Consider the following 288,358-nt stretch of genomic DNA (forward strand, 5'->3'; position numbering starts at 1 on the left):
ACATTCATGGAGCTCACAACTAATCAATCAATGGAGAGTGCAAAATTGATCTTTTTAGGAGACTTCAGTGGTACACCATCTAGCCTCCTTTCTTACTGGGAATCATCTGACCCAACATATCTTAAAACCAACACACATTAAAGGAGCCATACTTGACTTAACAAGCTCAAAAGGCATCTGATTCATTGTGGCCAAGCCCATACCAGTAGACTGGTCTGATAATTTTCTCATCACTTTCTCTCTGATACTCTTGCAGTCTTTTACCATGGGCTACTTTAAAAAAATCAACTATCTGGTTTAATGATATTAGGAACATCAATGTTCTCTTTCTCAGCGATAATGTACAGAATATTCTACCACCCATCAGCATAGACCTGGATATCAATGAGTAAACTGCACGTTGCTTTTCCTGCTTTTCAGCTCTGCTTGATGAAGCTGCTCCACTTTGGTGCAAAAAGAAAAGACTCAAGCAAATCTTTTTATGAAAAAGAAGATCCCTGAGAACTCTGGAGAAGAAATGGAGACAATCACACTCCTGGCTAAGCTCACACTATGAAAAAGCAAATTACTTCCGACCATTCCGTGACTCAGCCAAAAGCCAACCAAAGCACCTCTTGGATATAGTCAAAGTCCCCAGTTCTCCCTCTATGTCCGTGCCCACCGCATTTGTCGACCCAACCTTGAAAGCAGAAGAATTTGTACAATTGTTTGACTTATCACTATACTCTATGCAAATTCAAGAACATTTGGCAGCTATTTAATGAAATAAGGGAGGAAGACTTATTGAAGACTATCATGATAATGAAACCATCAAACCACTTTTTGGACCCTGTCAGGGGTAATACTGAATAAATAGAATGGACATTCAATGGAACTGTTCTCACATGGGTTGATTCATCCCTCACAACGAGTCACAGATGGTAAAAATTGACAATTGTTTCTCAACACAGAGTGCTTAAGGGATCCATTCTGGCTCTGACCTTTTGCCACCTTTATATTGAGCACCTTGGAGTCATACTCAGATAATCTGGTTCTTCTATCATCAATTAGCAAATGATACTCAACTATACATGAAGGTCTCTTCACCCAATGATGTCTCACATCTTACTAACACCTTAAATATTGTTAAAAACTGGATGACTTCACACCACTTAAAACTAAACTCTTTTAAGATTGAATTCTACCTCATTTCTTCGTTACAGCCACCAACTCCAGCACAATCCTGGATGGACACACTCAACATCCTAAACAGTAAACCCATGTTGTTGACAGCACAAAATCCCTAGGAATAATCCTAGAGAAAAGATCAATGGCCTCAATAAAAGGCTGGCGGTCGGACCACCACAGCTGTGGTGGCCCAACCGCCACATTACAAGATTGGCGGGCGGACCCGCCTAAAGACCCCTGTCCCCGCCAGCATCAAAGATCCTGACGGGTGACGCCTGTCGAGCTTGTAACCAGCCATGGCGGCACTGAACTCAGCGATGCCTGGCTGATTACAAACCCTCTTTCTGCCAGCCTTTTCATGGCGGGGACCCTGCCATGAAAAGGCTGGAGGAAAGCCAGTGTCGGGGGCCACAGGAGGGCCTCTGCGCTTCCCATGCCCATGGCATGAGCAGTGCAGGGCCGCCCTGCCCTGCCCAGCACCATTGGAATGTGCACTGTCTGCCGCATTCTGAGGGTGCTGGAGTATTAGGATATTGGCCTCGGCTCCCTTAAGGAAGCCGAGGCCAATATCCTAACACTGTTGGGAACACGTATTGAAATGTTCCCACTGGACAGCCCACAAGGAACATTGTAATACGCTCGGGGGGAACGTCACCGCCATGGCAGTGGTGTCTCCCCCGTGAGTTTGGCTGTCCCGTGGTGGGACGCCAAACTCATAATGAGACCCTAAATCTTCAATTGCAAATGACTACCATGACTAAAAAATGATTGATATCAAAAGGCCTTCTCTGGGAAATCCACCTTCCCATTCAGGAAAAATATTTAAAAACTCTGGTCCATCCATTGGTGCTCTCAAGATTCGACTACTACAACTCTCTCCTGGTTGGTCTCCCCAAGACCAGTCTCTTTCCCCTTAAATTTATCCTACATTCGGCAGCACACTTCTTATATGGGACCAAAAGAAATGATCAGATCACACCAATGCTGCATACTCTCTGCTGGCTGCCATTGAAGCCAGCGTCTTATACAAGACTGCTTGAATCACACACAAGGCTCTACATATGTCCAATCCAAGCTACTTGGCTGACATACTCAAGATCTCTGGGGAGTTCACACCATCACGAAATGCCAATACACTGCTACTTGAACCCCCAAAATTGAAAAAGGAACAACTCATGGGACAATCATTCTCAGGAAGCGCAGCCAAAATATTAAACTCCTTACCTTCAAACCTATGCACCACCACTTTGATAGCTGCCTTCACATCAGAATTGAAAGCCATCCCCCTTTATAGACATTTTGTGCAGTCTTAACAATGACTCTTATAATGGATTTAATTGCTCTTCTCGATTTGAGCATCTCTAGGCAAGCTTCTACCTCCAGTAATGCACATATCTCACTAGAATATCTAATCTGTGCCTTTTCTATTACTTGTAGATCTTTATAATCATGTATCTGTCTAGCAAAACATGTTCGTTGTAAAGCGCTCTGGCACCTCTCGGTAAAGTCAGTGCTATATAAAAAATATAGAATTAGATAAATAAATAAATAAATAAATAGACTTCCAGAATACATGGATCCACAAAATTCCTACTGCTCAGAATCTCCCTACTTATTCCAATAAAAACACTACCCTTCTTAAACAGGTGGGCCTAGCATCTGCGAAAGAAAAAGCCTCAAAATGTAATATAGAGACATCAACATTTCCTGTCAAGAAAACATACTTGAATTGGCAATAGGGTTAGTTGTGTTAATTGAGCCCGGACTTGGACACCTAAGGAAACCGACCAAAGTAAGCATTTCTGAAAACTAGACACCCGGAGGAAACCAGGATGGAGTGACTCACGTGGATCCCATTAAGTTTTCTTACCCACAATTCCCTGAAACCTTAAACTCTGACTCAAATCCCATTTTCTTTTTGCATTTTTGTGATGTAAACTTCCAGAATCCACAGGGATCCACAAATTATTACTGCCCAGCGTCCCCTCAGTGGGACTCCATTCGACCCTGGTTTAATATGTTGCTGTTGTGAGTACTAGGTCCAGCCACACAAGTGTGATATCGCATTTTTCCTAGGCCAGTAGGGGGAAGGCTGGGTGGTATGAATTTTGTAAATCCCTGCAGATTCTTGAAGTTTTCATCACAGAAATGCAAGGAAAATATGTGATTTTAGGCAAAGTTTGAGGTTTGCATGTCATTGTGGGTAAGACAACATCATGGGATCCATGCGAAGCACACCACCCTGGAATTCCCCAAGTGTCTAGTTTTCAGAAATGCCTGTGGTTGGTAAGATACCCCTATCATTGATCCCTCCATGTAGCAGTGTAGGGCAATTCGGTCTCTTAGCCCACCCACACAAGTGGGGTACCGTTGTTATCTGGACATGTGTGGAAACACTGAGTGGCAGGGACATTGTGGATCCCTGCAGATTCTGGAACTTTCCTGCACAGAAATGTGAGGTAAATGTGTGCTTTTAGCCAAAGCTTGGGGTTTGTAGATGGCATTGAATCCATGTGTGGCACACCATCCTGGACTCCCACAGGTGTGTAGTTTTCAGATATGTCTGGGTTTGGTAGGTTTCCTGAGGTGATGGCTGAACTAGGGGCCAAAATCCACAGCTACCAAAAATGCAATAGAAGAATCGGTTTTCAGATGAACAATTTGGTGTTTCTAGGTTGCGTTATGAGCCCTTTCATGTCGCAGGGCACTAGGGCCACCCACACAAGTGAGGTACGATTTTTTTCGAGAGATGTGGAGAAATGCTGGGTGGTAGGAAATTAGTGGCTCCCTGCATATACTTAAGGTTCTCTCAAAGAAATGTGTGTTTTAGCCACGGTTTGAGCTTGGCAAGGGCTTTTTTGTAAGGACACCTGGTGAAAGATACCCAAGTCACGCCACCCTGGCCTCCCCCAGGTATTTAGGGTACAGAAATGTGTCGGCTTGGTGGGTTTACCTGGATGCTGGCTGAGCTAAGAGGTTATATCCACAGCTAGGCAAGTTGAACAAAAAAAGCATGGATGCAGCTTGGTGAAATTAGATGGAACATTTTATATTGCAGAGACTAGGCCCAGCCACATGAGTCAGGTAACGTTTTTATCCAGAGACATGTGGAAAGACAGAATAGTAGAACATTTATTATTACCAATTTGATTTCTCTGCATTTGTAGCTTTCAAATGTGACTCAGGGTGCAAGAAAGAATATACTTTTCAAAATGTCATCTGAATCACATGATTATGTGGGTAACCCCAAATTCATATTATACAAATAATCATTGTTCCTAAACAAAGTCTCTTCTGTACATTCATTCAAAAATATACAGGTTTACTTCTTGCCCATTTTTCATTCTTTATATTTTACCATATGAATTGCTGAATAGTTTGTACGCAATGAAAAAGCACTGTAAGGTGCAGCTCAGTTGTTGGCTGTGTGTTTTGTGTGCACCTTGAAAACCTACAAAGCCAACCTATCATAATGAGTCTCCACACTGATGGGTGGTGTTAGCTTAGGTTTTACTTAAAGCTTAAAGTGCTTTCAACGCCTGGTTACAGTCATCAGGCATAGCCAATGTACACGTGGCACCTGCCCTAAGTTTTCCTTTCGCCACAACTAAGCCCTCTTGTCACAGAGAGTACCAGGGCTGAGGCAGGAAGCCCAAGGAGATACTCTAGGGACAAGAGACAGACATCATGACAGGTTATACAAACATTATTTATGAAGAGCACAGCATCATAGTACATGATATAAGCACCTGTCTATTTGCTGCTACTACTGAATGCGAGTAAAATATTCTTTTGGTTTCAGTTTCCCATACACCTGCTCACTGTGCACCAGAGAAGATACTAATACATAAACAGCAAGAAAGACACCTCAAGAGAATTTAAACAATACATAAAACTAACAACAAAAAAACAATAAAACATGGAAATGAATTCATAAACATTGAGAAAGATTATGACATTTCCTTTTGTAAATTCTGAGTTGCTTCACAAAGGTTTTGAGATCCATTGGTGTAGAATAATCAAACTATTGTGCTCCACCCCTGTATCTGGCTCTATGGACATTAGGCTTAAAGTCAGTGAAGCTGAATGTGGGGGTCTGGTAACAATGTGGGAGTTTTTAGCCTTCATTACCTCGCAATGATTTTCACTGATCAGAAGTAGCTCTCACTACAGAAAGAGTTGTAGACCCCTGGTATAAATTATCTCTTATTAATTTAGAATCTTTAGGGATATTTTTTTGATGTCATCATTTACTGGAGTTAGTAAAGTAACTTGGAGTGAGAAAATGCATTTAGGTGTGTATTTATTTATTTACTGATTGGGTTTTCGGCAATAACTGCATTGCATAAGCAAGTACTGAAAAAATTGTTGAATAGCCCAATTGCCCTGCTCTTGGTTTCCTTGCCTTATTGGGGTGTGGGAAAAAGCACCACCATTTCTACCTTTTGGCAAAACACTTTGAGTGTATGAGACGCTGCTGTGAATTGCATTGGAAGGGATGTGCTATCTATGTTTGCACCAATGTTGATCCCATTATAAAACCATGGTGAAAAATCAAGAACTATTTACTCACTATGAGGAATCCAATGCAAGACACTCACTACTTATATCATTACTGAGGAAGAATCGCTGCATTGGGGGGGGGGGGTCAGTCTTCAGAACTATATGTGATGACAGGTCGGCTATTTCATCACACCACGGTGTACCACTACTGTCAAACTCTGCCTCCTCGCCCTCACCCAAGAGGCTCCTGAAATGGGTATTGGAGTCATCTGGGTGGAAACATGTTCACCAAAAATACAGACAAATCCAACTTCAGACTCCCAGTCTTGGCTCTGGTGGAAGAGGTGGTACCTCTCATAACCAATTTAAATGGCACCCTTAACTTCTTAAAGTACATGCATGGCCATGTCTACATATTTGGCAGAAGAGAAGGGCTTATGGTTCCTTTCTGAACTTGAACTAATCTAGTGGTGGCCACAGTGTTAAGTTAAGCTGTTCCAAGACTTTGGGTTTAGGATTTTCAATGCCCTGTCTCTGGAGTGCTTCTGGTTGTGCTAACTACAAAAAAAAGTAGGCTGAGTACATAACAAACATTTGATTACTTTTATATTACTTTTCGAAACAGTTTAGAAATGATGATTTGTTTTTGAGTAAGGTAATTTATAGTCCTATTCTGTCTTGTTGAAAATCCATGCCCTGTAGGATTTCAGAAAATACGTTTTTAAAAGAAATTTCAATTACATTTGTTTCATTAACAATAATTTCATGCTTTGACCTTTCAAGCATGAGATCTTCCCAAATTACACAGAACCCACATCACTGACAAACATCTTGTAAATCTGTTGGTCTACAGAGATTTCTTTTTTTGCAAAGCAAATGAAGCACATGGTTATTTTCTGATGATATTTCTGAAATTGTCTGATTGTTTTCTCATTAATTACTGGAGTTCATTGAGGCTCAACATCTGGCGAGTAGTTGGTAGTTTAAGTAACATGTTTCTGACCATTTTGAAATTTAGCTGTTTCTGAATCTTTAACGCAGCCTGAAGTTGATTCAGGTGGTAGTGGAACATCTCTAAATTCTGCAGGGGTGCTGGAATTAGAAGAAAATCCATTTGTGGAGTTACCTCACCCATAAGGATGTAAATTTTCAGCCATATGCACAACTGTGAGTGAGCAAAACAGACAGCAATTCATGTAGATTTAACAACAAAGTCATCACAATATACACTTGAATGTTCCTAAGGTGGTAATGAAACTGTATGGTCTGATATCCATCTGGGATCACCTAGGTCGCTTCAACGAGAACTTGGTTCTCCTCCTGCTACCCTGTCCTTTCCCATGATTCCTCACTTCATCCTCCTGGTCCATAATCTGCTCCAGTGCTGTCTGGTTGTCAATGTGGAGCGGGGCTATGGAGATATCTCTCACTGCTCTAAACTGCCCACAGTTATTTAGATGCTCGTTCTCCAGTCGGAAGAAGTTCCAGATGAATCGTCTACTTGTGAACAAAAGAGAAGAAGGAACCAGTTACTAAAATTGATACACAAGACAATGAAAAGTTAAAATATTGTTAAATTAAGGGAACGCTCTCTGTGGATCCCTCATAAAATTGGCACTGTACATTTAAACAATGGGTCTTGATGTGTCTGCTCTATCTTTAGTTAAAAACTAATGATACCAGTTTAGCATCTGAGGTAGAGTTACGCATGGACCATCAAATCTACTTATAGAGACTCTATCAACAAAACTGTTCTATTTCCCCTTTAACTCAAGCCAAAATTGATCATCATTAAGAGGGAAGTGGTTGTGTCAAGTAAATGATTTGGATATTACCATGCACTATCTACTATTCTTCTGTATTGCATAATGTATTGGTATGCATACCCCTGATGAAGCTGTGAAGTGTTCACATTTGCACTGGGTTCCTGGGCAAGCTTTCATGTGTATTGTTTAAATTGGTGCTGCTAGTAGTTTGGCCTAGGGATTAGGTATGGGTGAAGTAGCAGAAGTCTGGAGATGCCATCTAAATATGTTGTGATGACATTGTTGCACTTAAGCATGAAGCATTGTGGAGAGTGTGAGAAGAAATGTATATGCGGATACTTCTCTGTGTTTGAGTGGACTGTATTGACACACAGTGGTCTATATCTCTCCTCCCTTTGATCTCAAAAATAGGCGAGAAGTATCTTGCTAAGTGGCTGTCATGCCACTTAGAACAAAATAATCTACTGAATGTAGCTCACACTGGGTTTCAGCCTCAGATGGGAACCAAAACTGCTCTGGTCTCCGTCGGGAGTGAATTAAGGTGGAGTCTGGAAAGTGGACATTTGACATGTCTAAAGCTTTTCAACCTATTTACAGCATTTATTCCCACGGTTGATCATACTTTCAAGTTTGACCGTTTGGCAAAGACAGGCCTATCATGGTCTGCTGCGGCATTGGTTTTCTTCATTTTTAACATGTCAAAGTTACTCATCATCAATTGTAACTTTCTGGTCCAAAGTAAATCAGATGAAATGCCCTTCGCGTCCAAGGGCCCTATTTGTCCCTGATTTTGTATACCACTTATGTTTGACCTTTGATTCTTCTGGTTCCTTCCTTTGGCCTGCACTGTATGTCATAAGCTGATAATGCTCAGCTCTTTCGCTTCAACCGTACTACTGAAGAGATTCAGCAATTTCTTAAGTCCTGCCTTGCTGCTGTACAACCCTGGACAAGTAAAATCGTGTTAAAAATAAATGTAGACCAAATAGAAATTTAACATGTGTCTGGACTGTTAACTTGGGATCCCCTCCTAATCTGAATAGTATGGTAAAAACAGAAGCCTAAAAATTGACAAAAAACGGTCCTTGCCACAAACTGACATTGTAATTTCTGCAGGCTTCAAATAAAACTCACCTGGAAAAGTCTTAGAGTCATCTTGTCTCTGTTTTGGGCTATTGTAATTGCATCATTTATTCTTTCCAGGATAATCTATGTCAATACTTGCTATCAGGGCGAGCTTAAAACTTTTTTGTTCTGGTTTCAACTGATACAGATTGCAGCATAACTTAAGGCTTGTTCTTTGAATATGCTAATTGAGCATATTTCTGAAGCCTGGCATAAAACTGGACTGGCTTCCATTTGAGCCTAGAGTATATTTTAAAGCTCTAAGGGGCATATTTATACTCGGTTTGCGCCGAATGTGCATTAAGAATGTTGACACACATTCGGCGCAAACCGTGCAACGTATTTAAACTTTGACGCCCGAGCCCGTGGACGTCAAAATTCCTCTGCGTGAGTCATTTTTGGGAATGCTGGAAACTGCCTTGCGTTAATGACATGCAAAGTAGGCGTTCCTGCCCAAAAAATGACTTTATCGCCTGTGCGCCTTATGTATACTCCTGCGTCATTTTGACGCACAGGAGAGGCCGGGCCTTAAAAAACGGCACACAGCCTGATGTGCGCCGTTTTTTAACGCCTGGGTCAGCGCAGGCATTAAGGGACCTGCGGGCTCACTTCCATGGTCTCTGGCCATGGAAGGAGTCCAGAGGTGCCTTTCCCTGCCCCCAGGGACACCCCTTGCCACCCTCGCCCACCCCTGGAGGACACCCATGGATGGGGGGACCCATCCCAGGTGAGTACGGGTAAGTTGGGGTAAGTATTTTAATTTTTTTAAAGTGACATAGGGGGGCCTAATTTGGGCCCCCCTACATGTCACCATGCCCAATGACCATGCCCAGGGGACAGATGTCCCCTGGGCATAGCCATTGGGCTAGGGGGCATGACTCCTGTCTTTGCTAACACAGGAGTCATTTCAATGGGGGTTGTGTGTCAAAAAATGGCGCAAGTCCGGTTTGAGGCATGATTTTTTACTCAAACCTGACTTGCACCATTTTTTGACCACAACCCACATTTTCCCTATGCCGGCACTGCCTGGTTTGAGTCATTTTTTTTTTTTACTCAGACCAGTCCGCAGCGCCAGCTAACGTCATTCCTTAAATAAGGCGCCCGCAAGGTGCGTAGGAATGGCGTTAGCCGGCGTTAAACTTTTTGATGCAAACCGGCGCTGGTTTGCGTCAAAAAGTATAAATATGGGCCTATGTCTGGCCCATCTAGCAATAAACGGTTTTGGTGCCCATGCTGTCATGGCCTAAATTACCAAATAAACTCCTGGGTGTGTTAGGATAATTGCTCTCCATTTAAAAAAAGCCTTACTAGGAGGGAAGTCTTTTTCAGTCCAAGCCTCTAAGAGTTAGACCCAATTACCAAGTGCCATCCATGCAATTATGGATTAATCATTTGATTAATTAATTCATTCATTCAGGATACCATTCATGTATATTAGAAGGCCCACAGTAACTTGCTATAATATTCAACCCAAGAGTGACATAAAGATGACCCCTGAAGGCTTCATTAAGTGACCAGAGAAGACAATAAGGGGGTTACTCAGGAGCAACAAATGCCCAGTCCCTTTTGGACCTGTTATGAAGCACAAACTACTGCACTGAGTCCCCTTGAAAGTGACATAAGCCAAGACTCTGGAGGCACTATTAGGCACATGGATAATAATATATAAAGTCAATAAGGAGCAACAACGGCCAAGGATACTGTCATATTGACCTGCAAAATAAACCTTATGCCAGGCCTACACATTCCTTTTTAATAATGATCACCGCTAAGATAGGCCTTAAAAGCCACTAGGTTAGGATGCATGGTATTAAAAAGTAGGGTGTGTATATTTAACTTTTTACATGTCCTGGGAGTGAAAAACCTCCAAAATCGTTTTTCACTGTGGTAAAGCTGGCTCTCCTATATGTTTACACTGGTTTACACTATTACTGTAAATAATTGCTAAATCCAGCATGGAAATAACTTGGAAACTATTTCAAGGGCTCATTGTAATAGTAATGTAAAATCCAACCTAATCAATAGGTTGGATTTTTATTACTATTTTAGAAATGGCACTTTTAGAAAGTTGTTGTTTTCTTGCCTAAGGCTTTCTTGCCAGTGTCCAGCTGTCAGTTGCCCCCGATGGCTCCCCTGTGGTGAGATGTGTATTTATCGCAGAGAGTAGACAAAGCACTCTGGTTTTAAGGAGGAGGACTCCTCCCTGGACAGGATAGCCTGGGATTATGTCCAGCCCCTCCCAAGCTGCACAGGATGCCTACCTTGTTTCTGGAAGATGAAGCCCAATCCTAGGTCTGCCTCCCCTTTGTCTCTATATCAAGGCTCACTCCAAACCCAGTGGGGGATGAGGTACTGACCAGAACTGGTTTAGGGGCTGAACAAAGGATTGCTCTCCACCCACAGCAGCTTGGTACTCTGCATAAATGCGAACCCTATAGATCTTTCTTCAGAATACTCTTGAACCTATGAGAAGAAGGCTTGTTCTGCTGTCTGAGGAAAATGAAGCAAGACTTGACCTGCTTGCCTTGAACCCAGGACCCCAGAAGTGACTCCAAAGGTCAGTTCACTGACTTTCTGTTTGAGCTACTCGAACACAAGTAGCTTCTAGAAGCCTTTCTCCCTGCACCTGCCCAGCTGACCAGTTCCAAATGGACCTACCCTGGACCCTGCTGCTGGCCTTTGTTGGAGTGGGCCCTAATCCCCAAGTGGTGGCCCCAGGTGTTGGGTCTTTGGCTGGTGTTAGAATGTACTTCTCGGTCCCCCAAAAGGGACTTTGAAACTTTTTGCCAATGTTCTGCCTGGAAACCGAAAGATGCTGAGGTCACCGTTGAAGCTGCAGCTGTTGATGTCAAATTTCTGGTTGGCCTCAAGTTGTAGGTTTTCCTTGCTGCAGGAGATCTCACTTCCAGAAATGTTTTTAAGTCTGAACTTAGAGGACTTCATTGGGACTGACACCGAGCAGCATCTGAACGACGTCAAGGCCTCTTGGGCACAGACTTCGACTGCTCAGAGCTTTGTCATCTTCATTGATGACTGAACTGGGACTCCACTCTTCAGCAGCCTGCTGTGGTTGAGCCCCACCTCAGATCAACCTTGCAGCTTGCCCACCAATGACTTGTCAATGACCACTTTTTCTTCATAAAAGTTTCTAAGGCAGAAGGTAAACTTTCCACTGAGACAAAGTTGGTCCCTCTATCCAACCAGCAATCCATCATGGCCAGCCCTAGCTCTTGACTTTGACCTGGTGTAGCAGAACCAGATACCAGTGGTTTTCACTTTGTACCTTTTGCGCTATTTATTATTCAAACTTTAAACGTTCATATCTCCAGTTCTACTTGTTGGATTTTTGTTGTTTGGGTGTCATTTTACTTAGTATTTTGCTACATTGGTATGGGATTTTTCTTGTATTGTGTTTTCGCTTTTACTGTTTGAGTACTGCATAAATATTTACACATTGTCTCTAATTTAAGCCTTACTGCTTTGTGTCAAGCTACCAGAGGGTAAAGCACAGGTACATTTCATGACTTTAGTTCTTCACCTGTACAAGGATTGTGATTATCACTTGATGTGGATTCACACCCCTTCAACTAATACTCCAATTTCTTACACCCATCAACGTGGAGAGGAAGCAAAATACAATTCTGTGTAAGGGATGCATTTAGTTAACTTTTACAATGTAAATAGTTTTATGCATCCATTTTGGAAACGGTCCGGGTCTCATTTACAAAACCCTTTTTGCAATCGCAAACCCTGTGATTCTTAAAATCATATTGTGTGCAACCACTAGAGGGCATTTCTAATGGAAAATTCTCTCTGACTATTAAAAGGACTTTAGAAATCCTTTCTGAATCGAGAATAGGAATGGGTGTGAATGGGGCGTCCCGTTCCTATTTCCGATTTAGAAAGGAACATATCATTGGTTTACAGCCTCAATTGTGCAGTTGCCATTGTATACCATTAATGAGTAACCAACCCCCAAATTGGAGTGGTAACTGATTTACAAAGGGGAAGGAGTCTTTACCCCATGGGCATGATGGTTGCAGCCTAGGGGGGAGTAGGTCGTGGCCCAGGTACCACTGCCTTTCCCATTGAAGGGTTACAAAACAGAAAACTTTTTATTAGAAAGCAGAAGTGGTTCCTTTAAAGAACAAATGTTGCTTTAACAAATGTTTCTGTTTTGGAATGCAGTGGTGGTCTGCTGTCCATTACAGGCCACCATTCCCATGACTGCAGTTAATCACGTGGAGGGGTGGGGTGGTTGCAAATTGTGACCTGTCTAATAAATATTAATTAGGAAGGTTGTTTTGTGACCCTCCACCGCTTTGATTTGGTATTTTGTGAACTGAGCTACATCACATAGTTACATTGGCAAAATTCTATTCAGATTGCAAAAAGTTGATGCCCAATTAGCCATCATGTTTTGCGAATGGGCTCATAGTACCTCATGCCCGTTTCTGAATCTAGAAAGTTTTAAAGCCTCACTGGGACGCAAATCCCCAGCACACTGGTATCATGAGAGAGTGTCACATGTTATGCCTTCGAGAGAGACATGAAGGGCCATATTTATCATTTCATGAAATTCAGCGCAGCGAGGCATCTTGCTGCTCTGCGTTACGTGAAAGGAAGGCATCAAAAATGCGCTATATTTACAAAGATACACCACATTTTTGCTGCCCCCTTGAGGTGGCACATTTTGTGCTGCCTAGTGCCAAACCGGTGCAAGGCTGCCTGCGTTCAGGCAAGAATGTTTTTGTGCAGGAACCAAAACCTTCCTGCATGAAAACAATCCTTACTGGTATTTTCCTTTTTCCGTGCGTGATGGGGACTGCATCACACATAGAAAAGAAGGTATTGAGATAGATATCGAGATAAGAAGATGTTTCTCCTTGTGACGTCTGGGAGGCATACCATTTTGACGTATTCCCATGTTTACAACTCTTTGTAAAACTAGGATCATGCCAAAATCCATGGGTGGGTGCTTGGGAACGCCCATACTCCACCCATGGAATGCCTACCTGCTGACAGGTACCGCAAGGGTTGCGTAACTTTGTATTTACTAAACCACACAGAGCCATGCAAGGTGGCTTTGTAAATCCCACTAAGGGACTTACGTTGCTTTGTGACGACCTGCGTGATGCTGGGACAACGCAAACCCTTAGTAAATCTGGCCCCTATCTTTCATAGCCTCTGCAAAACATTGTGCACCGGAGTAGCTTGATTTGGTCACTTAGTAGTAAATTCATATATGTCCATCTGAATGGGTGTCGGATCCTGCCTACCCGTTACATAATATGTGGATACTCTGAATCTCCCGTCTCCCACTTGCCTATTTCTTTGCCAGCTGGATCCAGGCAAAGATCCATGTTTCTTACAAATTTGGTCCACTTAAAGGGAAACTGTCCAAGTTTTCCTTTAAGTGTCGGATCCCCCCAACTGGTCCATTCCACTTTTTAACCTGTTCAGTTTCTTCCTTTACTGAGTGAATTTTCAGCATCCTGCTTCTTGTTTATGAAGAGCTTTCTTTGGCTATTTCTTCTGTGCACTTCTGTTACTAGTTTTGCAAGATAGTACAACATTCGTGAGCTCACCTGATTTTACTTCTCCCTGTCCTTCTGTGTGTTTGCTTATTGAAAGATGTCTCATTAACCCTCGTGGCTGCTTGGAAGTTTTGCTCTGTTGTCGTCTTTGTTGCATTGTTGTGATTACTACGTTTTTTGTTGTTTTTAGGATAGTAATTTAATGGAAAGCATTTTGGAAGAAAGCTATTGATAGTAATTCAAACTGAAAGAGAGAACTTGGGAAATAGTTCGGTTGAATGTTTTTGCTGAGAAAAAACTTTTTAGAGAAACATCAACATCATCACAGTTATAATAAATAATGCTAAGATTTTATTAACAGTAATGGTGAAAGCTTCTCTGGCATGGATCTGTGACAATAACCGTGTCTAAAACTTTCTAGAACTGGAGTTTGAATAGCAATATATCAATTAAGACTTATTAAAGCGCCCACAGGATTATAAACTTAACTCAATATTTATAATTTACATTATTGTGAAGAATACTTTGGTTGAACTCGGACTAACCGCCTTGACAGAAATATTCTAGGAGTGGGGATAGAACAGCAATTTATTCATTCATTGCTTGGCAAGGATTGGCCTCATTCCAAATCATGTGTATTCAAACAAAACGCTTCGACTAAAATCACCAAGTAAGGCAAAGGGTATATTTTCAGTCAAAAATGCTCTACCTAAATACATTTAAATCACTTCCTTTCAGTGAAATATGTGTATGTGTATTATCGAGTGTTAATCCTATCAACCACGAACTTGCTGTGGGTACCCTGCTTGGTGAAACTGGCACTTTTGAAAGTTCAGGCCGGTATTACATAGCGCGGAGGGTGCTTCCCATAAAGGTTCGGATGATTCACTCCTTGCAGAACTTAAAGGGAGCACACCCGAGAATGTGGCACTTCCTTAATATGATAATTGATCAGGGACAAATGTGGTAGTCATGCAATCCCAAGTGGTTGCAACCTCATGTAGAGGGGGACATGCTAAATGCAACTGAGGGTATTTCCTCTGTACGTCCCCAAGCTGCTTTCAGGGACGGAAGCATCACTGTGTAGAACTGATGGGAACCATTTACGAGTGTTTCCATCACAAAAGTGACACAAACTTGGCAGAAAGTGCTGTGTTGGGATTTACTTTACAATGCAAACCCTACTTTGCACTAGAAAGCTTTCTAAAGTAGCATGAAGTAGTGCTGAGGGTCTGTCCCACAACCAACCATGGCTTTTGACGCAAAGCCCTATATGTTTAACAAGTCAATTCAAACGCCATGGCCGCCATGAGCGTGAGCACAAGTTATTGGCTCCTTGTGTGAATGTCTAGAAAGGATCGCGGCTGGGGTGAAAGGCGGAGGGGCCATCACAGGCTGTAACCGGAGGAAGTGTGACGTAGTGTGTTGGTCAAAAAAAATGTTCATATGTGAAATCGCCTGGGAGGGAACTCGGAACACAAAGGAGGGACATTTCACAAAATGCACCAATAAAAAAATAAAGATGAAGCATTTAAAACAAGCACAACAAAGAACGAATAGCAAGAGTGGGCGTGGTTAAAAGCACACACAGACATTACAACAGGCCAGAGGGCTTGCGCGCTCGAACATAAAAAGGTGAACAGGTATTTTCCCCAAAAATATATGCCTCCTCAATTCAGGTATAAGGTTGGAGGAAGATATCCTTTTCTCCCCAGTTTCCCTATGTTGTCTGTGTACTTCTCTCTACAGCACTTATGCAAAGAGGGAAATATATAAAACTATGTACTGGAAGAACAGCTTTCCAGTTCAAAAGCTTTGATTGACAGAACACAAACACGCAGCACTATTGTACAAGGGTGTGTACGTTGGCACTAGGCAGTCAACAATGCATCAGCTGAGGAGTGCCATATCTTTGTAAATAGTGCAATGTTTTGCTATCTCTCTTTGATGCAACACATCACAGTAACTCTAGTTTCTGCGCTGCACTAAGGGTTTGTAAATATGGCCCAGAATGTATGCCAACTCCGTTAGCAGTCATTGAGTGAACCTGCCAGGGTTAATGGTGGAAGATAACAGGTATTCAAAGGATGCACCTTCGGTGGTATAGCCAGAGCCACACTATTTTGCGTTATAATGTGCACCCACATTCCCCCCATTGGCTTGATGGTTATATGCTAGCCGGTGCAGCATGTATCTGTATCAATACTTGTGGGGTCGTTATGCTGTTACAAAAAGTAAGGGTCAGTAAAGCTGCTGCACTGTGGTGGTGCGTGCTCCTCCCCGCAGCCCCTACTGGCAAAGTATGCAGCTGCACAAAAACTGTGGCCCAGATTTAAGTGAAAATGACGAGGCGTGTCGCTGCACCAAGTTTGGCTGCGTTGCGCACCATCATTTACAAAACGCAGGGATGCACTGTATTTACAATAATACGGCGCACCCCTGTGATTCCCCCAGCACAAAATTTGCTTCCGCATGCCAACGCAACCACCCTTGCACCATAGTACAAGGATGGCTACGTTGAGGGGGAGATTGTTCTTGAGCAGGAAGGGACACCTTCCTCAAAAAAACAATCTTTAATGGCAATTTGCTCCTTCTAAGTGTGCTGAAAAATACAGCACACATGGAAAAAGCTAAAAATTAGGTGAAATGAAAGCATTTCTCCTCATTATGCCACTCTAATGCCACCCTTGGGGTGGTGTTAGATTTTGGCGATTGGGGCAGCGTCAAAATGCAATGGGTGTTGCTGTGGCATGCCCACAGCAGCACTCACTGCACGCCCCTTCCATGCAAAGTGCTGCGTGTGAAGGGGCCGCATTTACAAGGTGGCGTTAAGCCACAAAAAGTGGCTTAATGCCACCTTGTAAATACGGTGCAGGGCATAGCACCACTGGAGATTCATGAAAAGTGGGGCTCCGGTGGTGCTAGGGGCTTTAAATATGCCCCTGTGTTCTTGAAATGGATTGCTATGCCTGAATGCCTGGAGGCAGCCACATCTGAGGATACTGCCTGGAGAGGGTTTGACTCTTAGCAATAAGGGGCAGATGTACTAATTTATAGCACAATGTGTGCACCTAAAAAAAGTTGCTGGGCTGCATTGCACAAGGGGAGGTAAGCAGCACAGCACAGAGGTTTATTTACTAAAAATGACCTCCTGCTGCTCTCTTCCCCTTTGCTACCACACAGTCTGTCTAGCGCTAAGAACAATCTTTGCACCATGGTTCAAACTTCTGTCTGCAATGTCAAACACAGGTTTTGTAATGGAAATAATCCTGTACAAAGTCCTATGCCTAGCCGATTTCTATAACATTTAACATATTGGATGTGTGCTGTTCAGTGCAGCTCACCAGCATGTAGAATGGTGTTGAATGTTTGGAGCAACAGAAATATTTCTTCAACTCGGCAGCTTGTTTAAAGAGCAATTATGTGGTTATGCAAAGCCTGGCCTAACAATCCTAGTATATTGGGCTCGGTATAAAAAAATATGGGTCTTACACTGATCCACCCTAGTGACACTCCCCTGACACAAGGACGCAAAAGCAGCAAAATGCACACCCTGATGGATATATATATATGTATGGCCCAAGGGCGCTTGCCACAGGGAAGTGATAGTTAGGACCACGTTTTTTTGTTTTTCTAATAACTCTGCTTTGGCATCATTTGACTAATCTTCACAAAACGTTGCAAATAAAAACTCATCCACCTCAGCTTCTTACTTGAAAGACTTAGGGTGATCTGTGATGGGCAACCAGCAAAAACGGGTGGTCCCAAAATGCATTTACCCCATTCTTTTTTCTAGAGGAAAATTGAACAGTGATGCAGCAAAAACTACTGAACAGAATTACACCACATTTGGCAGAAAGCTAGATCTTGAGCCAGAAAGTAGGCTTTTTGTGATGTAGTGAAAATTCGTTCAGCGTTTTTTTCAAAATTAGGGTTTGAAATGTATGCATATATCACCGCTGAGGATCCATGGAGCAATTTAAAAAAATCTGTTTTGGTCTCCCACCAGAGAGGGGTGGGCCATGGCCTGGGGAATGCACATACCTATTTTTGGGGAGGGGGTCATCCAGGCCCCCGACCCGAGCCTTCTAGAGGCCCTGGGCACTCCGTCCCCCGGTACATTATTATTAAGGGGAGGGTGGCCCACACTTTCCTGGGCAGGGAATACAACTTTGCTCCCATCCAGTTGAGCATAGGTAAAAATGTTGCTCCTGCCTGGGTGGGAGCAAAGTCTGTGAGCTGGCAACCCACTTGCACCACTTTTGGTGCTAGCTGGGGAGCTGACAGGGGCTAGGGCCTTTGGGTTCCCACACAGCCCACAACAAAAGGTGGATTGTGATTGACCCTGGTGGGCACAGGGGGACATAAAAGGTATCTGTCTCCCTCCAGGGGAACTGGCAGGGACAACTGGATCCCAGGCACTCCCCTCACAGTTCCCAATAACATAAAGGCTTATAAATGCCTCTGGGGGGCACCAAGGCACCCACCATCCACTTTGGAAAAGAAATGCATGTTCCCACTAGCATCCTGTATGGATGCTGTCTGAGGAGTCGGCCAAGGCCACGGGGCTTCCCCTATGACTCATACAATTTTGGTGATGTGGGTTCTCCAGGTGGGCACTGGGGCACCCATTCTGAAAAAACTAAAACTAATTACCTCCAATATTACATCACCTATGACATGTTCTATGACATCATTGATAGCATCACTACAACTTCTGAAAGGGTATAATTGATGACAATATTGTGCATGGTAAGGGTGCAAATGATAGTTACTTTATGGCACAAGTTATAGTTACCTTCAAGATACTTTGATAGTCAATATTTAGGTCACACCATTTTTGTAGGAAAATATATCTGTCCTCAAAATTTTGCCATGCAACGATGACAGAGCCATCCGCATAATTACATCTTTGTTGATTGCATACAAAGTGGTATCAAGCTTGGAGCTTTCTAGTGTGGTTATTTCTAAACCTATTACAATGTAACTGCAATGTACTGCTATTGGTGATGTTCACAGCTGGAGTGTTTGATGCTAAAACATGCCAGACACCTTTAAAAATAGGAATACTGGAGCAAAAATGTCACATTACGGTTTCAGTGCTGGGAATCACAGGTTACATAGATAAATATTTACTCCAGGCGAGTAGGAGAGCAGACCTTAGTTAGTGCAAAATCATGACAGAGCTAGATATCTTCATATGTAGATTCTTCAATATTTCATTTCTAAAAAATTTCAAGGAAAGTCGATTTTGAGCAGTTCCACCAAATTCCATTAAAGAAGAGTACAGAAGGATGGAGAGGTGTGTGATGCACCCAAACCTTTAAGCCTTACTTGCACCTCCTTTGCAGTCCCTCATCAGAGAGGGCATGTTTTGGTTAAGCAGGGCATGTCCTTTAAGTTTAATTTCCTGGTTACTTAGCTTGTAGAGCAAAGGCTTTATTTAGGAGTAGGTGGTAAAGGAAGTCATCCAAACACTGGTGGCTAGCCTGTCCGACCACCTCTTGCTTCCTCCGCCTCCAATAGACATGGAAAACCTTACCCTGGGATAAGGGCCAGCGTACATAGTAAGTGAAGGGTTGCCCGGTTTATGGCCTCCCCTCCTACGCCATCTCTTTCCCCTTCATGTGATGGACAGATCACACCATCTTGTGTAGTGAATTAACCCCCGTTATTTGTCTTTTGTCTCAGAAGCAGTTCCTGCAATGGAGACATCAGCTACTTTGGGGACTAAAAAACACCAACATGGTGGGGAAATGTAGATACGGTACATTAGATAGATAAGGCTGCTGCTGATTTGTTGGAGGCATCTAGCAATATGGCTGGCCCAGCTCACCGTAGTCTTAATGACTCTGTGTTACCCTTTTCATGTTGTGTACTGCTGCCTGGCCCTAGCAAATGTCTGTAATTGAATTGGATCAATGAACTGGGCTCTAGCAACCACCATGTGTGGAATATCATTTAAGAGACTTGATTCCACCAGTTGGGATAGACAATTTGTAGGAGGTGACTAAGCCCACAAATGGATCACCCCTCAAAGTTATTGCAAACCGACCAGCAAGAAGAGGGCTACAGGGGTAGGGTATGTTGTCTATTGTGTTGCTTGCTGGATACAATGTAGCATGATTCTTTGTAAATTGAATGAGGCTCTGCCAGGTTTTCTGTTCTAGGTAAATGGAAGCACGGACGTGACCAAGACCTACCCTCAATTGCACTTGTGTAGGGATGTCCAAAGGGCAGGTCTTTCTTAGAACTCCTCGTCAGAAAGTCCTATTTGGTATGAGGAAACTTAATTGAGCATAGTCTATCAATATGTTTCTGTTCCTTAATAAACACTGGTTCGTCACAATATCTTGGATGGAGACACTGCCAATAAGCTTTATGTTCATTAGAATTCTCATATCCTTGATTCAAGTCATTGCCAAAGATGAGACAAATCAGAAAAGGCTACGGATATTTCTTGTGAGGTTATTAAGGCTGTGTCTCGTTAGGCCACATGTAAGCTGCAAGCTTGTGTTCAGGTTCTTGCCCCATGTAGGAGGATTGCACTTGGAGGAGGGCAATTAATGCCATTACTGGAATATCCAACTACATCTTGCATTTTATGCATGTCTAGAAATATTCTTTTAGATAGCAATTTTTACCTGAAGACTTCCAAAGCTGTAAACGTGCAGGTTGTCAATTCCACAGCCGCGGAGTGTCTGTCTTGTGACAAAAAAATATTGATGACCCAGGTGATGCGCAGTAAGACATCGCCCAATATGGCAAAGTAGTAATAGACCTGTGAGAAGAAAGAGTGATTGAGAAAGAGCAGGAACATGCCATCAATGTCCCTGGCCCTGCTGCAGTCATTATCACAGTTTAGAAATTCAATTAGATTACTTACTTCTGTGTGCTGAATGTACTGACATCTGCTTCCAGCAAGATGCAGGCCTGTGCTCTGCCTTCGTGCACCAGGACCTTCAATACTTCTTAGTAGCCTGAAGTGCTTGTTATCCCCTTGAAGGCTCAACAGTTGTAGGTGTATCAAGTGCTTGTTTTAAGCTTGAATTCAGCTATATGCAATGTTTGATAGCATCTCCAGCCCTCTGTAAGAAACTGTAATACTTCCTAAGAGCTCAAAATGGTCAATTTGCAGTTGCAAGCCTTTCTTTGGACTTCAAGGCCTGTTTCTAAAATATTTTGAGGCTTGATCTCGGTTTAAAGGTTTGGGAAGAGTCCCAGTGGCATGGTAGGACTTTTCATTATTTACTAGGGGCTTGCAATGTCTAGTAGAGGTTGCAAAGCTGGCAAGAAGTTACAAACCTAAACTTGAAGAGGTAAGGCTTTTTAGAGTGCTTGGAGCTAGGAAGGTTGACTAGGAGCTTAAAATGACTGCTATTCGCTTAAAGGCTTGCTGAAAGTTGCAGAGCATACAAGGCTCTGGCAATGCTCATGTGGAACTTAGGCCCAGCTTCAATAGACGTAAAACAATGCAGGCCATCAATAATGTTTCTGTGCTGCGTTGCATGAAGGAGAGAGAGCAGAACAGTGACATATGGCGCACGTTATAGTTACTTGAGGTAACTCTAACTATAACTGGTGAATTTCTATGGTCTTTACGTTCAAAATGTGAGCCTAATTATAACGTCCCGGCAACCTTTGCTTTTTCAGTGAATTTCTATGTTTTTTGTAACGTAAGTCATTTTCATTACTATACGTCAGTCCAACCACCTCTACACGTGGCCTTTGGCCATGTGTGGTGGCGGTTTGCCAACCCCCTATAATCACCCAACCTTGCAACATGCACGGCTTTCGCCTGTGCGCAACTGAGGTTTCCTGCAAGACCTGGCTTGTAGCCAGAACCTGCGGCCAACCCCGCCTAACCACCCAACCCCATGCTCCGCACAGCCCTTTGGCTGTGTGCAGTGGACGTTGTCCGGGACCTCTGTGGATATCAGAATAGGTGTAAGAGGGTGTATCTAGGGGTGAGAGAAGTTGTGAGAGTGTCTGTAAGGTGTGAGAGTGTGTACATCAGTGTTTTAGTGGGTGTTTCAGTCTGTGCGTGGGTCTCTGAGTGGGTGCATTAAGGCTGTAAGTGGGTCTGTGAGTGGGTGTGTGAAAGTCTGAGTGGTCCTTGAGTGGGTGCGTAACTGTCTGAGTGGGTCTATGAGTAGGTGAGTGAGGGTCTGACTGGGGCTGTGTCTGGGTGCACGAGGGACTGAGTGGGTCTGTGAGTGGGTGCGTGAAAGTCTGAGTGGGTCTGTCAGTGGATGCGTAAGGGTCTGAGTGCATGTATAAGTAGGTGAAAAAGATTGAAAGAGAGAGAGAGAGAAAGAGCGAGAGTGAGAAAGACAGAGTTTTTTTTTAGGTTTTGATGTATGATCTACTTAGAATGAGATATTTCTATTCAATCTAAAATAAAGAAATGTATGTGTAATTTTTACAAATTAAAATAATTTGTAATTTAAAAAAAAAATTAAAAAAAGGAAGTGAGTCCGACTGGACCTTGCCTGCTGCTCAGAATGGCGACCGTCACATTGAGCTATTTGTTTTTTACAATTTTTTTCTCAACCCTTTACGGGCTTTCTGGGACAGTGGGGAGCCCTCAAGGACTCCTCCGCAGTCCCTATTTGTTCATTTATATCATTTTTTATTTTTTTATTTTTTTTTAAATAAAAAGCCCTACAGGCTTCCTGGCACTGTGGGGGAAGCCTTGAGGCTTCCCTCGCAGTGCCAGTGTTTCAGCAGGCACAGAGCAGCTTTAACAGCAGCTCTGTGCTTGCTGCAGCATTTCATCTCTGACCTCTGCACCCGTGCAAGGGACACAGATGAAAGCTTCAGATTTTACAGGTCACACTGTCAAAACCCGAATTGTTTGCTGTGGCTTGGCGGCAGCTGCAGAGCTGCAGCCCAGTCACAGCAAACAGCTATGTCCCAGGGGTGGACACCCCGGGACGTAGCAGGAGATGCCCTGGCAGGCTCCAGGCCCATCAGAGGCTCCTCGAGGGGGTTGCGCGGCCCCCTTGAATGTTTACATAGCCCCCCTCCAACAATGACATAACCACAGGGGTGGTGGTCCCCTGGGGTGTGGGGGTTTCAAAGAAACCCACTTTCTTTTTTTAAATATTTGCCCTGGGGAGATGGTGGTCCCCAAGGCATCGGGGGGGGGCATGTGGTCCCCCCCGCACATTCAATCAAAGCCCTGGGGAGGTGGCAGCCCACAGGGTAACGGCGGGAGGGGGCCAGGAGAGTCCCAAGATGGCTGACAACACTGCAACGACTTCTGTTGTTGAAGTGTTATCAGCCAATCAGATCTCTGCACAAGATCGTGAAGGGTTTCGAGTCCCTATATATACAAATTTGGATGATTTTTTTGCATTTCTCTATTACTACAGAATAGAATTACACCAAAACAAAAATGTACTCTTTCCGGATCAGGGCCAACCTTCCTATCCTTGGTGTATTTCCATCCAGTAGTTTTTGCGCTATTGCTTTTCAAAATCCCTATGGAAAAATTAATGGGGAAAACATGTTTCGGGACAGCCCCTTTTTCTCCCCATCCCCTGTCCCCCCCCACCCCTACTCCACTTCCCCCCCCGACGGATCACAATCACCCTGAAACTTTCCAGGCAGCAGCTGATGGGACTGGCAAATGTTTTGGAAAGTTTGATGAAGATTCGTCAATCGGCGCCACAAAATTATATATATATATATATATATATATATATATATATATATATATATATATATATATATTTATAGCTAAAGAGAGAGAGAGTAACAGTGGAGAAATGATAAAGTGATAAAATATGCAGCATGACATTATACCGTACCCTGTGCTAATGGGTTTGGCGGGCTTCTCCAAAATTGAGTCCCCAGGCTCCGTAAACGCTTGTGGCCGGCCTGGCCTGGCTGCACCCCAGAGCATTAAGGCATTACAACAGAGCTCTGCACAACATTCTTCATTAATCAAGCCTACTAATTAATCACATTACCTCTGCACTGTTGAAAATATTCGTTACCCATCCAGACCAGACGCAGGAAAATGTGATTAAAAGTGGGTGGAAGTTACAGTAGCATGAATTATTGAAGCGTGGTTTCAAACAAGCATTATTTACAGTGCTTTGGTTAGGTGGGGAGCATGAACAGGGGGTGCATCTACAGCGTGAGGAACCCTCTTGTCGCATTAGTTGTTGCAAATGTAATTGTATTTATATAGCACTTACTACCCCCAACTACGTATTGAAGCACTTTTTGGTTAGCAGCACGCTTCTCTAGAAATTTAGGTAAGAGACTTTTTTAGTTAGTAGATTAATACATTTTTTGTCTTCTTGGGGATTAGTGGTGGAAACTGTATTAAGTAACTGCCCTTAGAAATGTCATGCCCTAAGTGTATAGTTTATTAGAACATTGGAATGTTGGGGGCTCCATTGCAGACAATGGAGTGCTCCGGGCTTTTACTGGCTGGTAAAAGCCTGGAGCACCAACATTCCAATGTTCTCTTTGTTCCGAGGAGGAAAGAGAGAGAAAGAGCTTCGAAAGGGATTATCTGAAAGGCCATAGTAGTATCAGAAGTTTGGGATGAGTCAGAGAGTGGAGGTGGGATATAGTTGAAAGGTTTTGGGTGAGTGAGAGACTAGAGGAAGAGGCAGAAGTGTAAAGTGGCCCTTATTACGAATCAGATTCCCAGAGGCGCCACGGTCCGACCGCCGGCACTGCCAAGCAGCGCTGCCCTGGGGGTTACGGGTCCCCTCTCCAACGGCTTTTGCATGGCGGTTTCACCGCATGCAAAGGCTGGCGGAGACAGGGTGCTGGGGGCCCCTTCACTGTCCATGCACTTGGCATGGGCAGTGCAGGGCCCCCCCTGGACAGCCTCATCATGATTTTCACTGCCTGAATTCCAAACTCAAGAATTCACATCTTTGCTGTTGGTAACGAAAGTTGTATTTTTTTATTTCTAAATGTTTTCTCCGAATAATTCAGTAGTTAAGCACTTCCGTAAAGATTTCTTTGATCAGATTTGCACATTGTGACATACATGTTTGATCACTGAAAAATAAACTCATAGTTATTCTCTTATCAACTTAAATGTTATTCATATAGCGAACCAGTTATAAATACTAAGAACAAAAGTAAAAATAATAAATATGTATAAATATAATATTTTTACATGTAATATTTTCTTTCCACAACTGAGTGTAAAATTATTATAAATATACAGAGATGCACAGCCAGCATTATAACAACAAATATTATTGTAATTTAATAATGTTTGTCTTCTGATAGATATGTCATCACAACATCCGTACAGTCAGATATCAATATGTAATGAATGCAATGACCCTGGGGGCATGTTCAAACATAAAATAAACAATATCATATTTGTTAACCCTACGTAATACATACATTTGCACAGATAATACACATATGAAATATAATAGTTACATGTTTTGCTATTTTTGTTTTTTGCTGTTTTTTAAACACTAAGTAAGTAATAAATTTCACAGCGCCATCTAGGCACTAAGAAAGGATTTTCTACTCTTCGGGAATAATGGCATGTTGTATTTGGAGTGCTCCGCATATGCCAAAAGAAAAGGAGTTTTCCATGCCTTTTGTTGTGATTTGGCGCCAGCTACTGTCAGCGACCCAAATCTGCTGCTTTATCTTAGTTTATAGAAGAACCTACCCTGACAACGAGGAGCTGTCTGCTAGGGTGACCACCCGTCCGTAAATTTCACGGACTGTCCGTAATTTCGCCCTGCCGTCCGTTGTCCGTGATGAAACCTTTAACGGACGGCATTTGTCCGTAATTTCAGCCTTTCACCTAAAGGGCAAGTGACGGCAGGGCGAAATTAGGGGTAGATGAGTTTCCCCAGCAGGTTTCAAAGGCAGGGAGTCTCCTGTGCTCTGAGGGAGGGAGGGGCAGACAGATAAGGATCAGACCTTCTTGCCAGGGGGTCTCCTTCCCTAAAGACATGCAAATGTGCACAACTGGTAAATCTGCAAATACAAAAGGGCTTGAAAACCTGCATTGACTTTACTAAAAGGAGTCACTTGAAGTTTTCTGATGGCAAAGACATTACTTTTAGAGAGGTGTTGTAATGGTGTTCCAAGGTGAGCTGTGGAGTGTGTGGTTTTAATGGAGTGTTATAATTTTTTTTAGTATTAGGTATAAACTGTATACTATTCAAATCTGTATTCCAGAAGCACTTTTTTATTTTTATTTAACCAAAATGTATTTGCGCTTTTTGTAGCAGCCTTTATTATGACGTAATTGTATTTTTCACAGTTCTTTCAGGTACTTCGGTACCTCATAGTACTAACAAACATTGGCAAAGCAATAGGTCTCATCTACAAAAGAGTTATTGGCTTTGTTAATGTGTTTTAGCCATTAGCCAGGTTATACACCAGAGTAGCTGCTGTTCAGCATGGCTTAAAGTTAGTGGCATAGTGGTGTGGAGTACAGTAGCATAGGAGCAGTGGCGTAAAGCCCAGTGGTGCAAAGTACAGTGCAGCGGGGTACAGTGCAGTTGTTTAGAGTGTGTTAGCGTAGAGTGCAGTGGTTTAGAGTGCAGTGGCATGGAGTGGCGTGGGACAGAGTAGAGTGGCATAGAGTGCAGTGGAGTAGAGTTGCATACATTAGAGTGGCAGAGAGAGCACTAGCGTAGAGTGGTGCAGTGGCATAGATTGCAGAGTAGACTCACGTTGCAGGGAGTGCAGTGGCGTATTGTATAGTGGTGCAGAGTAGAGCAAAGTGCTGTAGAGTGGAGTGATGCAGAGTAGAGTGCAGTGGCATAGAATGCAGTAGTACATAGTACATCAGTGTATAGTACAGTGGTGGAGAGTGCAACGCTGCAGAGTAGAGTGTCAGTGCAGTGATGTAGAGTGGAGTAGAGTGGCACAGAGAGCAGTGGCGTAGAGTACAGTGGTACAGAGTAGAGGGCAGTGGCGTACAGTGCAGTTGATTAGAGTGCAATGGCATAGAGTTGCATGGGGTAGAGTTACATAGAGTGCAGTGGAGTAGAGTGGCATACAATAGAGTAGCATAGTGCAGTAATGCAGAGTGGTGCAGTGTCAGAGTGCAGAGTAGACTTGTGGCACAGAGTGCAGTGGTGTAGAGTGGTGCGGAGTGGAGTATTGTAGAGTGGTGTAGAGTAGAGTATAGTGCCTATAGTGCAGTGGCTAAGAGTGGTGTAGAGTGCAGAGTTGCAAAGTAGAGTGTCAGTGTAGTGGTGTAGAGTGGTACAGATAACAGTGGCATAGAGTACAGTGGTGCAGAGTAAAGGGCAGTGGCATACAGTGGAGTTGTTTAGAGTGCACTGTGTAGAGTGCAGTTGCATATAGTGGCATTGGGCAGAGTAGAGTGGCATAGAATGCAGTGGAATAGAGTATATTGGTGCAGAATGCAGTAGTACAGAGCAGAGTGGTGTAGAATATATTGGCGGCCAGTGCAGTGTTGCAGAGTGTCAGCGTGCAGTGGTGTAGAGTGCATTGAACTAGAGTGCAGTGGTCAGAGTGGTATAGAGTACAGTGGCGTAGAATAGATTGTTTCAGAGTAGAGTGCAGTTGCATAGAGTGGACAGTGCAGTGGAATAGAATGCAGTGGCACAGAGTGCAGTGGCATAAAGTAGATTATTTCACAGTAGAGTGAGGTGGCTTAGAGTGGAGAGGTGCAGGTTATAGTGGAGTTGCATAAAGTGGCATAGAGTGTGATGGTGTAAAGTAGTGTAGAGTGCCGTGGCATAGAGTGCAGGGGTGCAGAGTAGATTAGAGTGATGTACAGTGTATTGATGTAGAGTGCAGGGGCATAGAGTTGAGTGTTACAGAGTAAACTGCATTAGCATAGAGTGTATTAGCTTAGAGTGCAGTGGCGTACAGTGTAGTGTTGCAGAGTGGCAGAGAGTGGAGTTATGCGGATTAGATTGGTGTTGCCTAGACTGGAGTGGTATGGCGTGCAGACGAGCAGAGCGCAGTGGTGTAGAGAGGCATAAAGTGCAGTGGCATAGAGTAGAGTAGTACAGAGTAGAGTAGAGAGGCATAGTGTGAAGTAGCATAGAGTGCAGTGGCATAATGTGGAGTGGTTCCGAATGGAGAAGGGTGCAGTGGCATGGAGTGGAGTAGAGTGATACAGACTAGGGTGCAGTGGCGTGTAGTGGTGCAGAGCAGAGTGGAGTGCAGTATGGATGATATGCTAACACACTGCCATTACAGACAACATATTTTTGATTGAAATGACCATTACATTTGCACAGATATACTGTTTTTCGAATCAAACTATACTGTGCACAGATCATGATGTGTGGAAATTGCATCACCTAATGCAATGATTTGTTTTAATCATGTAAAGGTATTTGTTTCCAGCACAGTTCAGAATTAACAAAAATGTGCTTGATTTGTACTTCTAATTCTGATATATTCTGAAGTTTATTTAAATGTTGTCATGTGATAGAAAAAACTCTTTCCTAACCCCAGTATCCAGCAAGATTGTCGCATAAATCCTCTCACTTTGAAGTCAGAGAAAGGAAAGTAAACACTAAGGGGGTCATTCTGACTCCCGCCGGCCGCGGTATCCGCAGGGCCGGCGGGAGCCGCCAGAATACCGCTGCGCGGTCACAAGACCGCCGCGGGTATTCTGGGTTTCCCGCTGGGCTGGCGGGCGACCGCCACAAGGCCGCCAGCCAGCCCAGCGGGAAACACCCTTCCACAAGGATGCCGGCTCCGAATGGAGCCGGCGGAGTGGAAGGGGTGCGACGGGTGCAGTTGCACCCGTTGCGATTTTCAGTGTCTGCATGGCAGACACTGAAAATCTTGGTGAGGCCCTGTTACGGGGCCCCTGCAGTGCCCATGCCAGTGGCATGGGCACTGCAGGGTCCCCCAGGGGCCCCACGACACCCCATACCGCCATCCTGTGCCTGGCGGCCGAAACCGCCAGGGACAGGATGGCGGTATGGGGGTCGGAATCCCCATGGCGGCGCAGCAAGCTGCGCCGCCATGGAGGATTCCCCAGGGCAGCGGAAAACCGGCGGTACACCGCCGGTTTTCCGTTTCTGACCGCGGCTGTACCGCCGCGGTCAGAATGCCCAAGGGAGCACCGCCAGCCTGTTGGCGGTGCTCCCGCGGTCCCCGGCCCTGGCGGTTTTTACCGCCAGGGTCGGAATGACCCCCTAAGTTCCCACCGAAGACAGAGCCTGACATTTGACTTTGTTCTTTGAATGCACAGCAAATATGATAAGAAAAGAACAAGATTTACAGGCCTGTTTACAGAAAGGCACTCGGCAGGATACTGTAAATAAGGTTTTGGCAAGGGAAGGGCCGAATTCAAGCTGCATAGCCTAAAACAAATAAAGCCAACAAATTGTGAGTTACAAACCGCAAGGTCAATGGCAAGCAACAGGCAGAATGCATTCACAAGGAAGCACCATGAATTTACTTAAAGTGACAGCTGTGGGGTACTTTGTGGGGAAAGTCCAGTATTTTAGTCCATATCTTGCAGAGGTTTGGCTACATCAATCACCCAGGTAGTATGACGAGAAGACCTGGAGTGGTTTCCATGTTGCAGGAAAGGTCTGTACACCCATTCTATCAGTTTGCCACCATTTCCTATGGTACAGAGCTTCTGGCACACCTCTTGTAGGGTTAGTGCTAGGTGGCAGACATGAAATAGGGCATTTAATGATTATTTAAGGTGGTTGTAAGTAAGGAGTTGACCGGCGTGAACATGGTAGTCAGCCACAAGGGTTTGGAAATTTAGTAGCTCACTGTTCCGAAACAAAGTCCCCAATTTTAAGACACCTGCAACAGGCCACTGATGGAGTTGCTCCGAGCACAGCCATCCTGTGTGAGTGGGAAGGCTTAGCAAAGGTAGTGCAGGAGCATAGGGTTTCTTCGTGTCAGTTTACAGGTTCTGGCAAGCCAAGAGAAAGCTGTGCATGATAACCCCGGATGGTGATCCGTAGAATGGTCAGTAGGAAACAATGAGCAGTGCATTAAGCCTTCCTTAAAAGTCTTTACTGGTAAACCCCATCTCATGCAGGGAGGTGAGCAGAAAGCCAGTGAGCCACCCATTGGACCTGTGCAACTGAATAATAGCATCCTACATCCAGAAGACCTAATCCACCCGCAGTTAGCTTTAGAGTGGAAAGAGCTCCCGATGGCGCTGCAGTGACCAAATCGGACGTGTGGCCTATCTGAAGAAGGAATGAAGGACGAGCAGAGGAAGGTTTGCAAAATAATACTATCATTGGGGTAGCACACCATCTTCACTAGTGCCACGTGGCCTTTACAGAAAGCAGAAGAGAAGACCAAAAAGCAAACTGGGCTTGGAGGGACCGTTCGCTCTGCCGAGATTTTCATCCTGGAAATCAGTGTAAGAATGGTAGATATTAATCACTAGGTATCAAAAGGTAACTGGTTCCCAGTCCAATCTGAGATCTAATTGTATGTGAAGGTGAAAACAGTGACATATGTTAAAGAAACACTAATTACATGTTAACATTTCTAAATTTTATTTGTGCAATTTACATCCCAAATATTTTGAAGATTCTATGTGTACTTGACCCATTTGGGATAACCCAGATCTCTAGTTTGGCTTTTGCTCAATTTCAAAACCATATAAAGACATGGACAAAGCAGGCAATTGCCTTGCACAACCTTGCAAGGGGTCTGGCCCCTGCTCACCATTCAAAAGCACTAACAGCGGACCATTGCACCAGAAGAGTTTGCCAAGGTTGATGGGTGTTGCTTGTTCAACCACTTGACAGTGCCCCTTCTGTTTCGCTCCTGTGTGCAGACAACTCCCCAGGTGGCCAATACCTTCAAATAGTCTTGGTGGACCCATCTTGTCTGATTTTAGGAATTGTCCCACCTTGATCTTCTCTTCTTTATTTATCCAGTTCTTAGCAACAACCCTTTGAATTACTTGCTGTGGATCTCCCATTTGATCTCAGTTTCATCCTCCTCTTTGATTATCTTTGATTGGTAGTCCGGGCTCCCATTTCTGAGATAAATGTAGAGTTCCATTCATACACTCTAGTGCAGTGAGACTACAGAAAAGTTATAGGTACATCACATCCTGACATTAGGTGTGAGGCTGTCGCCCACACCATCTGCCCTGCCTCTTTAAAAATAAATTAGGTTGAAAGTCCATGGGCGGTTGGGGTAAGCCAGATGTTTTTGTTCAATTTGTTTAAACTAGCATAAGGTTAATTACCTTAATGTGTCCCAAACTGTTTGCCAGGGGTTTTAAAATGTTCAGAAATATAATCAAATTTTTGCTGTTACTTTCTCTTCAGGAAAGATCGGGTAGATTTGGGTAGGGGTGATGGCCTTGCCGCAGTACTGAAGGGCATTAATTTACTACTGAACAAGGACGTAATGTGACACCTGAATGTAGCATACCAGGAGGCAATCACAAAAGGTCCACAGTGAATAAATAGTGCTATGTTAAAAAAAGAGTAAATAAATGCAGTGACAACATAGTGAGGCATGGCCTCTCTTTCGTGTGTCTGTAAAACTGACGTTTGTTCTTGAATTTGTGTCCTGAATTTTGACCCTTTGTCCTGAATTTTTGTCCTGAATTTTGAACCTTTGTCCTGAATTTTTAACAGTCCTGTCCAGAATTTGCCTCAATGCCAGGTGGTCACCCTACTGTCTGCCCGGTGATGGCTGTCTGCCAACCAAGAGGAAGATGTCTGCCCACTGCTTACCAACCAAAAAGGAGCATCTGCCCAGTGCCCACTGCCTGCCATCCAATTGTAAATCTTCCCTCATCTGCCTCCTGGCAGCCGCAGTTTGACTCAAAGACCCTGCATAGCATTGGTATAGATTAGGGACCCAAACTTTGTTTTTTCTAACTTGTAGCAGACAAGAGATATCCTCGTAAATATATTTTTAAGTTTGGAAAGTTATAACATGTGCTGATACAGTTTTATAACTATTCAGTACGTGCTGGATCGATGGATATAGATAGTATTTTAGAGAGTTCAGCGACGATCTATGTGTGCTATGTTGCATTATTCCCTGCAAAGCACTGAATTCACTACCTTTCTAAGTGGTCACATGGTGATGTTTTTCATTGATACTTGTGTATCAGGACGTGCACAGACAGCCCCGCACACGCAAGCAGCCGTCTCAACAGTATGTGTTCAGGCGGGTCTTTGGGGGAGAAAAATCAACATTTCTTATTGTGGCTTTTGTACAGTGTAGAATGTTGCAGTTTATTTCTCGAGCTAAGGAACTGGTTGACTGCACAGGTGGTTCACTTAATTTGTTTTTGGGTGGGGGTGCAGGTCTCTGGGTAAGTTAAACGTCACACTCAGGTGCAGAGGCATCTCCTTTATGGTAGAGGACCGTCGCCCCACTGCTGGGGTGTGAGAGATGAATATATGTAAAATAAAATTATAATAAAGAAATTAATAAAACTGCTTTATTATCATTTTATTTTACATCAGGGAGCCCGAGCCACCACCGAGTCTTGAGGGCGTGGCCCACCCTCGACAGTAGCAAGAGGAGTGGTGGGCACAGGGCACTGTAAGTGCGCATGTCCATTTGGCAGGCTATTTTAGGATAGTCAAACTGACATACACACTTGGATATCTCCAGGTTTATTAAATAGAGACTAGAAGGCATAGGCTCCCGCTCCCTATTGGAGCATTCAACTGGCCCGCTCCGTCCAATCCTGGCACTACTCTCATGCTGGGTAACACCATCATGAGAGCAGCGTCTGGATTGGGGTAGGGGATTCTGGGAGCCTGTGTATTGGGAGAGCTGGAGTCTGAGAATACAGAGGCGCCATGAGGCAGGCGAGTTTTTTTTCTTTTAAATTAGCGTCCCCCGCGCTGACCCACTACTTTTCCCCGCTATCAACCGCCACTGCTCAAGTGCCTACCTCTCAGGATGCTGTTGAACACAGGGCTTCGGGTTGGACAAAGTCCTAAGCAGTGTGTTTAAATCTGACCAGGAGAAGGCCCAGAAGCTGGGTTCTGGTGCACACAGGTTTTACTTCAAAACACTTGTCCCTCACGAGGTGAAGGTATCTTTCCTACCCATTGAAAGTGTTCATGGAGCCTCTTTTGGTTTCTGGCGTTCCTGTGTGACCTTCATGTCATTGTTTCACACTTTTCCTCCTTCAAGGAAAAGGAGTAGTATCTTTGTCTGCTCTTACAGGAATTTTTTTCACTTGGCAGAAAGCTCTCTTTTCTCCACTCAGTTTTCTTTCTTCTAACCAGCCAGCCCCAATCTACCCTAACACAGAAGAAATGATGGTGTCTTCATCCATTTCCTCATTCCGCCCTTCCTTGTTAGGAACACAATAGGAATATTTTTCTTTTTTAGACTCACATCCTCCACAGTGTACCTCTCTCAACACTCATCCTCTCGACCACATCATCTCTTAATGGTAAACAGGAAGTGCGATCATATCAGCATCTTTTACAGCAAGATATCCCATTGTGCCCTGGAATAGCTGCAGGTTCATCTGGCGCCACCGGGTGTCACTGTTCAACAGTGGTTTATGATCTGTGCACACCTTGAACCCTGTTTCCCCAGATATATCCTATAGCGTCCGATGGTCAAATACAGGGGCGAAGGGGCTGCCCTATTACAAAATCTTCCTGTTCCACGTCCCTCAAGGTGCTCCAGCTGTACGACTTACCAGCAAACTCCTCTACAAACTTAAGGCCAGAGCTACTAAGTTATTTTGTGATTACAAACTCTCAAATTCTCAAAACCAGAGTGCTTGTGACTAAAAAATAGGTTTTCCTAATGTACAGATCTCATTTTAGGGGTCAGTAGACTTACCCTGTCCTAATATGGGATTTTAAATCGTTACCGAGATCACAATTTGGTGTGTTGTCGCCTCAAAATCGCGATTAGATAGTATATACAACAATGATTTGGAAATGGGATTCCAGTCACAAATAATTGAAAAGCTATCTACTCTCAAGCTGGGCTGCTGATTTATTTGCAAAATGGAAGAGGCCTACTTTAGACCCATTTCCGTTTGTGAATTTTGAAAAACGTGTCTGGGAGAGTAGGCAGTGGTCCAGGGAACAATTGCAAACACTCACAGAAGATTTTTTTTTAAAGTTTTTTTTTAAAGCAGCTCAGTTTCATTTAAGGAAATCGGACACCTTTCAAAAAAGGTCTTTAATTAAATGCAGTCACAGACATTATGGTCTGCTGACCCTTGCAGGCCACCATCCCTGTGATTCCATCTAATTAGACTGAGCTGCAAATTGTGACCTACTTAATGAATAACAAATAGGTAGGTCAGAGAGTGTCTCGCACCAAATCGGAATTTTAGGGAAGGCGCTATTAGCACATAGGGTAGTGCACAAAACCTCCATACTGGTCGCAGAAATACTGTTTTTGCCACCAGTAAAATGATACATGTGGCCCTTGACCGACTTACATTTCAGTCAAATTTAGGAACAATACCACTTATTCCTTGGACTGTTGTTCATGTGTTACCAAAACGTTTCCTCTAAGTAATTGATGGAAAGTGCTTGCTAAATCAGGTGTAGAGAACACAAACACCCCAACTATATTCAGATTTGTAGGGGGATCATAATCGAATCGTGTACCCCTTTCCAGACTATACAAGTCATTACAAAGGCACTGATTATGAGTGCCCGCCTGAGCATTACTGCCACTGGGTGCCCTGGTAATTACAGGGGCTGGGAATTAATCAGTGTTTGAGTGCTGATTCTCACATGTTTTCCACACTATTTCCCACAAAGATGTCAGCTATGTTTGGGAGACTAAGGGCCTCATTACAACCCTGGAGGTCTCAAGACTGCCAGGGCCGCAGTGGTAGTCGGACAGCTGCCAGTGTGGTGGTCCGGAAGCCAAATTATGACTGTGGCGGTTGTGCCACGGTCGGATCGCCAGCACCGCCAGTTTTCCCCTACAGGAGGAGCTGGCAGTGCTGGCGGTCCGAATCCACCAGGGCAGCACTGCTTGCAGCACTGCCCTAGGGATTACAAGTCCCTTCTCCCCCAGCGATTACATGGCGTTAGCCCGCCATGTAAAGGCTGGAGGAGATGGGGTGCAGAGGGCCCCAGGGGGCCACTGCTCTGCTCATGAACTTGGCATGGGCAGTGCAGTGCATGGGCAGTGCAGGGGCCCTACTGGCCAGCCATGTCACGAGCATGAACATCGTGACGGGTGCTGGTGCACCCTACGCACAACAGCTTTGCCACCGGCTCTATTATGAGCCGGAGACATTGCTGTTGTGCGTTTCCCGCTGGGCCAGCGGGCGGAAACATGGTTTCCACCTGCTGACCTAGCGGTAAACTTATTATGGGACCCGCGGGAAGGCGGCGGCAGTGGTGGCAACCTGCCCGTCGGGACTTCGGCAGATGGTGTAAACCGTCTGCCGAAGTCGTAGTGACCCTCTAAATCTCAATGTGAAACATATAACTCATAACTCTGATGATGTTTGTATCTTCTTCTACCAGGCCCTCCCGAATTTAAGGCCACTCGTAATCAAAGGCATCTTAAATTTTAGAACTATTTAATGATATCACAATGGAAGGTACACTTGGTCTTGGCTCAACAAGTTCCATAACATTTCTTCTGCACGGATCATCTACCATTTCCTTTAACCTTCTTCTTTAAGTCAAAACAATGTTTCTTACTTGGTGCCCAACTGACAATTTAGTTTCCTTTAATATTTGCTAGTCTTTAAACCCATTAAACATTCCTAACTTTACACTTTCCTGCATCTGCACTATACTTCCCCTGAGTTCCCTAATGTACTCTTCCCTTTCGGTGACATGTGATGCTGTTTTAACTCCTTTTCGTCTTCACAATCTACTACATATGCTGGAGGTACGGCTCTCGGGTCTATCATGAAACCCCTCTCTTCTTGGCCGATCAACCTACATTTTGGTTTCCTTTTCTACGGCAGAGACTTTCCCTTTCCTTCATTTTCCTCACAAATCCATCTCTGTCTAGAAGTGTCCAAGCACATCCATTTAAAATTTAATTGTATGTGCTTTGGTTCAATTTCTGGCATTGGTGGACAAAACTAGAACAAGCCAACTAGGATTTAAAAGGAATCGAGAACACGTCAAAAGGCCAAGATAAAAGAGTGGTAAAAGTAAAAGGGAAGGAGAAGAAATCACACAGAGTTCAACTGGGGGGACACTGACCCAACAGAGATTTTGAAGGAATCAAAAAATACATCAAAAGCCCAGGTATAAAAAGCAGTGAAGGGACGGGGATGAAATCAAGAATAGTTAAACTGAGGAGGGCACAGATGGAGCCATTTTCCCAATGGTGGTGCCAGTCTGTTAATTTCTAACAAGGGTCGAAGTCTTTCGATGACAAAACAGATGGACATTTGTATCATGTTGAGTTTCAAACGATGAAGTGTTTGATCTCAGGGAATCAAAAGAGCAAGGGAGACCCTTAGCATTGTCGGCACCTTTTGAGGCGAAACTCATCCATATTTTTTTTTATCCATCTGGTATCCTAAACCCATCTGGTCCTCCCACATTTGTCAGTGGTTTCTCACTTCACAGCAGTGGAACTGAAAATATCTTTTTATATAATATTGGCTTGTTAATTAAATATAGTATTCAATTTACAACTCACTTGGGGCCATTTCTACAAGAAAGTGGTGCATATCGGCCCGATGTGGCAATTTTCTTGCACCGCCCTTGCCCCACCTAACAACACGCTGGTTGCGCTGTATTTACAATACGGCACACCATGGCGCTCATTGCCACAATAGAGTCATGGTTTATGATGCTATTGTGGCGCTTTGCTGGATTAGCACCATAAATTATGGTGCTAGTGAAGCACGGCACTGGGGAGGCCCATAGGCTACTATGGGCCTGTCAGTTTAACGCCTGCTCCGAGCTGGCATTAAAAATGACAGAAAAATGTTGCAATTAAATCTTGTAGATTTCACTGCGCCATTTTTTGCAGCCTTCATGCGTGGGAACGCCCCCTTGCATACATTATACCTGGCGCAGGTATAATGTAGTGCAAAAGTTTACAAAGTGGTGCAATACGAGCTTTGTGCCACTTGGTAAATATCGGGAAGGACAATGACCTCCTTAACACCACAGTAGCATAAAAAAATGACGCGAGTGTGGTGATAAGAGACGCTAAGGCCTTTTAAATCTGTCCCTTAGTATGACATTTCCCGTCACCTTAAGTAGAGACATTAGGGCAGGTTGGCACAAATGCACATGTGGAGAAGCTCATAATTGGCCCGGCACCTATCCTGCCCCATCTCATCATTATTCTTAAATCACCTAGGGGCCTGAGGACCTCTGTGTAAGAGCACAGAAAAACTTAGAAAGTTTGTGGTAGCAGCTGTTAGGCCGTCTGCTCAATTAGCTGTTACATCTGTAATCACTAATAAAATTTGAGGTAGCACTGAAGATAATTTCTTTAAGAGGCAAGGGGTTAAATGAATTGCTATCCCTCCCTGTTACGCATACATTGCCACTTCCTCGGGACTCACAGAGGTAGCTCACTGAACATCCATTGTTGCTCAATCTTGTTCCCATTTTCACCTGCTCTGTTTCATCACTGTTAGAAATGGGGTCTTTGGTTGGCAGCCAGGTTACCCCCTGTCCAAGCAAGAACGCTCACTCTATTTAGGGTAAAAGTGAATCACCCTCAGCTAACCCCTACTTACCCCTTTGGTAGCTTGTCACGAGCAGTAGGCTTAACTTCAGAGTGCTAGGTGTAAAGTATTTGTACCAACACACACAGTAACTTAATGAAAACACATCAAAATGACACAACACAGGTTTAGAAAAATAGAGAATATTTATCTAAACAACACCAGACCAAAATAATAAAAATCCACAATACACAAGTCAAGTTTTCAATACACATGCAAAAAGAGTCTTCTTGTAGTTTTAAACACACACTAACACTGTTAGCATGAAAATGTCCCTGGGGTGCGTCAAAAATAACCCCGCACGGGCGAGTGTGCGTCAAAAAAGGTTTGTGATGCGTCAATTTCACTCACGCGAAACCTTGCGTCGGGTTGGGGAGCGTCATTTCTTCTCTCCACAGGGGAGCGATGCGTCGATCTGGTCAGCACTCTCGGGTCCGGGCAGGCCTTGCGTTGTTTTTACACACCCAGCGGTACTTGCGTCGGAAATCCAGCTGCACGATGATCTGAAAACCACGCAGCAAGAGTTGCGATCTCACCAGCCTCCGTAAGAGATGCAGTGCATCATTTCCCCAGCTATGTGCGTCGATTCTTCGGTCACGTTGCAGGTGAGCGTCAATTTTCAGCCAGGAAGCCGGCGGTGCATCAATTTTTCTGCCGCAGATTGAAGTTGGGTTGATCTTTTCCCAACACGGCTTTTGTGGGTGGATTTCTTCCTTTTAGGCTGCCAGCTTCTCCTTTCAGGGTCTCAGGAACTGGATGGGCACCACTTGGCAGAATAGGAGTCTCTCCAGAGACTCCAGGTGCTGGCAGAGAGAAATCTTTGCTGTCCCTGAGACTTCAAACAACAGGAGGCAAGCTCTAAATCAAGCCCTTGGAGATCTTCACAAGGCACACAAAGTCCTGTCTTTGCCCTCTTACTCTAGCAGAAGCAGCAACTTCAGGATAGCTCCACAAAGTACAATCACAGGCAAGGCGGCTCTTCTTCCTCAGCTCTTCTCATGGCAGAGGTTCCTCTTGGTTTCCAGAAGTGTTCTAGAGTCTGCGGTTTTGGGTGCCCTGCTTATACACATTTCCTCCTTCGAAGTGCAAAGTCTCTCTTGAATGTGAAATCCTGCTTTGCCCATGCCAGGCCCCAGACACTCACCAGGGGGTTGGAGGCTGCATTGTGTGAGGGCAAGAACAGCCCTTTCAGGTGTGAGTGACCACTCCTCCCCTCCCTCCTAGCACAGATGGCTCATCAGGAAATGCAGACTACACCCCAGCTCCCTTTGTGTCACTGTCTAGTGTGAGTTGCAACCAGCCCAACTGTCAAACTGACCTAGACAGGGAATCCACAAACAGGCAGAGTCACAGATATTGATAAGCAAGAAAATGCTTACTTTCTAAAAGTGGCATTTTCAAACACACAATCTTAAAATCAACTTTAGTAAAAATATGTATTTTTACATTGTGAGCTCAGAGACCCCAAACTCCACATGTCCATCCGCTCCCAAAGGGTAGCCCCCATGTTAACCTGTGAGAGGGACAGGCCTTGCAACAGTGAAAAACGAATTTAGCAGTATTTCACTATCAGGACATATAAAACACATTACTATGGCCCTCATTCTGACCCTGGCGGTTTGTAACCGCCAGGGCAGAGGGCAGAGGAAGCACCGCCAACAGGCTGGCGGTGCTTCTGGGGCAATTCTGACCGCGGCGGTAAAGCCGCGGTCAGAAAAGGGGAACCAGCGGTTTCCCGCCGGTTTTCCCCTGCCCCAGGGAATCCTCCATGGCGGCGCTGCATGCAGCGCCGCCATGGGGATTCCGACCCCCTTCCCGCCAGCCTGTTCCTGGCGGTTTACACCCCCAGGAAGAGGCTGGCGGGAACGGTGTCATGGGGCCCCTGGGGGCCCCTGCAGTGCCCATGCCACTGGCATGGGCACTGCAGGGGCCCCCTAATAGGGCCCCATTAAGATTTTTAGTGTCTGCAAAGCAGACACTGAAAATCGCGACGGGTGCCACTGCACCCGTCGCACCCCAGCAAATCCGCCGGCTCCATTCGGAGCCGGCTTCATCTTTGCTGGGGCTTTCCCGCTGGGCCGGCGGGCGATCTGCTTGAGATCGCCCGCCGGCCCATCGGGAAAGTTGTGATCACCGCCGCGGTCATTTGACCGCGGTGCGGTGTTTGGGCGGTTTCCGCCCGGCGGGCGGTGCCCGCCGCCCGCCGGGGTCGGAATGACCCCCTATATGTCCTAACTTAACCATACACTGCACCCTGCCCTTGGGGCTACCTAGGGCCTACCTTAGGGGTGCCTTACATGTAAGAAAAGGGAAGGTTTAGGCCTGGCAAGTGGGTACACCTGCTAAGTCGAATTTACAGTTAAAACTGCACACACAGACACTGCAGTGGCAGGTCTGAGACATGATTACAGGGCTACTAATGTGGGTGGCACAGCCAGTGCTGCAGGCCCACTAGTAACATTTGGTTGACAGGCCCTGGGCACCTCTAGAGCACTCTACTAGGGACAAACTAGTAAATCAAATATGCCAATCATGGATGAACCAATTAAATACACATTTTGTAAAGGAACACTTGCACTTTAGCACTGGTTACCAGTGGTAAAGTGTCCAGCGTAACAAAAACAGCAAAAACAGAGTCCAGCACACATCAACAACCTGGGGAACAGAGGCAAAAAGTTAAGGGAGACCACGCCAAGGATGAAAAGTCTAACAATCACCAACTGCCATCCTGCCTGTCCTGAGCACCACAACTCCCCATTCTTGCAAAAAGCGGTCAGGCAGCATAGTGGATCTCTTCTGGTCTCAGCAACATCTTGTGGCATTAACTATGACCCCCGTCTCTGCTGAGCTTGGACCTATCCCCAGTGTGTACACTGCTTAGCATGGTGCATGCTGCCTTAGCTATCACCCACATGATCCCTGTGCTGATTCTGTTGTTTATATCCCACAAAAACAAGTGGTCCAGCTCTCTGATGTATAAATTACTATTGAAGTATGCAAAACATGATGGATGGAATGCTTGAATTAATCTCAGCCACTGGTAATCAACGCTTGGCAGTTCAGGCTTGACTATTCCCATTGGAACACGGTCATGACTGATTTGCATATGGCTGGGTTCAACCTGAAATGGCATGGTGTGCAACATAATGGTGGAATGGGATGCGGCCTGAGTGATTACCAGTGGCTGTGATTAATACAAGCTTTCCATTTATCACTTTTTGTATACTTTAGTATAAATTGCTATTGCCTTGAAATTTGTTTGCTAAAGTTTTCTCAGAATAGTATGTCATGAGCATGAACTTACCATCACCCATACTTCCTTTAATGTTTATGCTGTGTCTGGAAAGACCTCTACACCAGTGCTTCATTTGAGTCAGTGGTTTCCGGTGCAGGGCACGGCACTTATTTTTGAGGGCCGGCATTAATTTGTTTGCCTCAAGCATGTACTGTGAGCAAAAGACACATATGGGAAGGACAGAGGAAGAGAAAAACAAAAAGGTGTCCAAAGGGAGAAAAGAGAAAGCTGCAAGAGTGAGTTGAAGGGGCAGGGAGTGGCTGTAAATGGATTAAAGAGGCCCAATATGTCTTCAGGATACGCTGCCTTAGTATCTCATGCTCTACATTTAATTGCAGCAGCTGCGTGTTTCAGAGGAGACCTTAGGGTACCGGCACCTATTTATTTGCAAATTAAGCACTGCTCTATTTTTTCCTCCTCCTGCACCTATACTCAAAACTACATTACGATTAAGCCCGAAGGCATTACATTCATCTTCCGCATGGATTGTTTACTTTTCCTCCACCAGAAATCCTAAAATGCCTGGCAAAATGTTCCCTTTTCCAGCACTAATACTTCACCTTAAAATATGGTAGGCAGGTTTTTACTGCCACGCTTATAGCAAGATTAGTGTGCTTCCTTTACGCACTCCACAATCACTGCTGCTCTTAGGTTTGTAGCTACTGTTGTTCACTGTAATCACTTCTGAAGTCAGCTGGCACATTTTAAGTTGTAAACTCTGTTGGGATTTATGAACTCCCTTTGCTATGTGTGTGGTTCTCTCACCATAAGGTATGTATCTCCCTTTTTTTAACCTTAATACTTGCTCATTAAAAAGATCTTCAGAGCCACATACCATGGCAAGTGACCTCAATGGTGCAACATGGTAAAGTATTCTTTTTGATTACTTTGCTCATATAAAATGTGTGCCTTTACAGAACTAGCTTGTTTACCATGAAGCAAACCACTGGCTTGAACATGCAGATGAAAATACTTCCAGCTCTGCCAATGCTTCTAGCGTTGGATGGTGTTTAAGGTCCCCAATCCCTTCTCCTCCTATACATTGCTGTAATAAGGGACCGTTTCTTTTATGCAGTGCAATCCTCACCCTCCAGAACTCGACGTATTTAAAAATACTCTGAACAGAACCATGGGTAGTTCTGCAAGTGCCCATTTGTACATTTTAGTGATGGTGAGTAGTGTTTTTAAATCATTTTTTTCAAATTAATAATTATAAATGTAACAATATATTTACATTATTTTATTATTGAATACACATTTCATTTAATAAGAAATGTAATGGGAAATGGGCTTTGACATCGCTCAGAGGAGCATTTTTTCTCACCACATTCTTTTTGCTGTTTGATGTATAATTTCGCCTCCTAAAGAGTACTTCCATCGCAAAGCATGAGGGACAATCCTACATCGCAAAAGTACTCTGAAAAATTACACATTAAACTCTGTCTCATAAATACATTTTATACAAAAAGCAACCATTTGTGTAGTTTTTGGTCCCTGCAGCTTGTTTTATTGAATGTTTTAGTCAGGGCTCAAAATGCACCCAAACTGACAGTGGAACAAATAAAGGGTTGGGAAAAGAATGCACAGGTTAATCTCTGTCTTTTGTGCTACGATCAGTACTTGAGTGGTGAAGCGCACATAAGCACATACATATACTAACCCAGCGTTCCTTGTAGGCATTGCGGAGAGGTGCAGCTAACAGTACATTTATCATCCTTCATTTTAAAGCATGCAATCAGGGTGGAAGGCTCCTCAGTGATGCTAAAAGATATCCTTCAGTATTAGCTATGGCTTAATGAATATGCTTGTAACGTCTAGCAATGTGACTGTTGCATGCAGATAATTGCCTTTCTGATAGCTTTTAGTGCAGAATTCTGCTGTTAGTAAAATAACTCTGATCCTCCCCAGGAATTTTAATTTCTCAGACTGTTAAAAAATTAAAATGGATAAAGAAAACAACTTAGACAGATGAAGGGAAGTTTTCACAAACTGCATTTTGTAATACGTAAGATAGTATTACAACTCTCATACTACAAAATGCTACTTAAAAACCATGCGGGTGGAGGACTCCGCTCCCACATCTATTATCTTTTCTGTGCTGAGCTCTTTCCCAAGATGGCAGAGAGCTCAGCACATGTAAGTGTACTTATCAGTAGTAAATAATGGAGGGACTTAGGAGAGAGGGGAACATTGAGAAAATCTACTCTTAACTAGGAGGAGTGATTGGAAAATTAAGGCGGGGTTTAGGGAGGGACATGCTAACACAAACACACATGCTGACAAAAGAGTGAAAATGTAAAATAAATTCCATTACTTCAACATTAAAATTTTATCTATATAACTTTTTGAGTGTGTGAATATATAATATATGTGTGTTAAAAGCTTCTATATGATAAAATAATCTCACTATTTTAAAATGTAATGATAAACTTAATTAAAAAAATTAAACATTTAAAAGGTTAAACACAATTTAAATCAATACAGTATATCATTTTCTACAAAATGTACTGTCCATTAAGTGAAAATAAAAAAATGTTAGTGAGGGTGTGATTTAAAAAAATATATTTTTAAAGGTTATTATCGTGTAGTAAAAGAATGTTTTTAAAATAATTATGTAAAACACTTTTGAACAGATGTAATAATCTCCTATTAAATGTATTTTATTCGTTCTGGTTTGATGGCAAATAGTTCAAATTGACTTCCACTTATAGTGTACATTAAAATATTTTAAAATATTTCTTAAAGAATAATCAAATTTACCAATGCCCCTAGGCTTTACCACTGGGATATCTCCACCCCAATGGTTGAAAGCTTCACCAAAAGGTGAAAAGTTACTTTCTGCTACTTTACCCCTGTTCTTGTAGGAGGGCCACTGCGTCCTTCAAAGGGGTGTAGGTATAATAATACATATATGTAAATTCCGGAAACTTTTGACAAGCAAACAATGTAGAGTTACACCTGGTGTAGTAGTACATATACATGAGTAAATGTACGTGTGTATATTTACTTTTGTGAGTAGGCCCTGAAGAGTTTCGTCAGTCAGGGTACTATGTCGACTGTATTGATGATACTCATTTAAAATTACGAAATAAAAATAACTTTGAATATTTTCTCCAGACATGAGACTGACCACACTTTAAGATAAAGTTTTATAGTTTCTTCTATTCCTACCCTGGATTAAACATAGTAAATCAGGGCTGGCATTATTTGCCAAGAACTAAACTCTAATAATGATCACAGCTCCATTGAGCAGAATAGTATCCCTCTTGTAGGTGCGTACATACAACTTACTCCCCAATAGGAAAGGTTGTAGGTTTCTTCTCTAATATGTTGCATTTTCAGATGCTGAACCAAAATCACAAAGGACTCTGCAGTAGTGTGCAAGGGCAAAGTTAACTTTGTCCATTTTACGCAGATCTTTCCAAATGTGCGAGTCTTCAAATCTGCACAGGGTTATTTGAAATTGTGGTTTGTACTAGTACTGTGGCCAGCCATAGAAGTCCCAGGGTGGGATTTCAGGGATCTGACACAGAGGTTGACGGGATTACTCAATTTCCATTGTGTTTCCCCACTGCCCCTCAAGGCACAGCAGGGAAATACAAATCCCTGCAGTCATTATCGCTCAATCACTTGCGCAAGGACAACGGGCTGCGGGGACAGGGCATATTTTTTAAATAAGGTATATCACACAGACTTGAGTCCTTTGTACCCTTTCATGAAGTACAACGTGCCCTAAGTTAATCAAACTATGCAGACACGATTTAAAAAACACTGTCCTCCAGAAACTACCCTTTTCTTGACACGCTAGGTGACTGCCTAGTATTGCCTTAATTAAGCAAAGGCCCTGCCCAGTGTTCAAAATCAAGGGGACAACTCTTTTATGTCACTTGAAGGTATACATTGATATTTTTACACAGTATGGCTTCAAGAGGGAATTTCTTTAGGACAAGTAGTTCTCACTGACAGGACCTTGGGACCCTTTACTGTGAGGGTTCCAAGAGACTAGCAAAACCAGCCCTGGAGTAAAATGCTGGACCAGAAATTCAAGGGGCTCAGTGGGCTAATGCATCTACTCTAAGGATCTGTGTTTGACCCTATGTTCGCAGGTTCAAATAGTGGGAGGTCCATTCAGCCTTTCATCCTTCCATGGTCGTTAATATGAGTGCCTTTAACCCACGGGTGCCTTGGACGTAACGGTTATGTCCTGGGCAGCACCGCTCGGGTTATGTCCAAGTAGGGGCCAATGGGGGAATCACTTCCCCTTCCACCCCCACTCCCCCTGACCCCCCGGGGCATCTGATGATGTCAGCATGACCTCATCAAAGGCCTACCCCTCCGCGCTAGAAGCTCAGCTTGCAGCGCAGATCGGAGGAGAAATGCAAAAGCATTTCTCCTCTGATCACGTGGAGGGGCGGAGAGAGGCATCAAAAGAAAGAAAAGGCCTTTCCTTTCCTTTGATGTCTCTCTCTGCATTTCTTCTGCCGGATCAACTAAACACCAGGTAGTTTGTTTTTTGTTGTTGTTATTGAATAATGGGAGCAGCCCCTTGGGCAAGGGCCGCTTCCCAGGAGGGCATTGGTTTTTAGGCCATTTCTGCCCCCCCGGGGGCAGATCAGCCTATTATAATTAGGCCGATCTGCCCCCAGGGGGCAGAAACCGCTAGACAGCAGGGATATATATATATTTTTTTAAATATGTGTGGAGTGACCTCTTAGGCAAGGGTCGCTCCCCTGGGGGCAAATCATCTTTAGGCCATTTCAGCCCCCCTTGGGGGCAGATCAGCCTAATTTTATTAGGCCAATCTGCCCCCCTTGGGGGCAGAAACTACTAGACACCAGGGATTTTTATATTTTGCTGTGGAAATAGAAAACGGACTCGACCTGATTACGGTCAATCATGAAAATAGACACGGGGCAACCAAATAGGTATTATTGGAGGCCATGTTGGAGTAGCTGAATTTAGTGCTAACTGGTTGGTACCGAGGATATGTTGTAAAACACACACTGGTAAATGCAAAAATAGAGGGAACTGTCCTCTTGTAAAGAAACACATTGGTAGAGGAAAATTAGTACCTGTCCATAACTATGGTCAGTTGTATATCGCTACAATAAAAGTAGTGGGGATGGAAAAAGAAAAAGGACAGTCACTTGGAGAACACTAACAGCCATGTGAGAATAACTGTCTCCATTATCACCGATACATGTAATGCGTAGCCTAATAGGCAGTTGGTTGAAGAGATCCGTAGAGACCTCTAAAATACCTCTATAACAGTGGGGCCTGTCATATAACAGGTCTTTAGAGACCATGGACTTCAAAGGAAGTCTAGGGACTGTATATAACTAGTCAGATTGTTAAAACAGTAGTTAGTATGGGGTTATCCTGATTCAGTTCGCGTAAGGAAAAATCGCAAGGTTCGTCCACTACGTCAGGGAGGAACTAAAGGGATAGTGTCACCCATGGTATGTCATAGTTCAAACCATTGGTATTGGTATGAAGTTTGAATACCCAACGTTGTTCGAGTCTGAACAGTGAGTATGAAGAGTCGTTGATGAATCTGGGGGATTCCAAGACCACCCAACGTAAGTCGTCTGGGCTGTTAGGTGTCTCTAGGAAGTGGGCACATAATTTTGTGGTGACATGTCCCCAACCTAATGTTGCTCCTATGTTCATTGATCCGTATTTTGACGGGTCTGGAGGTCATCCCAAGATATCGTAGACCACAAGGACATGTAATCATATAAACACAATTCTTTGTGTTACAATTAGTGTGTTTAGTCAGGTGCCATTGAACTATTGGTTCCAATTCAAGGGTCTTGACATGACTGGTCAAAGGGCAAACATTACAGTGTCCACAAGGATAATGGCCCCTCACAGGGGTAAGATTCCAAAGAGTCGATTGTGACTGTGCAGTAATTTTGGGACAGGTATGTATTATCAAGTCCTTGATATTTTGTGATCGTTTACATGCAAAAAGAGGTCTAGGGATAGAATTGCCCCCACTTGTGAGGGATATATATATATTTTTTTTAATATGTGTGGAGTGACCTCTTAGGCAAGGGTCGCTCCCCTGGGGGCAAATCATCTTTAGGCCATTTCAGCCCCCCTTGGGGGCAGATCAGCCTAATTTTATTAGGCCAATCTGCCCCCAAGGGGGGCAGAAACTACTAGACACCAGGGATTTTTATTTTTTTGCGTCAATTACACACAGGGGGAGCAACCCCTTAGGCAATGGTTGCTCCCCTTGGGGGGGTGGAATTTATTTTGGGCTATTTCTGCTCCTCTTGGGGGCAGATCGGCCTATTTTTGGAAGGTCCATCTGCCCCCAAGGGGGGCAGAAAGCCCACCAGAGACCAGGGAAGATTTTTATTTCAAAATAAGAAGGTGGGGGTATGGCCATACCCCACCCCAAATAAATGGGTCCAAAGTTGTTCTGCCCACCAGTGGGCACCCCCCCCCCGATCCACAGGCTGGGGGGGGGGGGTGAGAAACTCTACTAGATGCCAGGGAATTTTAAAAAAAACAAAAAATAGTGGGGTGGTCGCTACCAACCAGTATGGACCTGGTTATTCCCCCACCCCAACTGAAGGGGGTAACAGTCTTTCAGCTCTCCCCTGCACACTAAAACATCTTATCCCACGGCAAGCAAGAGGACATTTGATCATTTTGGGTTTTGGTTTTACATTTGGGCCATGAGAGCTTGGCTAACTCACAAAATCTTCCCACTTGGAATGGTGAGGGCTGCACTTTTTAGACTTTGGGATGCTGCCATGTAGAATAATCCACAAGACATAGACACACCTGAAAACTAAACATCTGGGTGATTCCAGGGTGGTGTGCTTCACAGGCACCCTCACCATTTTCTTACCCACAATGCCCTGCAAACCTCCAACTTTGCTGGAAATCAGACATTTTTCCCACATTTTTGTGATGGAACCTTCCGGAATCTGCAGGAATCCACAAAATTCCTACCACCCAGCATTGTCTCATCTATACCGATAAAAATTCTGCTGCACTTGTCAGCCTAAAAATGTTTTTTTTCAAACTGCCCTTTTGGACCCGCTTTGGTTCTCCCTCAATTTCGACATGTTTTTGGCTCTTCCCTGTCACAGGCACTTGGCCCACCTACACAAGTGAGATATCATTTTTACCAGAAGACTGAGGGAAACGTTGGGTGGTAGGAAATTTGTCCCAGTGCGGTGATCCCACACAGAAATGTTGGAAAAAAGTGTTTTTTTTTAGCTAAATTTGAGGTTTGCTGAGGATTCTGGGTAAGAACACACTGGGGGATCCACGCAAGTCACACTTCCCTGTATTCCCTCGGGTGTCTAGTTTTCAGAAATGTTTGGGTTTGTTAGGTTTCCCTATATGTTTGCTGAGCCCAGGAACAAAAACGCAGGTCCCCACCCCCGCAAAAACAGGTAGTTTAATATTTGATCATTTTGATGTGTCCACATAATGTTTTGGGGCATTTCCTTTCATGGACACTAGGCCTACCCACACAAGTGAGGTACCATTTTTATCGGGGGACTTGGGGGAACGCTGGGTGGAAGGAAATTTGTGGTTCCTCTCAGATTCCAGAACTTTCTGTCACCAAAATGTGAGGGAAAAATGTTTTTGGCCAAATGTTGAGGTTTGAAAAGGATTCTGGGTAACAGAACCTGGTGAGAGCCCACAAGTCATCCCATCTTGGATACCCCTAGGTGTCTAGTTTTCACAAATGCACAGGATTGGTAGGTTTTCCTAGGTGCCGGCTGAGCTCGAGGCCAAAACCGACAGCTAGGCACTTTCCAAAAAACGCGTCCGTTTTCTTTGGAAAAATGTGATGTGTCCATGTTGTGTTTCCTGTCGTGGGCATTAGGCCTACCCATGCAAGTGAGGTACCATTTTTATCGGGAGACTTGGGGGAACACAGAATAGCAGAACAAGTGTTATTGCCCCTAGTGTTTCTCTACATTTTTTCCTTGCAAATGTAAGACAGTGTGTAAAAAAGACATCTAGTCGAGAAATGCCCTGTAATTCACATGCTAGTATGGGGACCCCAGAATCCAGAGATGTGCAAATAACCACTGCTTCTCAACACCTTATCTCGTGCCCATTTTGGAAATACAAAGGTTTTCTTGATACCTATTTTTCACTCTTTATATTTCACCAAATTAATTGCTGTATACCCGGTATAGCATTAAAACCCATTGCAAGGTGCAGCTCATTTATTGGCTCTGGGTACCTAGGGTTCTTGATGAACCTACAAGCCCTATACATCCCCACAACTAGAAGAGTCCAGCAAACATAACAGTATATTGCTTTCAAAAATCTGACATCGCAGTAAAAAGATACAGAGTAAAACGTGAAGAAAAATGACTGTTTTTTTCACCTCAATTTCAATATTTTTTTATTTCAGCTGTTAATTCTGTATGAAAACCTTGTAGGATCTATACAAACGACCCCTTGCGGAATTCAGAATTTTGTCTACTTTTCAGAAATGATTAGCTTTCCAGGATCCAGTATTGGTTTCATACCCATTTCTGTCACTAACTGGAAGGAGGCTAAAAGCACAAAAATAGGGTGTGCCCCAGTAAAATGCCAACATTGTGTTGAAAAATGTGGTTTTCTGATTCAAGTCTGTTTGTTCCTGGAAGCTAGGACCCTGGTGATTTTACCACCGCAAACCCTTTGTTTATGCCATTTTCAGGGACAAACACACAAGCCTTCTTCTGCAGCCCGTTTTTTCCTAATTTTTTTTTTTTTAAACAAACTTTTTGCTGTATTTTGGCTAATTTCTTAGTCTCCTTTAGTGGAACCCACAAACTCTGGGCACCTGTAGAATCCCTAGGATGTTGGAAAAAAAGGACACAAATTTGGTGTGGGTAGCTTATGCGGACAAAAAGTTATGAGGGCCTAAGCGCAAACTGCCCCAAATAGCCAAAAAAAGGCCTGGCACCTGAGGGGGAAAAGGCCTGGCAGCGAAGGGGTTAATTTGAGTACTAATAAACATCAATTATCGATGAATAGCATACAGAGAACAGCTTGGGAGTGAATACTGTACTCCTCAAATACAATTGTTGTGGTAAGAAACAGCTGGAAAGAACTCTCCCAGATACTCACAGAGGCAGGCAGGGAAAGAGTCTTTCTTTGGAGTGTGTCAAACAGGGTATTTTTAACAATAAATTAGTCATTGGTGACGACCTTTCGCCAATCTTACTGAAATGATCTGGCTCCGCAGTGACAGTTTTGCAGCGATGTGATGCCGTCCCTGTCCTGTGTGTATGCTTCGTGGCAAAAACAGTATCAGACAGTTCCATCTGATGCTGTTCCATCCATCCAGTGCAATCCATCAAAACACTCACACGGTGAAGTCCTGTCTCAGCAGTAGAGCCTTCTCTGGGATTCCACCTCCAGCCTTGTCAGGCCCTTACACCTAAAAGGAATCACCCTCCTGTATCCACTAGGTCCTGTATTTACTGTATCCTGGTTCCACTCTCTGAATGATGAGTGTTACTGGAAATTTTGACAAGTCAGATGTTTCACGTAGCAGACCTCAGGGCTCCCCCCGATGCCACCCTGAGCATCGCGACCAATCATTATGAAGAAGCATTTAGCAGAGGATCACAAATGTGCAATTGTCATGTGAGCACATGCACAGATCTACAGGCCTTTTGGACCGCAGCTCCACTGGGCTGATGCAGAATGTATGTCTCTATCCGAGCTACCAGTGGAAGCTATTTAATCTCACCACTGACCTTTTCTGCACACTTTACCTTCTGGATTTAGTTTCAAAGTAATTTCCAATCAAAGGTTACGGATTTAAGGTGTTGCTACATTGCTAAATTGTATTAAACTAGAAAATGCCTGCAGCAGGGGCTGTTAGGAGATATGTCAATGTCTATGTTTAGAGGCAGGTGAGCTCATGTGTTCTTCACTCTTACTGTTCTGGTTGGGCCTGGTGAGCAACATGCAGTCACTGCTGGGACTGAAACACCAAAAGTCCCATCACATTTTGTTTCTGGATTATCACAAATATGTTTCCACACTTCACTGTTGAGCCCAAGAAAAACACTGCATAGACTAAGGCACGCTCGCCCATAAAATGAAACTGCAAACTTTACTATCCATGCAATGCAGTTCATGTTGAGGTTAGGTGCCCTTGTGTTCTGGGGCTTCTCTGTTTCATGGTAGTTTACATAGGACTCAGATTCCACTTATCTAATCATGCACACTGCAGGCCCACTAGGCTGTCATTTTGAGTGAGTGAGAGACTAATTTATATTGTGTGCAGTATTGAAAAAAGTGTCTAAGGCCTTTATCGTGGGTGGTTGATGTCAGCTTGTTTAAGCGCCATGCCTAATAAATAATGTAAGGTGGAAAGGGGCCAGCCGACAAAGAAAATTGCTCTACACATTAGGGATTCAAGAGCCAGGTCTTTAGTTCTCTCTTGAAACCTATCTCAGAGTCTTGGCACAGACTGCTTGAGCAGCCACGACTTGTTACACTCTGCTGTGAAAACAGAGCACTGGGCTCATTTGTAAAGGAAGCATCCTCAAAACCAGCCAAAACAATGGTTCATCCACCTTTTTACAACTGGAGTCCCAGCAACAGAGCAAGATTTTCTCCCTCAGGAAGCACTATTCAGTTGGGTAAGTGGGACCTTGGTGGGTAATCCAGCAGCCACATGTGAGTGGAGGCCCAGGCGTCCACTCCCCTAGCGCAGGACTGCCTGCCATATTATGGGATAACCGCTTGCCTGGTGAGGATCTCTGTGCCTTCAGGGAAATAGATGGTGATGGAGATTGTTTTAACAAGAAAATGGTCCTGAGGCAGAGGGAGGTTTCTCAAAGTGAGTCAGAGCCACTGTGTTTTTTTCCCTGTCCAGGTCCTCCATGCGGGAGCGAATGAGGTGCTTTAGGATTTCAGGTAGGGGAATCCAATGACCTGGTAGCCCTAGGGCCACCAGGTGAAGGGTTTCCACTTTCAGTGCTGGTTGAGGCACTGTTGGTGGAGTCCCTGTGTTTCCCTCTTCTCTGAGGTGAGGATGTACAAGTATGAAGAGTGGGACATCTGCCTTGTTTAACAGATGCCCCACATCCTCGAACCTTTACATAACTATGTATTCCCAGATAGGGAGCTACATGCATCACAGTCAGAAAACTTGAGGTCTGTTCCAAGTTTCAGTCCCTGATTTGCACAGAACATTTCATCCTGCTACTGTAGAACCTCCCATGGTCACACACAGCCTAGGTGAGGGTTAGCGAGAACTGTTATCAACTGGCCAAAGGATGCCTCCCTTTACTTGGTAAACTGCAGTCTGAAACATTCTCCTAAAATGAACAAACAGAACAAAGCTCTATGGGTGAATGTGCTTGACGCCATTTTTATGCTTGGGAGAGGGATGGGATTTGTGCACATAATCAGAATTACATACTTTCAGGAGCTAATGACAATCTGCCCAAAAATCATTATGAGGAATATACCACAGACTGTCTAAATATTTTGGCTCCTGGCTACTTCCACAAAATCCTAATCCTGTTGAACGAAGCAACAATTTGCATATCTTCAAACAACTGTGGAGTTATTGTCTTCCTTGGTTAGCTAGTGTAGCTCGCACATACATCTTATGTACAGTTAACCCCTCAAATAATAGGTGTTCACATTTTTATTGACTCGCTGTCTGATCTTGGGCATTCGCTGCTGCCCTGGTTCTGTGATTCGCCAGTGTACATCAACAAACATCTCACATTTTACACAAGTGATTTTTTGATACCATCAAGGTGCCTTACTTTCTTGGGATAAACTGTCTCTTCCCTGAGGAAGCGGTTCTCGTGACAGCTTCGGTCCAGCAGTCCCCAGTCCATCCTCAGGTCCCAGGTGGTCGTGACCACCGTGCTCGCGCACGCAGCCCCGACCCACAGATAGAAGCACACGCTGGCCCCGCCGGAGGCATCTGCAAGAGATCACATCATCAGCAAGGAGGCAGGGCCCTGGCTTCCCTCTCAGCTCTTACTGGCAGCGGGTCAGGAATAACAAACGGGGTGTGCTTCAAGAAGGGATACTGAGAGGTGTCATAAATCAGCCTGACAAGGAAGCATCCTGTCTCTCCACCAGGAGCTCTCCCCGCTTCCCTTATTTATGAACAGCGTTTACAACAAACATTTTCTAATAGACAGCAGAGCCGAGAAGCAACAGAGCGAAAAGGTGATGTATAGCGCTGTACTTCATATCCATAAATGAGCAATGCAAACTAGATGAGCCCTTTTCCCTGATCTGACGGTCCTTATTGGCATCAAAGCGCCAATTTACAAAAGTTTACCAAATCACTGATGATACCCGGGTCTCCAAAAGGAAGAGATTGTTAGAGTATTGTGAAGGGCTTTGACAATATTGCTAAAGACGCGCATGTCCTTCTAAGTGACATCTCTGTTAATGCCCGGGTTTACAAGGAGATGGCGTCTGGTACTGAGCAAGGATAAGTTTCGTTTGACCATGTCATGGATGATGCCTGTGTACCACAGGGGAGAGGATGTCTGAGTATTTAAGGTGATGGGTTTTGTTGGACAGTTTCACCAATCATTCCAAATTCCTGCTAGGCAGAGAATATATAGGTATAGTACACTGATGTGTTGTGATTAACAATATCATTAATGATGTCTAAGTACCAGAAGGGAGAGGATGCTTGGGCACTTCACAGTGATGAGGCTGTTTGACCATGACGCTTATGATGCCCGGGTACCACAGGGGAGAGGATGTCTGGTCCTTCACAGTAAAGGGTTTTGTTGGACAACATCACCAATGATATCAAATTCTACAAGGGGGAAGATGAGTAGAAATTGCACATTGATACCTTTGACTGATAATGCCACTGATGATGTGTGGGTACCACAAGGGAGACGGTGTTTGTCTTCTTCACAGTGATGTGTTTTGTTTGACAATATCGCTAATGATGCCCAAGTACCAGAAGGGAGAGGATACTTGGGTGCTTCACAGCGATTTGGTTGTTTGAACGTGTCGCTGGTGATAACTGGGTACCACAAGGGAGAGGCTGTCTGGGTAGTGATGGGTTTTACTGGACAGTAACACTAAAAATGTCCAGCTCCCCTCATGATATAATGTGTAGATTTGTACTGTGACAGGTCTGATTTGTCAATTATCAGTAATGTTGCCCAAATCCCACATGAAGGTGATATTTACATATTGTACAGTGAAGTGGTTCATTTGATAATATGACTGAGGATGCAGAGGTCCACCAGGAAGGTAATGTCTGGGTACTCTAGGGGGATGGGTTTTCTTTTGTCACGAATCATCACTGAACATATTGGAGAATTGACATTTACAGCCCAACAGAAACCACATTAATTCGCTGTTCTCTGGTTTGGGGAACGTGCATGGACTGACATTTGGGGGATACAGAGGTGACATGCTGTGCCAAGGTAATCTGTGACGGGAGAGATGACGTTCGGATCGTCACTGGGTTCCATCCCAGGGAGTAGAAGGGTGAGAGGTCAGGGGGTGCAGACACAGGTCCCATAACCTCTTGACCTTCCCTGTAGTCTGGCGTTACACAAAGGCTGGCTCGATATCTCGGGGGACAGTCCTCTACAACTGTGCTTTCATTTACACAACCTAGTCTGTCCTGGGAATTGTAGAGTTGGTTGATATCATTGAATCCAAAAGAAATAAAGTTGGTGATTACGGTGGTTGCTGAAAGGAGTTCCTGGACTGGAGTACAGCATCGCCAGTGACATGGAGGTATCCGAAATTCCATCTCTGGTCCCCACACTCCCATCCCCAGCAAACGGGAAACATCCTGAACAACCCGTTGCGAACTATGCGGTTGTTTCCCACGCAAGCGTAACCACACTTGCCAGAACAACGTATGGCTTTTTCTCTGCCTTAACCACGCATGTACTGAACTACGCACATGCGTGGTTAAGGCAGGGAAAAAGGCAGAGTGGATCGGGAGAGGGCGCGGTCAGGTATGTGGGGTTGGGGCGGGGATAGGGGGTAGGTTTTAGGGGTGGGGGTGGATAAAGGGCTTGGGGTGGGGTGGGTGGTTGGGCTATTTTTTTTAGGGGCGGGGTGGGGGGTTTTGGGACTTTTTTTTCATGGGTAGGTCTTAGGGTGGGGCGTTGTGCATGGTTGGGGGTAGTTTTTAGGGGGGTGGATAAAGGGCTTGGGGTGGGGGCTGGGCTATTTTGTTTTAGGGGCGGGGACCGGGGTAGTTTTGTTTTTAGGGGGGAGGGCTCTGGGTAGTTTTGTTTTTAGGGTGGGTGGGGGGATGGTTGTTTTCAGGTTGGGTGGGGGGGTCAGGGAAGGTTTTAGGGCTCACGGGGGTGGGGGGTGTCGGGGTTGTTCAGTTTTTAAGGGCAGGGTGGGGTGTTGAGGTAGTTTTGTTTTTAGGGGTGGGGGTGGGGGATCGGGGTAGTTTTGTTCTTAAGGGCCGGCGGGGGTAGGGCTAGTTTTGTTTTTAGGGCGGGTAGGGCGGTCAGAAAAGGTTTTAGGGCTCAGGGTGGGTGGGTGGTGTCGGGGTAGTTTTGTTTTTAGGGGCGGGGTGGGGGGTCGGGCTAGTTTTGTTTTTAGGGGCGGGTGGGGGTTAGGGGTAGTTTTGTTTTTAGGGGTGGGGGGGTCGGGGGAGTTTTTTTTTTTGGGCCATGGGGGGGGTCGGTTGTTTATAGGGCGGGTGGAGGGGGCTGGGAAGGTTTTAGGGCTCAGGGTGGGTGGGGGGGTGTTGGGGTAGTTCAGTTTTTAGGGCTGGGGTGGTTGGGGTAGTTTTGTTTTTAGGGCGGGGGTCAGGCTAGTTTTGTTTTTAGGATGGGTTGGGGTAGTTTTGTTTTACGGACAGAGTGAGGGGTCGGGGTAGTTTTGTTTTTATGGCGGGTGGGGGTTTGGGGTAGTTTAAGTATTAGGGGTGGGGTAGTTTTGGGCCTTAGGGCGGTTGGGCAGTCAGGGTAGTTTTGTTTTTAGGGCCGGTGGGGGTCAGGGTAGTTGAAGTATTAGGGGTGGGGTACTTTTGGGCCTTAGGGCGGGTGAGGGGGTGGCATGATAGAACCACGCATGCCTTTCGAACACATGCCTTTACTAGACATGCTTTTCCAGCGAAAAATCTTGTAAAGACATGTGTGGTAAAGTCATGCGTGGAAGGAATGCAGTCATGGTCCGACCACGTTGTTAAGGCATGGGTGGTTCCCACATGTGTTGTTCCATCATATAACTCCAGCAAACAACTTGCTGTTAAGAGACGTTAGACCAGGAACTTGGCCACATCACAATAAAAAAAACAAAAATAGTTTGTCTTTACCCTCTAGGGTAAAAGGTCCGGCAAATCAAGAAGAAATCTCCAGTAACTCCTTGAGCCCTGGGAGGAGGAAATTACTTTTGTCACGTCTGCATCCTTGAAGATAAGGATTATGCCTCAGGTTTCCTCCCATGGGGATTACACAATGTAACAAAAGGAGAGTTTGGAAGGAGTCCCTTTTTATCAATAGTCACTGTACACCCCATGGAAGGTAATCCTTGGGATAACCATGGTGTCCAGGACTCCAGGACACCACAGGCATCATCGAGATACTCATCTTGGGAGGTCTAATAGCATTTTTCACAGAAAATATTTCCTTCTAAATTCTGCTCAGCTTTGCTGTTCAAGGTGCATCCTATTGTTCCGGGTCCCCAGTGAACGATAGCTTCCTGAGCACCTGGCCTTGTCTAGTTAAATACAGGGTCACCTGCATGGAGGCTGAGGTTGTGGGGGTGTGGCTTGTGGAGCCAACATCGTGGGTGCTTGGTAGAGGAGCTCCGTAGCGCTACTCACTTCTTCTGTAAATTACGGGCGATCCATAAGTTGATCTTTATCATCGGTGGCGCTGAGAGACCGTTGGGGGACCGAGCCACTGGAATCCGGCACGCATTTTCCCCACACGGTTGCTGGGGACCGAGGCGCCCCTCGGAGACGGTGCGGCCTGGGAGGCAAAATGGCGCACTAAGCGCGGAGCGGCTCAACGGCGCCATCGGGACCGCATAGCTAGGGACCACCAGACTAGACCCAGGCGGATTCCATTTGCGGTGAGGTGCAGCACAGCTGATCCGGGCATAGAGCTGGAGGGCCGACTCAGACGCACTGAGTGTCACTCTCGTGGGGAGTATCGGGCGGGGCTACGGACTGCGCTGGGACTGCAGGGGGGGGTCCCTGCCAAGGAGGGAGGAAGCAGGGGGTTCTCTGAAGAGCTTGAGCCTCTCAGAGCAGACACACTGGCAGAGGGACGATTGTAGGCGTGTTGAGCTGCCGGACCCGTGGCAGCGCCACCCTCAGCAGACGGGTTGCCGAGCAGGAGATATATGACCAGGGCTGACAGTGGCTCATTCGCCTGTTGCTGCGGCCCTGACCCGCTCTGCCACACGGTTGTGCACTTGCGGAATTGAGGCACTGGACTGCATGATGCAATCTTTGGATGTGTCCCACTGAACGAACACGACTTACAGCGGCTGCGTGCGTTGGGGCCCCCGGGCTCCGTAGGCGAGCTGGATGTGCTGCCTTTAGAGAGATGGACTCTGGACGGTGCTTTAGTTAATCACTCTTGGTGGAGGTGCGCCATCTATATCTTTATCTTTGGCAAGTGGAGTGTGTTATCGGTGGGACGGGCCTCCTAACGCTGTGGCCCCGTAAAAGGTCCTGCGCTGCGGCCCCCCGGCACAGACGAGAAAGGGCGGAACCTATTGCACCAACTCATCGGCTTGTGGACGGCACTGCACTGTGGGCTTTGGGTCGCCAGCAGACGGGAGGGCAGCTGCCGGCAACGCAGCATCGAGGGTCCCCACCACAGTCAACGACAGCCATGGCTAATCCAGAGCACCCCAGTGCCCTGGAGGACAAACTAGACGTAGTGCTGTTGGCCATTGACAGCACATGTTCCTCACTAGAGTCCAAAATAGACACAGTGTCATCGGACTTGGGTCTACTGCACGCAGATCATAGAAAACTGGCAGACAGGGTGACTGGTGGAACAAACTGTTTTTTTTCCATTGAACGAGCGCATAGAGTGCCGGGCCGGCACCCCTGGCGGGTGCTGCCCCACGGCCGATGGTGATACGTTTCCTTCACTACCGCAATAGGGACCTGGTGTTAAAAGAGACCCGCTCACTGGCAGAGGTACGGGGGACAGCGCCAAAGTGATGTTTTTCCCCAACTACACGATTGCAGTGCAAAAGCAACACAATAATTTCCTGGCAGTGAAGCAACGCCTCCGGGATCTGGGATTGGCGTATTCGATCCTATTTCCAGCCAGACTCCGTGTGGTAGCTTCTGGCACCATGCACTTCTTTGCTACACCTCTTGAGGCATGCACTGGATTGAGAACCCAGACAGTGGTGCCTCCCACCGGGGTGGTCAGAGCTGCCAGGGAGCGGCGGCTCTCGGCAGAGCCAAAGGGGGTAGCGCAGGATGAAGACTCATCCAGGTGTGGGCCTTCCTGCAGTCCCAGATTTGGAGCAGAGAATTCGGGAGCGGTGCAGTGCTGTGCAGCGGGCGGCGGCGCTCTCCAGTGCAGAGTGTGGCTCCAGTCCGGGCACTCCGGGCTCCATGTCCTCAGATAGAGAGAGCTCTGTCGTTACTTGGCCGTCTGTCCAAAGCCCCCATGACCCTCCGGATATAACCCCACAGACGTCAGACACTATCATCTAACTTTACCTGTTGTTAAACTCATGTCCTTTTCCATACAAGTACAACTGTTGCGATGTAGAATACTCCTTATGTGGTCGTGAGCACTGGTTTATCTGTTAAGTGGCATACAGTGCGGTCCCTCTGTAACTACATGCTGTGAGCTCTCAACTGGTCACACCTGTTGTGAGGCCAACTATCTTTGCCTTAGTTGTTACTATTTGGTTTGGGTGGCCACTTGTTCTAGTGTGCCCCTCTCTTGGTATTCACTATGTTACTGTTGCACTGTTGATTGTTGTTACCTACCTATTTACCTGTGCGACGCTAGGCACATTATGGCGTTACCTACTAAACGTTGCTCTGCTTCCTCACGTGCGCCATTGACACTCCCAGCTACATGGCACATATGCGCAGCTCCTCCTCCTGTTCTTCCCCTGCATGATGATGCATGTTAATGTTATAACATGGAATATCCATGGCATGCCCACCCCAGCATGCCGATACGCTATATACTCCTACTTGAAACTCTGTAATGCCCATATTTCTTTATTGCAAGATCACACCTAACAAGTTCAGAGGCAGATGCGCTGAGAAGAAAATGGCGAGGGCAGGTATATTCCATGTATTACTCAGCCTATATGCGGGAAGTCATGATATGGGTTCGACCAGCAGTCCCGTTCGATCTAATGTAGCAAGTCACTGATGCTGATGGCCGATATGTGTTTATTCGTGGTAGGCTGAACGGCAGGCATGTTCTCCTTGGTAGTATCTATGCTCCAAATGTAGATCAAACCCCCTTTTTCAATATGCTCAACCGGTTGCTGGCACAATGGAGCGTTGCTCCCTGGTTAATTGGAGGGGATTTTAATTGTGTATTAGACCCATATCTGGATAGGTCATTTCCACCATTGGAGCGCACCACCGTTATATCCAATGCCTGCGGTCTAGTGACCTGGCTCCACCACTGGCAGCTAACGGATGTTTGGCGACATTATAGTGCTGCAGCACAGGTGTATTCCTTTTATTTGGCCACTCATGGCTTACATGTCCGACTTGACAGGCTACTCTGCACGGCCGGCCTGATACTGGCAGTCGTACACACTGAATATCTGGGCAGTATTTATTCCGATCACAACCCTCAATACCTTCAGCTAGACTGGGATGGGACTGCCCAGTTCCCTGTCCCCACGTGGAAGATGCAGCCTTCAACATTAGAGGATGCGGCGTTCCAGAAGTCAATAGGCCAGCAGATTACTAGCTACTTTGAACTGAATGCAGACACAGGACACATTTAAGGCAGCGCAGCGGGGTCACTCCATAGGGTTTAATGTTGGTGTGCGCAGGCAGCTGGGTTGGGAGGCATCTTTAATAGAAAGGCAGCTGCTGCAGCACGAGTCAGAAGTGATACGGAACCCCAGTGCCTTACCTCATCTGCAGGCTGTGCGTAAAACTAATTCTGAACTCCTTCAACTATTGAGATGCCTCAATTACATGGCACACTCAGCCAACGTACATGCCAAAGCCGATAGAGCTGGAGCTTTGGTCGCCCGTTGATACGCCAGGAGACTTCTCCTGGAGAGGTACTATCTATTCGACCACAGACATACGCTCAAGATTAAATTCATGCAGCATTTCACACTCATTATAGGTCTCTATATGACACTAACCTCTGTCGTTCTTTCAATAACATTGAGCTATTCCTTGCAGAGATACATCTGCCCCGAATCACGGCTGAGCAGTGTTCGGAGCTGGACGGTCCTCCTTTGCTATCTGAGATACAGGAAGCTATCTGTTCTCTGGCAAATGGTAAGACACCTGGCCCAGATGGCTACCGGCCGAATTCTATAAGGCATGCTCAACCCAATCAGCGCCTAAATTGCTTACTTTATATGAAGAGGCCATAGAATCGGTATGCTTACCACACATGTTAAGGGATGCCACCCTAGTCTTCCTCCTGAAACCGCACAAATACCCGACCAGTCTACACTCCTTTCGGCCATTGGCACTCCTAAATACGGATCATAAATTATTAGCCAAAGTTGTCGCAATGAGACACTATAATGAATGAAAGACAATTGGCATGGATGTGCAGGGACGGTTTCCTGAGCGCCTATGAGTTGTATAACTATCTTACTGCATATTGGAGACCTAGCGGACTTCCCCGGCAATATAATACCATTGTTCAACACTCATGCGAAGGTGTCTGGCTTGAGGGTAAACTGGGCCAAGTCCTGTGTTTTCCCATTGTCGCCCAATGTGTCCGACCCGGGCCTCACTCCTATAGCAGCTGGTCTCACGTGGCAACCCAACACATTTAGATACCTTGGCGTACAGGTATATCACACTGAATCCGAAATATTTGATGGGAACCTGATGAGTGCTGTGTCAGGCTTACGCCGTCAAATGACGTTCTGGAAGACGTTACCACTGACAGTCATTGGCAGGTTGGCCCTTGTTAAGATGATAGTGCTGCCTAGACTATTGTATTATTTTGTGAACCTACCTCTATACATGCCGGCCTCCTTCTTCCGATCCATGGAGCATGATGTGCGTAATTTAATTTGGAACAAATCCCACTGTAGAGTAGCCCTCTATAAGCTTTATCGCCCACTAACCTTGGGAGGTCTTTCGCTGCCGAATTTTGAGCACAATTACTTGGCTGCGCAGCTACAGTGGGTGGCCCATTGGTTCTCTTCGAGACAGCTAGCAGACACAGCCACTGATCGACCAGCGTGGTCATGATGTAAACTACTTCATTTATTTCATCCCTGTGCTAGGTCTGCAGAGCTGGCACCCCTATTACTGAAATTAGCCTATTGTTGCTTTCGTAGATGCTGCTACCTCACAAGGGGTATTATTCCCCACGCACCAGCCATACCACTCTTAGGGACACCCCGTGGTGCATATGTCACATCGGCTGCAGAACTCGCTGACTGGCATGCAGTGGAAATATACACCCTAGGTGATCTTTACACAGATGGTACCCTCCATACCCATAACACACTGAGGGAGACTGCTGGACTGGGTCCAGGCACTTTTCTTCTGTATGGCTCCCTCAGGCAGGCCATGCAGCTTGCATGGGGCGACATCACGGTGGAACCCCAGACACACTATACACTGCAGTATATGCATGTCTTTGGAGAAGGGAGGCATATAGTACAGTGGTTAGCGGATTCTCTACGGCTGCATACACCCGGACCACTTGTGGCTCTCCGGGTGCGTTGGAAGGGTGACAGGAGGAGGCTTTTCACAGACAAGGTATGGGTAACCATATTGGAAACTCCCACATATGTCCCACTTAATATGCGATTTCGACTCATGCAATATTATCTTACTCAAAGAACTTATCTTACACTGGAAAAAAGTAACAGATATTTTGCCCGAACAGACGTCACTTGCCCACACTGTCAAAGCCTAGGAGCAGACTTTCTGCATACGATGTGGTCGTGCCCCACTCTGAGCCATTACTGGTCCTCAATCCTAGCGCACTTAATGCATTGCGTAGACCGGCCCTTACTACTGACATGGGAAATGTGCATCCTGGGCTTGTTTCCTAGGGGTAAGAAGCTGAAGGCCACGTCCCGCTTTTTGGACTTAGGACTCGTGGTAGCCAAACGCTTTATAACCCGCACATGGCGGTCTCCTGAGCCACCGACATATGAAGCATGGGCATATTCCTTCTCTGTTTGGGCGGGAGCAGAAGACACAGCTCTCTGGCGTGAAGATGCACAGGGGCTACGCAAGTATCCCCTCGCAGCGCAATGGGAGCTCATGTTAGTGGATCTTTCCACTACACTGGTGCCTGCACTTGATCGGCTTTGATTCTTCTGTTGCAGGTAATGGTGATCGGTGACAGTATTTATCCAGTTTAAACATGTTACATGCCTATATATATGAATGAGCCAGATGGACTCTCACTCCAGGTTGTAGGACACTATAATGAATGAAAGCCAATTGGCATGGATGTGCAGGGACGGTTTCCTGAGCGCCTATGAGTTGTATAACAATTTTACTAAATTCTGAAATGTAGGTACATGGAGCTGCGTTGCCTGCGTTTTTCTTCCCCATATGTTTACTGTTGTATATTAAAGTTGTTTGCAAATGTGTGAGACTCATGTCTCTTTACTATGCACTATGTCATATGTTACACTATAAATGCAATAAAGACATTTTTTTTTAAATGGAGGCTGAGGTTGTGGCATTACGGTCAGAGCTACCGCCTTCAGGGCTGGGGGAACCAGGTTCGAATTTCGGCATCCGCTCAACATCCTGTGATTCTGGGCAAATCACTTAATCTCCCTGTGGCCACAATTCGGTGCCTTGAAACCCTTACGGGTGATTTGCCGTGCCTAACAAATCCTGGACCCACGTGGTCAAGGTGTGATCAGTCACAACTCACTCTTGATAAACACTGGATAACAGTGGCTTGTCCATGTACATGTTGCTTTGCTTTGCCTATTTATGCATTACATAGCCCCTTCATGTTGCACTCCATGCTGTGTGTAGATCGAGCTGGTGCTAACCTGTACATCAGCAAGGACACTTCCTAGTCAGTTTGATAGTTTCAGATAAGATCCATGCTGGTTGCAGATCTAACAGGTCCTCTGGCATGTATCAATCCGAAAAGAATCACATTCACAAGGTAGCTGGGTTCATGTTTCCTAAAGTGTATTTACAAGGTCTGTTGCACAACAGGGTAAATGTAAGAAAAGCACCTATGGCTCTGCCGAATGCTGTGTACAGCACATATTCAGGGTACAAATACACACTCCTGTATTTTGTCATCTCCATGCTAGTGGTTCACACACATACCAATAAGGTAACATCTACTGTCCAAGCTCCCTCCCAGAGGGGGTCATTTCATACATCCCTGATTTCAGTGTAGTTCCCAGAGGTATCACACACTTACCCTGGGTGGTATTGCAACAGTGAGTCTCCATCTAATTGTGCAAACGGGTGTTAGCTCGATCCCCCCTTTGTTCCTCTCAGGTTTACCTAAATATTGTGATTTACCTATGCTTCTCAACAGAGAACACAAGGCATGTAGCAATGACTCTGCAAAGAAAGCCTCTTAGGAGTCTCACCTTTCTGCTCAGTATCTCATTCAGGGGATTAGTAGCCTTCAGTGGTCACCCCTTGCAAGTGAACTACTCACTGTCTACAAAAGGAACTCTGTGTCCGGGTTCTACGACTCCTCTCTGTGCTCTGCCCATTCCTATGCTTAATAAAAATGCACTAGTAGACACTCAGAGCTTCAGAGAACCTGCTCTTTGGTGGCACCAGAAGACTAGCTGGCTGGTCCTCCACGTCTTGGCACTAGAAAGGCAGCAGAACAATCAGCAGATCATGCTGAGCATGCCAGGGTGGGGGGCGACTTAAGTGCTGCCTGGATTTGACATGTGCAGTAGGCATCTGAGAAGCAGCAAGAAGGCAAAAGAGATGCTCTCAAAGGCAGAACTGTTTCCAGGGCTCCAGGTGGTCACTCTGGAAGTACAAAAAAGGTGTACACTGTTCCAAATGGAAAAATATAATCACTAGGGGAACATTAAAGTTCAGGAGCAAGAGCCCTCACACATCCGAGAGGATGTCATGCTTCATCATCGGGTAGCTCCTCGTCAGACCGGTGCTGCAATGTCTGACGGGCTCCCCGTAAGGGGGCTCTTTGCCGGAGATCTTTTAGGTAGCAGCCGTGGTAGCGGACACTGCAAGACCTGGTGTTGCGGTCAGGCGCTAATCCTGGCAGGAGAGTGAAAGCTAAAATTGGTTCCCAGTCTTAATAGGAGCGAGTCTATTTAATTAATCAATGGAATAAGACCGGGACCAAGATTAAAAACAGAAGGAAAGTGTAAAATGAGGAATAATGCTCAACCACTTTCTGCATGGTGCTGGAGCTTAAGGAGATTATCGTCGGGCTCCTAGGACATGGTCAACATGTTTCCCGTACAGTGGTCTAACAAGATCCTATGACGCTTCTTCAGGACCAATACATAATAAGACTTCTCCTGTCTATATTACCAAAAGTTTGCAAAAATGTCAAACAAATCATATAGTCACTTACATTGAAGTTCACTAATTGTCAGAAACCTCTAACGGTCGCCCATCCCTTGGTACATGGGGGGCCCCTTGGGAAGTAGCATGCCGAAAGCGGTCACTATTTGGGCATGACGGCAGTATGCAGGGGAACCTACCCTGACATGCTCTCCCGAAAGGTCACTCTGGAAGGCCTGACGTGAGCTTAGGCAAACCTCCAGGTCCCTACTTCCTCCTCTGATTGGCTGACCTTTCAGATAGTCAATGAGAGGAGGAGGTTGGGCCTGGCACCTACACAGAGAGTGAGGCAGAATGTTTGCGCGCATGCATCCTTGTTTCAACGTCTCCCTCAATCCTGACCTGCCCTCTGAGCCTCAAGGCCTTCTTGACACTTGCCGTACTGTAGTGCTGGTGTGGGTGTTCTCGGGGCTTATGAGGAAGATCCTTCTGGCCCAAACCGTGGGAAATTACAGCACCACATGGCTGTGGGACCCAAACCTGCAGCTCTGTCAATCTTGCAGCTCCCTCGTTCCATCACTTGCGCCTGAAGCATCCTCTCCTGCCACCTGCCCGTGAAACCCCCAAAAAGGTAGAGGACTCCACGGATAAGATATCATTGCCACCACAATTGGGAAGGGCTGATGAAGAGGGACAAGAACAGTGACAGTGAATGTTTGAGAGTGTGAAAGTCTGTGTGAGCATGCACACTTGCCTGAGTGTGGTCCTACAGTCATAGCTGACGCAGATTCTTGACCCCTACCTCTGTAAATGTTGACAAGCCACCAGGTCTACGTGAGTGTTTCACTGTTTGATAGACTCCCAAGCACAAAAAGGCAGCCAATCAGATGACACCTTGCCCCTAAGACATCCAAGAATTCATTACCTCATCAGTTCTAACATCATCCTCCCTGAAAGGAATACTTTATAGCTTCCTATCAATGCCTAGAAACAGTTAATTGCCCAGCGCTTGGCTAGCAATGTGTCTGCTTCAGTCCAATAACTCTCATATACACACTCAAACATGTCTGTAGGAAGGATGGATCTAGAAACATAAAAGTAGGACAACATTCTTCTGGTAGTAGATATCTGTCTGCGATACCTCTCAAGCACCAGTGTGACTAGGTTAGTTTACTTTCTGCCTGCTATTCCTTCAGCCCACCCAGGTTCACCTTTGTCACCGGAGCACAGGATGGCCAGAGCGACCATGATGAAAACTGTGGCATATTTTGCAGCATTAGCCAGATGTGGGAACCGACTCCCGCTGTCATGATATCTTCTCAGGCACTGGGCAAAGCGCAGCCAGGGTGGAATGCACTGGATCAAGCCGATCACGCCTGAAGAACGAGACCCCACACTTCCTGTGCCTGAAAGTAAGATAAACAACGTCACTGTGGGTTTTCAGTGGACACTCCACGAAGACCCAGTCTTAGAAACAAACCGGGCTCCTTTACTTTCCACATCCTTTCCAGATCAATGAAGAAATGTATTAGGTTCCAGGGGGATCTGATAATAACAGTTTTGAGAAGTTTTGATATAGAAAACTTAACCACGGAAGCACAATAATTACATTCTCTTGTTTCTCCTACAAATGTGAAATGTAGTGTGTTTATTGTAAATGACATAGGAGCCAACAAAATTATTTCACATTAATCACCTACAGAAACTCACACACATCCCACGCATACACAGAACCAGATCAGCGGGCGAGCATCATTCTCCAACATCGCTCCTGAACCCTGGCAGGACCTCCCACTCCACAGCAGAGCAACCGCCTCACTTCTTGAATTTCGCAAGAAGCTGAAGACCTGGCTTTTCAATTAACCATCAAACACAAAATGCCCCTTTTTTATTTTGCGGGCTGGGGGGGAGGAGAAAGGCATATAGAGCAATGGTTTGTGCTTTCCCAAACTTGTACTCACACACAAAAAACAAACATGCCCTTGCAATAAAAAAAAAGCATTGGGAGGAGAAAGGGGAATGTTTGCTCTGCTCTGAGCAGGCGTTAAAATGATGCTACGATTGCTTTCAATGGGCCTCTAGGTGCTTTGCAGGATTAGCGCAATAATTTTTTACACTAGTCTGGCAAGGCACCAAACTAGCGACCAAAATTATGACGTTAGTTCCCCTAACTACTGCAATCGTGCACCTTATTTTAAATATGGTGCACACATAGTGGCATTAGGGGGGCGCTAAGGGGCACAAGAAAAGTGGCACTGCATTAAGTGCAGCACCACTTTTCATAAATCTGCCCATAGTTCTGCTGCAATGCTTTTGCTAAGACACTTGGGCCCATATTTATTCTTTTTTAGCGCCGCATTTGCATCATTTTTTGACGCAAAAGCAGCGCAAACTTACAAAATACAATTGTATTTTGTAAGTTTGCGCCGCTTTTGCGTTAAAAAGCGGCGCAAATGCGGCGGTAAAAAAGTATAAATGAGCCTTTCTGTTGTACGTGGTAGCAAGGTATGCAAACTAAGATGGGCACGCAGGGCCATGCCAGTAATAATCCTTGCGCTCTCAAACAGTTAGTTACATTAAAAGAAGGGCCTGTTTTACGCACGCTTTTATTACGGTTGGATGCTGACCAGTTAGAAACCATATCAATAAAATCAACGCCCTTCCTGAACCATATCCTGAATGTTACTGAATGACCGAGCGAAGGAACAGACTGAAGCAAGTGATCACAAAAGCCCAAAGTAAGGTTTCATTTTTTGCTTCTGACTTTCTTTTTTCTCTCACAGTCTCATGTCTGATCGCCCCCTTGTTTTTCTTCTTTTTCCACCCTTCTTCCTTTTTTTCCAATCTTTCTTACAATTTCTCTTTATATATTTCTTACTCTCCTTCATTATTTTGCTCTCTGTTTCCATTTTCTTGATATGGTTTCTTCCACATTGTTATCTTTATCTCTTTCACTTATTTCTTTTCTTTTTTCCTTCCATCTGTCTTTTCTTCTTTATTCCATCATTTCCTCCACCTGATTTCCCTTCATTCTTTTTGTTTCTCTTTTCAGATATTTCTTCTTTATTTTTTCATTTTTTTCTTTTTATCGTCATCTCTTCCTTCCTCTTTTTCTTTCTCTCACACTTGCTCTTCATATTCTCCTTTCACTTCTGTTTTGTAGTCCAATTTTCATTATTTCTTCTGCATTCTTTTGCCCGGTCACTGTGTGACTTCTTTGGAACAACTTGGACACCATCCCTCAAATGTCATGCCGTGCTCATATTACCCTCTAATTTCTGCTCAAAGACAAGAAGGACATAAATAGAAATTAAATCAATCGATGTGACATAATGGCAATAGCACAAAGGGAAACACGCTTTCCCCGCACCTGCTATTGAGGGGCCCTCGTTTCTGGCTTTCCTGATCACTTTACCAGGGGGGCACTTGAAATGTTGGAGAACTGGCCAATTGCCCATTTGCCGGGGACATCTTAAGGAATGTTCGGGCCCTGGGCCAAACGCATTTTGGGGGACTATGTTGGAAACAGTTTTGAATTAATGATCCAATTTCAGCTCTGTCATGCCCTCTTTGGCCAGGTCACTGACAGTGCACAGGCAGACTGGTCCAAATTCTAAATGTGTTTACATCTATTATTCAGGGACAGTGGCATATGTTTTCAATATTGCAACACAGCAGCAGCAGCTCACTCAAATTGTAAATAACGTCTGTAACACCCCTCCCACTTCTCATGTGTGAGCTCCTGTTTTGATCTAAAAGGTACTTTTTTGATGGATGTTGCATAAAAAATAAACACAGCACTTATCGGCAAAATGTCTGTAATAGACTCTCCATATTAACCACATTAAAATAAATTAAAGAAAACAGGTATTTCAAACAATCTGTTTAAGAATTATTCAGGGTCCTCAGGGCAAGACTCTGCAGAACAGAGCTGGCTCTATCACGGGGCCCTCTGAAAGGTTGGGGCCCTGGGCCAAAGCCCACATTGCCCATGCCTTAAAAAGTGTCTGCACTCTGCCCATGACATGAAACATCTATGATGTCCTATGTTAATCCTTCTTCACACAGCAGGCAACCCTTGGAAATCCAGAGCACCTGGTACTGCGAGGAAATAGTTTCTTTTCTTGCAGAGGGACTGATTTTTCATTAGTATATTTTATGTTATTTATTTGTGATTTACCAAGCGCTGATCAGGCCATTTAAGAGAATGGACAAACCAAAGTGAAAGGTTTCATTAGAAGGGTCTCAAAACTAAGGGCATATTTACAAGGCCCATGGCTCAGGGTGGCACAACAAGTGTCTTGCTGTGCTGGCGTGCGCCATCAGGAAAGGGCAGAACTGTGGTGTATCTACATGTTTTGGCACATTTCTGTCCCCTCCCCTGTGCTGGTGCAAAAATTGCTGCCATGCACCAACGCAGTTCCCCTTGCACCATGGTGTGCTGCAGATATTTAAGGGCATAGTTATACTCTGGCTGCGCCGAATGTGCGTCAAACATTTTGACGCACATTTGGCGCAAACCGTGCACCATATTTAAACTTTGACACCCGAGCCCGCGGACGTCAAAATCCTGCTGTGTGCGTCATTTCCTGGATGCGGGAAACCGCCTTGCGTTAATGATATGGAAGATAGGCGTTCCCGTCCCAAAAATGACACAAACACCTGTGCGCCTTATGTATGCTACCACGCAAAAATCCCACACGGCCGCGACGTGGAGTCGTAAAATGATGCACAGCCCGGTTTGCGTCAAAAATTAACACATGGGTCAGGGCAGGCGTGAAAATGGGGCAAACACACCTGGATTTAATCAAAACACACAGAAGCAACAGCAGAGCTTCAAAAGGAAGACATGGAGGTGCTTTTCGTCCAGCGTGCACGCAGACGCAGAGCACAGAACCAGCAACAGCAGCTTCCACAACACCAGCAGGGACCCTAAAGGCAATGCAGAAGGCAGGAGAGGATATTCCGCACCAGGACAACTCTTCATGGCCTCAGGGAACATGACATCATCCAGAGGAACAGGTTGAACTGGCAAGCCATTCAGTAGCTGCTGCGCAACATTGAGCCACAGTTGCCACCCAGCTTGCAGACACCCCGCACCATCGAACCAGAAACTAAGCTGCTAGCTGTACTACATATGTTGGCAAGTGGCTCCTTTCAAACCACTGGCGCCCTGGTTGCTGGGATCTCACAGCCATCATTCTCCGCCTTCCTGCCCAAGGTAATGGATGCCATCATCACACTCACACCCCGCCACATCTGCTTCCCCAACACACAGCAGAAGCAGCAGGAGACCAAACAGGGATTTTACCTCATTAATGGATTTCCACATGTCCTTGGTGCCATTGACTGCACACATGTACACCTTGTGCCACCTGCTGCAACAGAACATCTATACCGCAACAGGAAGCACACACACTCCATCAATGTTCAGGCCATTGTGAATCACCAGGGATTGATCACCAACATCGTGGCAAAGTATCCTGGGAGTGTTCATGATTCATTCATCTTCCGTCACTGCACCATCAATCAACACTTCCAGGATGGACGATATGGAAATGGACTACTTGTTGGTAAGTACAGAAACCTACTCATATACACACTGCACAGCAACCCTCTAGGACAAACAACACATACACCACGACAGCGACATGTGGACAGGAACACACTGAGGTTATGACACCGCTAGGCATGTTTGATATCCTCACCCAATGGGAGACACACCTAGGGACAAAGTACCGTTCTAAATAAAAACTGATGCCACTCCACAGACACAAGGGGAAAATGTAAAACAACACAATGACAAACACATGGTGCCAACTGGCATTACATCTGCGAAGATAAAGCTCCAATAACACATCAATAACACCCAATCAAACACCCTTCCAGCCAATACTTACTGTGTAAGGGGTGTGGAATGTAATTTGCTGCAGGTCAAACACCGTGACTCACATAGCATGATGATGATTACAATCAAGGTCACATGCAATCATTGAGGCCATTCCAATATCTCACATCACTTCTGCTCTCACATTGCCCACTACCAAGAGGCAAGTGGACTGTGCGAAGAACACATCTTGATGGTACTATTTGGAAGGTTCACATTCCTACACATACGTATTGTGACAAATTAACACACACACAACAGATGTACTGCCATACGGACCTTCTGAAACTCAAAACGACAACCTCATAACCAAGTTATCCAGCTGGACTAGACCATGTGCAGTAGTCTAGGTAGACTTTACAACCTACGTCAACTTGCCAAGGGCAGAGAAATAGGTCTGCAGTGAACTTGTCACACATGTGAAATTAGTGTACAGTCAAATGTTAAGACGTCAGTGATCACAACGTATGGAGAAGTGTGGCTAATTGTCACCTTGCAAAATGTAAGCGCCTCGCTGATGGTTAAATTAATCTATTGTATATGTCAAAATGTATGGGATGTCCAGGGTGCATAGATGCAAACGTGTTACCACCGTTGTTGAATTGATTCTATGTGTGGAACTATCATCTCACCCCCAGTGAAGACACAGGGACACCTGTATCACAAGTCACAATGCAAGGGAGTACACATTGTACTGCAACTCTCAAAATATACTGCTGACAGCATGTCAGCAGCCAAACACTCGTTTAGCTAAGGAAACAACCCAATGCTGATGGTACATCCTAGAAGCCTAGGAATCGACACAATAACACAAACACAAATGAGTCACAGACAACACAAGAGAACTACTGCCATGCAAGGTGATATTAATGGGGCAAGCATCATCAACATGATCTCAATCATTTTTTCTTTCAGCTGATCAGGGATATGGGATCCAGCCATGGATTATGTGCCATCCTGCACAACATTTGTGTACGAAAGAACATTCCCTTATTAGAACCAGAGCCACAAATGCCTGAAGAGGAGGAAGAGGAGGATGCTGGCCATCAACATGAGGGGGACCAACCAAACACAACTGCAGGATTGCGTAGGCGCCAACATATTGTCAACAATTTCTTTTTAATCAACTCACCGTCACCACTGTATTACCATATGTAAATAAACACCTATAATAATCACCATATCATGGTCTGGGTAATCATTTTTGCTCACCTTTATCGCTAACTATCAGAATAAGAGTGTAGCCTCATGGAGTATTCCATCAGGACACAGAAATTTCCAAAACAATTGTGATGCGTATTAATCAACAGTCACATTCACACACACTGTAAAAGACATATATCCTGTACATTTCACCTTTGAAGGGCAATAGCAGAGGACCACACCTATTTCACACATACATGTTGGCAACATGATTCTTTGCAGCATATGGCACACAACGAAGACACCATCAGTCAATAATGGAACTAAAAGCATCATACATGAGGCAGTGGATGTGCTATTGCATTAGTAACATTAAGGTATGGCCACACCCTTGACAGCAGTAACTGTTACATCACCTATCTTTGCAAGGACCATGTGTGACTAGAATTCCATGTAAGCAGAACCTAGATTGCACAAGTGCCATACCTATGACAAGCATTGCGCACATGACATTCCATGTAGCTGTCAGCCCATGTCCTAAGTCCTGACACACCCATGTTCCCAGTCTCACCCCACCCGTCTTAAGAGGTCCGTGGAATGGTAATATGTGTACCCAGATATTCCCTCCTCTACACACACACACAGACAAACAATTTTAATCCAGTGTGCTTCACCCTTTAGTATGGTATGCCATAGTCATTGTACATCTGTCTGCATGGACGTCAGGTTAAATAATGCACTGGCTTGTACTCTCTAAGCCCGGTTATCACCTGTAGATTGCTTCCCATGTGAAAGGTACTGTTGACCATTTGAACTAGAATCTCACCTACAGGACTTGTGAGAGACTGATGCAGCACACACCTGTGAGCACCTCCATGCAGACCAGCCATTTGAACATGCACTGCCCTTGCAGATGTTTGGAACAGCATAGAAGCTTCCATTTTATCGGTTACACTGTTATGCATTGCCATAAAAATAAGCTGTGTAACACAGCCCTTGGGTTAATGTGTCACCTTCCAAAACACAGGACAAACACAGTTTTCCATGTCAACTGTCTTGTTCCTCCTCCGACCAGTCTCAGTCAGACCACTGAGTATGTACCTTGTGAAATTGCTGGATCCTGATTGACCCTGCATCCTGTTAGCCTGACTGGCACGTGCCTGTGTGTTACCCTAAAGGTTCCTTGGGGCTACATATGTATCCTAATTGCTTTCCCAACCCTCCTGGGGTATTTTGTCAGGTGGTTCTTCAATGCATACTCAAATACATTGTATAGCATAATCTGCTTATTTATCATACCATAGTTGGGAGCTTGTCTCCAAATACCCAAATCATGGCCTATCCCTTGTCTGGGTCTCATGCATGCATGAGCGACAAATTTTGACAGCGTACCATGGCCGTATGCAAGGATTGGGTATGGTGCCTCCAGCAGAATCAGCAACGTCAGATAATGTGCCTGAAAAGTCCACACATGTTAGGACCCTGACAGTTCACACACTGATTCACATTGCTCTCAACATATTGATGGGCCCTGCATGGTGAATAGCTGCGAGAATAATCAGCACAGAGGCTATGATGTTCCCAGATGCAGTGGGAATTTTAGAGGCCAACCTGTGTACAAATGTTGTGATGACACCTGCCGGTACAAGAATCCTGAGATATGATCTTACTCAGCACACCAAGGATGCCCTGTTGACAGTCTCATAACACGTCTGCAGTGACAGGGTAGGACCATCCCCATGTGGGTTCTCAAATCATCATTGGCTTTACTTCCATTGATCTCCGAAGGAAACTCAGTAGATACAGGAAAAGCCCCCACAGACTCATGACTAGACCTGGACGTAACTGTGACAACATAGACCCCAAAAAATATACAGGATAAACATTGGCCCACACACATGAACCAGACACCTCTGTGCAATTGATCACTGGAAATATGTGGCCACGTGCTGCTTGGTCTGCTGGCCCTCCACTGCCACAGGAGAGTTGTGGCTCAGTTATATGACCTCAACTGTGGTGTGACATTACAAATGTGGTTTATCTTTGGCTCTCCGTGTCACAAACACGGTACCCAATTAGTATGTACATGTGCTTGACTCATGGTGGGTTCACCAACAAGTGCCTAGGAAGCAGTATCCAAAGTTCCAGGACATGTGATGGCCAAGTTTTGGACCATTGACATGAACAACCGTCTGCTATCTATCCGGTGCATGCTTTGTCATTTGTGGTGTTTATGTTACCCAACAACTTGAAAGTGCACACTGCAGTTGTTGCTACATGTATGACTAACACATGTCCTCTCTCATTTCCACACTGACTTGCATCTGAGGGTTGGACACATTGACTCCACATGCATACAAGCATATTTGCAATAATGCATCTTGTGATGGTCACAACAATATTAGTGGCCAAAGCACACACATTGAGCCCTAGGCATTGAGGTATTGTACTTATGTGCGTCACCTTGCTATCCTCTCCTGACGCCAAACATGCCCAATTTGTGTAATACATATATGTAGGCCACACATTTGGCCATCTATTGCGTCAGTGAAGAGTGAAAATCCTGTACATGAAGTAGCGGATCATGGTCCGCAGTAGTATGATGTGTCGCATGTGCCCATACACCGTCATGCCCAAAGTGGATGCAATCAGCCTATCTCAGTATTGTAACAACTGTAATGTACCTTTAAAATGGTAAAATGACCCAAACCCAGTTAATGCTTGAAATTTTGCCACATACGTGTAAATAAATGACGCACATGCGTCTAAAAATGACGCTTATGGCCGAAAAATGACGCATAATGCCCTGAAAGAACCATTGGCCCTGAGCGGTATCTTCCACACTGTACCTCCTAAAATTGGTGAAGTTTGAAACAATTTAGAAACATATGGATGCAGGCTGAAATCTACTCCTGTGCGTCGATACAAATGACGCATAGACTGTATGCGTAAAAATATTTTGATGCATGACAGTAAAAACGCCCGCCATTTTAGGCAGGAAGTGATGTAATAGGACATCCTGTTTACAGAATAGGTACAGTGGGTGTACTTTCACTTTCACTGTGCAGTCTGTGATATTTCCTGACTGTGTGGCTGTGTCTCAATTTGTCTCTGTGCATTTAGTGAATTTGTCTCCTGTGTGGTCTGTTTATTGTCTTTTTGTGATTAAAAACTTGTTGTAGTATCCAGTCTGAGTGTTTTTTGTGGTCATTTGTGTTGTAAACTATTGTCTTTGTTTGGTTGGGAGTCTGTTGTGGAAAGTGTTAGTTTGGGTATAGTTGGGCTGTGTTAGTAGTTTATTTGAATTTTTCCTGTCCTACTGTCCCCCTATTCTCCTTTGTTCTCCTTTATCCCCTATTTCTCTTTTTGTACCAATATGTTGGGTAGGCCTCATCTTGGCAGGATGGGAGAGGAGGAGCTGGGTGGGTTCATTTGGCTGGTGTACCATTTCCTACCCCTGATGATTGAGCAGGTGGGCGTGTGATACATGGGTATCACACTGAGGCACAGAGGCTCCGGTGGGCAAAGGTGTTGCATCATCTGCAAAGGATTTACAACACACCCAGAAACGACCACCAGCTGAAGCACCGCTGGGCTGACCTTGTCTCCAGGTAGCAAGATCTTCTGGACCACCTGGGGATTGTGATTGGTGCCCCTGTTGGTGAGTACAAATCATGTTAATGTGCACGTTTAAATGCTCTGTAGTGACATCAGCTGATTTTTACAATATCTGCCGGCAATGTTGTTGAGTGTGTGGAATGCTACTGAAACATACAGGGTCATATTTCTACTTTGTTAAGGACCACAATTGCGAGCTGTTTGGAAGCAAGAGCTCCACAAACTTACTGAATACATTTGTATTGTGTAAGTTAGTGCTGCCATTGTGTCAAACAGCAACACAAATCAGGAACCAATTATGTATAGATATAGGCCACAGTTGCCTGTGAGGTATAGATTTTTCTAACTCATTACCGTCATTTGTTGACGCAACAGCTGGAGTGACTTTCTAAACACAACAGGAGGCTGAAAATGAGTGCAGGCTTCACGTCAATTGATGATAGCAAAGTGGCGCAAACATATGCCTATGTGTGTTTGGTGAGTGTGCAAGGAAACCGATCATGGAAATTCCGAAAATCTTAGGGATTATTGTGCCCCTCATCATTTTGGATACATGTCTGATCTGGATTTGGACACATAGGTAACAAGTTCTAGCTGCGCTCAGCTAAGATCTTAGACTGGTATTTGGAGTTTGTAGTGCCACATTTCAATTAGGGATGGCTGGCCAAAGGTATGCACATGGGTTCATATCTCTATATTTGGTGCAACTCATCATAGCTGTGCCACATCAAATAAAGAAACTGTAACAAAATGAGGGCTAACAACTGTCACTGGCCCTCTGAAGATTGTACCTGTGTGTCATAAATTTGTCATAGTCACAATGGCTGGTTGACTGGTAATGCAGTCCTCACGTAAAGTGGCTTTAAATGTCTCTCATGGATACACATGATGAGACGAATACACTCCATGATTTTGTCTGCTCACTAATGAAGGAGCATGTTTGCCACCACATGATAGTTAGGGCCACTGCAAGTGTGCAGATATGTGTGTATCACTCACTGGAGTCCCTGGGTCTGTACATGTTTGGCGTGGTATGTAGGATGCAGTATCATCATGTCTGAGAGGCTTTACCTTCTGATGTAATCGTACACATAGTATTTGTCTTTGGAATTGTTGTACAGTGCACAGACATTGAGCACATTTCTCCCTTCCATGCCTTACAGGTGGACCGGCACCCTATACTGTTGGCGAGGTGGCTCGATTTGAGGATCCAGAGAACTCCAGTAAGTGTTGATATGTCTGTTATTTGTTGTTTGCTGGTGATGTGTGATGGACTCCTGTGTGTTGGACACATAGCAAGGTGTAATGCGCTGTCCAATCATTTGTTTTGTTCCAGGAGTGGAATATCATTTTATCACCATCTTTGAGTTGGCCAATCCTTATCGTATTGTCATATTTTGGTATTCTAGGTCAGTCCTGTAGGCACGGCAATGTGGATAAAACTTGATTCAGAAAAAGTCGCACTGGACCATATTAGTGAATTAGTCAGCCAGTCAGACCCGAAATCTCCCAGAATAGGGATGCCAAATGCTCACCCACAGACTTCTGCTTCCCTATTCACTAATGTACTTATTGAACTGTATCTTAAACTTCCTAGTAGCATGTAGCTCCACATGTAGTGCTACGAGTATGTGGCACTTGAGTGCAATAGCCTAGGTGTGCATGCAACTCATGGCCAGAGGTGTTCTTGCATCTCTCTGTTTGTTGTAAGTCATGGCTTACTAGTAGTAAATGATGTGGACAAAGGTCTGCATTTCCAAACATGAGTGTTAATGCGATTGGTCAAGGGTCAGCTGTCTCCTATTTGGAGATCCTCCTTACCTGTGGTGTGTGTGCTGGGCCAAACCCATGTCCAGCTTTCCTAAGCTTCCTGGGTGGCCTTGTTGTTGAAATTATAAGTTGATAGTCCAACCCCACCCCCCTCCCCCCAGACACAGGCGTAGGGTTGTGAATAGTGTACCTAGGACTGATGATACAAGGTTGGTACACAGACATGTAAATCAGTGAATCACTTGTCTGAACCTAGTGTACACACTCATGATTAGCACATGCTTACTATACTGGCAAGTCCATTTACAACTCACAGATCATGTGGCCCTAGATTTCCATCCTGTGCAATGACATTTGTAGCCCTGGCAGTGGTGGAGGATGTGCAGCATGATTTTTAGCTAACAACTGGCAGAACTATGATGCCAAAATCATGCCAGTTGTTACCCATCTTGGAGGGTTTGGCTGTGCTATGTGTGATAGGACCTTTGTAGGCTGGCTTGCCATGTACTTCCTCAGGGACAATCAATGATCTGTATGATGATATGGGCTGTTACAAGTACAAGATATGTATTGTCTGATTTACTTCTTGTGCCATTTCACATAATGCAGTACCTAATGTTAGATTTTCTATTTTTCTTAACAGCTGCAAATATGACTCCCATCCAGGTCAGGGAGTTTCTATGGCGGGCAATGAGATACTGCCACATACTAGATGTCGAGTCTGGGTACCGCAACATGGCCCGCAGATATCGGCATGAACGAGCCTCCGTAGCCTGGAGGGCATGTGCACAAGGCGGCCCTTCTTTGCCTACCACAACCACCACCACTACCGCCCAGGTGGCACCACCAGCAGCTGGGACCTTTGCGGGACCATCCATAGCAACTGCTCCTGGACCAAGCACAGCACCACCTGCAGGGCAGCCTACAGCCATTGACACAACTCGGGCCCATACTTCCTCGGCTGGCACCCAGACCACCCCTGCTGCAGCCATTGACCCTGCTGCTTTTTCTCAAATGCAATGGAAATTGGACCGTGTCCTTAGAAAGAAGGGCAGACTGCGGCAGGAGGTGCGACATGTCAACCGGCAGGTGCGTTCCATCAAGAAGACCCTCCGGAGGGCCAACCTGCAGACATGTTGACTGACATGATTCCCTCCTCTCCCTCCTCTTTCCCGGTTCTTATACTTTGTGGGTTTAGGGGGCTTAGTGTTAGGTTAGTATAGGCTGTTTGTTTAGTTAGTGTTAGTGGGTGGGGAGTGGGGGTTCCTGAATATTTCTACAGTTTATTTTTATGTGTGTGGGTGGGTGGGTGTGGGCAATGTTGGGGTTCTTGTGTTAAAAAAAAATATATATATATATATATATATATATATATATATATATATATATATATATATATATATATATATATATTTGTTTAGTATAGGATAGTATGTGTTTAGGTTAGTATCTGTTGTCCTCCATATGTCCCGTCTCATAAAGGGGGTGACGGGGGTTGACGTTTAGAACGTTTCGTTAAATGTGATAAGTAAGTTTAGCTTAGGTTAGTTAGGGACAGTTGTGGGTAAAGAGTAGTTAGAGTAGATTAGGGTAGGTAAGGTCTTTCTCCGAATTTTCACTTCTGTTTTTACTGTTTAATAAATATCTAGGTAACCCTTTACAGTATGTGTCAAATGCTTGTAGATCAGGGCCTTGGCATGAGTGTACAGTGTCTCTTTTGTATTAGATTTTGTGTTCTATGCTGCAAACAAATCACAACTGAGCTGTAACATTGGCAGCTACCCCAAAGCTACTTAGCTAAGATTCGGCCATTCATTGCAACCACCAATCACGGTTACTATGGATCCCAAAGTGTTTTTTTTTCATGATGTATGTTTTCAATGTCACATACTGTGCTTCCAGATTTAGTATTGGGGACACTGTGTTAAGTCTGACTGCAGTCTGATGTCCAAGGAAATCCTTATAAGGTGAGTGGTAGTAAGCTCTCTTGTAGTATAGTGTACATAACTCACATAGATCATTTGTTACACTGTTCCGCATGATTACTTATTTGGATATAAACTCATACACCTCCATTCATGCAGTTTGGTGTGTGTTAACTTAAATTTGTGGGAAATGTCACATATGTTAGTTTTGCATTGAAGCAACAATTTGAAGGCACTATTTTCTGGTTTTGACATCCCTTGAGGAAGCGTTATTCTGTCCAACACAGCATTGTGGTGTATAGTTTCTCTTTTCCTCAGAAATAACCCTCAGGAAGGGCAGAGTATGGTACAATCCAGGCCACTGTGCATAGTTATCAGCCCACATTATTTCAGGACAGTTGTATTGACAATCTATGATATTTGACAGGAGGCAAAATTCACTGATCTACTGCACGGTTGATGTGTCACATTACACAGAGACAAAGTGGTTGTGTAAGTTCTATTTATTTAAAAGTGCTGTAGTGCTGTATGTACATTGTCCATGATTGTGAGTCCATTATAGTGACATCGTCCATTGTGATCCTACACAAGTGCAAAAGGACATGTCATTGGACATGCTGGGGTGAAGTGTCAGACAGTGAAGAGGGACAGGACTTGCCAATGAGTAAGGGAGAGACAATCACAGGGCAGGCTGACAACATAAACAGTGGTTTGCAGAACAGTGCATGAGTACAGTTGCTGCAAGACCGGCATGTTACAAAGCGCAGGACCTTGGTAATAGGTGGCATGTGGCAGGGACTAGTGCTACCGGGTACTCTTACGTGTGAAGGTGATCTGTTCCTGGTCTTCATCTTCTGATGTGTGTGTCCTCTGCCCTTGGTGGTGGTGGTTGTGAAGGGGCAACACACACCTCAGTGTGTGTAGACGTGGAGTCAGACATCCCGGTAGCTGCTACCTGTGGGGGTCTTAAGGGCAGTACTGCTGCAAGGAGGATCTGCTGGTTCTAAGAATAGCAGCCACATCACGATGGTAGGCAGCCTGGTCGGCCCTGAGGGGTTCAATGTTGCATTTGTGCACGCGTTGACAGGCCCTTGCATAGCTGCTGCCTTTTCTTCAGTTGACATCATGAACGAACGCACCCCCTCTAGGCTGGCTGCCATAGGGGGTCATTCCGACCCCGCCGGCCGCAGAATGAGGCCCATAGTCTGCATCCCCACCCGCACCTCCTTGGCCAACTCCGCTGTACTCCGACTACAGTTCTCTCAAAGCTGGTGCCAGTGTTGTCAGAGTCCTCAGCTGTATTGGAGCAGGCAGGTCGTACAATTGGAGTGGTGGGTGGGTCCTCTGTGATGGCTGCTGTATCTGTGATCCTCCTTGTGACTGAAGGTGGGGTCTGTAGGGTTTCAAGGACCTCTTGGAGGGTCTGCTGGCTGATGTTTGTCAGCTCGTCATCCATGTCATTTAGGATAGTCCTGGACAGGCATATCCGCAGGAGATCCATCGTCCTCTGCAATGAAATACGGTACAATTAGTGTGTCTGTGTTGTGAGCTTTGTAATGTGACATGCCTGCCTTGTGATGATTTACACATTGTGATCTTGGTTCCTGTTCATTGCTCCTGTCTGTCAGATGGGCATTCTCCCACGCCTATGCCCCACCTGCATGTCACATGTATTGTGGTCAGTTTGTGGACTTGTCAGCATCATCTCTTCTAGGTGTTGGTTCTGGCCAAATAGTGATTTGCCACCTTCTTGTCCTACTCAACCCTCTGTCTACTTCCATTCTCATGGTGAGGCCTTTCACTGGCTGTGGGTGCTCTGATTGCACTAGCAGCACACTTTACAATCTGGACCTGCCCCAGTCTCTGATCTTTCACATCCACCTATATGTAGTTGAGATGTAGCATATACTATGTATATCATTTTATGGCACAATATGGGTGTCAGCATTGGTAATGTGTACTGCTGATGTTGGGGAATGTGTGGTACATTGGATTGCACTGATAGTCGTAGCAGTGTCCTATTTCCTCCTCTGACTGTGCAGGTGTATTTCTGTGACCAGTTACATGTGTCCTCCCCTCAATGCTGTTGTCTGAGCAGTATGACATATGGGATGTTGCATTGTGACCCAGGCATAGGATGGACCCTGACAGATGCAGAATGGGTGTGACATTTTTGCTGTGTACCGCCTAATGTGGATGACATTGGCTGATGTTTGCGGCAACTATGGACATTCACATTTGACAGGACTGGAACATTTGTCTTGTTTCAGGGGATTATTAACGTTGTCATCCAGAACCCTCTAATTCAGATGTTTTAGATCCATGGGGACGTTACTGCCATTAGCTACTTGACCAGCACACACAGGTGAGGTGGTAGTGGCAACTGTTGTCAATGTTACATTCCATTTGTCAGTATGGCTAGAGGTTGTTAATTGGGCCCTAGTTAATGTAGGAAGTATAGTGGCTGACATGTGACGGGATGCCCTTCCCTCCTGGCCTGGCTTTACCTTTGCAACATCGTTGGCATGGCAGCATACACCCATGGAAAGGTTGTTGGTGTTGTGTAGTGGTGTGCCCAAGGTTTCCTCTGAACGGGCCATGGCCCGGTGCCGTTCCCCTTTACCCATGCCACTCCATGTATATAATGACTTACATGCATTGTCTAGTGGGTATTCCCCCCGCTGGCAGTTAACATTTGTGCATTTTAATTCCCCATGCGACTTACCCTGCATGTGCGTTGTCTCCTGGTAGTCTGCGCTGTCCTTTCCTTGAATCCCTGTGACAATCTCCTCAGGGATGACAATCTCCTCAGGGATGACAGCTGAAACCATCTCCTCCATGTGGTCCAGGGCCTCCTGTGGTGCTGGACTCCCACCTCCAGTCTGCAGTGCTGCCTTCCTGTTCCTGGCCATCTTTTCCTTTGTCCTGCGCTTGCAGTCAAGCTAGTGTTTCTTGCACTAGATTACTGTTCTGCGTACTTCTGCCACACTGTTAATCTTGTCAACAATTTGTTGCCATATTGCCTCTCTCCTACTGATTGGCAACTTTGAGGTGACAAACAGTTGGTGCTGGTGTTCTGTCACCTCTTTCACCAGAATTTCCTGTTCCTCTGCACTGAAGCGACACTTTCTTTTCTTCTTCTCCCTGTCCTGGGTCTTGTGTGGGTCCTCCTGGCTGGTTCCTGGTCTGTTGTCATCTTCCTGGGGTCTGTGCAAGCATCTGGGATCCATTTTGGCTCTCCTCTGCACAAATTGCTGTGTTTGCAGCGAGTTTTTACGCTATTGTGTCCAAAAATGCCTCATATCCGGTTTGCGGTGTCGCAAATCGGCTCACAGTCATTTCCGCCGCGTTAACACCGTTTCCCTTTACGACGTGACGCTGTGGTGTGCATCAAAGAAAATGACTTACACCTGTGGTTTGCGCCGCAGTGCGGCAAAGTATAAATTTGACACCCGCACGTCGCACAGGAAAGGCATTAGCCGGCAGTAATATTTTTGATGCAAAACTGCGTCGCCGCAGTTTTGCGTCAAAAAGTATAAATATGGCCCTTAATGTCACTTTACGTGGGTCCAGGGACTGCGGTCCAACGAAAATTCCCTGTGGGTGCTGTGGCATGCAGACGGGAGGGCCATCTATTGGGTTAGGGAATGCAATGGCAACCCAAGTCCTTGAAATACCTAGGGCTATATGTGGCAGACAAGCGAGGACTTGAGTGCTTTTAATATGGGCATGATACTGCAGGACATGGATCACTCCCTCCCTTTGTCGGCGGCGGCCATTGTCGTTTGTGGGGAAAATAGCCCTCAATAGAATGATCATATTACCCATGTTTCTGTATGTATTTCAAGAGACAACATGCCTACTACCCAAAATGATGTTCAAGAGAATCAAAATAGTACACTCACTGATCTGCTCTGGGGAGTAGCCTGCCCTAAAACCCACTTGGCTACTCTTAAGTTAACATATGAACAAGGGGGCTTAGCCTTCCCGAATTTTGCAAGCTATTTGGCAGGCCCAGCTGAACCATGTTCCGTTATGTCTAGAAGATGCATCCAGCTGGGAAACAGTTTGCAGAACACAGCGCATCTTTGATACCAAAACAGAGAGGTCCAGGAGTCCGATTGTTGATGTGGCTGATGTTGCAAGTCTGGGGAACGGGATGGCGGTAGTGGTAGAGGTGAAATCTGGGTCTACCCATGAATCTATAAGATGAGAGGTGGGGCTGAAGGGGTAGGCTGGATAACGGTAGGGTGGTGAATCTGGGAGGCTTATCTGATGGAGAAGTGCCCATCACCTCTATTGAGGCCAGGCATAGGTTGATGGTGGGTGTGGGGCGGTTTCTGACAGTTGCTAAACTGCTGGAAGGTGTTCTTGGGATGGATCCAAGCACGGCCTCTGGAATCTGTGACTAAGGCTAATTTAACCAATCTCTCCCGAGGAGAATACACCATGTTCATACAGAGCATCGCTGTGAGCTCGAGCAACTTGTCCTTGATGATTAGGGTCATTCACAGAAGGTGAATGGACCAAAATATTGATATATCACTGGGAAGTGCCTAGTGAGGCATGACTCCACTTGGCCTAGCTTAGGATATTGCACAGGGTTTACCTTGCACCAAAAAAATCACAATAAATATAGCCTGCTAGGGCATGAGAGTATCTTTGGACTTCGTATGTATATTGTGGCTATGACTTATAGTGAATAATTACTGGACTCACATGGTGTCTGCAGGAACACTGGTGGCACATTCCTTGACCAATGCGTACTAAGGTTACCACCAAAGCATAAGAAAGGAAAGACTTGGTGCAAGTTTGCAGCAATAATACTATTTTAAAAACGATGACTTCAGCCCTTAATTTGTAAATAAAAACGTGATGGTGCCCATTCTTAAACATACGGCTACTGCAATTAAATGTGCGAGCGTAAAATACTGAGGCAGCGTAATCCTGAAGCCATCGCGGGCATTTTCAATCCATTCACAGCCACTCCCTGCCCCTTCAGCTCACTCTTGCAGCTTTCTGCTTTCTCCCTTTGTGACGCTTTTTCGTTTTGGTCTTCCTCCGTCTTTCCCAAATGTGTCTTTTGCTCGCAGTAAAGGATTGAGGCAGAAAAATAAGCACCGGCCCTCAAAAATAAGGAAACAACAAGCACAAATTAAACATTGGATGGCTCATGACCCAAAGGATGCAGCCACGTGTCTCCTCGTTAGAACTTTAGAAAAGGGATGCACCCGAGTACCATGAGGTAATGTATTGTGCATATTGGGTGCACCAAAATACTTTTGATCAAGCTGCAATTGTAATTGTATTTGAGTCTCCTCCAGTGAATGTAATTGCACTGCCCTGACTCTATGGTTCATGTTAACAAAAAAAGTAAATACAAAAAAATTGTTTAAAAAAAGTGGAGAGTAAGGGGATGCAGATTGTGGGCAAAAAGAAGAAGCATTGGCAAAAGTAATTTTTGCATACTTTTTTCTTCCAGTCTCTTGATATTTATTACAGGAAACAGCAATGTACATGTTGAAAGGGGCCATGCCTCTGTGCAAATGAGGCAGCCTAAGTCTGTGCTGGCATGATCTGGATTCTGCAGCTCAATCTATAATCTCACAGTGCCATGGGAGTGCAAGAATTGGACACAAACGCCCATTGTGCCCAAAGTCACTTTTTGGAATATGGCCCCTGGTGTTCCATACACATTTGTATGGGTTCAATTCCTGATTCATAACTTGGAAGCTTTGGTGCCCACAACCTCATGACCTTCATGACTGATTCAGCTTTGGAATATGGGGTGTCCAATGATGGTCGAGAACGGTCAGACCAGAGACCCATTTAAAGCCGATGCACATGGAATCCACACACTGGATTTATGTGGCTTTATCTGGCAGGAATCCGCCCATCGTGGACCATCATTTTACATTTTTGATTCAGATGGAGACACTCATTAAAATTAATTTATTTTCAGTCCAGCAAAATGAAGAGCCCTGCGATGATATTCTGATATGCTCTACATTTTAAGCTTTGCATATAATCCTTGGCACAAATGTTGTCATCTTGGACTACATTTCTGTTTTTTTTCACTGATCCTTGCCACCTCACCTGGGGGCAGTGGGTGCGAATATCTTCTTTCTGGCTTTACGTTTGCAGAAATCTCTTCCCCTTGTCTTTTGTCTGATTATTGTATCCTTGTGAATGAAGAAAACGAATGTAGAGGGAATTTAGGTTTGAAGCTGAGAGGGAGAGGAAGGGCACCTGCTGAAAAGGACACTAGGTGTGCTGTGCATTTTTGTATACGTTAGATATGTATTTGATGTAAATTCAATTCGTTAGATGCACACTGCTGTTTAATGGTGGGTATTCGTGTAGTGTAGAGAGACGTGTACTGCCTCTTTCCTCGTGCCTGCGTAAACTGCATGCGTAGAGCACGCACGTCACAACTAGCAGGTGTAGTTGCATTCCATTTCCGGTTCTTCTTGGGGAGGTTTCCGAGCTTGAACATCTGTCACTACAGTCATGCCTTTACCACAGCGAACACAAACCGGGGTATATTTACAAGAAAGTGGCGCATCAGCTCAGATGCGCCACTTTTCTTGTGTCGCCCTGCGCCCCCCCTAATGTCACCATGGTAGCGATGTATTTACTATACAGCGCACCAAGGCACACATTAGCACAATAGCGTCATAATTTATGACGCTATTTTGGTGCATTGCTGGATTAGCACCATAAATTGTGGCGCTAGTCCAGCAAAGCAGATGGAGGCCCTCTTAATAGGTTACTATGGAAGTTTCACTTTAACGCCTACTCTGAGCAGGAATTAAAAATGACGGGATAAAAATAGCGTTGTGAACTCTTGTAAATTTCACTGCGCCATTTTTTTTGGCCTCCCTGCTGTAGTGTCGTACCCGTGACGTAGCGGTGTTGCGACCACTACCATGTGGGTTCTGGATTTGAGGGGTGTTTTCGTATCCTACCCCTGAAGGTTGTCTTTAATGTGGTGACCCGCGAGTCACGTGGAAATGGGCTAATAAATAGGGCGCGGCCGACGGGTGTGGTCAGGTTTGGCTCTACACGGCGATACAGGAGCCCGCCCGATCTGCTGAGACCCATAATACACCACTCAGGGTGTCCGAGTCATTTTTTACACATGAGCGCACACAGTATATGGTAGTGCGACTCTGATGTGCCCGAAAACACAACACCAGCGTGGGAACATCCCCCCTTGCATACATTATACCTAGCGCAGGTATAATGTGGCGCAAGGGGTTACAAAGTGGCACAATTAATGCATTGTGCCAATTTGTAAATATGGAGCATGGTGGGGGCTTCCTTAATGCCTCCTTAGCATAACAAAATGACACTAGGGCAGCGCAAGGAGGCACAAGGGGCTTGTAAGTGTGTGCCAATATTCAAGGCCTTCATTACTTCAACAATATGGCGGCCCACGCATCGGATGATGGCCGGTTGGAAGAACCCCTGCCGAAGGGTGGCTGATGGTGATCCTGAGTCACCTGATCCCGGGAGCAGCCCCGGTGTTAGCCCTAGTAGACCAAGGTCACCTGCCAGACGGGCCGCCAGCTCTCGGTATGAGTTGAGGAGTATCCCCGGGACCTTCGACTCTATTTCAGGATCACCTGGTATGACTGAGTGGTAAACAACCAGTGAACACTTTGAGTAAGGTTAAGGACAGTGTTGCGTTCTGTGATTTTTATTTGTGTTTTTGGGAGGGATGTAGTGCTGTGCCCATGACGTAATGGTGTCGCGACCACTACCATATGGGTTCAGGATATGAGGGGTGTTTTCGTATCCTACCCCTGACGGTTGTCTTAATGTGGTGACCCGCAGGTCACGTGGTAATGGGCTAATAAATAGGGTGCGGCCGACGGGTGTGGTCAGGTATGGCTCTGCACGGCGATAGAGGAGCCCGCCGGATCAGCTGAGACCCATAATACGCTACACAGGGTGTCCGAGTCATTTTTTACGCATGAGTGCATGCAGTATATGGTAGCGCAACTCTGATGTGCCTGAAGACACAACACCTGCGTGGGAACATCTCCCCTTGCATATATTATACCTAGCGCAGAAATGTGGCACAAGGGGTTACAAAGTGGCACAATGCATGCATTCGCCACTTTGTAAATATGGAGCATTAGCATAACAAAATGACACTAGGGCAGCGCAAGGAGGCGCAAGGGGCTTGCAAATGTGTGCCAATATTCAAGGCTTTCATTACTTCAACAATATGGCGGCCCATACAACAATCTCTGTTCTTCAGTGTCAGGCAGCAGAAGTGCTCAAATCAAAAAGATGAGTAAAAATATTGGCCATAGCCCAAGGTTGTACTTAGGAGCCCTCCGATGGTGCTTCTAAATGCCAGGTCTGTTGAACACCAGGACCGACTAGTCTTAATTCCACCTCTAGCCTCTTTCTTCCATCACCATACTTCCTGTCTCTTTCTCTCCCTGTTGCACGTTGGTTTTAATCACTGCTTTCACCCTTTGTCACCATATGTCTACATTTCAATCCTCCCTTATGTGGCTTTCTCTGTAATGCTGTAGTCATATGTGGTGACGAAAAATGAGCCACTTTACACAAACATGAGTGCTGTTTCCTATCACCTTCAGCCACGAGCACAAATTAAGGATTCAAGATGGCTACTGGAGACAATCACAGGAGGGCAAGAGGTTGCAGCTTCAGTGCTAGAATTTTCAGAGGTCTAGCAAAATTACATTTTGCCATTTGGGTCTTCCCCTTTCTCTAGTATGAAAGACACTTTTCAAGTTATTTGTGCCAATCTAGAGCCATCTTGTGGTCTCTTGTGGTAGCACCATGGGACAGCTCACCACGACCCTGATTACCATGGACGTTCACCAAAATGCCAGGGGTAGCGAAAGTGACATCACAGGGCATTTCATCTTTACTTTCACTCACACACACATGCTTACACAACCACACATTCACTCATATACACACTGTCTTTTTACATAAGCACACACTCGCCCGCAAGCACGTACACAACATACTTTTAAAAGTGTTTTATACTTACCTCAGTTAGTAAGGAGGGTCAAATTCCAGGTACTTGTACGTTATGTTTTATTACACTAATAGAGAGTAATATATTATTTACTATTAGTGTAATAAAAAAGCTGATTGAAAAGAAGGAAGTGGAGCCCCAATGGAAGCCCATAAGCACTAGCTGCCCCTGTGCTCCTGGCACTGATTTTGCCACCTCTGAGGCCAGGGTTCACAGAGGAAGTGCCAAGGGTCGCAAGGGGCAAGCTGGGAGTGCAGCGGCGACCCCTAAATTACGTCCATGCACATTACACGAGAACATTCCACCCATCTAAATTACCGTCACCGTGGCCATAATGAAACCCCAGCACATGTAGTATTTACATTGGTTTTCTTTAGGCCGGAGGTTGCTGGATGGGGCGCCTATAAGTTTATATATCACAGCAGGGGGATAAAAAAGATTAAGATACATTTGTGACGTAGTATCCATTGGCTGTTTTACTATAAATCACAACAATATTAAAGGAACTGTAAAAAGAAGGCAGTAAAACTTCCACTGGTGAGGGAGGTGGGATGCAGGAAGATGGCTGGTCTAAGCCGTAGAGATGCTCACCAGGGACGCATGTGAAGCAATCAGCTTGGAAGAGAGCATCACGGAAAGTTACAAAATAAATGTGGCATGCTTTCACTGCAAAAAAAACCACCAAAATCGCAAAATAAACGACTATAAAAGGTAGGGCAGCACAATAAACCCTGCTGCACCGGAATGATGCCATTACCTTACATTGTACACCAATGTGAAGTCCTATCACAGGAGGATGGAGAAGTAAAGGGACCTTTTCAATTTCACATAGAGAAATTTGGTTGTAAATTTTAGTTACCAGGGAACTTAACGTTTTCATGTCTTCCAGGCATTACCAAAAGTGTTCCTGGCAGGCATAAATGCACTTACTAGGGTGGACTTCTCCGGCACAAATGAGAAATCTGTAACAGTAAATCCTGTGCAAAGGGTGGGAAGTGGGTGCTCCAAGGCAGAGTTTTCCTTGGAAGTTTGGAAACACCTAAATTAGGTATGTTGATGTATATTCCCAAACTCCTCTCTGACCCTTTCCACCTCAGAAACCGACACAGATTTACTTCTGCCGAGGAATGGAGTAACTGCCTTTCCAGAATGGTTAGGAGAACAGATTATACTCAGATTTGCTGGATCTGTAGGGGAATATTTTCTCTATCTGAACATTTTTTCCATGCAGAAGAACATACATTTGTAAGGAGGGCTTCATTCCTCCTACGCAGAGTTCTTCCTTATGAGGAACTCCGCTCACTGGGAATAGCAGCCTTGTGAGAAGTCACATGTTATTCCCATAACTACACTTGGAAACCTGTGCCGGGGCAGTTTTCCAAGCATACCTCTGGGAATAAATGTAATTAATGAGCAAACAAACTTAAAAATATGTATAGTGGAGATGTAAAACGTGAATCTTATTTTAATTTTTTTTGTTACGAAGCCCCAGTATCTCTACCTGTTTTTTAGGTCGAGGTTGCAAAGAGCCTGCGCTAGTACATGAGCTCTCGCTTGCGAGACTCTTGTGTACGCTAATAGGCTTCGAACCCGCCAGTAGCTTACTATTCTTTGTCATCATCGTCACTCCTGTTTGCTGCCTTTTCTTTGGGCAGTGGCTTGGCATATGTCACAGTGGTACGTAGATTGAATGTGGAATGTAGATCTACATTTGGCCTACATCATAATGGCAAGGGAGCGGTGTTCGATGGGCGGCGGTTGATGGAGATGGTTTATGCGACATTGCTCCTGTAATGAACTGGAGTACTTCACGACAATAAAAGGATTTCTCTTACCAGTTGCCTTCGTCTTTAGAATGCCACCAGAACGCACCTCCTCAGCTTGCAATATGGAATCATCTCCCCACAAATACCCATTATCTTCATCCGGATCTTTACACACCTTTCCTTCGTAAGTGTTACTCACTTTAAACAAATTCATATGCCGCCAATTACGTATTCTTTCATCTTCAAGTTGAACAGCACCATCCAAAACCTTCATAACAAGCATTCCCTTTATTTAACAATCAATGATTTATCACGAGCACATACTGTCCAACCACCAACCTCTGCATTGATTTTCTATTTTTGATTCTTCTCAGCACTTTATTTTGATACTCTTACACTCATTCTCTCACAGAACTAAAATCATTCCCATCTAAACTCCTTTGTTTTCTGTTCCTTAACCACCAAGGATTTAATCTAGAAGATGGTTTCCAATCCCTCAATATCTCAAAAGTTGTTTTGCCAGTAACTGAATGTGGTGTAATCCTGTAAGATAACAGCAAATTTTGGATGGCCTCCTTCCAGGATAAATTAGATGCCAAAGCTAATTGTATAGCCTCCTTGATTACTTTATTAAATCTCTTGACCTGGCCATTTCCCTCGGGATGATACAATGATACCCTCACATGATTTACACCACAATTTTTTTTTTATTGCATCTTATCAGAGGTAAGTTGCACCCCATTATCTGAAACAATAGTTTCAGGAATGCCTTACCTCGCAAACACATCCTTTAAAATTTCAATAACTGTATCAGTAGTTATAGTGCCAACCATGCGAACTTCCGGCCATTTGGAAAAATAATCAACTAGGACAATAGCATATGCTTCCTTAGCAGGTGAGGTAACGAACAGGCCCATAAAATCAATCTCAACTTTGCGCCACGGACCATCTAGTAGTTCAACCATCTGTAATGGCCCCACTAATGGTTTCACTGATTTCACTCAATACGCATTTGCTACACTCTCTTACCCAATGGTCCACCATACCATCTAGACCCGGCCACCAAAAGATTTCTTTGTTCTTCCTCCTGGTACTTGCCATGCCACCATGACCTTCATACCCCAACCTGACAATAGTGTCACGCATACTATAGGGAGGAACAATCTTATCACCTCTCAATATAATGTCATTTGACACAGACAATTCCTCTTTAACCTTCCAGTATGTACTACACTCACCCTGCAAACTCCATTCCGATGGCCACCCCTTCAAAATAAAATCCTACACTTTCAACAAAATCTCATCCTTCTGCATTTCCTTCATCCACACTCCCATCAGATATCCCACCATCCACACTCCCATTCTGCAGAAACATCACATCATCATGAGTGAATGCAACATCACACTCACCATTGTCAACCTCTTCAACACTTCCATGACATAGTGGTAAACGAGACAACCCATCTGCCACACAATTACTCTTCCCCGGAAGATGCAAAATCTTAAAGTGGTACATTTGTAATTTCAAAGCCAACCTAGGAGTAAGGTTCCTTCCCCCGCCATACTCAAAATGTTAACCAGAGGCTTGTGATCCGTGCAAATTTTAAATTTGAACCCCCATATATACATCCTAAATCGTTGTACAACCCAAGTAGTAGCTAACAACTCTTTCTCAATTACAGAATAGTTCCTCTCTGCTTGAGACAAATTACGAGAGGCATATGCGACCACCCACATATTCCCTTTCTTCCATTGAGACAGTACTGCTCCAATACCATATCCAGAAGCATCCACTGATATGGTACATTCAGCAGTTTCATCATATGATCTTAGGCAGGATGCATTCACAATTTCTTCTTTTATAGTTGCAAACTCCTTGGCATGTATCTGTTCCCAGCAAAAAGTTGCATTTTTCCTCAACTTTGGATGCAAAGTTTTCCACAAAATGAGAATAAAACACTGCTAAACCTAAAAATGATAGCAATTGTTCCTTGCATTTAGGTTTTGGAGCTTTACGAATAGCTGTCACATGACTAATCTTAGGCTGAATATCATCCTTAGAGATAATATGACCTAAGTATTCCACTAGGCTCTCTCCAAATTTACGCTTTTAATCTTTAACAGTTAGTCCGTAGTCTCTCAATGCCAGCAATACTGCCTTTAAATTACTGTCATGCTCGATTTTGTCTTTTCCATATACTAATATATCATTTTGGAACACCTTTGCACCCTTAACTTTTGAAAGTATTTTAGATAACTCCCTTTGAAAAACTGCAGACGCACTAGCCAATCCAAATGGCATCCTTTTATACTGGAACATTCCTTCTGGTGAAATAAATGCCACACAATGTTTAGACTCAGGATTCAAATGTATTTGATGATACGCACTTGCCAAATCGATAGCTGAAAATACTGTAGTATGCGTTCTGGTGGGGTTGAAGGGAGTGAGTCTAGGGATCATGAGAATAGAACGATACCTATTCGAAAAAGTCAGAAAGAAGGGAAATTACCAAGGCATTTCAATGAATTTGTGATGGAAAGTAAATAAGTAGTGGTTATGATACATCAATTTTGAAAAAATGTATATATGTATATATTTTTTACATATTTTTTTTTGTATGTTTTAGTAAGGGGAAAGATGTGTGGTGCATGGATCGAATGTGGAATGTAGATCTACATTTGGTCTACTTCATAATGGCAAGGGAGCGGTGTTCGATGGGCGGCGGTTGATGGAGATGGTTTATGCCAACATTGCTCCTATAATGAACCAGCGTACTTCACGACAATAAAAGGATTTCTCTTACTGGTTGTCTTCATCTTTACAGTCACTTCCTTTTTGGTCCATAGTGCAGGGACCAAGTACAAATTAAATAACAAGTGCTCCTCTGCTGCTCGCACTTCGATTCAGGTACTATTTGTGCACAATGAACGCTGCCACGTCATAGCTTTTTTATGCAAATCTGTTTTCCGTACACATTCCTCCTCTCGCCTGAGCAGTAAAAATGGTAGTTTTGGCTTTTCTAACTTCACGTACGGGCCTTAGAGCCGTATAATTAAATGCACCTGGACAAAAAAGGTCATAATAATTCTAATGTTGTGTTAGTGCACTTCATGCAAATGGGAATAACCACTGCTGAAAGAACTAAGAGACTGTTCAGGGAAATAGGCTAAGTGCCAGGGACTGTGAACGTGATGCATACTGAGACACACAGTGACACGCTAGAGCATGGGTACTCACAAACATTGTTCCAGGGGCCAAATGGTATTGTCTGTGATGTGACCGAGGGCCGCATTGATGCCAGCAAGGTGGCTGTACATAGGATGCACTGATATAATATAATGTGATGTACTAAGGTGACACAGTTCTGCATGTTAATGAAATACTCTTTGGAATTTTAAATACCTTATTACATTTTTGCTGCAGGATGCCTTTAGAAACACATTTATTTTTAAAGTTAGCTGGTGCGGGATAACTTAGTTGCTTCCCTTTTTTAACTTCAATTAACCTTTAAATAAAGGCTTGTCTTTTTAGTTAACTTCCTTCTCAGTGTTAGTGCTGAGATAAGAAAGCGGCAGCCCAGTGCTCCTGACCAGGGGGGCGCATGTAAAGGTCACAAGGGCCGCATGCGGCCCCCGGGCCGTACTTTGAGTATCACTGCGCTAGAGCGACCCACAAGGTAAAAAAGCAGGACAAAAGCCGCAAATACAAAATATTGGACTTTAGCTAGTGGTGTGAGTTCGTGTATACACCGCTTCAGCATTTGAAATCAGAAGGACCTCTCCCGCCATGTTTCAGTGCCAATTAGAATATCAGCATCTTTGTTAAACCCAGAGTTGCAAAGTGCACACCTTCCGCCAACCGAAGCCATCTTGTCTGCTGCACCTGCCCCTCTAAACATCTAAACTGCCCTTCTAAAGTCAGCTCCTGCCCCCCACGTTTGGGTTTGTCACAAGATATAACTGTTTTAAGGAATCCTTCCCTGTTCATGTTCTGCTTAGTCACCCACGTTCCGAAGAACAGCACATTGTCCTGACATCACTGAAACAACACAATAGTTTAGAGCAGGACCAGTACTTGGGTGGATAATTGATTCATTACTTCCAGGTGAGTGTGACTGTTTTCGATTACGGTGCTGATCTCTTCTAATTTAAAACCCATGCACTGTTTCATGTATTTATACTTTTGGCATGACTCCGGGCACAACATTTATACAGAGCAGGCAAGAGACACCTAACAAGCAAAGACAAGTGATAGCTCCCATACCCCAAGTCATCACAAACTCTATTCCCTACCTATCAAGACCATCAGAAGTATTAGCCTAATTATTTCAGTGGAAGGAAACCAAAACTACAACACCCACAATGCATTTCATGGCAACGTGGAAAACCAAGACTAATCAGTTTCCATGATGAAATGGGTGCAGAAGGTGCAGATTAGCAGCAGGACGCAGACTTCATGTTTTAGAACTATCCCCACTGCCCTGTTTCTTCTCCCTTATGGTTTAGCAGGACGCACTGTGGACGCTCGGGACCCAGCTGCAAATGGCGCAGAGTAGCAGCGGAACACACAATTCATGTAGCTAGATTTCCAGGAGAGGGGTACGGAAGTCAGTGGACATGTTGCTACAGACATTTTATAATCTGCAAACAAGGAACAAAAACTGCTGTTTTCCTTCATGTTAAACAGAAAGCTTTTTGTATTTACAATACTTTTTGAATCATATGCATTTACATTTTCATAAAGTGCTATCAAATATATTTAATGTGTTAAGCTCCCTGACAACGTGACAGTGATGTCACTGTGCAGTCACATGACCAGTAGCGGGAGAGGCGACGGCCATGGCACGTCATGACGGCGCCCATAGTGCTCACTGGTAAGGCTGAGCTCTCAGTGTGAAACTGGGTGTGAACCCCTGGAACAATCAGCCAAAGCTCTCCTAGCAGCTTTCCTCATTTTAGCCAGATGTTCATGACATTTTCAGACAATCCTATACAAGAGAGAGGGAAATGGCCTCTAACAGCCAGAGCTGCCTTCTTTGGCAGTAAAGAGCTAGGTTCAAGTCTGGGCGTCAGCTCACGTAAAACTCTCCAAATCTTCGGGGCGAGTAGGTGTTATATAAAACCGCAAAAAAGAAAAAAACAAAGTCCCGAAAATTCGACTTTCGTCTAGTGTAATAGACTATGGGCCAGATGTAGCTAAATCTGTTTTTGCGACTTGCAAATTGCGAGTCTGAGCGACTCGCAATTTGCAAGTCGCAAAAACGGATGCAGAATGGTGTCTCAAACACCTTCTGCGACTCGCTATGGGGTCGCAAAGGCCCACCTCATCAATATTCATGAGGTGGGTCGCATTTTGCGACCCCCATAGCGAGTCCCTGCACTCACAGGGATGGTGGCCTGCTGTAGTCAGCAGTCCTCCATGTCTGTGACTGCTTTGTAAATAAAGCAGTTTTTTTTTTCATTTTGCAGCCCGTTTTCCTTAAAGGAAAACGCGTTGCAAAATGAAAATAATACCGAAACCATAGGACCACTGCCTGCTCTGAAAAAATATTTTTGTCGACATTCACAAAGGGGAAGGGGTCCCATGGGGACCCCTTCCCTTTTGCGAATGAGTTACCACCAGTGTGACACTGGTGGTAACTGCGAGTTGGTTTGCGACCGCATTCGCGGTCACAAAGCAACTCTGAATTGCGATGCGAGTCGCAAATAGGAAGGGAACACCCCTTCCTATTTGCGAATCGCATTCACAAATTGCGAGTCGGTACCGACTCGCAATTTGTGATTGAGCATTGCAAAAGACTTTTTGCATGGCGCAAACTGCGATTTTCGCAGTTTGCGTCATGCAAAAAGCTTTCTACATCTGGCCCTATGCCCCTTATTATGAGTTTGGCGGATGGATAACTCCGTCCGCCAAACTCTCGACAGGGTGGCTGCCGGCTACGCGGCGACCTACCCGCCGGAGCTGTTATGGGTTTCCTGCCAGGTCAGCGGGCGGAAACCTAAGTTTCTGTCTGCTGGCCTTGCGGGAAACAGGCTACAGCATTGTCTCAGACTCGTAATCGAGCCGGTGGCATTGCTGTCACCTGCAGGGTGCACCAGTACCCTCGCAATGTTCACTTTCTGCAAAGCAGATAGTGAACATTGTGAGGGTGCTGGCCAGGGAAGCCCCTGCACTGCCTATGCCAAGTGCATAGGCAGTGCACGGCCCCCCGTGGCCCCCTGCACTTATTCTCTACCAGCCTTTTCATGGGAGTGTTACCGCTATGAAACCGCTGGTGTAGAACGAGGTCATAATCCCCAGGGCAGCACTGCCTGCAGCGCTACCCCGGCAAATTAGGAACTCTGCCACCTCCAGACCGCTGGGATCCAAGATCCTGGAGGAGCTGATGGTCTGACCGCCAGAGTTGTAATGTGGCGGTCGGACAGCCACATTAGGGGCGGTCCAGACCACCACCGCAAGTGTGGCGGTCTAAAGACTGCCACACTTGTAATGAGGCCCTATATACCCGAATTTTGTTTTAAAGCTTATAAAGCTTAGTACTTTTCTTTGTATATATGTAGCTTGTCTGCACAAGTTACCTGTGCACTTTTGCTACTTAATCATGGGGTACTCCTATTAGTACTTCTTAAACAGATTGGCAACTCACCATTAGTTAGTTATGGGCAATACGAAGAATACAAGGTTGTACATTTAGGCAAAACATTCTTTACAGTGTGTTTGCATTTACTCTTAAAGTTCCTTGATAGTGTTTTTTTTAACCATCCTGTTGTCCAACTACACCCATCCTCCTGTTCACCATACACACCCACCTTCCCGTTCACCACCCACACCCAATTGCCAAAGAAATTAACTCCCCCATGGTGAGATATATTGGCTTTGCCAATGCTTGATTTACTAGAGAACTCAATCTGCAGATGCCATTAAAAGCCTGTCCCTATGAAAGAAGCTGTAATAAAAGATTATCAGTGATGTGTAACCGGGGGAACTTCCTTGGACATTTGCACCAGAGAGCATGGCTAACCTGTAAATTCAAATGAAATTACCTGCAGGCGGCTGGAAGAGTCCTTTTGGATTTTGCCAGTTTACGTCTTGGAAATAAAAGCAGGACAACATCCAGGTGTCTACGAAGACAGGGGTGAGGCTGTTTAGCTGATCGGCCAGCCAGAAGTCTGGAAAGCCCACCTTGTGGAAAGGTGCGGTGAAGACCTTGCACTGTAGGAAAGGTAAATACTGCGAATAAGATACAAGGTGAGCAGAAGGAATACGTTACCTGTAGTAGGACAAGTCGGGGATGGTGAGTGTTGTGCCAGTTTCTCATCAGAATCCAGATATGAGATACTTGTTAGGCAACCAAACACTTCAGGACTTGCCACGTGGGAGGGACTAAAGAATTTGTGGAAGGAGCAAGATGAGTGTAAGAAGTGATAGGTCAGTTTCAGTGGGATTCTTTTGTGTTCTGTTGAATTAGGCACTCACTATGACGTATGTGCTAAATTCCATTGAACAGGGACCACAATTATGAGTTGTGCGATAATGAACACATCCTCAGTTTTCCCCTGATAAATTCAGCAGGTCGAACCTGTTGAAATTTCTAGGTAGGAAAGATCTGGAAAAAGGCAAACCATGTGGGATTTGGTGTGTTAAAAAATTCTGTATGTTCTGCCTCATTTTCCTATTGTAAACCCAGAATAGGAGGTATTTTCCGCATGCCTTGCTGCTCATCACTAGAGCCCGAGTTCCACAAGTGGTAAATGTTACCACTGGGAGAAAGACTGAAGTAAAAGGCCCTGTTAGCCTTGTTCAAGTGGTAAATAGACTGAACTTAATCGCAGCGTGTGGTGGGCTTGGCAAGGAAGGCTTGCAGTGCCTAATTTGTTCCATTGGCTCCAGTTGATGGGCAATGACACTCATTTTTGGGGACTGTGGCTTAGTTTTCATCATCAGACTTTAAACCTTAGCACAAGAGAGGAAAGCTTAAAAAGGGGAAGGGAAAGATAGGAAAACAGTAATAAAGGTAAAAAGGGCCGAAGAAGACTCTGCAAGAGTGAGGTGAATCAAGGACATCTTAAGGATTTTGGGGGCCCTGGTCAAACATATTTTGGGGACTCCTGTTTGGAACAGTTTTGATTTTATGATCCAGTTTCTGCTATCTCATTCCCTCTTTGACCAGGTCACTGACAGGCACTTTCATTCGAATTATAAATGTGTTTACATCTAATATTCAGGGATAGTGACATGTGTTTCAATATTGTAACACAGCAGCTGCTCACTAATATCACTGAAAATAATCTTTGACACTCTCCCATTTCTCACAAGTGAGGTCCTGTTTTGAGCTAAAAGAAACTTTTTTATGGATGCTGCATTTAACAAACAGCATTTCTGTGCAAACTTTCTGTAATAGACTCTCACACACCCCCCACATTAAAAATAAATTAAAGGAAAACGGTATTTAAAACAACTTGTTTAAGAATTATTCAAGGTCATCAGGGCAAGGCTCTCTGCAGGAGTCTTACATGCATCTGTGGCCATCTTGGAAGTCCTGCCACAACAGCTATGGATACGGAACGGATCAGTAGCATAGCCAGTGCGTCACGGGCACCAGTGCACGGAAGGAAAGGGGTCCCCTGGCCGCTGTTTGAACTGTGAAATTCAGCAATAATGAGGGTGCAACTGGCCCCTGGCGCCTCTGGGCCCCGTTGACACTCCACCTGCTGCACCAATGCAGCTACTCTCCTGAGCAGGATCTCAAAGGGCAGGAAACCTGGTTACCACCTGCTATGCCTTCTTTTTTTTAACAGTTTGACATTTTTCTCTGACCTATTCTCCCTTTGTAGCCTGATTCTTTTTACAAGTTCATGTCATCTGGATTTGCACATATTTTGTGAGGATGATGTCCATCAATTTGTATTAACACATATAGGGGGTCATTCTGACCCCGCCGCCGGCCTGGCTGGGACCGCCAGAAGACCGTACTGCGGTCAAAAGACCGCGGCGGTCATTCTGGGTTTCGCACTGGGCTGGCGGGCGACTGCCAAAAGGCCGCCAGCCAGCCCAGTGGGAAACACCCTTCCACGATGAAGCCGGCTCCGAATGGAGCCGGCGGAGTGGAAGGTGTGTGACGGGTGCAGTAGCACCCGTCGCAAATTTCAGTGTCTGCTGAGCAGACACTGAAATTCAAAGTGGGGCCCTTTTACGGGGGCCCCTGCAGTGCCCATGCCATTGGCATGGGCACTGCAGGGGCCCCACGACACCCCTCACCGCCATCCTGTTCCTGGCGGTCGAAACCGCCAGGAACAGGATGGCGGTGAGGGGGTCGGAATCCCCATGGCGGCGCAGCAAGCTGCGCCGCCATGGAGGATTCCCATGTGCAGCGGAAAGTCGGCGGTACACCGCCGACTTTCCGTTTCTGGCCGCGGCTGTACCGCCGCGGTCAGAATGCCCTGCGGAGCACCGCCAGCCTGTTGGCGGTGCTCCCGCCGACCCCGGCCCCGGCGGTCCTTGACCGCCGGGGTCAGAATCACCCCCATAGTAATGAACTAATGTAAATTTACTGATGATCCAATTGTCACCGCCTATTTTCTAACACTTTAGAGCTCTTGTGGTCACTCCCATCTGAGTATCTCTGGGCCTGTCTGTTTGTAGACAAGAGGGTGGCCGTATATATTGAGGGAAGCTCATAATAATAGAAATATTTTATTATCAATTCTGGACATTCACAAACCTGACATTCTAATAATGTAATCTCCTGTGGGGAATGTTTTTGATTGTCCCGCAGTTCAATATGTAAGATCTGAGCAGCGCACTCACCATGAGGTTGAGCAGCCACATCCTGGACTTGTAGTAGAAGGTCTTTGTTGGGTTGATGAGCAGGAAAACCATAAGCAGGTAGAAGGCGAGTGGGTTCAGCTGCAGGGGAACGGGCAGACAATCCCCGTACAGGCAGCTTAAGACGCTCACACACCAGGCCACGCCAAGGACTCCAGAAAGCTGCAGAGAAGCAAGCGGACAGACATGGTGAGAACTTTCAGGCATCCCGTTCTGGCAGTACTGAGTTTCCATAGCGCCTCATCATCTCTCCTAAACCTGGGATGAACGATCCCCCTTTTTCTGCAACAGTCTAAAAATGTAGTCAGATACTTTTACAATAAATTGAAGTTTATAATTTTCATTTGCTTCATCTTGTCTCTCTTCTGCACTTCTCTTTATTTATTTTCTTTGTTTTCCCCCTTGACTTTCCTTTTCTTTCTTCTCTCTTATTTCTATCTCTCCATTCTTTTTACTTTCTTATGCTTCCTCTCTCTCTTCCTCTTTTTAACTTGATTCCATATTTGGACGAATCATCCACACTACAGTATCCAGCAAAATACTATTATTCTCATTTTCAAGAAATACACGTCAGAGAGAGAGACCAAAATACTACTGAGTCACTGGTAAGCAATTATCTTGATGTTATCTTATTATGGCCCAGATTTACTATCCAAGCAATGGAGTGCATTGAGAAAAACTGTGGCTAGTCACTGCTCAAAGGACAAAAAGTAGTGCAGCTCTAGATTTAGCAAGAGTTGCACACCTATGACGTCATCAGAGGGTGCTCGCACTACAAATGGATGTTTGTGTGACAGCGGCCTCACAAGCCAGCAGTATCTAGCATAGGTGGTGTCCTCAAGGTTTACTATCAGGTGCAAAACAGCACAGGGGTGAGGAATGTAAGATGTGTGATTTAGATCAAAGTTCACTTTAAATGTAGGTACATAGGGGAATATACCTCTTGCTTGGGCAGGTTTCACCCTGTGCTTAATTTGTAAAAGGGAGAGATCTGAATGTCAAGGCTGCTGTGGTCTTAAACCACATCAGGACTCTTTAATCCACTATCAGACACACCCTGCCCCTTATCTCAACCATGGTGGTAACTGCTCTCTCATTGAGACTGCCTTTTTCCTCCTCCGCCTTTCCGTTTTGAGCGTTTTCCCTCTCTGGCTCTTTGGAAATGTCTGAAGAGGAAAAAGTACGTGTCGAGCCCCAAAAATGAGTGCCGGTGCTCCCCACCAGCAGGCACCGGGTCAAATTAGGCTCTGGTTTCATCTGACACAAGGATTTAGTGCAAAAATATATCTTGCTACTTTAAGAGGTTTTGTGCCAAAACACTTGACTTTTGATATTCATCCCCCATTCCACCCCCACCCCTCCCCCCCGGCATGCCCCCTTTCTATACCTTAACACAGTATTGATGCACAGAGGTTTTCGTGCTGTTCAAGGGTCAACTTTGGAGGCAAAATATCTTTTGCACGTAACTGCTGATTGCTACTTTTAAAGTGTACTGGAGAATAACTTAACAAAATAAAGTTTGCATTTATGAACATATGTCTGTCATGTCCTACAAAAACAAAGTAAGGAACAGAAGTTCTTTCTTTAGAAAACTTCACCGAGAACACATGTAAAGGTGAAAAGTGCATTTTAAAGTACCTTTGACTACTATAAATCTATGTTCATCATTTATGTCAATGGGGTGCTTAGGTTTGAAAGTTCCTATCCCAAAGTGACATTTTAAAACATGTAGTAGGTTAACTTGGTTTGTGACGTTTTGAGGGACATTTCCATCATTAAATCAAACAAACCGAGGCCATTTTTCACAGACATGATGCTGTTGTGTTAATCCTCAGTGTGAGATACTTTTCTACTGCAGCAAAATATGAGTTTTCCTAGCAGCTTTTAAATGTACTAATCACCCCTTTTAACACCTTCACACGATCTTGCAGAAAGCAGCATATGACGTCCTTCCTTCAGTATCGACTGTCCTTTGGCCTCCTCTTTGATTCAGGACACTCAGGGGGTGCTGCTCCCTCCTCCCACAAACTTATGCAGTTTAGGGCAGGGTTACCTATGTAGCAGGGTGCCCTGGTGTTTCTAAGCTCTTCCCTGACATCCTAAAATGAATTCTTAATGGGGCAGAGGCCCATGGGCCATGGCATCTCCGCTCCTTTGGGTGATATGTGATGAATCTGTCGGGAAGTACTGTACCTGTGGCACAAAGGAGGTTTTGGAGAAGTTTAATGTCCTCATGCAGTTCTCATTTATGAGTGTTTGCATCGAGGTAGGTCAGGCAAATACGTCTTTTTGTGGACTTGCATGTGTATACCATTTCCCCTAGCCTTACTCCTAGAGTTGTCTTCAGAATGGACATTCCATTCCATAGAAGCGTCTAAGGGAAGATGTGCATTAGAGCAGCACAGACCCTCCATTTTATCTATAAGAAAAACACTTTTCATTCCTTTCCCAACATTCCCTAACACTGGACATGTTGAGGGTGCTTTCTCATACTTACAAGACCACTCACACAAACTTCATTCAGGCATATACTTAGAAGTGCAGCAAGTAGAGTGAAAAACTAGCGTATACGTTTATCAGTCCCAATGGAGGTACACCTTCACCTGGATTGTCACAAAATTTGAGGGCCACCTTCCATGGTACTATCTTAGGAAAACTATGTCCCCCTGATCCCTGATCACACTTGAGATTTCAGATGAACCTGGGAATACTGCTAAATAGCAACAGCCACTGATGTTATGAATCAGTAATTAGCATTTTCAAGTGGATTTCTCTGTTTGGGCATGTAAATTATACTTAAGTGTACAATATGTTTTGTGAATCGTCCCTAGTGATTTTGACACACCATTGAACATTCTGTTCACCCAATTATAGTTGTAGACAATGTTGTCTTCGAAATCTGTCCTGGTGATACCTTTAAGTACAACTTATTATAGTCCTAGATGAATTACTTAAACATCAAAACAAAAATTCTAAACAGCTCTCACATCCTGTAAAAAGGAAGATGCATTGCTTTCTTTAAAAAGGTTCTGTTGGATACCTTGATTTTGAACTTGTTGAACACACTATGCCAATGGAGGTTTGACTGTAATCACAATAATAAACGTTTAATAACAAACTATTGTCATATTTAACGTCTTGTTAAAATATAGAGTCTTTAGAGCCTTTCAAAAGATTTAATCAAACAATTTTTTAACTTTTGTAAGTTGGGGAACCATGGCAACAAAGACATTTATCAACAGTATTTAGAAATGCTTTTGTGACACATTTGAGTTGCAAAAATAGTCGTGCATTTGTTAAAGGCGAAGGCGTGGAATTTATTGGCAGATTTCACTGACAAAGCTATGTATTATGCAAGCTTAGAAGTTGTCTTGAAAAAGTGAATTAAAGTAGACCATGATCAAATCATGGCCACACTCCAAGCTTTTCAATCCCTTACTACTGGTTCTGATATCGAAACACTATGGATAAGAAATATTTTTTAATTGATTGGATTGAAAAACTATGGTAATGGATGATTTTATATGATTTTAAAATCAAATTGTTTAGTCTCCTTGAGCACGTAGAAATCAATACTAAGGGCCCGATTCACAAAGGAACTTACACAAAGTAAAGTTACACGTGCTGTATCTTCACACTCGGGGTGGAATCTCTGCACTGTAATTCTACGTGCAGAGATTCTTGGAGGGTGAAGCAACACCCTGATAGTAATGTGACACACATGCAGAAAACTTTGTGAACTATTGATACTAATAATAGAATTGTAGTAGTACCAGAATATTTTGGGAGTAAAAATCTTTGCAATGTTCCACACCCATATTCAGTTCATAACTTGGGAAATTATTTTCAAATATAGCAGGCAGTTCCCCCAAAATACTTCAACATATTATGTCACACTGTGAGGTGCGAGGACTTGAGGCACATTATTGTAAAACTCATCCCAAGCTGTTTATGCCAAGATACCGGTTCATAATCATTTACGTTTTTCCTTACCCTCTCTGGCACTTTGTCTCCAAAAATCCTTTATACATGATATTGTGACATTACAATGATATTACTAATACTGATAAATACATTAATGGATCAAGACAATGAAATGTAACTTTTTATAGAAGCAGATAAATTAGTGAACTGGGAATGGTTAGATATATTTTTCTTATCTGAACATTTTTAATTTTTGTGTTTTATATATACTGTAAAAGTCTAGTATGGACTGTATTCAAAATATTCTGATTAGTAATACAAAATGTACCTCAAACAGGTGCTGGAAGGACAGGTGGTTCCGGGGATCAAGTTCGAAGATCAGTATGTGATTGACTCCGGCTTTCCTCCATCCATAGTTGTTGATCCCGAGCAGGAAGAGTGACTCAATGATCAGGAACCCCCCTCTGTACAACCTGAGAAGTGGCCAGATGATGTGGTCCTTGGACTGATGCAAGACTTAAAGCGAGAGGAGCAGCCCATGTGAGTGGACATGAAGAGTGCAGATATATCCAAGAAGTCATAAAAATCAATATTATCTATGAATCCAAAACACATAATCAAGAACCCCTTTACCATAATATAATTAGCAAGAAAAACACAAACTCTTTGGGTGGTTGGCAGGAGGTTACCTTCACAGGAAGATGGTATGCTGAAAGGTGGATTCAGAGGAAATTACCATCAAAATATGAACAGCAAGGACGATAAAAATAAGAAAAATAATTGTGGCAATTGCTAGTGGGGTGGAGGTAATGGATTTATTGATAACGGGTTTCCTGTTTCGTTATTTTCACACAGATTAATGCAGATTATTTTCACGCAGGATTCTGACAAGGACCCATGCTCTGAGCACATAGGAATCCTTTATGCTCTGGTCATGTCATGGAAAAACAAGAAATTACAAATCTACAGAATTACATGCCACCAACCATATGTATATTCTACCTGTCTTAAAATACACCACTTATGTTCTTTCATTTTCCTGACTTACAAAAGTAAACTTAATTTTACTGTTGTATGTTAGAAACTTTTTTTCAAAGCAGTAAAAAAACATTTTTCCATTTACTCTCAAATATAGGATGGTTGAGACAATCCAAGGAAAAGGCCTTCTAAAAGTTTCCCAACTGTGTACCAGGTAGCCCCCTCTTCAAGGCATACCCTGCAGTGAGGTCAGTAAGGCAGTGGAAAATAAAAGACTATTTCAGCACCGGAAGTGTTCTGCCACAAGTAGTGCTTAATTTGAGCCAATGTTTTCCAGTGCTCAACACCAGCACATAATTGTCAACACTGGCACTTATCACAGTCTGCCACATGGTGGCAGTGTTTATCTTCTCTTGAGATGAACACAACAATAGTTATTTATTCATTCAATATACATTAAAAGTGACTAATACCGGAGGCCCAATCCATTCTCATAGCTTTTGGGTCGTGGAATAATCTGAATAGTCACACTGGTAACACTGGCAGGGGCAATGTGTTGTGCAAGTTGCAGTGGCCACGTGACAAGGGCCCTGGCACTTATTTGTTTACAAATTAGGCACTGGCCACAAGCCGTGGTTAATATTAGTTTGGGATCAGCTAGCAGTCTTTCTTGATCTCAGAGTGTCAGGGCAGACAGGGAGTTTTTAGGATTGCAAGAATGTCTTCTTGGCACTTTCTCATGTATGCAAACAAAATGAACATAGGGTGCTTTTAAAAAAGCAGAACAGTTAAGAAATGCAGAAGGAATCAAGAAAACTCTTGTAGTAACATGCCACATGCTTCTGTGTACGTACCTGTGAAGACGATCAGTACAGTGAAAGCGACAATCATACCAGAGTATACACCAACACGGAAGGTAGTCCAGACCGGCACCGACTGAGAGCAAAAAGGGAGAAGTGGAGACGATAAGCTGTCTACCTGGTTGTGATAGTACACTTTAAAGTCAAAAGTCTTTAAGAGAAATGTCTGTTGTTGGATTCCTAAATCAGTATGCAAATATGGGGGTGCTTATAGCCCCCCTCAGTGTGTTCTTCTGGACTTGATGCAGAACTCCTGAGGCATCACTACCCCCCGAGTCACAGAGATGCCCTGAGGAATCATTAACCTCTTTCAGATGTCTGTTCAAACCTTCAGACTTGGATACTCTGTGTCTACACAGGACTCTCTCTGCACTCTAGAACTGTCTCTTGTTGCCCAAACTCTGCATCCTACCCACCTCTCCTGTCTGCTTTTAGTCTATAATATCATTTAGCAACAATCCCTAACATCTCCACTCTCCTTTTAAGTAGTGGTTCGCGAACAGTAAAATGGCAAGCACATGGTCCATGTTGATGATGTAGTGGTTGACGCTGAGTAGGTAGGTGTGCCAGTTGCACATGCAGAAAATCAGTACTTCAGTACTCAAGCAGTATACGACCGTATCCCCTCCACTATGTGCTGTTATTTGTCTAATTAATGGTTTCCTTCAGCAAAAACGTAGGGTTCAGCAAAAGGTGAAAAATCCAAAGTGGCCATGCAAAAATGACAGAATTCTTACACTTTACCTTACCAAATGCCTGATATGAGGGTAAAATACTGTTAGAAGACAGCACTTTCTTGTGGTGTGTTTCTTCCTGTGTTTTTAGCCTTACTTCCTTTTCCCTGAGAATATCACAAACCCTGTTATGGAAGTTTGTCGTCTGGGCTTTGACTTCAGAGGGCAAAGGATTGGTGGAGGAGCATCAGAATCTCTTCCTCACTCTTGCCTTTCCCTGTAGTCATCCTCACAGTTGGGCTCATTGATGTATTCTGAAGCATCATTATTATCCTATGTTATCTGCAATAGCACATATGTTTTAGAAGGACATCCTTTCAGTCCTGGGTCTCTCTCTCTCTCACTCTGTCTCTCTCTCTCTCGGTATCATAGTCTATCACAAACTGAATGCACATTTGACAATTGGATCCTCCCGGTTGCTTAAAATCTGCTCTGATAGGTTTCTGGATGTATTCATTAATCTGGCCGGGCAGCTGTAGTTTTAGGATGAGAGATGTGCCATCAGCCCAGCATAGTATCTCATGGAGATCCCAGCATTGAATGGAGGCACATTTTGAGCACACATGCAAAAACATTTAGAAATCGAGAAACACCCATGTGAGTTGTCCTTTCCTACTCATTACAATCAGCCTCATACTGGCTAGATTTTTCTTAAATTATTTACTATTTTTGCAATTTAATCAGTATTTACATCTTTTTGGATGATTCCTGGTGATGTTTTTAATATCTTAAAATTGATAGAGTAGCTCATTATCCTATAAAAACATTGTGATCACAAAATCATCTCTTTTGATGCGTGACATTCATAAATTTAACAGACAGAGTAGTACATTTGGATGTGCTTGGGAGAAGCCTGGATCTTGGACAAGGAGGAATTGCTTCTACTTTAAGTTTGGCGGACAGAGTACTAACCGTCAGCATGGCGGAGTAGTTTATGACCGCCATGCTGAGGTTAAGGTACTTGACGTATTTAGATATGTCAGTTGAGCCAACAGACATATCTAGCATTTACATTGAAAGTCACACACACACGCACACACACACTCATTCTTTCACACACAGACATGCACGCACATCCATTAACAACACTCATAACATTCAAACATGCACGCACGCACCAAACATTCATTTTAAAACATCACACACACACACACTCATTCTTTCACACACACACACACACACGCACATCCTTTAACACTCATAACATTCAAACATGCATGCACGCACCAAATATTCATTTTAAAAGTTCACACACACTCATTCTTTCACACACGCATGCACGCACATCCTTTAACACTCATAACATTCAAACATGTATGCATGCACCAAACATTCATTTTAAAACATCACACACACACTTACCTTCAGCCTCGAGGTCCCAGGAGGGTTGGGATTGCTGCCTTCCCTCACTGGCTGACATTAGGTCAGCCAATGAGGGAAGGCAGCAGTCCCAGCCTCGTCACAGAGTGGGATGGGGTCAGTGAGACTGTTGACCCCACCCCACTCTGTGATGAAGTGTCACTGATTGACACTCGCCCTGGGCACTTCAGGGCTTAAACCTGAAGCGCCCAGGGCGAGTGTCAGTGGGTGACGCTTTACTCGTCACCCAGGGGAGGGCCTCGAGGCACCTTTGCTGAGCCGAGGAGGTCACGCCCATAGGAGCTGTGACCTCCTCAGCCCAGCAAAGTTCAGCTCAGGCAGCCACGAGTCTGCGCATCGCGCATGGCTCACTCCTGGCTGTCTGAGCTGAAAATGAAGAGTGTCTGTCAGGCTGACCTTTGTTCAGCCTGACAGACACTCTTCATGAGGGGAAAAGGTGGGAGGGCGTGACCCCTCCGCCCTAAAGGACAGGTTGCGCCTGAGGAAAACCATTTAGAATTCCCATCGTCTTCAGCTTCTATCATGGTGAATCTGCAAAGACAATGAGGCTTTAAAAACACCAATATTCATGCAGACACTGAGGCCCTGTTTTGGTGTCCAAACATGCCTTTAGATAGCACCAGTGGGCAACACATGAATGATGACTCATAATGCACTGTGAGTTGTAGCCCTCTGATGCGTGTTTCCATTTCTGGCACCTACCCAGCTCATTCTAATATGAAATGTTGTCCAACCTTGGTCCACAAGGACTGGGCAATGCTGGATTTTCAAGATATCCATATGAATATACATGCAATGAATCTAGATTGGATTAATTTCCATAGCATTTAACCAGAGAATCTGGCATGCACCCTGCTCCTGTGGCCCTATGAGGGGTAAATGTGATTTGGCACCCTCATTTAAGCCCCTTATTCACTAGTCGCCAGTGATAAGCCACACCATGCAGAATTCCTTATGGGACTAAACATGATGACAAACAACCATTGAAGGTCAACCTTTTCAGTTCATTATAAAGGAACCAACCTGGGCTGCTCCAAGCGGTGGGACCCTAAGTCTTTTCATGGCTTTCTGCCTGTCTCCTCCTTCCAGCTGGGCGGTGACTAGAGACTCCACAAAGAAAGAGACAGAGCATTCATTGTTTGCACTCATTTCACAACATAGGTATTTAAAGTGTTGAGTAAGACAATATCTACTTTTGATGGGTCTATAACAGCACGCACTAAAAAAGGTCATCAGTAGTTTAAGGCCAAAGTATCAAGAATTGTTAACATAACTCATATTTGCAAAGCATGCCAGAGAGCCTGAATCACAAAGGTAAAATGGCACGTTTGTGTAAGTTTACTCTTTTTCGGTATTTACAAATAAAAGGATTTAATAATAGGTTTATAAATGCTGAGACTTCGCAGGCGGAGGACTCTGCTCTACAAAATATAGACCTGTCCCCATATGAGGTTGGTTGTTTCCACAAACTTCTGTTATGTTTATAAAATGCAGTCTTGGTTGAGAATGAGATGGAACTGATGACCCCAGCCTGTGTTTAAGACTACTTGAAGAAGGTGATGAAGCAGTCTTGTACAGATGAGGTTCATCCAATTGCTACAAGGGTTTGCCACGCCAATACCATCTATACAGACAGAAGCGTACAATGGGGTAAAAAGGCCAAGAAAGCCCATCAGTAGAAAAGTTTATGTAATCACTTGTTTGTGAGGCACTTTTTGCTCATGTCCGGTTATGTCCCCACATGCAGGTAGTCTTAGAATAAGTGAAAAAGTGTCCTTGCACTCAAACCACTGTCGTGAGTCCTCACTGCGCATGGCGTTTGGCCACAAGTAATAGTAGTTGGACACAGGGCCTGGCCTGCATCCAGGCCATGCATCCAACTTCCGGTGCAGCCAGGCCTCCACTGCACAGTATTTCAGCCAAGTGCAATAAGGGTTGTCCACGAGGCCTGGTCGGCATCTGACCAGGACCTTCACCCAAACTATTGTCTGGCTAACCCTTTCTGCACGTCAGGGAATGGCTGTAGGGCTTGACTTGCGGCTAGGATCTGTGCCCACTTCAGCAGGTAAATGCCTCTCTCTTCTGCTCACAACTTATGATTGTCGAAGGGCCTGACCTGTGCCTACACTCCAACCCACACCCATTAGGCGGTCAGTTCCCATTACCCTCGCCCCTCTGAACTAGCAGTGTCCACCTCTTGTTGGATGAGTGATAAAAGCCCTGTGTAGGAAGTACTTTTGGATGCTTGTGTTTGCTGTTGGTAGGTGCTATTGTGAGCATGGTGGCACATAACTACATGGCACAACTATATGGCATATAGTCTAAATTCTACTGGTCAATATTCCAGTCAGTCTTGGCTCGCTGCTGGGGACGGGGCGGGTGCGGTGCACGGCGGGTGGGGTATAATATTTAATAAAAAAATAATAAATAAATAACAACTTACCTCCTCCACTGCCACCGTGCCACTCCTCTTTCTTTCCCTCGTCGCTCCAGGCTGCAGGCACAGGCTCCCAGCCTGCCCCGCAGCCAATCCTGACTCTGCTCAAAGCAGCGTCAGGATTGGCTGAGAGCACCCAGCCAGGGTGTCCCAGTCAGACTGGGGGCCTGTGCAGGCTCTGTCCAGCATGGCAATTGTGTTGCTGGGCTGGAGAGAGCCTACTGCGCATGTATGTCTGGCCGGCCCAAGACGATCAGGCAAACATACAGGAGCAGTGAGGGGAGTGCACAGTGCACTCCCTTCATCGTCGTCATCTTAAAAAGCCCCACCCCTTTAACAAACGAAACGATAATAAACATGGTTTATTATCGTCTTGTTTGTTAAAGGTGATTTGCAGCGGCTGCTGCTGGCGGGGGGCGACGCTCCTCCACCCTAACGGAGGTGCCGCCCCTGATTCCGGTGGCATAACAAAACCATTGCACCCCCCCCTACAAAATATGGTAAGGGGGTCCTCAACACACCCTCATGTCATCCTTTTTCTCCACCTAAGTCCTTCATGAGGTCTCATAGAGTCGAGGTGTCCCAAATGTTATTCAGACCCAAAGGCTCAGGATTTAGACTACCTAGACAAATACAGGCATAGACCTTATCAGCAGAACTATCTCTCATTTTAGACAGATCTGACAGCCTGAGAGCTCGGGTAGTGGAACTACTTCTCAAGCTACAAGTCTTCTCTTGCATAATTGTTTAAACATTAGAAAGCCACATTTCAATCCCAGCCCCAGAGATGTCTTTCAGCTCACTACCTCTCCATGGCTCCATAGATGCTGAATCAGAGATTGTAAATGTTGGGATTCTACTCAAGTTGTTTTGATTACTTCCATTAGTTATAGTTGTGCGGCACATATAGCTCATGCCTACCGCCTTCATACTCAGACTCATGCACAAACCTGCTCAGTGACTCTGTAAATCCTTTTTTTCATGTCTCTCGCCTCTCTTGTGAAAAGTTTGACTTACTTAGAGTACTGTCTGTGTACTGCGTGTTTTACTGCCTGTGCCACAAGTAGGTGTAAAGTAGGTGTACCTGAATGTGTGGTGAATGCGGCTATATCCAATAGCAAAAGGAGTAACTTAGGCCCTCACTGAGAGAACTTAGGGCCATCTGCGCAAATACCATAGATTTGTGACTTTGTTATTGCAGCCAGTGACAGTGACAACATAAAAAATTAGATTGAAATGGGAAATAATGAAAGAGTAATGTTGTTTTTGCTTCTTTTTCTGTATTTAAAGCTATTCCACGCAATGCAGTGATGTTGCTGCATTTTCTGACGTGAAACTATCAAATTTTTTCTAGCTCCAAAAATATTAATGCTTGGAAATCCGGTTATAACACATGTAACAGAATGTTTAAGTTTGACCTTTCAGACACACTCGATTGTTGTTTCTCGAAACACATTATATGACGTACTCATGTATGTGGGAACCTTGGACCAAGCTTCCTCCGCCAGTGATCAGTTACGTTGTCACTTTACAGCTTGTTACTCACAGTTCGCTTCTGTTCACCAGAGTATATAGCACTTGGCAATAGCTCAGCTTACTTTGTTCATTGACTGACCTCACTGTGAGTGACAGCATTTTTCTTGTGCACAATGTGCATACCTGACACAAACATCATCCCTTTCAGTGATATGTGTAGAGGGCCAATGTGTCCGTTAAAAAACAAAAAAAAAAAAAAAAAACAAAAAAAAAAAAAATATATATATATATATATATATATATATATATATATATATATATAGTTCATTTTATAAGCTTTAATTTCATTTTTTATCCTTGCAAGCGACCGTCAGCTGCCCACGCACTGCTATCAGGATGTTTACTGCTGCTGCTACTTTTGTGGCTATATTTAAAAGGTTTTCTCTCATTCTTCACGTTACAACATAACTCACGCGTTGTTTTGAAAGGTGTAAACCATCTTGCAACGGTGAAAAATATTAAATGGCCACTTTTGCATACATACGGAAGGACGGCTATATCTGACTTCTTTTGCAGTCTTTTATCATTAGTTTCCTGTTCTAAGATGGCCGACATGTTGGAGTCAGTGCGTTAGCTGCAGTGGAACAGTCACATAATAACAAAGTATGGCGACAAGCATTGGCATAGCCGATTGCTTAGTGGCTGGAAACTGAAAGTCGAACCTACTGGCTTTGTCAAAGCTTGTTTCTAATACAACCTAATGTAGACGAGGGACTTACAGAAGATTTTTTTGGGGCTATGCACCTGTGTCCCTGATGAGCCAAGGTAAGCTTGTGTGAGACACACAGCACTGTCATCAGATGTACATCGAAATTCTTGGCTGTGGGCTGTTTGTTGGGTTTGTGACCTGTACATTAAGCCCACCCAGTACAATTTGTTTTCCAGCCCCTTCATTCAGATACCTTGATAAAGCTGAAGATTTTCAATGTTTACAAAAACAAAGGCTGTGAAAGGACAAGGAGGACATCATAGTTTCTTGACTTTTGAAGGTATCTGGTAGTGTTCTGCTGTAGTCCTGAGACATGCTTAAATTCCCACAGCCTTTCTAAGCAGGTCTGCCAAATGTTTTCTTTTGTGAAGCCTTGAACATTAATGGCCTTTTGTATCATTTAAAAGATGCAAGTCCTGGAGACATATGTGAGGCACAAAGCTCCCTCTGCGGTGGTGGAAACAAGCACTGGCAATGCCAATAGGTCCGGCTTTAAAGCAATGTTGTATGGCATTGTGAAGCTTTACAAGTAACTAGCATGGCAATAGACTTGTATGGAAGCAAAACAGCTGTGACTAATACTGGTGTAGGTTAAAATGTCAAGCCAGAGCTAAAGATCCATGTAGGTTAACAACTGCCCTCCTCTCACCTGTGCTGCAGCCAGAGAAAAACATAAATTATCTACTTATCTAAGGCACTTCAATAGCATTGCAATGTTATGTGTGTGCCCATGAAAGTTCAAACTTCGGCAGCTGGATAAATAAAAAAATTATTACAGCTGTGTGGAGGGCAAGCACTTTTTCTTGGAAGCACGCAACTTATGCCTAATCAAAACCTGACTCCTGGCTCCCAACATGTGGATGGAGCCAAAGCCCCTCTTTAGTGATGCTGACATAATTGCCTGGCAACAGCTGCACAGCCAAGACAGACTTTCAAGAGAGCGTATTTAAGAGTAGTTTCCAGTGCTCCTCCCACTCCCCCCCTCTAGATGGCTTGGTCCCACAAAGATGCATAGGATCCTATTACAGATATCCTGATTCTAGTGCTCAATGCCTCTACTACACCCCCAATAAACTAAACAGCTTTGATGTGGGATGCTTGATGAAACTTTTAACTGAGTCAGAATGTCCCAAATTGTACGGTCAAACTGCCCAAGAATATGCCATAACTGTATCAAAAAAAATCCCCAGTACCTATAGTATAACATATGGCCACTATTTTGCCACAGAATAAATATAGGTTAAAGGTGACACTGAATGCACAGCAATTCATTATACTGGCAAGACAAGAAATGTACATCTGCAAAAGGTACCTACTTTTTTGACCTTGTCTCTCTCCACTACCTTAATTCTTATCCCTGTATCTTGTCGGTCAATCTCTTTCGCCAACTTTGTCTTCTGTGCCTATCTCCCCTTCTCTGTTCCTCTTGTCTCCACTGTCCTGTCATTCTCTTATCTCAGGCTCTCTTTCTTTTCTGACCCCACTGTCCTCTCTCCTGTCATTTTACTCCTAGCACGACGGTCTGCTACATCTGGTCACTTTTCTTCTGTTGAAAGCAGAACCGCTCCATTGCATTAACTGTCCACAATACGGCTTCGTCTCCTATTACTCATCGACTTTATGCATGTCTTTGACCCTGTACAGCACTCTTCTGCCTTATGGCTAGGTTTGTGCTACAGAAATGCCATCTACATACATACATACATACATACATACATACATACATACATACATTGACTGCAACCAGGCTCATGGTATGCATGTAGAAAGATACAAAGACTTGCTTCTTGTAACTCTGCATAATTTTTTCAAACTTCACCAGCTTTGGAAACCGAAAAGCTGTTGACGTTCTACAAAGAATTGGGAGGCAAAGATGGAAGCTTAAACTGTATACAGCAGAAGTAGGAAACCGTTTAAGTTGCCACTCAAGGACATAAGCAGAAACGGGTAAATCACCCCTATTTGTCAGCTGTGCACTGTCATTCTCTACAACCAAAAGTCTCACAGCGAGGGAATCAACAGCACCCTGCTGCCAAGCAAGTGACGGCTGTTTACTCACTTATGCTTCGATGTAATGGCAGCCCTCAGGGACAGCACATAAACAGGATCTGCTCAGCTGCCAGAATGTTTCCTAGATGGCACACGGCTGTGGACACTAGAGGTGGGCGAGTCACTGAAAGCTTGAGCCAGGCTCGAGCCTGAAGCCTGGCTGTGGCTCAGCTTAAGGTCTTGTTGGAACGTCGAGCCCACAACGAGCAGAGTTTTCATGTGGCTTCTGCATCGAACCCTCTTCATCGTGTTTTGGCCAGGGCTGCTGACTATGGAACTCAGGAACTAGGTTTGAGTCTCAATGTCGGCTCAACATCATGTGATTCTAGACAAATCACTTAGACCCATTACAGGTTTGGCAGGTGAAAAAGGCTGCCCGCCAAACTCCTGCGGTATTGTCACCGCCAGTGCGGTGTCCTTCCTGCGGCCCCTATTACGAGTTTCCCGCTGGATCAGCCCCCGGAAACAGAGTTTCCTCCGGCTGGCCCAGCGGGAAAAAGCCCACAACATTAACGCTGGCTTGTAATCGAGCTGGTGGAAATTTTGCAATGTGTAGGGTGCAACAGCACCCTTAACGCTTTTCACTGTCTGTATGGGCAGTGAAGGGGCCCTGATGGGGCCCCTTGCATCCCATCTCTGCCAGGTTTTAGATGGCAGTGCTACCGCCATGCAAAAGCTGGCGGAGAGGGGACTTGTAATCCCCAGGGGGGTACTGCATGCCACGCTGCCCTGGCAGATCAGGACTGCCAGGACCGCCAGCCCCTCCTGTGGAGGGAAACTGCTGGTGCCAGCGGTCCGACAGTGGCGCTTTTGCCATGGTCATAATGTGGCGGTCTGACCACTGCCAAAGCGGTGGGAGCACCAATTTGGCGGCGGTCAGACCGCCACAGCGAGTCTGGCGGTCCTAGGACCGCCAGACTCATAATGAGGGCCTTAATCTCCACATGCCTACAAACAATGCATGTGACCTTGTGTAATTTAAAAGGTTTCATGATTTTCTGATTTTCATGTAAAGCGCTCCAGTACCTTCGGGTCAAGTTTGTGTTGTTTTACAAACTGCAGAAGAATGCACAAAGAGCTAAAACAAAGCATTAACATAAGAAAAGACAATTAGATACCCATTTACTGGCTGATTTGTACAGAGTGAAACCAGAAAACTTGGATAAATCACAGCGTCCCTGCTTAAATTGTGTGATCTTAGGCAAATATTTCATTTCACCAAAACTCTTGTTTTCTTCATTTTTGCATATGAAAGCATTTTCGAATATGTGAGTTCAAACTACCAGCTGTACAAAACCAGCATTTTTAATAAGTACTTCTCAGTGCAGTGGTATAATGTGGCCCATGAATGGCAAACGTTCCACATGGTAAAGAAATACATTTTTGAACTCTGAAGAGACTTTATCATATTTTAAGTGGTTTGTTGAATGATTTACATATTTTCTGGGCTTGGCTCGTGTAAAGGCTTTAAGATCTGAGGCAGGACCTCGGCTCAGCTCTGGCGCAGCTCTAGCGCGGCTCTCCCTGCTAATTTGCTGGCTTGTCCTCCTCTAGTGGACACTTACCAAATGATTACATGTTGGATGTTCCCCCTCCACTTCCATGGTGGAACTTCTGACTGCACGCAAACATGTGGTGCGTTCCCACAACATTCACCAAACAGAACTTTGATGCAATGGAAGAGATTAAACCTCACCTCAGGTGAAGTTGGAAAAAGTATGGAAACTTGAGGGTCATTTAGCCCCTTTTGGACATTGAGGCTACAGCCATGGCAGCTTCCTTCACATGAGTGAAGGTTTGCAGAGCAGGCATCATGTTCATTCTTCTAGAGTTGATAAAATGAGTAAAATGTTAACTTGTATAAGCAGGAAACTAAAATGCAGTTTTTCAAAAAATATTTTAATCTTAAAACTTTCAGATAGTTTCTAACTGCCGCCAATTCATATTCTGAACTTGTAAAAAGATTGGGCGCTTAGTGCATTGAAGTTAGCATGAACATTTGGGTAGGTGGGAGTTCGGCCAATCTGCTTTACCCATAATACCACTAAGCCAACTCCTTAAGTGTATGTTTCAGTGGTATTTGTAAAGAAGATACTTGCCATTGGTCTGTTAACAGGCTTTATTTAAAAAAATACATTAATTCAGAAAACATTCACAGACATGGTGGTATGCTGATTCCAGCAGGCCACTATCCTTGCGATGGCCACTGTTGCAAATGGGTTCTGCCCATTTAGCTCACCAGGATTTTTCACTTTTTGATCACCCAATTTTTGGACCTTTACTATAGGTAAGTCTCACCACCTGAGTCTCACTCACAGTAATTTCACAGTAATTGGACAGAACATGTTCACTGCTAGTGCCTGCCTTTTAAGATAAGGCTGCTGCTGCACAGCTAAGGTAAGGATCACTGGGGTGGTTACACATGAACATGTGTGCACAAGGGTGTGCACACATTTGAGGGCTGCACGTGTCAGACTACCATCGTGAGCACCCCTGTAATTAATTGCACAGAGGTAGCATGGTGAGGAAGGGCTATGGAAGAATAGGTTCTGACCTGGGGTAAGCCTCATAATATTAATGGGCATTCGTAGACAGGTCGGCAGGGTTTACTGGAAACTCTGTAGTGCTTTCACTGTATTATATATAAATAGGTAAAAATGTCTTAGAGTATAGTTCATTCTGCTCAAGCCTACACAGTCCAGCAATGTGTCAAGCTGGGGTAAACCATGCATGCTGAGTTTGATTTTACAGGTTACTGTAACATACATATATCTCTTATGTATCCTCAAGAATTATCATATGTATCTAGCTCAGCCCAGAATCAGATACCAGGCCTTTTTCCCACCTGCCGGGCCAAGTTAATTACTCTGCTCCCCAGTAGTGGGAACACACACCTCCGCACATAAAAGGGCAGGTATTAGTGAGTGTCCCAGTTCCCGAGAAGTAAGGTGTGGGAAGGAAAGTCCACATCTGATAATTAGCTGTCACATGGAACATGGGCTGGATCAACCTGGGCCCACTGAACAAAGGGAAAGCCTAGAGATCTGGAGACAACACCACAGGGGCCCTTTGAAGTTTGGTTGGGAAGGGACATTGCAGTGATGTAAGCTAGGGGAGTAGGCTAGGTCCTCAAAGGAGCTCTGTTCGGAGAGCCAAAATAACAGAAACATTTTGGATTGTCCCAGAATGATGTTTACAAGGCATGGGACATGGGTAAAGGGATCATGTGACACCCTAGGATTCAATAAGGGTGCTTGGCCTCTAGAACCTTCCACCCAGACTTATAGACCCCCTGCACAAGGGAAAGAGGGTGATCAAGACCCTGGACTTGGAAGGCCTTGACAGCATGTAGGAGTCTGGCCTGGTTTGTAGTGGGTATCACAGATACTTACACCTTATACAAGGTCCAGTTATCCCTTATTAGTGAAATGTAGTCGGTGTCTAGAAGCCAGGCTGTCTAGAGGTAGCTGTAGGCAGAGCGGCCAAGGCTGAACTAGGAGACACGCAAAGCTCTTGCAATACCACTGTAGTCACACAGTACTCACACACAAGAAAGACAATACTCAGTGTTACCAAAAATAAAGGTACTTTATTTTAGTGACACAAGGCCTAAAATATCTTAGAGGCTATACTCCCTTAGGAGGTAAGTATTATACACAAAATACACACTAGTAACCAAAAACAGGTAAGTATACCGTCAGAAAATAGTGCAATTAGTGAAAATAACAATAGGTTGCAATGGACCTAGAGGGAACACAAACCATATGCTAAAATAGTGAAATGTGAAAGTTGGTTTCCAACTTAGGCAAGTGTAGTGTGGAGAGGGGCGCTGGGAGTGTAAGAAAACACCAAAGGTAAATAAAATACCCCACCCCAGAGCCCAGGAAAGCAGGAGTAAAACACAGCAAGCTTCCTACAACACACTAGAAGTCGTGATAGAAGATAATGCAAGAACCACAAGAGACTGCAAGACACCAATGATGGATTTCTGGACCTGAAGACCTGTGGAAGAAGGGGACCAAGTCTAAGAAGCACTGAAGAGTCCAGGGAGGACAGGAGCCCCTGCTAACCCAGATGAAGGTGCAAAAGAGGAACCACTGGTGAAAAGACAAAGTCAGTATTGCACCAAAGAAGACAGATACGGTTCCTGGTTGGTGCAGAAGATGCCGCACACCGGATGGATGAACGCAGTCTGGTTTGCGTCGCGGGATTCCACCAGCAAGCCTTGGTAAACTTAAAACTCATGTTTTGTGAAAAATGGCACTGCCTAGGCCCAGGAAGTACCAGGTCGCCTCTACCCAGGAGGCGAAAACAGGGGGGGCTCTGAGCAACTTAGGGAGCCCTCAGAAGACCAGGCAGCGCACACAGGAGTCCCACAGCACGGGGACAAAGGAGTTTCAAATGGTGCTCATCACAGCACTACACAAAGGGATCCCACGCTGCTGGGGAACAACTCACGGAGCTGAGCATCACAGGATAGAGTGTTGGGGACCTGGGCTATGCTTTGCACAAAGGACTTCTTGGAGAAGCACACAGAAGTCCTAGGAGCTGCAAAGCACTTGGTGCATAGGGGTACTGTCTGGCACGGGAAGGCAAGCTCTTACTTCCACCAAATTTGGACAGATGGACCTTTGGACAGTCAGGGTCACTTTAGTCCAACACCTGTGTTCCAGGATCCACGCTCGTCGTCGGGAGAGGGGACCCAGAGTACTGGTCATCGCTGCAGAGAGGTGCCTGCTGAAGCAGGGAAGTGACTCTGTCACTCCACAGGAGATTCCTTCAGTTCTTCTGGTGCAGGATGAAGACAGGCAGTCCTCAGAGCGTGCACAACCTGGAAACTGTTGCAGTTGCTGGCAGGAGCTAAAGTTGCAAAGTTGCAGTAACCTTCTTGGATACTTTGTTGCAGTTGTAGAGTTCCTGGAGCAGTTCTGCTGTTGATCCGACAGTAGAAGATGAAGTAAAGGATGCAGAGGATCCCTGCTGGAGTCTTGCAATCCGAATCTGAGGAAACACCCACAGGAGAGACCCTAGGTAGCCCTCAGAGGGGGATTGGTCACCTAACCAGGTATGGACCTATCAGGAGGGGTCTCTGATGTCACCTGCTGGTACTGGCCACTCAGATGCTCCCAGAGTTCCCTGACCATCCTGAGAACAAAATGGCAGAACCCAGGGACACTGTGGAGGAGCTCTGGGCACCACCCCTGGGTGGTGATGGACAGGGGAGTGGTCACTCTCCTTTCCTTTGTCCAGTTTTGTGCCAGAGCAGGGACTGGGGGGGCCTGAACTGGTGTAGACTGGATCATGCAAGGAGGGCACCATCTGTGCCCTTCAAAGCACTTCCAGGGGATCTGGGAGGAAACCCCTCCCATGCCTGTAACACCTATTTCCAAAGAGAGAGGGTGTAACACCCCTCTCCTAAAGGAAATGCATTGTTCTGCCTTCCTGGGATTGAGCTGCTCAAGCCCCAGGAGGGCAGAAGCCTGTCAGTGAGGTGGCAGCAGCTGGGGCTGCAGTGATACCTCATAAGGCTGGTATGGCAGTACGAGGGGTCCATGGTGGAGCCCCCAAGTTGCATGGAATTGCACCCCCCAATACCAGAATCAGACTGGGGATACGATTTCTCAATCCTAGACACCTCACGTGGCCATATTCAGAGTTACCATTTGAAGCTACATATATGTATTGACCTATATGTAGTGCACACTTATAATGGCGTCCCCACTCTCACGAAGTATGGGAAATTGGTCCTGGACAACATGGAGGCACCTCTGCTAGTGCAGGGGTGCCCTCACACACAGTAACTTTGCACCTAGCCTTCAGGAACTGAAGGTTAGACATATAGATGACTTATAAGTTACCTGGTGCAGTGAAAATGGCTGTGAAATAGTGCTTGCACTATTTCACTCAGGCTGCAATGGCAGTCCTGAAGAAGTGTTTGTATGAGCTCCTTATGGGTGTTAAAAGAAATGCTGCAGCCCATAAGGATCTCCTGGAACCCAATAACCTGGGTACCTAGGTACCATATACTAGGGACTTATAAGGAGGTCCAGTATACCAATTTGGAGTGGAATACTGGGTTACCAGTATGTAAGTACAAATTTGGAATCAGAGAGAGCATAAGCACTGGAGTTCTGGTTAGCAGGATTCCAGTGGCACAGTCAAGCATAATGACAAAACAGTAAACCATACTGACATGTAGGCCACAAACTAAGAGCACTGAGTTCCTGACTAGCAGGATCCCAGTGAGACAGTAAAAACACACTGACAAACAGGCCAAAAATGGGGGTCACCATGTGAGAAGGAGGCTACTTTCTCACACAGCAGAACCATGGACAGTTGGAACGAAAAACAATTTGACACCTGCAAAGATTGACTAAGGACTTTAACTATGGGTCTCTCCTCCTCATGCCCCATGAGAACCAGTTGGGGGAAGATCTGAACTCCATTGCGCTCCAAGTGCCCTGCAAGATATCCAGCAAGCTCTGGGGCTTCAGAGTGTGTGCAGAAGAGTGTTCTCCTGGATAGTAGTGGAAGGGCTACACAGGTAGCCCCCACCAGCAGGAGAGGAGCACCAGGACACTGGAGAGAAGAAGATTGGCACAGAGAGCCAGTAAAACCACCTCTTTACCAGGGAGGCCACAAGCTCACCACCAGGAGCAAACTGAGCCCAAGCCAGTGCATATGTATGCACCAGCCAAGATTTGACCTTTGATCCCCTGTAATTGGAAGCCACGTTCCTAGTGCTCCACCATATTTCACAAAACTACACCAAGGGTGTGACCGAGCCTGGGGGATTGTGAATTATTATAGATGTATCTTTCCTGGGGGGGGGGGGTGTGAAGCCCTCTCCCTGAGCCAAACGTCAGTGTTCAGGAACACCATCCCCAGAGCCCAATGCAAAGTTGTAAGCCCAGGGAACCCCAGCCACCCTGAGACACAGAAGAAAGGCAGAAGGAGGGCCATCATGCTCATCCTCACCACCAAAGTAATTACTAAGTGCTGTGGGGGGGGGGGGGTTGCAAGAAGTGCTGCTGCCATTCCCCTCTGGCCCCAAAAAAGTATTGAATTATGACTGTGTGCTTTAAAACAGTTTCTGAGTTGGAGCTATTGGTTCTTTGGCTCTGGAGTGCAGGGGCTGCTAGTGGTTTGTCCTATGGCTGCATTTCATGTGGTCTGAACCCAGTAAAGTAAGACTTTTGAAACATATTATTTTTTCATTCAGTGTATTTCAAGCTTTTGTGGCAACGGTCCATGATGATAATGCAATGTTTGAAAAAAATAATAATAATGTAATTGAACATGGTTATTGATTTCATTGGTTTTGATGATTAGGTATAACATGATTATTGTTTTTTTCATTAATGTGATGACCCCTTGATAAAGCCAAAAGGCTTGCCTTATATTTTCATGCAATGCCCCTTAAACAAAATCAATAGGGCTGCTTTATTTAAGATGCCACCCCTTTTATAAGTATATTATATCTGATATAGGTTGAGGGTATTGTGATTATGGGGTTCAACATCCACTAGGGGTGAGATGTGATACAAAGGTTTCACATACTGTATTTTCATCTCCCTGCTGTATATATTTGTAATTTAATGTGTACTATTTAGTAGTGTGTGTGTAATAAATGTACTTTTCCATTTTCAAAGAACGAGGACTGACCGGACAGTAATTTGTTGAGTGTTGTTGCGGACAGCGGAATGGAGAGTACTATCCCACACCACCTCTCCCGAGTAGGCCTTGAACTGCTCTGCTTTGCCACCCTGAGAGAGCCAAGTGCTGCAATGGTGTACTTGGTTTGCAGTACAGAGCCAATTGTGGACCTATTACTTGCACAGGACTTTGGGCCATATGTACGAACACATTTTCCCATAGACACAGAATGGGCAAAACTGCTTGCTACATCTGGCCCTTAATAACCCAATTCCTTACAGCCACCAAATGCAGTGAGTGCAGTTTCCGACCTACCCCATGAATAATAATGCAGTAGGTCAGATTGCCACTCAATCCAAATGGGAATTTTCTGAATGAACCTAAAAGTACAAAGTCTTTGCACAATTTGCAACCACTATTTGTGAATCGAATTTTTGAATATCTGTCCCAGTGTTGCTAAAGAACTCGCTGTGAATTTGTGCACGAATTGGTCTGAATGAACCAGCAATGGGGTATTGCGTCTGTTAATGTACATAATGTATGTATGTCAACTTTATGTTGCTCCGATTATGCGCTGGGAGCACCGAGAGTGTGTTTTGCGGCCCCGTGTTGTATGTTTCTGCATTATTTTCTGCAGTTTTGTTAGCTAGGTGCTAAATATGCCTGACATAATATTTTCAACAATATTTATGCTGAATAGTTGCGTTAATACTTACAATGGCTCCTTTTGAATGGTTGCACACACACGGAGACTTCATTGCTGCAGTGTTATCACATGCTGTGATTTATTTCACTCGCCCGCCCCCCCCCCCCCCACTCTCCCTGCCCCCACATTCTCATCCCACTAATCCTTGTCTATGACAGGGACAAGGTTTCACTGTACCAGACACAACACTTTTGCTCGGCTATTTTTAACACAAGAGAGTGCTAATTCCCAACAGTTAATTCACACAATGTTCTGCGGTGAAACTTCCTTCCCTGCCCAAGGAGAACACTTTTGATGTGTAAATTCCAGAGAAGAAGAAAGTCTCTAAACTGACCTGGATACATGCTAATAGCCGCAACAAGGCAGGCTCTAGCAGACTGCTAAAGCATTCACATTCTGAACAAAAAATGTTTTTGCTTCAGTTTGGAAATTGAAATAAGAGCATCTGACGCATAGGGCAACGTAATCTATAGTCGTGCTGTTTGCTAAAAGGCAGATTAATTCTGGAGGTGATGTGATGGCCTTGCCTGGGCTCGCACCGCCTGCTCAGAGGAAAAAAAACAGGGGCAGGATGTGCCTTTTAAAACGTCTGCAATTCAGCTTCAATTTGATTCAGTGAAAAGTAACACAGAGCGATCTGCATCTCATCCTTTGATTACACGTCTGTGCCGAGGCACAGCCCGGGCTGACGCCGACATCACTGCGGCGAGGAGGGAAGAGGGAATTCATTTCAATGGAAATCAATTTGATTAGAGGCAACATCAATTACCGAGCAGACATGATCCGCATCCCGCAGCAGCGAAAGAAACCAAATGATGTCAAATATGTTTGTCCCATCCCGAAAAAGAGCAGAGTCTCTCGGTGACAAATGACCTCAAATGGTTTTCCGTAGAAACTTGAAATATGCGCCGCCTCTGATGTATGCGGCCTGTGCCATCAATTGGCAACCAGATTTGTTCCACATTGAACAAAGTCCCTGAATGTTCTTCTCTGACGTAAGTTTCTGTAGTGCATCAGGCTCACCCTGGACTGGGACATGTGCATGCACAATTTGTAAAAGAAGGAAAAAAAGTTCTTTCCAGATCTTTTTTGCAGACGTTGCTGCAGGCCATGCTGGCTGACGGGGTTGCTGAATACCAGGCTGTCTAGTTTTGGAAGTATATAGCTGTCTAGTTTACAATTCCTGACAGTCCCACATTGCAGTCCCAGAATCAGCTTGAATTTGGTTTTACACCCAACAACAGCACAGAGGAAGGCTGCTGCTAAGTGGTCACTTTCTCCATGATGAGCAAACCAATATTTCTGGCAATGGGCAAACAATGGTGCAGATATCCTTGTTTAATCCAGTGGAGAGGCTGCCCTACCCGGCGACCGAGAGCGTTCACCTGCACATCCCTCCACAGTACAAAGGTATCAGCTCCAGATAGGCCAGAATGACAATCCTTCTCAGAACTAAAAAACTAAAAGCCAATGGGCCAGCCTCCTGCTCGCACACATCTGCCACGTCCGCAGAGCGCTTTATCATACCTCACCCCAAAGCCTAGAATGACTTCCCCCTGCACATCAGAGTTGCCTCCTCAGTCCCTGAGTTCTGCAAGAAACTGAAGTCCTGTATCTTTACTAAGACCATAGGCTCGGCCAGCATAGTCCGGTCGTTTTGCTTGAGCATCTGGATATCCTCCTGGGTGACATGCATGCTCACATATAATCATAACATGACATGACATAACATGACATCAATGCAAGCAGAACAACCATCCAACTGGAGGTTTCCTTGTGCCCGAAAGGATCCCATAAGAATCCAGAATTTAAATCACCTGAACCCACTGGTTCCCATTGCTGGCCTCTAGAGATAAAGGCGCTTGAGTTAAAGACAGAGCCGGAGAATGAGAACATCAGAGTACAACATGCGAAATGGATATGGAAAGGTATTAGAGGGACAATGATAGTTCTGATGGAGAATGCGAGAGAGGGAGGTGCTGGCTGAAGAAGAAAACTTTAGAAACACCCTGAAGCTGAAGGATTTAGAATGAGGTGACTGAAGGCAGCTTCCAATCCGACTGAAATGCGATTTGCTGAGGTTAACCGAGGTTGCCACTGCAGCATCTCTGCTCGATCGCCTGCTCCTCAGTGGTACCAAGGCCGTTCTGGAGATGAGTGATGGTGAAGGAAAGAAGTATGCGGCATGGAACAGATGCCGGTACGGCCGACTGGCCATAACACCTGTTCAGGACCTCATTCATTTTAGGACAGGATGGAAAGCCAGTGGTTTCCATTGACAGACCTGGGTGATGGGTGTACAGAGGAATCCGAGTACGTGCTTCACCTGGAAGAAGATAACAACCAATGAAGGGCTGGTAGACCTTTCACTTCCAGAGAATCCTTTAAAAGCTGGTATGAGTGGGGCATTTGCCAAAAAAGGCAGATGTTCAGACCGCCAACCTTGCCGTTCACCCATCCCATGTAGAGGTGAGAGAGCAGCAGAGTTTCTATTGGTGGAATATCAGTTCGCTCCAGCAGTGGCAAATCTTGATATGGCAGCCCATGTGCCACTCAGTCGCATGGTCACAGTGTCGGTCAGCCACACTTATATAGGGTGCAGGGCCGGCTTTAGGGCTGTGCGAACGGTGCGGCCACACATGGTGCTGACCTGGATTGGGGGGCGCTGACCTCAGGGGGGGGCGCTGTGTTTAGCAATAACTTATAAAACTTGTGATTTAAAAGCACCTGCTGAAAAGTTTCTTGTTCGTCCAGCCTTCAGGAAACAATTAAATTGTCAAGATACCTCTTGTGATTAAAGTTCCTGCTGGGGAGAGAGAGATGGGAGTTTTGTCTAGTAGCAGGTTTGACTCGCCAAAAGTAGCATAAAGGGTTAATATCCCTGCTGCAAAGAACAGAACTATATTTTATGTGGACAGCCGAGTGGATTTTTAAAGCCAGCCTTTACAAGTGCTTTAAAACAAATGAATGTTTGGGGATATGGAGAGATGGGGGCACATTTTCCTGGTGGTAGTGAGTGAATCCAAGGAGGTGGTCATGGGGCAAGAGGTGCCACAAAAAAAACTGTTGCACAGGGTGCCACCAGCACTAAAGCCAGGCCCTGATAGGGTGAGGTGACTATCATGAACGTCAGTTCACCAAAATGCCAGGGGTAGCGTCAGTGACATCACACCCTCTTTGACCTTCAATTTCATTCACACACACATCCTTACACGTACACACGTTCACACTTACAGCCGCTCTCTCTCACACAAACCCACACTCATCCTCAAGCACACACACAACATGCATTTAAAGACTTTTTTACTTACCTCAGCTGCCAGGGAGGGCCTTAGTCCAGCTCATTGTATTTCTATTACACTAATACAGAATAATTAAACATTGTTTACTCTTAATGTAATACAAAATGAGGGAAAACATTGAGAAAGGAGCCTCACCCGACGTCCGGAAGGATGCACTGCCATTGTACTCCTGGCACTGATTTTGTCACCGCTGAGGCCCGCGGTTGCAAAGACAGTGCCAGGAGTAGCAAGGGGCAACCCAGGGGTCGCAGCTGCGACCACTGGCGGCCCCTAAATTATATTCATGGTGACTATCACTGACCATTGATTTTCCCTGCCTTGCTCGAACATGAGAAGTATGGTGGTTCCAGGCAGAAAAGGCTCCAGCAGCGGCTGCTGGTGATTGTAAGTGGGTTGGGGGGGCAGAGGGTGTGGAAATGAGGGTTTGGGGGGTAAATAAAATAAAATTTTACTTACTTGCCGGCTGCCGGCTGTTTCCGGTCCCAATTCTGCAGTAGTGGTGCACACAGCACAGGCTCCCAACCGCCAATCAAAAATCTGCTCTCATGCTGGCCACACTGTTTACCAGCATGAAAGAAGTGCTGTGATTGGCCTGAGCAGGCTCGTTTAGCGCTCGCTCAGGGCCTGGGAGCCTGTGCCTCTTCTCCACCCAGCTGTTGCAGCACAGCCTGATGGAGAGATCTAAATGATCATGTTGGTTTAGCCGAGCTGGGAAACACCCGGAAGAACGAGTCCGGAACCACAAGGTTATGAAAAACGAAAGGGAAACAGCGCTTTCGTTTTCCACGACTCCCTGGTTTCGGTACCTTAACCACGCATGTCTGAACAACGTACATGTGTGGTTAAGGTACAGAAGGGACTTGGAGTGGACGCAGTGAAGGAGGAGGTAAGTTGGGCTGGGACTGGGGCTGTTTTGGGGGGCAGGGAGGGTGCGGGGGCTGTGGGTGATTAGGGTTTGGGGGCAGGGTTTAGGTTTTAGGGGCGGGGTTGGGGACTCAGGGTATTTTTAGTTTTTGGGGTGGGGGCTGGGGGTGATTAGAGTTTAGGGGGGGTCAGGGTTTAGGTTTAAGGGGTTCGGTGGGGGGCTGGGGTGGAAGCATGCTGGGTTGTGCATGCTGATTGGTAATGCCTTTACCAGGAATGCATTTACAACGGTAAAATCGTTGTAAACGCATTCGTGGTAAAGGCATTAGTGTTTAGAACGAGGTCGTTGTTCCGACCTTGTTGTTGAGCCACGGGTGGTTTAGGCACCCGTGGTTCCGACATATAACCAGCCGAGCTTCTCCAGCTGCCCAAACCGACATGCGCACTTACTGTGCGCACAACTCCGACTCCCCCTGCTGCCATCATGGACATGCCCTGCCCTAGTGTCAGTGAGCTCTAGGACCCTACCAAAAATAAAATGATAATAAAATAGTTTTATTAGCATTTTATTATTCACTTTCCCTCTGCTGGCTCACAGCAGGGGGGGCAACGCTCCACCGTCATAACAGAGGAGCCGCAGCTGAAAGCCTCCCTATGTTTCAGAGCCATATCTTTTTGTGTTTTACTAAAATCATCTCCTGGTTTGGAAGTTTTGTTTGAGTAAAGCAGAAAAGTAAGTACAGGGCCAAAAAAACTCATGGCCCCTGCTCAGCATACTGCTTTGCTGGCAAAGCATCCCCCTTATCGGTTGAAGTGGTGCAGGAAGTTAAATTCACACAGGAATCTGAAAATATGTTGAGCGGTGATTCACCAGGGAATGCCAGGACCCCACTAAACTGGCTACATTTTACATGTAACAACGAAAATCCTCAAACAATTCATGTTTGTTAAAACTCCTCTCCCTCTGATAGAGGGTTCTCCCCATGTTCCTTCCCAATAGGGCTTTTTTAGTTATTTTAAATGTCCTGGAGTTTTTTTACTGCATTCCTTCACCCTGTTTTGAGATACAATGAACCTACAAGTCTACAAGAGTGTCTTCCAAGATTAAATATGTTATTCCCCTGGCTCATGCCATGGTAGGGCTAATTATTTTTCCAGTAAATGCAATTATTTAAGGGTTAATCCGTATGCTTTCCGTTTCATTGTTCTCTCAGACTTTATCACTGTAAGATGTTTACACCAGTACACCATGATTTAGAAAGCAAGTGCTGCATTTTAACAAAAAAGATGGGGGATAACGGCCAGAGCTGCCGACTTTGGACCATGAGAACAAGGTTCGAGTCATGATGTCGGCTCAAAATCCTGTGGTTTTGGGCAAATCGCTTAATATCCCCGTACCTACCAAGAAATAAATGTGTTGTTGTGTAATGTAACTGGTGCTCATTTGCTGCTTAACTTCCAAGCTGCAGAAATGATAATAGTCGTTTAAATGCTGTTTAACCAGGAGCCTAAAGTGAGTCTAGAACTGGACCTGACCAAAAGACATAAACACGTTGACTCAAATAACTTGTGTGAGAGTCTTCTCTTCTTTGTTCATTGCAGATTGCAAATTATAAAGCAGTGGAAAAACACCCAAAATTTTTTGAGGAGTCCAATATCATGTAGGTGTCATAGCCATGTATTCTCTAGAACATTGGTTCTTAACCTTTTGACTTCTGTGGACCCTCACTTTATCACTACTGGAACCCCGAGATCCCCGTTGAAGCATTATTGGAATCTGGGGACCCCCTGCACTGAGTCATTACTGGAAACCGGGGACCCCAGCCTAAACATTGTCGATTAGAACCGTAAAACAGTACTCAAAAATAGAGAAACAAGCATGAATCATACACAATTGATAACACTTTTTTTTCATTTGAAAACAAATTAAATTAAAAAAAAAATAATAATCAGTTTAGTAGGAAGGTTGGAGCTTTTCTAAATTCAGCTGAAGGCACACATCGTCCATACTACATTCTGCTTGATGCACCGGCACTGGTTCCATGATTCAGTCTAGGACACAAATTTAATTTTTAGCCTCCAAATTCATATTTCTTGACATTCACAATGCATTTTAAATTTTTAAATTTTACATTTAGCTACTTTATTTATATACACTTTAGTAATCTGTTAATTAGTCAACAGGTTGGGAACCCCTGCTCTAGAATCCCGCCTCCACAGCTGCATCTAGCCCGGGCCCACCTCCACGTCTTGGATTAGCTGATCATTCTTCTTGCTCGTATGGAAAGGTGAGGTGTCCACATGCGCCGCTGTCCACTCAGATCCCCGATATACCCCAAACAGCTTGTCGTGCTTTTTGGTTATTTTGTGAAATCCCATGTAGTTCAGATTCTAAGAGAAAACATACATGATGTGTTTTAGGAAAACAGCTATGTAGAAGTATAAAAACCTTCAATGCAATGCAGCTTGGTTCTACAGCTGGTGATAAACCAAACTAAGGCCCGTATTTATACTTTTTTTAGTGCCGCATTTGCGCCGCTTTTTGGCGCAAAACAGCGCAAACCTACAAAATACAATGGCATTTTGCAAGTTTGCGCCGTTTTTGAGTCAAAAAACGACGCAACTGCGGCGCAAAAAAAGTATAAATACGGGCCTAAATAGGTGACTATGGGCAAACCTACACCTACAAGGTGTAGGACATCATCGATGGAAATACTGACCCAGATTTAAGAGGGCCTAGCGTAATATATTGCCACATTAGCATCATTTTTTTACGTTAGTGTGACAATCGAATGGTAAAAATGCAGCGCGATATTTACAAAGTGGTGCAATACATGCATTGCACCACTTTGTAACCCCTTGCACCACATTATGCCTGCACCAGGTATAATGTGGCGCAATGGGGGCGTTCCCCCAATAGGAGGGCTGAAAAAAATGGCACAATTCTTTGCACCATTTTTTTGCAGCATTTTTTAATGCCTGCTCTGAGCAGGCATTAAGAGGAGGCACGCCATTTATTAAAATGGGCCTCTATGTACTTTGCAGAACTAGCAAAGTGCATAAATAGCGTAAAAAATTTCGACGCTATTGCTACTACGCCGTACCATGGTGTGCCATATATTAAATATGGCGCACACATGGTGGCGGTAAGGGGGCGCTAGAAAAGTTGAGCAGCACCACTTTTCTTAAATGTCCCCTATTGTGTATTAATATTGCTTACAAAAAAATAACGTTGCATCATTTGAGATAATAATGGAACATCTACACCCAATAGGATGATATCTTTGTAAGCGATAATAAGAACACAATATTTACGTAATATGATACTTCCATAGACAATTTACATTATACATGTAACATACAAATCAGGATTTGCATGATGACAGAAACATATACTTAGAGATCTCAATGTATGCAAAATTAGGAGGGATAATTTCTATGTTGATCCCAATCAGAGCGTTCACAAGCTTTCTCTTGAGGGAATCCGGGTCTTTTAAGTTTTTTATTTTTTTTGCAGGCTGGGTCTCTTGTTTTTCATACTCATTTCCTTTGCATCTGCAAAACATTTTCATTAGACACATCTGAAAATCTTTGTTTCTGATGAAAAGTTAGGCATACACCTCATCCCTATCTTGTTACCCAATAACTTCATATGCATGTCAACTGCAAAAATATTATCATTAATAATAGTATTATTAGTATTATTATTTCATTTCATGTACCAGAATTTACCAGTTTTGTGACAGACATGGTTATTTTCAACTTCAATCCTACTAAATTTACCAACCTCAGAATGATAAAAGTTTGAGTCAGCCCTGCCAAGATTCAGGCTGATGACCTTCAGCTCGAAAGGCAACTTTTGCAACAGATGCATTGAACTGCTGAGCTACCTTTTCTTGCTAAATGCCCTCCTACTAGTTCATCCACTCGTCTTATGACACACGTCTCCTATGCAGCTGTCATTACATCTGTCTCTCTTCCTTCTGCTGTTCACTTATAACCTTGTTTCAACATTTGCTTTCATTGTTTGGGCATCTTTCTTTTTCTGTCTATTGATGTGTTTTGCAATCTTAATTTCCCTCTTTTGGCCTCAAACTGGGTACCATGGGATTAGTTTCTTTATGCACCTGCACCTGCACCTGTGTCCTTTTCACCAGCACAGTGAGCTAAATGCCTGCTGCTCATGTCTGCTGTGACCTGAGAGTCACCAGTTTCAATGCTGCCAGAATCAACTCAGCCTTCGATTCTTCCAAGATGGATACATAGAATATCATTAAATTGTGCAATATTAGTCCATGGTCTTTGCACCATCCGGAGACTGAAACACTGTTCTAAAAAGGACCAAATAAAAAATATTATTTATTATTGTTCTATTTCGAAATCTCTGAATTTGAATCTCTAGGAAGGTCCAACCTAAATCAATTTTATGTCCAGAGGCAAAATCGAAAACAGGAGCCACTCTACAGAAGCACTCGAAAGAGCCAAAGAACATATATATTAATACATTTATTTATTCATATGTATGTAAGTGACTTATAATGTGAATTCAGTTACAAAGAGACCTGTTTTCAACTTCTGTTACATGTCTTGGTAAAGTATCTATGTATATTTCATATCGTTGCAGTGTGGGGTTACTCTCTTGGAAAGTAATGATTTTTAAAAAAATGCTGGTGACAAAAAAAACAAATCCCCCTTTGCTTAGTTTTTTTTGCATATCCCAGTTTTTTTAATGAGCTTCAGCCAACTCATTTTCCGGTTCCAGGAAGACGTATAAGGCTTGTTGTTCAGGGCAAAACAAAATATGGGCAGAATCACAATGGGTACAGATATTGGAAGCCCTGGGGACACGATTTTGCAAACTTCTGTAAGATAGTGTCGGTGGGTAACGGGTACGATGAATCAGTTTCTGTTGTTTTTGTCCCTGTTGAATGCTGGGTAGAACATTTTAAGGCTTTGTATAGAAAACAGCCGCGGCCCGTCCTTTAGGGCGGAGGGGCCATGCCCCCCCCACCTTTTGCCCCTCATGAAGAGTGTCTGTCAGGCTGATCAAAGGTCAGCTTGACAGACACTCTTCATGTTCAGCTCAGGCAGCCAGGAGCGAGACTTGCACGATTTGCGCATGCTCCTGGCTGGTTGAGCTGAACTTTGCTGGGCTGAAGAGGTCACAGCTCCTATGGGCGTGACCTTCTCGGCTCATCAAACGTGCCTTGAGGCCCTCCCCCTCAGTGACGAGGGGAAGCATCACCCATTGACTCCGACCTGGGTGCTTCAGGTTTAAGCCCTGAAGCGCCTAGGGTGAGTGTCAATCAGTGAAACCTCGTCACAGGGTGGGGTCAGCAGTCTCATTGACCCCATCCCACTCTGTGACAAAGTTGGGACTGCTGCCTTAAACTTAAACTTTGCACTTGTATAGGGCACTACTCACCCATTAGGGTCTCAAGGCACTGTACACATACCGCTGTGGAACCCCTCCTGGCTTTTCTCTGTGAGGCGCCCACTCCTGGGCAACCTCCAGGGTGAAGCCAGGCATCCAAGCGCTGTCATGGCTGTTGTGGATATTAAGCAAGCTATTGCCCAGAGTTGCAGAGTGGGACCATTAATTAGATTAGGCACAGAGGCGAGAATTATCTGGTCCAAGGGAATTGAGCCCAAGACCCACCAAGGCGGGAATTGAACACTGGTCCCGGGCAAGATCTCTGCATTAGGGTCTGCCGCTCTAGCCATTGTGCCACACTACTCCACCTAAGATCAGCCAGAGAGAGGTGGCAGCAGTCCCAACCCTCCTGGGACCTTCGAGCTGAAGGTAGGTGTTTGTGTGTGTTTTTTAAATGAATGTTTGGTGCGTGCATGTATGTTTGAATGTTGATGAGTGTTGTGAATGGATGTGCGTCGGGCGGGCGGGCATGTGTGAATGAATGAATGTGTGTACTTCCCGCCCGACCCCCTCCCTCCTAAAATTACCGCCCGCCACTGACTGCGAATGTGAAAATAGTTGGGTAGATGTTTCCGTAACAAAGGTGACTACATTGACTTCCTCTTTGGCTAAAGACAAGCTTATTCTTACTAAGAACCACCCAGTAATGTTTACTATTGTGGAAACTAGATCTACTCTTTTACACACAAAAATAGAGAAAGCCTCTGCTCCGCATTGTATATGCTGATTTAGTTTACTTGGAGCATCCCATCTGATTTCCATACTTGTATATGTTAACAAGTGCAGTCTCTCAAGACATTCCTGATACTTGTTGAGGGGCAATTGTTGTCCCTATTCCCAAAGGGGGCTAGAGATATCCCTGCTAACTACAGACCAACTAGCTTAATCAACAGCTCCCAGAAGATCTTTTGTCACCAAGTTTTATTCCGGATCCAGGAGTGTATGACCAATAACTATGTACTATCTCACTGTCAGGAGGGTTTTTGAGAAAAGACGAGGTCAGTGGACCAAATGTTCTGGTTTATGACAGTTTGCTGGCAATATGTCACGATTAAGAAAGAACATCTATATGTGCCCTTAATGGACATGAGAGCTGCGTTCGATCTAGTACCGCGGCATATCCTCTGGGTGGTGCTAGATAGTTTGGGGATGCCTCATGTCCCCTGAATTTTCTAATTAGACTTTATACTGATACGTACACCCTGGTGAAGTAGAAGGATCAAGGCGACACCCGGCTGATCTCGCACAATCCCATGGCGTTACAGCATTTGCTTGATCAGTTTGTTGATTTCAGTAAACGTAGAGTTCTTGAAATCAATGCAGGGAAGTCTAAATTAATGGTTATAAAACCTCATTGCTCCTTTAGAAACACCTTGACTATTGATGGGACCCCAACAGAGCGAGTAAAGAGCTTTGATAACTTGGGTGTCAGGTTGTCAGAAAAACGTACTTGGAATCTTCAACTACAAAAAAAAGTAATGTCCCCTTGTCCCAGAGGTCATCTGTGATTGATGAAAAGCATAGATTATCAATTAATAGAGCTGTCTCCCCTGCGCTTGAGGTTTACCGAGCTGTGGCTCTCGGTGGTGCACTGGACGGGGCAGAAATATGGGGTTTGTATGATTTATCAAGACTAACTATCAAGGAGAATAGGTTCATTAGATCTTTAGAAAATAATCTATCAAGTACTCTTTTAGTATCATTAAGGTGGGATTTAAATATGAAGAAAATTGACCAAGTTGCCAGCCTTAAAGTGTTGACCTACTGGCCTACTCGGTCAGGATATGGACAGACATAGAGCTCAGGCCGTATAAACAAGCAATGCAGGAATTAATCTCTTCAGACAAGATCTACATTACCCCTTGGCTGTGTTCTGTAAAATCTCTATGTATCAACTCAGAGCTACCTAGGGTTTGGGAAGATTCCAGTGCAATATACAGGAGCATAAAGAGTCTATACTGGGAACATGTGTTGGATAGAACATGGCGTGAAACAAAGCCTGAGCAACTTGTAGACAAGTCCGACTTGTCTACAAGTTGCTAAGACTAAGGTGGTCATTCCAACCTCAGCGGTAAAAGGCGCTTACCGCCGTTCAGAAGACCGCCATAACACCGCCGCGGCCACGGTAAACCACCACGGTCATTCTGACCCACAAAAGTCAAACCGCCAAAATACAGACATCCACAAAAGTCCACCACACCAAAGGGCAGCGAGAAACTGGCGATGACCAAACCTCCACCGTCACGCCAACAGAAATACGCCCACACTATCACGACACACAAATCCACGCGGCGGTCTTTTAACCGCGGTATTCCATTGGCGGTACACACCGCCGCACTCAAAATACACACACACTTACAAAATACAACCACATTGGACAATTCAAAATACACACACCTGAGACACCTTCACACACCACTCCCACACACCCTATTAAATATAAAATACACACCCACATCACCCACAAACCTCCACTCCTAGAGATTCGTGAACACGCACCGAGAAAAGACATTCGAGCACCCAGACGCCCAATTCACTGTCACCCAGCAATATTTGCACACACTTCACACAACACAACAATACACATCACCACACTTAGCACCACACAATCCACCCTACACATCACCCACACCACCCCATGGCACCGCAAAGACACCCCAGGTTCTCTGATGATGAACTCAGGGTCATGGTGGAGAAAATTGTACGAGTAGAGCCACAGCTGTTCGGGGCACAGGTGCAGAACACCACCATTGCCAGGAAGATGGAGCTATGGGGCAGAATAGTGGACAGGGTCAACGCTGTAGGACAGCACCCAAGAAATCGGGACGACATCAGGAAGAGGTGGAACGACCTACGGGGAAGGTGCGTTCCATGGTATCCAGGCACAACATCGCAGTGCAGAAGACTTGCGTCGGACCCCCACCTCCTCCCCCAGAATTTACAACATGGGAGGAGCAAGTCTTGAACATCCTGCATCCTGAGGGCCTCGCAGGAGTAGGCGGAGGAATGGACTCTGGTAAGGCAAATCTTAACTACTTCTTCCCCCCACCCCACCTGCATGCCAACTCATACCCCCACCCTCACCCTCACCCCCATAACATCCTACTCCTTGCAACTGTCTCACCATCACAACCCACCCATCCCAACACCTAGCCCTGCATGCGTCCACAAAGCATGGACACCCATCACCTAAGCATGCCCACTGCACATACACATACAACCCCCCCCCAACCACCGTCACAACAGCCCCCACAAAGGAATGCCAGCACTGGGGTACACGGGCACCCACCCATTGCACGCTATGACACACACAGAAGCAATAACCATACTTTTATACCCCTGCAGGACCCGAACGCCACGTCACCGCGCAGGAGGGTCCACAAATGTCCACTCCACCCCCAGAAGAGGCCCACAGTGAGGACAGCAGCTCTGTCTCCCTGGATCTAGATGACCAGCCCGGTCCATCGGGGACCTCGGGACAGTCGGTTCCCCTCACACAGCCACAGGCCACAGTAGACCTTCCCCCCTCTGGGAACACCAGCACAGCACCCACCCAGCGGGCCCATACCTCTGTCCCCAGGACACGTCAATCAGCGGTGTGTCCACCACTACAGGGAACCCAGGCTAACCCACCACCCCAACAACAACATGTACCTGGGGGCAGTGGTATTGGGCACACGGTCCAGGGGACAGAGGCCCAGGGAAACAGGGGAACTGGGAGGGCTGCTGTGCGACAGGGGGGGGACAGGCCCAGGGAACCCACCCTCCACGAGGCCCTCTCCTCCATCATGGGAGCATACCACCGCTCCCAGGAGACGATGGTGACGGTCCTGGCCAGGTTTCAGGAGATCCAGCTTCTGCAGGAGCAACAGTATATGGGGTTCAGGGAGGAACTAAGAAACATCAGTTCCGCCATGGGTACCATCGTAGTGGCCCTGAATGAGGTAGTCACGACATTGCGGGACACCGTGGCACCTCAAAGGGCCCCTGACACTAGCATGCACCAAGAACTGCCTACCACCTCCGCCGGCGCTAGTGGACAGGAGGCCCCGACACAACACCAACAGGCCACCAGAACCCCACCCCCTGCAGAAGGAGAACCACCCCGCAAGCGGGCCCTGAGATCCAGGAAGAAGACAGAGTAAGATGTCATGACCCCCGCAAGCAAAGGATACCGCCCTGATTGTCATCCCACTGTCCCACATTGTCACCCTGTCCAACCTTAAACTGCCCCTGCTCCACTTCCCACAGGCATTTGGACAATGCACCTGTGAAACTGATAGTCTGGACTCTGCCATGGACAATCCTCCACCATCACCCCTCACCGATTTGCAACCACCCATCCAATTTAGAGCACTTGAATAAAAACACTTCTTGCACAAAACAATCTGGAGTCTGGCTGTGATTTAGAACAAATGTATTAGACATGACCGTGCTAAAATGTTCATTCACATTGTGATGCTAACAAACCGCTGTCACACAGCTGTAGTCCATGGGGAAACAAAGCAGATGTCACGCAGTGGGGCCCACATCTCTGAAAACGGAAGGGAAAGTCACAACACAGTTACCATACAATGGGGGAAAAAGTCAGACAGTAGAGAGGTAGGAGTCATTAAGTAAATGTAATATGCCGGTGTCTACTCTTACCTGTGTGTCACTGAAAATACTGCTGTATTACTGTGTTCCTGTTCTCTATGTCGTCCTCTTCGGCTTCCTCCTCTTCACTCTCCACAGGCTCCACAGCTGCTACAACACCACCATCTGGACCATCCTCCTGCAGAAAAGGCACCTGGCGGCGCAAAGCCAGGTTGTGAAGCATACAGCAGGCCACGATGATCTGGCACACCTTCTTTGGTGAGTACATTAGGGATCCACCTGTCATATGGAGGTACCTGAACCTGGCCTTCAGGAGGCCGAAGGTTCGCTCGATCACCCTCCTAGTCCGCCCATGGGCCTCACTGTACCGTTCCTCTGCCCTTGTCCTGGGATTCCTCACTGGGGTCAGTAGCCAGGACAGGTTGGGGTAACCAGAGTCCCCTAATAGCCACACCCGGTGCCTCTAGAGTTGACCCATCACATATGGGATGCTGCTATTCCGCAGGATGTAGGCGTCATGCACTGACCCAGGGAACTTGGCATTAACATGGGAGATGTACTGGTCAGCCAAACACACCATCTGTACATTCATGGAATGATAACTCTTCCGGTTCCTGTACACCTGTTCACTCCTGCTGGGGGGGACCAAAGCAACATGTGTCCCATCAATGGCACCTATGATGTTGGAGATATGTCCAAGGGCATAGAAATCACCCTTCACTGTAGGCAAATCCCCCACCTCAGGGAAAACGATGTAGCTCCGCATGTGTTTCAGCAGGGCAGACAACACTCTGGACAACACCTTGGAAAACATAGGCTGGGACATCCCTGATGATATGGCCACTGTTGTTTGAAATGACCCACTTGCTAAGAAATGGAGGGGCATATTTATACTCCGTTTGCGCTGAATTAGCGTAGTTTTTTTCAATGCAAATTCGGCGCAAAACTAACGCCATATTTATACTTTGGCGCTAGACGCGTCTAGCGCCAAAGTATGAGGAAAGAGCGTCATTTTTTAGCGTGAACGCCTTCCTTGCGTTAATGAGATGCAAGGTAGGCGTTCCCGTCCAAAAAAATGACTGCGCCGCAAATGCGTCGTATTTATACTCCCGGCCAAAAATCACGGCCGGGAGTTGGCGGGGCAGAAAACCCCGCATTTCCGCCACTTTTTAACGCCTGGGTCAGGGCAGGCGTTAAGGGACCTGTGGGCTCAAAATGAGCCCACAGCTGCCCTCCCATGCCCCCAGGGACCCCCCCTGCCACCCTTGCCCACCCCAGGAGGACACCCAAGGATGGAGGGACCCACCCCAGGGACATTCAGGTAAGTTCAGGTAAGTATCATTTTTTTTTTTTTAATATTTTTTTTTGGCATAGGGGGGCCTGATTTGGGCCCCTCTACATGCCTCAATGCCCAATGACCATGCCCAGGGGACATAAGTCCCCTGGGCATGGCCATTGGGCAAGGGGGCATGACTCCTGTCTTTACTAAGACAGGAGTCATGTAAATGGCGCTAGGGCGTCGTTTAAAATGGCGCAAATCGGGTTTAGACGTTTTTTTTGCGTCAACCTGACTTGCGCCATTTTTAAGACGCCCTAACGCCATTTTTCCCTACGCCGGCGCTGCCTGGTGTACGTAGTTTTTTTCCACGCACACCAGGCAGCGCCGGTCTGCTTGCGCCGGCTAACGCCATTCAATAAATACGGCGCCCGCATGGCGCTTCAGAATGGCGTTAGCCGGCGCAAAACTTTTTGACGCTAAACTGCGTTAGCGCAGTTTAGCGTCAAAGAGTATAAATACGGGCCGGAGTACTGACAGCACCTGCACTAGAGGGGGGATCCCTGTGGGTTGGCGGATGGGTGACATCAGGTCTGGCTCCAGCTGGGCACACAGTTCCTGTATAGTGGCTCGGTCAAGCCTGTATGTCAGTATGACATGTCGTTCCTCCATTGTCGACAGGTCCACCAGCGGTCTGTACTCGGGAAGATTCCTCCATCTCCTCGCATGTCCCAGCGGACGGTGCCTATGAAGGACAACAGCGAGCACAGAGTCAAGACACCCACAGGTACGTAACCACAGCTTGCACAGAACACGATTCCCAATGCATTGAATGGCTTGTATGAGTGTTGGTGCATGGCCTAGGTATGTGTGACGCAGTTGGTAATTAGGCCATGTGGGCCCTTGAAATGGCGGCTGCCTGACCTGTGAAGTGCGACAGTGGGATGTGAGGTCAATGCGCTGGCGTGGCACACCCCGGCGGTAGGCGTTCGAAGACCGCGGCGCTAAGCCGCATTGGTTAACATTGAACCCTATGGGTTTCAGGAGCCAATGACGATGTGTGCCGGCGATCGCGGTACGCACCGCCGCGGGCGTGACCGCCATTTTCTATCTGCTTAATCACTCGATACCTGATCTTTCACAGGAGAGGACCTACACTGCAAGTGCTGCTGTGACCTCGGTCTGGAAGAGACAATGGCTCATGCGACTGGGGAAAGGGCCCCTGCCTTCACTGCGGAGGAGTTGGAGAAACTTGTGGATGGGGTCCTCCCCCAGTATGCGCTACTCTACGGTCCTCCAGACCAACAGGTAAGTACACTGGGACCATGCTTAGTGGGCAATGCCTGGGTTGAGTGGGGTGGATGAAAGATGGTGGGGAGGGGAGCGATTGAGGCATGCATCAAACGACAGATGAGAGCATGTGCCACATGGCAAGGGTGGGGATGGGGGGCCACTCACATCGAGCATGCAGAAGGTGATGAAAATTTTTCTCTCCCTGTGCATGTCACATAGGTCAGCGCCCACCAGAAAGTCGCGATTTGGCGTGCCATCGCCAAGGACGTCCGGACCCTGGGGATCCACAACAGACGGGGCACCCACTGCCGGAAGAGGTGGGAGGACATCCGACGCTGGAGCAGGTAGACGGCGGAGGCCCAGCTGGGGATGGCCTCCCAACTTAGGAGGGGTGCCAGTCGTCATTTGACCCCCCTGATGTCCCGGATCCTGGCGGTGGCCTACCCCGATTTGGATGGGCGCGTGAGGACATCACAGCAGACACAAGGGGGTGAGTACAAATACATTCTGCTGACTTTGCGTGCAGTGGAGGTGTCTGGGTGGGGGAGGAGGGCTGTGGGTATCCCTAGGCCAGGGCGATTTCTGTAGGCTAGGCCCCTCCGTAAGGCCCCCGCCCCCCACCTCTGTAGGGTGCCAAGTACAGGTATCCATGGCCCTGTGTCATCTATGTGTGCAGTTGTCGTCCATAGGCTTGTAGGCCATGTCCCACGGATTGCGTAGTGGACCCCAAGTGCGCGGCGTAGTGCAGGGGTCTTCTGTGTCTGTCTTGTCCGCCAACGGTAGCGGTAATCCATGCACTCAACATGTCTTTATTTCTCCTCCCCCCCTTTTTTGTGGTCTTCCTGTTCATGTGTGCATTAGCATCATCAGGCGGAGGAGAAGTGGCATCGGAGCACGAGGGAGCTGCATCTCACATGGCTATGGCGGGCCATGCAACTGACTCGGATTTCACCAGTGATACGGAGGGCGAGGGGAGCTCCACAGCGGGGACTCGTGCTGATGTCAGTGACAGCGACTCGTCCTCTGAAAGGAGCTCCCTTGTGGTGGCGGCAACATCCGTGCCCACCCAGCGCACCAGCACCGCCCTCCCAGCAGCCCTTCAGTGTTTGCCCCGTGCCCGCTCACCCAGGAAGGCAGGCATCTCCTTCGCCCCAGGCGCCTCAGGCCCTGCCCCTGTCGCCCCTGCTGCCCTCAGTGAGGAGGTCATTGACCTCCTGAGGACCATCATTGTTGGGCAGTCTACCCTTTTTAATGCCATCCAGGGTGTACAAAGGGAGGTGCACCAGAGTAATGCATACCTGGAGGGCATTCATTCGGGTCAGGTTGCCCATCAGCGATCGTTCAACGCTCTGGCCTCAGCACTGACGGCAGCAATTGTCCCTGTCACTAGCCTCCCCCCTCCAACTTCCTCCACCCAGACCCAATCCCCTGTACCTCTGCCTATCCCAGACACACCATCAGACCAGCCTGCACACACCTCAACACCCAAGGGAAGCTCATCCAGACATAAGCACCACACATCACACAAGCATTCACACAAGCAACATCCACATGCAGACATACCAACAGCCACTGCCTCCACTGTGTCCCCCTCCTCCTCGTCTCCCTCCTCCCTCCCTGTCACGTCTCCACTCACACTTGCATGCACAACATCTTCAGCCACTACGTCCATCACCAGCACACCCACCAGAACACTCCGCACACGTGCAGTCACCACCCCCACTACCATTTACACGTCCCCTGTGTCCTCTTCCAGTGTGTCTGTCACCCCCGCTTCCAAACTACACAAACGCAGGCAGCCACCCACCCAACAGCCATCCACCTCACGACAGCCTCCAGCCCAAGCACCTGCACCCAAAGACACCACAAAACCGGGACCTATGAAGACTGTTGTCCATGGACTGTGGAGTCCCCCACCCTCAAGGGCATCCAGTTCAGCTAGGAGCCAAGGAACGGCCAGCCCACCACCGGAAAAGCATCCTAAGATTGCCAGTGCCCGGCGCGAGCGACCAAAGACCCCAGGGACAAAAATCCCTACATTGGCTCCGCCAGGAAGTCGGGTGCCACCTGGCACACCGCCAAAGGTGGGAAAGGGCCACAAGCGTGCAGGGAAGGGTGGGAAGGGCAGCACGCCCGACAAGTCTGTCAGCAGGCCAGCTGGCCAGGAGGGCCCCACCAGCCCCATCCCAGGTGTGCAGGAGGACACACACAGACCCGGTACTGCAGCCCAGGAGGCCCCCGCAAGCCACGTCCCAGGTGGGCAGGAGGACACCCACAGGCCGAGAACTGCAGCCCAGGAGGGCCCCGCAAGCCACCAGACAGATGGGCAGGAAGGCCCCGCCAGCCACATGTCAGATGGCGAGTGACATCCATGCCTGGGCCGGATCCGCTGACCAGGACACTCATCTCAAGCACCTCTCCGCTGGGCACCGCCGTCTCAAGCACCGCTGAACAGGGCCCTTCATCTCAAGCACCGCTCCGCTGGGCACCGCCGTCTCAAGAACCGCTGAACTGGGCCCTTCATCTCAAGCACCGCTCCGCTGGGCCCTTCATCTCAAGCACCGCTCCGCTGGGCACCGCCGTCTCAGGAACCGCTGAACTGGGCCCTTTATCTCAAGCATCGCTGAACAGGGCACCGCCGTCTCAAGCACCGCTGATTTGGGCCAGTCATCTCAAGCACCGCTGAAAAGGGCACCGCCGTCTCAAGCACCGCTGAACAGGGCACCGCCGTCTCAAGCACCGCTGAACTGGGCCCTTCATCTCAAACACCGCTCTGCTGGGCACCGCCGTCTCAAGAACCGCTGAACTGGGCCCTTCATCTCAAGCACCGCTCCGCTGGGCACCGCCGTCTCAGGAACCGCTGAACTGGGCCCTTCATCTCAAGCACCGCTCCGCTGGGCCCTTCATCTCAAGCACCGCTCCGCTGGGCACCGCCGTCTCAAGCACCGCTCCGCTGGGCACCGCCATCTCAGGAACCGCTGAACTGGGCCCTTCATCTCAATCACCGCTGAACTGGGCACCGCCGTCTCAAGCACCGCTGAACAGGGCACCGCCGTCTCAAGCACCGCTGAACTGGGCCCTTCGTCTCAAGCACCGCTGAACAGGGCACCGCCGTCTCAAGCACCGCTGAACTGGGCCCTTCATCTCAAGCACCGCTGAACAGGGCACCGCCGTCTCAAGCACCGCTGAACTGGGCCCTTCATCTCAAGCACCGCTGAACAGGGCACCGCCGTCTCAAGCACCGCTGAACAGGGCCCTTCATCTCAAGCACCGCTCTGCTGGGCCCTTCATCTCAAGCACTGCTCCGCTGGGCACCGCCGTCTCAAGCACCGCTGAACTGGGCCCTTCATTTCAAGCACTGCTGAACTGGGCCCTTCATCTCAAGCACCGCTGAACAGGGCACCGCCGTCTCAAGCACCGCTGAACTGAGCCCTTCATCTCAAGCACCGCTCCGCTGGGCAACGCCGTCTCAAGAACTGCTGAACTGGGCCCTTCATCTCAAGCACCGCTCCGCTGGGCACCGCCGTCTCAGGAACCGCTGAACTGGGCCCTTCATCTCAAGCACCGCTGAACTGGGCACCGCCGTCTCAAGCACCGCTGAACAGGGCCCTTCATCTCAAGCACTGCTCCGTTGGGCCCTTCATCTCAAGCACTGCTCCGCTGGGCACTGCCGTCTCAAGCACCGCTGAACTGGGCCCTTCATCTCAAGCACCGCTGAACTGGGCCCTTCACCTCAAGCACCGCTGAACAGGGCACCGCCGTCTCAAGCACCGCTGAACTGGGCCCTTCATCTCAAGCACCGCTCCGCTGGGCACCGCCGTCTCAAGAACCGCTGAACTGGGCCCTTCATCTCAAGCACCGCTCCGCTGGGCACCGCCGTCTCAAGAACCGCTGAACTGGGCCCTTCATCTCAAGCACCGCTCCGCTGGGCACCGCCGTCTCAGGAACCGCTGAACTGGGCCCTTCATCTCAAGCACCGCTGAACTGGGCACCGCCGTCTCAAGCACCGCTGAACAGGGCCCTTCATCTCAAGCACCGCTGAACAGGGCACCGCCGTCTCAAGCACCGCTGAACAGGGCCCGTCATCTCAAGCACCGCTGAACAGGGCACCGCCGTCTCAAGCACCGCTGAACAGGGCACCGCCGTCTCAAGCACCGCTGAACTGGGCCCTTCATCTCAAGCACCGTTCCGCTGGGCACCGCCGTCTCAAGAACCGCTGAACTGGGCCCTTCATCTCAAGCACCGCTCAGCTGGGCACCGCCGTCTCAGGAACCGCTGAACTGGGCCCCTTATCTCAAGCGCCGCTCCGCTGGGCCCTTCATCTCAAGCACCGCTCCGCTGGGCACCGCCGTCTCAAGCACCGCTCCGCTGGGCACCGCCATCTCAGGAACCGCTGAACTGGGCCCTTCATCTCAAGCATCGCTGAACTGGGCTCCGCCGTCTCAAGCACCGCTGAACAGGGCACCGCCGTCTCAAGCACCGCTGAACTGGGCCCTTCATCTCAAGCACCGCTGAACATGGCACCGCCGTCTCAAGCACCGCTGAACTGGGTCCTTCATCTCAAGCACCGCTGAACAGGGCACCGCCGTCTCAAGCACCGCTGAACTGGGCCCTTCATCTCAAGCACCGCTGAACAGGGCACCGCCATCTCAAGCACCGCTGAACAGGGCTCTTCATCTCAAGCACCGCTCCGCTGGGCCCTTCATCTCAAGCACTGCTCCGCTGGGCACCGCCGTCTCAAGCACCGCTGAACTGGGCCCTTCATCTCAAGCACCACTGAACTGGGCCCTTCATCTCAAGCACCGCTGAACAGGGCACCGCCGTCTCAAGCACCGCTGAACTGGGCCCTTCATCTCAAGCACCGCTCCGCTGGGCACCGCCGTCTCAAGAACCGCTGAACTGGGCCCTTCATCTCAAGCACCGCTCCGCTGGGCACCGCCGTCTCAGGAACCGCTGAACTGGGCCCTTCATCTCAAGCACCTCTGAACTGGGCACTGCCGTCTCAAGCACCGCTGAACAGAGCCCTTCATCTCAAGCACTGCTCCGCTGGGCCCTTCATCTCAAGCACTGCTCCGCTGGGCACTGCCGTTTCAAGCACCGCTGAACTGGGCCCTTCATCTCAAGCACCGCTGAACTGGGCCCTTCATCTCAAGCACCGCTGAACAGGGCACCGCCGTCTCAAGCACCGCTGAACTGGGCCCTTCATCTCAAGCACCGCTCCGCTGGGCACCGCCATCTCAAGAACCGCTGAACTGGGCCCTTCATCTCAAGCACCGCTCCGCTGGGCACCGCCGTCTCAGGAACCGCTGAACTGGGCCCTTCATCTCAAGCACCGCTGAACTTGGCACCGCCGTCTCAAGCACCGCTGAACAGGGCCCTTCATCTCAAGCACCGCTCCGCTGGGCCCTTCATCTCAAGCACCGCTCCGCTGGGCACCACCGTCTCAAGCACCGCTCCGCTGGGCACCTCCGTCTCAGGAACCGCTGAAAAGGGCCCTTCATCTCAAGCACCGCTGAACTGGGCACCGCCGTCTCAAGCACCGCTGAACAGGGCACCGCCGTCTCAAGCACCGCTGAACTGGGCCCTTCATCTCAAGCACCGCTGAACAGGGCACCGCCGTCTCAAGCACCGCTGAACTGGGCCCTTCATCTCAAGCACCGCTGAACAGGGCACCGCCGTCTCAAGCACCGCTGAACTGGGCCCTTCATCTCAAGCACCGCTGAACAGGGCACCGCCGTCTCAAGCACCGCTGAACAGGGCCCTTCATCTCAAGCACCGCTCCGCTGGGCCCTTCATCTCAAGCACTGCTCTGCTGGGCACCGCCGTCTCAAGCACCGCTGAACTGGGCCCTTCATCTCAAGCACCGCTGAACTGGGCCCTTCATCTCAAGCACCGCTGAACAGGGCCCCACCGTCTCAAGCACCGCTGAACTGGGCCCTTCATCTCAAGCACCGCTCCGCTGGGCACCGCCGTCTCAAGAACCGCTGAACTGGGCCCTTCATCTCAAGCACCGCTCCACTGGGCACCGCCGTCTCAGGAACCGCTGAACTGGGCCCTTCATCTCAAGCACCGCTGAACTGGGCACTGCCGTCTCAAGCACCGCTGAACAGGGCCCTTCATCTCAAGCACTGCTCCGCTGGGCCCTTCATCTCAAGCACTGCTCCGCTGGGCACTGCCGTCTCAAGCACCGCTGAACTGGGCCCTTCATCTCAAGCACCGCTGAACTGGGCCCTTCATCTCAAGCACCGCTGAACAGGGCACCGCCGTCTCAAGCACCGCTGAACTGGGCCCTTCATCTCAAGCACCGCTCCGCTGGGCACCGCCATCTCAAGAACCGCTGAACTGGGCCCTTCATCTCAAGCACCGCTCCGCTGGGCACCGCCGTCTCAGGAACCGCTGAACTGGGCCCTTCATCTCAAGCACCGCTGAACTGGGCACCGCCGTCTCAAGCACCGCTGAACAGGGCCCTTCATCTCAAGCACCGCTCCGCAGGGCACCTCCGTCTCAGGAACCGCTGAAAAGGGCCCTTCATCTCAAGCACCGCTGAACTGGGCACCGCCGTCTCAAGCACCGCTGAACAGGGCACCGCCGTCTCAAGCACCGCTGAACTGGGCCCTTCATCTCAAGCACCGCTGAACAGGGCACCGCCGTCTCAAGCACCGCTGAACTGGGCCCTTCATCTCAAGCACCGCTGAACAGGGCACGGCCGTCTCAAGCACCGCTGAACTGGGCCCTTCATCTCAAGCACCGCTGAACAGGGCACGGCCGTCTCAAGCACCGCTGAACAGGGCCCTTCATCTCAAGCACCACTCCGCTGGACCCTTCATCTCAAGCACTGCTCTGCTGGGCACCGCCGTCTCAAGCACCGCTGAACTGGGCCCTTCATCTCAAGCACCGCTGAACTGGGCCCTTCATCTCAAGCACCGCTGAACAGGGCCCCGCCGTCGCAAGCACCGCTGAACTGGGCCCTTCATCTCAAGCACCGCTCCGCTGGGCACCGCCGTCTCAAGAACCGCTGAACTGGGCCCTTCATCTCAAGCACCGCTCCGCTGGGCACCGCTCCGCTGGGCACCGCCGTCTCAGGAACCGCTGAACTGGGCCCTTCATCTCAAGCACTGCTGAACTGGGCACTGCCGTCTCAAGCACCGCTGAACAGGGCCCTTCATCTCAAGCACTGCTCCGCTGGGCCCTTCATCTCAAGCACTGCTCCGCTGGGCACTGCCGTCTCAAGCACCGCTGAACTGGGCCCTTCATCTCAAGCACCGCTGAACTGGGCCCTTCTTCTCAAGCACCGCTGAACAGGGCACCGCCGTCTCAAGCACTGCTGAACTGGGCCCTTCATCTCAAGCACCGCTCCGCTGGGCACCGCCATCTCAAGAACCGCTGAACTGGGCCCTTCATCTCAAGCACCGCTCCGCTGGGCACCGCCGTCTCAGGAACCGCTGAACTGGGCCCTTCATCTCAAGCACCGCTGAACAGGGCACCGCCATCTCAAGCACCGCTGAACAGGGCTCTTCATCTCAAGCACCGCTCCGCTGGGCCCTTCATCTCAAGCACTGCTCCGCTGGGCACCGCCGTCTCAAGCACCGCTGAACTGGGCCCTTCATCTCAAGCACCACTGAACTGGGCCCTTCATCTCAAGCACCGCTGAACAGGGCACCGCCGTCTCAAGCACCGCTGAACTGGGCCCTTCATCTCAAGCACCGCTCCGCTGGGCACCGCCGTCTCAAGAACCGCTGAACTGGGCCCTTCATCTCAAGCACCGCTCCGCTGGGCACCGCCGTCTCAGGAACCGCTGAACTGGGCCCTTCATCTCAAGCACCTCTGAACTGGGCACTGCCGTCTCAAGCACCGCTGAACAGAGCCCTTCATCTCAAGCACTGCTCCGCTGGGCCCTTCATCTCAAGCACTGCTCCGCTGGGCACTGCCGTTTCAAGCACCGCTGAACTGGGCCCTTCATCTCAAGCACCGCTGAACTGGGCCCTTCATCTCAAGCACCGCTGAACAGGGCACCGCCGTCTCAAGCACCGCTGAACTGGGCCCTTCATCTCAAGCACCGCTCCGCTGGGCACCGCCATCTCAAGAACCGCTGAACTGGGCCCTTCATCTCAAGCACCGCTCCGCTGGGCACCGCCGTCTCAGGAACCGCTGAACTGGGCCCTTCATCTCAAGCACCGCTGAACTTGGCACCGCCGTCTCAAGCACCGCTGAACAGGGCCCTTCATCTCAAGCACCGCTCCGCTGGGCCCTTCATCTCAAGCACCGCTCCGCTGGGCACCACCGTCTCAAGCACCGCTCCGCTGGGCACCTCCGTCTCAGGAACCGCTGAAAAGGGCCCTTCATCTCAAGCACCGCTGAACTGGGCACCGCCGTCTCAAGCACCGCTGAACAGGGCACCGCCGTCTCAAGCACCGCTGAACTGGGCCCTTCATCTCAAGCACCGCTGAACAGGGCACCGCCGTCTCAAGCACCGCTGAACTGGGCCCTTCATCTCAAGCACCGCTGAACAGGGCACCGCCGTCTCAAGCACCGCTGAACTGGGCCCTTCATCTCAAGCACCGCTGAACAGGGCACCGCCGTCTCAAGCACCGCTGAACAGGGCCCTTCATCTCAAGCACCGCTCCGCTGGGCCCTTCATCTCAAGCACTGCTCTGCTGGGCACCGCCGTCTCAAGCACCGCTGAACTGGGCCCTTCATCTCAAGCACCGCTGAACTGGGCCCTTCATCTCAAGCACCGCTGAACAGGGCCCCACCGTCTCAAGCACCGCTGAACTGGGCCCTTCATCTCAAGCACCGCTCCGCTGGGCACCGCCGTCTCAAGAACCGCTGAACTGGGCCCTTCATCTCAAGCACCGCTCCACTGGGCACCGCCGTCTCAGGAACCGCTGAACTGGGCCCTTCATCTCAAGCACCGCTGAACTGGGCACTGCCGTCTCAAGCACCGCTGAACAGGGCCCTTCATCTCAAGCACTGCTCCGCTGGGCCCTTCATCTCAAGCACTGCTCCGCTGGGCACTGCCGTCTCAAGCACCGCTGAACTGGGCCCTTCATCTCAAGCACCGCTGAACTGGGCCCTTCATCTCAAGCACCGCTGAACAGGGCACCGCCGTCTCAAGCACCGCTGAACTGGGCCCTTCATCTCAAGCACCGCTCCGCTGGGCACCGCCATCTCAAGAACCGCTGAACTGGGCCCTTCATCTCAAGCACCGCTCCGCTGGGCACCGCCGTCTCAGGAACCGCTGAACTGGGCCCTTCATCTCAAGCACCGCTGAACTGGGCACCGCCGTCTCAAGCACCGCTGAACAGGGCCCTTCATCTCAAGCACCGCTCCGCAGGGCACCTCCGTCTCAGGAACCGCTGAAAAGGGCCCTTCATCTCAAGCACCGCTGAACTGGGCACCGCCGTCTCAAGCACCGCTGAACAGGGCACCGCCGTCTCAAGCACCGCTGAACTGGGCCCTTCATCTCAAGCACCGCTGAACAGGGCACCGCCGTCTCAAGCACCGCTGAACTGGGCCCTTCATCTCAAGCACCGCTGAACAGGGCACCGCCGTCTCAAGCACCGCTGAACTGGGCCCTTCATCTCAAGCACCGCTGAACAGGGCACGGCCGTCTCAAGCACCGCTGAACAGGGCCCTTCATCTCAAGCACCACTCCGCTGGACCCTTCATCTCAAGCACTGCTCTGCTGGGCACCGCCGTCTCAAGCACCGCTGAACTGGGCCCTTCATCTCAAGCACCGCTGAACTGGGCCCTTCATCTCAAGCACCGCTGAACAGGGCCCCGCCGTCGCAAGCACCGCTGAACTGGGCCCTTCATCTCAAGCACCGCTCCGCTGGGCACCGCCGTCTCAAGAACCGCTGAACTGGGCCCTTCATCTCAAGCACCGCTCCGCTGGGCACCGCTCCGCTGGGCACCGCCGTCTCAGGAACCGCTGAACTGGGCCCTTCATCTCAAGCACTGCTGAACTGGGCACTGCCGTCTCAAGCACCGCTGAACAGGGCCCTTCATCTCAAGCACTGCTCCGCTGGGCCCTTCATCTCAAGCACTGCTCCGCTGGGCACTGCCGTCTCAAGCACCGCTGAACTGGGCCCTTCATCTCAAGCACCGCTGAACTGGGCCCTTCTTCTCAAGCACCGCTGAACAGGGCACCGCCGTCTCAAGCACTGCTGAACTGGGCCCTTCATCTCAAGCACCGCTCCGCTGGGCACCGCCATCTCAAGAACCGCTGAACTGGGCCCTTCATCTCAAGCACCGCTCCGCTGGGCACCGCCGTCTCAGGAACCGCTGAACTGGGCCCTTCATCTCAAGCACCGCTGAACTGGGCACCGCCGTCTCAAGCACCTCTGAACAGGGCCCTTCATTTCAAGCACCGCTCCGCTGGGCCCTTCATCTCAAGCACCGCTCCGCTTGGCACCGCCGTCTCAAGCACCGCTCCGCTGGGCACCTCCGTCTCAGGAACCGCTGAACTGGGCCCTTCATCTCAAGCACCGCTGAACTGGGCACCGCCGTCTCAAGCACAGCTGAACAGGGCACCGCCGTCTCAAGCACCGCTGAACTGGGCCCTTCATCTCAAGCACCGCTGAACTGGGCACCGCCGTCTCAAGGACCGCTGAACTGGGCCCTTCATCTCAAGCACCGCTGAACAGGGCACCGCCGTCTCAAGCACCGCTGAACTGGGCCCTTCATCTCAAGCACTGCTGAACAGGGCACCGCCGTCTCAAGCACCGCTGAACAGGGCCCTTCATCTCAAGCACCGCTCCGCTGGTCCCTTCATCTCAAGCACTGCTCCGCTGGGCACTGCCGTCTCAAGCACCGCTGGCCCATTGGCGGAAGGGGCAGGCCCGCATCTGTGTCGGGCAGGGCTGCACGAAGCACTCTGGGCACTAGTCCCCCTCCAGTACCAGTGGAGACTGTTATCCACTTGAGAGACTGTGGCTTTGCACTCCCCAGGATGGCACAGTGGGCAACCCACCCACTGTAGAGACTTGAGAGACTGTGGCTTTGCACTCCCCAGGATATGGCAGTGGGCAAGCCACCCACTGTAGAGACTTGTGAGACTGTGGCTTTGCACTCCCCAGGATGGTACAGTGGGCAAGCCACCCACTGTAGAGACTTGAGAGACTGTTGCTTTGCACTCCCCAGGATGGCACAGTGGGCACCCCACCCACTGTAGAGACTTGAGCGACTGTGGCTTTGCACTCCCCAGGATGGCACAGTGGGCAACCCACCCACTGTAGAGACTTGTGAGACTGTGGCTTTGCACTCCCCAGGATGGCATAGTGGCCATTGAGGCCCCTTGTGGATCTGGCGTCGTGGACTCATCTGGCTGAGGTGCCCCCCTTCCCTTCCCCCTGAGGTGCCTGTAGTTTTCCTATCTGATGCCCCTGCAGTGTTCTCTCCGTTGGAGGCAGGTATCCTGTGTGGGCTTTGCCCATGTGTTTTGGCCCAGTGGCCCACGAACAATGGCTGCTAGACATATCGGACTGGACAATTTATGTATATAAATTTATAGATGTGTGATATATTTTATACTCAGTCTTACAATATAATTCTATATTTATAATCATTTCCTTTTGCCTTTGCATTCTTCCGGGGGGTTTGGGGGTGTAACTGTGATGTGTTGCTATGCATTGATGTGTGTGTTGTAGTGGTTGAGGGTGAGGGTGGGTGTGTCGCATATGTGTGTCCCCGTAATTTTTTGCCTCCCCCTCCCCTGTGTCGTAGGTGCAGTACTCACCGTTGTCTTCTGCGCCGGCGTTCGTGCTCCTGGTAGAGGAGCAGGAAGACAATGGCTGGTAGGATGTTTAGTTTGGGTTCCATGCTGTCCAGATTCCTCGTGGGGTGTATGGAGGTGAGCGTTTTCCGTTTGAAATGGCTGTTTCCGCCGTGTTTTTATCGGCGGGGCTATCGCCCCGGAAAAGGTGGCGGATTGGTTGGTTGTGATAGGGTGGGCGGTACATTGTCTCCCGCCTGTCTGATGGCAGTGACCGCCGCGCTGTTTGTTTGTCCCGCCGTGGCGGGCGGTCTGTTAAAGTGGCGGTCTCTGTTGGCGGTTTCCGCCAGGGTCAGAATTGCATTTTTTTTACCGCCAGCCTGTTGGCGGTTTGACCGCTGCTTTAACACCGACCGCCAGGGTTGGAATGACCCCCTAAGTCCGAAGGTAAAAATCTCCACCGAGTGTTCCCGCGACGCATATCCAAGGAAGAGTTCCAGGAGGTCGGATTGGACTGGCAGGTTCGGCCCGCTGAAGAAAATCTTCAGAAAAACGACTAAGACCGAAGTTAAACTTTTGACCGAAGCCTCTCGCGGGCTGTAGCCGAGCCGGGCTCCATCGCGGTCGGCCTTAAACTTTGACTTTGCCCCAGTCGAGGTGCAACCAGATGACCAGATTGGGGATTTTTGTTTCTAGGTGCTAGAAAACAATAATTCTATAAAAAAATCATGTCTCCGGTTCCCCTTATCTGATTTTATTTGTTTTTGTGTCATTTTAAAGATAATCTATTTTTATGAATTGATTTTGGATTTTTAAACTGTTTCCTGTGTTTTATTGAATTACTGTTTTGTGATATTTGAATGCTTTACACTCTGTCTCCTAAGTTAAGCCTTGTCGCTCGTTGCCAAGCTGCCAAGGGTTGAGCTGGGTTTAATTTACTGAGACCTAAGTTGACCTAAGTGGAGGTTAGTGGCCTATTGCTAAGTGTAGGTACTTACCTGCCATTACCAATAACCCATTTTCCAACATTTTTGGTGCACAGTGGTGGGATCCTGTACTTGTGTTCACTATCACATTACAGTTTTAAGTAGAACAAATTGAAAATCCTTTAAATTGCCCTAGTGCAAATAGAGTTTTTAATTTTTGATTTGGATTCATTTCAATTCTTGAATTTTTGTGATTTTTCTAAATTTTTGTTTCCAATTTTTGCAAAAGGTTTTTGTTGACACAAAACTAGGGAACCATGGAGCCTGATCTGGCTAGCCTACCCACACTGACAGTAGTCCACATTAGGGGTTTGTGTACTGCAAGGGGGTTGCCTGCAACCACTGACCTCATGAAGCATGTCCTGATTAAATCCCCAATAGAATGGGCTGAGGCCCAAGAAGTAGGCCCAGAGGAAGCTCCAGAGGAGGAAGATGCAGGGGAGGATGCTAGCTCCAACCACTCAGGGGTTGGAGGGCATCTGAGCCTAGGTGCGGAGGAGGAAGACTGGTCCTCACTGCACACAGTCACTAGGGTCATACCCAAAGCTAGGTGAGGGAAGATGGTCCCTTCAGGAGGAGAGAACCTGTCCCTCAGGGAAAGAGAGCTGGAGGCCCAGCTAGCATTCATAGCTTTGGAGGCAGAGAGGTTGGCCTTAGAGAAGGAGAAGTGGGCAAGAATTGAACAGAGAGATGGTGGCAGCAACAGAGAAGCTGAGGTGTCCACCAAGGGGTGGTTCCTGCTTATGTAGAGCAGGATGACATAGACAAGTGGTTGGAGGCCTTTGAGAGGGCACTCCAAATGAGAAGGGTTAGGCCTCAATACCGGGGTTCACTTTTATGGGAGTTGGTCCCCAACTCAGGGAGGGATAGGCTTCTGACCTTAAGTGGGAAGGAGGCAGATTCATAACGTAATAAGAAGACGTGCTTAACCAATAAGTTTGGTCTAACCCCAGAGCAGTATAGGATGAAGTTCAGGGACACCCAGAAGGTCAATACCCAGTCTTGGGTTGACTTTGTAGATACCTCACTTAAGGCACTAGAGGGCTGAATTCATGGTAACAATGTAAATACTTATGAGGGGTTTTACAATCTGATCATGAGAGAGCACATCTTGACCAATTGTATTCAAGAAAGGTTACGCCAGCATCTAGTGGACTCTAAGCTGACCAACCATAGAGAGCTAGGGGAGGCAGCTGATGAGTAGTTGAGAACCAGAGTGGTTGTCAAGTCTCAGGGGGAGACTCCAAGAAGGGGGGGGGGCAGGTCCCCAAAAACCTAAGGAGGGAGGTGGTAAGCCCACCACAGAGACTCCCTCTGTACCCCAGAACCCTAAGAAGGAGGAGAGTAAATCCCACTCCCACTCTGACAAGCAGAGACAGGGAGACCCAGGGTTAAAAAAGCTTTTGGACAGTAAGGCTTGCTTTGACTGTCAGCAGACAGGTCACTTCAGAGGAGATGCAGCCTGTCCAAAGAAGGTGGTTAGCACTGGGCTGTCCAGTGTAGCCATGGAGGAGGACTCCTCAGATGATGAAGTCCTCCTAGCATTGGGCTGGGAGACAGGACCATATGGTAAGCTGGTGATTCCTGAGGGTGGGAGTAGGCACTTTCACCCCATTCAGGTGAATGGGATCCCTTCCACTGGTCTGAGAGACACCTGTGCCAGTCACACTATAGTGAGTGACCGGTTAGTGACCCCAGACATGTATGTCCCAGGAGAGACCAGGAAAGTCAGGATAGCCACAGGGGAGGTCACCTCCAAACCTGTAGCCATAGTGCCCCTAGAGAGGGAGGGTATCCTTGGCTGGTTTAGGGTGGTAGTCAGTGCTGACCTCCCCCTAGATTGAATCCTGGGCAATGCCCTCCCAGAGGTGAGTCTGGTTCCAGATGGGGCGGTCACCCAGGGCACCCCCTAACCCAAAGTCCTGGGGAGTCAGTCCCTAAAGTTAGGAGATAGGGGTCCCCAAGAAAAGGAAAGAAGAAAAGGAAGGGTGGGCCACTCTTAAAGAGAGTTCCAGAGAGCCAAAGCCCTTCTGCCCCAGTGGGTGAGGAGCCCGGATTTGGCCCTGGTGAGGCCTCACCTGACCCAAAGGAAGTCCTGAGTAGTCAGGCAGCTGTTCAGATGCAGGGTGTTGCCCCTGCACTGACAGAAGGGGGAGTGGAAGGAGGGTGTCCGCCACAGGAGGTGGTAGCCCCCCACTCTAGACAGCAAGAGGGGTGCCAGGACCCCACAGTTGCCCCTAAAGCAGCTCAGTCACCTGTCAGTGGAGAGGTTAGGGTGTGGTTCTGTGTACTGACAGCTGTCAGTAGCCTCTGCTGGGTGCTAGCCTTCCTGGCAGCACTATACTTGGCCAGGGAGGCAGACCCCAGGGCCAAAAGCAAAGCAGGCCCCCTGACCCTGTAGGTCATAGTGGGGTTGCTCAAGTGTTGGGTGACCTCTTTGGGTAAGCTAGGTGTTGCCCTAGCACAGTTAGGAGTAGGGGAGGTGGGCACCTTACTACCCAAGTTGGCAGAGAGAGAGGAGGAAGACCCCACTAGAGGGAAGTTTCTGTTTGAGGTGGGTCCTTTCACTGTTGTGATGGATTCACTACCCAGAGGGAATTACCATGGCAGGAGGATGTAAGGCAGAGTAGGCCCTGCAAAGGGACAGCCTGTTCTCTTCACTGTCTTCCTCGCCCGACAAGCCAGGAAGTCTCTCCTAGGGTTGGGCTGGGTCTCCTGGGTGTGTGGGCTAGGGGGGCTTGTGTGAGAGAACAGGGCTGATTGCAGAGCCCTCCCTAACGTTTTGCCCCCATTTTCCACTTTTTGCTGTTTTTTTTCCTGACTCTGATGGTGCCCTGGGTACTGCTAACCAGTCCCAGGGCCTGTGCTCTGTGTAAAATCAGTATGCAAATTAGGCTAATTATAATTGGCTAAGTCAACCTACCTATAAGTCCCTAGTATATGGTAGGGCATGAAGGTTTAGGGACCCAAGCACAGGTAGTGCACCCATAGGTGCACTGCTGAGGTGCCCAGTATCATTTTAAGGGCAGGCCTGCCTTGCTGGCTGCTTTTAAATTAAAGTTATATGCAAATTCGACTTTGGAATTAAAAGTAGTTCCAAAGTCTTAAACTGCCTTATTTGTACATATAAGTCACCCCTAATATGTGCCCTATGTGCCCCTAGGGCTGGGTGCCATGTAACTATAAGCAGGGACCTTATAAAAATAGTTTTATAAGCCCTGGTGAGGTAAAAGCAGCCAAATTCGTTTTTCCCTCATTGTAGTGAATGGCCTCCATAGGCTAGAATGGGGAGACTTTATTTTAATTTTAAAAGTCCCCTTAAGTAATAGATACCAGAAGTTTGGTATCAAATTAACTGTTGTAATAAATCCCACAACTTCCAGTTGTGGAATTTAATATAACTTGTTCAGGTAAAGAGTTTTAAACTTTACCTGAAAAGTTGCCAACTTCAGCCCTGCATTGTTTTTGCTGCTGCGCTCTGATTGGCCAATAACTGAATGTGACTTATAATTTCATAACAACCTCCCTCAGAATATTAAAGTACCGAAATCACTTTAGCACTGATAGAAAACTACAATGACATCAAATATGGAGGTCTAAATAGGATGACGCATCCACCACTGTCACCCTCTGGTGATGTGATGGACAGGGTGCATGTTATGAAATTATAAGTCACATTCAGTTATTGTACCATTTCAATCAGACTCTTTGTTTCATCAAATTAAATTCTTCTAATTATTCATTTGTTATCATTTCACGAAATTAATATATTTACAGTCAGCACGTTTCAAGGATTCTTCTCCTTATCAAGGCTTTAGGTAAACACAAAAGATAAACTCTTATAAGTCTTGTGTAATGACCTATCATCTAAAGAAGCATAAGATAAACAAGAAGATAAAGAAAACAACACCTCACAATTATCTCATACTCAGAATCTTCCTCAAGGTCCAAAAACTTTTGAAAATGCACCAAAAGTCCTCCCTTGAAGAGGGCAGGAAAGTTCTCAGAGCTAGTTGTAGGAAAGAGGTATTTATTTGGCAAATGTATAAATACTATTTGAGCAGGATTTCTGACCCTCAACTTTACATTCTTCAAAGCTGGCCAAAAAATATAAAGATTACACAACTGCAACCTTCTATTGCAAACAGGTGTGCAGAGAGTTTCATGGATTGTTGGAGCTAAAGAACTTCAGCAGGAGATCTTGGGCAGACTGGTAACAGTACAAACCTCCCTGTATTCTTAGAGAAATCACGGAATAGAGAAATGTAAGTTTTTCACGGAGTTAATATTGGGGTGTCTCATGGTCCATTGTCTGACCTATATGGTAAACAAACTATGCAGTCATTCAGAAGGGGAAGGAGGAAGAGGAGAAGGAGCCCAGCATACCTTGTGCTGCCTTTATTCTGCCAGTTCCCTCAGGACTCATGCCCCTCCTTACCTGGTAGTTCTCCAGCAGCACTAGGCTGAGGTACAGCTCACTGAAGGCCAGCTTCAGGTCACACATGGTTTTGTGTTGGGCCCGATTGCTGGAGTTCCTGCGCAATAATCTCTTCTGCTTGCCAAGGCCAATGGCATCTTCCTGGGGAGCTTCAGAGACCAGCTCCAGCTCTGTCTCCAGTGTTGTCAGCCGCCTCTGAGCTTCCGCCAGCTTTTCTTTACATGTGTAGGAAAGACACAAACCAGTGATTGGGTGATCTCTTGATATGCTTCTACTCTCCCTTGCATCACAGAGGGACCCCCCTGCACCGTCCAAACTGCATGCCCACCCTCACAAAGGCTGCACCACTCAATACTATTTTCATCAGCACATTAGTTCGTCAGCGTGCCTTCGATGGTCGGGTAATAGTGCTTTAGGGCCATGCTTGTAGCAGGCCTTCTTTTGAGTTTGGAGGACATGGGATTGGGTCGCAAATTTGATGAATATCCCATCCAGCACAGAATACCATGGACTATATATCTTACTTGTAATACGAAGGATCTGACAACTGCCATGATTCTGAAGGAGTACCTTGTCTGTCAACCTTTACTAAAAGCTCTCAGTAAATTAAATGACATTGGCTAGAGGTACATAGGCTCTAAAAGGGAGCATACATTTTAAGGCTATTCAAAGATGGCTGAATGGATGCATGGTGCATGCCTGGAAGGATGGAATGTTTTAGTATAAGTATCTTTCTGGAATGAGAGGGTAAGTCTGCACAAATAGATGGGTAGGTGTCTCAATGGATACATGTTTGCGAAGGTTCTTAGAGGATGGATGTCTTGATTGATAGATGTAAAGTGATTGGTTGACTGTTGAATTTGGATTAGTCAATGAATCAGTGGACACACACACACACATACATAAATGAGGGTTTCCACAGAAATTATAAATTACTGTGAAATCAGGAACACCATACCTGAAACCAAAAGATTTCCACTTTTTCCCTGGCATTTGACATTAAGAGCCTGATTACGACCTTGGCAGAGCGGATTACTCCATCACAAACGTGACGGATATCCCACTCACAGTATTATAAGTTCCTTTATATCCTATGTAACCTGTAATACTGCGGGCGGTATATCCGTCAGGTTTGTGATTGAGTAATCCCCTCCGCCAAGGTCGTAAACAGGTCCTAACTGTTTGTCTCCTTAAAGCAATGTAAATCCATTTAGTAGTTTTTTGAGACCTCATGTTTACAATAAGAATGCAACCTTGAAATTATTTTGTATATCTTGAAGATTGATTTCACTAGCATGAAACTTGCAAGATCTATGAATCTATCCTATTTAAATTACACAATGTGATGTACAGAATTAATTTAAATTAATTTAAATAGTTTTTTTTCAAATTAAAATTAATTGTATTTTTTATTAAAAATGTGTTATCATAAAATATTTATTCTTAAATTATATCTAAAATGTTTAACATTAAATACATTATATATACATATAGCCTTAAATCATTATTTCCTATTGGATTCTATTTTAAGTCTCTGTCTCTATTATTTGGAATGGAAAGGTGTTGCACTATCTGTGATTGGCATGTGTGGCACTGGACCTACTACTGCTCCTTCTTGGCTGTAGCCTTACACTCATAAATGGAGTTCCAGCACATGTAAGCCTACACTTTCGAGTAACTTTACACTTTTAAATGCTGAACTACCAAAAATAATAATGTTACACAAAAGTATATAGTTAGCTAACACATGCCGATTAGCTCATGTGTAAGTTTGTGAATATCTTTGTGAATAGGCCCTCTTGTGAGAACAATTGACAGTTTTAAGTGCCTCCCAGACCTGAATATTTTACAATGAATAGGTAACACATACACTAACCTGCATAAAAGTTATTGACTTTGGTAAGTTCTTTTTCACACGTCTGGAAGAACGTTTCTTCGAAAGAAGCAAACTGCCGCTGTAATATAGACGGCTCTGCATCTGTGAATGAATGCATTGTTACAATATATACACCCACACTGTACCCAACAAAGAACAACAACAAATTCATTGAAAATCTAAGTCATTTATAACAGAAAGCTGCATGGCATGCTCTCTACTAATATATTTCTCGGCAATATCAATATTGACATCAACAACAAAAATTTCCTAACACTGAAAAATCTAATTTCATTATACAACCTCTGGCAATTGTTGATGCACCCCACCCAGCGCAATTGCACAATACTATACTTCAGATTTGTTGTCTCTGACACTGTATGCGCCTTTTCTCCTTTTGAGGTTGGGCTGGACTAAACCCGGATCAGTGACTGGGGGTGAGTGTTTGAAAAGTTACAGCACTCCATCTATCATCCTTTTGTGTTGCTAAAGTTTCCCTAATTGGGAAGGTTATGCCCAGAAGAGGGTCCCATATTCAGTATGCCACTGGATTCAAGCTAGCCTGGCTGATGGAGGGTGATACCCTGAAACCGGTCCCAGGATGCTTGTTTCCGGTCCACGGAGGACCTGGCTTGGCAGTTCAGTCTGGACTGTTCGTCTAGGGTACATAGTCAAGACTGATTTGCATATGGCTTAGTCCAAACTGGGGTGGCACGACGAGCAAAAGAGCAATGGATTAAACCCAGATCTGTGCCAGGGGGTGAGTGTTTGAAACATTTCAGCATTTCGTCCATCATCCTTTTTTGTTGCTAAACTTACAAACCGCATCTCCACTCAGTGAAGCCTTGAAAATCCAAAAGTCTCATCTGCCCACTGAGAAAACTTACCCCAGCCTCCCTTCAAGAGCCCGTCTCCCAAGCCTAAACATTTCGACAGAGGAGCATCAAAGTCGCTAAGGTGAATATATGAAAATCATAGCAACTGCAGCAAATAATATTGCTTTGAAACACTCATAATTTGTCACAATAGAACTAAACCACTTTGCTTTTCAGAATTCCTAGACAAAACAAGAAGCAGGTTTAGGAAAGCAGGAAATTAAAGGAACATTTTTAAAGAGCTCCAATCACTAACCAAGCTAAGTAAAGTACGGAAGAAATACAAATTCACCATATCCAAAGGTAAAACTATCTGTGACCAACTCTAAACTCTGCCATATCCAAGCATCAAATTACCATTGGATATGAACTCTACCAAGCCTTTGCCAAGCTTTTGAAAATACAGAGGCCAACCATGGAAACAACTCAGTGGGTAAAGAACTCATCATGGCCAACCATCAATCAGGATTTGACCAAACATTGGCTCTAAAACTGCAAGTCTACAAATACCGCACACCATATTACACATTCTGGGCTTAGGGGACTCGTGCCTGCTAGTCTATATAGATTAATCAGCAACCTTTGACAAGGTAGATCATTGAAGATTACTGCAAATCTTTGGACACCGCATTGGGCTTCCAAGATGAGGTTCTATCCTGGTACAAATGCTTCCTTACCAACAGATCCATATTAATAAAGATCAGAGACTATGCCTCCTGTAGTACTAAATTGCAATGTGGCATCCACCAGGGCTCAATTCTAGCCCCAGCCTCATGTGATCAATATATGGAGCCTGTTAGCACAATCCTCACCAACTCAGGTACAACCCTGAAGCAATATATACACAACACCCAGCTATGCATAAAAACCTTAATGATTGATAATATCACCACCCTGAGACTCTGCCTCCCTCTACTACAAACAGGGATGCAGGAAAAGAGAGTATAACTGGAAACATAAGCCTCCTCATCTGCTCATCCCACAAGATCAAACTCAATACCAGTCTCTGGTTTTTAGGGCTTCCCGCCGACATTTGCAGCCAAATCCCTGGTTTCATCTTTACACTAATCCCCTGCCAAACTGTCAAAATTCAGAACAACTACAGCTCAGAAATACTTTTTCTCTGTTTTTAGGAATTTGCTACCTCCCAACCACAGAACACTGACTGCTCTCTCAATCTACCCTAAGGAGCCCAAGGTTGACTTTTCACATAAATCAGGCAAACATTTTGACCTTTTTGATATCTACACTATATCTTAATTTTTAATGAATTCCCTCACTCATCATCATATTCCTAGTCTAATTACCGCATGTAAAACTTAGACTAGGACCGTAGGGCCAAGATTTAGGGGATTTGTGGTGCAGGGTAGGGCAGCAAGTCAACATACTGCACCTCCCCTGCAGGGAAAAGGCAGGAATGCGCCATATTTATCCAATACAATGCGTACTTTTCCTCTCTCCCTGCGCTGGCACCCTGTTAGCTGCTAGTGCCAACGCAGGCACCCTTACACCATGGTGCAAGGGTGCCTGCACTGCATAGAGGATTGCTTTTCTCCAGGAAGGGCACCTTCCTGCACCAAAAAAAACCTTAGAGACATTTTCCTCTTTCTATGTGTGCTGGTGAATGCAGAATGCAACCAACATAGAAAGAGCCAAAAACCGAGTGAAATAAAGATGTTTCTCTTGTTACGCCTCACCTGGGGAGGCATCAGATTTTGGTGCATTGCCACGTTTACCAGAGTTGGGAAATCTGGGAATGTGTCAAAAACCACAGGAGTTGCATGGGAACACCCAGGGAATGCCTCCCTAGTGCAGAGTAAGGCCATGCAGCGATGTGTGCTTCATTGCTTGGATTGCACCACGCATGTACCACATAGTGTGGTGCAAATGTGGCACAAACTCCTCACAAATATTCCCCTACGTTTTTACTCTGAAGAATGATAAAATGTTTCTAACTCTCTGATTTAAATCCTTCCTCCAGCTCAATGTAATCCAAGAGTTAATTTAAGTAGTAATATAAATCGCCTTTATACTGACTGATCTAGTATGCTATAAGAATGGACAAATCAGTACACAGATGGAGAGAGAAATGAGTCAGGTATATGTGTTGACTGCTTCATGTAAGAACACAGGAACACTCTAGTTATGGCCCCTGTGACTAGTCAATGCTCTAAACCCAAATCCCCCCTTATGCTTAAATTCTGGTGCTAGAAAAGGCTCCCAGTTTTAGCTTAGTACCAGCCTGGCAGCCAATGTATCAGGGAGCTGTAAAAGTCAGACACAGATCCCGGGACAGGTTACATCTACCTGTTTTCAGTTCTAAAGAAAGTGGCAATGGAGATTCTGAGACTAAAGGTGATGCTTTTAGGTATAACACCTCAATTAATAGTACTGTAGAAGGCAGACATGCTACCGGCAAAGACTTCTCCAGCTCCACCACTGGTTCCGCCCAAGGTTGTGAGTTAACTCTGTGGTAAATGATACTACTTCCGTTGCCAGATCTAGAGTGGCTGATCTTCTAACACATCTGGCAGAGTAACTTCAGTTAAAGAGTGCAATGGGAATGATGGTGAACTCTCACAGAAAGATAAGAAGTGTTAACTAACAATGTGAGGACCGATAAAGCACATCCCTTGGAGGTTAGATTTCTGGTGCCAGCATTTAAGGACACACATTGCATGAGCAGTCTTGGCAATGTGAGATTTTTTTGATAGAGGCTTTCACACTCAAAGGAGCCTCTCTTATGGCAGAAAGTACTACTTTGTTGGAAAACATTTTCTCCCCTGCTTGAATTATGTAAATACGTCGGATTGTTCACTGTCACCTAGGAAGAGGTAGAACACTTTCCACATGAGCAAAAGGAAAGTCAACATTGGTGGCATTTATATTTTGGCACATAGGTCACCATATTCCTCTGGTGTTTGAGTTCCCGGCTTGATCACTGCCAATATACCAGTAGCCTTCTTACCCCTTTGGCAAAGCATGTTTGCTAAAACTTCTCCAAAACACAACCAGGTCAAATTGGGGGGGGGGGTTGTTGTTAACCTGCTGGAAGTTTTCTTTATTTGTGCGTGAGCCATTTCTGTTAGTTTCCTATGTGGGTACACCATACCTTGCTTAGTGGTTTGGGGGGCAGGAAAAATGAATGTCAGAAGCCCTGTCCTAAATAGGGTGAGCCTTCCAAAGTTAAGATGCTTGCGACCCTGTAGAAGAATCATTGGCTCTGGTTTCAGAAAGCTGATGGTTTCCCAGGCCCTATCTCTAAATGAGGCTGGTAACACCAAATGTGGTGGATGCTAGGTATCTACTGGTTTATGACAGACCTAACACATCGCCCAACACTTTAGTTTAGCTCCTAAAAAAGGCCCTAATGGCCCTATTTACAAGCGCTTTGGTCTGCTGTTGCGTAATGTTTTTGACGCAGCAATGGCGCAATCAGTGCTCTATACTGCTCCACATTTACAAACGGATGCATGGGGCCCAATGTATCCATTTGTAAAGTCCTGAGTCACATTTTACCAGTGCTGTGTAGAATGTGTGCAGGGTAGGTGTTCCCACATAAAAATCTATGTAGAACTGACGCAAATGAAAATTACAACTTTGCACTGCGTCAGCCTAAGACTTCACTGTGTCAAAATTTTAATGCCTTCTCAGACCAGGCGTAAAATTGATACAGGGCTTTTTACAAGGGGACTCTCCTCAGTGTTTTGACACTGCTGGAGTTTCATCAGTTTTATGATGCTACTTCAGCAATGTGTCACTTTAGTGCAGCAGAATTTCTGACGCATCCATAAAAATGTGCACCTGGAGCTCTGTATTGTAAATACAGTGCATCAATAGTGTCGTTAGAGGATTGGCGGCAGGAGCAAGAAATCTGACGCATCGATGCCAATGCGTCACTTTCTTGCAAAAGAGGCCCTTAGTTTCTGGATACTACAGATGAGATTACAACAGGAAACATTGGAAAATCATGCAATTGAGCAATTCCAGATGTTCTCATTCCCATGCTACCCAAAGTGGAAATGTTCTTATCTTAAACAAAAATGGATGGAAGTAAAAAGATTAGGGCCTTGTACAGAGTTTGGCAGATAGCTACTCTGTCAAAATTCTGTGGATGTTCCACTGCTCTATTTGTTGAGCCATTTACATAATGCACTTTTACTACAGCAAACAGGACAGCACCATGTTTTTTATGACTACACTGCCTGAAAACTCTAAATAAGGTTCTTAAGGTCAGGTGTACAAATGTATTTATTGATCGCAAGCCCTGTGATTTGGTAAATTGCACGGTTTGCGACCAGTAAATGTGTTTTTCGAATGTACTAAACCCAGTTAGTAATTTTGTGACAGGATTCCGAATCACTAAATGGGTTTAGGAAATCATATCGAAATAGAATTTATGTTTAGGGCGTCTCTTTCAAATCCTGAGTTTTAGTGGTGTGTAATAATGTTTTGCAAGCAATGTCTGGTCACAAAATATTAATATTTTACCAACACTTCAAACGATGCTGTAACCCACTCTTACCTTTTCCAAATGCTGAGGAAAAAAAACATTAAGGGTCAGATTTAAGAGCCCCTAGTGCCACCTTAGCACTGCCATAGGGTAATTTGTTTTACATTAAGGCAGCGCTAAAGTGGCATTTTCCCAGCTCCATATATACAAAGTGGTGCAATGCATGCATTGCGCAACTTTGCAAACCCTTGCACCACATTATACCTGCACCAGGCATAATGTATGTAAGTGCGGCGGTGTCCCATTGGGGGGGGGGGATGGTGCAAGGACATCTAAGAGATTTCCCAGTGCCATTTATTTCTGCACTTTTAACGCCTACAAAGAGCAGGCGTTAAAAGGAGGCATACCATTATTTATAATGGGCCCCTATGTACTCTGCAGGAGTAGCACCCACATTTTTGGCAGCTCCTTAATCCTCGTCACAGTAGGCGCAGGCTCCCAGCTTGCCCTGCTGCCAATCCTAACACTGCCATCATGCTCCTGGCAGTATGAAAGCAGTGTTAGGATTGGTAGGAGCACCCTGACTTGGTGATCCGAGGCAGAGTGGGAGCTTCTCCCTGTGCCGGGTTGGAGAGAGCCCAGTGCGCATGTGTGTTTGGCCGGCCTAAGACGGCCAGCCAAACAAACATGTGCACTGAGGGGAATGCTGTGCACTCCCACCCCGTCTCCCTCATCGCCAGTGGCCCCACCCCTTGAAAAATGAAAACGATATTAAACATAACTTATCCTTTTTATATTTTGGTTTGCAACTGCTGCTGCCGCAGGGTGGTGACACTCCTCTGCCATAGAGGAGGAGCTGATGCTGCCAGGCACTAAGGCCCTTATTATGAGTGGCCCTAACAATTCCCCGGATTTCACCCTTGCAATTGCCATTACTGGGTTTGGGGAATAACAGAGATTATAAGAACTTGTACACTATGCTTCTGCACCAATTCCTGCATTGTTTTGCCCCTAACCCAAGGCGGTTCACTTCTATCTCTACAAGGTCTCCTTGAACAGCAACATTGATCCTTGCAGAATTACAGAAGAGAGGCGCCGGAAAACCAATGGGGTTATGTAAATTGCAGTGTGTAATTTATTTTGACATCAGAGGTTAACACATTCGGCTGCCTCCATAGCCTTGGTCAAAACAAAGATCTCTCGGTCTCTCTCACACACACACACACACACACACACACACACACAATCTATCTTTCTCTAAATATATATATATATATATATATATATATATATATATATATATATGCATTTATTTGTATATATCTATATGTGTGTGTATATATTTATTTATGTAATATATAGATACATGTATACCTGTTGATATATAAATTACATATCTATAACATTCTATTATTATAATTTTATATCACCCAGGGCTGCACAATGAAATTCCTCCTACACACTAACATCCATGAATCCTAAAAACGTATTTCTACCCCTATACAATGTCCATTATGTACCTTAAAATCTGTTCACTATCCCTGTACATTGCCCATCCTGAACCCTAAAACTCCTATATACCCCGTACACTACCCATCGCTGAAGAATAAAAACGTCTTACTATCCCAAGCACTACCATCATTGGACCCTAAAACATACTTGCTATTCCATGCACTACCAATCCCTGTACCTTACAAATCCTTTCTTACCTCTATACACTAACCATCCCTGAGCCCTAAAAACTCCTTCCTACTCCTCAACAATGCTCATCCCTGAACAAGGGCCAAGAGTGGTAGAAAGCCAAATATTTATGCAACAAGATGAAGAGGGGTTATAAGGACGACCAGGATTTGAGATTTGCAGAAGTTCAGCATTAATTTGTTCAAAGCCATCCAATAATCAACAGCAATCATACAATTGGTAAAACAGAGATGAGCACAAGTTATGTGCCATTGGCATAGCTGTACAATTACATATCAGACCCGAGGATGAGTGTTATTAAAGGCAAACAATTTAGGTTAAATGAAGAGAAAGGCTTGAAAAGAGTTCACATAGCCAGTGTTGTAGACACAGAAGTCTTGGATACTTTTTTTAGGCAGTGCAACAAGACATTTATACCGCACAAGGATCTTCAAGGACAAAACAAGAGGCCTGGAACAGTGGTACTCCTTCCTTCTTAAAATTATGTAACAACTTGAAATATTATACCCCGCTAATGTCAGCCTGTGTCAGTCTTCTTTAATGGGGGACTGGAGAAAGAGAAATATCGATTGGACACATAAGACTACTAGGGCTCGATGTAATTTCACTTTAAAATAGTGGATACCATTTCAACCTAAGCAAAGCATCAACTTTGCCCTTCAAAGTTCTCATGCAGAAAAAGAAAACAGAAAACATTGAGCTACAGGCTCAATCCCTTTAGTATCCCTTTAGTCCTATCATGACTACATGATTTTTTAAAGAGCCCTGAGTACTTCAGTCTCAACAGTTTCGCCAAGGAGGCTTTGTTTTGAGACAAAGAAGTCCTCTGCATAGTTAAAGACGTGTACCCTTGCCCTGAGTGCCCAGCTGTAGTGTTCTCTGGATCCCTAATGCTGATTTTTTGTCATAGGTAAAACATGAATCATGTGTGTGCGCCATGACATAGGCCCGTCTCAGGGATTGCTGTCTTGTTGGACTGGGAGAGTTGCCAAAGCACTACCCTCATAATGGTGGACGGCTATCGCCTTCACCAGGAGTTAATCACCACAAGCAGTGGTGACGGCATTCCACATAGTGATCAGCTACAATGTGCTTAACTCACCTTTGTCCTACATCAGCTGTTGAGTGCTGCGCGCCACAGGAGTAGTGGCTCCGCGCTTGATATATGCGTGCCTCGGAATGGGTCCAGTACAGGATAGAGCACATGTGGGATTAGTGCATGTGCTGAGTCTATGTATGCCTTTGAGGAATACATAACATGAAAGATGTGGTCCTGTGCAGTGCGTGTGCAACGTATGCATTTGATGGGTGTATGCGTACTTGCATGAAGCACAATACATGAAGGGTGAAGTGTTGTGCAGCACGTACATGATGAGTGTATGCACTGGCAGTGTGTGTATCTGCAAATAGCATACCCTGGTACAGTACAGAAAAGTTTCACGGCTGAACAGAGCACACAGATTGAATGTGTGTACTGATTATATGTGTACTTGTAATGGTACAATGTATGGAGATACCAGTGCTGGACACAATGCATGCTGTGAAAGTACGCTGGAAGTGTCTGCATTTGTACATTATATGGAGGACTCTGGGTTCCATTGTGAGAAGCTCAGGCGTGCCTCGTGAAGACATGTGGAGGAAAGGAATCCCCTCAGGCAGAATTGGAAACGGCTGCACTTCTGTGATCTAGGTGAGACACTCTGGGGGAAGGGAGGGAGGGACTCTCACTTTACAATTCAAAAGGTTCCTCTTTTACGCATCTCAGAAAAGGAGTTGGGGCTGTTAATGGAATCCTAAAGAGTAGGTTTGGGAGCCTTGGATTAACCTATTGATGTGCATCTCACTGTGGCTGACATCCAGATGTGAACCCTAGTCACTCTCATGAACTGTGTTGTGGGTAAATGGACTTCAGAGTCTTGCCTGCTGTGACAGACATCCTTTCAGGAGGAAAGAAGAAAAGGAGAAACATACAATTCTAAAGAAGCAAAACCCCAATATAATATGGCGCACTATGGCGCACGTTAGGATCAATAGAGTCCTTCCTTTTTACGCTATTGTGGTACTTTGCAGGATTAACTCCAGTTTGGCGCTAATCCTGCAAAGTATATGGAGGCCCATTATAAACAATGGTGTGCCTCAATTTCATGCCTGCACTCACAGATTCCACTGCACCATTTTCCTGGCCTCCCAATGGAGAAACGCCCTCCTTGCATACGTTATGCCTGGCACAGACATAATGTGGAGCAAGAGTTTACAAAGTGGTGCAATGTGTGCACTGCACCACTTTGTAAAGTGAGTGCTGCGTTTTTGCCAACCTAACGCCACATTAGCGTCAAAACAATTACGCTAGTGTGGCACTAGGCCCTTCTTAAATTTGGACGTTAGACCTTAAGTCATATTTGGCATTTGGAAAAAGGACTACAAGAAGGGGAAATTGTGACACCAAAATGTGTCATCTGCTAAGCAGCAGCCAGATGGGCTGTGAGAGGAAGGGAGGCTCTGCAAGACTTCTGAATGTGAGCAGGACCGCTGGCCAAGGCCTGCTAGTCTACCTGCTGGGTGAGGGGACATCACCAAGGGAAAACCAGGATCATCTGCCCTGGAGCCTGGAGCACCAGTGCCTGCCTGCTTGGCAAGAATAGCATTTCCTGTGAGGAAAAGGAGAGCGTTGGAAAGAGCAAGGTCCAGTACGGAGTTCTACCAAGAGGGCTCCCTGAGCAACATGTGAGAACGTGTGCCCACCAATCAAGTTGGTGCCCATGTTTCACAGTGTCCGGTGACCCCCACATGCCGGGAGAGGGCCTCCGTGACCTAAGCCATGCAAGGAGCATCATGCGGAAAGGACAGGCCCCCGCTCCCTCTCTCTCTGCTGACCCCATATACCAGAGGGGGTCACCGCTGAACTTACTTAGGCCAAGAGAGTGAGACTTGTTTCTACTGAGACTGGTGACCCCGTATGCCATGAGGGGCTTGGTAGTGAGGTATGACCTCACCAGAGGAGTTGGGGCCCAGCCATGAGTACTGCAGCAACCCAGTATGCCAGGAGGGATTTTTGGTACCTCCGTGGCCAAGAGTTCAGGTCATTGCCCGGATGGGAAGAGAACTGCTGTGACCATCAGGTCAAGCCTTCCAACTGTGTACTGCACCTGATAGATTCTCTGAACGGGATTGTGTTATTGTTAATGAATGTTGTTATCAGTTTTCATGTGTAGAGTTGAAAATAAAACATTCACTACCAGCTTCTGAATAGTCAAAGCCAATGGTACAACTCAGTGATGTGGGGTACCTTCCTGCAGGCTATTCGAATAGACATAGGCGCCATTTTGTCTGGGCTTGCAGGGCTACGCTATGCAATCATTTGTATCAGAAGACCAATAATAAGGCCAAGACTCTACTTATCTTGCCAAGGATGAGGGAAGATGTACATTTATTCTCTAAAGAAAGCTGAGGTGGAGGATAAGTGATAGATGAAAAAGACCAGATAATGTGTTCATCTCATTCTCAATGTATTGTCTAGGCGTCTGCTTCGTGACAGAAGTCTGTGGCATAGTTAATCATTATTCATGCATCACTGTGCAGTGACCAAATTTGTTGCGCTGTGCTGCATTGCACAAGGCAGAAGCAGCACAGAACCACATAATTTAAGATGGTAATGCTGATGCTTTCATCCCTTGCGCGAGTGATCTAGGGCACCTAGTGAGATCACAGACTTACACCATTGTTCAGAGGTGAGAGTATACATTCTAGCATTTTACTGATAGCATCCTCTTCCACAACAACTTCTGAAGCCTAGACAAACCCACGCAGTTGATATGTGCAGTGCACTGCAGAATACATGCAATGCTTCATTTTTGGGGGAAATTAACACATTTCCTATTGTTAACATCTGCTTCTACTGGGCAATAGATTTTGACACAAAGCCCATTCTGACTACATTATGAAATCCGGTTCTGCATCAAAACCTGTGGGTGTTTGCTCTGCCCCCATAATGTTCCTGTGACGCAAAGTGATGGAAAGTAGTGTATAGGGGTCTTACATAACAACTTTTGCACTAGATAGTAAGGGACATATTTTTGAGAATGTGGAATATCAGTCCCAATGCCCCAATTCTTTTGCGTCGCCCTTGACCCACCTAACAACACCATGGCTGTGCTGTATTTACAATACCCGCACCATGGCGGTCGTTACCACAACAGTGTCAGAATTTTTTACGCTGTTGTGGCGCTTTGCTGCACTATCGTCAAAAATGTTGATGCTAGTGCAGCAAAGCACAGGGAGGCCCATTGATTTTAATGGGTGCGTCATTTTAACGTCTGACGGAAAAAATGGTGCCGTGAAATTTAGTAAATACCACTGTGCCATTTTTTCAGGCCTCCCTGCGTGGGAACGCCCCCCTTGTATACATTATGCCTGGCGCAGGCATAATGTGGCGCAAGGGGTTGCAAAGTGGCACAATGCATGCATTGCGCCACTTTGTAATTTTGGCGGGGGAGAAAGGCAGCCTTGGAGGCGCATTAGCATAAAAAAAATGACATTGTGGCGGTGCTAAGGCAAGGCAAGGGGCATTTAAATACCATGCCCACTTTGCGCTGGGTTAAAGCCTTAGTAAATCTGCACCAAGTGGCATTTAATATGGCTAGGCTAAGAGGCTGCCCAGGATTCAAGGGCCATTACAGGTTGCAATTCTAATCCATCTCTCTTATCAGAGCGTTTAAATCCAAAGCATTATCCCTCTACTAACCAAACTTACCTACCTTACTGGGTTTTTTGTAGTCATTTTGAGTGACTTACATAGTCAACTATCCCTTATCATGTGGAAAATATTTGTGTTTTTTGTACGGTGTTCACTAATAAAATACATGAGTGGACAGTGGTGCGTGGTCACCTGCCATCTCGTGTTTTTTATGGAGAAAGTTTAGCACTTAGTGAAATAAGCGTTTATGCTGGTAGGAGCCTACGTACAGCGACTGTGGAAATGGAAAAACACTCCTTAGTACTGGGAAAGGTTTATCGGCAGCAGTTCGTGGGTGTTCTAATAAAATCATAAAATGATTAATAATCTTTCAGATACCCACAAGTGAAACTGAACTCACATCAAATGGTACACTTTCTATAAGCTGTCAGAAATAAGTGTACTTGACACAATGCATCATCACTGACCTTAAGCTGATGACTTCTATATCTAAAAGATAAGAACAGTGCGTGGCTTCTTATAACAAGATGTGCAACCTGCACTGCCTCCCAGTCACCAAGAGAATCACCTTCAAACTCCTCACCCACGCTCACAAAGCACTGCACAACACCGGACCAGAATACCTCAACAGACGACTCTCCTTCTACACCCCGACCCGGCATCTCCGCTCCATCGACCTCGCGCTCGCAACCGTCCAATGCGTCCGCAGAACTACAACTGGCGGTAGATCATTCTCGCACCTCGCCATCAAGACGTGGAATACGTTTCCCACCCTCCTGCACCAGACCAAAGACCTCCTTACCTTCAGGAATCTTCTCAAGACCTGCTATTCGAGCAGTAGCAGCACCTCCCCTCCCTTTCTTTTCCCTCAGCGCCTTGAGACCCTCACAGGTGAGTAGTGCGCTTTACAAATTCCTGATTGATTGATTCTGTAGTTTGTGTTTTATTGCATTTTAATGTGTGCTCATATGTGGACCCAGATCTTGCACTTCTTTGCTGTATCAGACAGACAGATGTGAACGTGTGGCTTATGTATGAAAACACACTCTGTAAGGCATATATTTACATACATTTGATAATATACATGGCATAGTTTGTACCTCCGCTTGGATTGCAAAGAAAGATGTAAGTCTGTGATAGCCCTCCCTACGATTAAGTCACATCATTGTCTATGCTAATTAAGTCTCCCGCCTTTTTAAGGATTCCATCCTACTTTCTAGGTTTACTGGAGGCCAGTTTGGGCAAAATGAATAAATGAATGGTTTATCCATATGGTTCTGAAGTCTGGGAAGTGTGGTCCTTCCCGGGTCCTTACCAGCGACCATGAGGCCCATGCAGCATATGCAGACCCGATGTTTCACAATGTAGCAGTAGACGATGTCCTGGAAGCAATGTTATTGTAGATCGAGAAATCGACCTTGATATATCGTCAGACAGCAATGCATCTTCCGCTCCTGCAACCCTCGTGGCTTGTTGCGATGGTGCCCACATGCTCTTGCGCCCACAGATGTTTTAAAACCTGGTCAGAATGGGCTTTGGACCACCTCCTCCCCCCCCCCCCACTAACCACCCCCCAATAGAGCTAGCTCTGGTCTGCAGAGCCTTCCCTTGATGACCTTGAATAATTTTTAAAAATACTTTTTTAAATACTGTTTCCTTTTTCTATATTTTTAATGTGGATGATGTATGAGTGAGTTATGTTTTCCAGAGAAATGTGTTTATGTTTCATGGAACATTCATAAAAAAAAGTTCGTTTTAGATCGGAACAGAACATGATATATAAGAAATGGGAGAATGTCACAGAGATTATTTGCAGTGATATTAGTGAGCTGCCGCTGTGCTACAATATTGAAAGCAGGTTACTATCCATGAACAGTAGATGTAAAAATATTTAGAATTTGGACAAGAGTGCATGTGCACTGTCAGTGACCCGGGCAAAGGGGGCATGAAAGAGCTGAAATTGAATCATAAATTCACAGCTGTTCCAAAAAGGGGCCTCAAATTATGTTTGTCCCAGGGCTCCCGAAATCCTTAACATGTCCCTACATGCACACTGAAGGCATATTTAGGAGCCCCTAGCGCCACCAGAGCGTCACTTTTCATGACGCTCCGATGGTGATAGCCACCTCTCCATATTTAAAAGGAGGTGTAACACCACTTTTTGTGGCATTACGCCTCCTTGTAAATATGGGCCCCTCCGACGCACTTTTCGTCGTTAGAGGGGCGTGCTATGGGTGTTGCAGTGGACATTCCACTGCAACACTCATCGTTTTTGACGCTGCCCCAGATTTACAAAAAATCGTAAATCTGTAAAAGTGAGAAAAACGAATGCAACCCCAGGGGTGGCGCGTTAGCATGGCATTACGAGGAGAAATGATTTTATTCCTCCTTGTTTTTTGCTCTTTCTATGTGTGCATTCTGCAGCACACATAGAAGACGCAAAATGCCATGCATGATTGTTTACGTGCAGGAAGGGACACCTTCCTGCACATAAATAACCATTTTAAAATTATGCTTTGGTACTTTTATGTGTGCTGCATTTTGCAGCACACATAGAAGTGCCAAATCACGATTATAGATTGTTTATGTGCAGGAAGATACACCTTCCTGCACATAAACAATCTATTCCCTCAACGCAGACACCATTACACTATGGTGCAAGGATGCTTGCATTGGCGCTAAGCAGCTTAATTCAGCGCCAGCACGCGCGGAAACACAGGGGCGCCGAGTATTCCTGTAAATACGGCGCATACCTACATTTAAAAAATGGCGCAGTGCAGGGCTGCTATTTTTGACGCTGCCATTTAGCATAAATCTGGGCTTGAATATTTGGCAAGGGTGCTGCTATCTTCTACACACTTAGCCAAGCGTGACAGTTTGGTAATCGCATTAGCACACCTGCAGCAGGTGTGTCAATTGCCCATCAAACCATGCATCAGACTTCATACTAGAGACAGAAATTAAATCTGTATTAGTAGTTCCTGTAACTGATTTTTAAAGCATTAATAATCAATCGGTTCTTGTTTAAAAGCCAACATTCATCATAGAACCTAGCAGGAGCTGCCTGGCCCGGGAGGGAGGCATTACCCATTAAAAATGTTATCACTCTCGCTGACCTCTTGGGACGGCTTCCACAGTTCTGTTCTTCCTCCCATCGCCCTGATCTGATTTACGAAGCGTCGCTGATGAGCCGTAAAGCAAATTAATAAGAACAATTGGCTGAATAGGAGTCTCGAGCTCAGAGATAGGTGCCGGGCCTCCCGCGTGTGCATAGCAGGTAGATGGTAGATTAGTTTATCTTCTGCAAACAGAGGCTCTTGAAAAGGCAGGATCTCAGGTGACCTCCTGCAGGGACTGTGTCCAGGCAGCAGCAGCTTCAGCGGTAAACAGGCAACCAGTCCAAGCCAAGGCCACACCAAACTCAGCGGTTGCCTTGGCTCAACAACCAAGCGCCTTTCTCTTCTGAGCTTCACCTTCAATGCCCCTTTGTTTGCCACTTCCGATGGTACAGAAGCACAGGAGAACAAATCAGACCATCATAGATAAACTCCTTTTATATAGAGAATTTCATATAGACATTGTGATTCTTAGCTCTGCAACAAAACATGGTTTCTGGTACCCAAGTGAACAGAGCCTGCAGGCCCCTTTGAACCCACCTGCAGCGTTTAATGTTTCACCACATCCACTCACCGAAATGCCTGGGTTAGAGGAAGTGACATCACAACCCCTTGCTGATTACATCAGAGAATTGACACTCTTTTGCCACACATAGCTTCTGATCAGCCTTCCAATTCCTGGTGATGGACAAGGGTGAAGACAAAGAGTGGAAACCGCAGGAAGCAAAGTTGCTGCTTGGATCCTACTTTCGTCCTGTGGCTGCTGCTGCCGTCACAACCTCCGGCACCCGGGGTGGTGAGGGTACTGTCAGATGCTCCTAAAGACAAGGCAGGGGTGGCAGCTGCTCGTAAAGGAAGTCCACGCTGCACCAGAGGGGATCCTTTCTCACCGTGTAGGATACCTTGTAATAAGGCAGCTGGACTTCGATTAAGATGTGTTTAAGTATATGTGTCCAAGATTGAACTCTGCCCCTCAGTTTTCATTTCAAATGAGGTTGTAGGTCACTCCTCTGACATATGAACCAGCTACTCCATTATAGAGTGCTCTGTATCCTCCTCTGTGGGTTCTGGTGGCTTAATGCCTGATTTAGAGTTTGGGCGATGGGTTACTCCATCACAAACGTGACAAACATCCCGTCCACCGTATTACGATCTCCATAGGCTATTATGGGATCTTAATACGGCAGGCTGGATATCCTTCAGGTTTTTGATGGAGTAACCTCCTCCCCCAAACTCTAAATCAGGCCCTTGGTGACGCTAACTCTGATGTCCATACCCCCATTGTTCTAAAGATGAATAGTTTCTCAACCTTGATGAGCTGATGACTCTTCCTGCTGACTTTAGCGGGCCAGGTTTGGCCACATAGTAATCCTTTGAGTACTCTGCAGAGGACTACCTATCGTGGTCTTCAAGAAACATGAACAAAGTGGGGTGATTTAGATCCCAGTTTTAGACAGGTTTTTAAGACATGGGATGTGGATCCACTGTCTAAGGTTTCCGGTTTGCGATGGTTCAATCTCAAATGCCATTTTCTGGCTTTGTGCAAGAAAACAGCTCTCAGAGGATGTAGCAATGGGAAAGGCTCCAAACAGAAGTATCTAAAACAAGGTCACAGTGTATCATCTCTACACATCGCTGCCATCAGCGTTTCTGATGCCATCTTCAGAGACAGTTAAAAGGGTGGCCATGCTTAGGAACCTCATCACCTTTAACAACAGAAACTTCAGTCCCACCCTCACCTCTCCCATCTACTAAATGGCAGTCCTCAGGAAGAACTAATCAGCTGTTTTTGATAACAAGGTCCTCACTGACTTTCTAAGTGTAGCCATGTCTCCATCCTCCTCACTTCAGGCCACTCTCCACCCACAGGAATTAATGCAATACACTTCCACTTTGAGGAAGCTATGTCCATCCCTCACCTAGTTCCATCCTACACCAGGGGCTGCCAGAATGCATTTCACTGGTCCGGGAATCAGATTTTTACACCACACATAGTCCTACTACCATACATGTGCTACACACTCACTACATGCACGCACTTGACACGTAAAAGGAATGTCAGCTCAAGGTTCTGCAATTCACATTGCAGCAGCACTTTAAACTTCTTGGCCTAAAACTTCATGTTCTTGATTTAAAAAAGAATTGTACACTGTGCCTACCACTTTACCTGATGCACCCAGGGCTTGGGCATGTGTCCAATGCCACTATGTGGGCTTGCTTGGTGTGCTCTTTGAGGTCACAGAACTGGTTCTGAAGCTTGCATTACAAGGGCCAGGCCTAGGCCTTAGCATACACACTAGATTATAATTGACAGTGGGCCGAAAAAAGGCATGGTACCAATATCACATGCAAGGGTCCAAACCATTTGCCATGCAGGAAACATTCCACCCAAGACTTTAAATGTCGATAGTCATTTGACCAGGTCGAGTAGCCCTTCATCTAGGCTGCAATGCAGCACTTTGTGTTTCCAACAACTACCAAAAATTAATTCAAGCGATATATTATGCCCCAGACATACTAGTCATTATATATGGCCCCTCCTCAGCCAATTTAATATTTCTTGCAGCAGCTGGAAAAGCTGCTCTCTGTCCCCTTAGCTCTACACTTTGTGTGTGATACCTTTTTTGGCACATTTGATTCCTAGAGAAGCTATTCCACCACTGTTTTTCCCTGAGCAGAACTCAAAGTGTTGGCATATGGTAATTATGTCCTGATTGCACTCCAGATTCTAGACTCGCAATAATCACAACCAAAAGTGTAACTGCTGCTATCAGCGAGGTATCTCCATATAAATTAAATAAAGACAAGACCCAGATGCTGAATCTTCGATAATCGCCTCCTTACGAAGGGCACTCAGTCCAGAAAATTAGGCTCTTGGGGGTCTGTTTCACCACTAGATATGATAAACTCATATCTACTAACTATACACCCATAATATAAGAAATATTCTGTCACTTCAGTAAGTGGGAGTAGCTCCCTTTCACTCACCTAGAGTGGACTAATTTATTCCAAATTCTTTTACTACCTAAAGTCTCTATCTGTTTCAAACACTCCCGGTGTACCTTTCTTTTACTTTTGAAGAAGCTAGACGTGTCTGTTTCTTTTACATTGAGACATAACAAAAACTAGACGATCTCTTCAACTTATCATCTCCCTTTGGAAAGAGGAGGCCGGGTACTCCCTAATCTCCAGTTCTACTATTGGGTGATATAAGACAATTGAGAAGCCAGATCTGTACAGGAATTATCCACAACTCTCTTGTTCATGGAGTTCTATTTCTAATCTCTCCATATATTATGTTTACTTTATTTTTCTAATCCCAACTGTCATCCCAATGAAAAGTAGTATTATCAAGTCGCTCTGTAAGGTCTGGCAGGATATCTAAAGATGGTTAATATCCCAACATTCCACAGCTATCAACCCTTTTGGAATGTCCCACAACTTCTGGAGAGTTTTCGGGTTCATGATCATTCCACTTGGGTTAACTCTGCCTTAAAACTTTACATCGACTATGTTCTCAGGGAGTTTTAAGACCATTCTCGGAATTAGTCAGGGAATTTGGAACTTCGTGAATTTTGTAAGTATCTAAACATAATAGAAATCCTTCATTAATTTAAGATAAAGATCACAATAGACTCCCTCTCAGAAAACCGTAATCTACTATAAGATGACCTGTTGCCATAGTGGGCCACTAAATGGTCGTTTTGATTAGATGAGGGATCATCCCAGAGATGCATAAGTATTCCTTGGCTACAGATTATTTAAGGACAATAATGTCCAAGTTTAGACTACAGCATTACCGTAAACTACTCAACTTGTAGACTGTACCAAAAAACTAACCAACTTGAATTCCAAATGATTTGTGGACTGACTTTGATGCCAAACCCTAACACATCTATTTGACACTTGGGCAGTGATTAAGCCTTTCTGTGACTTTGTTTTCTCCAAAATTATCCACCAATTGTATTTTAATGAAGATACCTTTCTGTAGGCAGGAACTCAGGTAGCCAATTATGTAGATTACTATGTAGATTTATTTAGTTAAAGACTCTTAGGTTGCAAATTACAAGTGGTTAAGTAAATGGGTAAATGCCCCACCAGGAGGCACATCCTACTGCTCAGCCCACTCTCACCAAACGAAACTCCACTCAAGCACTCATCTACATTCCATTGCATCACACACTGGCTGAGCTGCAGGGAACTACATAAACATGGAGAGAATGCATCACAACAAAATCATGTTACAACAAGTTGCTTTTCCAACTATCTAGGACGACAATCTAATAATGTTGGGATTGACTCGTTAGGTGAAGTAGAGTTCTGATTTTCTCGTTATTGCGATGGCAGGCTTGCCACTAACCCGGCAATGGAAAGACTCCACCCCAGCTATTCAACTCTGGAGTCAGAAAGAAGTACATGTATTCCTTCAAGTGATGCATGAATGCAACACAACAAACTAAGAAGTTAAAATGAGTTTTGAGTAGTTTCAGTATACAAGTTTTAATAACTACGAGATGGGACTAAGGAAAGGGTAGCTAACATAAAACAGTGCTTTGTTCAAACCTGTCTCTGATGGATGTCCACCTTTTTTTATCTATATGTAAATAATGCTTACCAATTAAAAAAACACAACAAATTAAGGGACTGATTTATAAATTGGCAGATAAGGTACTCAGTCGCAATGGCGATGGAGTTCCATCTCCGGCAATATAGTAATGCAGCCGCCATATTTGATTGCATAAGTTTGGCCACGACAGCGACTACTCTGTCTCAGCCATGGTCAAACCTTTCTGACAGGCCTGGGGAGTAAAGTCCGTCGGAGAAAGGGCTCCATGCCCACCCACTCAATTTAGATTGGCGGACATGTAGTCATTGTTTACTGTTCCTTACTGCCAGGTACAACCTGGCAGTAAGGAACAATAAAACCATGTTAATGTTCCCCTTGCCTGGAGAGAAGCTGCCCTCCTGTTTCGGTATTTTCTTTTTGAAAAGAAAAAAAATTAGGTTGCTACAGAACTGCGTCCTTCCGACGCAGCACTACAGCAAACAGTAAAATGCATTGACAGGAACCGCTGTGTTGGCGGTTCCTGCCAATGCCTTTATATATGACCACCTGCTTGGCGGTCATTTATAAATTAGGTGGGCGGCCTCTTCACCATGAGAATGGAGTAATTTACTCCGTCTTAGTGGTGGAATTGCATTGTTTTTATAATTCATTCCTTCTCACAGTATGGTTGTTTCACCACACTGCAGCATAACACTATACGATTTCAAGCGTCGCTGACAACCTGTTGGGAGTTATTTTTTGTTGCCCTTGCCCCTGCGTGGAATCTGTCTGCTCTAGAGCGTGCTCTTGTGGTGACCGGTGTATATTGTGGCAGGATGGAAATGAAGTAGGCAGGCCTGTGAAACAGAATTGGTCAGTCTGTTCCTTCTGCCTCACTTTCTTATTTGTAGATGTGAATTTGGTTTACTTCACTAATCCGCGGTCACTTCTTTGAAATTCCCTTGTTGTGCATATTTTGAACATGTAAATCCTCATTTTTATATTCTTTACTAGATACTCATTTGATTATTATTTTATTTCACCTTTTAGCCACTTCAGAACACTGCTCTAAGGGTTGAAACCTAGGGCCTGATTTAGAGTTTGGAGAACACATTAACATCAACCAAGGTGACAGAGTGCTTTACTTTGTCACCTTGACGAACATCGCTTCCACCAAATTGAAAGATGTAAGTCCCCCACATAAGCATCCCTCTACCTTGACGGGAATTGTACTGCGATTTCTGACAATGTAGGGAAGGTTTTATGGATTGTACTATCAGACATGATGGCTGGCAGTCAAACCTTTCCAGAGCGTTACATTTTTAAAAAAGAAACCCCCAAGTTTGAAAGTAGGAGCTTGTTTTGGGAAAATTTAAAACTAATGAACCCCACACCGTAGGAGCTTTCTCTTATGGTGTGAGCATAATTATTTTTATTTTTACTGACCCTCACTGCCAGATTTTACCTAGTGTTGATGAACAAAAAAAAAGCCATCCGATCACTAATTTTAGATTGGGTGAATGGTTGGATAGCTTACCTCCGATTTTCTGAATTCTAAATTGGGCTTTTAGTTCAGTCCAGGTGTTGTAGTCAAACATGATGTTTGAGTCAATCTTCCTAAAAGCAATATCAAAGATATAGGGCCTGATTACAACTTTGGAGGAGGTGTTAATCCGTCCCAAAAGTGACGGTAAAGTGACGGATTTACCACCACCCATATTACGAGTCCATTATATTTTATGGAACTCGTAATACGGCTGGTGGTATATCCGTCACATTTGGGACGAATTAACACCTCCTCCAAAGTTGTAATCAGGCCCATAGAGTCTTAGAGAAGACATGCTGGTGAGTGAGGCCGGGTCATGTGGATTGGAAGGACTGAGCCCACTCAGTCATTGTGGGCTAAATGCACTTAGAAGGAAGGTATTTAATCTGGGTAATGGAAAAGCCATGCTTGTTTGTGCGATAGGTAAGAAAATAGAAATACAGTAGTTGAAAGGATGTTCACCTTTGCACTTCTGAGTTTGTAAGAGCCTCTCAGATTACATAGAAGGCAACTTTATATCCCTTATGACAAATTAACGTTTGTAATGTCTGGAAGGTATCACTGAGAACAGTTACTATTACACAAGAAGAGAGCACTGGGAGTATCTCAACCCCACACAATCTCCTGTACCCATGAAACTATAACACACTGAGAACAGTGCCATAGTAACATACCTTGCTATAAATCTATTTTGATGGCAATAAGATGCCCTTTTACTTTGAAAATAACACTTATTAAGAAAATGTGCAGCCTTAAAATGCCCATGGCTAGCAAATGTAAGCACCCTCACAATACAATACCTAAAACCCTAATATTATCATTAAATAAAATTGATAGTATTTGTTAGACACAAAGGGCCCTATTCACAAAGGTAAATTTTCACATGCAAATGTACTCATGACTAAATCTACTGCCTCACCTAGCAATAACTTAACACTTTTCTTCTGTGTACCATTTCCAAGTGTAAAATTACACCTAGGGGCTTACTTAAATATGTCCACTCCCTGATGAAGTCTACTACTCAAGAACTTGCAAGTTTAAAGTTACTACTCATAACGTTTTACAAGTAGGTGGAGACCGCCACCAACGTGATGGAGTGCTCCTTAAGGGAGATTACAGGGAAAGTTATTAAAATGTTTTATTCTTTAACAAGACGTTACAAATAATATTAATTAATGGGAAAAAATTGATATATTCATTTTCAACTAATATCAATAAAAATTAAATGTAACATCACTTTGACTTATGTGAATACTAAAGAATTGATTAATAAAAATATTATTACTTTTTCAACATCTCCTAAAATAATGTTTAAAAAAATCCCACCTACAGTGAAATGTGTATGTAATATGCATCAAAATCTATTAAATGTTATGTATAGAAGGTATTTAAATCATTTCTTATTTTTAACAAAAATGTTTATTATTACATTTTATAAAACTACAGTAAGCATTTATTAATTATATTGCATTATATTAAATTATATTACTTGGGGCTATACGAAGGCTAGACCCCTTTGTTTTTAATTGTTGTATGAGTTTGTTCTTTCTCACCTTTATTTTAGTTTATTTTCAGTTAGCAGTGGTGCTCAGGTGCAGGGGAGCCTGTTCTCTGATTGCAAGGGCTGCTGGACCCCAGTAAAATTTTTCTTTGGCCAATCACTTTCATGCCTGATGTGCTACTTTTCATGAGAACCAGACCCCCGGCCACACCCCCTTCCAGAGTGGAGGGCTATTTTAAAACTGCTACTGCGCCTGCACCCCAGTTGCGCCTTGCGCCAGTCCCTCTGGCCTGATAAGGCCAGACTTTGCCCCTAGTCAGTTCACTCGAAGCGAGTTACTTCATCTCGACAAGGGTAGGTTGACTAGTTGTACCCTCATAAACCATGTTTTAGCAGGGCCCGGTATGATGTTAAACTGTCACACCTGTGGCCGTAACACAGCCTTAGAAATGAAGCCGGTTTTGAATCATGAATCTGTACGCGGCAATACCTCTCAATGCAGGGCCCCTACGCATCGGGTATCAGGCGTGCTCGATAATGCCTGTTCTTTAGTAAAACACAGCATCCAAGTTTGTCCATTTATGGACACAAATTTGATTTACCTTTTATCACAGACACGTGGGCAAATGCAGCCTGCACTCCTGACCTGACATTTGCGTTACCCCAGGGCTGCTCCATCATTAGGATAGGGGATGCAAGCGAGGGGGTGGCTTAGCTATAATTCATAGATCTAATCTGGATGCTAAATCCAGTCCAATTTGCACCCAATACTGTGAAGCAATTTCCTTTACTTTATTGCTATTGTGCACCCAATCCTTTAACAGTATGCTAGTTTACTGCCCTCCTGGTCTGAGACAACCATTTATACAGAAAATCGGTGGACTTCCAGAATCCCATCTCCTAGCTTCAGACTTCACCATGCTTGGTGATTTTAACTTTCATTTAGAGGATCCCCAGGATTCAGATACTTCAGCCTTCTTCCATACCCTAGGGAGACATGATCTTACACAAAAGGTCATTACCGCCACCCATCAGGCGGGTCACACCCTGGGTGGGATTTTTACCAGTAATATTTTTTTGGATACTGTTAAAGTTACCCCTCTGGCTTGGTCAGATCATAGCGCGATCTCTTACAACTTTTCCCAAAATAGCACTGGCCCAAACCTTAGGGTCACAGGCCTTTCCATTTATGCCCCTGCCTGGCGTAACATCCAGACTGTCCCTTTTGCCAGAGCTCTGAGTGACACCATTGGCACACTCACTGATGACCCAGAGCAGGCAGCTGTCCGATATACCTCTTGACTTCCCACCGCTGTTGATTAGGTTGCACCAGCTTAAAATGCTAGTTATAAACGCAACAGCAGATCAGCCCCCTGGTTTTCTACTGAGCTCAGAGCACTCAAACCAAACTGTCATAGACAGGAGAGGCGCTGGAGGATGGAGTATGATCCTGTGGAAAAATCCAAATACAAACTTTGCCCAGCCAAGTACAAGGCACTCATTGTAAAGGAAAAGGCCATCTACTTTAGTAGATGAATTCTAGAGCCTAACAATTCCTCTAGGGAACTCTTTCAGATGGTTACCACACTCTCTAAGATCTCTAAGATCTCTCCTCCCACAGCCTACCCTATGACTCAATCTTTCTGTAATTCCCTATCCTCCTTTTTTAGAAACAAGGTGGAATATATATATAACAGCTTTTCTTCCAACCCACCTTTCCCTGAAACTGAGAGTCAGGTCTCTTCGACGTCTAAAGACTTTATTAAATTCCCGCATTCCTTTATGGAGGGGGTCTCTAAGCTTATCCGCTCAGCATCGTCTGGCTCCCTTTTCAATCCCTGCCCCCTTAAAGTGGTCAAGCTGGTCCCTGAGATTGTGGACGCTCATATGACCACCAATTTTGAGCAGATGCCCCAGCTTGGGAGCTTTCCCTTAATCTGGAAGAAGGCCTCGATGCTTCTCCTGCTGAAAAAGAGCTCCTTAGACCCTGTGGAACCACAAAACTACCGCCTGATCTCATGCTTACCACTGTCTGCCAAAATAGTGCAGAAAATCATGAACGTACAACTCAGAGAATTCATACGAGACAATAACCTTATAGATGCCACTCAATTCGGCTTCCGTGAAAACAGCCCTACTTAATGCCACTGTGGAGCTGCAAATGCTTCTGGACCAAGACAAGAGTGCAGTGCTCCTGAAATGCTGAAAAATATATTTTTATATATTCCTATTCATCTGCAGATGACCTTGCTCACTGCACTGGAGTTGGCCAAATTGGACTATTGTAATAGTATTTATCTCAATGCCCAACAATACATCCTAAACAAACTTTAAACAGTTCAGAAAGCTGCAACTATCCTTCTTTTAAAGCTCCCTAAATATCACCCAGTGTCCGATTCAATTAAAGAACTCCACTGGCCGCCGATCTGACAAAGAATCACATTCAAATCGCTGTGCATCACCTATAAAGCCTTGCATGGCCCTGGTCCGGAATTTCTATGGAACAAAGTCATATGGTATTCCGCAGGCAGAACTCTACGGTCCACCAACGCCAATCTGGTTTCAGTCTCCACGTTTAGGCATGCTACCTGGGGCGGCATGAGCTTTGCTGTAGGTGGCTCTAGGGCCTGGAAAGCTCTGACACTGGCTATCAAGAATGCTCCCAATTTGTTACAGTTCCGTAAACAGTTAAAGACATGGCTCTTTAGATCTGCCTAGACTTCTGCTCTCTCTTCTCATTTTTTAGCACTAAGGCACTGCTGAGTATTTGCTGCACTTCAGAAAACCCCCTTAACAAGCACAACATAACATAACAGAACATAATATAAACTGAGTATACATAAAGTTATATGCATATATATAAATATCTTTATATTAATATCTATATATATATATATATATATATATATATATATATATATATATATATATATATATATATGTGTGTGTGTGTGTTGGACTTTTTTGCTTGTGCAGGGTCATCCCCAATGTTTTTGCCTCCTGCCTCCTATCTTTTCTGACCTGTTGCTGTTGGCTTTTGAACTCTGAGCACTTTCCCACTGCTAACCGGTGCTAAAGTGCATATGCTCTCTGTGTAAATTGTATGGTTGATTGGTTTATCTATGATTGGCATATTTGATTTACTAGTAAGTCCCTAGTAAGGTGCACTAGAGGTGCCAGGGCCTGTAAATCAAATGCTACTAGTGGGCCTGCAGCAATGGTTATGCCACCCACATAAGTAGCTCTGTAATCATGGCTTAGACCTCCCACTGCAGTGTCTGTGTGTGCAGTTTTAACTGTAAATTCGACTTGGCAAGTGAACCCACTTGCCAGGCCTAAACCTTCCCTTTTCTTACATGTAAGGCACCCCTAAGGTAGGCCCTAGGTAGCCCCAAGGGCAGGGTGCAGTGTATGGTTAAGATAGGATTTATAGTAATGTGTTTTATATGCCCTGACAGTGAAATATTGCTAAATTCGTTTTTCACTGTTGCAAGGCCTGTCCCTCTCATAGGTTAACATGGGGGCTGCCTTTAAATCTGATTAAAGTGTAGATTCCCTTTGGGAGCGGATGGGCATATGGTGTTTGGGGTCTCTGAGCTCACAATTTAAAAATACATCTTTTAGTAAAGTTGATTTTAAGATTGTGTGTTTGAAAATGTCACTTTTAGAAAGTGAGCACTTTCTTGCTTATACCATTTCTGTGACTCTGCCTGTTTGTGGATTCCCTGTCTGGGTCAGTTTGACAGTTGGGCTGGTTGCACCTTACACTAGACAGTGACACAAAGGGAGCTGGGGTGTAGTCTGCATATCCTGATGAGCCATCTGTGCTAGGAGGGAGGGGAGGAGTGGTCACTCACACCTGAAAGGGCTGTGCCTGTCCTCACACAATGCAGTCTCCGACCCCCTGGTGAGTGCCTGGGGCCTGGCCTGGGCAAGCAGGATTTCACATTCAAGAGAGACTTTACTTTGAAGTAGGCCTACTTCAAAGGAGAAATTCGGTATAAGAAGGGCACCCAAACCCACAGACTTTAGAACACTTCTGGAAACAAGAGGAACCTCTGCCTGGAGAAGAGCTGAAGAGCTGAGGAAGAAGAGCTGCCCTGCCTGTGACTGTGCTTTGTGGAGCTATCCTGCAGTTGCTGCTTCTGCCAGAGTAAGAGGGCAAAGACTGGAATTTGTGTTCCTTCCATCATGTGAAGAAATCTCCAAGGGCTTGATGTAGAGCTTGCTTCCTGTTGTTTGAAGTCTCAGGGACAGCAAAGACTTCTCTCTGCCAGCACCTGGAGTCTCTGGAGAGACTCCTGCTCTGACAATTGGTGCCCTATCCAGTCCCTGGGCCCTTGAAAGGAAAGCTGGTGAAAATCCAAGGAAATCGACTTCGGACCAATGCCGCTGATGAATACGGTGACGCCGCCTGCACCCGACTCCGTTATCTTCCCTGGAACCCGACGACCTTCGCAGGTCCAACATCGCTGCAGCCCTGCTGAAGTCCGCGACTCCGTGGAAGTTGCTCCACCACGTCGTGACCGACGCCGCTCGAAATGCGCGGATTCAACATTTTGCACAGACGCCGCGATCCCCGACTTCGCGCATCAGCTCGTTTTCATTTCTTTACCAAGGTACTGTACCCGGTGGGTCTACGCGACTCCTTGTCCGGCGCCGCTGGTGTCAGATTGTTGGAAACGACTCCGTTACAACGCCGTGTTAACACCTCATCGAAGCATTTATTGTTTCTAAGCGCTATTTTTTAGATTCATCTTTAAAAATTCATAACTTGACTTGTGCATGTCGGATTTTTGTCGTTTTGGTCTTGTTTTGTTTACATAAATATTTCCTATTTTTCTAAACTGGTGTTGTGTCATTTTGTAGTGTTTTCATTGAGTTATTCTGTGTGTTGGTACAAATACTTTACACCTAGCACTCTGAAGTTAAGTCTACTGCTCTGCCAAGCTACCAAGGGGGTAAGCAGGGGTTATCTGAGGGTGATTCTCTTTTACCCTGACTAGAGTGAGGGTCCTCGCTTGAACAGGGGGTAACCTGACTGTCAACCAAAGACCCCATTTCTAACAATATATATATATATATATATATGTATATATATATATATATATATATATATACACAAAATAACCTTCCACATGTTTCAAGAAAGGAAAGGCCGGAACTCCAGACTCATTTATCCAATTGATTGATTCTTTATCCATTATCGGCTGTATTATTTCGGCTGACGCGTTTCAACCATTGCAGTCTTACTCATAGCCCTAAATTTTATAACAAAGCCCCACTGCCTTTAGAAACTATATCCTGCAATTCAATAGACATGAAAAAAATACTATCCGCATTTCCTCCTGTCAATAAATCAAATGTCTTATTTTATCATACCATATCAATCAGAATATCACCCTTTCTCTAACAAAAGAAATGTAACATTTTAAATGTCATATTTTTAGTTTTGTTACATTTATGAAATTATATATTCTAAAGTAAACCACCATTTAATGCCCAGTGGCAGAGAATATAAGTTTATGTATATTAATGTACCCATTTTGTTTTTCTTTGGAGCAAATTAAGCATACAAATTATATTTTCCGGTGACATCATTCTTACCCTATTTCAAACACAGTAAATTGATGGTATAATATCAATTTTTGATCAGCCTCATACGAAAATAAAAAGATAATACTAGAGCGGTGCAGGTGCAAGCATAATAATACAGCAATGCCTATGTCGCCAAACCAAAATATTAAACAAAGAACCCACATTGCAATGGCCATATATCAATTGTCAATATTCCGCCATTAATGGCAACCAAACTCCAAATTACATCCATATTGACGCTTTTAACCCAGTGGTAGTAGTCTGCAACCAGCAGGAACTTTGGTGAATATATATATATATATATATATATATATATATATATATATATATATATATATATAATATATATATTTTTTTTTTCTAAACAAACACAATTATTATATTTATTTATCATTAGATCCTTAGGGGTGTTATTTTAAGTCCCTGCATCAGTTTTGTTTCTATGGGAATGTGCTGCATTTCCAACCACTCCCCATTCCTCACATGCAACATCCTCATACTTTAATGTACAGGGGATTTCTTTCTCCCACGGATCATTTCTTTGTGTATCGTTCTTACACGAGCTCTTGTGGGTCAGTCTCTACGTTCTGTCATCAGAATGTGCTACAAAGACAAACGGTAAGTGTTGCTGCAGATCATGACAAATGGTATTGGAATTCCATCCTGATACTAATGAGCTCATGCATCTGTCTAGTGAACCAAGTCTACCTTTAGTCCATCCATCATGCATAGGTTGTGAACCAGTGACTCCCAGGTAAAACCTATTGTATGTTTGAGAGATTATCATAGGATTTTAGGGGTATATTGGTGCATCGGTCTCGATACGCCACTTTTCTTGCGTCCCCCTACGCCCCCCCTACAACACCATGTATGCGCCATATTTACAATATGGCGCACCATGGCGGTCATTACCACAACAGCGTCAACATTTTTGGCGCTGTTCTTTGCTGCTTTGCTGAACTAGCGCCAATATTTTTAGCGCTAGTGCAGCAAAGTTCAGGGAGGTCCATAAAAGTTCAGGGAGGTCCATAGGCCAATACAGGAGTGTCACTTTAACGCCTGTCTTGGGCAGGCATTAAAAGTTACGGAAAAAATGGCGTAGTAAAATTTTGTAAATTTCACTGTGCCATTTTTCCAGGCCTCCCTGTGTGGGAAGGCCTCCCTTGCATACATTATATCTGGTGCAGGCATAATGTGGCCCAAGGGGTCACAAAGTGGCCCAATGCAGACATTGTGCCACTTTGTTAATATGGCGCTGTAGAATGGCCTACTTAGCGCCACCTAAGCAGAATTTTTTTTATGCTGAGGCAGCGTTAAGAGGTGCTTGTAAATCTGCCCCTTAGTTCGCACAACTTTGCGTTCAAGCCTACCAAAAAACACAATTGGTACAAAGTTCCAGAATCCGCAAGGTGAAGCGGAGAACCTACAGTTTCCCAATCCTTTACTGACTCCGCATCAACCGCAGAGCAAAACTGAATGTCTAGAGGATCGGGCACGCATTGGACTTTCTGGAGAAAATAACCTGTGTGTCTGAGGGAGCCTGTTCTTCCATATCAATATGACAACCTCTCAAAATGTTCCTATTTTTCCTTTATTGTATTATTTTGAAACTCAAATAAATAGTAAGTCAGTTTTCTGAAAATCTTGCATGTATCTGGCCCTCCTGGACCAATGCTGGATACGCCTGCATCGTATAACCAGTCTAATCAGGGACTGGGGTAGAATGCGTTGTTGGCCCCTTTTCTGAATACAAGGTTGGAGACCAATCACCCCTTGGTTATGTAACCGTACAGATTCCATGTAAAATCTTTGAGCCTCAACAGTACACCTGTCACCCGAATTTCTGTTGCCAGTTATTTCTGATAATCCTGCAGTCACAACTTAAAGCAAGCACAGTCTTCACCACTGCCTGATGCAAACACATTTGACTATTTCCAGCACTGACTTAGGCATGGTCCATCTAGGGCAGCAACAGAGAATGGAGGCCTGTGCCCCACGAATGCCTGCAAAACAATATGAACTTGCCATGGTTCGACCGTATGCCCCCATCCAGTCTAGAATGGACTACTGTGGTGCCCTATTGATTGGGAATCCTGAGCATCTTATTCAAACACTGCAGTTTTATTGGCTGTCAGTAAACAAGAGATGCTGTTTTAAGGTTCTATGCCTCTGTCATAAGGCTTTTTACAGCACTGGCTGGAAAACATGCATGGCATCTCTTTTTTTCCCTGCACAAACCCTATGGAATCTAAGTTCCAAATATGTATCATTGATTAAAAAGTTTCAGAAAGTCCAGAAAGGTAGGCTGTTCATTAGCGGTGGTAATAGCCAAGGTCTAGAACTATCTCTGCTCCCAATCAAATCTTTTCACTTTTGTTAAACAGCTCAATTATTTTCTGTTTACATACTATTTAAACTTTGGCTGATCTGCCCCTCTTTTCACTTCCCCTCTCCTTTTAATTAAGATGATAGAAGTTGTTTGTTACCCCCAAGCCTGGGAAACTTCTTTCTGAAGTAGCTCTTTGCGGTTTAAAAATGGTCTCAATCAGTCAGTCACCGAATCAGGTGTGTTCACATGATCTTACAGGGGAGAGCAAATTTTACACTGTGGGAAACAATGTGAGCAGGAAAGCCCTGTCCCGTGGGGGGGTTACAGCTCTTGTGTGGCTGCGGTGCAGAGATTATATCCACGGGGAAGATTGTTAGAGGCAGGACTGCAAACTCCCCAGGACATCAGTGGAAGCCTTGGAAGCTTTTTTTGTGGGGGAGAGAGTGGATAGAATTAATCTTGGGTCTGCCCCCACTCCCGGTCCCCTCATAAATGGTGAGAGTTATGGCTTAAGGGTATACCCCCCTCAGTTCCCCCTCTTTCACGGTGAGATTTTATGTCAAGCAGTCTGTTGCAATGTGGCTTACAAAGAACATAAACAGTGCTCAATTTGACTCAGTGGTTGCCAGAGGTGGGGCACTGGCACTTATTTTTTAGGGCTGGCACTTATTTTTCTGCATCAGGCTATTACTGGGAGCAAAAGACACATATGTGAAAGACGGAGCAAAGAGACGGAAAAGTTTCAGAAAGGGAGAAAGCAGAAAGCTGAAAGAGTGAGCAGAAGGGGACGGGAGTGGTAGTAAATAGATTAAAGAGGCCCGAGGTGGCTTTAGGAGTATGCTGCCTCAGTATGCTTTGCTTGCATATTTAAATGCAGCATCCACATGTTTCAGAGGAGTGCTTTGGGCACAGACACATTTTTATTTACAAATTAACTACTGAACATAGAGGAACTTGAAGCCTGCCCATTGCTTACCATTAGCTGACTTTCCTGTCATTCTCATTTGCCTGCTTCTTATTCATGTTCCAGCTTGTCAATCTTGCGTTTGTTATGCCCCTCTGTCATCCCCCCATGGAGCATTGGCTCTTAACTATCTCTTGGATTGGCTGGCATATCAGCTTTCTCTGCTTGCTAAAAAAAGCAATATATTTTAGGTCCAGCATAATGGTACGACCTCCTGTATACTTTTTACTTCTTCTGTGGGCTTAAAGCCATTTCATTTGTTCATGTCTGTGTCATTTAAAAATCCAAGCTTGCTAGTGGACAACCTACTTTTTTCCCTTTGGGAGCAGGCACCAACTACTGTATAATTATGCTTTGTTGTGTTTATCTGTTCTTTGAAGGACTTGTGTTTTTTTGGTTTCCTGCTCGTGGGACTGTTTGCTTGTGTTCAGATTTGGCGGCATAGCTGCTTTGCATCTTATTATTTTCTCAGTGCTCAGAGCTCTGACTTTCTTTAAAGAGGGTTCTAATTCTTATGGTAAGGTGTGTGATTTTGGAGGCAGAGCACTTTTTATTTTTTCAGCACTGCACCCGCCTCACGGCGCTGTGCTTCATGTTTCAGCTGCGCGCCTAACTTTTATCTGCCTGGATTTATTTTTCATTTTCTTCAGGGAGCTGGACCTTGCTGTCCTGTGCATGCTCTGTTTTCTCCACAAGTCTTTTCACGTAATCAGACCCCCACCTCACTCCCTGTAAAATAGGGGCTGCTGCTCTTTTAGCCGTGCGCCTAACTTTTATCTACACTGCAAAAGGAAGGGAAAAATTAGCCTACAAGTAAGTGGAAACATTTGTCTTTCAGCTTGTTTCATTTCTGTACGCTGGCAGTAGTTTGTCTTCTCTTTCCATGCTTGTTTTGGTCATCGGCCGGTATGTAAAGCCTGGGGCCGGGAGCCCACGCGCATGTGGCTCCTGTTTACATTCGCCTGTTTATTTTCATGCTGGGCAGAGGCTAAAAGCTGCTAAGAGGTATGGATCCCAACGTGTGGCCCGACCCCAGCCACAAGCTGCTGATTTGAGTGTCAGTGAGGCTAGTCCTGACCGAGTTGCATTGATTCAGTGACAGTCACTTTTAGCAAGATTTATCCTTCAGTGATGCATTCAGGAGTTTAGTGAGGTTAGAGGTCATTTGTTGAAAGTCTGCTTTCCGGGGAAGATTAAAGCTTATCAACCCCAGATCTTGCTGTTAATTTAATAAATGTTTCCCCAATTTTTTACATGAATGTCTAATATAAAACGTGCTTCCTATGGAGAAGTTGGTCTCAGCATCCATGGTGGCAGTTCTGTATTACCTCGTACAGCCCTGTATATACTGCCTCCAGTTGAAAGTTTCTCACATGATGTCCTGAAGTCACTCCTGTAACATGTGATAATGAACTGGTAGATACGTTCATCCCATATTTAGACTAAAAAATAAATCTGTTTTTAGCGCCCTGTAGGTTTTCAAATTTCTCCAGCTGTCTTTTTATTCAGTCGACAACATTCTGGCTAGAATGGTAGTTCCGGTAGGCACAACTTGTGAGTCAGCTTGGCAAGATGTATATTTTAATCAGATTTCCTAAATACCTCTAGTTGGTAAAATGAAATGATGCATCCGTCATGACTCTGCTTCCTGAGGGAGTGGTTGCCCAGCTCCTGAATTACAGAAAGCAGACTCCTTATCTTGAATCGGAGTGTTAGTTCCTAAATATGGGCTCTGCGATAGGAAGCCCAGTGTCTCCCTGTGTAGCCGGTCATCAAAAGCACCTGAGCATTCGTAGGCTCGATGGTGATGCATCTTATCGGAATAATGAGGGCTTGTATCTGCCAGTTTTCGTGAGTAGTCTGGAACGATGGTAGGAAGATGAGGAAATTGGGTAAATGGACTTCAGTGAGCTACATACAATACTAATGGAGCAGTAATGGAGCTCTGGACTCATGTTAACTTAAACTATCTGGTCACAATGACTTGTGTCGTACTGGCTGGAGAACAGACTGTCGAGCCAGCTTTTTTTTTTATTAACCTCTATTATTTCCATCTATTGTGCTATTGAGCAGAATGTGCATAATGCATTTATTTCACATGACTGTGATTACATGACCATGTTTCTTCCTAATGCTATTTTTCTTGTGGTTCCCTCTAAGGGCTGTTTTCAGCATTACAGTCAAATGACAAAAGTTTATTTCTGATAAAGGTTTCTATTGGGCTTACGTGATTTATATGTTTTATTATTCTCATCTTATTGCAATTATGATCATGATTCAGGCCAGCTTAACATCCTTTTTACACTATGACTGTTGGCACCCTCTTGATATGTTTGGGTGACTCTTCTAGTTTATTTCTCTTGTTTCTCCTCCGTGGCTTTTTTGAATCTGTTTTTTGGGGAATTGTGTTAGCCAGCCAGCAACTCTGATATGGAGGTGGTGAAAGTGGTATTCTATTGTAATTAACGTGACACATTTAAATTAGGATGCAAAATGGCAACATTTACATTTTTTGCTGCAGATAGAGGAAGAAAGTAAGTGGAAGTGCTTTAGTTTTATTCAGGACCACTGGAATGTTGTGGCAGGAAAGGACCCAAATGCTTGATTCTTTTGTGATAATCACTTCAGGAGAGTATATATGCTTTCAAGTTAAATCCACTGTGTACTTCTTCCCCCCTGCACTTGTGTTGCTCTCTGCTAACCAAGTGCTCCTCACTGGCTTTCTTTTGCACTCGCTGTCGTGTTTCTCCACATTGCCTCCCCGCCATGCCCCCTGTGTAGCTTCCCCCACCCATGCCCTCCTTCCCTACCTCTGTTGTTCTTTGCCCCACCCGGACCCTCTGTGTTGCTTTCCCCAACCCCCTTGTAGCTTCCCTGTCCCTCCCACCCTTCTGTGTGTTGCTTTTGCCTCCCACCATCTCCTCCTCATGTTGGTTTACTCTTTACTCCCACCCTTCCCTTTCCAAGTCGGACCAGTAGCTAAAAATGAAAAAAAAAACATGTTATTTTGTAGGTGTGGTGCACACACTTACAAAATAACATGGACAACCGCACCAAATGCGTTTTTTGTTTTAAATGTTAACCATGCTGCACAGCAACAGACAGACTGCAGTATACTAAAAACAACCATTTCCAATGCAATGGGTCTTGTGTTTGCTCGAGTAAGAGCTATTTGCGTTGTAAATTCCGAACCAGACATTTCATGCACATAAATTGAAAATAAAAAGTAAAACAGAAGCTCGCTCGCAGTCACGTATTATCGGCAAAAATGAAATTATCCATGTAACAGGGTCGATGTGATGCAAAGCGCTCGACTACTACCCAGCGTAAACGTGCTGTATAGGAAAAAATAGAAAAAAGTATTGCCAGAAACCATACGGAAAACATTACACCTCGTATGTTTTCAGTAGTTGGTCGGTGCTTTCGAGGAGGGCTAAACACCGGAAAAGGCATGACGTGTGCATGCCTTCCACTTATGAAAGCAAGCAAATTTTAAAAGGCAAGCCCACAAACCAATCAAACTCATGGGCGTGCGGTGGGCGTGGTTGCAAGCCCATAGAGAGATTACAGCAGGGACAGAGCGCTTTGCGCTCGACCCTAACAATTGGCGAAGCCAATAATTCACAAAGGCGAGATCTACTGACTTTCTGAATGCTTGTTTTAAAAGTTGGCAACTGTAACAATGCCAGCTGCACATGCACGTTTGGTCTACAGCACTGCGCCTCAGTTGTATCAAGAATACTGATGTGTCCTGCAGGAGAACTGAAATCCGAGGTCTGATAAGTAACAGATGGAGAAGGATAGCGGAGTAGAGAATTTGATCTTCTCAAGAAGGCAGAACAAATTTACATCAAAACTCCAGGTCCTTTTTTAGATCGTCTAATCGCACATCTCGCTCAGTGCTGTTCTTTCGTCTCTGTGCGTGTTCTCTATTGTCTGGTTAGTTGAACGTCTGCGGATGAGAGGGAGAAGCGGTACCCACTGGGACAAGAGATTTCTAGCTGAGGCGGTCGCTCCTCCTCCCCTGCAGCGTCCTGGTGTGTCCTATCCGCATAGCGTCGAAGCAGTACACAGTGTGTCCCAGATCTCTCTCGCGTTTAATCAGTCTGTCCTCATAAAATAGCTGTTTCTTGTGTTCCTCTCCCAGAGGTAAGTGTCAGCCACGTCCAAGACTTCATTTGTTCTGAATTGATTCTAGCTACGTATGCCAAAGCAATGCAAGCCCGTCTTACCGGTCCTCGTGCCGCGGGTGAACCCTTTGAAGATGAGAGCCCTGACCTGATTGGCCATCTTTCTCGGTGACACCCACCCGACAATTAGGGCATGCAACAACTATGTGCATTCAGAGACATCCCATACACACCACAATGTGCTAGATCCGTCTTAAATTCCTACAAATTGGCAAACATCTCGGGGAGAGGCTCCCCACGTTACCAGAGGCCCTGACCTCTACCCCCTGCCCAGCACATTCAGTCATCCTCTCCTGGTGGGCCCGAGTGGAGAAAATATGCTCTGAGAAGAAAAGCCTAAAACGAGCAAGCCTCCCAAAAGAGAGTACATGGGGAATTGTGAAAGAGGGAGCACACAGTAAAGGAACTGAAAGAAAGTGCAAGACACTAGGATGGACAAAAAGACAGGCAGAATGTGTAAAAGATAGACAAAGAAAGACAAAGGAATAAATCTGGTGCATGGTTGTCCAGTATACACAATGGAGTCACAGGATCTGGGGAAAAAGAGATGATACAGAGCAAAACAAGCATTGGCAAACCCAATAGAAACCCTTCCAGCTTTATTAATGATGTCTGCTGATGTTGCTCATCATTGCAAAAAAATATTTTAGCTGATGCTGAACAGTATCCGTGAAACAAAAAAACATACAGCAATGATGTAAATGTGTGAATACAACACCACGCATGTGTACGTCTATAACATGCGCTACTGCTGCCTCGGAGTGATGATGAATGAGTATGCATGCATTACTATACATGCGTTGTGATGCAGCAGCCATTCCTTTTATTTAAAATTTAATTTAATTAAGATGTTAGATGCCAATCATGGAGCAGTAAAATAAAATATAAAGAGTGTGTAAAAGTGTATTTAGGAAATGGAGCAGTCTAGTAGCAAACTGCAGCTGCCCGGCCTCCCTAAAGTGAAAAGGGCTGGAGGAGCGGGAGCAATGGAGGAGTAGGGGTGTGCGGGATAAAGTCAACATGGGGAGCAGGGAGAGGTGGGGGAGATATAGAGCTGGTAATAAAAAAACGATGTGTGGTAAGAAACAGATAATTTAGGGGTGGGTGAGCAATATGGAGAGCGTGGGGTCAGCGATGTGAAGTGGAAGACCGCTCCCAGTCAAGAAGGAGGGGAGAGTAAGCAACGCATGCACTGAATGTAAGCAGTAGAAGTGGCAGGGGCGGCTCCTCCTTTATAGCGGAGGAGCGTTGCCCCACTTTAATTCCCACCCCAGAAATACCCGAGAGAAGAAAAATAATGTAGGTAATTCATTACCATTTCAATTTCCATCAACCCGTCCTGAACCGTGTCAGGACAGGGTGGGGCCTGGTGAGTGGCAGCAGTGGAGAGCTGCCTGCCTGTGCACTAGTTTACAGTGCGCATGTCCCTTTGGCCAGTTATCCTGCGCCGGCCAGCCTGACATGCGCATTACAAACCTCTCAACCCAGCTGTCTTAGACAGGTGGGTTGAGAGCCTGCAGAAGCCTCCAGTGTCCCGAGGAGCACCAAGAGAGGCCGCTCCCTCCAATCCTCCAATCCTGGCACTGCTCTCATGCTGGTTAGCAGCTTCAGAACTGGTTAAGTGAGTTAGCTGGGGCCATGGACGTGACCTCAAGAGAAGAAGAGGAGGATCAGAGCGAAGAGGACATGTTGGTACAAATTGGTATTGTACATAATGGGTCGTTCAGAGCAAACAACAGACAGCTAAAATAGTCAGCAGCCAAGACCAAAAAATGAAAGAAAGCAACAGAGATGAAAACAAAGGAAGAAGAGGGTGCTGTGGCCGTGGAGACGGTATTCTGAGAGGCAGAGCATAAAGAGAAGGACAGGGAGAAGGAAAGATGGATTAAGAAATAAAACACGAGTATAAAAGTGAATTAAAGCCCAGAGGAGGAAAGTCACAATGAATAAAATTTTATGAAGAAAAAATATTTCATGAAAAACTATGGATTTTTACATTGACAGGGTACTAGGAATGAGTATTTAAAAAAAAGCACTAATACAACGAATATTCAAATCTGTAAGACGGCCACTGCCATCTTTTAGATATTTCAATACACACATATCATGCCTGTATTTTGATTTTAGGCGGTGTTCCGCTAAAAGGATGTGTCACATATAATCAACCTTTTCAATCCCAAAGGTAGAAAAACGTAACAAACTATCTTAATCCATACCACATAAACAGGGCTAGGAAGGGGATCAAAGTCACTCAACTTGAACAACACATAAACAAAACCTTAATCAAATCAGATAATGAGTGTTTATTATCAGAAACAAGTAGCTCAACCAAACTCCATGGCTGATGGTACTTGCTTCTTTCCAGCTTCAAGGCAAAGCAACAAGGAACCTTCCTCATCACAGATTTAGCCAGGGGCGGCTCTCCCATAATAGTAGAGGAGTGTCGCCCCCCTGCTCAGTCAGGTAGTGACAAATTTGGCACTGCCTGTCTGAGCCATGGGAGTTTGTTTAGGGCAAGGCGGGGCAATGACAGGGAGATGGAGTGGTGGGCACTTGCAAGTGCGCATGTCAGTTTGGCAGGCCGTCTTAGGCCGGCCAAACTGACATGCGCACTTACATTTCTCCAATCCAGCTGTGTTACACAGACTGGTTGGAGAAATGGGACAGGCTTGCTGTACCTGAGCGAGCATCAAACCAGCCCGCTCAGGCCAGTCTAGATGCTGCTCTCATGCTTGCTTTAGCATGAGAGCAGCATCTGGCTTGGGAGCCTGGGCTTTATGCCCTGGAGCCAGAAAGAGAGGAGCGTCATGAAGGCGGCTTGCAGCTGGAGAGTCGGAAAGGTACGTTTTAAAAAATATATATATTTTTAACACACCCTCGCCCGCCACCCTTTATTAGCAGCAGCGGCACCTGGACGTAGCACTGTTAACTAGGATTAATCTGTAGATCCATTTTTGTATGAGTCGACATGTACTTCCACAAAGTATGTTACTGTTCCAGTTAATAAAAGAATTTACAATGCATAAAAACACAAAGGATCCGGATGCAAAACAATTATTGCTATTCGAAAAATTACTACTCTGATGCTTACCCTGCGGTAACATCTAAGACAAGATTAGTCGCAAACCTATAACTTCTATAGGTGTTAGTCACAACCAATAATCAAAACATCAGAATAAGAGCTGAGTGGGTAAAATTACTATTGGGGTGGGCGAAATTGGAGGAATTTGATTCTGCAGAATTCCATAACCGGGCAGAGAGGGCATATTGAGCTACTTTTTTATCCCAAAATACACCCTCATGTCCAAAAATGGATGTGACAATGCATTTTACGCTACGAAAACAGCATAGCCAAACGCCACTCGGTGCCCTCACATACTCTGCAGTGATTACTATGGAGTATGTAAGGAAGCCGCTGATAGGTGGTATGCAGTGGTTTCTAAACTTTAGAAAGCACTGCATATCACTCTGCAGTGCTTATCCCTCGGCACGCTTACATACTCTGCAGGGGTGAGCACTGCAGCGATTTTACAATAGGGCGGGAAGAGGGAGCAGTCCATCTATGTTTAAAAACACTGCAAAGTAGGTAAGAGTGCCGAGGGATGGGCACTGCAGTGGTTGGTTGTTTCTAAAAAGGGCTGCAAGAGGCAGCAGTCCTTCTATGTTTAAAAGCCACTGCAGATTTAACTTTCATCTGCAGTGATTTTTAAACATAGAGGGACTGCTTTCTCTTCCAGGCCTCTTAGAAACAAACAAATTACTGCAGTTTAATTCTGCCCTCTGGGCAGCAGCATTTAAAAGTACAAGAGTAATGCAGAGTTACCAAATTCCTCTGATCCCGCTGGCAGAATTAATTTTTCCACCAAGGCCTAATTATTACTATATGCTTGAGTTTACAAATGCTTATAAAATGTTGAAGATATGCATATTTGTGTGTGTGCATATCTTATGTGTGTATGTATATATACCATGTATCTATGCGTAACGATAAAAGAAAGAAACTAGGCTATTATATATTATTTTTCATTTTCTGAGCTATTATAAAACCCGGAAAAATAAAAACATTTATTTTCATTTTCTGAGCTATTATAAAACACGGAAAAATAGAAAAATGAATCCTAAAAAGGTTAAAAAAAAGACATAATCTGCCCTGTTCAGTTTCTCTCCATATAAAAAACTATGAAGAATGTCTTGTTATACAATCAAAAGGCTGGTCTCCAAAGTGGTACAGGCCATGTACAAGGCGATGGCATCACTGAAGAGTGAGTGTCCTAGTGTGTCAGTGCATGTAGGTGTGCTAAACAATGCAGGATTGTCCTTTGTCCAACAATTGAACTCAAAATTGAATTGTTTTGCATTGTATATTTTTCACAACAACCTCAGGATGTGTGTTTCTGACAATCATAAAAATGAAAGGACGTGATTGCAAGAGAAATTACAAAAGGCAAAAACCACATGATGTGGGTGTTCTGCCACAGAGAACAGAGTGCTTTCTATCTGCTTTATCAATGAAATTCAAATTAATGGGACTAAACAGTGGGCTAATTTTTGAGTTACCATGGGACTTTATTTATTTTCAAAGTTTGCAGTTCCCAACTCAACTGTGTTACTGTCTCATTTGAGCCTACCATTGTTGCAAGAGATGTAAATCTTCTTTTAAAAGTTTGAGAGCATAAGAAATAATGGTTGAGAGTAAGCATCTTGGTTTTTAGTGTGCTGTAAAACATGTATCGATAACTTTATACGTGTCTTACATTATTTCCATGTCATTCTCTGATTTTTCTGAAGCTTCTCTTTCAGAATATACTTGCTCCTCTTTTATAGCAGCCTTTATTAGGGTATACATTATTTACATGGTGTGGCCCCCGAATAAATCACTTAAAACAATGTTGTCACTAAGCGTTGACAGGTGTTCCTTCACATCATTTAAAATGATATAAAACAGCTATTTTAGGCATAACATGCCAACACTGTATGTGGTTACAGTCACGAGGGAATATATGTTATATCGAGGGTCTGGTGTTTTTGCTTATACACCACCAGCTTTAGAATGACATCTGTTCATAAACCCATTGATATCTATTGGCCATGGGGCTATTCCTTCTGAGTTTTACACAGTTCAATTATATGTTCCATTCCTCAGCATTTCTGTTAATTCTCTCTCAGTGATGTTTTCTTTATGTTCCCAACTTTAAAAGTGTGTCAGATTAATTTTTGCAATTGGACGTGTCTTTAAATGTAGAAAGGACACAAGGCACGTGTGTTGTCTGATGTACTGTCGTGTGTGGAAATGTCATTTCTCTGTGAATCATGCATGCCTTGAACAGGGTATCAGTGTCCTTAACGTGTCAACATTTGATTCCTCGCACACTTTTTTCATTTATTTTTTCTTGCCAATATCTTTAACCTTGTTCTCCAAGTGAATCAATAAACTGTGTAGAATAAATAAATCTGTGATCAGATTGTTGTTCAATTTCTCTTGCTTTAGAAAGTGATAAAGACAGATGGGTCAGACCTGTCGTCACTATTAAATAAGGCAATGTTTTCTGGAAACTTGTTGAATTATTTATTGGTGGGGCCCAACAATGTTCCTATTGTGTATACTTATATATTCTCAGGGCTGCTTAATCGATTAATGTAATGGTGTTGTGTCTGTAATGATGGAAAATAAGTTGCTCCTGATGATTTGTTGCATTTAATTAGGGATTTTCATTGTCTATGGAGGCATAGGAGCTGAGGCCATTTATTAATGTTTAACAGCGTTAGAAATGGGGTCTTTAATTGGCAGTGGTTTGCACCCTGTCCAAGCAGGGACCCTCACTCTAGTCAGGGCAAGGGATTCACACAGCTAAGATAACCCCTGCTGACCCCCTTGGTAGCTTGGCTCAAGCAGTCAGTCTTATCTCAGAGGCAATGTGTAAGGTCTTTGTGGACCCACACAGTAACACAGTGAAAACACTACAAATTATAGCACTTAGAAACACAATAACTCTAACTGAGGCTATCATGACGTCTTGACGGAGTAATTCCAAACAATCCATGGACCCCATGTTCAGTACCTCTGGTAAATGATGAGGAAACAAAGAAGTTGCACTGAGTTAGGGAAGTGAGGCGTTGCTGGAACCAGTGCGGTGTTGATTCCTTACTGCCACTGGGGAGGTGAGGTGCCGGTTCCTTACTGCTATGAAGGGGAGGGGAGGTGTCGGTTCCTTACAGTTGCAGGGGAGGTGATGTGGCATTGATTGTGAGGCATCAGTTCCTTACGACAAGGCGGGGTCAATGGATCCAGCAGGTGAAGGTGCAAGACGTCGACTTTGCGGTGTCACGATCACACCGCCAGGCCACAGGTACAGCGGTGGCATCGGGTACCAAGGACGTCAGTGACACGCCGCTCTGGACTCACTCTCTGGTGGGACTTCGGTGACCCTGCGGCGGCATAGTGCCTGCTGCGTCAGTCACGGTTGTTGCAGTCAGCAGGGACCATGGCTACGGTGCAGGCAGCAGCATGGAGTTGGTCAGAGGCGCCAGTTCCAAAGTCGCTCTGCAGTTGCTGTGTCTGGTTTTGTCTTGGTTGCACCAGAACTTACTTCCAAGGGCCCATGAACTGGATTTTCAGTCAGAACTCTCAGCAAGGAATCCCAAGTGCTGGCAAATGAAGTCTTTGATGCCCCTGAGACCTCTTAACCAGTGGCTAGCTCAGTCCAAGCCCTTAGAGAAACCTGGAAAGCACGATGTTGCTTTGCTGGCCTGTTGCTTGCTGCTTCACTCCCAGGACAGAAGCAGCAGGCAACAGGCCAGCATAGCAAAGCAACAGGCAGAGTAGCAGCCTCTCCTACAGCATCCAGCTCTTCTTCCTGGCAGAATGTCCTCAGTCCAGAAGGATTCTAACTCCGTGGTGTTGGATGTCCAGTACTTATACCTACTTCTGTCCTTGAAATAGGCACACTTCAAAGAGAAGTCTTTGTAGATTCCCTTTGATAGTCTAACAAATTATTGTCACTTCTGCTGTGCAGTCCAGAGGCACTACTGCCCAAATCCTCTGTCACAGAAGTATCCGTAGATTGTAGGACTTGCTATTTTGCTAAACCGGATACTTTCCTTTTCTTAAGATGCTCGCTTGGATTCAAACTTTTATCTTCCTTCTTTATGTTAATTTCTACTCAGACCTGGGTTCACGTTTCTGTTTGACATACTTCTACTTTCTGTGATACCCAGTCTGCCTACTCCTTCTGTCCTTTTACTCTCCCCAGATTTCCGTAAAGAACTGGAAAAACAGAATACTGGTACTGGTCCAGCTTTCTAATTTTATCACAGTCCCTCAAGTTATATCCAACCTTACTAGACTCCTTCATTGGAAGGGACCAGGTTCTGTGTTCCTTGTTTCACTTTCTGCGCTTTCTTAGCCTCCGGTGCAGCTTTCTCTTTTCCGAGCCCTCATTTTTATTTTTTCCTTTGTCTTATTATGGTCAACAGAACTGTAAGCTTACGAACTAGGCTTAGGAAGTTCTCCTTCGCAATCTTGAATGGAATCTGCTGACAACCAGTGGCACACGGCCAGAAGTGGGGCTTCTCCCCAAATGTTACTCAGAACTATAATGGAAACTACCTTTTGGTCCCTGAGTCAAGAGCAAGTACATTTTGTAACACCTTTGGTAAAACAGTGAGCAAGGGTGTGCAAAGCGTTGTTGCTTAAATACTTGCACATATTGTTCCCCAACTAGTACGCTCTTCTACAGGTGGTACCGGGCCAAGTGGAACACACATAGTTAACATCCTATTTCTCTACCCAAGTATTGTGTGAGGGTAGACCACTTCTAGGTAGCTTGTTTTAGAGCACGCTAAAAAGGAATCTTGTCTAATTTTGTGTGTGCTTTGCTAAACTGGCATTAACAGTCAGTGGACTAATGGCCCGCACCAAAGGATGTGCGCTCATTCATGTTTCTTTCTCTGAACTGCACCCTCAGGGCAGCATTGGCAGAGCAGACACTGGAATATCAAAAGTACTATTATAACTCCAGTCCTAGAATTTTTGAGGTAAAAGCAACTTTCCGACAAATATTCCAAAAGCCCTATCTAGTATTCCAACTCCTGTCCTGGAATATTATGGGGAAAGTTATAAATTCCCCTAGTTTTTTTTAGGAACGATTTAGAAGTAGTAATTTTGAATGGCAGAAAGTGCTGGCCTGAGGGTGCAACTAAAGGCAGAGAAAAAGGAACATCAAAATGTGCCTGTTGTGCAGGGCTGGGCAAAATAATCCTGTACCAGTCGATAGTGGACCGTATTGTGCAAGACACTCATAGATAGCTACCATCTGGTTCAGTTAATATAGTAATTCTGCAGTTGTCAAGTTCACTGTGTCAGAATATGGTGTATGTAAGCCAGAAATGGCCAAGTAGCCTCTTCTTTGCTCATGGGACCTTGTCTTCCATTCTGAACTACATGAGGTAGTTGACCACCAAACCTTGCTAGATATTCTTAATATTTGATTGGACTTCTATTTCACAAAAGAGTTCACAATAATACAGGAATTATATGACAATTTCCTGTGGCGGATTCACAGCATCAAACTCTGTCCATGGACAAATATTTGAAAAGGATATGCTGCATGTGTATGTACAATGAATGGGTCCCTACCAAAAATTAATTTAACTGGTGTCACAAAGTTTACCCCTATCGGAAGAGGTGATAGCCCCATTATAAAACAGATTCAAAACATGAGACTCAAAACTGAAATCAGTATAGGCAATAACCTATCATACCTCAATCGCCTGTCACGCTCACGACCACTCACAGGTCTCATTTTTTCAGAAAGACTGCTCTTGCAGGAATTGACAGAATTTGGGGTAACCTTACCTGCAGCTCAAGGGAACCAGATCCTGCTCTGCATTGGGTTCCTCGGGGGAGTTCCTTCAGTAAGCTCCCTCATGAAATTCAGCTTCTTTGGAAGTCGGAGAAAGGTGGGCCGATATTCACCAGCAGCTTCATGGCCTTCCCTGTGGAGGAGGGATATTATTTGCCTGATGGTCTGTAAAAGCCTTTTAAAAGAATTAAATCCACTCCAGGTTTTTATGGTCTACCTTGTAATTTCAAGATGGAGGTTGCTAGTCCTGTGGTCTTCCCCAAATGTTTTGCTTTCCTCCTCCATTTTTTTCTGATCTTGTTTTTGCTGGCCTTAGGACTCTTTATCACTGCTAACCAGTGCTAAAGTACCTGTGCCCACTCCTTAAAACATGGCAACACTGGCTTATCCCCAGTTGGCATATTTATTTAACTTATAAGTCCATAGTAAAGTGGTACTACGGATACCCAAGGCCTGTAAATTAAATTCTACTAGTGGGCCTGCAACACTGATTATGCCACCCACTTCAGTAGCTCTCTATACATGTCTCAGGCCTGCCATTGTGGCCTAGGTGTACAGTTTTAAACTGACATTTCAATGTGTCAAAATAACCGTTTGCCAGGCCCAAATTTTCCTTTTTATTACATCTGTCACCCCTAGGGTAGGCGCCATACAGCCCACAGGTTAGGGTGCAATGTATTTAAAAAGTAGGACATGTACTTTTGGGTTTTGCGAGTCCTACTGTTTTTCACTATTGTAAGACCTGCCTCTCCTATTGGATAACATTGGAGTTACCTTATTACATTTAATAAGTGATAACGTCCAAATGGGAACAAAGAACCAATTCATGTCTGGTGTCTTTGGAAATGTAATGAAAAGTCCTATCTTATGGTAAAGTCAGAATTTAAGTTGCACATCTGAAAATGACACTTTTAGAAAGTTGGCATTTTCCTGCCTTAGCAATATAGTGCCTGCAGCTTGTCTCTGGGTCACATGACTGGGTGTAGTGGGCAGTTGGCATTTGTATTTTCCTCCTAGAGGCATACCTGGATGAGCCATCACTGGCAGGATGGGACGGCAGAGTTAGCACAGCCTCATTTACATATGAACACGCTATGTTCTGTGTTCACACAAAAGCTTGTAGTTAGTCTTGAGCCAGGGAAGGCAGAAAGCCTGTGCATTTCAAACGGAATCCTCTAGAAGCTTCTGCCACTTCAAAGAATGCACCTGGCATATATATTGGACCTCAGACAAAAACTCTACGCTACACTTCTAGAACTATGGACTTTGCTAGGAAGAAGGACAGCTATGCTGCTGAAAGGACTGCCACTCTGCTGGACTACTGCTCTGAAGGACTGCTTCCCTGCTGTGCTGACCTGCTCTGCTGCTATGCTAATCTGCAGCCCTGCTGCCCTCTTGCCTGGGTCTGAAAAACTGGACCTACATCTCTGAATCCAAGGCCCCAGAGTGACTCCAAGGGCTAGTTGGCTGCCCTACTGATCAGAAGCCTCAGGGACACAGCAGGCTTCCAACAACCTTGAAGTTTGAACCCGGCTCTGCCATCTTTGAGTCCTGCCCTCCCAAGTGGTGTCACCCCAGTCCTGGACCATTATAAGGGGGCTTGAAGGTGCTCTACCAGCCCACCGGTGGTTCCCATTGGGAGCGTCACAAAGCGAAGCTCCCTCAAAGCCTCACCGCACAGCTGCCAACCACATCAGCATCAATGTTGAGTGACAGCAAGCCCTGCTAAGCCTTGCTGCATAGCTGCCAACTCTTTCGGAACCAATGCCAAATTATGAAAAGCCACACCAAACTTTGCCACACAGCTCACCCGAATAAATGCAAAGCATCACCGCACAGCTTACTCGGAACCAACACTGGATGACGTGTAGCCTCACAAAGGAATGCTACATAGATCGCGCACAAGAATTTAAGGTACTTGTTTAGTGGGCCTCACTTACTCCCTGTAGCCTGTAGCCATGACTTTGTCCCATTCTGGCGTGACCAGATAACCACATTTGGAACTTTATGCTTCTTGTCACTATTTTTATTAAAATCTTAAAAACTACATATCTCTGGTTTTACTGGTTGGATTCTTGTCATTTTTGTCTTGTTCTATTTATTGAAAATTACTTTATTTTTCCACTCTGGTGTTGGAATCGTATTTGTGGTGTTTTTCACTTTATTACTTGTTGAAGGGTTGCACACACTCTTTACTTACACATTACCTCTGAGTTAAGCCTGCCTGCTCTGTGCTAAGCTACCAACATCTGTGCCAAAGATTGGGCACAGGTTAATTTAGGATTTGCTTGTGACTTCACACTGACAAGAGTTGTGTTTGCTGCTTGAGAAGGGTTCAGTTCATCGTTCCTGTTGCCTAAACCATGTTTTCTGTATCCTTCCATGAACTCGCTTTCTGTTACCAGGCCTTTAAATATTGTTCCTATAGTGTCACATTTGCTGTGCATTCACTTACCGAGGTCAAATGTCAGGCACAGTCTTCAAAAGGAGCTTATTTACTTTTCTTTCTTTGACTTTAAGGTGAGGGAATTTATTTGATAATCTTGCTAGATACTGGGGTCAGGAAAGAGCTTTTTTTTTAGGACATGACAACATTTAAATGAACTGTGTAAGTATTTCAGAATATATCGGAATTATGAACCCTCAAATAAAGCACAGTTTTTATTATTTTTAAAGTGAATTGGAAACAAATACTTTAATATGATCAAAATTAATAATTAAACTAGGTGATGCAATTTCCACACATTTTCGTCCGTGCACTGTATAATTTTATTAGTGTAACTATATGTCTGTGAAAATGTAATGGTCATTTCAATTGAAAATGTGTTGTCTGTAATGAATACTCCACTCTACACCGCACCACTCCACTTTACACAACTCCACGCCACTGTATTCTGCACCACTCCACTGCACTCTACGCCTCTTCACACTACCCCTCCATACTCTACCCTGTACCACTCTACTCTATGCCAATTTACTCTTCACCACTCTCCTCTACACCATGGCACTCTACAACACTGTACTATACACCACTGAGATGTATGCCAATATACTCTACACAAATGCAGTTTACTCTGTAACACTCAACCCTATGCCCCTGCACTCTATGCCTATCCACTGTACGTCATTCTAACCTACTCTGCACCACTGCACTCTATGTAACTGCACTCTACACCATTTTTCTCTATGCCATTACACTCTATGCCATTCTACTTAACTACACTCAACCCTGCACCATCCATTCTATGCCCCTTCACTCTACTCTACACCACTGCACTGTACACCACTCTAATCCATGCTGCACCACTCCATTCTATGCCACTCTACTCTTAACCACTGCACTCTATGCCAATGCTCTCTACACAACTGCACTCTGTCACTAGACTCTACACTACTGCACTCTACTCTGCATTACTGTACTCTACACCACCATTCTCTATGCCACTCTAGTCTACTATACACCACTGAATTCTCCGCCACTTTACTCTGCACTACTCCCTTCTATACCATACCACTCTATGCCACTGCACTTTATGGCACCATGCTCTACTCTGCACCACTTTATGCTCCTCCATTCAGCACCACTCTATGCCATTGCACTCTATAACACTCAACTCTAAACCTGCACCACTGCCCTCGGCATTCACTCAGCTCTATGCTACTCCACTCTGTGCCACTCTACTCTATGCCACTCCACTCTATGCCACTCCACTCTGCACCACTGCACTATACTATGCATTACTCGAATCTATGCTACTGCATTCTATGACTCTGCATGTATGCCTCTGAATTCAATTCCACTGCACTCTACTCCAATGCACCATACACAAGTCCACTCTACTCCATACCACTCAGTGTATGCCACTCTATGTGACTCTACACAATGCCACTTCAATTCATGACACTCTCTGCCTCTCCACTCTACACCACTCTACTCCACTCTTCACATTCCAGTCTACGACACTCCACGCCACTCTTCTCCATGCCACTATTTTTAACCATGCTGAACAGCAGCCACCCTGGTGAACAACATGGCTAAAACACATTAGAAAAGCCAATAGCTCTTGCACAGGTGAGAACTATATGCTTTGCCAATGCTTGTTCCCAAACTGTTATGGCTGGGCTCACGCTACTTGTTGTGTCATTTCCTTTCCCTATCTATAAACTATTTAAGGACTTTCGTTCTTCCTTTTCAATGCATCACAAAGAAGTTGTAGTGTTTTTCGCCTGTTCTAGCCCCCTTAAGTCTTATACTTTTGTCCCTCTTTTTTCATTGAAGAATTGATACCTTAAGTTAGGTCACCCTACTGCATTTCTCTTCACTAACTTCAAGGATCCTTCTTATCGCCTGTATCTTGCCTTTTGAACTACCTTGAGGCTTTTGTGCCACTGGCTTCTTTTCTCCTCCAGTGTGCAATGTGCAATCCTAACTGTGGACACTACACACATATATATATATATATATATATATATATATATATATATATATATATATATATGTATATGTATATCCCAACAACGCATTTGCTGCATGTGAAATGAACATGCTTGGTGAGAAAATGAGTTGTGGTACATTACTTGGATAATGCCGAGGTGGTTCGCATGTTAAGGTTTGCTACCCTGCTGCGGACTCGCCACTATAAAGTGGCTGGAACTCAGCGGTTTTACATATATATATATATATATGTATATATATATATATATATATGTATATATGTAAAACCTAGTGGCAGTCGCCACTACGTAGTTATAGTTAGTACCATGTTTCCATAAAAAAAGCTTTTTTTGGCTTGCCAATATCCTTGGCGCCGTTTGACGAATCTTCATGACATGTTCCCAAAAAAGTGTTGTGGTGATTCTCGTTTCACACAGAAAGTGTCAGGGTGATCTGTGAAGTGGGGGCCAAGAAAAGGGGGAGGGGGGAAGTTGCATTTCCCTTGTTAATTCCCATTGGACCTTTGCACACAACTACAGTACGAACCGCTGGACGGAATTACACCAAATGTGCCAGAAAGCTAGCTTTCGCTACGTAGATTGTGCTTTCTCTTATTTGGTGTAAATCCATTCAGTAGTTTTTGAGAAATTTAGGGAAATCCAAATTTGTATATCTCTTGCCGTGGTGACTTTGCGATTATTTCGCAAATATTTTGCAGAAATTCACAAATTTTTGCGAATGCACATGCGAAAAGAAGCACTGTAATGGGCTGACCGCAACCTGACTCGAAAGTTTCAGCTGCCATTTTATTTCACAGGATACGGTCCCCAGGGGTGAAAAGCCTAGATAAAAGGGGATAAGGGGTCAGGGTGAAGTTACCCTGACCCCAGAGGTGTAATATAGGTGTGTTTTAGGGACAAATTATGGAATTAAAATAATTTTGTGTCACCTTGCGTGATCTTTGCGAAGTTCATTAAATCATTGCATAATATTCCGGGATATGAAAACATTTGAAAGAACAATCACAGACTCATTCATACACTAATTAATTCACTCATACATGCACTCAGAGACTCATGAGCCAACTCACACATCCACTCAGGCACTCATGCACCCACTCATAGACTCACACACCCACTTACAGACCCACTCAGACACTCAAGCACCCACTCACAGTTCCACTGAGGGAGACAGACCCTGTAGCCAAGGGTGTGGCATGGAATTGGGTGGTTAAAAAGGCATGGCTGCAAGGCCTGGCTGCAGGCCAGGCCATGCAACCAACCTTATCGGCGCACGGACAAAGGCCGTGCGTATAAGGGGTTGGAATAACGTATAGTAATTAAAATTACATTACGTTAAAACACCATAGAAATTCACTGAAAAAAACAAAGGTTACAGGGACTTTATAGGTAGGTTCTGAGTTTACTCGTACAAACCCATAGAAATTCAGCAGTTATTGTTCGAGTTCTTTCAAGTAAATATAACTTGTGCCCTAAGGTAACTATAACTCGTGCCTTCGCCATGCACAGCTAATTACTCCACATATTATATAATTGATTAGATCTTGTATTGCATATTATCACTGCAACATTTGCAATAAAATTATTTAGAATACAATTGTGCATGGCAAGGATGCGGGAAGATCTACCATATAGTAGTTCTATCGAAGAAAGAGCAGTCCCTTCTTATGTAGAGGGCAACAAATTGAGCCCTGCCACAATGGCAGAAATGTCCCTGAAAAATAGTAGATATGGGATAGCGGGTGGAGGCAGGGCTGGCTTTATGGCGGTGCGACAGGTGCAGCCTCACTTTAGTGGGGGCTCTGTGTTTAAAAATAATTACTGGTTTCAATAATTACTGGTTTAAATGCATGTGGACTTCCTTGTCCGTGCAGCGGTTTTCAGGCAACAATAAAAAATGTCAGGATAATTTTCTAGCGCCAGTTTTGACTCATCATAAAGTAGCGTCAAGGCTTCATGTGCCTGCTGCAAAGAACATGTACCATGCAGATCCCAGAATTGAGTGTGATTGGCTATGAATAGTGCTATAAAAGATTAAATGTATGTCAGAGAGAGGCTATGGAGAGACGAGGTGCATTGTTGGAAAGTGGCAATGAGGGAATTCACAGAGAAGGAGGTCATGGGGGTGCCAAAAAAGGCTGTTGCAGTGGGCGCCACCAGCGTTAAAGCCTTCCCTGAGTTGATCCATGATCCACGGGTTTATGCACAGTTTTTTCCATACATACATTGTTAGAACAGTGTGACCTAGTCATCTCGAACCCCATCTGCAGTTGGCAAGATATTCCTACCCATTGTAACGTCTATTATGGTTCCTTTCGCTCACTCTCTCAATTACTGTTAAGAAACGTTCCCAGTGAGGAATTCAAGCTGGCATGTCCAGAATTTTCTGGGAGTATTGGACTTGTCGTATGTTAAAGTCTGATCAGCAGAAAATGTGGCCTCTGCTCCTGGGCAGAGGACCACCCATCAAGTTTAGAGATGCTGAGAAGGCAGACGAGGATGGCTCGCAGCAGCTCCACTGAAAGCCTTGAGCTTTGCTGAGTGGATGCCATGTTTGTTGCCCCAGTCGGCAAAGACTTTCTGTTTCTAAGAAACAAACTCCCCAAGTAGAAGTTTGTTTCCTGAAAACAAAAAGGCACTGGCTTTGACAAGCATAGTTTTTTAGAAGTTTGTTTCCTGAAAACAAAAAGGCACTGGCTTTGACAAGCATATTTTTTTCCCTGCATGCCAGGGGCACTGGTTTATTTCCATGAACACAACCACCATGCTGGGCATGCCTGCCATAGCAGTCCCAGGGAAGGAAATCTGATATGACTGATGATGACTCTGTGATGCTTCAAAAACAGCCCTTTGTTAAATATCACGTCACACACAGACATGACATTGTTATGCCATCGATAAAGCTCTGATATGGCTCACAAACAACAGTAACCGCTGAGAAACATCACAAAATACCCGTATTAAATATCAGTCGGAATACCACGCTTGCATCCAAACCAGTAGAAATATATTTGCAAATAGCTGTCAGTCACCGTGCACACAACACCATTTCCACCATAAGAGGCCACAGAGTAGCATCCAACAGAACCCATTGGATACATTTCCTAGCATACATCTGGTGCGGCCTATGCCATATTCTTGCTATCAGTGGTACCCAAAAGCACTTCCATTAATGAGCAGCACAGCAACACATCTCCATCCGCGGGACAGTGGACATCTCCATCCACCATAATGCGTAGGCGAATGGCAAAGCTCTCTGGAGTTAACCGTCATATACCAAAATCAAACACCCTCGGGTGAATGAATAAGGAGCAGACAGCTAATCAAGAATATACCCAGAAGAGATACCCACAGCCCATAATCACAACCTGCATCTCACTTCCACCTGTGGAGGGAACCCTGGAGTAATGGGGAAAGTCACCAGACTGGTTAAGGGGCCACAGGGCAGTAACATTGTCTGAGTGTCTGCTATACAATAATGTGGCATGTCATGTATGGCCCATCTTGTTTCACTTCTTACATCTTTTCAATGTGTATTCCTGTGTTCACCTCTGATGAGAACCTTTATAATTAGAATTGGCATTTTAAAAACTTTAAGCATCAAATATATAGACTTTCCACAATAAGACATTTCTTTTCAACCAATGTTAAAACTGTCACCATCATAAACACTGGGTTCGAAAGGACGGTTCTTCAGTCTAACTTACATAGGTTTATGTTGTTGCACACTTATGTACAGGCCTGCAATGTTTACTAGAAGATTTGTTCAAGTCTTGGCACATCATAAGCAAAATAATCCCCCACGAAATGGAGTTTGGCCCAACACTACCTTTTAACAAGCAGCCACTTTAAAGTTATGATTATTAGCGCGGTTTAATCCCACCAGCAGTTAAAGCAGCTTCGGGAGGTGATGCAATTAATTTTGAAGGCATACTAGACATCACAGCGCATGGGAGCATTGCGAGGAAGAGATATTAAATTTAATGCACTTGGCATGCTCTGCGCCTGGGCCTCCTGACACCTGAAGAGCACACCAGGGTGGGCGGAGGCATCACAGGCAGTTCGTAAACAGAGCATGAACAGAGACCAGCTCTGGGGGCAGAGAAGGCAGGGCTGCTTCCTGCAAAGGCCCCTGTGCTGAGATAAACCTGATGTGCTGCTCACATGGAAACACATTATACTGAGACTCTGAATCGAATATGTGACAGAACAACTAGGTCCTAAACAACGATAGCCTAAACCACTACTACTAGACAACTACAAAGTCTCTACAACTAAGTACTGAACAACTACTGTCTAAACAACAACTGTGCCTGAATAACAATTGCCTGAACAACTAAGATACATATATATTCTAAACAACTAATAAACCATAAAAACCAAAAAGAAAACCTTACCTTAAAATTAGTTGTTCAGGCAATTGTTATTCAGGCACAATTGTTGTTTAGACAGTAGTTGTTCAGTACTTAGTTGTAGAGACTTTTTAGTTGTTTAGCAGTAGTGGTTCGAGCAAGTAGCGGTTTAGACCTAGTTGTTCAGGATGTTTCCCCTCTGAATCTATTGATTGTTGATTGGGCTTGCCCTGCTAGCCCTAGAGATTAAAGAAATAAAATATAATATTTATCAGGATCTGTCCTAGGACAGTAACATGAAACAAGGCAGAAATGTTTACCGTGCTCCCCATGCCACTGGAGTCAAGCTAGCCTAGCTGATGAACAGTTATACCCTGAAACCGGTCCTAGGATGCTTGTTTCCAATCCAGGGAGGAACTGGCTTGGCAGTTCGGGTTGGACTGTTCCCATGGGGAACAGGGTCTAGACTGATTTGCATATATCTGGGTCTAAACTGGAACTGCATGGGTTTCAAAAAAACTATGGATTTAGGCCCAGATCTCTGTACTGGGGTGAATGTTTGACTTTGTTCAGCATTCCGTCCATCACTTGTTCTTTTTGCATTTGTTTGTTTACCTTTCACTACATCTCTGGAGGGTGGTGTTCACAGGGCAAGGGCCACGAAGAGTGGCTTGCTTAAGTCAAGTTTCAAGTTGACATCTTGATGCTGCTGGGTGTTTCAGTACCAAGCTGGGAGGGGATTGTGTGTCTGCCTCTGGTCCTGTGGCCCTCGCTCTTTATTGTATGAGTGCAGGCAGTGGGTTTGTCTTTCATGTACGAGATGGGCATCAGTGCCTCTTTGGCTAAGTGCGTGGGACAACTCTAAGTCTCACTGTCACTGCGTACCATGTCTCAGTGCTGGTGTGCTCTAAGACCTCTGCCCTACAAGACTTCAAGACCAGATCCTTGCAGCTTGCCCTCAGTAGATGAGACTTTACCTTCAGAACAGCAGCTTGCTGTCAATGGATTAGGCTTTTACCTTCGGAGCTGCGCTTGTTCTCAAGCTAGCTTCCTCTCAATAGATGACACATTAACCTTCAAAGCTGCAGTTTGCTCTCAATAGATGATAATTTACCTTCAGAGCTGCAGCTGGCCCTCAATAGATGACACGTCTACCTTCAAAGCTGCAACTTGCTCTCAATAGATGATAATATACCTTCAGAGTTGCAGCTGGCCCTTAATAGATGACACCTTTACCTTCAGAGCTGCAGCTTGCTCTCAATAGATGGCTGGCACAATTACCTGCAAAGATGCAGGTGGCTCTCAACAGATGACAAATTCACCTTCAGAGCTGCAGCTTGCTCTCAATACATGACGCGTCTACCCAGCGGCGGCTCCTCTGCTATGGCGGAGGAGCTTCACCCCCCCCCCCCCAGCCAGCAGCAGCCACTGCAAATTCTTTAACAACAAAAGGACAATAAACTAAGTTTATTGTCATTTCAATGTTAAAGGGGCGAGGCACAGGGGATGACGAGGGGAGTGTACTGTGCACTCTCTCAGTGCGCATGTGTGTTTGGCCAGCCATCTCAGGCCGGCCAAACACACATGCACACTGTGCTCTCTCCAGCCTGGCACTTTGTTGCCAGGCTGGAGAGGGCAGGCACAGGCTCCCAGTCAATCCTAACGCTGCTGTGAACAGCGTCAGGAGCAGCGTCAGGATTGGCCACTGGGTAGGCTGGGAGCCTATGCCTGCATGCTGAGGACACGGAGGAGCGGCGCGCGACATGCAGGTAAGTTTTTTAAAATATATTTTAATATGGTTATTACTCCCCCCACGCACCACCCCGCCCTGTCCCTTATAACCCCCACAAGCCGCGACTGCATTTACCTTCAGAGCTGCATCTTGCTCTTAATAGATGACACGTTTACCTTCAGACCTACAACTGGCTCTCAGTAGATGACATGTTTACCTTCAGAGCTGCAGCTTGCTCTCAACAGATGACACGTTTACTTTCAGAGATGCAGTTTACTCTCAATACATGACTCGTTTACCTTCAGAGCTGCAACTGGCTCTCAATAGATGACACGTTTACCTTCAGAGCTGCAGCTTGCTCTCAGCAGACAACACTTGTACCTTCAGAGCTGCAGCATACTCTCAATAGATGATACGCTTACCTGCATCGCCCAGTCTTTTAGAGATAGGTGGATGGAGGGAAAGAGGGGACGGCAGGTTGCAAATCTTCTCATTTCATTACAAACGAGCATGTCAAAGTAAACTGGGGTTTGAGGGAGAAGCCCTTATCTAAAGTGCAGCGGGCAAAGCCCTCGTGCTCTGCAGTCCACAGGGAAGCCTGGCATACACTGATGTTGCCTGAGTATTATTCCATAGTACCAAATTCCATTGCCCATCAGGTACAGCACAAATTAGTGCTGCGCAAAGGGCATGGCCAAAGGAACTGTGCTATCCCCTGCACTCAGAGCCCAGTGGGCATGGTCCCGCCTCAAATTCACTCCAGGTACCCAGTGATGCATCCCGGAATCCTGGGAAAAGGGTGTGCAATGGTTGTTATTCCTGTGAAACTGAGTGGGAGCATAGGTACTGGACACAAAGCATGGGAAGATTATATTCTCTTCACTTGTTGCCTTCAACACAAGGCTGCAGGCGTGCTCTAAGGGTTTTGTGGGGAATGGCCTAAGTATATCTTTACAAAACCCACTACATTCACTGGAAACAAAATGAAAAAGGAGCACTGTATTTCTCTAGTAAATACATGAAGACGTGTCTTTAGTTTTTCACTAGTATTTTTCTTTTTTTTCTTTTCCTAAACAATACTTTATAGACAAACTTTTGGAAAGCCAATAGTTCAGATCTTGTGTTATAGAGGTGACACCTATGTGTTTTTCCAAGGCTTGTTTAATAAGGAGAGGTTGGGGTCCAATTAGGCATAGTCACTGATACTGTGCCTGAAATCCTTCTCTTGGGACATTCATGTATTAGTGCATTCGGGCCACTGTCCAACATCTGATGCAGGGCTCTGAACAACTAATCTTCAGAAGTACAGCCCTGGGATACAATTAGAATCATAGCTACAGCTGTTATTGATGCATCCATCACACATGCAACTCGTATTGCATAACCAGTTAGACTTCTGAGTTCCCTATTCAACTTGACGTGGCCTGGCTGTCACACACTTTAAATGTCAAAGTTATTAACAGGAATCCATGTATCTGAATTAAAAGGACGATACCTTAAACTCTTTGTCACAAAATTGCCTTTTTCTGCATTATCACCTCAGATATTTTGCCTTTTTGTGGACCCTATTTTTGCTGCTTTTTATCTCTTTGCATTTTACCCCGCTAAACAGAAGTATTGTGCTTGTATTTCCCCTTTAAATATGAATACATTGGATTACCCCAATTGACATATTCAACTTGTCTATAAGTCCCTTGAATGTGGTGTAGAAAATATACCAAGGCCTGGAAGTTAAATGCCACTTTACAACTGCTGAACTTATGGTGATACATGGAACCCTGGTTTTAAGTATGAATAAGTCACCCCCAAAAACACCATGTCACCCACAAAGTACGGTGCCTGATATTTAAAGTTGAAAATATATGAAATTAAAATTGGTATGTCCCACCAGTGACCAGCCCCAAAAGCTATGTTAACTGGCAGACAGCAGTGGGGACCTTGAAAATGGTAAAATACACAAGATAAAATGTAATATGAAGCTTTTTACAGGAAATGGCTAACCGTCATTCAAAGGCTATTTTTCATATTTAATAAAAGTCCAATTAATTTGTGTTTTTGATTTTTAATAAAAGTTTAAGAAAAGTAACTATTAGTGAGTTACCTTTTCCCTGCCTTGGAGTCTATTTTGCATTAGTCTGCTAGCAACTGCCCAGTAGGTGCTTGACCTTAATGAGGTGAGAAAACTGCTCCCAGAGGAGAGCAATGGATAGACTTGTCAAGATCTGCATGATGCGTCTCACCTTTGACTGAAGGATTTGAAAGAGCACCCGGTCTTCTGCTGGTTCTGGACAGACCAAGATAAGGGCGACCCTTCCTAATAGCCACGGGCTGCTTGACAGGAAACGCCTAAGCTGCCCGTAACCTCCAGAAGGAGTCCCAGAGGGAAAAACCCAAATAATGTGGGGAAAAAAAACTCAAAACAGGAACCCCTGAATAAGGAAAAATCAAGAGTGAAAAAAAGGAAAAGATTTGGAAAAAATCTCAATCAGAGCAACAGGAACTGGAGAAAACATGACGAACAAGAGCGAGGATCACCACCAGAAGGAAGTGTTTGCAACGCAAAGCAGATCAGGACTGAGTGACTTATATACTGGAACACAGGGAGTGACAACACAGGAAGGGAAAACAACACCATCTTGGATTGGGAAAGGCCCATAGAAAAGAGTGGGAAAAAAGTAGCAGTATAAAAGGAAAAGGCATGCTGGGAAAAAGGAACAGAAAGAAGACAACATGGAAACCAGCAAGAAGACAGCATGGAAACCAGGAGAAAGAAAAAGACGAAGTGCACAGAAAAAACAGAAGAAAGAAGGAAAAAGAAAAGAAGAAGTGTACACCACCAACAAGCAAGAAAAAATGTCATAGAGACAGGTAAGGACGACACGACTGGGAGCACGAAATATGCTTCTAGAAACGCGCCTAAAATTTTGTGCAAAACGCGGAGGACGGCGCTCCGACAATCGGAGTCACGGTACGACCGCGGTCTAAAAAAGAGACGCTGCGGTTAAGCGTGGTGTCACAAGACTGGGAGATGGGGTTTAGGTCCCTGACAGCACGGAAGGACAGTTGAGTTGGTCCCAGGAACTTCTTTAACTTGAAATGGAAAGAAGTGTGGCCTGCCCATTCATTGTTTAGTGGAAAAAGAGACCTGGAGAAGGGAAAGCCCTTTTCTCAAGGCCACCTTCAGCCAGGCCGGCTCCAAACCCAGTGGAAGTGAAGCTATTAGCAGAATTGGTTTGGAGTGGACACAGGGAAGGGGCCTGCTCATTTCCCTGACCACACATCTTGATGGAAGCAAAATATCTGCACAAGGGTGGAAGTGTTTTTCTGTCTATTATTTTAGCAGTGAGGGGCACTGTCAGTAGGGCAAACAGGAACTGCTGAAAAAATGGGTAGGTGTAACCGGGCGTCCCCGGCAGCCGCGGCTCGCCATGACGCATCGGATCAGGCCGATGCGTCATGTCCGCGTCTCCCCGTTGCTGGGGCAACGCGATCCGACCGAGGCTGGGGGAAGGCCGTTGCCCGGGAAACCGGATGGGTTTCCCGGCGCGGCAGACACAAAAGGGAGGACGGCACCGACAGCAGAAAAGAGGAGCAGGAGTGGAGAGCCAGAAAAGAGGAGCAGGAGTGGAGAGCCAGAGAAGAGGAGCAGGAGTGGAGAGCCAGAGAAGAGGAGCAGGAGTGGAGAGCCAGAGGAGAGGAGCAGGAGAGGAGAGCCGGAGGGGAGGAGCAGGAGTGGAGAGCCAGAGGAGAGAAGCAGGAGAGGAGAGCCCAGGAGAAGGAGCAGGAGAGGAGAGCCCAGGAGAAGGAGCAGGAGAGGAGAGCCCAGGAGAGGAGAGCCCAGGAGAGGGAGACCGAACAAAAGACGGCAGGAGAAGAGACCGCAGCAGAGGAACACCACAACGCCAGCCACGACCCAGGAGGGTCGTGGCTCACCAAGGTACGGTCCTTGTGGACCAAAGCAAGGCCATATCAGGCTAAGGGGGGGAGGGAATATAGAAGTGGAAAGGGAGGGAACAGAAAGGGGCACAACCACGGGCACATATGGGCACCCCACAAACATCTATAATTAGAGAGTGAGAGCACTTATTCCCCCAACTCCTCACAGACACCCCTCCTTATCGTTCCTACCCATACCCCGACAAGACTACAGATAAAAAGTGAAATAACCTTTTGGTTAAACCCCCTACTTACCCGAGTGTTGTTTTTCTTTGTTTTACGGTACCCGGGAATCCACCTGAGGGGATCCGCCAGACGTCTCCCGGGAAAAGAAACATTGAGACTAAATCAACCCTACAGAAACTGAACAACAACACCGAAAACCCTAAGGAGACCCCGCCCGCTTGATTGTATACCTAAAATTCTGTCTTTTTTCCACCTTAACCCTAGAATAAATTCCACCATAAACTAAAACGCATATCTCGTCGTCATTTGTATATTGTTCGATCTGTCACAGTGGTGTCAGAAGGGAGATCAGACTCTAGATCCTCCTTGACAATCGAACAGTATACACAATGAGTGACGCCCCCTCGCTGGAGGACATGATAAAACAGTTGGCCGAAGGCCAACGACACCTACAACTGGTGTGGGAGGCCCACCAGAGGGAGGCTAAGGAGGACCGCGAAGCCTTACAGTCGGCTCTGAAAAGTCAGGCAACCATACTGGCCAATAATCAACTGGTCCACGAGACGGCCATGAAGAAACTAACGGAGACAATTGCTACCACTAAGGTACACCCCAATGTCCCAAGTTCCGTCTTGCAAAAATATCAAGAAGGGGAGGATCCCGAATCCTTTTTTACTAATTTTGAAAGGGTGGCCTCAACCGCACAATGGCCGGAAGATAGATGGGGCCAGTATGTCGCCCCTCTGCTTACAGGAATCCTACAAGCCGCATATCAAGCAGCGAATCCTGGGGGAACAACCCCATATTCCGAAATAAAGACCAGTATATTAGAGCGGGTGGGGCATGACACGGAATATTATAGAATTAAATTCAGGAAAATCAAATGGGGACCGAACGAGGATCCCCGAACCTTCTACTATCGGGTAAACGATTTGGCTTTAAAATGATTGGGCCCGTCAGGGAATAGCCGGTAAGACGTAATCCAAACAATTGTCCTAGAACAATATTTAGATGCCTTGCCTACGGCCACAAAACACTGGATCCGTCAACATCCCAAGGTGAATACGGAGATGGCAATTGACTTAGCATGTGCATACCATCGGTCGGTGGATGTACGAAATGTGTCAACCCGCCCCATCATAAAACCGGGGCTCCCCAACCCAAAAAGCACTCCCAGAGTTCTCCCCGAAGAAGCTGTGCCTCGCAGAACCTACGAGCATCCACCAGTACCGGGTCCTCAGTGTTATAACTGTGGGGAATGGGGACACATTGCCCGTATGTGTCCCAGAAAACAAGACACTAGTGAACCCATGGAGGTTGGAGTTACCCGACGACGGGTGCTGTGTACAGGCCAGGGCAACCCCAAATTTAAACAGTCCTTAAAGGTCAATGGTCGAATGGTTTGCGCCCTTATAGATTCCGGATGCAGTCAATCCGTGATAAGGAAGGATATCCTAGCCCTAGCAGACCGGGAAGTCGAACATTGGGTGACTATTTGCTGCATTCATGGGGATAAGGAGAAATACCCCTTACAGGCCCTGACAGTAGAATGGAGGAACTACAGGGACAGCCTTCCTATGGGTATAATCTCAGATCTGATAGAGGAATGTATTATTGGGACGGATTACGAACATTTTCAGGAAATCCTGGACCACGTTCGACAACCAACCCTGACCCAGGACTGGTGGAAGGGTGCCCCTTTTTCGGACAGCGACCTAGAGCCCCCCTCTACCCGTAGGAAACTGTCACGTAGGGAGAAACGTGTTGAAAAAGCAAACCACCGAGAGAAAGAGGCACGTAGCACACCCTCAGGTCTGATTGCCGAAACACATGAGGTACCTGTCGGGTTTCCCCAAAGACAAAGAGAAGATCCTTCTCTATCTCAAGCTTGGAAGTCGGCCAAATCAGAAGAAACCGAAGAGGTGGGTCCCTACTTCTTAATTAGAAAAAACCTCTTATATCGCATAACCACTAATCGCTCCGGGGACCGTAAGCAACAGTTGTTAGTGCCCGAGCACTATAGAGAACATGTTTTAACCTTAGCCCACTGTCAACCCGGAGGAGGTCATTTCGGAAGGGAAAAAACAGAAGAGTATCTTCTCCGGCGGTTTTATTGGCCGGGAGTTTTTGCCCACATACGGAACTTTTGCTCCCAATGTTCCAGGTGCCAGCTTACCGAACCCGGTAGGCCTAGAAAAGCGCCTCTCATGCCATTACCCATTATAGACGTACCATTTAGTAGGATGGGAATGGACCTGATAGGTCCCATAGTACCCTCCACGAAAGGGCACACATATATCCTAGTCATGGTAGATTATGCCACCCGATACCCAGAGGCCATTCCTTTAAAAAGTATGACGACCAAAACAGTAGCCCAAGCAATGATTAATGTATTCTCTCGAGTAGGATTTCCACATGAAATACTCACTGATCAGGGAACTCCTTTCATGTCCACACTCATGAAGCAGGTGTGCAAAACGTTAGGCATTTCCCAAATTCGCACCTCGGTGTACCATCCACAGACCGATGGACTGGTAGAACGGTACAACCGTACCATCAAAACCCTGCTAAGAAAAGTAGTAGAGGAGTCAGGTAAAGACTGGGATCAAAAGTTACCCTTGGTATTGTATGCTATACGTACCCATGAACAGGCATCTACCGGACACAGCCCTTTTGAACTCGTGTTCGGAAGACAGCCCCGATCCCTGCTGGACATGGCCATAGAAGCTTGGGAAGAGGAGGCGGAGGAAGGGGGGAAACCCTTGTTAGAATATGCTCAGGACTTACGGTCTCAGTTACAAGGGTTATGGGACACAGTCCGAGTAAATATGGAACATGCCCAACAGAACCAAAAACAATATTACGATCGAGGGAGTAAATTACGAGTTCTATTACCAGGGGATCAGGTACTTATAATGCGCCCCACGTCTGAACACAAATTGGTTGCAAAATGGCAGGGTCCACATAAAGTACTACGAGCCGTTTCCCCGGTCACTTACCTAATTGAAATCTCGACCACGCCGCAGAAAACCCAGATTTATCACATAAATCTATTAAAAAAATGGGAAGAACCCGAGGGCTCTAACTCGACCGAAGCCGTGGGCAGGTTCCTATGTCCCAATGGGAGGGTTCAAATTGAATTTTGCCCGACCGAGACCACTATGGGGGAGAATCTACCCACAGTGAACGCCTCGTTAACAAAATTAGAGCGGGAACAGGTATTCAGTCTATTGGAACATTTCAGATCGTTTTTTTCCATAGTGCCAGGCAGAACCTCTTTGATTGCCCATAAAATACGAACTGCACCAGGTACGATTGTCCGGTTACGACCATATCGTATCCCAGAAGCCAGGAAACAGATTATGGAGGACGAGGTCCAAAAGATGCTAGAATTAGGAGTAATAGAGCCTTCTACTAGTCCCTGGTTCTCCCCAGTTGTCCTAGTACCAAAACCTGATGGTACTATTAGGTTCTGCATCGACTTCAGGAAACTCAACGAACATTCCATGTTCGATACTTATCCGATACCCAGGGTGGATGATGTATTAGAAAAACTAGGAAAAGCAAAATACATGTCCACCCTAGATTTAACTAAAGGATATTGGCAGATTCCACTAGCCGCAGAAGATAAAGAGAAAACGGCCTTTGCCACGCAGTCGGGCCTGTACCACTTCACAGTGTTACCGTTCGGACTGCATGGAGCCCCAGCAACATTTCAACGGTTAATGGACAGCCTCCTAAACCCTTTTCGACATTTTTCAGCTGCTTACTTAGACGACGTAGTTATTTTCAGTGAAACATGGAATGATCATCTACTGCATTTGCAACAGATATTCCATACTCTGAGACAGGCAGGATTAACTGCCAATCCAAAAAAATGTGTTATCGGACAGCCTGACATATTGTACTTAGGATACAAAATCAGTCAAGGGAACCTCCAGCCACAATCTAAAAAGGTAGAAGGTATTCTCAATGCACCCAGCCCTGCAACGAAGAAAGATTTGCGTTCCTTCCTAGGGTTGGTCGGCTACTATCGAAGATTCATTCCCAATTATTCCACCCTAGCCGCCCCCCTTACAGATCTTCTGGCTAAATCTCGTCCTAATCAATTGGCCCCTTTTACGGATCAACAGGAGACTAGTTTTGAACAGCTAAAAGCCTTTCTGACTAGGGAGCCCATCCTACGGTGCCCCGATTTCTCGAAACCGTTCCACCTCTATACAGACGCCTCTGATGTCGGGCTAGGAGGGGTGCTGACACAGCCCGATGGGGACGGTAGGGATCACCCGATAGTGTACATTAGCAGGAAACTGTTTCCTCAGGAACGCCATTACCCCACGATTGAAAAGGAATGTTTGGCCATCAAATGGGCTGTAGACACCTTGCAGTATTACCTTTTGGGTCGCCCTTTTATTCTTTACACAGATCATGCTTCCCTCACTTGGTTGTCGGCTCATAAAGATACGAATTCACAGATCTTGAGGTGGTTCCTTGAACTCCAACCCTTTTCGTTTCAGGTCCGTCACATCCCTGGTCCCCAACAGGCCCCGGCTGATTATCTCTCCCGATACCCGGATTCTACCTCGGTCCTCGATCAGGACCGTTCTTGGGGAGGGGTGTGTAACCGGGCGTCCCCGGCAGCCGCGGCTCACCATGACGCATCGGATCAGGCCGATGCGTCATGTCCGCTTCTCCCCGTTGCTGGGGCAACGCGATCCGACCGAGGCTGGGGGAAGGCCGTTGCCCGGGATACCGGATGGGATTCCCGGCGCGGCAGACACAAAAGGGAGGACGGCACCGACAGCAGAAAAGAGGAGCAGGAGTGGAGAGCCAGAAAAGAGGAGCAGGAGTGGAGAGCCAGAGAAGAGGAGCAGGAGTGGAGAGCCAGAGAAGAGGAGCAGGAGTGGGGAGTGGAGAGCCAGAGGAGAGGAGCAGGAGAGGAGAGCCGGAGGGGAGGAGCAGGAGTGGAGAGCCAGAGGAGAGAAGCAGGAGAGGAGAGCCCAGGAGAAGGAGCAGGAGAGGAGAGCCCAGGAGAAGGAGCAGGAGAGGAGAGCCCAGGAGAAGGAGCAGGAGAGGAGAGCCCAGGAGAGGAGAGCCCAGGAGAGGGAGACCGAACAAAAGACGGCAGGAGAAGAGACCGCAGCAGAGGAACACCACAACGGCAGCCACGACCCAGGAGGGTCGTGGCTCACCAAGGTACGGTCCTTGTGGACCAAAGCAAGGCCATATCAGGCTAAGGGGGGGAGGGAATATAGAAGTGGAAAGGGAGGGAACAGAAAGGGGCACAACCACGGGCACATATGGGCACCCCACAAACATCTATAATTAGAGAGTGAGAGCACTTATTCCCCCAACTCCTCACAGACACCCCTCCTTATCGTTCCTACCCATACCCCGACAAGACTACAGATAAAAAGTGAAATAACCTTTTGGTTAAACCCCCTACTTACCCGAGTGTTGTTTTTCTTTGTTTTACGGTACCCGGGAATCCGCCTGAGGGGATCCGCCAGACGTCTCCCGGGAAAAGAAACATTGAGACTAAATCAACCCTACAGAAACTGAACAACAACACCGAAAACCCTAAGGAGACCCCGCCCGCTTGATTGTATACCTAAAATTCTGTCTTTTTTCCACCTTAACCCTAGAATAAATTCCACCATAAACTAAAACGCATATCTCGTCGTCATTTGTATATTGTTCGATCTGTCACAGTAGGATTGCCCCAGGGAACTTTTATCACATTGGTTAGGGAGGAGTCAGGAGTCATCCGCACCCACTAGCTAATGCCATCCATGAATGTGACATCCTAAGACACCCTTCTCAGAGCACTTTCTGAATCTGCAGAAGATCAGAAGAGAATTGGATCTGCTGTCTGTGACCTGAGGAGCCTTGAAGAACTGCACCTGCTCCCTCTTGTACTCAGGACAAAGAAGTAAACTCCAAGGTTCAGTTGGCTGACCTGTGATGCTACAGGGACATAACAAGGTGTAAAAGGCCTTTTTTCTAAAGTGAGCAGTTGACCAATACCAAATGGATCTTGACTAGACCTTGCTGGTGTCCTCTGATGGAGTGAGTATTGCACCTTACTCTCTATATCCCTGGGACCCTTAGAAGTGACCAAGAGGAGTTGCTCCAGAAACCTTAAAAAGTGGGGAATTATCTAACTTCCAGGACCTACAGTGCCGTCAGGGACACTTTTTTAAAAGGTGCCTGTTTTTGATACACCTTCCTTTGATATAGCTCCAGGGTGGACTCCTCTCTCAGGAGCTCTACAAAAAGGACTAAGGGTCCGCTTTAGATTTTGGCGGAGGAGTTTCTCTGTCAGAATGGTGACAGATATCCCGTCCGACATAGATCTAAATACCATAGGAAACAATGGTATTTATATTTGGGTGGACGGGATATCCGTCATCATTGTGACTGAATAACCCCTCCGCCAAAATCTAAATCAGGCCATAAGATTTAGATCCTGGCAGAGGGAATACTCTGTCTCAAACGTGACAGATATCTTGTCCGCTGTGTTAAGATCCCCATAGGATTTAAAGGGCTCAGAATATGGCGGACGGGATATCCGTTACATTTGGGAGAGAGTAACCACCTCTGCTAGGATCTAAATCAGGCCCTAAGTCAGAAAGTAAAATCTTCGATTAGGACAAACCTGCTTGGTGCATCTGGCTCCTGCTCCATCCCAGTCGGCTTGAAAACACGCTTAGGTACCGATCTACCTCTTCTATAGACTATCATTGTCGCTTACTGCTTTTTGGCACTATTTGGATTATTATTGTTTAGTGTTTTACTTTACTACTGCTTAGGCACTGTATACATTTTTATTTATACCTTTTAGTTGAGCCTGTCTGCTCTGTGCCGTAGCTACCAGGGGGTTAAACTCTATTAGAACATTGGAATGCTGGGGGCTCCATTGAAAACAATGGAGTGCTGCGGGCTTTTACTGGCCGGTAAAAGCCCGCAGCGCCAACATTCCAATGTTCGCTTTGTTCACAGCAGCAGCTGTGAACAAAGCCTCACGGAGCCTGAGGGGATTTTAATCCCCTCGGGCTCCGTGAACATTTTTTTTTTTAATAGAACATTCTGCCCTGTGTGGCAGAATGTTCTAATAGCCTTAGAACCCGCCGTAGCAGGCTCTACCGGCTATTAAAGTCCCTCTCCCTTGTTAAATGCCCTCGCCTTCGGCTCGGGCATTTAACGCGGGGAGCGGGCCTTTAATAGCCGGTAGAGCCCGCTACGGCGGGTTCTAAGGCTATAATAATTAAGGGCTTGATTTAGAGTGTAGCAGACAGGTTACTCTGTCACAAACGTGATGGATATCCCGCCCACCATACTACGATTTCCGTAGGCTATAAAGGAATCATAATACGCCGGACGGGACATCCATCACGTTTGTGACGGGTAACCCCCTCCACGAAACTCTAATCAGGCCCTTGGTGACTTTGGGGTTCACCCTGGCATGTTAATGTCATTATTCCTTGAGGTGGGTAGCTGCCCACACACCAAATAATTATAGACTTTGTTACAGTAACATTATGCCAAATACTGTAGGTCTGACATGCTTTGATCGAATATAGGAAAAATAGCAATTAATGGAGATAACGTGAGGGTCATAAGGTTCAAGCTCAGCCTTCCAGTCATCCGAGGTTGATAAATTGATTGCCATGGTTGCATTGCTACACTTTGTATGAAACAAGGCCCAAATTTACAAGAATCTGACACATCAGTACTTATGTGCCAGATTTCTTGTGCCCCCCCACCCCCTAAAGACACCATGGGTGCGCCATATTTACAATACGGCGCACCATAGCATACATTAGGCTAATAGCGTCAAATTTTTTTACGCTATTGTGGCGCTTTGCTCCACTAGCATCAAACGTTTTGATGCTAGTGGAGCAAAGTACAAAGAGGCCAAATGATTTCAACGGGTGCAGCCTTTTAATGCCCACTTTCTTGTAGATTTCATTACACCATTTTTTCAGGTCTCCTAATGCCGGAACGCCCCCCTTGCATAGATTAAGCCTGGCACAGGCATAATGTGGCGCAAGGGGTCGCAAAGTAGCACAATGCATGCATTGTGCCAGTTTGTAAACATGGCACGGTGATTTTTTTTTTGCCTGGTTGAGCCACATTATGGTCAAATAAATGACGCTAATGTGGTGCAGGGAGGCGCTAGGTCCTTGTAAATCTGGCCCCAAGTTCATCGAACAGGTGGTGGCAGAGACAGTGGGGGCGTCAGGCTGCCACCCGCCCCACTCCAGTGGCTTCTTCATGGCACTGGGTGTGGCACGGTGTTGTAAAAGTACCCGCATTCGTAAATGTGCAACAGTAAACACGTTCCCAATGAATGCAGGGGAAGCCTCACCGTGTAGGTGTACACTCAGAAAATCAATGTGCAGTTTATCGTTTCTCACAGGCGGTTCCGGAACACCGGACTCATCAAGAACATTTCTCGCGGACGCGCCATTACGCGCAGAGTCTCCTGTGTGCACATTTAAATGCTCTATCAGCCAGGAGCCGCTTGCCAGCAGACGAGGGTAACAGCTTCATTTGTCGGTAACAAATGGCCCTTGATTCGATTTTAAATGAAAAGACAGCAAAACGCATTTCTTGTTTAATGCCTCGCCGCAGTCGCGGAAGACGACATAAAGCGGCGGAGCGCCGCTCACTGCCACCTAGGCGCTGCAGCCGGCGCGGGAATTCATTACGTTTATGGTACATCAAAGAGGCCTTTAAGCTGCGCATATCGCCGCAATAGGCATTTTCCTGTCACTTCTACGGAAGTCCGCTTCTCTATATCTTCAGGGCTCCATTTTTGGGCAATAAAACTGCAGCATGTGAAGTTCCCTAGCATTTCCAGGCGTGCCACCCTGGTGTTTTATTCAATATGCTTTATGAAACGAGGCACCGCGAAGCGGTCCGGCCGTAGATCACCGTGCGCTGTTCTCGCTGTCAGGCGCGCATCCGTTTCTGAACACACTGTGCTCCGAAAAGAAACAGCCGCCGCCTCCCTCCTGCATTAATAAACTCACATATGCACATATTTTTTTTTTATTCCGACGCCTTTGATTTGGGCGGCGGCAGAGCTCGGGAAAAGGAACATAAAACCAGTTCCTTCATGTCCAATCGGTTATCTTCCATTTGCATGGCCTATTTTTACATATTAATTAGCATCTTTTTGTTGTAAGCAAACAACCGCTTTAATTTTCTATTATTTATTCGTGGCGGCCTCGGTGCATTATTGCAGACGGATCTGCGTTGTCAACTTTGAAGAGATGGGGAGTTTGTTTTGTCATTGAAAGTGAGGAGGGATGAAAGGGCTTTATGCAGACATGCAGAGCACAGCCCGAGACGGTTCTATTGGAACATTAGGGCTTATGCAAAACGTGGGGGTTTGTGACAGGTGCAAACCCTGCATCAAAGAAGGCAGCTCTTTCACGGAGTTATGAAAGCGCGTTTTCACGTTCCATGTATCACGTTATTTGGGGGTTCGCCCACGCAGGGGAGTTAAGCTGCTTCCTGGGCAGTGCTTAATTTGTGCTCGTTTCTTTCAGGTGCTAAGCACCGGCACTTATTTTTGAGGCCCTGGGCTTATTCTTCTGCCTCAAGCATTTGCTGCTAGCAAAAGACACATATGGGAAACACGGAGGAAGAGAAAAACAAAAAAGCGTCACAAAGGGAGAAAGCAGAAAGCTGCAAGAGTGAGCTGAAGGGGCAGGGGGTGGCTTTATATGAATTGAAGAGGCCCGAGATGGCTTCAGAGTTACGCTGCCTCAGTATTCCGTGTTCCTACATTTAATTGAAGCGTCCAAGAAACGGGCTTTGGGCACCAGCCCCTTTTAAGTTACAAATCAAGCACTATTCCTGGGTGTCCACTGCAAGCGCAGAAGGGGCATATCTAGGGTTTCGTGATGTCTGTGTAAAATACATTTGGATGCAGAGAACCTAAATAGAAATCGTATGCATATCGGTTATAAAGAAATCATATCACGATTCAGGCCCTCTTGGGACTACGTTGGACGGTAGTTAGACTCGTAATGCTACAATACCTTAAAAAAACTTGTTTTTATTTACTGCTTTTTTACTGTTTCTGTATCATTTAAAAATTGGTGGTTCTGTCTTAATGGAATGCCTCTGCAGTTAGAGGTTCATTATTTTCGAAGCATGCCTGCCACATCATATAATGGAGTTCCGAATGGAAGAAATTATGTCCGTGAACAGGCAAATAGATGTCTGTAATTACTGAGTAGCTTTCAGAGGCATTTAAAGCAACTGCCTTTAGGTGGTAGGATTGATTTATGCTGTGCTTGGAATGTTTTATCTACAAAGCCTGCATTTCACAGCGAAAATCTGCATAACTGCAGATATCTCTTGTGCCTTATGTCTGAGCTCCCATATTCGGGGCTGTTTTCTGCGAAGATTAATAAAAGGAATGTTTAGATAAACTTGGCGTAGGAGCGTCACCCCCCTAGCTAAGCCAGGAGCTGAAAGATAAAACTATATTTCTTTATCGTTTTATCTTTCAGCTGTTGCCTCTGCCAGCAGTGTGTTCAGGGAGGGGCGAGCTGGGCTTCGGGAGGTGGGAGAGGGGATGAGGAGAGAGTTCACCTAAGTGCGCATGTGTGTCTGGCCGGCCGTCTCAGGCCAGCCAAACACACATGCGCACTTAGGTTTTTGTCCAGCCTGGCTGTGTTGAACAGCCAGGCTGGAGAAACTGCACAGACCCCAGGGCAGTGTCTATGTGGCAGTCCAACCCACTCAGACCAATCCTGACACTGCTCTTATGCTAGGTTTAGCATGAGACCTGCGTGGTGTCCCAGTGCTGGGACATCAGAAGAAGAGGAGCAAAGCAGCAGGAGGTGACAGGCAGAGGTAAGTTTTTTAAATTATTTTTTTATTGCACCCCCTCCCATCTCCACCCACTGCCCCAAACACCCCTTCCCCTGAGATTTGCTGCATCTGCCCCTTGACTTTGCTGAACCACACAGGACGTATTTTCCAAGTTAATGGGATGTTTTCACTGAACTGTTCTGAGTGACATCAAATAGGAAACAAGAGCAAAGCTTGGTTTGTTTATGGTGTCACTTAGAACCCCAAGATGAAAAACATCACCATTATTCACATTTCAGCCATAAATATTTTTATGTTGTATATGGCCCCCCTCAAATTATATGCCCCTTCTTCTAGCATATACTCAGAGGATGAGCAGTAATAAAGGAGACATATATATGATGGCCTGCCACCCGAATGTTGTAAAAAAAAAAACACCCACACCACCCTCGACATGGGACCTCCCCAAACTGAAAAATAAATACGTGGCTTGCTACCACCCACCCCATTGCTCCCTGAAAAATGCCCAACCTCTGTCCAATTCCAAATATTAAATATAAATCCCTGCATTCCAGCTACCCACCGTCACCACCCTGAATTTATGCCGCCTTCCCCAGTTATACAAAAATACCCACCTTCCTGCCACACACCCTCAGCAGTATCCTTAGTGCTAAATCTGTAAAATATTAAGTGCTGAGGCCCAAAGTTTTCAAAGATGCTTTAAATCGGCACTATCAAATGTCAGCTGACAACCAAGAATGCTTAGACTTAGTTCTACCTTATGCCTCTTACATCCACCACCAAACACTCCATACCCCTCTATCTCATTCTTACAGGTTCCTTTTCATCCCTGCTTTCTCCCTTTGTCATGGTTTCACCACTTTTACTTTCTCGTTCTTCCATCCTTTAGTATTTTTTTCTCTCTTGCCCTGTGTCAAGGTCTGATTGAGAAAAAAGTGCCAGACCCCAAAAATGAGTGCCAATGGGCTCCACCTAAAACCACAGGCTCAAATATAGCATTGGGTGTCCCCACCAACTCCCTGCCTAAAGCAAGACTCTCTACTCTCACAGGGGAGCAGGCGACTGGTCAGGCACAGCATCGCCTGCAATCTGCCACCTCCATTGGGTCTGTGGTGAACCGGGAGAAAGGAGGTGAGATGGTTGGTAGAGGGTCTCTGACACTGCAACGAGGACCTTTTGAGGTCCATTGGGGGTATCGGAGGAAAAAGTGAGGGACTCTTGGTGCATGCTGGACATGTTTCAAGGCACACAAAAGGTATCCAAGGGGCTAGCATGAGTGTCTAAGGACCAGCGGAGGGTGACATCAGTCTGAGTGCCTATGAAAGCATGCTCATGGATTCTGAGGGATGCAGGGGCAGTCTGATAAGCACCAAACATCTGTCTTGTCTGTGGGCAAAATGAAGGCGGCCCAGTTTGACATAGGGCCAATTGAGGTGTCTAAATTGCAGGCTGATTGGGGTTTAAAGAGTGGGCTTAGGGTAGCTAAAGAGACAGTTATTGTATTTAGGAGCTGACCAAATCTCTGTCTGTGCTTTTGCTGAAGATGTCTGGCTGAAGGCTCAGATATCAGTGGGATCTAATGCCTTGTGCAGGTTCTAGAAGGTGAGCTATAGACTGACAGAGGTAACCCATGACTAAATAGGGGTGTCTAATGGTTGGCTGAGCTGCAAAGTCTCTGAGGGTGTGCTGCGAATCTCTGAGGGCCTGTCCAAAGAGTTTGAAGGGGTATTACGGGTGTTTCACAGTAGATTGCGGTGTCTTAATAGAGGGTGAAGGTTTCTTTGACCTGTTTGAAGGACTCTTGTGATTTTCTGGGGGTGTCTGACGGTGTGGCATGAGCCTCTAAGCACCAACTTGTGGTGTTGAAGGGCAGTGGATAAAAAGCTGTAGGCTACTGAAAGTATGATGACTGTCTTAGAGTGCTATTGACACGTGACTAAGTAATTTTGGGTGGATCTGTAAAAACCTTTGATGGGAGATTGAGAATGTCTAATGACTAGAAAGTTGTGTCTGAAGGTAAGCAGAGGGTCTCCAATACTTGGTGGGGGTGTCTGAAGGAATTTGAGAGTTTCTGAGACATCGTGAGGGTTGTTGAGAGCCTATTGGTGGTTGCTAAGGGCCAGCTTGGGGAGAGGAATGGCTAGCTGGCACCGACTAATGGCTGGTTAATGTCCTCTGAGAGCATTTTGGGGTTATCTGGGAGTATGCTTGAGGTTTCTGAAAGCACACCTTGACTATCTGAGAAGAGGCAACAGCTATTTATGCAATAAAGTAAGAGCACAGTGAGATTATCACATGATATGCTAAAGGTCTCTGATGGCTGAATAGGGCAAGGCGAGGGTATTTACAAGCAGGCAGAGAGTCTCAACGGCCCAGAAGTGTCTCAAAGTGTCTGCTAGTGTGTCTGAAGCAGGGCATAACGCAGCCTCTGCTGCCCCTTTGGCACAGGACAGGTAACCTTCTAGGGGGTCCCATTGAGTCCAAGGTCAATTAATATCTGTGAGATATAGGAGATGTAGGCAGCCCTTGTTACATTCTGCTGGGTGGCCCCATCATTTTGCATTATGCCACTGGCCTGAAGGAAATTCAGCAGTTTCTTACTAGTGCTTAGGATTAGTTTAGGGTACCCGAAGACAGATGGATGGCCAGCTGGAGTTATAGTTAATGGGGGAGGAGAGCACACTTCTTGACATAACAACGCTAGTTCATCCAGGTGCATTATGGTAGATACAGCTCATAAGTACAGATACTTTAATTTACTTGCAAGGATGAAGAGCCCTTGCCACCTGTTGCCACCTGACACTGGGGTTATATATAGATCAACTGGGTTGTCAGAATGCCAGGAGACATTCTTTGAGAACCTGCAGATGGTCTTGAGAGTAGACTGAAGGGTACAGAAGGAAGAATATGGGTTTTTAGGGGGTATCTGAGATTCTTTGAGGGTCCATTGTGGTGTGTGAAGGTAGGCTGAGTTTTTGAGGGACATCAGGTGATGTCTAAAGAGTATCTGGGAGTGTTTGAAAGTGGATTTAAGGCTGGCTGACCCTGAGAAACCAGGACTTTTGGCAGCGTCCATCACGTTTTGCCCCATTTTGACTACTAGATACTGGTTTTTAGACTCTGATGGTGCCCTGGGCTCTGCTAACCAGACCCAGGGCCTGTGCTCTGATAAAAAGTACATGATAATTAGGTATAATTGCAAGTGGTACTGACAACCTACCCGTAAGTCACTAGTATATGGTAGGGCATGTAGGTTTCGAGGACCAGTAGACTTAAGTGTGCAGTGCTGTGGTGCTTTCTGTCATTTTAAAGGCAGCCCTATTCAAATTCGACTTTGGAAATAAAGGTACTTCTAAAGTCATAAACAACTGTATTTTTATATATACATATACATTTTACCCCTGAGGTCTCCCCTAGGTGCCCCAGGGTAAGGGGGTCTTGTAACTGTAAGCAGAGACACTATAAAAGATCTTTCATAAGCCCCTGTGAGGGAAACCTCCAAATTCGTTTTCCCCCATTGTAATGCTTTAGGTCCATAGGCTAACATTGGAAGGCTTTATTTTAAAATAATAAAGTCTTATTTTTGATAGGAAAGAGCTCAATATGTCATGCAAGGTATCAAACAAATAGTTAGAATACATCCAACAATTTCCCACTGTTGGATTTATTATAACTATTACAGAGAAACAGTTTTAGAACTCTTTCTAAAAGTTGCCTAAATCCAGCCTTCCAGCACCCCTTCTCTGGTTATCCATCTTCTTCATGGCTGAGCCAAGCTGTCTCAATGAGGTGTGAAGTGGCCTGCATTGAGACAAAGGGACATCTGATGGATGGAGATCTGCAAGATGCAGAACAAAAAGCAGGAAGGGGGCTGTGTAGCTAAACTGGTCTTCAAAGAGGGAATGACAGTTAGTAAAGGGCACAGGCTCACCCCCACTTCCTAGACCCCTAGCCAAATAGGAACCCCATTGATTGAATTAGCATATGAGCGTTAAGGAAATTTAGCTACACCAGTGGGAGGGCTTAGCCAGATCTTGCCCTCCGGGAGAGAGTTTCTCCATTTTGGATTTTGGAAAAATATTGCTTTCTGGGACAAGAATATGCCACACTTTGGATAAAGTTGTCATATTTCTGGGTGTCACCCTGCACCCCATTGGCCAGTGGTGCCCTCCTCCTTGTCTATCAGGAACACTGGATAAATATGGGAGAGTTGGCCAGCAACAGAGATTCCTGCATGAAACTACCAGAAGAAAAAGTACTGCCCAACTGGAACCTGGTCTGCACCCCAAAGTATTACGCTCACAATGACTGCACCTGTGGACTTTATAAAAGAGGACTTTACCTGGCTTCTAATAGATTCAGGAGTGGACTACTCGTAAGCGACAGGTATAAATGAGCTACCAAGAGACACCGGCATCAACTCCTGCCAGAAGAGCACAACTGGAAAGTATTCAGTGGACTTTTAAGGATTTGGCCAGGTGCACTGTGGGAATTGTAGTCTCAATGTCCCAAAGAGCAACTCAGAGATAGATTCTGGAAACCTAGATTGGTGGTGTGGACCCCAAAGTCCTAAAACCAACTGGAGAAGAAGGGCTGTCCTGCTGCACCCTTGAACTGTACAAGAGAGGACTGCACTCTTAAGACTGCACCTGATGTACCCACAAGGCTTCCCAACAAAAGGACTTTGCCTTTCTTGAAGGATAAGGAGTCAACTCCCTAATCAGCAACAGGTAGAAAAGTGCTGAAAGGGCCATCTGCAACATCAACAAGGACAAAGCCAGGTGACAAGCTTCACCTGGATTTTACTTGGATTTACCAGGTGCATTGTGGGAGTTGAATTCCTATTCCCAGAAACCCTAGAGGCAAACCAGCTTCTGAACCCTTGGCTGGTGCTGTGGACAATTCTCCTGCATCAAAAACACTTCTGGAAGTAAGTGTAAAAGTGTTACATTGTGGACAACTGGAACACTTGACTTTTTCCCAATCCAGAGCTACCCTTTTTAACCCTATGAGTGTTGTTTGCTTCTAAGCACTAGTTTTACTTTTAATCTTTAAAAATTAATATCTCTCGTTCCCTGCAATGCATTTTCGTCATTTTGCTGTCATTTTACTCCTAATGATATTTCCTATTTTTATAAATTTGTATTGGATTTTTATTGTGTGTTGTGTCTTACTTATTTAATGTATTGGTGTTTTTAAATGCTTTACCTCCTGTCTCTGAAAGGTAAGCCTGCATGTTCATTGCCAGCTACCAAGGGTTGGAGCACCAGAAAAATAGATTGAGACCTTGACTGGACCTTATATTGTGATTGTGGCATTATTTCTAGTGGTGGGTAACTACCAACCCCTACTAATAAACCACCTCTGACACTATCATTTTTAATGACCAGGTGAGAGTGTCTAAAAGCTGACTGAGCTGTAAGGTCTCTGAGGGCATGCCAATGATCTCACAGTAACAGTCTGGAATGACTTAGGATGTGCAAGAACTGCTTGTGAATTTGCTTTGGACATTTAAATGCAGACCAAGGGTCTATAGGGCATTGCTCAGTGATCGCTAAAGGCCTTCTGGGGAATCAGAAGGCACACCAAGGGTCTTTGAGGCTGAGGGCCATGGGATTTTGTAAGACCATTTGGGTGGGTATGTGACCTAGCTAAGGTCTTCTGAGTTTGAGATGGTGGTCCTTCAGTGCCGTCTTGCTGTAACTAAGAGCTAGTCAAGAAACATTGAAACCTATCAAAGGGAATGTGGAAGAGTAGGGATGTTTAAAAAATATTTAAAGACTAAGGCCCCCATTATGACATTGGTGGTAAATACCGAATACCGCTGCGGTGACTGCCGCCAACATACTGCAGCGGAGGCAAACATCTGTCTGCCAGATTATGACACATACACACAAAACCGGCAGAAACCAGCAACAACCACAAATCCGCCAGACCCACTGAACATGATAAACTGTCAGAACTAGCACCCATACCGTTACACCACCAAAACAACTCCCACCAAATAATAACCCACGAATCACCACAGCAGACATTCAACGGTGGTAAACCATTGGCGGTGCACACCGCCAAGGCAGGAATGGCCACCCAAATACAAAACAATACAAGATTGGCCAGAACAAAAAAACAAACCTGACATAAATACACCCTCACACCCCTTGCCCCCTGAGGTGTCTGCCTACCGTTGCCATGATGCCCTTGCCCAGTGCAGTGAAGTGACTGGGCTGTAAGGAGTTGCCCTGTGGCATTGTGATTCACTTGAAATGGCCCATGGCCCTATCTGTAAATATTTGTATTTACAATCTTGAGGTCGCTATGCCCTACGTATTTCAGTGGTTAGACCAAAGGTATGTGTCCTGGCTTTCTTTCCTTTTGGATTATGTTGGTGTGGGATATCTCTGCAGATGGTTCTGGGTGTGTAGTATGTGTGTATGATGTGTGTTGTGCATGTGTGTGTGTCACTCTCCCCTCCCTCCCTTGTGTGCTAGGCGGCTGTACTCATCGTCGTCATCTTCGTTGGCGCTCCTGGACTGCCATCGCGTGGTACAGCATCTGGAAGACTTCCAGTTCTGGTTCCATGGTGGCCGAGGACTCCTCTGTCTCCCTGCAGGTGGGTGTCCCCTTTTATATGATGTGTTTCCGCCAGGCTTTTAATGGTGTCGCTAACGCCATGGAAATCCTGGCGGTCTGCTATGTCATAATATGGTGGGCGGATCCTTGTCTTTCGCCTAACTGGATATAGCGACCGCCGTGTTCAGTGGTTGTACAGCACTGGCCGTTGGGGTGGTACATTGGCTGTCTATGGGAGGGATCACCACCATGGTCATAATTTGGCAGTCATTACCGCCGACCTGGCGGCGGTACTACCCCCATCACTGGCGTGGCGGTCATATGACTGCCAATGTCATAATGACCACCTAATGCCCAGATTTACAAGAATCTGGTGCATCTGCACCAGATTTCTTGCGACCCCCCCCCATCTCCACCTAACAACACTATGGGTGAGCCGTATTTACAATACGGTGCACCATGGTGCACGTTAGGCCAATAACGTCAATATTGTTGATGCGATTGTGGTGCTTTGCTCCACTAGCATCAAAAATGTTGAAGCAAATGCAGCAAAGTGCAAGGAGGCCCACTGACTTCAATGGGTGCGTTTTTTAACACCTGCTTTGAGCAGGTGTTAAAATGATGCCAAAAATGGCGCAATTAAATCTTGTAGATTTCACTGCGCCATTTTTGCGAGCCTCCTAATGCTGGAATGTTCCCCTTGAAAACATTATGCCAGGTGCAGGCATAATATGGCGCAAGGGGTCGCAAAACGAATATGGCGTGACGATTTTTGCCTCGTTGAGCGAAATTACCATAACAAAATGACGCGAGTGTGGTGCATGAGGCGTTAGATCCTTATAAATCTGGCTCTTACTGGGAATGTAAAAGCAGGGGCCAGATGGGTTGTTTACCCCACATCACTTGCAGGTCTCAGGTTTGTGATTAATTTCCAGACTGAGAAGAGAAAAGATTAAAAAACATAAAACCACCCTGTCTGGGCCGACGCCTGAGGTGCTGACAAGGAATGTATTCATAAAAGAACCAATGTATCACTGACCCGAGCCCTGCAGACCCCCAGGCTCTTTCAGTTTCACTTTTCATCCACAGTGCATTGTTGAAAACGTCTGGGCTGGAAAGTTGTTTCTGATTTTCCTTAAGTTTTCTTAAACGTTACGACTTATATTATTTCAGTATTTAATACAAGAATATTTCGGTGAGGTCACATCGAGTGCATTTGTAAATATGTTAAGTGCATGAATTTAGATTTTTTTTTGGGGGGTGGGTTACTTTTTAAATTATATTATTTTAACTTTCTCTCTGTTTAAACTTTCTTAGCTTAAATAAAAGTTAAAGGGGAATTAAATTCCCCCCATTTTATTTTCTAAAATTCCTCTTAATTGTTCCCAGGAGACAACATCGATATAAGACCTTTATGTGTGTGATGCAGAAGTGACCTAAATCCATTTGGACACAGCATCTTTTTCTTGGTTTACATGGCATACGCTTCACATTTGTTTTAGTCGGTACTCCCCTGCACACTAGGCTTTTTAATGTCATGCTTGTAGGGTTAACATTGAACCTAGAAGTCCTGCAGTATTCCTAAGGTGATGGTGGGCTAGCACTGGCTCTTCTGCAGACTTTCTTGTCGAGATGCTTTGGAGGCATTGTTCTGGTAATGATGTGTCAGCAACATGCATTATTCCTTCAGTAGGCATTATTGAAGTAATGCTGCAGGAAGCATTGCTTAGGTACTGCACTTAAAACAGATTTTCCTGCTATGTCATGTTGATGTGGTGGCATGAAAATATATTTCTGCATGCAGGCCTTTGTTAAAAATATTTGAAAGAGGTTTCAGAATGAAACATTAATAACAACCCAAACGAGAGACATCTATTTCCTTCAAAAGATGCAGAACTTGTCATGTGGGTTGACTCCATTTCCAACCCATTGTCATAAGATGTCTTGAGAGAACTTGGACGCCCACCTTACACCGTAGCTTTATAGCTTAAGCCTAATGTTATTAAAATCCAGACATCGGTTAATTAGCCATTAGACTCAACCATATTTTGGCCAATGTATTCCGCTTGCACATGTGCCATTTGTCAGTAGATTTAACCCACCCCATCCTTTTCATGCCTGGCAGGCGCTGGACCCACCCATTTGCTCAGCAGATCCATGAACTTTCATATAATTTGCTCCTTCATCTTGCAATGTTGACTGCACCCAATCTCTGTGGGATCTGGGAATAGCACATCTCAAACCACAGCTGGATCTCGAGGAGTAGTTTAGTTTGCTCTCAAAGTAATTCATGGCCAGGTAGAGTGTGGCAATATTCAGGGCAAAGTATTTCTGTCCACCAATATTTTTGCCTCGATATTCTGGTAACAAACTGTTTAAGCATCCAGCAAAGGGCCTTAGAGACAGAATGGTCAATAGGAAAATCATAAGGCTTCTCAAAATGCCTTTTCATGAGAAACTTGTGGGCCTGAGCAGAGTTAGTCAAATGTCAGACACAAGCCTGGCATGTGGCTGGCTTCTCCCAAGACCTACCACCTCTCTGGGGCACAAGCCTTGGAGCGCTCTCCGCCTCTACTTCAGAGAGGTTTTAAGGCGTGAGCAAAGTGGCTCCTGGCCCCGGGCCCCGGCCTTTCAGGGGGACTCCGGATAGAGACAGCTCTCAGTCTCATCTTGATGACCTAGAATACTTCTTAAACAGATTAAAAATGATTTCCCCTTAATTTATTTTTAATGTGTGTGATGTGTGCTTGTCTATTACAGGCATTTTGTAGACAAATGTTATGTTTATGTTTCATGCCCCATCCATAAAAAAGTTTATTTTAAATCAAAACAAGACCTCAAATGAGACCTGGGAGGGGGTTACAGAGGTTATTTGGAGTAATAGTAGTGAGCTGCAGCTGTGTTACAATATTGAAAACACACGTTCCTATCCCTGTATATTGGATGTGAACAACTTTAGAATTTGGACCAGTGTGCCTGGGCACTGTCCGAGACCTGGCCAAAGAGGGCATGAAAAAGATGAGACTGGTTCATTAATTCAAAGATGTTTCGAACAGGGGCCCCCAAAATACGTTTGGCCCAGGGCCCCCAAAATCCTAAAATGTCCCTGCTCTACCTGTGGTTGGATCTATCTATTTCAGAACCAGAGCAAAGACAAGTCTTCCGTAAAAGACTGGTGTGTGGGGGGGGGGGGGGGCTGGTGGAGGGGTGGGAGGGGACGAGCAAGGAATTTGCTTAATAATCTTCTTGAGATGATATTTAGTTAGGGTTGGCCCAGCTTTCGCTTTAAACGTAGATTGATCAAAAGCTCCTAATTCGTCCCAAAGTGTTTCCTCCAGCAGACCTGAGGGGAATATGAAGTGGGATGTTAATGATCCTGGCGCTGCAGCTCAGTTATTAATGGCTGCAAATGATTTTATATTTAATCATGGGTCTATTAATTACACAGCGCAGCAGGCCCCATCAAACCTGTCCACATCAGCTTCATTATCCAACAAAGTCCCATATTTTTAGGAGTCGTCGGCGCAACTGATTCCTCTCGCATGCTCCAGACAGCAATCCCACTAAGAAGCATTACCCCCTTAAACGCTGCGTCTGGGCATCTTCTAAACCACTTTCATGTGCCCTGCCCAGGAGGTTTCATTTTCAGGTTTGCTTGTGTTTTTTGGCCCACCTAACGGGGGAACGCCCTCTTTGCATACATTATGCCTGATGCAGGCATAATGTAGCACAAAGGGTTACAAAGTGGCGCAATGCATGCATTGCACCACTTCGTAAATTTGGTGTGGCGATTTTGGCCTCATTGGGCCACATTAGCATAAAAAAAATGATGCTAATGTGGCGCAACGAGGCGTTAGAGTCTCTTAAATCAGCCCTTAAGTACTGCCAGCTTGCCTTTACCCTATCCCTTCACCAACTTCCAATGATGTGTGAGGAATTTGTTGGGGTGAAGTCTGTGTAACACACAGCACACCTGGTGAGCCCAATCAAACCTTTGAGCTCTTACCAAGCTCTTTGCCACAACGTGTTATCAAGCTCTTTGTTTCCAACATTCATTTATGGAATAAAAGAGCACTTGCTGGGTGCAACGTCCCCGAACATGGGCCGCAGTGGTTTGGAGCACCACACCTTTCTCCCTCAGGTCGCCGGCTGGGCATGTGATCAGTGCTTGCCAGTCTGCTTCGTTGGATCCATCCACTCCGGATAGTTCTACAGCCATTCGTCCCCTTTGTTTCCTCTAAGTCCTGGTGAGATGTTAGTAAATGGTCCGCATTCCCTCCTAGCTCTGCACTTGACCCCGAATGTGCTCTCCACTACCCTCCATTCATCATCTCCTCCCACATTTGTTGTTCCCTCCACGTCTCTTTTCGTCTTGGTGTCCTTCGTCACACCTCATTCCCGTCTTCACTTCTCCTCCTTGCTTTCCATATGGGCAGCTGCTTTTCAGGTGGGTCCCCATGGTTGAGCTCAGATCTAGAGGTGCAGATAGAGATGTAGTTACTGAGCTTCAGCACTGACATGTAGAGTCAATAAGGAGACAGAATAAGGCAGACTATATCTTGGGAGTTCGCCTGAATCTAGTCAAACAAAAACTTTTACCGCAGAAAAAGCCTCTGTAATTTACCTATCTATAATCTATATGAAAAACAAAGAAAAATCTTAAATTAGGTTGAGAAATCAAATAACTTTAAATTAAAATTGAGGTTTTAGAAAATTCTGTCAAACTATGTTTCTCTCTTGTAGTTTCAAACTCAGGGCCTCATTATGATTTGGTGGTCGGACCACCAGACCACCATGTTGGTGATGTCACAGACCATCCTATTACCAGTTACGCAGGCAGGACCACTGACTGCCAACCAAACATGGCGGCCCGCCAGAGGTGCGGAGGCCATGAAATAGGAGGTTCGAACTCCAGCACTGACACCCGCCCGACGAACCACTGACCATATTACAAGTCCAAAGTCGCAGTGTCAGGCACGTATGGCGGTCAGCAGTTTGCTGTCACCAAAGTAATACACAACAGCACATTGGATGGAATTGAAAACAACACAACTGACACACATTGCTACACTCGACACACCTGCAAAGGACACACCCCTTCACACACCACAATCCTCTGCATTTTCACAGCAAGACCCAGCAAGACAGAGCGACTTTTTTCCACACTGCACAGATACTAGGCACCCTTTTCTTTTTTCACAATCCCATACAACACCCTGCACTAACGTTTGTTCAGTCACACCATTTGGCACTACCCCTCTGTAGTAAGTCACTGTAACATATGTTTATTTCTCCCACCATGGCATGTATTAAAAATCCCCTTTTGACTGATGAAGAGTTAAGAGTCATGGTGGATGAAATCATAAGAGTAGAGCCACAATTGTTCGGGGCCCAAGTCCAGCACACTCCTCTCAGTAGGCAAATGGAAATGTGGGACAGGATAGTCGACAAAGTCAATGCTGTAGGCACCAACCTGAGCACAAGGGAGGACATCAGGAAGAGGTGGGACGACCCCAGGGGCAAGGTCCGTTCCGTGGTCTCTAGATTCAGCTTTTACTGAATCCACAATAAAGCCATCATTTGGGTTTGTAATTATTTTACAACGCTGTAAAACATTATCAAAAAGAGTGACAGCAGCAGACAGGCCCATCTGTGTCCCTACCTTGGGTTAATTATTGCCCTTATCAGAAATCCGACCTCCGAAAAAAGACCCTTTATAACAAGAGAGATACGAGAATTAAACAAACAACTCCCAAATTATTAATTTCCCATTTTAGCAAAGTGCAATAAAAACAAAAACTGTTTACTTTATAGGCTTCAAATACAGCCAGGCATTGTTTCCTCAGAGGTACCACAGCCGTACACGCCCCATGTGCACTACGTTGCAATATACCCACAGTTCTGGTGTGGTTAAGGTTCCTGTGTGGCTCACAGTCCCCACCAAGTCACAAGTGTCAAGGATACACAAAGCTCACTGTAGTGATAGCTCCCGCATTCACTCTCAAGTGAAATAATCCAGAGGCTCCATCCAGCTGCCTGTTATGACCTTTGATGAAGTTGATCCAGCCCAATGCATTTCAAACAAAAGTTCAAGTCGGACAGACACTATACAGTCAAAAGACCAATCTGAGGACCGCTGTGGCAGACTGAAAGCTACGCTGTTCAGAGAGCCCATTGTACAAACATGTCCCATGCTCGCACAACACCCAAAGCCTCTGATCCACTCTGTACCATACTTTTGTGCTGCAGAGGCTCCGACTCCAGGAAGGATGAAGTGCAGCCGGTGCTTCTGATGTTAGCCCAGGATCAAAGATGGAATGTCCCTTCAAATAAATGCGCTTGCATGTTTAGAAACATTTTGTTTCTGAACAGTGGAGCGGAGTGTGTCCTGGTCCAATCCAGACACTGCTCCCTTGCTGTTATGTTACAGCTTGAGAGTAGTGCCAGGAATGGCCCAGGCAGGTAAACCTAATGCTCATCAGGAGTCCGGGAGGATGCAGCTGTCATGCCCCCTGGCTCACTAATTGAGCAGATGAGGAGATGCCTTCAGTGCGCATGTCAGGCTGGGCATTGAAGTGAGTGTTGCGAACCACTTGAGCAGCTCTGATATGTTGGAAATCACTTTTAAGTCCTGCCCACATGTTCTGCCCTGCTCACTCCAATCACATATACAACAGACTCCTGGGTCGGTCTGCATAGTGTTCAGTTAGGCCTCAAAATGGTCAAAGCCACATCCTGCCCAGTCACTGTTTTTGCCTGCACTGCTGATAAGTTGTAAATCTCTGCCCATCCTCCCAAGTGCTAATGAACTGCTAAATTCAGCAGCTGCTTGACTTAAGTGGAATTGGCATGCTTCACAAATGTCAGCTCAGTACAACCAATACCATGGGTACCTGTCACAATAGGATAACCTGCAAACCAACTATGTACACAGGCTTTGCAAAATGTCACTGTAAATGTTTGGAGGTACATGTCACAATGCCACAAGTAACATTGTATCTTTCACATCAACAGGTTGAGCTGCCACAGAGGTTACAGACAAGACTGCCACTATCTCCCTGGATGAAGCCCTTAGTGATGATGATTCTCCTGGACGTCTGGACTTGGAGGATGGTTCTGGCCCATCTGGAGAACCTGGTCAGACCCCTACAGTGAGTCTAACTGTGCCCACATCAGAATCTTCCAGCCTGGTTCCCTTGACCCCACAGGCAGCCATTCGCCCCCCAACCTGTGTACCGAAGACACTGCAACCATCTTGTGCCCCCAGTCCAGGATCCTGAATCGCAGCCCAACACCCTGACAATGATGGTCATGGAACCAGAAGTAGGGGGCACCCTGTGGCAAGGGCACAGGCCTATGGTGGTGGGGTGTGTGGGAGGGATGTTGTGGGCCACCGGGGTGAGGCCACCACAGCTACTCCTGGCCAGGACTCCATCAGCTAAGTCTTGGGGGTCTACCAGGAGTCCCAAGGAGTGATGGGCCAGTTAGTGACCAAACTCCCTGGAGACCCAGAAGCTGCAGAGGGACATCCATAGGGATATGCTTCAACAGTGGGAGGCCACCAATACCAACCTGGCCTCCTTAACAGAGATGTTGAGAGACATTAGCAGTACCTTGATCAGAGATCGTCTGCAACACTCTACCCCTTCCTTTGGCACAGCAACACCAGGCCATTCTTCACTGGTGCCAGCCACTGGAAGGGAGAACCTGTCAGGGGAAGAACCCCCCACAGACACCCCTGCCTCTGTAGCAGCAGGCCGCCCCCACCCAAGCGGTGACATCCAGCTAAGAATTAAGGAGGTGCAAAGAATTCAGGAGATGCAAATGGTCATATACCGACCACTGCAAGCAACGGACCTCTTCCTGAAGGAACTCCCTTGTGTGCCACATATTCACTGTGTTGACTGTCCTTCAACCACCTTCCATTTCCTATGGGAGGAGTACACTGGACTTCGGACTTCAAATGCTGTGGCATCTACTACAATGATGTCATCCACCATGACTGAACTCTTCACTATTCTGTTCCGTCATGTCCCTTATATTTATTCTATGCACAAATTCACAATAAATATCTCTAATCACAAAGTTTGTCTCTGCTTGCCTCTCTTTCAATGATTGATATGAAGAGATGTAAACCATGAGAAGCTAATGATGAAGACACAAGACACTAGTGCAAGGAGGGATGTGTTACAGGTACATTGTCCTGCTGAGGCTTACAACCAACACACACAAACACATTGGTACAAGTGTCTGCTCACACCATACATTTTATTTCACTATACAGCACACAAGCTGTCCATATGTTTGAGCTGTCCTAGCTAAGAATGGCTGACTCATATTGTGTCAGAGTAGATATATGGGAATACAGTCCCCCAGACCCAAAATGAAGGGCCTTGTCAGACATTGTCCTGTGGAATAGGCAAACAGAGAAGTGGATGATGTCGCCAGCTTGAGTCTTATCACATACCAAAACCAAGTAATCCAACATCACATACACCAAGATCCAGACAGAGGGCAGTACAACAGTCCCTGATCACAGGTCCATCATACTCCAATGACCTGGCATCTGGGGGTATGATACATACATTTGTCAGTGTTGGGGCACATCCACTGTGGCCTTCAATTATGAAACACACCTACAGCTACTTACAGGTCATATAAGAAGAGTGTTTAGCCTATGTGAACGGTAAATGGCTCAATTGCCTTGATGACAACATATTTCATGGCCACATGATCACACACATGAAGCAATAGGTCCACCATAGCACACTAAACAAGTACAATGTGCATTTCAGTCCTTTCACCCACACACTGTCCAAGCTGGCTTGGCACAGGTCTCATACACTCCAAATCTGTGCTCCACATTACCTGGAACAATCCTTGTCCACTTCCTAGGTCGGAATAGCATCGGATACCTGTCAATGTCACAACTCTAAAATGGCCACAAGAAGATGTCAGAGCGAAGGTACCTATACAAAGCCAAAACAAGGAGCACAGATTTGAAAACATACCTATTACACAAATCACATAGCAAGCATCAGGAAACGAAGTTACGTTGCAATGAGACTGACACAAACAAAGTAGCTACATCAAGGTGGGGATATGTCAGAAGCAAACTCTTCAAGCACCCTTTGGCTGAATATTGCTGAGCATTGGCTCCCCAGTGTTATGCCAAAACACTCTACTCCACACATTCTGACAACTACAGTCCTTCATACAGACACAGTCATTACATCATATGATATACACTCATGAAAAGTAGTTATTGGTGAGATCTTCCCGCAAGTCAGCTCCTTCCTTTCCAGCACTGTCATCCTCACTTGGCATTTCAGGAGGCTCACTCGGTGGCACTGCAGGCTGTCCCCGCCCAGGGATGTATGGGATGTTCCTCCTCAGGGCAATGTTTTGCAGCATGCAGCAGGCCACAATGATCTTACACACTTTCCTAGGTGAGGGGAGGAGGGCTCCACCAGTGCGGTCCAGAACCCCTTATCTGGCCTTCAAGAGCCCAAAAGCTTGTTCCACTACCCGCCTTATTCTTACATAGGCCTCAATGAAACGGGCTTCCCCTGGCGTAGTGGATACCTTAGCGGCGTCAACAACCAAAGACATTTTGGATATGCTGAGTCTCCTGCTAAGGAATGGGGCATAAGTGCAACAGTGAGTCCCTCTTATCAATCATTTCTCACCAGACATTGCACACACATACAAACAGGACAGATGTGACTTACCAACCAGCCAGGCTCTCTCTGGATACACTTGTGACATCAGCTGGGGGAACATGCAGTTCCTCATAATGAAGGAAACATGGACTGAACTCAGAAAACAGGCACTCACCTGTGAAATGTATAGGTCCCCCGAACATACAACTTGGACGTTGATGCAATGGAAGGTCTTTCTGTTGCGGTATACTTGTTCATTGGCATGCTGCTACGACCAAGCCAACATGTGTGCCATCATAGCCCCCACTACATGTGGGATGCAAGCAAAACCATAAAAAACAGCCTTCACATGGGCTAAATTACCATGTCGGAGAAACTGGATTTAGCTGTCCAGGTGTTTCATCATTGCTGCGAGGACATGCTTCAACACCAGACTGAAGATAGTTTGGCACATACCACCTGTTTGGGCCACTGTATGTTGGAATGACCCTTAGGCTAGGAAGTTCAACACTGACATGACTTGTACAATGAGTGGTATGCTGTTTGGATTACTAAGAGCTGGCATCAGATCTTTCTCCAACTGACGACATAGAGCCGATATTGTTTTCCGATTCAGACAATGCAGGAGGATGATGTGTCTTTCTTCCATGACTTGAAGGTCTGGCAATGGACAGCAGTTCTGACATTGGTCATTGTGTCCACAGCAACATACACGATGCATGTCAAGGTTAACACATGACAAGACAATTTATAAGGGATGGACATGGCAAACAGTACACATCACAGCTGCTAATGACACAACGGTCACATGTTACCCCCTTGGTTTGCCACACATGTGTACACATCATGTATCAACACCTAAATCAAAAATGTGCATCACAAATGTCACTAGGAATATGACTTGATGTCCAGAGCACAAAAATGACATTTGATTAGAATGTGCCCTACTGTAAATTGCCATCTGTACCCTATAACATACTACAATGGTGTTTGAGTAGTACAAGACAACAACATTTTCTGATGTGTGACACAGTGTTAAAAATCCAATACTGCACTAAAATGGCGCATGTCTGACCTACTCCCCTGGGTATTCAGAAACACCTGCGACCATCAGGGGAAGTCATCATGGCGGTTGCAACCGCAGCGGACACTGCCACAGGCTAACATTGCTCCCAGCGGCGGTCGCAGGCCAATGGCTGTGACTAGATGTGCACTTAGCATCATTGTCAATGTGTGTCTCAGACTCCTGACAGGTCCCTTACTCCCACAGCCCTGTTGCCACCTTCATGTAACATAATTGTTTTGTGCAGGCTCATTGCATAACTGACATTTCCACAGTGCAGACAGTGTGTTAATTCCTGGGAGACCATGATATGTGACTCAGTCGCCTGGTCATATAGCAGAAACTGATTGTTTGTTGGATTCCATCTCTGCAGGATGGACACATACGTCCAAAAGCATGTTCTGTTGCACACATACATACCACAGAACCCGACCCCCTGAAGAGACATGAGTCTGCATTTGTTATAGCAAATGTTCACACATGGACAGAGTGGACACTTTCTTTGCCCACCGTGCCAGGCTCTTCATTGTTACCATGTGTAAGGTTTGTACTCTGCCAGTAGCCTGCAGGGACTGTATGCAGAGAGTCATTTTCACAGAGTGTGAATGTGTTAGTCCATTCATACCTAAGGAGTCTACCTTTCAGAAGCCACAGAGGTGTGATGTGTCTCATGATGGCTTACATCTCAGTCAGGTTGCTAGAGCATGTCCCACAAGATGTCAGTAAGCCTGCCTAGTCACTTCAGGGCCTGAGCAGGGTGGCGGGTTGGTCTGCAGATTGGGAAATGTATGTTTGTAGTCATGTCCCTGTATTTATTGGCTTGTATGTGTGACATTTGGGGAGTATGTGACTGAACCATTTGTGATGAAACTTGTGATCATGATCTCCTGATTTGTCTTTTGCATCCATGCAGGTCACTGCCCATCAAAAGAGAGGGATATGGAGAGCCATCGCCAAGAAGGTGTGGACCCTGGAGGTCCACAGCCGACAGATGCCTACTGGAGAAAGAAGTGGGAGGACCTGAGATGCTGGGCCCAGAAAATCACCGAGGCCCAGCTGAGGATGTCTCCCAATTTCCCAATGTTGGTGGGGTGCCCATTGGACCATGTCCCCACTCCCATGGCCCGCATTCTGGCGGTGGCCTATCCGGAGCTTGTTGTGTGCTTGAGGGTAGCACAGCAGCCACAAGGGGATGAGTACATGGCATATACCTGCATGTCCCATTTCCAAGTTATTGAGTGATGTTCTGACTGCTCCCCTTGACAATTAAGACAGTAGAAGAGATATTTTTTGTGTTGACGTGTCATGTGTTTTGTACTGATGTGCCTTGCCTATTATACCAGGGACCTAGGAGAAAACTGGGTGGAATCCTCACACCACTTGCTCTGAAAGAACCACATATGGCTGTGTTCAGTGATCAACCATACACTGTTTGTTGTAGTGTGTGTATTTTCTATGCAGCAGACCACTACTCCTCAGTGTTCCAGCCCACAGATATGTAGGTGATGGATCACTGCCCTCAGTCATGTGTCTGTGTAAGTGTGTATGTTGACATCTGCCACCCAGACGTTTGTTTTCTCAGTGTATGACGGTTTCCGGTACCTCATGGCAGTCTGTAAAGTAAAGGTGTCCAACATACATGTGACAGGACTTACTATGTTCTTTGTGTGCAGCAATAGTTCACTACTTTCCCTTGGTAGGTGGGTAATGTCAATTGACATGAATCATGTGCCATCACTGTTCCCAAAATTATTTGTGCCTACATGTCAGCATGTGTCCCTTTCCCTTTAGAAAACATTTGTAAGCTGCAGTTTCATGCATGCTCTACGTATGTTGATGGGATTATGTGTTCCCTTATATATATGTGCAAGGCAAGCTGTTTGTGGAATAGTACATTTACGATGGGGGTACATTTCATGTTGTGCCACATACTGGTGTGTGTCACCATTGTATATTGGCTGACACAATCCCTAATATGTCATGGCATGTAATTTGGCATGTACAACTGCAGTAACAATGAGGGACATGACAGTTAGGCCTAGAATTTTTTGCCAAAATGTGAGTATCTATGACCTTAATGTGGCATTAGGTGGAAAAATGAACTACACGTGTGTAAAGTTTAAGGTATGTGCCCTGACTGTTGGCGTGCATCATAGAGTGACTTGCAGTTATGTTTTAGACACGTGTTTGGGTACAGGCATTCATCCACAGACAGACATCTAGGTTTGCACGAGTAAAATGGGGACAGTAATTTAGCTTCCCATTGGACCACGTGTGGAGGGCCTTCCACAAGTCCTTGCAACTTCTGTGTCTCTCCTACATGCATAGGACTAATCGCTTCTACTGTAGCACTCAGAGTATGTAATTTCTAAGGGGTGTCAGACATTTGTGATGATCACCCTGGGACTTGCTGATTCATAGTGTTGTGTATTTTGGGGACATCTTGCTGATGATGTCTACAGTGTTCATTTCCATGTCACATGTGTGGCCTATCTGCACAACATCAATGATACCTCCTTGACTCTATTGGGTCAGATGTCACTTGGTGAAGTGTGTTTTGGGGAACTGCTTCCAGTGTGAAATGAGCATTTCCTGTCACCTTCTCCAGGATAGTGTACTTTTTGTCATCAACATGGCAGGATTTTGGAGCATCCTTTCTTATTTTTGAGTCCTTATATATGAGACAAATAGATGTGTGCATGCCCTTGTGTGGGATCTGTGAAAATGCAGTTGGCATTGGCCTACTATTGGGTCACAACAGGTAACTAGGGTCTGCTCCATGGTGCAAAGCTTTGTGGGTGATAAGGTCTCCTACTTGTTGAGTGGCTATTGTGATTCCAAATTTCAGCCATGTGATTGCAGGTTTGTGAGATCCTGATTTCCCAGTGGGCAACTGTTGACGCATTTCTGGAAGGCATTCATGGGGCAATGACTGGCCTACAGAGATCTTTTCAGGCTCTGGCCTCCGCACGTAGAGCAGCCAGTCATCCCCACCTTCCGCCTCCCCTTCAACTCCCTCTTTCCATTTCAAATCCGCCCTTCCCATACCTAACAAAAGCACACAGACCAATCCACAGTCATCCACATCAACAGCCAAGAGGAGTCCACGCAACCAGAAGCACCACCAAACACACCAGCACACACACAAACAACAGACACCTACAGACACAGCAACAGTCACAACTTTCCTTGACATCCCCACCACCCCCAGCATCACACACACGCCATCCGGCACATCCCCAGGCACCACACCAACAGTCACTGACACACCCATCATACCCGCAGACACCACCTCACCGTACCCCCAGACATCCACCCCAAACACCACACCTGCAGACACCACAACTACGGACACACCTGCATCCAGCACATCCACCATACCTGCAGTCACCACCCCTACAGACACATAACCACCACGGCATCCCCCAGCATCTCCCACCCCCCACCTAAGCCCAAGACACATAAATGCCCTCACTCATCAACCCAACAGACGCCCACAACAAACAAGCATACGTCACATAAGCATGAACCCACAAGATCCACATCTTCACAGCATACAACCTCAACATCCAAATCCCAACTCCCCCTCCTGCTGACCATCCCCGTGTCCCTAAGAAACAGTTTTTGCTTGATGTTACCCCTGATTCCTCCACCCTGTCCCAAACCCAATAGGCCCCACCCACCTCCCAGGCCATCCTTCCACCTCCAAGGTCTCCCCTGCCCCCTGCAAGCACCCATACCTCTCCACCCCAAGAAGAAACCCACCCCTCCCAAGAAGAAGACCACCCCTCCTAAGCCCAAACACCGCCTCCCAAATCAAAACCCCCAACCCAGATATCCCTCAGGTGCCTGACTGTCCCATTAATGCTCCATTAAGTGGAGGACCCCTGCGGGTAAGGATTCAAGTCTTAGCACAGTGATGTGTATGAACATTTGCTAATGGACTGGCCAATGGCCTTGGACATTTTCCATTTTCTTTGTTATTAAACCCAACCAGTTGGTTTTATTTGGGTATATATTTGTCCTGCAATTTCTTGTCTACCTTTATGTTGTTTCTGAGTGACTTTTATTGTGTGGCTACAGTTGTGTGTGTTTGAATCTGCTTGCTGCTCAATTTGCTGTTGATTTCAGTATCTGACTTTGTGGGCAGTGCTGGCGTCCCCAAAGAGAAGGGTATGTGTTGAAAGTATGGATGTGTGTGTGTGTGTGTGTGTGTAAATGCAATTGTGGTGTAATGGCATTGTGTATTATTTGCTGTGGTAAGTATTTCATCTTGTGTTGCCAATGTGAGCATGTATGGTCTTGAACTTTTCCCCCCAATATGGCTTATGTATTCACCTGTTGTGTGTCAGCTTGAATTTTGTTTGTGCGGACATGGCGATATGTGTGTTATATGTGACCACAGTCCCTGGCCTGCGTGGAATGTGAGTGTGTGAGTTCCGTTTGTAGATGTGATGTTTGTGTGTTGTTGGTGATGTGTGTGACAATGCAGATAGCCTTCACTGGCCCTGTGCCTGAGATATGTGGCCGTGTGTTTTTGTGTAGTGTTGCAGTGCAGTGTGAGTGACCTGCCCAAAGGGAGTGTATTATGACTTGTGAATGTGTCTGTCTTGATGTATATTTCAGACTGTGTACGGAATGTGACGTGTACTTGGTGCCTGTGACGTATCCCCCACATGTGGATGACAGTGCTACAATCTGTTTTTGAGCTTTCTGATACAGGTAGGTGTGTGTACTTACAGTCAATGGCGTCCAAGCGGCATTGGTTTCGTGCACCTTCGAGGATCGTTAGCAGTGGCAGGACATGTGCAATGGGTTCCATAGCAGCAGCAGACGAGTGAGGCTGCCTGCAGGTGAGCAGCTCCCTTTATACTGTCTGTTTCCCCCTTCCGAGACGTGGTGGTTGGACTGCCATGGTCACATTGGCAGTATGCAACCTCATAATATGTCCGGCAGAAACTCAAACTCTGCCAGACTGCTGGTGCTGCCTTCTGACCGTGGCGGTCTTTGCTGCCTGGCAGTGGCAGCAGAACCGCGGCGTTCCTTGCTCCAGAGGCCCACATGACTCGTAATAAGGCGGTTCGACCGCTATCCCGACAGCGGTCAGACTGGCACCATGGCAGTTGAGGGACCGCCAAACCCGTAATGAGGTCATAAGTTTTAAGTGGATTTTTTAACAGGGCACAGGATGAGTAAGGATGAGGTGACTGTGGAAGGGCTGCTGGTTTGAGAAAGAAGAGCCACTGAAGCACGTAGCCTTACAGTCAGCAGGGATTGAGTGTGTGGTTGCAGAGAGCGTTGGATTTAGGGTGTGGGTGCTGGCAAGGTGGTGGTGATTTGGGTGTGTGGGTGAGTGTGAAGTAGAAGTCACTTATACCCAATGCCCGTTGGTGCTATCAACATTTGTGGCACGGGCAGCAGACTTCAAAGATGATCATAGACCAAAATTCCAACAAAGTCCAAATACAAACTGTCCAGTTTCACCAGGGTCATCATGATACCGAACTCCCTAAGACATCTAATCCAGCCTTGTTTCTAGAACTATATCACCGGATAGAAAAGAAAGGAGTGCCCCAGTCATTGTCTCTGACTGGGTATCACGTTTTTCAAGGGCGTCCACTCGTCCAGCAACCCTTGCATGTTGGAGAATACAACATTGCTTCAAGGAGATACCCACTCCCTTTCTTTTCTGTGCTGAGTGGGAGGCACATTGATGAAGATTTTGGGAACAACAGAGGCACTGCTTACCTCTCATGAATCCAGAAAAATGCCTGCACATACTGGTGCCTCTGGCCATCTTTATTCAGCAACTCAGTATAGACAGCAGTGCACCTTTTTAACAAATGGTTTGATTTTTCAGCTTTCTGTCTGCACACATCTGTGCACCAGTGCATGCCAACAAATCATTGACATTTCACGCACTTTCCCCAAACATCTCCAAGACCAGAGGACTATCCCTGATGATAACATAACTAATGCATGCAATCATTCAGAATTTTCTCTCAGCATGTGGTGAACATGTTTCCTGTCCATGCGGCCATGGTCTGCTCGGTGGTCCCATACAGAAAGACTAGCAGTTCACATGGCATTGGAGGAGTCTCTCTGACATGGGTGGCTCCTCTGACACCATTTTCACTGCTGTTGGGTTTGCTACAATGGCATTCTCAGCAGTAGAACTGGTGGTGACACTTAGATCATCACATTCTCCTGCACTCCAGGTGAGGCAGTGGAACAAAGCGGAGAGCAGATGGGACACAAGAGCCCTCACCGCAGATGTTCTAGTTCAATGAAATAAGAACAAGGATATTATGTTGTTATCACCAAGAGGCTAGAGAGAGCAAACTATTTTAATGTTCTCTGTTGGAATGTTTATGCCTAAATTATATAATTTGCCTGCACACGGTTTCACCTGTTGCAGCTGCTGGGAAGGCTCTGTATTAACGATGCCTGTAATAAAAGCCCTTAGAGACTATGGGCCATATATACGAACACTTTTTCCCATAGACACAGAATGGGTAAAAACCTTTGATACATCTGCCCTATGTTTTCAACTTTCTACAGTGGCGACGAGGAAGGGATCCAAAATGACACTTGAAAATCCGAAAGGAATAATTCCTGTCACATACAACTGACTCCATCTTTTGCCATCCACCCCTATGCCATAAGAACCCTTTCCTCATTTGAATTCTTCACCATGACTTCATTGCTGTGCACAGGTAATTGTGTTTTCATGCCGTCCCCTTCAGGGCTTCACTCGAGGCAGTGGTTGGTTGCAGGTGGCGCCCATGCAGTGGCATGTGTGTGTGTTTTTTTTTTTAAAGGATTAACTTTGACTTTGTATGTATTGTGTTTATATCTACACATATATACATATAGATACATGCATACATACAAAGTCAGATTTAAGTATTTTTAGCAAAACAACGATGTTTCACAGTGAAAGATGGTTGGGCAAATTAATTTTTCAGGGGGCTGTTCTGTGTCACCCCCTGGTACATTCAATTGCTTGCTCGAGGAGCAAAGGGGAGGGGCTGGTTAAATAGAGCTGGGCCCATCTTGCCCCCCTTTTTAGGTGCCAGAAAGTCCAGTGGCACTCATTTTGGGGGCCAGCACTTATTTTTGACACAGAACTAAGAAAGAAAAACACAAATTGGGGAACGAAGGAAAGAGCGAAATATGGAGAAACAGTGAAAGTGGAAAAAAGCAGGGGTGAAAAAGAACCTGAAAGACTGAGATAAATGGGCAGGGGCAGTGCTTGATTTGTAAATTAAAAGGTGCTGGTGCCCAAAGCCTTCCTCTTAAACACGCGGCTGCTGCATTTATATGTGCGAGCACGGGATACTGAGGCAGCGTAATCCGTAAAGCCATCTCGGGCCTCTTTAATCCATTTACAGCCACTCCCTCCCCCTTCAGCTCACTCTTGCAGCTTTCTGCTTTCTCCATTGTGACGCTTTTTCGTTTTTCTCTTCCTCCGTCTTTCCTATTTGTGTCTTTTGCTCGCAGTAAGTGCTTGAGGCAGAAGAATAAGCCCCGGCCCTCAAAAATAAGTGCCGGTGCTCAGCACCGGAAACAATAAGCACAAATTAAGCACTGGCAGGGGCTTGTCTGGTGGTGCATAAAAGAGGCATCATTTGGAATCCATAGCATGAAGCCTTTGTATTGGGCACACTACGTTCCGGTCGTGGGCTTCTGAACAAACCTTTGGGCCCTGGTATTTCCGGTATCAGTGTTTTTACACCGTGGTTTTCATCAACATATTCCTTCATTTTCTGCCTTTCATTTTTCCTTTTCACTCACACCTATTCATGGCTCCGACCCTCCCTGACCTATCCAAGCAGCCAAAATCCAGCTTTTCTCAAAACAAAATCTTTTCAGAATCCAGTATGTAGTAGCTAAAATGAATTGGCAGAAACTTTCCAACTCTGCCTCATGAAAAGGTCCAATGGGTACCACACACCACAACTCAAAATATCTAGCCTGCCAACACAAATTGCATTCGCTTTAATTGTTTGTGACAGTTTTCGTTTGATTTACACAACATTTTTGGAATCTAATATTCCGCTACAGACAATTGATGGAGTGTTTCCTGAAAGCTTTGCTGGCTATAATATTAAACATATTCATCTTTATTTTCAGTACAGATTGGTTCCCATAAATTTCATTTGACTTTTTAGACATTCTTCGATGTGCATCTCCTGATTTCATTTGTAGTTGTGTTACCGCTTTTATTTTCATCATTCAATCCTTCAGAATGTACATATTGAAAAGACCGGAAGAAATATTTTAATTATTGGGGTGAAGAAATCTTTTTGCAAACAAGTTCAAAGGCACCTCTTTTTCTTTACAATGTCATAACATTTTTGTAAAAAAATTCTTGTAAAATATAACCTGGTCAAATATGTGGCCGGTTTCCCCTCAAGGTGGTGAATGTTATAGTGCCGAATATTCAGCCATCACTTTATCCTGTTTCAGAAAAGAGGTCTTTTAAATGGAAAGAAAATCATAAAAATGTTGTGCAAAAAGTTTTTTTTTTTAATGTAAATGCTCTTGACAAAATATTAATATTTCTGGACTTTTAGAAATAATTATGGAAAATAAATTGACAAACATTATTCCTTTAGAGCATTTCCATAAAAAAAATATCAACTTTGACTGACTCTACTATTAATAAAATCACAAAATTTGAGATACATCTGATAACCAGCCTCAGCAGTTTTACCTGGCTTGCAACCGCTTTTCATTTCATGCCCAAGCAATATCCTTCATTAAACATTGAAATACAATTTAAAGTAAATGTTTACGCAGATAAGCAATACGTATTTGAAAACTAGATGTGATTATAGCTTCATGGATGGATGACTTGCTCACTTGCCCTGGAACTTTGCAAAGATTTTCAGTGCTCCAAGCAAAACAGTGTTCTTGCATACAGCAATTTGGCTGCTGGCACGGTCTCCATACATTGATTTAGAAAAACGATTTTGGGGCCTTGTGTTGAAATTTGGCATCACCCCTGGGTGGTGCCTTAAGGTTGTTGCTTTACTGCACTTTATGGAGGCGCCGTAATCCATTTAATAGAAACTGCAAGTGAGTTTTGACAGCACCTTAAGTGGGGTGGATCCCTCCAGATCTCAGACCCAGTCGTAATTAAAAAATCACATTAAAACAGGTCCTTTTCTGAACTTCTATTCAAGTCCCTAACAGACAAAAACACTAAAGATTGCGGAACAATTACTGTAAAAACTGTTAAGGTAATCTATGTCCATGATGTAGTTCCTGTTTACATTTCATATTTTACTTAACCTTGCATTCCCTAAAAGTATTTTTTTTCCAGGATGTTGGGTTTCTGTAATTTTTTTCCTGCAGCCTATTAATGTCCTATTGTGCGTACTGTGAACTTTCCACTTGGCAGTGCTTAACTTGAGCCAGTGGTTTTCGGTGCTCGGCACTGGCATATCATTGTCAACACTGGCACTTATAACAGTCTGCACATGGTGGTGCTGTTTGTCTAATTTAGAGATCAGTGCAACAACAGTAGTTTATTAATTCAATATACATTAAAAACTACTAATACCTCTCGCTCAAGCCATTCTTATACCCCTGGGGACCTGGAATAGTCTAAAATGTCACACTTGTAGGTGTATGATGGATGGTAGTGTGTTGGTACTGACACTAGCAGCGCTGGCAGGGGCAATGTGTGATGCAAGTTGCAGTGACCTCCTTATGAGGGCCCTGGCACTTACCTATTTACAAATTAAGCACTGCCTCTCAGTGTTGCGACTTCTTGTTGCAGGTGCGAGTTTATAACAGGCCATGATTTGGTGATGAGGCTGATGGCAGTGCAAGTTTCCCCAGTGCTTATTAACAGGCCATACAGGTGTGCAGAATGCATGCTGATCCAACCCTTGACCTCTCTGCAAATCACACAGAGCAGTGCTCATGGGTCACTTGTAATTGTGATTCTTTGCAACAGTGTGTGAAGGAGGTACACAGATAAAAGTAAATGAAAGTGCAGTGCGTAAAGGTGAGCAGATGCTTTGTGTTTGTGCGGGATGGTGAAGTGAAGGAGTTGCAAGGAAGCACATACAGGATGGAGTGAAATGAGGGTGCTGAAGAGTAAAGATATCAGGTGTAAGATATGCAGATAGAGGATTTCAGAAAGTTGTGAAAAGAGAAAGAGTGAAAATGTTCAACATAGTGAGAAACTACAGAGGAAAGTGGTGTGAACATAAGAACATGAGGGAATTAGACACTCCATAGACTACAATTGATTCTAAAGACATTAATAATATTTAACTCATAGCCTCGTATTTTCAGAATTTAAACATTTTCAAATCTAGTTATTCAGTACAAAATCATTCATATCTCCTTTGGTTTCTACTTGTTTATGTCCTATCCAACTAATAACCCACATGTCACAGTTATCCTTCTTTCTCCTGTGTATTGACATTCCTATTTCTTTCTTACTAGGTTTCATTCTTTTCTCTACAAGACAATCAGCATCAAAAACAACATTAAAATTAATAAATCTGAGATCAGTAGAAGGAAAATGATAGATCCCGGTATGTCTCCATCACTCTGTCTGCCTTTTCACATCTGGTTCTGGTATTCTGTGCCCGTCATTCAGTTCTGACAAGCATTACTTCTCCTGTTCTCATTGAAAGTGTCCTCTTTAGTTGCTCTTGCCTTTTACATATCCCTGTCTCAATTTATTTTCCTTTGTGTCTCTGCTTTCTTCTCTGTCTATGCTATTCTCTTGCTGTTGTCTTACTTTTATTTTCACAGCTTCAGCTGCATCTCCTGTAGACTCAGTGCATTGTGGGACTTCCCTGCCCAGGTCGTTTACCCTTATCCAGTTTGTACATAAAGTTTTACTTATAACCTGCAGAGAACTAGAAGTAACTTAAACGTGGTTTCTATGTGACTGCATGGACAAAGTACTTAAAATGCTGTGCAACTGTGAGGAAGTTCAAGGAAAAAGTAATTGTTGTTTCATTCACATACAATATTCCTTTTAAAATCACTTGCATAGCAGGTGCAAACGGGCAGTTTTATCCTACCACTCATCCCACCCACATCATCTTGACAAGACTGATATCCCACCCATTGGATGAATTAAAAAAGTGGATTCAGACTAGGAGACTAGAGGCCTCATTTACAAGAACTGATGCATCAGCAGCGATGTGGCAGATTTCTTGCACCTACCGCAAATGCCCTTACGACGCCATGGATGCTCCGTATTTACAAAACAGGGCTCTTTGACGCAAGGATTGCACAGACGCATCAGAAATTCTGAAGCACCTGTTGGCGCCAAAGTGACGCATTCCTGGAGATGGTCGCAGGGTGACGCAGTGAAAAGTTGTAAATTTCACTGCGTCAGTTCTGCGTGGCTTTTAATGTGGGAACACCTATCCTGCAAACCTTATACGTAGCGCAGGCATAACGTGATGCAGGCCTCTACAAACTGAAGCATTGGGCCCAACGTGCCAGTTTGTAAATATAGAGCAGTGTGGAGTACTCATGTGTGCTGCCGCTGCGTAAAAAAAAAAATGACACTACAGCAGCGCAATCTCCTTGAAAATGAGTCCCAGAGTGTTGAAACTTGAAATATCCCAGCAACATTTGGAATTGAGTAACTAGCGGGGGTAACTGGCTTAAATTTGTTGTAAATGAACCTGAAATTGGAGCGTGTGAACTGTAGAATCTTCATTAAGGGACTTAGCAATGTATTCAGTGATTCTTAAGGTACTTACAATAATCAGATGACTTATCCTGATGAGACCCTATGAATAACCTCTGGGTTGAAGAGTAGAAAAAATCTCCTTGGTAGCTTGTATTTGTACATAGGAAATACCAGTGAACTGCTAAAATGCCTCTGTGTAGATTATTGTACAAACCAAGAACTGTCAATTTTTTTTATATGTGTATGCAAAAATTCACCTAAAAAAAACAAGGTTACAGGGACGTTTTTGTTGGGATCACATTTTAAATGTACAAAACCACAGAAATTCACCTGTTATAGTTATCTCAAGTAACTATAACTCGTGCACTAAGGTAACTATAACTCGCAACACCGCCGTGCACATTTTTTTTGTCAAATATGTTAATGCAAATATTACAATAATATTATCAATGAAGTTAACATAGATGTCATAAGTGCCATCATTTTTGGGGTAATTAGCAGTGCATGGCAAGGGTGTGATCCCCTATAATCACCCAAACCAGTGCCGCAAACGCCCTTTTTTCCATGCGCAGCGGGGGTTGGACACAGGGTCTGGTCTGCGGCCAGATGGTGTGGCCAAACCCCCTATCCACCATGCCTCGCACTGCGCACCGCTTTGGGCATGGCCTGTCTCTCTGGGTGTGGGAATAGTTGTGAAAGGGTGTATGTAGATGTGATTCATTTTTGAATGGCCCCGGGACCTGGCCCACCCAGGGGTCACATAAGACGAAAGGGCGGGAGACCACCCTTTTTTCTTCAAAATCATGGTAAAATCAGAGATTCCAGATCCGCAGATTTTTCTGAGATAACATAAAAATGCTTTCTAGCACTGATGGAGTCCCTCTGGGACCTCAGCACCAGAGCTATGGGGTAAGGGTGACTCTTCCCTGGCCCCTTTTCTTATTTTTTTACATTTTTCTGGGGCTCGGCTGAAGCCAAGTCCTAAAATGGCTGCCAGCATTTCCTGGATGAAGTGTTGGCAGCCAATCAGATCTCAGCACAGGGACAGTTGGATCTGGGGAGGATAAGCATCACTAGATATCAATATTTTTTAAACTCTAATTTCTCCTAAACTACTGAACAGATTTAAACTAAACCACAAAAGCACGCTTTCTGGACCAGGATCTAGCTTTCTGCCACATTTGGTGTAATTCCATTCAGTGGTTTGGGCTGAAGTCGTGTTCACAAATTTGAAAAATCCCTTTGACTTTAAGGCCTCGCCTTTTTCTTGGCCCCGCTTGACGGATCACCCCGAAACTTTCAAGATAGCAGCTGAACTGACCAAAGTATAAGCCTGAAAAATTCTTTGAAGATTCGGCAAGGGCCACCAAGTTATTGGCAAAACAAAATATGTGTGTGCCCGGGGCCCTTCACCCCTTTTCATTCCAGAGATTCTGCTGGCCCCTGGGATGTGGCCCCTGGAGCCAAAAACAGCTTGAGGGTGGGGGTCCAGTGCCTCATTCTCTTATTTGAAAATATTGTCCCTCTGGGATGTGGTCGCTGGGGCCTTAACAGGCTTGTGGGGGGCGCACGCTCCCCTCCCCTTCAATTTGTATTTGGCTCCTGGGGATGGCTTCCCAGGGCCCAAGATTGGCTTGGGGGGGGGGGGGGAACACCCACACCTCAACTACAAATGTTTTTTTTTCAAAGCAATGGCAGGCATTTTTTTTGCTGTGATCCCAACGGAGTCAATAATCCCAATTAAAAAAAAAATCTTTTAGCCACACGGGGAGTGCCTCTGGACCTCCCTTTCCCCACAAGGACTATGGGGGTGAGGTATCTCCACCCTGCGCCCTCATACCTTTTTTACTATTTTCAGGCCCGGGACCTAAGCCCCTGGATTCCTGTTGCTGTATCATTGTCTTTCATGCTGTGGCCAACCAATCTGAACTTGCACTCCTCGAGCTCCAGATATGCAATATTTGTTTTGCAATAACTTCTCAAAAACTACTGAACAGATTTACACCAAATCACCAAAAGCAAGATCTAGCTTTCTGCCAAATGTAATGTATTTCCATTCAGCAGTTTTTGAAGTATTGCTTACTAAAAAAGTCTATGTAAAATGAATGTACATTTTGCATTTCAGGAGCACCCCCAACTTTTTCACGCCCCGCTTGGCAGGGGACCATGAAAATTTCCTGGAAGAAACTAGTTATAAAGGGGCACTTTTTAGAAAAATGTTGTTCAGATTCCTGAAACAGTATGAAAGGTATTAGCAAACCAAAAAAGGCAAAAAAATGTATGTACTATGGAAATACAGACCTAACTATAACTACCCAAAGGCAAATGCCACTGGGTAATGTATATTTTTATATATATATATTTATTTATATATATATATATATATATATGTATACACACACGTATATATATATGTGTGTATATATATATAAATATATATATATACACATATATATGTGTATATATATATATATATATATATATATATATATATATATATATATATATATGTATATATATATATATAAAACCTAGTTATAGTTAGGACCTAGTTTCTATAGAAAAAGTGTTTTTTTGTTTTGATAATAACTGTGTTGAGGGTTGGCAAATCTTTCCAAAACTTTCCCAAAAACTTTTTTGTTCACTTCAGCTGCTGTCTGGAAACGTTTGGGGTGATCCGTCAGGTGAGGGCAGAGAAAAAGGGGAAGTCCCAAAACGTGTTTTCTCCATTCATTTTTCCATAGGGATTTGGAACAGCGATAGTACCTGAACCACTGGATGGAATTACAAGAAACCTGACAGAAATGTAGCTCTTGGTCCAGAAAGAGGTCTTTTTGTTATTTGGTGTAAATCCATTCAGTAGTTCTTGAGAAATTAAAGAAAAAACAAATGTGTACATACTGGGAAGCGAAGGATTCACAACCCCTCCCAATCTTGTGCTGAGATCTGGTTGATTGCCAACACTTCAACAAGGAAGTGCTGGCAGCCATGTTGGGACTAGGATTCAGCTGAGCCCCTGAAAAAAATGTTAGAAATAAGAAAAGGGGCCAGGGTAGGACACCTTCACCCCTTAGCTCTGGTGCTGGGGTCCTAAATGGACCCCTCCAGGTCTAAAAAGCATTGTTTTCAAATATTCACCACAAGTTGTGGCAGATGCATGAATCCAGTGAAAATGTAAGAAGAAAAAAACCAAAGTGTGTGCTCTCGCGCTTCGTAATTCTGAAGCCCTCGGGTGGGTCAAGTCCTGGGGGCATTGTTAAATTTAATGCAGGGTGGCTACCTAGCCCCCTGAAGCCCCTGGACCACCATCTTCCCAAGGCTTCAATCTCATTCTATGCGGGGAGTCATGCGCCCCCTGCAGCCTCAGGGACCGCCACCTCCCCAGGGCTTTCATGAATTGTAAGGAGTGGCCACATGTGCCCCCCCGCCACAGCCCCAGGGACCCCCACATCCGCAAGGCTTCAATCTCATTCTATGCGGGGGCCACGCCCCACCCCTGCAGCCCCAGGGACCACAACCTCCCTGGGCTTTCATGAATTGTAAGGGGGTCCACATGGCTCCCTGAAGCGATGGAGACTGCCCGCTTCCCAGGGCTTCAGTCTCATTCTATGCGGGGAGCCATGCACCCTCCACAGCCCCAGGGACCACCACCTCCCTGGGGCTTTCATGAATTGTAAGGGGGGGGCTCGGCCCCCCCACAGCCCCATGGACCACCACCTCCCCAGAGCTTTCATGAATTCTAACGGGGTGCTGCCTGGGCTTCCCCACCCCCAAAGCCCAGGGGACCGCACATCCCTGGGGCTCTTTTCGTTGGCCCCCCTCCCCTAAAAACAAAAATAATGTTTAGGCCGGGCCCTGGGGGATGGGATCCCCGGGGCCAAGATCGGCCCTGAGGAGGGGGCCACGCTGCCCCTTCCCCCCAAAAATAAATAATAATTAGGATGGGCTATGGGGGTAGAGGCCACCAGGGCAGAGATCAGCCTGAGGAGGTGCACTGCACAGCCCCCCACCCCCACAAAAATTAAATGTTTGAGCTGGGACCTGGGGGATGGGGTCACCAGGGCCGAGATCGGCCTGGGCAGGGGGTCCTTGCAGGGTTGGTTGGTATAGCGGTTGGCCGCAGGGATTGGTCGCGGTGGGGTTGGATTAACGTATAGAAATTAAAATAACTTCACATTTAAAAAGCTGTAGAAATTCACTCAGAAATAAAAGGTGGCAGGGACATTATAGTTAGGAAATAGAATTAAAAAATACATAGAAATGTACTTTTTTATAGTTAGAGTTATCTCAAGTAACTAAAACTCCTGCCCTAGGGTAACTATAACTTGTGCCTCTGCTATGCTCTGCTAATTACCACACAAACTACAGCACTCAGGGCAAAACTGATAACATCATTGATAGTATCAATGTAATATTTGCAGTAAAGTTTTTGACGAAAAACAAATGCATGGCGGGGGTGCGATTTATAGTCACCTTAGGGCGCGAGTTATACTTACTTGAGATAACTCTGACAGGTGAATTTCTGTGGTTTGGTATATTTAAAATGTGAGCCTAACTATAACGTCCCTGTAACCTTTGTTTTTTTATGTGAATAGATAAATAGGTAGTGAAATTAATCTAACGTTTAATTTGTTTGTCCAGTTCAATTATGTAAATTAATGTGATCCCCAGTGTTTCAAGTACAGAGTGATGCCACTTCCTGTGAGATTATATGGGCGTCAAATGTCATTTAATGTCACTTCCTACAGTGTGGTTGGCGAATTAAGTCAAGTGGTGTCACTTCCTGTGTTGTGATCGGGTGCAAGGGCACGTAATGTCACTTCCTTTATCCCTCAAATTTTGTTGAAAGGAAGTCCATACCAATATGTTTTTTTGTAAGAATAGTGACGAAAGCTCTGCCGACAACTGCACTATCAAGCCAGACATGATAAAAGCACCATAAGGGCTCTGACTGGCTGTCGTACTCTTAAGGGTCCATAAATGGGCTAAGAGTATAGATGTAATAACGCTGATGGAAAAATGAATTATCACAATGCTGTCAATGTCTCACATTTCTTGGTGGAGGCAGGGTATTGGGTATGTTTTCTAATGGGGATTGCGGTGGTGATTTACCGTCTGAAGGCTCCCAAATCCTGTACTCTTTAACTTTCTTCTTTCCTTTCAGACTTTTTTATCACCTCTAAAACATTCCTTCTGTGCAAACTGGATGTGCTACTTGTGTTTTTTGTTAGCACTACTGGGGCTGTATATGTTGTGCCATGGCGCACTTTTTACTAAGTGTGCTAGGAGCAACCTGGGGTAATGTCGTCTGTTACAGGTATGCACTCCAACCAGGGCAACTGCGAACTTGCATCGGCCGCTGGGGCAGCACATTAGAGAAACGCGAAGCATCTGTTTGAAACATTTGCTCTGTCTTTCACAGTGCAGTTTGCAACAGTTATCCCACTGTAGGCAGGTGTGATGAGTGACTGCACCCACCTGCAGAGAAATGTCTAGGGAGTACATGGCAACACCTTTTTCCACTTCTAATGGTCACCCTGGGGTGGTGCATTGACTTTCCCCACCTCTTTGTAGTTCAGACTGTGCGCCTCCTAATAGCCATTTTGCCTCTGCACCTTTGTCCATAATATGCCCAGATGCAAAGTTAAAGTGTTGCGTGGGCCACCCTCCCATACAAATAACTGAATGAAGAGCGCACTGTGGCCCTGATTTATATATTTTTTGCTCTGCATTAACTTAATTTTTTACATTGATTTACAATTGTATTTTGTAGGTTTGTGCCGCTTTTGCGTCAAAAAATGATGCTAATACGGTGCAAAAAAAGTAGCGCGCTTTTGCGTCAAAAAATTACGCTAATGGGGTGCAAAAAAAGTACAAATCAGGGCCTATCTTGAATGTTTTACAGAAAGGACCGCACAAGCATTTGTTGCTCTTCGGTAATACCAAACTGCCACCAAGGGTGCAGAAAGCAGACAAACACACACCAGTTGCACCAGGGGCACTTTGTGTAATACAGCCCCTGAGGCTATTTCACTCGTTCTTTTGTTTCAATTTAATATAGGAAATATTTGTTCACATTTTCATGCAGAATCCCAACATGTTTTGCACTAGAAAACCTCAGTCCTCATAAAATGCTGATCAGTCATTTTAACAGCTGATAGTCTGTAATCTGTGTTTACAATCGGCCCCACAGAAGAGCCACTAGCACCGTGCAGACCATCTCCCCTCTGGTATTCCCAGGCTCTGCCCTTATCCTCCAGCATGAACTAACACCGCTTTGGTGCTGCCACAGGGAGTCAGTGATCGCTGCTGCAGAACAGAGAGAGCACTAATAACGAGGCGCCATGGAGTGCTTGATTACAATAGTCAGCGGAGGCCATTTACCGCACGTTAAACTCCGATCACAGAGAATCTTTATCGCATCTGCAGCTAATCCATGGGCAGTGCCAAATCTTCACCCAATAACTCAGCAGCACAGTCCATGGGTCAACACTCTACTTGTCACCCAGTAACATAACTAAAACAATGAAAATAGCATTAGCAGAATTTATCTTGATCACTGCATTAATATTTTTGCATCCCTGCCCCCCCACAAATGTTTATGTCTATTTCAGTTCAGCCTGAAACCTAAACCCCAGGATTCTGGTTCCCTCCAGAACCCATTACTCAAAAGCAGTTAAGGGAGCACGTCATGATGTAGTGATTAATTAAACCTTAATGCAATTGTAATAAGGTGGACGGGACATCCGTCACGTTTGCAACAGAGTATCTGTCTGCCAAACTACAAATCAGGCCATAGGTTTTGTTTCCAAGTTTATGATTTGAATAGGAAAATACTGTTTCATGTAACACAGTGAAAGGCTAAATATTAGGGCACGTGCTGTGGTATTATATATACACCTGGTTTGACATCTTGATGAACATTATAAAAAACAGAGCCCCTACATAGCCCCCAGCACGGTTGTACGGCGGAATGGCGACCGACAAAACAACGGGTGCCTAAACAACGAGGTCAGAACACCGACCTCGTTGTTACTACTAATGCCTTTAACACGATATTTCGTGGTAAAGGCATTCCTGGTAAAGTCATTAGTAACAGGCACCCATTGATCCTGCATGCCTCACCCCACCCCCCCAACCCCACCCCAAAACCTAAAACCCCCGACCCTCCACCCCCTCCCCAAAACCAAAAACGCCCCACCCCCCCAACCCCACCCCAAAACCTAAAACCCCTGACGGCCCACCCCCTCCCCAAGACCAAAAACGCCCCACCCCCCCAACCCCACCCCAAAACCTTAAACCCCGACCCCCAACCCCCTCCCCAAAACCTAAAACGCCCCACCCCCCCAACCCCAACCCAATAAAACCCCCACCCCCCACCCCCTCCCCAAAACCAAAAACGCCCCACCCCTCAACCCCACCCCAAAACCTAAAACCCCCCACCCCCCACCCCCTCCCCAAAACCAAAAACGCCCCACCCCCAACCCCACCCCAAAACCTAAAACCCCCGACCCCCCACCCCCTCACCAAAACCTAAAACCCCCCATTTACCTGAGTCGTCGCCTCATCTGTGTCGTCCTCCTCAGCCGACTCCCTTGTTTGTACCTTAACAATGCATGTTCGTTGTTCAGGACATGCGTGGTTAAGGCACAAAATAACGAAGTCGTGGTTAAAGAAAGCGTTGTTCCGCTTTCGTTAACCAGGACTTCGTTATAAAAAAGTCGGCATAAAGGATGTTTCCCCCCCAGCACACCCTTACTGCCAGCTTTTCCATGACGGTCAGACCGCCATGGAAAGGTTGATGGAAAGGGCATTGTAATCAGCAAGGCAGCGCTGAGGTCACTGCCGCCCTGGCTGAGTACAACTCAGAGTGCCATCATGCAGTCGCGAACCATGTTCCCGGCAGGGACGGCGGTCCCCTGGCGCTCCCACTGCCAGGGTTGTAACGTGGCAGTTGGACGGCCGAAGTTGCAGCAGTCACCAGGAGTGTGGCGGTCCTTGGACCGCCACACTCATAATAAGGCCCTATGGGATTAAAGGAATGCTGGAATTCATCTCAGTCACTGACACTTGTTGGTAGCTGCATTTCAGTTAACTATTTCCACCCACTGTGTAACTCAAAGTAGAAACCAGCCATATCCAAATCAGTCTTGTTCCTGCTCCAGCGGAAACAGTCCAGCCTAAGCTTCCAGGCTAGGTTGATGCTGGACAGGCACACAAGCAACTCCAGTATTCTTTTGAGCTACTTAGGCCTCATCAGTGAGGCACAGATTGAGTTACTTTGCCACATTGACCACCAGGCTCACATCTGGGCATATCTGATATACTTTTGGTACCTATTGCAACAAGCAACATATTGATCGAAGGAATGCTTGCATTATTCTCAGCCACTGACAGTCACTAGCGGCTGGATTTCAGCCCACTGTATTTGCTTGTTTCCCTTTTCTGAGTGGACTAGCTTAGCAGTCCTGGCTAGACTCTTATTGAAGTCATCTAGCCTGATTGGCATGATAGTGGCTCTTGTCTGGAGTAGCAAACTGGGCAGAAACACAATAGAGTGGAATGCAAACAGAGTACTTACCAGCAGCTGAGATGCGCATCAGCCTTTTGTTTTCCTCTTTTACTCTGTGCATCCCACTCATGTCCAACATTGACAGCCATTTTCATGGCAAAGATGGAATCATTTATTTCACCTTCTTTGAATTACATTTTTAAACATTTACGCTGCATAAAAAACCCTTCAGTCCATCAAATGGCAATATAACCATCTGTCTACATTCTCAAAGATTTCTGCAATCCCTTCATACTACAGCCACCATCTAACTACTACAATGAATCAGCTAGAAGTATAATTGTTGTTAAAATCTACACATCATACAGCAAATGGTTATTAATGTGGAAGTTTGACAAATCCAAAATTAAATGGAAATTCTTCATTATTCTGAGAATTCGCTTTCTTCCTCACAGTCAGTAATAAGGGAGGTTAGTCGTATTCAGGAAACCGTCAACAATGCTATCTTTACATTTAACAAACATCTTATGCCACTCCTGATGACATCAATATCTGAGCCTTCATATAGAGGTTGGTTGTAATATCTAGGGGTTTGCATAATTTGCTTTCATATAGGTGGGTAAGACTAAGCATAATTATGTGAAATGCAAATCCAGTATTAATAGCTATATTTTAGGTAAAATTCATCCGTATGTTGGTTTTTGGTGCAAGAACACGTTTCATGCAAAATATAAAATTGCTGCAAACAACAACCAGTTGCACTCTTGTTCTTTTTGTTGTTCAAGCACTTCTGCACATTAGTTGTGCTAGGAATGGCAGCATAATTACATTGTGGGGTAATGGCATAATTTCAGGAATTTTGCATAACAAGCATAAAGTGAAATTTACGAAGTTCCATGAATCACTCCGGCATAATTTACATTTCACCAGGGAATAGTCAAATTCAAGGAGACCCCACAGAAAGGAGGCAATATATTAAAAGGAGTAGGAAGACTTTGAGAACTGCTGATAAGTACTCAGAGCTTTATCATTCATCACTTGTCCTCATCACAGTTCTTATGGATTGAGGATTCTCCAAGCAGTGTCAAGTCTAACACCAAACCAATTGGCCATTGACCGCTAATCTTGCTCCACTGATGACCTTGTTGTAACACATTTCTTAGGAAGGCACTGTAAGGCCAAAGCCAATAACTGCTACATAGTCCTCACTCCTTTAAGAGTGGCAAAGTTCATAACTACATCCAAGAATTAAGAAGAGAGATATCTCAAGCAAGGGCAGATATACCCAGAAAGTGCCTTGTAGCCAGCGAATGACATATCATGCCAAACAATATCAATATAGGGGAGAACCTAAATGAAAGCCCAAGAAAAAAGACAACCGTAGAGACAAAGCTACTGCATAACAAAAGAACATGCACGGGTTTCAGATGTCTTAAACAGAGAATGAGAACATAGGAGGTTGGTAGGTGTCACCCGATGACACCTTGCAGCAAAATATTAGTGGCCATCCACTCAAGATACATTGAATAGTCCTCTGTATAATTTCTGCTTGTAGCATTTTGTGGCAAAGTAGTCTGTGGACATGAAGTATTTGTCTCCACATATTTCTGATTGACTTCATAAATCTGTGAGCCAATGTTGTTAATTGTTATTGTGCTATGTATCGACTTCGGTACACGCCTTAGTAATCTACTCTTTCTCCTCTTAGAGAGATCTATCAGGTATGTGCTCTGTAGCCCACAAAAGTGAAGGCGCAAACATTTACATCCACGGTTACTGATACTGTCTAGTCGTTGCAATGAAAAAGTTGAGACTGAGTGCTCTGGGGTAGCTTGAGAATTGATATTTAAAGAAGTACAGGACTCACACATTTCATATGCTCTAAAGATGTCTTTGCAGTTGTGACCTGAATCACAGGGAAATAACCATGTTTGCATTTCAACATTCCAATTCAGAAGTGCTCCTCAGGTGTACAGACAGGTTTCTAAGTGGCCACCCCTGAGTCAGACACAGATAAAGGGCCTTATTTAGAGGGTACCAGCATAGGCACAGAAAATCTACATAATGTCCCAACCTTCCTACTCTCAGGTTCCTCGCCTCATTTAGGAGAAAACTCCCAGAACTTCAGAGACATTGTTCTTATTTACAGAACCAAACCGTCCCTTTGGTGGCTTGTTTCTCAAAAACAAAAAATGTTGACCAGGTGGCCATGGCATGGCAATGCTGCCAGCACTGCAATTATGCCAAAGTTGTTCCCGCCTTGTCCGTAGAAGCACTTTCAGTGCATATTCCCCAACCGTTTGGCAGGGGCTGTACGGTAGGGGTGCGAGTCGCTGCAGGACTGGCACACAGCATGGCCTCTACTTCTGCAGCTTCTTCGCTGCTGGCCAGAACCTAAATGAGTTCCCTAAACGTCGATTTTATGATGGTAGACCTGTTAACTTTTTGAAGGGGCTGATGATGCATGTGTCATTGAATGAATGGTCAGCAAACTTGAAAACAGTAGGTTGGTCTAAACTGTTGTACAAAGGGCATAGGGGGTAATATTTTCAGCACCTAGGCTTCAGGAAGTATCTGAGAAAGCCTGGTATTCAGTGGTTCTTTAAAAACATGGAGACTTAAGCACCATCATACATTAGCTGGCAGGAGTTCCCAAAGAGATTTTTGTAGTTAACAGATTCTTTCTCTGGTTGCTCTTTAGATAAAGAGAAAGCCAATGTCCCGGGTTCTAAAAGTGTGTTCTGGGTAGGAGGCACCACCACATATTGTGTTCTTAACCTACATAAGTATCTTCTATGTAATCCGATCACTAAATTGGTGCTGGTGAACTTTTTATAACATTGAGTAGCATACAAGCTCTTTCACTAGTGCCAGTAATCAGATGACACCCTGTTTCAATCCAGTCATTTTTTTTAGCAACTTCATACATCTTGGGAGCACTAGTCTATGTTCCCCGCATTTAGAACTGGCTGAACTAGCCTCTAGCATGGCTCGTAGATGAAAAGACCAGACTGACTTATGGTGTCCTGGATATCAAGGTGTCATACAGGAGGCTTATTTATTGGAGGTTCTACACGCGGATACGATTCATATGGAATCCACGTTCAATGCCAGTATTTTGGGAAGACCGTTGCAGGGAGGTATTATTACTACTTTTTAGACATTAGACTAAGGAATGGAATGGAAGGAGTAATGCCTGTCTCATGATAAGTGGTATAACCAAAGCTTCATCAATCTGGAATGTAGACAACTCCTTAATGTCACTCTTCCCTCTTTTACACTAGGTACTACTAACCTGATAACAAGCAGGCATCTGAATGAATGTGAAGACCAGAGCATGGCCCTGGGTATCTCTCATGCATGGTTCATACACTTCTGCTATTGTGTCCTTTGCAGGTAGCCCATCGTCTAAGAGGTATATTGAAGGCAGAGGACAGGGCCTTTGTACAAGAGTCTTGATCCACTCAGGTAGGAGAAAAGTTATTTATTTCATGATAAGCCCATAGGTTACAGCAACATTAGGTAGGTCCTGTTAGTGATCCATCCTCTCTCCGACTGTCCCTTTCTTCTAGCTTCTACCCCACACTAACATTCTATTCCGGCATTCTCTCCCAGCATTCCGGATATTAAATCAGAGATACAGGGAATGGCAACATACAGGAAACCACAAGACATCAAAAGTCATCATCTCCCTACAAGGTCACCACACTATGGCACAAGTCTAGACATTAGTTCAGTGCCTCTGCAGGATACTGGCATGAAAGTAGTTTTTTAAGACTGAGGACACTTCAGCACATCTCTGTATCTAGTATTGGTACAATTAGCCAGTTTTTCTGAGACACTCATATGGAAGATATCTCACCTTCACCTGCAGGGGTCGTGTCATTAGCCGAATACAGCATGTCTTTCAGAGCCTGTTGAGAAAAGAATGACTTTCATTATTATAATGGACAGTCAAAGTATTTGTGGTTTTCCTTCTTGAGTAACTACCTCACATTTCATTGGTACTCTACTCACAGATAACAGCATCAAGATTCATCAATATCAGACCTGGCAGATCCACCAAAATCCTCTGTGTGAGGAGGGGGCCTTGGAGTGGACTTTACCTGGTGCTGAGAAGCACCTAGAGGCCTTGGAGAAGGCCTTGGAGTGGACTTTACCTGGTGCTGAGAAGCACCTAGAGGCACTTTTGCCCCCACCCCAGCCCCCTAAAAAAACAAGCATCCTGAGGCTGCTGCCGATGTCCTGGGGTGTTTTCACACCCATTAATAGACATCAACAGTTAACAACCTCAGAGAACAAACTGAAAATTGCTGTTTACAGTGGTTTTCACCTTGTTTTCTGTGTCACCATGTGAAATTGGCTCTTCACCAGGAGACCATGTGATGGGAGCCAATATTGTGTGTCACACTGTGGCACTGTGTGAGTTGGCAGGTCTGCAAAATGTCAGTGATACACAACTCAACTTGAAAGACATTCTCTCCTTTAGACTTCAATGCCTCAAACACTGGCTGCACATCTTCAAGACCTGGTGTCTCACACCTGCCTGAAGCTCTTCCAAACCAATACAGAGTTCCTGTTATTTGTCAAGAACAGCAAACAAAATAAAGTACAAACCTGGTTCAATGACACAAACCTTGATGGCTTCAAACCCTAACTTTCACCAAATGACAGGTCACTTGGATTCACCCTGATTACCAACCTCAACCTCAAGGAATACATTTTCATAATAAAAAAGGCAGCCTGGTTAAACCTCTCTCTTCTAAAGGAAATCTAATTGTTTCTTCCTGAAAGAAACTAAAGAATGGCTGTTTAGGTCATTGTACTCTTACATATAGATGGTAGGAATGTCCTGCTCCATGGCCTCTTAAACTCCACACCGGCACCTCTCAACTTAAAAATATCCTACGTGATGCAGAATATCTTATCCAAGGCCGGAAGAAATTATCACATCCTTATGGGAGTCCGTTAGTTTCCCTTGCCAGCCCACAGCATCTTCAAAACCAGCTGCCTCATTTACAAAGTCAACATTATGAGCACCCCTGCTTATCTTGCAGACAAGCTCAGGTGTTCCTCCGTACACTCGCAGCCAGGAATCCATCAAACTGCAGACTAAGAAGTGTAAGAATGAAGAACCAAGATAGGTAGCATCTATGCATCCAGGATCTGGAACAACATCCCTGCGTCCATGAAGACTGCCCCAATGCTGATCCACTTTAGGAGAGTTGAAGATGCACCTCTTTAAAGAACACGACAGAACAATCATTAACAGTCCACAAACTAGCTACCTCCCCTATGGCTTGTTGACTTTATGCTTGGCTCTGACTCTTTACTGCGCTCCGCTGCCCTTTGGCTAGGTCTGTGATATATAAATATTCAAATGAGTGTGTGTGTGTGTGCATTACATTGTGTTTTGGTTTAGTTATTGTGCTGCTCAGTAAGGAGAAAAGCATAGCTCAAGTCTCGTGTTAGTAGACAATAAAAAGAGATTGAAACATGGCAGAGGCAAAATTCTGCCTTTTAATCCTGCGGCCTAAAGAGCATTACCCAGACTTATTTGAAAAAAACTTAAATGTGTGTGTCTGTGTAAAGTGCATCCAGAGTCATGACTGGCTTCTTCAAGGCATCCTTAGGGACCTCTGGCGTGAGACCCTACTAAATAACTAAACAATACAGCCCCTGCATACAACTAGCTAGGGTACTGGAGTGTGCATGAAGGGCAACTCATTGTGCAAATTACAGCTGTGGGGTCTGGAAGGTGCAGACAGCAGCACCCCTGAGGTCCTTTAGTACCACGACTATTGTGTTCCTTTAAGGAACATGAATGGTAATACTGGCACACTGTGAACGCGAATACAGAGATAGAGGTATGCTGCCCCTTGCAGGCCTTCATTACCCAGAATGACTTGCCCTCAGGGAGCTTCAGATTGTTTTCTATGACAGCTTCTCATGTACCATGGCTTGTCTCTCGAAGCAGTATGAAATTCCTGCTCTATGAAGTACGGGTGGGGGAACTGATCTACTGCTGGAGATCTGCTGCCTTGGAGCTCTAAAGAGTAGTGCCTGGAAGCTCCTGGTCTCAGCCTATCTTGCCATAAGAAAAGGAAGAATTATTCTGCTCACCCAAGACTCTGGAAGGCTTAGCAGACGAGCTCTCTAAAGCCCTAAGAAATCGAATAATCAAAGTTGCAAGTAGCACCAGCAGAGTTGGAACTCAGACAAATACTCCAGCACATCATTCTTCTGCAGCATTTTCCAAGAACACAAACTGAAGTGCATATTTTCAATTTTGCCAGCACACAAAGGGATACATTTACTAAGATTCTGCGCTGAGTTTGTTTCACAAAGTGATGCAAACTGGTGCAAAATACTTATCTCCAATTGTCTTTCGAGTGCAAAGCATCACTAGGCTTATTTCTATTACTTGGCATCAAGGGGACATTCCATGGGTGGTACATGGGCTTTTACATGCAACCTCCCATAGCTATTGATGCAAAAACCCTATCGACTAAACAAATAGACAGGGTTTTGCCCCCAAAAATAACACACCTTTGATATAGGCCCTACCAAGGAGAAATGCTTTTAGTTCTCCTTTCTTTTCTGAATTTGCATGTGTGCCACACTGCACAGCACACATAATTAGTTGAAACATTTGTTAAGTTAGACTAGCATAGTATTTTGTACTGGGAGATGATCTTTCCAGTACAAAACCTATGATAGACTCGTTCAGATATTTTTTAAATATGGTGCAAAGGTGTGTATGTGTGTTGCGCTCAGCAGCCTAATTGTGTGACCTAAGTACAAATTGGTCAGTTATTAAAAATCTGCGTCAAAGTGGTTTACAATCCTACCACCTCATGAATATTAGTGAAGAGGGTCAAAAATTGCAGTTCACAACAGTTACAGGCCATCACAGGGATGATGGCCTGCCGGGGTCAGCAGACCACAATGAATGCAATCACATTTTCAAAAAAGTCAACTTTTTATTAAATGCGCCCGTTTTCCTTAAAGGAAATGGTCCTGTGTTTAAAAACGAAAGTCTATTTTTTTTTTAGTTTGTTTGACAGTTTGCAGTGGTCCTGTGCACCATTACCTACTGCCAAACATGCTTTAATATTCATAAAGGCGAAGAAATCCCAAAAGGGCGTCCCTTCCAGTTTGTGAATGGATTACCAGCCCAAACTGGAGGGTTGGTAAATGTTCAATGTTTTACAATCCCTATTTCAGTCCTTAACCATTGTTACATATAGATAAGAATCACTATATGAAAGTAATGTCTCATACACGCCCCTTCTAAAGAGTGATTCCTTATCCATTTCTAAACCCATTTTAGGAGTTTATAAAAAAAAAAGTTACTGACTCCTTAAATGAGCTCAGTACATTAATGAAAGCAGTGTTTCACTCACAAACTCTGAGTGTGTTTACGACCGAAAAACTGCTTTTTACATCTTCACACAAATTCCTTCTGCAGCATCACCAAACTACCAAGCATATACGTCCTTATTGTGCCACCTAACAAATATATAGTTGGCCCTAGTTTCCTGGCAGATTGAATGCATAGGGGACTCTTCAAATGCTCATAGGTGCCCTCGACAGAGCTTCTACAGTGGATGCCTGTCTCCAGTCCAAAATATGCCTTTGGGTTGCTTCTCTTCCGGTCCTGGGAGGACTCCCCAGAGCATTTACCATAGCTACCTATATCCAGTGTACTCCTGTCTGCTTCTGCTCGGTTGCTCATAATTCGATGCTATTAATCACTTACATAACAGCCCTGAAATCTGCCTGAAACTGTTAAATGCCAATGTGAAGGCATGAAAGTGATTAACATGAGTCCGGCATTAAGCAATGGCCCCCTTGATTGGAGGTTCGCCGTTCTTGCAGGTTGCCTAGTTTTATTTACTGGGACAGCTGGGCCCATATTTATACTCCGTTTGCGCCGAATTAGCGTCGTTTTTTTCGACGCAAATTCGGCGCAAAACTAACGCCATATTTATACTTTGGCGTTAGACGCGTCTAGCGCCAAAGTATTGGCAAATAGCGTCATTTTTTTGCGTGAACGCCTTCCTTGCGTTAATGAGATGCAAGGTAGGCGTTCCCGTCTAAAAAAATGACGGCGACGCAAATGCGTCGTATTTATACTCCCGGGCAAAAATTACGCCCGGGAGTTGGCGGGTCAAAAAACCCCGCATTTGCGCCACTATTTAACGCCTGGGCCAGGGTAGGCGTTAAGGGGCCTGTGGGCTCAAAATGAGCCCACAGGTGCCCTCCCCTGCCCCCAGGGACCCCCCCTGCCACCCCTGCCCACCCCAGGAGGACACCCAAGGATGGAGGGACCCACCCCAGGGACATTCAGGTAAGTTCAGGTAAGTATAATTTTTTATATTTTTTATTTTTTTTTGGGTGGCATAGGGGGGCCTTATTTGTGCCCCCCTACATGCCACTATGCCCAATGACCATGCCCAGGGGACACAAGTCCCCTGGGCATGGCCATTGGGCAAGGGGGCATGACTCCTGTCTTTACTAAGACAGGAGTCATGAAATGGCGTCTGGGCGTCGTAAAAAAATGGCGCAAATCGGGTTGAGGCGATTTTTTTGCCTCAACCTGACTTGCCCCATTTTAAGACGCCCTAACGTCATTTTTGCCCAACGCCGGCGCTGCCTGGTCTACGTGGTTTTTTTCCACGCACACCAGGCAGCGCCGGTCTGCTTGCGCCGGCTAACGCCATTCCATAAATACGGCGCCCGCATGGCGCTTCAGAATGGCGTTAGACGGCGCTAAATTTTTTGACGCTAAACTGCGTTAGCGCAGTTTAGCGTCAAAAAGTATAAATATGGGCCCTGGTTTGGCTGTGACCTCTGGACCCAGGCCACCTGTAACCAAACCATGTCTGTATGTTTCTCCTCTCTCATTCACGGATATTCTTCAAGAAGCAACTACCATTGCCTACTTTTTCCTCCTGTGCATAGCTAGGAGTTACCCATACACCTCTTCTAGATGGGCTGTTTGGATCATTTATCATTGCTGTACTGTATCAATAGCTCGCCAATTGATTGCCCTGCTGACGTGCAAACCCAACCAAGTTCCGTAACCTTTGCCTCTCTAGGATGGTGAGCAAGTCACACGTGCAGATATCTCTCACACTACTTTATTCCTATCAAATCAGAAACACAATCCCATCAAGAAGAGATGAGGGCTCAACTACTCATCATGCAAGACAGCAAAACACTTCCCACATAGACCACACTCACAACGCACCCCCTTTCACTAAGGCACAGCTATGATTTAATGTAAAACACATGCTATCCTCACTTGTATTTCCCACCAACACGTTTAGGGGCTGAAACTCAAGTCAGGTTAAGAAAATCACTCTGGTCAATCACACAAGACACCAAAGCACTTCCCACAAAGGCCACGGTGAAATACAATACATTTCCAACTGGTTGGTCCCGCATGTTATGGTGGGCTGCAAATCAGCAAATGCGCATCACCTTCTCATTAGGGGTGTGAAGTACTATCTAGCTGCAACTGCAATACAGTACAAAATGGGGGGAGCAATTAGCCATACCCGGCTCACTACTCTAACCCTCCTACTAACATTCAACAAAGGAATAACTAACCATTCTGCCAAAATGCATGTGGATTTACGAGGGGAAAACATTGAAAATCAAAAACATTGATTGATGTCATGTTTGCAAGAATTGTTTTTCTGTATTTTTTATTGCGAGTGAATGGATAGCAGAGGAAAAGTTTAATGTTTTATTAAATAACTTTTAGCCCCCTTTGTTAATAAATAGGCAGACTTTAGTGTTGCACAATCTCAGTTGGAACAGATGAAGCACATCCATCCATCCGCCTCTACAGCACTCCCATCACTCCAGGTATTGTACTAAGAGAATCTCAGGTGAAAATCAAAAGATAATCTTGAAATGTATCTGCTAAAGTGAGGATTTTTCCTGGTAAAAAGCCTGATGGAGTAGGCAACGTGCCTTCCATTTGACATGTGTAGCCTCATGTTTCCATTGGGCATCCATCTTTAGGTGGATAATATGTCCCACTTGGAGTATTTTACAGCAATCAGGCATGCCAGCTCCTTTGGCAAGCACCCATTCTGAGATACTGGCCAGTCCTGATGGAGGTCATTGCTGGAATCCAAAGGTGATTAGGAAGAGGAGCTGACAAAGTGAAATCCAGTGGGGAACAAAAACAAGAAGTGGTGGACGGGCTAAGTATCACCAGTTGGTAAAATCCTAAACTTACCGCATCACGGATCTGAGGTGCCAGTGACAGCTGGATGAGAATCTAACAACCTGACTTTTTGTCAAGGTCCCTGGCCACAGAGAAACATTCATGATGTCCAACCAAACCTTGATTCAATGGCTGGTATGCTTTCAAAATAGTACTTCTTCAGTTTTTGCCAATTTACATGTACCTGTGAATTAATTGTGAGGAAGCATGCCTTAAATATGGATCCCGTGTCACCTGTGTTATTTATTTCATCATACACACAATGACACCAAAATGCCTAATATTCAATTAGACCCAAAATATAGCTGACCATAATGAGTTTTTATTTTGTGTGTTCACCTTTTTGCAATTTGTGTTGCTCTTTAATTGTATGTTGTATAGTGAACTATTAATTGTCAGTGTTTCCCAAGAAATAATATAAAATATTAGTAGCAATACTGCTTGGATATCTGGTGTTGTTATAATGAGGAATTAAATATTGGGTGATCTATGCCTAACCCCATCATTTGAACCAAGTCACATGTATGTTTACAATAAGTGTATCCATAGTTGGTGCATTCAGTGTAACGTAGGGTGGGATAAAAACAAGATTTCCATATTTTATATAGCATTTATCGGGAATTAGGCTTTTATAGTGATGGGAGCTACAAATTTTGTTGGTGGTGGATACAACTGCGTATGTACTCCAAAGAGGCCCCAGAAGAACAATATGGCTTTAAATGTTTAAATATTATACTGTGCTTCAATTTGACCAAGCACACTTGGGGAACTTAACAAGTCATATAGGAGTTGATTGAAGTTTGTAAAACAATTTAATACAATCTTGGGTCCGCCAGAGATGAGAAGACTCCCATAATAGATGATTTTAGGCACCAGGAAAAAGATAATAAATTGCCTGTTTAACAGACAGGAGCACTACATGAGTTGTGTAATAAACAGAAAGGGCACATTGGCATAAAAGTAAGATGAATGGCTGGCTGGGTATATAAGTAAGACACTGGAAGAATGTTAGTGTTGGGCTTCTGGGAAGAAGAATGACAGAAGTATATGGTTGAGATAAAGGCAAGGAAACTGAATGCATAGCAGGGATTCAGGTAAGAAGACTGGCAGAATGATCTGGTTGGAACAGGGATAAGACTTGCTGAATATAAGGTTTGGAATGCAGATGGAAAAATGCCAGAATGGGAGGGTTGGAATACAGGTAAGAAATGTGACAAAATGATAAGGGTAGGATACAGCTAAGGGGGGGGCACACAAACCTCTGGGTTCCAGGGACCACCACCTCCCTGGGACTCCATTAAAAAAGTGTATGGGGTGCCACATAAACCCCGGGCCTCGTGGACGACCCCCTACCAAGGGCTACATTTTAAAACAATATGAATGCATGTGGACGCCACTGGTGGTGGGGACCACCACCTCCTCAGGCTATTTTTAAATTATTTTTAGGAGGTCTGCAAGGCCCCACCCCGACCCCAGGGATTAGCCCCCTCCACGGGGCCAAATAATGTATTTAAAAATGGAGGGGGCCACATGGCCCCTTCTTACTAGGCTGATTTTGACCCCATGACCCCATCCCCTTGGGCCTGCCACATGTTTCTGTGTGCCCAGGAAACCAAGTATAAAGTTGTGGGGACCGCCGGGGAGCCTGAAATCCCCTGCGGTCCAGCTGGCTCCCATCTCCTGGGGGAGCCAGCATTGCTCCCACACACAGGAGATTTAAGTAAGCTGAGCATTTTTAAAGCTTCTTCTTGCTGAAAGTGGAGTGTTTGCTTTTGCTTGGGGGGAGCTCTCAGCTCCTGCCAACCTAAAGCAAACAGCTACCTCCAGAGTGTGGGCACCTCGAGAGGTAGCAGGAGCCAGCCCTGCAAGGTGGTGGTCCCAAGGGCCATGTATGGCTCCAGGAGGAGGAGTGTGCGGCCCCCCTCCCTCCCTCTTTTTTATTTGGTCCCAGGGAGGTGGGACCGACCCCTTCTTAAATCATTTTGTAGCTCCAGGAGAGAGGGTGGCAGTCCCCGGGGCCCAGTGGGGGTCCATAGGTTCCCCCCTATCAATTTTTTTATATGTTGCCTGTGGCGGTGGTGGTTCCTGGAGAGTAGGGGCCACACAGCCCCACATACTTTTTACACATAGACCCAGTGAGGTGGCAGTCCCTGGGCCTGCGGGGGTCCACAGGAACCCCACATTACATTTTTTATATGTTGCCCCTGGGAGGTAGTAGTCACCCGTGGCCAAGATGGGTCCATTGTACCCCTGTATTATATTATTTTATATGTAGCCCCAAGGAGGGGCTATATTATTTAACATGTAGCCCTGGGGAGGTGGTGGTCCCTGGGGAGCAGGGGGGGCACGCTAGCCCTGCTCAGTTATTAGGCAAAGCCCCGGGGTGGTAGTGGTCCCCAGGTCTTTAAAGGCCCTAGGAGGGGATGTCCCTTGCATCCCCCCCTATGTTTAAGCTATAATGCACCCGAGACTTGGGCCCCTCCGGTGCAAAGTAACTGAGAAACGTAGGAGACTTCATTTTTTTTCACTATTCAATCAGCAGATCCAGCTAGGAATTCTGCCAAGATTAAAAAAATAATACTTATAAGCCCTGGTGGGTCCCAGGGGGATCCCCGGACCAAGGTTAGGAGGTTGGGACATACATACTCTTTACTTCCATTTTAATGTTTTTTATGGGATTTGTCTGAAGCCGAATCGTTGTCAAACCTTCTTGTTTGAAGTGCTGGCAGCCAATCAGATCTCAGCAGGAGATCTCCATCGATCTGTGGCCCTCGATATACACATCTCTTTTCGCCTTAATATCACGAAAACCACTGAACAGATTTGCACCAAATAGAAAAACTCGTGTTCTGCAGACCAAAAGATACCTTTTGCCAAATTGGTTTAATTCTGTCCAGCGGTTTGGGTTGCAGGCGTGTCTGAAGAGTATATGGGAATTAACATAGAAAACGCACTCTTTTTGACCTCCCTTTTTCTCAGTAACCGTTTGATGGATTTGTGAAGATTCGTCAAATGGTTCCAAAGATATAGGCAAGTCCAAAAAAAATATTCTATGGAAACTAGGTCCTAACTAAAACTGCCTTCCGGCGACCACTAGCAGGTTATATATATATATATATATATATATATATATATATATATATATATATATATATATATATATATATATATGTGTGTAAAAAGAGGAGAAATGTCCTGACAAGCGTGCTGTGGCGCACTTATTTCACCGGTGGTGCTGATTGAAGGCAGGACGTCCGTATTTCAAAAGAAGGGGATTTCTCTTTCACTTTGTCAAGAGAAAAGAACCGCACTCCGTCGTTGTGCAATTAATAATTAAACTTTTATTCCATTCGTGGGATTACAAACAAACAAGACAGGAATCCCTTGACGCGTTTCGGTCACACCGGACCTTGTTCACAGAATAAAAGTTTAATTGTTAATTGCACAACGACGGAGTGCGGTTCTTTTCTCTTGACAAAGTGAAAGAGAAATCCCCTTCTTTTGATATATATATATATATATATATATATATACACACTTTACTTTTTTCCAGCCTTATTGCTTGCCTAAATCCTTCCTTTCTGTGTACATGAGTGTGTGTGTATATATAAATATATATATATATATATATATATATATATATATATATATATATATATATATCCCCACCAAATGACAGAATACCATACACGGCATTCACAAGAATCCTTTTGTTTGAATTTTATTCTTACACCAAAAACGAGTAACCCAAACACCACCAACTCGTTTCAACCAACAAAGGTCTTGCTCACGGTGATTAAGTGACCCAGGTTAGGTTTGTTTATTTATGGAGTTGTGACAAGTTTAAGTTGTATTTACTATGTTGTGTTATAATTTCAATTTGATGTGACTCAGATCCTATAACGCCCCATAATGGCAAGTAATAGGAAAAACTATAAATTATGTGTGATTGGATCACTTAGTCACCGTGAGCAAGACCTTTGTTGGTTGAAACACACTGGTGGTGTTTGGGTTACTCGTTTTTGGTGTAAGAATAAAATTCAAACAAAAGGATTCCTCTGAGTGCCGTGTATGACATTGTGTCATTTGGTGGAGTAATAATTCAGGGTTGGCCCGTCGCTGACATGAGCACCGACTCAATGGATCGCACACAGACAGGGGCCATTTGGAGAAAGGATATATATATATATATATATATATATATATATATATATATATATATATATATATATATATGCACACACACACACATATACACACACACACACACTCATGCACACAGACAGGAAGGATTTAGACAAGCGAAAAGGCTGGCAAAAAGTAAGGTTGGCAACAGGCAAGCGGGTTGCCAGAACTGTGGCGTTTGGCTTTTTCAAACATACATTAGTAGGTTTCAGAATTTTTGGATTGGGATACCGATAAGAACAATAGTAGAACTGCGGGCCTCAAATATAGGTATGCAGAATGTCACAATTGTAGGAGAAGACTGATAGAATGGTGAGGTTGGCATCCAGGAAAGTACTGTAGTTTTGGGATACAGGTAACATGCCTGCCTAAATGGCAGGGTAGGAATACAGGTAAGCAGATTGTTGGAATGGAAGAGATGGGATAGAGTTAGAAAAGAGCTGCTTGAGTGGGCTTGAATGGGTGGGGTAAGATGCAGGAGAGAAGTCTGGCGAATTTGCCAGACTGCAGTTCAGTCGAAAAGATTGGCTGAATGGTGAAGGGAGATACATGTGATAACACCAACAGAGAGAAGGTGCTGAACTATAGCAGGAAATCAGTAGAATGAATATGGATAGGTTTCTGGTTGAAGGATTAGCAGGAAGTCGAGACTGGGAATCAGTTAGGAAGATTAGCAACATAGTAGGTTTCAGGAAATAAGAAATGGTTCCTCATTTTGGGAAGGAGAGAATCACAGTGATGAGCAACTGGAATGACATTAGCTGTGACATACTGGTACAAAGACTGATGAAATGACAGAATGAGCAGAAGAGCCAAAGGGCACCATGTTGACATCCCAGGACTGGTCTGAAATTGGAGAATGCTGGTGTTGTTTCCCTCCATTTATTTACAGGCTGCAGTAATTTGTCAGTCTGGGTGCAGGCAGTTATAGAGGACGTCATCAATTCCTCAAAAACAAATACAATAAGAGAGTGCAGCGTGAACTTTTGGTCAACCCTCTTCGGCCAATAGCTTTCATGAGTTTTGCGTGGTTTTCTATTGCTTGGCTCGTTTGTCCATCAAGCACATGGCATCTTTTGGATAGTTGCAATGTCCCAGTTGAGCTTCATTGGGTTATGGTAAGGCTTTTGTTAGACTAAAAATGTAACATGACGTCTAGCTCGTAATATAGGCTCACTGTTTGTTCTTCGATGGAATTTCTTGTGACATGACAACATTTTATTTTTGATGTTTTGCTTTTTATGTTTAGAAAGAGCATACTAGTTTGATGCCGTAGCCTGTCATAAATTCACAGTGCTACTCCCTAATTTCCCTTGTGTGTTCATTTGTTGTACTGTGCAGGCATGATAACACATTCGTATTCTAGATTACTTTTTATGCATACAGACTGGGTTTCTTAAAGATACAACAAAAATACTGTTCTTTTTATCCAAATATTTTCTATGCAGTACTTCCCTTCGTGCGCCTTTTATGTTCACATATTACAATGCACACTTCATCTTCGGACTCCTTTTCGTTTTACTCTTCTTGGATAATAGAGCGTAACTCGTCTGCTGCAGTATTTTCAACGAAGAAGGCCTACTCATTGCTTCCATATTTTTGTAGCCCGACATGTTGCTCACTGTGGTATGTTCTTTCTTGCCCAGCTGGGAGGACCACACTCAAAGTCTATGAGCAATTACTACACACTCCCCCTAATAAAATAACAGAGATATTGGCTTTGCTAGAGGCTACTGTAAATCGATTTGGACTTTAAAAGAAGTCTGTGCCCTGTCTTTATTTCAGTTTTACAATTTGCTTTAAAAATAAATCATACAGAAAATATTTGACAAGTAGTTCTGTCGCCTAGCACAACTATATGCTGAGTGAAAATCATCTAGTTCCTTTTAATACATCAACAGGAGACAAGAAGAAATAGGGCGGTGCTTGATATATTGAACATGGAGCTGAAGTTATGCCTTCCTTCCCTCGTTCATCTTCTATTACCAGGTCACAACCCCCATTAGCCACAAGTTACCATGAAACTAGTTGCACTTCTCATTACCCACGCGCTGCCCTAAACGCCTGGTAGCATCCAAGTTAACCAATTATAAGAGCAGAAAGAAGAAATAACTGAAATGCCTCGATCCTCTGTCTGAAGGATCCTCTTGGGTGTGTGGCAGCTTTCCTGATGGTCCCTGGGAAACAAAACTGAGTACTAGGGACATTGTGCACGCCCCTGCGCGCGGGGGGGGGGGGGGGGGAGGGGGGGGCAATCCTTTAGGGCTCCACACTTAGTCCAAAGCCAATGAATATTTGTGAGATATTGGAGACACAGGGACCTCTCTTCACATTCTGCGGGGGGAGTAAGAGGTGGGTGGGATTGGAGATCATTTTGTATTACTCCAATCCACAGTACCCAAAATCTAAGTGAAACATCACAGGTGTCAGTATATCTCACAAAGTCACGATATGTTCATACATTTTCCACGGGATGCAAGAATTTTCACTTTGGAGTCAAAAGCACTTATGTGCCAGTAGTTAAATATGAATCACAATTATTGATTTTTCACTCTGTATTGAACGTCAACTCTGCCTGACAAGCATTCCCGCCTTAGACAATGTACGTCTAAAAATATGTAATATTATAAATGTATCTAGTCTGTCGGTACACAGCAGGCATTAATGTTCCTTTTAATTACATTATCAAGCTGTTGCGACAATATTGATCCCAGAGCTGTAAGAAGCAAAATCGAAGCCGGTTTGTACGTGAGGGTAGCAGTGCTTAACTTGAGGCCATGTGTGCAGGTAGGGCCCATCGGCATGGACGTCTGCAGGCGGGGATGGGGGGCACTTGCCCCCCCCTGGATTTAGGTACAGTAGGTACACCATGGTGTGTAGGCTCACAGTGCAGCGTACCAATATGGCTGGCGTAGTGTTACTTCCCCCCCACCCCCGGATTTAGGTACAGCCTGGTGTGCAGGATCACAGTGCAGTGCACCACTATGGCTGCCGTAGTGTTACTTGCCCCGCCCGGATTTAGGTACAGCCTGGTGTGCAGGATCACAGTTCAGCGTACCACTAAAGCCGCTGTAGTGTTACTTTATCCGCTCCGAAATAGGTACAGCCTGGTGTGCAGGATCACAGTGCAGCGTACCACTTTGGCCGACGTAGTGTTACTTGCCCCCCCCTGGATTTAGGTACAGCCTGGTGTGCAGGATCACAGTGCAGCTACCACTTTGGCCGACGTAGTGTTACTTGCCCCCCCCCCCTGGATTTAGGTACAGCCTGGTGTGCAGGATCACAGTGCAGCGTACCACTTTGGCTGACGTAGTGTTACTTGCCCCCCCCCTGGATTTAGGTACAGCCTGGTGTGCAGGATCACAGTGCAGCGTACCACTTTGGCCGACGTAGTGTTACTTGCCCCCCCCCCTGGATTTAGGTACAGCCTGGTGTGCAGGATCACAGTGCAGCGTACAACTTTGGCCGACGTAGTGTTACTTGCCCCCCCCCTGGATTTAGGTACAGCCTGGTGTGCAGGATCACAGTGCAGCGTACCACTTTGGCCGACGTAGTGTTACTTGCCCCCCCTGGATTTAGGTACAACCTGGTGTGCAGGATCACAGTGCAGCGTACCACTTTGGCCGACGTAGTGTTACTTGCCCCCCCCTGGATTTAGGTACAGCCTTGTGTGCAGGATCACAGCGCAGCGTACCACTATGGCCGCCGTAGTGTTAGCCTGCCTGCACTAGTACGGCTGCGGCCTGCAACAAAAACAGTCCGGGACACCATAGACTGTAGCGGGACGGGTCACGGCGGGTGCTCCTTCTGAAAACATTTCTGCGGGTGCCCATGCCCACCAGCACTCATTTATGAGGACCTGTGCTTATCTTTCCTCATAGGACTCTGACCCAAAGCAAAAGATGGAAAAATACAAAAGGGGGAAAGAAGGAAGAAGAGAAAGATGGAAAGCAGTGATAAAGAAGTAAAGCGGGGATGTAAAAGAATCAGCAAGAGTGAGACAAAGGTGCAGGAAGTGTGGTGGTGGATGAAAGAGGCATGGGGTGCAATCAATGCTATGCAGCCTTGGTATTTGCAACTCCCGACATTATGTCACGCCGGACACATGCCTCTAAGAAATAATGAGGGGACCGGCACTTATTTTTACAAATTAAGCACTGGAGGAGAGAGAAAGAAAGTCCAGTTGTCCAGTGGCATAGTGAAACTGGAAGGGGCCACCCTGCACAGAACATGGAGGGGCCCCATCTGGATTCACTCAGCCAGGTGCTGTGATAGGGGGCCCCATGAAGCTCAGGGCCTCCCATCCCCACACTGCGCGGGCTGCGGGGTCTTTGTTACACTCATGCAGTTGTCTTGCAGAAGGATGGCTGCAGTTTGTGGGACAGATGGAAGAGACAAGTAGAGCTGCAGGAAAGGCAGCTCCGGGAAGAGACAACAAACTCAAAAATAACCACTGTCCCAACGTTTTCTAATATACTCAGAGGTCTCCAGTATTAAATCAACACTAATTGTTCTCAAATGCTTTGGATAGAGAGCTAAAAAATTACCTAAAATACATATTTATTAATTTATTTCATAATTTCATTTCTTGTTTATCACTAAGTTAATTTTCGCTTTAACTGAATTAGCATAAATATATGACACCTAAAAGACATAGATACCCAGTAAAGTTCCCCTGACATTTTTTCAGCCCCAACTCAAAACCTACCAACAGACTCTCTCAGTGGTACTTCATTCATACCGTGAACAAAATATCCCCAATATCTAGCAGGTGAAAAAGGTTTTTGCACACTACATAATATATCTTCTATAAATGTCCTGGTGTACAATCTGCGTTTAAAAGATTATAATGTAAAAACACGCACATTTAATAAATCCTTTAAATTGATTCCTTTCGTTGACATCCACAGGGCTTCTTAATGGATATATCTGCTAATTCTCCTTTGCCATGCCGCCGACGCGTTTCGGCGTGAAACGCCTAACCCACTATACACCTTCCTCAGGGCACCATGTAGATGATCACCTTATAAATTTGTACGGTGGTGACCTGTAGGAGACAGGGAAACCACCTTAATCTATCTACAAGGATGGCTTAAGTATGTTAAGCAGACCACACAAAGGCTAATTTCCTGTTTGACCCAAAATTGTCTTCTTCTCGCTTGAGGATGTTTCCTCCGGAAGACAGTATTCTAAATGAATATTCTCCATAGAGATGGTCAACGGCTCTTATAAACCTCAGAACAGTCGTCACTCCTCTCTACGTTTCCAACACTGCGGCCATAGGAAAGTCCAGCTGTCCTGCAGATGGATGGCTGAAGTGTGGAGGCAGAAGAGTGAAATAGAGCTGCAGGAAAGGAAGCTCAGAGAAAAGAAACTTGAAGTGCAGCAAGCGAAGAGAGCCAGAAGAGAAGAACCACAGGAAGTGCTGCAGAGGAAACGGAAATAGCAAGTGCACCACACGGAGAGAACCCTAGAAGAAGAAATCCAGGAAGTGCAGCTGTGGAAACATAAATATTGTGTACACCACATGGAAAGAGCCATGGGAATTCAAGCACGCGGAAGAGACACAGGAAGTGCAGTGCAGGGAACATAAATATGAAGTGCACCGAAGGGAGAGAGCCATGGAAAATCGAGCACGCGTAAGAGACACAGGAAGTGCAGCACAGGCAACATAAATATGAACTACACCACAAGGAAAGAGCCATGGGAATTCAAGCACGCGGAAGAGACACAGGAAGTGCAATGCAGGGAAAATAAATATGAAGTGCACTGAAGGGAGAGAGCCATGGGAAATCGAGCACGCGTAAGAGACACAGGAAGTGCAGCACAGGAAACATAAATATGAAGTACACCACAGGGAAAGAGCATTGGGAATTAAATCACACGTAAGAGACACAGGAAGTGCAGCGCAGAAAACATAAATATGAACTACACCACAGGGAAAGAGCCATGGGAATTCAAGCATAAGGAAGAGAAACAGGAAGAGCAGTGCAGGAAACATTAATATGAAGTACACCAAAGGGAAAGAGCCTTGGTTATTGAAGCACGCGGAAGAGACATAGGAAGTGCAGCGCAGGAAACATGAATATGAAGTACACCACATGGAAAGAGCCACGTTTATTCAAGCATGCAGAAGAGACACAGGAAGTGTGGTGCAGGAAACATAAATATGAAGTACATCACAAGGAAAGAGCCATGGGAATTCATGTACGTGGAGGAGACACAGGAAGTGCAGTGCAGGAAACATAAGTGTGAATTGCACTACAGGGAGCGAGCCATTGCTATTCAAACATGTGGAAGAGACACAGGAAGTGCAGCACAGGAAACATAAATGTAAAGTACACCACAAGGAAAGAGCCACGGTTATTCAAGCACGTGGAAGAGACACAGGAAGTGCAGCACAGGAAACATAAAAATGAAGTACACCACAGGGAAAGAACCATGGGAATTCAAGCACGTGGAGGAGACACAGTAAGTGCAGCGCAGGAAACACGAATATGAAGTACACCACAAGGAAAGAGCCATGGGAATTCAAGCATAAGGAAGAGACACAGGAAGTGCAGCACAGGAAACAAATATGAAGTATACCATAGAGAAAGAGCCACGGTTATTGTAGCATGTGGAAGAGACACAGGTAGTGCTGCAGAGGAAACAGAAATAGCAAGTGCACCACGCGGGGAGAGCCTAGCAGAAGAAACCCAGGAAGTGCAGCGCAGGAAACATAAATGTGAAGTACACAAGGAAAGAGCCATGGGAATTCAAGCACGTGGAGGAGACACAGGAAGTGCAGCGCAGGAAACATAAATGTGAAGTACACCACAGGGAAAGAGCAATGGGAATTAAATCACACGTAAGAGACACAGGAAGTGCAGCACAGAAAACGTAAATATGAACTACACCACAGGGAAAGAGCCATGGGAATTCAAGCATGCAGAAGAGACACAGGAAACATAAGTGTGAAGTGCACTACAGGGAGAGAGCCATTGCTATTCAAACACGTGGAAGAGACACAGGAAGTGCAGCACAGGAAACATAAATGTAAAGTGCACAACAGGGACTAAGCCATGGGAATTAAAGCAGGCAGAAGAGACACAGGAAGTGCCACAGAGGAAATGGGAATAGCAAGTGCACCATGCAGAGGAGCCCTAGCAGAAGAAACCCAGGAAGTGCAGCGCAGGAAACATAAATATGAGGTACACCACATGGAAAGAGCCATGAGAATTCAAACCTGTGGAGGAGACACAGGAAGTACAGCGCAGGAAACATAAATATGAGGTACACCACACAGACAGAGCCTCAGCAGAAGTGAAGGAGGTTACAAGAAGTGCAAGACAGTGAAGGAGCACTGGAAATACAGCACCGGAAACAGTGACAGGAAGTGCAGCACAGTGATGAGCCACAGGACGTGCAGGAAAGTAAAGCTAACAGGAATGAAGTCACTGCGAAGGGTTACAAGAAGAGCAGCTCACAGAAGGAAAACAGTGGGCCCGATTTACAAAGGTAAAGTCAGTCTTTAAGTCTAAGTTTAGATCTTATCTCTAACTTTAGATCTGAAGTTTAAACGTATACTTCCGATCTGAACTTAGACTTTGGGTCTAAACATACTTCAGGCCTCAACTTGACTTTGGGGCTAAACTTAGACTTCAGGTCTAAACTTAGACTTCAGAACTAAACTTAGACTTCAGATTTAGGTTTACCTTTGTGAATCAGGTCCAGTTAGTGTAGCACATAGAAGAGTGTCAAGGAGTGTCTAACACTGAAGAGCCACAGACATAGAGCACAATGAATTATAGTAGAAGGGGAATCACAGGAAAAGGTTACAAGAAGATCAGTGCAGCAAAAGAGCACAAGCCGTGCAGCACAGTAAAGAGCGGCAGGAAGAGGAGCACAGTGAAGAGACAGAACACCGAAGAGCCACAGGAGGTGCAGAAAAGTGAAGGCTCACGGGAAGGGAATCAGGGTGGAAATTTACAAGGCGTTCAGCACAGTAAAGGAACACCCATTGGTGCAGCACAGGGAAGGGCAACAGGAAGTATAGCTCACTGAAGAGCCACAGGAAGTGCGGCACAGTTAAAGGTCACAGGAAGAGCATCAAGGAGATGGGTGAAAAGAATTGCAACACAATGAAAGGACACAGGAAGTGCATACTAAAGAGCTGCAAGAAATGCAGCATAGGAAAGAACCATCCCTTTAA

At 45.5% G+C, this 288,358-nt stretch overlaps 1 protein-coding gene across 1 annotated transcript; it reads right to left on the reverse strand.

Annotated features, from left to right (window-relative positions):
* Positions 1 to 6,828: 6,828 nt before the first annotated feature.
* On the reverse strand, positions 6,829 to 158,473 carry LOC138301807 (xenotropic and polytropic retrovirus receptor 1 homolog). Its single transcript, XM_069242307.1, has 12 exons — positions 158,356 to 158,473; positions 156,480 to 156,694; positions 128,985 to 129,134; positions 108,508 to 108,591; positions 105,365 to 105,446; positions 103,861 to 104,048; positions 99,591 to 99,770; positions 96,827 to 96,995; positions 65,857 to 66,051; positions 52,791 to 52,954; positions 20,743 to 20,879; positions 6,829 to 7,167 (listed from the first exon to the last, which is right to left on the reverse strand). The coding sequence occupies exons 1-12, from the start codon at positions 158,471 to 158,473 to the stop codon at positions 6,954 to 6,956; spliced, it is 1,896 nt and encodes a 631-aa protein (XP_069098408.1). The 3' UTR covers positions 6,829 to 6,953.
* Between the last annotated feature and the right edge of the window lie 129,885 nt (positions 158,474 to 288,358).

Source organism: Pleurodeles waltl, chromosome 6 (genome assembly GCF_031143425.1).
Source record: "Pleurodeles waltl isolate 20211129_DDA chromosome 6, aPleWal1.hap1.20221129, whole genome shotgun sequence".
In the NCBI taxonomy this organism is placed as follows: Eukaryota; Metazoa; Chordata; class Amphibia; order Caudata; family Salamandridae; genus Pleurodeles; species Pleurodeles waltl.

Excerpts from the sequence above, each read along its gene's own strand:
- LOC138301807 (XM_069242307.1), bottom strand. The coding sequence starts at position 158,473 with ATGCATTCATTCACAGATGCAGAGCCGTCTATATTACAGCGGCAGTTT. Across the intron at positions 105,447-108,507 it reads CACCGCTTGGAGCAGCCCAG|TCGGTGCCGGTCTGGACTAC; the intron begins GTTGGTTCCTTT and ends TTTTGCTCTCAG. Across the intron at positions 96,996-99,590 it reads TGTGGCTGCTCAACCTCATG|TGCAAGGTCTTCACCGCACC; the intron begins GTGAGTGCGCTG and ends CCTTTCCTACAG.